This window comes from Dipteris shenzhenensis, chromosome 4, assembly GCF_047967505.1.
Source record: "Dipteris shenzhenensis isolate YYH24624 ecotype China chromosome 4, Dip_SZ_1.0, whole genome shotgun sequence".
Taxonomy (NCBI): domain Eukaryota; kingdom Viridiplantae; phylum Streptophyta; class Polypodiopsida; order Gleicheniales; family Dipteridaceae; genus Dipteris; species Dipteris shenzhenensis.
Window position 1 is genome coordinate 13,314,833 of NC_141599.1, and position 288,358 is coordinate 13,603,190.

At 42.2% G+C, this 288,358-nt stretch overlaps 4 protein-coding genes across 9 annotated transcripts; 2 read left to right on the top strand and 2 right to left on the bottom strand.

Annotated features, from left to right (window-relative positions):
- Positions 1-11,945: 11,945 nt before the first annotated feature.
- Positions 11,946-92,988, bottom strand: LOC147902482 (alpha/beta hydrolase domain-containing protein VTE7-like). 5 transcript variants are annotated; one of them, XM_087373520.1, is made up of 10 exons: positions 92,429-92,988; positions 63,830-63,927; positions 63,657-63,751; positions 63,354-63,403; positions 63,151-63,186; positions 62,913-63,002; positions 62,590-62,682; positions 26,982-27,077; positions 12,812-12,877; positions 11,946-12,635 (listed from the first exon to the last, which is right to left on the bottom strand). In XM_087373520.1, the coding sequence occupies exons 1-10, from the start codon at positions 92,879-92,881 to the stop codon at positions 12,516-12,518; spliced, it is 1,197 nt and encodes a 398-aa protein (XP_087229646.1). In that variant the 5' UTR covers positions 92,882-92,988; the 3' UTR covers positions 11,946-12,515. The 5 variants fall into 5 exon arrangements, with proteins under 5 accessions (XP_087229646.1, XP_087229645.1, XP_087229642.1 ...); XM_087373519.1 differs by having other exon boundaries at positions 63,354-63,406; XM_087373516.1 differs by having other exon boundaries at positions 63,091-63,186; positions 63,354-63,406.
- Positions 92,989-112,852: 19,864 nt separating this feature from the next.
- Positions 112,853-139,603, top strand: LOC147902483 (4-hydroxy-tetrahydrodipicolinate synthase, chloroplastic-like). Of its 2 annotated transcripts, none has more exons than XM_087373246.1 (4): positions 112,853-113,024; positions 120,398-120,475; positions 120,622-120,717; positions 138,382-139,602. In XM_087373246.1, exons 2-4 carry the CDS (start codon positions 120,414-120,416, stop codon positions 139,307-139,309), a joined length of 1,086 nt encoding a protein of 361 aa, XP_087229372.1. In that variant the 5' UTR covers positions 112,853-113,024; positions 120,398-120,413; the 3' UTR covers positions 139,310-139,602. The 2 variants fall into 2 exon arrangements, with proteins under 2 accessions (XP_087229372.1, XP_087229373.1); XM_087373247.1 differs by lacking the exon at positions 112,853-113,024 and adding an exon at positions 113,058-113,196 and having other exon boundaries at positions 138,382-139,603.
- Positions 139,604-161,437: 21,834 nt separating this feature from the next.
- LOC147902484 (glucan endo-1,3-alpha-glucosidase agn1-like) lies at positions 161,438-161,935 on the bottom strand. The gene has a single exon (XM_087373245.1). The coding sequence runs from the start codon at positions 161,933-161,935 to the stop codon at positions 161,438-161,440; it is 498 nt and encodes a 165-aa protein (XP_087229371.1).
- Positions 161,936-234,963: 73,028 nt separating this feature from the next.
- LOC147902485 (glucan endo-1,3-alpha-glucosidase agn1-like) lies at positions 234,964-236,370 on the top strand. The gene has a single exon (XM_087374033.1). It carries the CDS (start codon positions 234,996-234,998, stop codon positions 236,322-236,324), a length of 1,329 nt encoding a protein of 442 aa, XP_087230159.1. The 5' UTR covers positions 234,964-234,995; the 3' UTR covers positions 236,325-236,370.
- The last annotated feature ends 51,988 nt before the right edge of the window (positions 236,371-288,358 follow it).

The following is a 288,358-nucleotide window of genomic DNA, read 5'->3' on the forward strand; positions in this document are numbered from 1 at the left end:
GTAATGAAGGGGAAAAAGAGGCCAAGTTAGAGGCCCTTTAGGTGGAAAATGTGGAGGGACTATGTAAGTCTCCATCCACCCCCTACTATGTACCTTTTGATGTGACATCTAATCCTATCTACTCTCCCTCCTCCTTCCTGCTACCTGCAGTCTCGTAGCCTCTGCCACAAACAAATATAAAAAGAGGGGCAAGAGGGACACATGGACAATACTTGGTCATTTCAAAGACATTTGTCAATAGGTGGCTCATCATGATAATGCCACATTTCATTGATGTGGAGGATGTCTATTTCAGATGATAGAAGTTAACACATTGCTTGACATTGAGCTCCATGGTTGAATTTAATATGTTAAATGCAATACTCTAAATGTTAAAACTCTCATTGAAATTATTCTTTACAATTGAATAGCAATGTTAAACGAGAATGCAAGCCATTGGCTATTGATTGTAGCAATCAATACATTGCTTATAGTTATCCTTGACAATTGTATGGCAATTCTAAATGCAAACTATGTTTCAAATTTCTTCTAATGATTGAAAATGGCTTTACATTTAAAGACTGCGTAAGGATTTCCAACCTCACAAGCCCCTTATTAAAAAACAGAGGCGACACCTATGTCAGACCATGCATAGGTAGCTTCTAGATTCAATATGAGAAGAATTATTGCAAGACAAGATGTGCTAGGTCCTGTATACAAATTGTATTGGCTTCATCTCTTAATTGAGCCTCCTCAACAACTCATGGGGTGCAGTTTCTTAGTATTCTTTGATCCTCTTCTTCAAGCTAATTATTGGAATCTAAATCAAAATGTGCTTGTACCATGTCATGCGTTACATCATCCTGCTCATGAGTTCTCTCGTCTTGTGTAGGTACATATTCCCATCCTTGGGCTTCCCTCATGGTCATTCTCCTCTTAAGGCACATACTACTTCAATAGTTTTGATTTATGTAACTAAGGTAGCCTACAGCCTGCTAGCTTAGGTCTAATTCACAGCCTAATGGTGTAGAAATACCAGCAAATGAATGCAAAGGTAAAGTACTGCATGTAAGTTGCAGAAATTCAAGAGCTGAACCATCAAAGTACTTGGCATGTGTGTAGATCCATAGCTAGTAAGGGCTGCACCAGCAACAGGGCTAGGAGAGGATTCCTAGGCTAGGAGAAGACATCCTAGTTCAGCTTAGAGGTATTCAAGCTTCAGCTGTAATGAGTGAACACAAGTTTGCATTAAGAATACATCGTACAGCAGAGCCTCCTTTTATAGGTGTGGGCCTGGCATCAATTTACAAGTCTACTTAGGGGATGGCAGGCCAGATCTGGAGCTCCCCAGCCCTATAAATAGGCCCCCATTGGGAGGGGGTTAAGGATGGACTATGCTCCTGTAAGGATTATTTTTGAGCGGTGGTAAGGTGTTTGTGAAACCATCTGTCAAATGTGTGGGATTTCTGAGTCGCACTGCCTTGTGAATGAATGCGCACAGGTTGCTGTTACACAGTTAAAATGCTACTTTTATTGCTGAAGTAGTGCTCGTAGCCTCTGCCACAAACAAATATAAAAAGAGGTGCAAGAGGGCACATGGACAATACTTGGTCATTTAGGTGGCTCATCCACATTCATTGATGTGGATGATGTCCATTTCGGATGATAGTAGTTAACACATCGCTTGACATTGAGCTCCCCAGTCGAATGGAATATGTTGAATGCAATACTCTAAATAACTAGCAATGATCAAATCTGGTCCTAAATATCATCTGAGCAAGTAGGGATACTGATCTACTATGGAAGAGGGCTGCCATGAAGACTCACCATCTGGACCCTGGTAATCCCCTCCATTTGAAGTACTGCTCAATGTAGGATTTGTTTCTGAGGATGAAGTCTCTAACTAAATCCAAGGATCTACTCATAACCTGATCTGTGGAAACCAGTGATGCACCCTTTGGAGTACCCAATTTCTTTGGATCTGTAATTGCTGCTGGCTTATTATGAATACCAGATGGTTGATTTCCTCTCATGCCCTTCAGTATTCGAGTGCTAAGCTTTCAGAATTGACTCACAAGGTGAGACGCATCGGTACTACCCATGCAACTTTTTATGTGCCTGTCCAGATTTGTACTCATTGCATTTGCTGATACAAAAACAACAATGGAGGCAAGTGAATGTGAGACATTATCTCAAGGTGCCTTGACATAACTAAAAACACTATTGCAAAGTGTCACTATGAGATAAAAAGCATGCAAAAAGAGGCCTAAATTTAAGGGTATTTTTCATAGCAATTTTGAAAGTTTCCAACATTTACGTAATTCTAAAAAATGTAATACATAATTAAAAACACTATTTGCATAGTATCTCTATGGGAGCAAAATCATGCAAAAAAGAGGTCTAAATTAATAGTATTTTTCATAGCAATTTAAATTTTTTTGACATTTGATGTAACCATCCATAAATGAATACGTTTCATGTCTTGCAACATAATTTAAGATCCCATCTGTAAATGGTATTAAAAATGGCTAAATAGTTTGAGCATTCAATTTTTGATAATCCACATACAAGTTCACCATTCTTGTTTGGTACTATCATAATGGGAATAGCATAAATAAATCCTGCTTCACATAATCTGGATTCATTCAGTATCTTTATTGCCAAATGGGCTTGGCATTTTCGGATGTAAGGAATTGCTACTTTTGACTTTATCCCTATCATCAATGCAAGGGCTTGGGCATCTTTGTCCTTTCCCGCTTAGAAGATCTACAACAAAAGATAACCTTACCCAACACATCCTTGACTTTCGCAGCCATTGGATTCACTCGTCATGATCTTCCATAGTTTCTTGGCCACCAGATGGCTCGAGATCTTTACCTTCTAGATGCGATAATTTGTCCCGTCCAGCTTTTCCGTCTCTCCAAAATTTGGAATTGGCTGTTGTATTGACAGCAAGGACTGTGGTCCCACGGCTCCCATTCAGATTCTTTGAAACACCGACCTCAAAACCTCCACCACCAGAACCTTTCTTTGCCGACATAGCTTCTGAAAATCACTTGAGCAAACAAGAAGAATTTTTTGTAGCAACCAAATAGACTCTATGCCCACTTGCTTGAACCTGAGTCACCCTCCTCGCAAGGGCACAATCCTCCATACGTCAAAGACGATTCCCTAGAGCCTTGAATCAAGGCAATCCTTTAGCAAGGTCCTTGCCTTCAACCTCCACCACTTGTGAGTCTCCTTCCGGGGTCCGATATGTATTACTCAGATTTTCGTCTTTCCTTTGACTCCCACTCTCATAGTTACTATTAAAAAGGGTTGAAACACATGCGCAACTTGGCACCACATACACGATTTGCTAGCAGCATTGATATTGACATCATTGGAAAGGTACTACTAGAGTCAAGGTAGCATGTTGATAAGATAACTTTGAGCTTCTCTTACGGTGGGGCACTACCTTGCAAACCAAGTGTTGACTCTTCATGGACACTTAAAGTATGAGAACTTCTGTTAGAGCCTCAATTTGAGAGTCAATAATGCTTTCTCTTACAATGAGGAGAAAAGAATTCTGTTTTTTGAGTTTCTGTGAGTGCGTTTAAGAAAGTGTCAGTGTTCTTAAGTAAGAAAGAGAATGAAAAGACTTCATTGAAGCTTCTACCTCTTTTTGAGGTTCCTACAAGAATTCTATATGATACAATGCAAGTTTCAGAGCCATGTACAAGTTATCTCGTGTTTTGTACTATTATGGCATCTATTGCTCTTTCATAATTCATTTTTCAACTTGGGAACATCTATTTGGAAAAACAAATGCGTATGTGACAAGATTTTGCCTCATACAACATTCCACTTTTGTTTTGGAGCATCAAAGTAACAATAAACCAGACAACACAAAATTTGAAGCTTGACATTAGATATTTTCAAAGAGAAAGAATAGCGAATAAGTGGTCTCATTGACGTGCATGTTTTTTCATCTAACAGTGAAATAAATTGTTTTAAAGGCAGGCAGCATAGTGGGACAAAGTGAAAAGCTGCACTTTTGTTGTTAGGCTCGGCTCTCCTTCAACCACGTGTCATGCTCTTTTTATAAATCATTTATTCAACTTATTGTATGGTCATATTTATTTTTCATCACCCATGAAATCAAATAAACATATCCATTCTTTTTATTCACCTTATTATATGGCCAGTTGTAGGATATCCAAAGCGATCTTCTATCCCCGAAAACAAAATAGGAAGAGTCAACATTCATTTCAAGTTTTTTGGTCATTCAATCGATTGATAAAAATTAAGATTTCAATAATTTCTTTTGATGCTACGTAGAAATTCAAACCACGCCTTGCGCCATACTAGTTTCCACACGTAAACTATGTGTAGCTGCATCAAGGCACAACATCTATGGAATTCGAAATCATCCATGGATGCCATTCCCATTCCTTGGACAATTTCCTCGAGGTTGTATCACATTTACTATCCCTCACATTTTCTTATGCTCATCCGTTGTGCGTGAAACGATTAACCGCCTCAGGCACCCTTACTGCTTACATTCATTGCATATTTGATTGAGCAATCGTCTATTTTTTTCATATGCAGCTGTTGCTTTCTTGAGCTACGTGTTCATGGTTTCCATTTATTTCCATACATAATCTAGTGACCGATTGGATGTTGAAAGTTTGGGCGGTGGTCGTTTTTGGCTTGCAATTGCCATCTTGGAGATTTTCTCACTCCAACACTCGCTTAATTTCTCTCTTATATAGACTATAGGTTTCGCAGATTGCCTGTGCTCACCTTCAGCTTCAAATGTTGTCTCGAAGAGGTGGTTGACATAATTATTAAGGTTTTTATATTAGTAGTGAGTTGATGCTCATTGAGATTATCTTTGATCAATATTGCTCCTTTATGGTGTTGCAATTTTTTGGTCCTCCACCTTCACGAGCATTTTGTGGGGATATTCCTACGTAGAACTACTAATTTTGACCTACTAACTTACTTATTAGATATGTTTCATTTTCAAAAATCTTAGATTTAATGCAGCATTCATTTGCTTGGGAGTGAAATTGGATGCTATAATTTTAGATTTTAGTTTAATTAATATAGCCAAGGCAAATTCTTAAACACAATGAGTCCTAGTTGCATTTTGTATTGAAGTGATTGCTAGACCTCCTCATCTTTATAGAATTGTCTCGGCCTAGTCTATTGGACTTTTTCATAACAAAGACAGCTTGGTACAAAGGTTTCGTTAGCGCTCCGAGAGGAAAAAAGTGTCTTGTATTAAAGTGTATTGAATTTTTATTATAGCATGGAGAGGTTCTCTTTGCTTTACTAATCCATGCTTTTGATTACTATTGGATGCTTATCTTTTGAATCCTAGTAAATGTCTTATCATGCTCTAATTTGGACTTGCTAGCTAACTATAGTCCCTTTGACAAAAGCCAAGTGCGCAAATACTACCAAGACAACTCCACCTCCTTGCAGTGGTTCCCTCTTGTTTAAGATGCATTATCATACGAAAGTAATTCATTGAGTTCAATAGAGTTAGTGACTTTGTGATAGGAGAAAGTAGGCAAGAAGATGGTCCTACCAAGTTCAAGGTTTACTCTAGCAAAAGTAGAGTAAGATCATATCACAAAAGGATCTAAGAGAAGTTGGTTGAGAGAGACAACACGAGTTCAATTTTTAAGGTTTCATTTGTGTTTTTCATTCTTTGACTTTGCATTAATAAGGACTTCTCATCTCTTTATTGGTATTGGTGTGGATTTGGTCCCCAAGATAAGAGCCATGTTCCTCGACAAGTGCTAGACATGGTGAACCACCTTCAAACTTATAAGGGTAGTCAACCCAAGGCTGGTAAAAATTTACTGGGATGCAGGTGCCATTTTTTGATACATAGATTTTGTCACTTTCCAAATGTTGCATCGATTAAGTACTATATTGAAATGCAACATGTTGATAAGAACAACAAAATTGCACATGGTGTGCAATACAAGGGGTCCAATACAAAGGCAAATCTTGACTAAGCACCATGAATTTCTCGACAAATAAAAGAAGTCTGGGTGTTCCATGAATTATCTAGGGGATTTACCCCTAAATAGGTTTGGGACCAACACATCCAGTTCTTGCAAACATGAGACACATCCAATAATTTTCATAAGAATGCTTGGAAGATAGACAAAGATGAGGTGAAGAAAACCCCCAACAAAAAAAAAAAGAAAAGAAAAAGCTACGACCAAGTGAGCTTCATCCATTTTTATAGCAAAAATGAGCTTACCATTTGACTCTGTACAATGAATGAGAAAAATAGTTAGGATATCAAAAAATGTAGTTAGGATATAGAAAATGAAACTAAATAAATTGCAATGCAAAGATGAAGTTCCTCTTACCATCGTCTCTCATTCCATAGAATTTCAACATCCAAGTAAACATTGTTGAAAGCATTCATGTCAAATGATTACACACCATATTTATTTTAACTCTTGCTAGTCATAAGGTCCCACTTACACAATGGTATCCACCAAGCATTTCTCTAGCACATCTGTTTGTTTCTTGCCATGCAAGCTTTGCAAATCAAGGTGTGGGTAGTGGCATTATAGACTTCTTATACTTTCCCACAAGAGCAGACTTGAAAATTTAACATAGATGCGTAAGATTCTCGACTTACTAGCAGCAACATCACAAGATCCAAATATGTCCTTTGAATACACAATGCCCTTCAAGTCCTTCATCGCCTCTCTAGCAGCTTGCACATGCAAGCATTTGTGTCTTGGGTCATTCAACATCTCAATCACAAATGGCTAGAGGGCATGAATAGTTAATATCATCCATATCCATTCTTCTCATCACAATCTCCATGAAGCTCCTAAAGAAAGCACACGTGAATCTTAGCAGAAACGATGCAACACCATAGTAAGAAGTTTCATTGAAACATTGGGGAACCAATCTTGTAGCCCAGATTCAACTCCTTTGAGCACCACTAGTAGGTGCCAATGCATTCCATAGATCGTCATTGTTTTTTCTTATCCTTTAATCCTTTTGGGTGTTTCCTTGATCTTTTATACTCATTCTAATATCTTCTCCCATTCTTTCTCTATGGCTAATTGAACTTGGAAGCATAGATCTTTCCAAATATTGTTTTGTTGTAGCTAGTTTGTATTTCTTGCAATTCCTATTGCTCCAAGTCCAATGCATGTCACTCCATGGCCAATTCATTAGCTTTGTTATAAGATCTTTGTTCTATCTTTAACGATTCTTTATAGATCTACGCATTACGACAATGATATTATTTCCCAAATGTGCTAAGTGTTCTTCTTGGGATCTATGCACCTTGCTTGCTTACATAGACATTTCCTGAGCATGGTCTAATCGATTGTAAAGCAATCAAACATGTCCATTGCCAACAAACCAAACAAGATAAAAAAGAGGGTTCTTTTGGGTGGCAAGGTCCATAGGTTACAAGGTTCTTTACACCCAAAGGTAAAGATGATTCTTTTCTTGCAAATAAAGACTATGGAGCACGATTTTAGTTCTCCTTAATCCCAAAATGTGTGTGCTTGCATATTGAGCCTTCAGCTGTAAAGTTCACATGGTACTTTTTGAGATGTCATCAAATGGTGCCATGAGTAGGAGTATAGTGTATGGAGAGCTTGGGAGTAAGACAAGAATGAAGAAGAGCATGTAGGCATGGAGCACTAGGCATAGAGGAGAAACAACTTGCAGGCATGGAGAAGGAACAGGCATAGAAGAGCAGCATGTAGACGTAGAGGAGGAGGAGGCAGATGGCGGGAGGATGAGGACCTAAGAATTCAATTTTGATTTGAAATTTTGAATTAGGAAGAGGTGGCCTCATCCATCAATGATTTGTAAAGGTGTAGCATTAGAGCCATATGATTATGGCACTTGCGATGGCTCGTGGTGGCTTATTGCAATGATGCCTCAAGAGTGGCATGGGGTGGCAACATCATGCTCTCAGAACTCTCATGATCTTGCTTTATCTCATGCATGCAAACCATGTCTCTCCCACTAGGTGCCATTGGGTATGTGTGCGCTTCCAAAGAAAGACACTCCCATTAAGAAAAACATGGGGAAACACCTTGAAAAGATAGGGAAAGGACTAAGTATTCTTTGACTTTTCTTTTCATATTATGAATAAAATAGGATAGATGTAAGAGTGAAAGAGAGGAGAGAAAAAGTAGGATAAGGAAGAGAAAGAAAAGGAGGAAAGGGGAGAGAAAGAGAGAGAAATAGGTCAGGGGGAGAGAAGGAGAAGAAAAGGAAAAAAAGCAAAGCAGAGAGAAAAAGAGAAGGAAAAAAACACGTTGAAAATGAAGAGGAAAGGAAAAAGGAGGAGAAAAAAAGCAAAAAGAAATAGGAGAAAGGAAAGGAAAAAGAACGAAGAGAAAGCACAAATGGAAAGACAAGGGGAGAAACAAAGAGGAAAATGAGGGGGGAGAGAAGGATAAAAAATTTCAACCAAAACAAGAGAAAAAAAAAGAGGAACTAGAAAAGAGAGAGCAAGAGAGAAAGAAGAAATGGAAGAGAAGGAAAGGAAAAAAAGAAGAGGGGGGAAAGGAAAAATGAAAAAAAAAGGGGAGAGACAAACATGAAAAGGAGAGAGGAGAAAAGGAAGGAAGGAAAAAAACCTTCATCTCAAAATAATAAAACATAAAATGGATAAGTACTTACCTTTTGTCTTTGGAGTGGAGTTGAACAAGCTAGAGTGGAGGAGTTCATGCGCAAGCAGAGAAGTCCAAGCCCAAGCTTTTGCATGGCCACCTTTTGTCTTCAAAGTGGAAAGAAGGGCGAGAGGCTATTGGAGAGGGGATGTGGGATTGATGGAGGGTAAAGGGTAGGTTAGAATGTGAGCTTGTACCAAAGAAGGAAGATGATTAATAATTGTGTGGCCTCACAAAGGGTATGATCCCTAATTCAGAATAAACATGTTGGCAAAATCATCAAAATATGTATAAAAATGATAAAACCATCGAATTATCTTAACTAAGCCTTCTTAAGCAGTCCTAAGGACTTACCCTATACAATTATTTTCTCTTAATGTATAATATCAATTGGCTAAATGAATTTCAATAGTAGAGGGGCATTGCACATAACAATATTTGCATCTCATTTGCATGTAGCATTTATTCATACCAAAAGGTGTCCCATTTGGAACTTCTTAGACCATTCTATATGCTTACTCTATGAGAACCTTGCTGGTTTAAAGTGATAAATGTTACATGGAACCATAAGATGATAATTTGTAAGGTTGTAAATAGTCTTGGATAATAATGGGTCCTTGCATATATTTTGATTCTAGGACTAACAAAGATTAGGATTGCCATGGCCCAATTCAATTGTTAGCCACTTTATATGCATAATTTACAACGAAAATATAGGTTCTTCGGGTGCAAAAATCATATCCAATAACACATAGTAGTGACAATAAATGATTAAAAAAGGGTGAATTGATTATAAAGGACCATTTTACAAATCACATGCATTTATAAAGTCGCATGCCCTACTATGGTCTCACACAAAAATTAGTAGCCACATCAATTTCGAGGACCCTTGGAAAGGTTCATCGATATAGCTATTACACTTCTATATTTATCGAGCTTATTCAATGGTTAGGGTTTCTTGTTTGAAGCTATTTGGATAACTACTATACTTTCTATAGTACTTGTTTATTATGTGCGTAATTATCTTTAAGGGGGGGAAATTTTATAATTTGTAGATGTCACCAAGCACCCAAGATGTGACAAAATCATTTTGACGTCTACATGAGAAGATATTTTGTAAATGTGCGCAACATGAGGATGCCATAAGTGGAGAACACATAGCTAGTAAGCATATTTGAGACTAGGAGTTACTTGAGCCATGTGCAAAATGATGAGGAGGTATGAGCATCAGGGTTCGTACTTGTAAAGATCACCGACCATGTGTGAGCAACATTCTGTGAGATTCAAAATTTATTTTAATATGTGGATATTATATTTTATGGTGATGAAGGGGAACTAGATGAAAGGTGACATGTACATTGCATTATCACCCTCATGAATCACAACTAAATTGTAACAAAGTGTAAATTTAAACTCAAGAAAATTATTTCCCCGTTCAACTAAATTGTAACAAAGTGTAAATTTAAACTCAAGAAATTTATTTTCCCATTCTCAAAACACCCAAAAGAAAATGTTATGCTTCAAATTCTCAAAACAAATCAAGGCCAAAAAGCAAAGATTAGCATTTTGCAATTCTCCACTGTAAAAGAAAAAGAAACATCCCGGAGTGAGATTGAGGCCTGGTGTGTGGGGGAGCTATGGCGTCTGATGAGGAGTACGTGGGGTTCCTTAATTATACCTTAAAAAGATTAGACAAGCCTTCACTTTAAACAAAGAGACGGTGAGAGAGATCCCAAAACTTATCAACAAAGAATGACGACATATTTTAAAGCAAAGCACTGTTTGTTTCTTGGAGCGGGGTAGAAGGCATGCCGACGTGTTAAGTGTTGGCATTGTGGGTGTAGTAGGAGTAGCGCTATACATATTGTCCACTGATGTGACCTTGTCAAGGAGGTGCTCCGGGCAGTCGAAGAGGAGGGCAATGTAACACCGTCAAGGAAGTAATGAAGTACTACTTAGGGTTGGCAGTGCGGTCACTTGAGTCTTTTTTTTTGGGGTGTCTCTAATCTAATTCATAAGATGTAGTACTTGGACTCACCTTTTTGAGTTTTTGTATAACCTTTTTTCTTCCCCTTTGATATCGTGCTAAACGTCTTCACAAAAAGGTAGTTTCAGTTGTTTGTCTAGTGTGATTTTGTGTTTATTTATGTAGTTTTGATGGATTAATGGTAGTTTCAAATTTACATTTGGTTTAAGAATTTAAGAGCAACTTCTTGTGTTGTAGATGAAATGGCATGAATAAGAATTGTTGATGTGAAATTCTTGTTTTATTTACCCTAGTTTGCATATTTATTTCATTAAAATGGCTTCACATTTAGATTACTCTAGTTTGTGCATGATTATAGTGCTTGATAACGTCTTAAAGCTGTGTCGCATTAGGGCATTTGGCACACTCTCTTTTTCACTGCAAAGAGGTGATCCGAAACTCCCAGACCCACGTGGGAACTATTTTCATGTCATGCTTGAAAACATGCGAGATTATCAAGTGCGTTGTGCAGAAGTGTTCTGAATGTTTGTACATAAATGTGTGCAAAGAGAATACAAGGAACGCCTGATATCTTCAATGCAGTGTACACATGCACATTTATGATTTACAAATGATGGCAAAAATGCTTAAATGATTGAGAAAAACATCCATGCTGAAACTGATGTGACTTCAAGATGAAGATGCAATGCTTCCACTGCTGCAGGAGAATATTGTGTATCCTTCCTAAAGTTCAAGGAGGGAAAACATCTGCCTCTCAAGTTTCAATGCGATGCAATGTCTAGCAATCTTTGGTTACTTTTCAAATATGTTCCCTATTAAGAGAAATTGGACAGCATCCACTACATGTTTACATCAATTTTTGCCTAAAGATGTCCCCCTCCTCAATTCCTTCATTGCTTTCCTTTGCGATGCTTCCACTGCTGCAGGAGAATATTGTGTATCCTTCCTAAAGTCCAAGGAGGGAAAACATCTGCCTCTCAAGTTTCAATGCGATGCAATGTCTAGCAATCTTGTGGTTATTTTTCAAATATGTTCCCTATTAAGAGAAATTGGACAGCATCCACTACATGTTTACATCAATTTTTGCATAAAGATGTCCCCCTCCTCAATTCCTTCATTGCTTTCCTTTGTCTTTATTCCTCATCAAGTAAGACCTTTACTTTTTGAAGAGGAATTTATATTTGTACATGGATTCTGGATGGCTTTAATAGCAAACAGAACTTTATTCACCAAAGAAAAATTAATCAGTAGGCATATGTGTTCATGACTCGAAGTTCTCAACAAATCATTTTTTCAACCCAAAAAATGTTTACAGTAGAAACAAGAATCCGATTGCATGGTGCCAGTGGAGTACATGCTAGTCACCAAAATTGATGAGCTGGACTGATCTAATGGTGGGAACTATCTAGCCAAGTCACATTGCAGCATTACTGATCATTCCACTTGATTATCAGGAATGTCATTTGAAAGACATTTTTCTGTAAAATGGAACCCGTATAACTACCTTTCAAGAACACAGGAAATGTTCAGCTGTCATAGCTGTGTGTGTTCTTTACACTAGAGGTCAAATTTGCATTTGAACAGCGTACACCTTTGATTCCTGGGGAACTCAAGGATTGAACCATGCAATGGGACTAAATATTGAAATCTATATCAAGCACACATATCTTGTAAAGTATTATCCTTTTCCCTTTGGCTTGACGTCATGTAGATCTTCTTAAATTATTATTATATAAAAACTACAAAAGGATGAGAAGTAATTTGTTCAAATTGCCTTGCACGAATGTCACACCCACATTTTTTAACAAGCTATTGCTTCAGCGCTGCAAAATTTCATACTGCATCATATCTACATTCTAAGAACTAAAACTTTTCACTGAGCCTTAACTTCTGCAAAAATCAGCTATCAATGCTGTGACAGCCTCTGGCTTTTCTACATGAGGAAGATGGCCACAGTCACTAATGTTCACTAATTGAGCATTTTGTAAGTCATCCTTGAACCTCTGCCATATCAACAAAGTCACCCACATGAGAAATGACCGTACAGAAACATACCAACCCAACCCCGCCCCCCCTCTGCCCCCTTTTTCTTCCCCCTACTTCCGCTTTAAACAATCTAAAACAAAACAAAACAAAACACAGGGAAAACCCCTTCAAAAAAATATCAAGACGGAAAAACCTGTGGAAAGTCTTTGCTTAATATTTTGTCATTCTCTCCCCATATAACTAGTGTCTCCTTCTGAACCTGAAAACCGATGAAAAATAAACAACATTTGGCAAGGTGACATATCAGACCTGTTTCATAAATATGGATGATCCAAAAGCTGCAAAACCACCTGAAACCCGAAGGTCGAAATAAGTCTTCAATTAACAAACAATGGCAGCCACATATGCTCGGAAATCCATAAAGTTATGTGCATAGATATAATCCAAAAAACCATTGGACTCCTCTAGACATACAAACAGATCGAATGTAGCCATTTTTCCACGACCAAATCATGAGGATCAATTATTCTTTCTCAGGAGCAATATTCTCGACTTCACTTACATAATAGAGGAAAGAGAATGATCTCAATTACAGTTTGAAGTACAGTTCTCAGGAAGATATTTATTGCTTATAATCTTACATTAAATAGTTACAAGAGAGAACACAGACTGGTAGAGTCTAGTCTGAAGTACACATCTTACCACTATATAAAAGACAAACGCACTCCTGCTGGTGCCTGATTACCGGAAAATAAAAGTTGTTATGGCTGCTCTATGCTGGATTTTTCACAACGAGTCCATAGAACTACTCACATGCCCTCAAGAATCTTTCCAAAACACCGGATCATTCATTTAGGTGAGATTGTATACCAATCCAACTTCCTGGGCAGATATAGAAATAGATTTCTAGACAGAAAACATGGAAGTTCATACTGTGTACCGTTTATCCATGTAGCTCAGCAGTACTCTCACGAAGTTCATTTTATCTAGTCATCTACTATATACCACTGCACTTCCCTCCACAGATTTATACTCGAAAATTTCTGTATATGCACACATCCGTGCACAGAGGCAGGAGAATATCTTGTTTGAAAGAACATTATTTGTACAACTTAAAGCTTTAGCGTCTGTTTTTCTAGAAAAACATCCTCCTCTTAAGTTTAAAAACACAGTCAAGACTTGCATAGATCTAGAAAAAAGAATTTTCCTATGAATTTTCAATGACTCACCAAATCAAATTATATGAGGGGGCTCAAACTATTGCTACTGGATTATTGGTTGCTCTTGTATTTCTTCCTGGATGGATACCCTCCGTAACTGTTCATCTCCCCAACTTACAAATTCAATTTTTTATGAATGTGAATGAAAAAGAGCAGCCTTAAAATTGACCAGAATTACCATCCTTGGCAGCGCCAAGAGATAATCTTACTTTCTTGTATTTTGATAATAGGACTAAACTCTGTGTTCAATTGCTTCATGTAAAGAATCCTCTTTTGAAGAAAACACAAATGAGAAGCCTTCTGCAGACTAATCAAACTAAACCAATAGTAAATTGATCAAACTGCCTACGAATGCAGGATTGGTTGTCGTAAGTTGTGACATCCATCCTCAGCCAAAGAGAGGACCATCAGGTGTCGGAAGGTATATGTGACTATGAAAAATGTCAGGGCAATCGACCAGCACACGAACCCTGGTGGGCGCACAGCATCTCCCTCAAGGGAGACCATAGCTGCCATCAAAGGGGCCATTGGGACCTCAAGGATCTCCAACAACTGTCCAAAGGCTTTCCTCATAGTGTCAAGGTGCCTGATGAAGGCTCTAGTAGGCCTGGCAAACATGAGGTAAGGATTGAATTGTCATTCCAACACTGAGGCGAAATGTAGTAAGGATTCAAAAAAGCCTTCCTATAGCCATCCATCAAAGGAGTAGGCATTAAGGGTAATGACTAAAGCGGTGGCCTCAAGGGTGTCAAGATCCAAGATAGTACTGTCTGGGTATGCATCACAGATCTATTTCGCACTGTTACAGTCATGCTGCAACCTTTCTAGGTTGTCCCCCATCTGTTTACTATACTTCTGTTGTTAGATTGAAAATTTCTTCGGATTCTCCGGGCTGTCCTTCCTTTTCATTTGCTCATCTCTCTGCTCAGAAAGCTTATCAACTCTTGCTTACTCTTCTTGAAGAATGCTCTTTGTAATATAATAGCAAATGGATTACACCACAAAAAAAGTGGTGTGTGTGTGTGTGTGTGTGTGAGAGAGAGAGAGAGAGAAAGAGAGTGAGATGATATGATATGATTGTATTAAAGTCCTCTTCAGACCCTTCACGATGATCACTATCAACAGATAATGATCTTTTACATCCGTTCAAAGAAAAATACCCTATAGACTTGCTATGTAATTAGCGACAGCTGTGTGTTAGTCCAAGTACCTTGGCGGTGTTCGTAAACTTCTTTTAGACAACTTTCTAGCTTTGTAGGTGGCTGCTCTAATAGATTTTTCAGGTTGCCCCTGTTGTCATTGTATCTTTCTTTGATGCATGCTGCTCATTTTCCACCTCCCCTGCGGGGCAGATTTTGCATATTCTTTCTTCTCTTGGAACCTGGGTCTTGCCCACCTTCCCTTCTCCATCTCTAGATCATGTGAGCTGGTTCTCATTTTGCATATTAGATGCCTTTTACACATTGATAGGTCTTCCCCAAGGTATTTTACATCCCATAGTTGTCCATTGGATTATTTTCCTGTTTGTAGAACTGCATTTTTGCCCCTGGTCTTGCCATAACTTTGGCAGCTTCTTCTATATCACTAACTCATTTATCTCACATGCATCCTCTAATATATCAGCAACTGTTATACCCCTTAATTCCATCCATTTCATCCCATCTCGGTGCCATCCAGTGGTTTGTGGAGCTTGCAATGCAATATGCGGTTTCCTAGCTAGAATCTCTCTTTTTAAAATCTTCTCAACTTTGTTGAGGTAAGCCATGAATTGGCATAAATGCCTCCCCTTTGAGAGATATCATACCCATCTCAGCCAGTAGGATGGGGTAGGGTGTTTGAGCCTTATCCCCCAATTCACTTATGAGAAATCTCTTATATAAAATTTCTATTCTTTTCCAATAGGACCTAGAGAGCCCGAGAGCCCATGCTGGACACCCAAAAAGGACCATTGTTTGTAAAAGCATAGTCTAAAGAAACTTTCTCATTTCCCAATCCACAGCTGTGCCTTCCTGCAATTATTTTGGAAGCTGTACAAGCTTTTGAACCCCCTGGATTCTTCTTTCTACATGTGTTTCACTTGTAGTTATCGGCGAATTCCAGCCCTAGATATTTATATGAATTGACTATTTCCAAAGGCTCCCCTTCCAAAGTGACATCAATATGTTTATTGCGAGTCCTGATCACCATGGCTTTTGTCTTGGCTATGTTGACTTGCATTCCTGAGTGTCTAGAGAAGTCCCCAGTGAATTTAAATGTGCTTGTATTCTCTGCTTGCTCTTTACAAAGAAGACTACACCATTTGTGTAAATAAGCAGTAGTAGAGCATACCCTGCAATTTGGGCACCTTCTATGCTGTGCATTCTCGAATCTCATCCAATCTTCCATATCATCAATAAGAGAAAAAAAGATTTGGCGAGAGGGAACAGCCTTGCTACACCCCAATGTCATGTTTATGACAGTTTTCCCTTTGGAGCATGGTCCATCCACAAGTGGTTGTGCTAGCTCAGCTAATACTTTCTCATATAGATGGTATGTAGCCTCTCTAAGTTCACGAGGGACCCGGTATTTCTGTCTCTTGCGTGGAACCATGTCAAAGACTTTCTTGAAATCTGCAAGGCGACAAAATACATTCTCTTTTTTAGGCTTGGATACTTCTGATGCAGCCCTTATGGCCACCAAATGGTGTACTGTCAAGTGTTTGGGGCAGAGCCTTGCCTTGGATGGTGCCTTGACCCCCGATGTTTCCGCCCGTTTGCTGATTCTTTCTCAAGGATAGTGCCATACAGCTTGGCCATTAGGCTGCTCACCATGATTGTGCAGCATTTTTTTGCCATCTTGATGTCTCCTCCCTTGTGGATTGATACAATTCTGCAGAGTTAGCGGAGATGCTTACATGGAGAGAGAGAGAGAGAAAGAGGACAATGAAAATGCTCACGAGGCTTATGAATATGGCCCTAGAGAAATGGTTTCTGCTAGCTTTTTCAGCCTGTTCCATACCTTTGCTTCTGTTATGATGTTGTTGGCTACTTTGATGGAAAATTCATGATTTACTCTCTTCCCCTCCCTTTCGTAGAGGTCTTTGACGAACTGTATCACATCTTCCCATGTTGCTTTCCTCTCCTAAGGTTTTGTGCCATGTAATTGCTGAAAAAACTTCCTGAGGTTTTGTTTTAGCTCCTCGAAACTTTCAAGCTGCTTGATTTTAAGAAATAATCTCTTTTTGTGTCTCGTCAGCCATTTATACACTCGAGCTTTGCCCTTTTTCTTGGCTGTCTCTGCTGTTTTCCAAGCCATTGCATTGTAATATTCCTGGTCATATTAGTGCTTGCATGACATCCAATGCTCCTTCCCTTGCTTTTATCGAAGCATTTTGTGCTGTTATCTGCAAGAAATATGTTATGAATTTGTTCATTTCATGGCAAGTAGATGGTATTTGACCTTGTGCTAGTGCTATCTCTATTTCCGTCTGATACATATGAGCCTTTCTGAAATCAATCCTCAGCCTCGATGGCACAGTAATTCTCTGTATTTTTACAGCATTATTTGTTCCTATGATGCCTAGAGCCTTTGTCTAGGGTCAGACTTGAGAGTCTTCCCTTTGATCTTGAGGTACTTGAGTATGTGCCTTTGCATGCAGGCCCACGATTACATAGTCAATTACACTTGATCTTTGAGGGGTTTTGTATATTTGTCCTTCTGTTTCTTTGAAATATGAAGTGCCACTACAAATTTGCAATTCAAAGCATCCACATAGGGTGAGGAGGTGCCTCCCTATTTGGGTGCTTTCCCCAGCATCCCTTGATGTTCTTTTCCAGCCCTTTCTTCCTCCATCATCCTCTTCTATTTCTTCCTCCATATTATAATAATGCCTTGCTGTGAGCACAACCAAGATAATTGCATGCATGGCTATGTCCTCCCCCAAATGCATAAAAGCGTGTTCTCAAGATAGATGACTATTGTGTATGTAGATTGGTGATTGCGTGGGTGCAAAGTAGCATGCTGCCAGCACGACATTCCCTCCTTTGCTTCTATTTCCAACCACATATACCTTTGTAAGACTAGAATAAGTCCAATCATACAAATTTAGAATTTTTTGTTGTTCTAAAGATCAAAAATCTACAAAGAAAATAAAAGAGAAAATGAAAGAGAAGAAAAAAGCGGTAAACAAAAACTTTTATGAAAAGCAAAAGGAAGACATACTTAGCAAGCAAAGCAACACTTATGTCGTCATCAGTGCCCAAGCATAAGCAGCTATACTGGGTTTCTAAAGACCCGCGGAGTCTCTTGGGCAAACCCAGTGCTTGCTAAAATACGTCAAATAAACAAAAGAGAATGAAAACAAGAAATAAAGAAGAAACGAAGCAGGTGACTTAAGCAAAAATAAACAAGCAAGTCAAGAAACAAAAACTCTCTCTCTCTCTTATTTAAAACATATATTGCTTATGTGGGTCTTCTTTTATGACCTTGGCTATTGTGTGTGTGTGTGTGTGTGTGTGTGTGTGTGTGTGTGTGCGCGCGCGTCTGGCCTAGGAACTCTTAGAAAGCTTGAGAATGCTCAGCAATGGGAAAGCCCAAGTTGGGATGAGCTCCTTAAAAATTCCATGCTAAGATTTGGGACCTAGTGGGGAACAATATGCAATCGCCTCCTCCTATCCTTCTTTATATGCCCACCCTTGTTCTCTCACCCTGCTCGCACATGCTTCTACTCCCTCGCAAGCCACATACACACATACACGTCTAATTTTTACAAATCACAGACGTGTGCAGGCACACAGTCGCTCACAACACCTGAGTGTAATCATCTTTTTTTTTTTCCAAAAAAACAGTGCTAATTATATTACTTCGAGAACAAGATACAAGAGGTCAGCTTATAGCTGACGGGCTGCGTTCACAAACCGGACGCAGCCCTAAAAGGTAGCATAATAAATCATACTCTCACGGAGGGATATGATGAGTGTGAATGAACAGCCATCGGGGTGGTGAGTAGTGCCACCGAAGGCCCTGCGTAGTCTGCTCGAAGAAGAGGCCCTGTGTGTCCCAAGCCCGGAGGAAGCGTCTCCACTTCTCCTGACCGGCCCGGGAGTCTCCCTGAATCTGGTCCCACTGGCCTCTGAGGGTATGAATAATCTCACTCCAAATCTCCGCCATGATCTGGGCAGTCGATAAGGAGGTGCCACCGAGGATCTGCGCGCAGCGCGAGGTCCAGATGTGCCACCCTGTAATGCTGCTGATAATCTCCCAGACTGGCTGCCTCTCCCGGACTCCTGTATCAGCCTCTGCTAGGTGCTGTGGGATACCCTCGAGCGGCCCCCACGTCCCCTGTGTGATAAGGAAAGTGGGGTCCTGCTGGCATGCCTCGAATAAGTGATGAAGACCAGGTGCGGTGCTGCACCAACAGAACGCGCCCCAAGTGATCAATCCTAGCTCTGGTGCTGCGCGAGTAAGAAGCCCGAAAGTCCACCTCCACACTTCTTGGGCGCGAGTGCAGCTCCACATGGCAAATCTGACAGCATCCGTCCTGGCCTATCTGCCTCAACCAGCTCCCCACTGGAAGACCTTAGTGGGCAAGAAGCCACAGGAAGTATGAGATCTTCCGCGGCCGCCAGCTCTCCCACAAGGCCTTCCAGAATGCCTGCAAAAAGAACCTGGAAATACCCTGTGCGTACCAGCTGGGTCGCTGGGTGGGGGGGCGGCTCTGCATCCTCCCGAGAACTCGCCTGCCCAGAGTCGTGCTGTAGGCGAAGAAGGAAGTCAGCCCCTGTCCTGTCACAATCTCTGGCCACCACCACTCTCCTGGGTCCCAATCAAGCTCTGACAAGGCCCGCCCCTCCCAGAGCCAAAGACGCCAAAGCTGCAACTGGTCCTGCTCGATGCTAGGGTCGGTACGCCAGACCTTCCCCAAAAGGCCTACGACCCTAACCCTCTGCCACGGGAGTAGGGGTCGATGAGCGCCTCCTCTCTCATGAGTCGTCCATCCCCTGAAACCGCGAAGAAGAAGATAGAGGAGTCATCCATACGTCCTGCGACCACCAGTGGGATGCCACGGGGGGTGAACTGTCCCAGCCAGCGGGTGTCACCAGGCATGAGGACCTGAGGCTCAGGTGGAACCAACCAAGCAGCTGGGATCGCACTGTCGATCTCCGTGCGTCTCGCCTGGACTCCACGTGCACCTCCAGCTGCGTCTGCAAGATCAGCCATCTCCAGATGTCTGTACGTATCCCTCCAAACTCGAAGGGACCGGGCTGGCCCCCTCATCCAGCCGTCCCACCTGATATGTGATCTCTCCCCCAACTGAAGGCCCTCGGCATCTCTGACCTGACCGTTCCAGATAAGCGGCTGGCGATCGATCTCCTCCTGACAGCTAAGAGGGGACTGAATGAGACTGAGACGGAGCCGCCTCCAAACCATGAGGAGGCTACGAACGAGTGGGGAACGGGGCTGAGTGAGCGGGGCGGAAGTAAAGATCCACCTGAGGGACGGTAGCCACTCTCCACCTCGGCGCGGGACACAAGAGCCGACTCCCTGCTGAAGTAACATCTTCCACGTCTGCCCCCCCGGGGTCAAACCGCGGATGACAAGCTTGCCTAACAAGGCCTGACTCTGAAGCTCTGGATCGATAACCCCCAGGCCACCCTCAGCCTGCGGAAGAATGACTGTCTGCCAAGCAACCCTGGCTCTGGTATCTCTAAGACCATCCTCCCCAGACCAAAGGAAGTTCCGAACCAACCTCCTGAGCTGTGCCACGCTGGATCTCGAGAAGCACCAGCAGAAAGCCACATACCAAGCCGTGGCTAGGAGGACCTGGTTAACTACCAGGGCACGACCTGCAAGAGACAGCTTAGCAGTGCTCCAGAAAGCCAGCTTCCGTCGGATGGAGTCTAGCACCGGGAGAAACTGCTGAGCTGGCGTGGTGTCTAGGCCAACCTGGAAGCCAAGGTATCTAGCTGTCTATCCCCGTGGAATCCATCTGAAACCCAGAAATCGCCCCCACTGAGAACACGCCCCAGGGTCTGTGAGAAAACCAACTGATTTGTTCCAGTTGATTTTCGCACCAGCGGCCGAGCAGAATACCTCCAGGGCCATCCGCACCCTCTCTAGCATTCTCTCATCGTCCTGGACATAAAGGGCTATATCATCTGCGTACTCCGAGTCCAAAAGCTCCGTGTCCTCCCGGAGTGGAAGGCGAACACCCCTGATCCCGGTAGACCTCGCCCGAAGGTAGTAAGTCATGGCCTCGGCGAAGAAAAGAAACAAGGAGCAAGGGGGCAGCCCTGACGCACTGATCTCTCCAAGCTAAAGCGCTCACCCGTCCTGCCTCCAATGATGACCCTGCTAGACGCTGTCCTGTACAAAGCTGAGATACCCTGAATCCAACCTATCGGGAAACCTAGCCGCTCCAGAGTCCCCTCCAAAAAGGACCAGTCCACGCGATCGTAGGCCTTCTCGAAGTCGAGAAGTAGAATGGCAAGGTGTGATCCGCTGTGCTGAGCCCACTCCGCCGCCTCTGAAAAGGTGAAGACATTATCCAGGATACTGCGATCCTGGACAAAGCCTGTCTGAGTGTCATGAATGAGGTCTGGAAGTAGAGGCCGAACTCTGGCACTGATCATCTTGGCGAGGATTTTGTAGGCAGTGGTAAGGAGAGTGATCGGACGCCACTGGCGGATCTCCTGTCTATCTCCTCCCTTCGGGATGAGGCAAATCAGTCCCGAAGAGAGGCTCTCTGGCATCTGACCGCTACTGAAAATCCCCTGCAGAGCTGCAAGGAGAGGCTGATGGATCTGGTCCCAGAAGGAGGTGAAGAATGCTCGGGGTAGCCCATCCTCTCCTGGGCATTTCTGTCCGTCGATAGCCATCAAGGCCTCCAGCATCTCATCCAAGGTGAACGGCGCCAACAACGTCGCCTGCATGCTAGGCTGGACCAGGGATGGAATGTGCCTCCACACCTCCTCACGGGCACGACAAGCACGAGGGGCAAGCGGCTCCTGCTGGAAGAGGGTCCTGTAGAAGTCAGTGGCCAACCCCAGGACCTCCCCCAGATCCGTAACGATGTGACCATCCGCTGTCCTGAGACTCCGAAGCTGATCACCTGCAGCTCTCTGGCCATGCGTCCTGAAGAACTCCCTGCACATCCGGTCACCCTTCCGGGCCCAGAAGGAGAGAGAGGCGTGATAGGAAAACTCTGAGCGGCGCTGGAGTGTCTCCTCCAGGAGGGCTCTGGCTCGAAGGGCTTGGATCCGAAGCTCCTCCGAGCCCGGGGAAGCCTGCTGGAGTCGCTGAATGGAGGCGAGGTCCCTCCGAAGAGCTCTCTCTCTACTCCACCATTCCTGTCGAACCTGTAGGGCTGCTAGCTGGCAGATCTGGCTGGACTCCTGCAGAGCCTGCGCAACTGAGTCCACCAGATCCACGCACTCCCCCCAGTCTTTGTCCCAAAGACTGCAAATACTGCTGCGCACGTCCTCCCTCGAGAAAATGGAGTCGGGAATCCTGCATGACCGGGGGGGAAGGGTCTGGGCTGCCGAATCTAATGAAAGGAGCACCGGCGCATGGTCGAAAAGTGTCGTCCCTGGAACTATACCCGCCTGACCGCCTCTACTGATGGCCCAATCACTGACATAAAACCTATCAAGCCTCTCCAGGAGTCTGCCTCCTTCCCTGCGGAAGCCCCAAGAGAAGTCCAGGCTCCCGTGCCAACGCCGGAAGGACGGGTCTCTCCAACTGTCCCTACCTCCTGTCGCGAAGATGAAAGAGTCCCAAGCTGACTGCTCTGCCTGAGCCATACCTGTGAACTCCGGACCTCTGCCCTGCTGGTCCTCCAAGGTCTCCAGATTGTTGAAGTCACCTCCAACAATCCAGGAATCCATGTCTGGAAGAATCCCTGTAAGTGTCCTCCAGAATGTGGCTCTGCATCGGGGAGGTCTGTAGGAGCATAAATGTTGAGGATTCCAATTTTGGATCCCTCCAAATCCAGGCCTACCCAAAGGGCTCGGCCTGGGATCAACGTGCCATGACCGAAAACTCCCTGGGCTAACTGCTCGCACACGGAGGTACAGACACCCCCACTCCTCCCCTGTGCGCCGATCGAGGGCTCCCAGTAAGTGTAGGAACGTCCAGGGAGAACCTTCCCGCAGCTACGGGAATGAGCCACAGAGAGCTTGTGCTCCTGGAGCAGAAGTACATCCAAACGCCCAATCACTGCAGGCTGAAGTTCCTGTCGCAAAATGAGCTTCCTGGGACCACGGGTGCCAGAAGAGTGAAACCCGTTCACATTCCAGGATACGAGGTGTAGGCTCATGGAGAGGGATGGGGGGCTGCGAACAACTGTCTGCTCGCGGTCGAAGTCGATGAAGAATCAGACATGTCGGAATGGAGGCGCTACCGCTTGTGAGAAGGTTTGGAGGGGGAGACGGGGTCGTCCTGCCCGTTCTTCAACACTTTCAGCAAAGGCGAGAGGCCTTTGGTGCCATGAACAAATGCTTTCTCGAGCCAGCTCGAGATCTCTGAGGTGGTCATCCCATAGAAGGTTCGGAGTTTTTGATGGGACCAAGCTCTGACATCCTGGGGGAGAGGCCATGACAAGGGAGGTCTGAGGATCACAATCAATCGGAAGCGTTTGGCGGCGCAACGCCACCGCAGGCGCACATCGCCCTCGGACCACTGAGTCTCGAGAAGCTGCCCACCGGGGACGGGCCTATCCAGGAGCAGACCTGGGCGTGTGTCTGCTCTCTGAGAGCCTCCCAAACCGAGTCGTCTGTCCAGGTCTCGGTGCCATCGCTGAGGAACGTGAAGGCGAAGCTAGGGCCATCCCTAGGGGCCAAGGCGACAATCTTCCCATCCGCCCCTTTGCGGAGCAGGAAGATACTGATGTCGAGATAAGCCGGGAAGGTCCCAAGGTCGGCCACATCCAAGTAGTCCCAGGGGCCAGATCTGTAAAAGTCTCGAGGAAGCTCTCTCTCCTGAAGCTGAGACCCCTCAGAGTCTGCCACTGAGGGGCTAGCGGCCAGGGAAGCCTGCTCCAGTGGTGGTGTAGACTCCGGGTGTCCTGCCAACGGGGGGGAGGGGGAGGAGGCTGAGGGGTAGGCGACTCTGACTCCACGGAGGCGACTGGCGGAGAAGGTGGAGGAGACGGAGCGGGGGCTGCCTTCGGCTGGGAAGCCGACGGTGCAGCTAACTCTGTAGGGGAGACGAGGGGAACGGAAGGAGGGGGGATAGGGGATGCATCTGGAGCTGAGGCTGAGAGGGAGGAGGAGGAGACTGAGGAAGAAGAGACGGGGGCTGAGGCTGCAGGTCGGGCGAAGGGAGGGGAAACTGGGGAAGGGGCTGGGACTGAGTGGAAAGGGGCGGGGGAGCGGGAGAGAGGGGGATCTGAGGCTGTGAAGGGCGGGCTGCCGTCGAAGAAGAAGCTCTCCCAGGTCCCTGGGGCGGCTGCCTGTCAGGTCTCTGGGGTGCTACTGCAGGAAGGGTAACCTCTGCCTTCTTGCCTTTATCCGAGATCTTCTTGTTCTTTCCTCTTTTCCTTCTAACCTCGGTCCAACCACCCACTAACTCTGGACCGGGCTCCGACTGCCTCGGCTCCTCCTGACGTGGCTGTCCGGGGGGGGGGGGGGGCGGAGGGGGCGGAGGCGGGGGGGGTCGAGATGAGCTGGCGAAGCGTGGACAAGCAGCCGCCAAGTGCCCAAAGCCATGGCACCTCAGGCACTGACCTGGCTGTCCGGTGACTATCATGCTCTGGGTGATGCTGCCGGCATCTGTCACAATCTCGATCACTGCAGGGAGAGTCGCAGGATCTGTCACAGCCACACGGACTCGGCGGGCTCCTGCCGTGGTCACCGCGTCGGCGAAAGTGTCGTGCATAACCCAGCCAAATTGGGAGCCCAAGTCCCTGACAATCGGCCGCAGCTCAGCAGCAAGACCTGGAAAAACTAGTGTCACTGGGTGGCGAGGTATACGGAACCGAACATCAAAATCTGCTGCGCTGAATCCACGGTACCACGGGACTATCATGATAATCTTTTCATCCACCGATGTGGGGGAACCGGCAATCAGGTTGCTCGCAGCTTTCTCATTGGAGAGTTTGAGCCAGAAGATGCCCCTTCCCATAAGGGCCACCTCCTCAATATGGCCATCCTCTAGCAGGAGAGTGGACTGGAGCCAATCCCTGATGGCTGATCTGGAAGGAGAGTGTCCAATGACTCTACCGTAAACAGAGGTACGGGCAAAGTCAATGGCAACCTCCTGAACACGAGATGATTGTTGCTCTGTCAGGATAACGCGGTAGGCATCTGGAGAGGGAGGGTCCGACTGGGCCTCCGGATCCGGGCAGGGGGCCGCCATACCGCCAAGACTAACTGCAAGCTTCCGATGAGGAACAGGCTGCCACCCAAAAAGGGGAGGCGAAGCGGGAGGGTGGCGCCTGGGTGTGGAGAGGACGGTTGCGGAGGCGGAGGGTGGAGGCGGGGTGGAGAAGTGGAGCGGAAGGGCGGGCGAGGCGAAGTGAGGGGGCGGGGGGGTCGGGACGGGGCGGGGTGAAGGGTGCGGGGAAGGCGGGGGGAGCGGAAGGGCGGGGGGGCCGGGGATGGTGTGGCGGGGGCAGAGGGGTGAAGCGGTGGGCGGGGGAGCGGAGTGGAGGCGGGGGGGGGGGCGGAATGGGCGGGTGGAGCGGAATGGAGGCGAGGGGGAGCGGGCGGGGGAGCGGAGTGGAGGCGGGGGGGGGGGCGGAATGGGGCGGGTGGAGCGGAATGGAGGCGGGGGGGAGCGGAATGGAGGCGGGGGGGGGCGGAATGGGGGCGGAAAGGGGCGGAATGGGGTCGGGCGGAGGCGCGGGGGGCGGGGGGAGCGGAATGGGAGGCGGGTGAGGCGAGGGGGTCGGGCGGGAGAGGCGGAGCGGCGAGAGGGGGGGGTGAGGTGAAGCGAGGGGGGGGTGGGGTGAAACGAGGGAAGGGGGGGGGGAGTGGAGGCGAGGGGGGTGGTGGCGATGGAGAGGCGGGCGAGATGGAGAGGCGAGGCGGCGAAGGAGAGGCGGCTGGTGAGGGGGAGGGCGGGCGGGGGGCGAGGGCGGAGAGGCAGGGGGCGGGGTGGTCGCGGCGAGGGGGGGGGCTAGGGAGAGGAGGTAGAGCTAGCGGTGGGGGGGGAGGGAAGCTCGCAGGAGACCAAACCCTTTCCTTTATGCCAGGCTTCTACAGCAGGTAAAAGATCCGGCAACTCTGAGTGTAATCATCTAAGCGCACACACACTTTCGCATCCTTTCACACACTCGCAAAGGAACACTTATTACCCACACAAAACTTTACACCTAGAGGCGGAGAGGGGCAGGTGGCAAGGCCCACTATCCCAAGAGATGCAAGAATCTGCCCCACAGGGGTGGTAGAAAATGAGCAGCACACACTCGTAAAACGTCAAGCTTATGCACAAATCAAAGAAAAATATAGGGACAGCAGGGACAATCTGAAAAATTTGTTGGAACAACTAGCCAAAAAGTTGGGAAGCTACCTAAATGAAGTCTTGAAGCACTGCAACAAACTCCTCGAGCTAGTGCACAAGTTAGCTAAGCAAGTACTAACATCACATCAATCTTTGTAAGAGTTTCTGTCACAGAATGTAAAAGACCAATGTTAGCTAATAGGGTTCACCAATCATAGATCCTTAAGGGGTCTTTAGAAGAATTTAATACGATCGTAGCATATCATCTCTCTCTCTCTCTCTCTCTCTCTCTCTCTCTCTCTCTCACACACACACAAGGTCTCTCCATCCAACTAACTCTTCTCCCAAGTACTAGTACTAAAGCAAGTAGGAGTACAAGCCTTTCACTAGACTTTGCTTGGAACACATAATACAATCAAAATGATTTGGAATCATAGCTTATTAACTTCCAAGAGAGCACAACCATTCAGAAATTGATATAGCAAACCTAGAAGAGTTGGGCCACCATTTTGGAATAGAGGATATGTTTAAGTTATGATCTCCTCCTAGCAGGAGCACTTCTTGTATACTACATACCTCAAGCGTATGAGAAGACATCATATGAAATCGCAAGCTATGACCATGATATATATAAAAAAGTCACGCAACAACTAGCACAAAAACAGCAAAGAAAAAAAAATAACAAATCTTGGCATAAGATTCTCAAATGTAGGATAAATGCACCTCGGCTACATGAGAAGCCAAATTGTAGCCACCACTAAGCATGAAATCAACTGATGCCTTGGCCCATCCAGGCATAAAGCAATGTAATCGTCCCACCTGCAAGAAGAGAGGCATCGGAAGAGTTAACAAAATGTGGAAAAGTTGCAAACTATATGGAAGACTTTTTGAAAAGTAACGAATTGTACATACAATAAATAGCCACTTCTACAACTACAAAATTTTCCAGCTTTCTATGTTTTTTCCGTGACAATAAAGTGCCCTCACACTTCTAAAAATTAGATCTTGTCCCTTGCTAAATGGCCTTTGAATGGTTTCCCAACCTCCATCTATTAGCTAGGTGCATTCTCTAGCATCTTTTAATGTGTGTTTCTCAAGCTGCCACTTTGTCTTTGACCATGTGTGTTTCAAAACATCCTCCGCTTTGTCCATGAGGTTTTTGTGGATAAGGAATGCTGTTATAATTTGCAGCTTGTTTTGATTGAATCTTGCCTTGTATTCTACACCCCAACCCAATTCTTAAATTGTGTAGGGTTGGTCTTGTCGGTCGGTGCCTTTCAAATTCACTCTGAATGCTTAATATTGATTTAACTTTCCAAATGCCTCGCCTAATGTAAAACCCTTCTTTCTATGGCTAGTTAGATTCCTATCTATAAATTTTTTCATAATAGTATGGCATTTTCATTCCATAAGTCTTGATCACACACCTATGGTTGTTTATCTAAATGGACATGAAAACAAGTTGTCCCTACTATTTATATTGGTCTTTAGGGGATGAAGGTTTGTGAGGTCAAATGGAGTGTGCATGTTCTTGCCAAGTTTGGAGAGAACGATAGGTCTTTCATTGTATATCTCATGTTGTCTCAATAGCTGAAATATTCAAGGCTTTTATAGTTTGGCTTTTAAGTTGCTTTTGTATGCTTACATGGACTGGTATTTATAGACTTTTAATGGTTTCAACTTGCTTTGTCAATGTACTATGTGTGCACACATGCACTGGTGCATGTGCGTGTAGCAATTGATGCATGTCCCCTATTCGGGTTCCACTTCTTGTAATATAAACATACATGGATTTCACAAAAGAAAAAAAAGCATGTAGCAATTGGTGTAAAAAAACTGTTGGCTAGGGAAGTTAACCAACCTTTCCCTACATCTATTTTTTGTCTGGGGGGGGTACAACCACCACAGAAAAGGACAAACAAAGAACAATAGAACCTCTTTTTCCATATTTAGTTAACCCACCAATTTTAGCCAATTGAGATTTTCTATAACTTTCATAGGTTCTCCATTTGTGAAAGTCCAACTGCTTGTTTGAGGAAAAAACAAAACAAATGAGGATAAAAGGGCTAATAACTGGGCTACCTTGAGGAAAGGTTGTGAAATTTAGGCATTCATTTTCAAATCAAGATCCATAGTGCTTCATGTTAGAATTATTTATAATTTAGCACTGACCAATGTAATGTAATAAGTAGGTTAGGGGCACTTTTCCCTCACTTAGAGGTTTTATTCCCACTCAAATCAAATATGGGACTTATAGAGGAGCATGATAATACATTGATACTTACTCTCCTAACACTAACACCACTAGGATCTTACATCAACCCCCTGTTGAGATATCGAGCTCCACTCATGATATGCCAGGGTGACCATTGTGCATTTATGTCACCGACTTGTTAGCTGCAGATGCGGTTTGTTACGCTCTAGCCGAGGTAGCATGACCTCGGAAGAATCAGTCGACATTTCCCTTATAGGATCTATCTTTGTAATATATGTGTTTGCGCTTTATGTAAATGATCGGGAGGGATTAATGTCAAGGTCCTAGGTGAGGGCTGATAGCACCAGACTAGATAGATCTGAGACCAAGGGCCTAGTGCAAAGATTGTGCCTAGGGGCAAGGAATTAAATGCATCCCAAGAGAGGGGTGAAATGTTGCATTAGGAAGGCCCTATATGGATGACATGTGGCATCTAGATCTATCTAGGGATTAGGGGTCTGCTAAGGCTAGTGAGAGAAGATAAGGATTGGGATTTTTACGTGATTTCGATATAGCTCTCTCTCTCTTGCTGAGAAGCCTTGGCAGAATTGGCTGGGAGGATAAATCAGGGTGCTACTCCCGTGATACGTAAGATAAGGCTAGAGAAGGTAGTTGACAGTTGGTATCAGAGCCTAGGTTAGAGGTTGGAGAGAAACGAATCAGAAGGCTGGCGGGTCGACGAACAGTAACGGGCTTACGGCGGAAGAGAGTCGTCGATCATACGTGATGCGTGAAAGTGATACGTCGACGGAGCGCAGGAACGTGGGGGCCTACGAATTGGCGAACGGAGGCTTTTGAATTGAGGCTTGAGCCTGGGGGTCCCGTAAGTTGGTGGCGGATAGCAGGTTGGTGGAACCGCTGGTAATTCGGCGACGCCCACGAACAGGGACTGTTGGAAAGCACGGCGCCGATCGATTAACTTGGAGATTGCGAGGGCTTTGGCCAGAACTGTCGATGCACAGTCACAAGGCCTTGCTGGGCCACGGGTGGTGTTTAAGGAGTTTTACGTAAGTCATTCGACGAGGAGCACAGACTGGTCGTGAACGAACCTGTGACGACAGAATATAGTTGACAGCACGTAGCCTTGGCCCTCCAAGCTCACGTGGACAGCTCGTAGTTGGGACTTCTTTGGCCACCAGTTCTGCTTATATGCTGTAGCTAGTTGATTGCAAATTGCTCGGGCTGCAAGCTGTGGGATTCGAAGTCCAGGGAGCACTCTATCTATTTTCCTTTTGGTTTTCGTTATTCCTGTTTTGTCGGAAGCAATTAGATTTTCTTGGTCATCAGAGGTCGCAGTTGATGATGCTATAGCAAGAACAAATTATGCTTGAACAGATTATGCCTGTGTGTTTCAGTCGGAGTCAGATTGCAGGAATTTCCCTAGTATAGGGAAAAGCGCCATCTGTGAGATATGCCTGTATTAAATGCTTGATCAGTGTGAATGTGGGATTGCAGGAATTCCCTAGTATAGGGAATTGTGTTCAGAGTGTCAGTACCCTGAATTGTGTCAGCTTGTGATTACAGTGTTCTAGGGGTGTTTTAAAAAATTTTTAAAAAAAAAAAAGCCCCAAAACAAAACACCTACTGAACTAAATGGAAGCAGAAGAAGGAGCTTCCAGGAGGGACCCTGGTGAATCAGGAGTCCGGCCGACCCAGCAGGGATCGCGCCCAGTAGCTCACACTTTATCTGGCAGGATTGCATTGCTGGAAGATGCCTTGCAACAGTTGTTAGCGCAGCAATTACAAGCCAATGCAGGGCAATCTGAACTTAGGAGAGTGCTACAGAGTATGTCTGCCAGACCTTCTCGAGAAGAGAAGGAAAAGGCTCCAATGGAACTGGAGAATGGAACTGGAGTCTAGTGTTCATACGGTCGAGCCTAGGAAGGCTAAAGTGCCAAATATTGCTAATTACAGACCAGAAAAGTATTCTGGTCAGATGAACGACCGTAGCTCCGATGTCATTGAGACCTGGTTACACAAATGGGACGAGGCGTTCGCCATTTGTGAGATCAGAAATGACATCAAAAGGATCCGCGAGGCCACCCATATGTTTAGTGAGGCGGCGGATCGGTGGTGGATTAAACAACAAAAAGATGGCATAGCATCCACTACCTGGGAGGGGTTTAAAAGAGAGTTCAGGAAACACTTCTTACCTCCTGACGAGGCATCCCGAGCTTGGGATCAATATAGGAACCTTCGTCAGAGAAATTTATCAGTGGCAGAATACACTGATAAGTTTCGAGAGAGTGTAATGAAGGTTGACGAACCCCTGCCTCAATCAATCCAAGTGAAAGATTTCATATTTGGATTGAATGATCGAATAAAAATGGAAGTTCGGGCTAAGTACGCGAACACGCTAGATGATGCAATAGCTATAGCCCTGAACTACGAGGATGCCAAGGGCAGCAAGCCAAGTGGGTTTGCACAGGTCGGAACCCAGTATGGGTATCCGAAGAAGTCTGGGTTTAAGAAGAAGTGGGCTAGTAGAGGGAGTGGTTCGCAGCCTAGTGGTCAAGCCAAGCAGGCGAGACCGGCTGAAACTCCTAAACCAAGTACCACCATTGGAGTGAAGAGAGGAAAGTAACTCCAATGGCAGCCCGGGCTTGGTCTAAGTCTCCCTTGAACCCAGAACAAAGGAAAAAAGCGAGGAGAGAAGGCTTATGCTTTGGTTGCCTTCAACCTCATCAGTGGAGAGATTGTCCACGTAATAAAGATCGTCGGATGGCTGAGATGGTGATCTCACAGTGCGACGTGGAGATGCACGGAAGTCCCAAAGCGGAAGAGATGCAGATTCAGCTAGCGGGATCTTCTCAGAGGTTAGTACCTTGTTTGTTCTGTGTGTCTGTTACTAAGTTAGTGACGAGTGCACCTAATAACATCCTATCTAAGCCCGCAGCAACGGGGTATACAGCCTTCAATGATACGGAGTTAATCAAAATGAAAGGGCAAGTGGCCAGTCATGATGTCATTGTGTTGTTTGACTCAGCGTCAACTCACAATGTGATTAACTCCAAGCTCGTGAAGAGGCTGAAATTAAAGACAAGTCCATCTGACTATGCGTATACAGTCAAGATGGCTGATGGAAGTTCAACTGAAGTATGGGACCAAAGGGTTACCCAGTTGGAGCTTCGGATTCAGGACTATGTTGAGAAGCTTGATTTTGAAATAACCAAGCTTGCTCATGCGGATATAGCCCTGGGAATGGCGTGGCATTCTAGGAAGAATCCAGCCATTGATTGGAAAAAGCATGTATATCAATTCAAGATGAATGATGTGCTTTATGTCTTGCGAGGTGAAAGAGATATACCTCAGGGACCGTTGGTTTCCGTGATGGAAATCAGAAAGGCTCAAGTAGAGTTTTTATACCTTTGCACAGCATCGGTAGAGTCGGTGGATGAGTCTTCGGCTAGCACTGATGTTACGCAAAGTGGTGAGATGGCCAAGCTGGCTAATCTTATAACAGAGGAGTTCTCTGAATGCTTCAGGGATGAACTACCTTATGGGTTACCTCCAGAGCGGAAAGTTCAGCATAAGATTGAACTGATCCCGGGGGCAGAACCTGTAAATAGACCTCCCTATAGAATGAGTTTTACTGAAGAAGCGGAGGTGCGTAGGCAACTGGAAGAATACCTCAAGTTGGGGCAGATTCAACCAAGTTTCTCACCTTTTGCTTCACCAGTGATATTAAAGAGGAAAAAGGATGATACGTTTCGCCTCTGTATAGATTACAGAGCATTAAATAATATCACTGTTAAGCACAGGTATCCGATGGCTCGGATTGATGATTTGCTAGATGCATTACATGGAGCCGTGATTTTCAGCAAGATAGATCTTAAGTGCGGCTATCATCAGATCCGGATTAGAGCCGAGGATGTGCATAAAACCGCTTTTAGAAGCAGGTTTGGTCATTATGAGTTTTTGGTAATGCCCTTCGGACTTACCAATGCTCCAGCGACCTTCGTCATGCTTATGAATGATTTACTACGTCCGTATATCGGAAAGTTCGTAGTACATTTTATTGACGATATCTTGATATTCAGTAAAAGTGTTACTGAGCATTGTGAACACTTAAGGATAGTGTTTAGTACTTTGAGGAAAGCCAGTCTTTACGTGAATAAAAAGAAAACTATACTGTGTATGGTTAGGCTTGAGTACTTAGGGTTCATAATTACTCCACAGGGGGTAGAAATGGATCCGAAGAAAGTGGCTGCGATACTAACTTGGCCAATCCCTCAGAGTCTGACCGCGTTGCGATCATTCTTGGGATTTGTCCAGTTTTATAGAAGGCATATCAAAGGATATTCCGAAATAGTATCGCCATTGACTAATCTGACCTCAGATAAAGTACCTTTTATTTGGGGACAGAATCAACAGGAAAGTTTTAACACCATAAAACAAGCTGTGGTCTCAGGACCGGTGTTAAAAATAGTTGATCCCCAAAAACCGTTGTTCCTAGAAACCGATGCAAGTGGCATTGCGGTAGGAGCAGTCCTCCTTCAAGAGGGAAGGCCAGTAGCCTTTGAAAGCAAGAAGCTTTCTCCCTCTCAAAGGAATTGGCCAACTCATGAATTAGAATTGTATGCTGTTATCCATGCTTTGAAAACATGGAGGCATTATCTGTATGGTTCAGAGTTTTATGTAGATGTGGATCATTGTCATCCTGCTTCAACATGTATCCACTTGCTTGGTACTATTTCTTTTTGTTTTTCAATAGTATGCTTATTAAGAAATGAAATGTTTTCCTTCTGTTCAGTTACGGACAATGGGGACTAGGTCTAGCATTTGAGGGTGGACCCCCTTGCTTGGGGTTATGGGCATTAGTGACCCACAAGAGTGATGGCCTCCTTTGAGAGGGACATCTAGAAACCACACCCCACCCGAGTACCCAAACATGGGACCAATCAAATGCACAGATTGCATACCGACCTAGGAACCATTCAAGAGAATGTTCCCTGAGCTTTGGGTGTGGGCCTGGCAGCATGCCAAGAGTAATGGAGATACAAGATAAGACGACAAACAAATGAGCTCAGTATGGCTCAGTTATGACCTTAGAGTACGTCAATAGATAGTCTAAGCTGTTAGGAACCCGTGGGTGCGATCAGAATTAAATTCTGACAACTTTGAAATTTTAGGGTTTTTGGGAGTGACGTGGCAGCTGACACGTGGCAGACTGCCACATGGAATCTGAGCTGGCAGGTCAGACCACCTGTCCCACACATGTGGCAGCATGCATGGCAAGTGGCAGGGCATGCAGGCCAAGTGTTTGGCCCCAAATCTGGTAGATTTAGGGCAAGTGGTGGGCTGTCCTCTTTGGGACTGCAGCCCACCAAAAATCTGGGACAAGTGTCCACCTTCCACTCTAGGTCTAAGGGGGGGCTGAGCCTATAAAAGAAGGCCTCTTTCCTTCATTCCACACATGAAAATTTCGTCACTTTTCTTCTCCCTCCTTTTAGATGATGCTACAGAACCTCTCCAGCTCCTTGGGTGCAGCCAGCTTCTCCCCAAGCCATTCTCTCACCTCAGCAGCAGTTTCTCTCTCTACAACAGCACATTCTCTCTCTACAGTTCCAGCGCCTTCTCTCCAGAAATCTGCCCCCTCTCAGCTCTTGTGAAACAGCAGCAGCATCCTCTCTCCTTCACCTAGCCTGGAGCAGTCACAGCCCCTTTCTCTCTCCTGCTGCAGTCTTTCTCTCTCTTCTGCAGAATTTCTCTCTCTACTGTTCCAGCCCATTTCCCTTGCAGAAATCTGCCTTTCTGTGCACCTCTGGAACAGCAGCAGCTCCTCTCTTACATCTCCTCCCTTGGGATCAGCATTGGCACTCTCTCTCTACAGCTATCACTCCATAAAAGCTTTCTCTCTCTAGCCTACAGGCTGTTTTTCTAAGCTGTTCCCATTCCAGCCCCATTTCCACACTCCCCTCACCCAAGGTAGCTTCAGAGGCATCAAGGACTTCATCTACAAAAGGGTCAAGTCACGAAGGGAGCCTGTATTGTCAAGTTTATCTCATTTACAGCACTATTTCATGTTGTTTCTACTATCTTTCTAGAAACTAGTGCTTGTCTCTAATGTTGGATGTAAGTGGTGATTGTTGCAGGCTTCTTCCTTGTGGATTGGGCAAGCCAAGAGCTGAAACCTGAGCTTGGAGTCCTCCTTTTTGTTGTCTACCTTGTACATATGCTCTTGAGTCTTGTATCTAGGTCCTAGGTTTTCACTGAGTTCATCAGTTTGGAAGGTGCATTGCACCTTGGTCTTGTATCTCCATTTTCAAGAATAAAGTGAGCCTGGATAAGGGGGGGGCCCCGTCTTGGCCCCTCAATCATATTGCATTTTCCAATGATGTCACTTTGTGTTTAAGCTGTATAAGTCTTAATTCCAGCTTAATTGCAAACTCTTAAGTTCAAGTATATGTGTTTGGCAACTCGCAATCATCTCATTCAAATGCCTCTGCAAAATCCGTTGTCTGAATTGATAGAAAGCACCGAGTAGTTTACATTGGTATCAGAGCTTAGGCAGTGGTCCTGTACTCTGTGCTTTCTCTTGTTGAGTCTCTCCTTCATTGAGTTATCTTGTCATCATGGCAGCCAATGGACCTGACCCTCCTCCTAACCTGCATGAGTTGAGTGCTCTCTTGGCAAACATTGCTCAACAGGTTCAAGTGCTGGAAAGCAGCCAAGCAGAAACTCATGGCATAGGGCCCCAATCCCAAGGAAGAGGCCGTGCGGACAACACCAACTCCAACAAGGAGGGAAGATCATCCTCTTCTTCCCCTCCTCGAGGTAGACGGCGTCATCGGAGTCCATCTCCTTCGAGACGTCCACGGAGACGAAGGTATGCAAAGCATAAGGTACCTCTTGGAGATAAGCTCTTCAAGTTTACCAAGTACAAGGGAGAGGACAAGCCCGAGGTCTTGCTGGCCTGGATCCGAGACCTCGAGTATTTCTTTGAGGGGGACGAGTACGAAGACAAGGCGAAGATCCGGTTTGCCGTCCTGCACATGCAAGACCGTGCTTCACTCTGGTGGGCAGCTATGGTCAACACTGGACAGCAAGCCCACACCTGGAAGCACTTCAAGAAGAACTTGATGAGGCACTTTCTGCCTAAGGAGTTTAAGAGAGATACAATGGTGCAGTGGGACATCCTCCGCCAACGCCAAGAAGAGAAAGTCAGTGAGTATGTTGATCGTTTTTGGGATACTTTGTTAAAAGTTCAAGCATTCAGTAGGAAGGATAAAAAAGAGCAGCAAAGGAAGTTCTTTGCTGGCTTACGGTATATCGTTCAGCATGAGGTGGACATTGCCACTCCTACTTCTCTCGAAGACACCATCAACATCGCCTTGAAGGTGGAGAAGAAACAATCTTTCTCCAACAAGCGGAATGGCAGCAACAACAAGCGGAAGTCCCAGGGAACCTCTTCCAAGGAACAAAAGCGTAAGGAGACAGCAAAGGACCCACCAAAAGAGCAAAAGTCAGCCAGCCAGCCTCCTTCGAAGAAAGCAGCCCGCACTTTCAGCTCATTGTCTCCACAACAGAAGCAAAAGTATTACTCCGAAGGGCGGTGTTTCAAGTGTGGCGATCGAGGCCACAACTTCTACGAATGCCCTCAAGCTGCCAAAAACAGCAGCAACAAAGAAGCAGCCCTCAAAAAGCCAGTTTTGGTAGTCAACAAGGTGGAAGCACCTCCAGAAAAGGGAGCTGTAAACGACACCCATAGTTTGTTGAAAACATGGGGTCAGGTAAAGGATCAATCCGCTTTGTTTTTGTTCGATAGTGGAGCTACTCACAACTTTATTTCTCATGAGATGGCACAGAACTTGGGGATAGCCCCAGAGGATAAAGGAGAAGCCTTGGAGGCAACTGCAGCCTTCAAGAACCAAGAAGAGAAGGTGTACCCCATCATCGGCAAGCTTCGGGTACACATCCAGGGGTACTTGGATCATCTACCCTTCATGGTGGCACCACTTCAAGGATCAGATGTAATTCTCGGCATGCCCTGGCATAAGCAAGTCAACCCCCGAATCGATTATGTGAAGAATATTCTAACCCTCCAACATAAGGGTAGAGATGTGAGCATTACAGCGGGAGTTTCAGGAAACACCATTCCTATGGTAAGTCATGCACGATCTCCCAATTTGCTTAAGAAAGGAGTATGTTCTTTTCTAGTGTTTGTACGCGATAAGCAACCAAGTGAAGAAAAGTCAAATCATCTCACAAAAGAAAGATTAGATTTCCTTCAGGAATTCTCTAGTTGCTTCTCTCAGGAACTTCCTAGTCACCTCCCTCCTGAGAGACCAGAGGATCACAAAATTGACTTAGTTCCAGGGTCTTCACCTCCAAATAGACCCCCATATAGAGTTAGTCAAACTCAACAAGATGAAATCTTCAAGCAAGTCCAAGAACTCTTGGACAAGGGATTGATCCAACCCAGTAGTTCTTCTTTTTGCTCTCCTGTCTTACTAGTCCAAAAGAAGGATAAAACCTTCAGGATGTGCATAGACTATAGAGCCTTAAACAAACAGACGGTTAAGAATCGTTTCCCAATTCCTCGTATAGACGATATCTTTGATCGTTTAGGAGGATTTGAAATTTTCAGCCGTATAGATCTTAAGAGTGGCTACCATCAGGTACGAGTTGTACCTGAGGACATTCATAAAACAGCCTTCCGAACCACATTTGGGCTGTATGAATATATGGTAATGCCATTTGGCCTTACTAATGCCCCAGCCACGTTCAATCGACTGATGGAACGGTTGTTCAGGAACTATAGACAGTTCACTGCCGTCTTCTTTGATGACATCCTCATTTTCAGCAAGAATGAGGAAGAGCATAAGGAACATCTAAAGATTGTATTTCAAATCTTAGCTGAAAATGCTCTTCACATCAATGAGAAGAAAAGTGAGTTCTTTCTTCCTGAGATTCACTATCTTGGTCACATTATCTCACGAGAAGGTGTCCGTATGGACCCAGCCAAGATACAGACAATTGTAGAGTGGCCTGACTTGAAGAATGCCCATGAGGTAAGGTCTTTTCTAGGCCTATGCTCATATTACCGAAGGTTTATTTGGCATTTTGCTGAACTTGCAGCCCCTCTACATGATCTCACTAAGAAAAATCTGAAGTTCAGATGGACCCAAAAAGAAAAGGACTCTTTTAATGCTCTAAAGCATGCCCTGACTACAGCTCCTGTACTTATCATTCCTGACTTAAGGAAACCATTCCTAGTAGCAGCTGATGCCAGTGGCGATTGCCTTGGGGCTTCTCTTACCCAGGATGGTCATGCTGTGGCCTTTGAAAGCCGCCGGCTAAGAGATGCTGAATTTCATTATGATATCTATGAAAAAGAACTCTTAGCTGTAATTCATGCTCTCAAACTTTGGAAACATTATCTTTTAGGGATAGATTTTCTTGTAAAAACTGATCATGAAAGTCTTAAATATTTTCAAACTCAACCTCTGATCAGAGAGAGACATATGAAATGGTCTACCTTTCTGCAATCATTTCATTTTCAGATACAATATACTCCTGGAAAAGAGAATGTAGTGGCTGATGCCCTTTCTCGTAGACCACGGCTTCACCATATTTCAGTTCCCTATCATGATGAGCTAACAGCCCTCAAAGAATTCTATGAGGGAGATGCTGATTTTGCTCAGCCATGGGCACATTTGAAAGATGGAGGCACCCATCATGCCTACCACATCAGGGATGGCTATTTATTCATGGAGAACAAACTATGTATCACAAAGCAGCTTAGATCTAAAGTGATGGAGGAAAGCCATAACCCACCCTATGCTGGTCATAGGGGTATTGTGGCCACTTTTTCAGCCATGGATAAATTTTTCTACTGGCCTAATATGAAAAAGGACACTGCTGCCTACATTTCAGCTTGTCTCGCATGTCAAAAAGCTAAGTATGAGAGAGGAAAACCCAAGGGTTTACTTCAGCCCCTACCCATTCCTGAGAGACCATGGGAACACATCACCATGGACTTCATTACAGGAATTCCCAGGACCAATCAAAATCATGACATGATTTGGGTGATAGTAGATCGATTCAGCAAGCAAGCCCACTTCATTCCTTGCAGAAAAAATCTCAAGGCACCTGAAGCTGCCCATTTATTTATTAGACACATCTTTAGACACCACGGCATGCCCAAGTCTATAGTATCAGATAGAGACTCAAAGTTCACTAGTAACTTCTGGCAGGCTTTGTTTGAGAACCTTGGAACTCTTCTAAGTTTCTCTTCAGCTTTTCATCCTCAAACGGATGGCCAAACTGAAGTTACGAATAGTACACTCTTGGATTTGCTGAAATTTTATGTGCATGACCAGCAAACCTTTTGGGAGAAATTCCTTCCTCTTGTGGAATTTGCTTATAACAACACAATTCATTCCTCCACTGGAAAAGCTCCTTTCGAAATTGTATATGGTAGATCTTTACCAACTCCACTCATGCAAACAAAAGAGAAAATCTTTGCCGCTGATCAATTCGTGGAGGATTATGACTCTGCTTATGCCACGGTTCGAGCAGCCATTCAAAAGGCACAGGAGAAACAAAGAGCAGCTGCAAATAAAAGACGGAGGGCGTTTGTAGTGAAAGAAGGCCAATGGGTCTTATTGAAATTTGAGAAAGCTCGGTTAAAAACCAAAGTGGGCAAAAAGCGCATCTACTTCAAGCTATCCTTCCGATATTATGGTCCTTTTCAGGTGTTGCAGGAAATAAATGATGTCTCAGTCCGATTGAGACTTCCAGAGCATTGGAAGATCCACAATGTCTTCCACGTAAGCTTGGTGAAACCCTTCATTGGGGAACCACCTCAAGAGCCCACACTGGACGATGCACCTGAAGTAGAGGACACTGAGATCTTGTTGATCCCAGAACAAATTATTTTGCATAACTTCACTACGGGACGTCGAGGCACGACTCGCAAAATGTACCTTTTGAAGTTCAGAGGGCTCCCATCCACCGATGCCCAATGGGTGGACAGAGCTACATTTCAGGAGTGTCCTGAAATCCTGGATGCTTATGAGGAAGCATTTCAGTTGCGGACAACCGAATGAAAGACGGAGGGAATGTCATCCTGCTTCAACATGTATCCACTTGCTTGGTACTATTTCTTTTTGTTTTTCAATAGTATGCTTATTAAGAAATGAAATGTTTTCCTTCTGTTCAGTTACGGACAATGGGGACTAGGTCTAGCATTTGAGGGTGGACCCCCTTGCTTGGGGTTATGGGCATTAGTGACCCACAAGAGTGATGGCCTCCTTTGAGAGGGACATCTAGAAACCACACCCCACCCGAGTACCCAAACATGGGACCAATCAAATGCACAGATTGCATACCGACCTAGGAACCATTCAAGAGAATGTTCCCTGAGCTTTGGGTGTGGGCCTGGCAGCATGCCAAGAGTAATGGAGATACAAGATAAGACGACAAACAAATGAGCTCAGTATGGCTCAGTTATGACCTTAGAGTACGTCAATAGATAGTCTAAGCTGTTAGGAACCCGTGGGTGCGATCAGAATTAAATTCTGACAACTTTGAAATTTTAGGGTTTTTGGGAGTGACGTGGCAGCTGACACGTGGCAGACTGCCACATGGAATCTGAGCTGGCAGGTCAGACCACCTGTCCCACACATGTGGCAGCATGCATGGCAAGTGGCAGGGCATGCAGGCCAAGTGTTTGGCCCCAAATCTGGTAGATTTAGGGCAAGTGGTGGGCTGTCCTCTTTGGGACTGCAGCCCACCAAAAATCTGGGACAAGTGTCCACCTTCCACTCTAGGTCTAAGGGGGGGCTGAGCCTATAAAAGAAGGCCTCTTTCCTTCATTCCACACATGAAAATTTCGTCACTTTTCTTCTCCCTCCTTTTAGATGATGCTACAGAACCTCTCCAGCTCCTTGGGTGCAGCCAGCTTCTCCCCAAGCCATTCTCTCACCTCAGCAGCAGTTTCTCTCTCTACAACAGCACATTCTCTCTCTACAGTTCCAGCGCCTTCTCTCCAGAAATCTGCCCCCTCTCAGCTCTTGTGAAACAGCAGCAGCATCCTCTCTCCTTCACCTAGCCTGGAGCAGTCACAGCCCCTTTCTCTCTCCTGCTGCAGTCTTTCTCTCTCTTCTGCAGAATTTCTCTCTCTACTGTTCCAGCCCATTTCCCTTGCAGAAATCTGCCTTTCTGTGCACCTCTGGAACAGCAGCAGCTCCTCTCTTACATCTCCTCCCTTGGGATCAGCATTGGCACTCTCTCTCTACAGCTATCACTCCATAAAAGCTTTCTCTCTCTAGCCTACAGGCTGTTTTTCTAAGCTGTTCCCATTCCAGCCCCATTTCCACACTCCCCTCACCCAAGGTAGCTTCAGAGGCATCAAGGACTTCATCTACAAAAGGGTCAAGTCACGAAGGGAGCCTGTATTGTCAAGTTTATCTCATTTACAGCACTATTTCATGTTGTTTCTACTATCTTTCTAGAAACTAGTGCTTGTCTCTAATGTTGGATGTAAGTGGTGATTGTTGCAGGCTTCTTCCTTGTGGATTGGGCAAGCCAAGAGCTGAAACCTGAGCTTGGAGTCCTCCTTTTTGTTGTCTACCTTGTACATATGCTCTTGAGTCTTGTATCTAGGTCCTAGGTTTTCACTGAGTTCATCAGTTTGGAAGGTGCATTGCACCTTGGTCTTGTATCTCCATTTTCAAGAATAAAGTGAGCCTGGATAAGGGGGGGGCCCCGTCTTGGCCCCTCAATCATATTGCATTTTCCAATGATGTCACTTTGTGTTTAAGCTGTATAAGTCTTAATTCCAGCTTAATTGCAAACTCTTAAGTTCAAGTATATGTGTTTGGCAACTCGCAATCATCTCATTCAAATGCCTCTGCAAAATCCGTTGTCTGAATTGATAGAAAGCACCGAGTAGTTTACAATCATGATACTCTGAAACATTTCTATAAACAGCCTGACTTGAGGGGCCGCCAAGCTAGGTGGGCAGAGCTCATGCAGGAGTTTAATTTAACGATTCGGTACCGAAGAGGAAAGGACAATAAGGTAGCTGATGCGTTGTCTCGCATTATGCACAACCTGAGTTTCACGGTATTAGAGAGTGCTCTAATGACCGAGATCAGAGAAACTCAAAAGGTGGACGAGTTTGTCCAGAACTTATGGCCTAAGGCTCATGTGTTAAAACCCGAGGAAAATAAAAAGGATGACCTGGCATCCAGAAAAGGCCAAACTTATGCAAGATATGCCATAAGGGATGGTATGCTAGTTAGGAATGGCAAGGTTGTAGTACCTGGTCAGAATGATCTCAGGCAGAGAGTCATTCGACAATGCCATGATAGCCCGTGTGCGGGACATCCAGGAGTCGAGAAGACATATGATCTCGTGAAGCGAGATTTCTTTTGGCCAAAGATGAAAAAGCATATTCATGAGTATGTGACATGGTGTTTCTCGTGTCAGGTAAGTAAGGCCGAGCGGGTGAAGCCACCCGGACTTTTACAGCCCTTGGAAATACCACTAAGTAAGTGGGAGAGCATTTCCATGGATTTTATTGTAGGGCTACCTGCAACACAAGGAGGGTATAATTCTATCCTTGTGGTGGTTGATCGTCTAACCAAGATGGCTCACTTCATTCCGACTAGAGAGTCTATTAGTGCCCCGCAAGTAGCGGATTTGTTTATTAGACATATATTTCGTCTGCATGGATTGCCTAGATCCATAGTGTCAGATAGAGATGTCAGGTTTACCGGTCACTTTTGGACAGCGGTATTTGAGACACTAAGGACTGAGTTGGGAATGAGTAGTGGGGATCATCCTGAGACGGATGGTCAGACGGAGAGAGTCAACCAGACTTTAGAGGATATGCTGAGAGCATATGTGTCATTGAGGCAACATACATGGGACAAGTGGTTGCCATTGTTGGAGTTTGCCTACAATGATAGGAAACATTCATCTACTAGGTTCAGTCCGTTTGAACTGAACTATGATTATAGACCAGCTAATCCAACTATAGTTGGAGTACCTCAGAAAGTGCCTAGTGCCGCGAACTTTGTAGTTCAGATGCGGGAGATGCTAGCACTTGCGAGAGCTAATATCCGTCAGGCTATGGATAGAGCCAAGGTGTATGCGGATGAAAATCGGTCTATAAGAGTATTTGAAGAAGGAGAAAAAGTTTTTCTCGGAATTCCTTCGCACTCGAAGTCGTTGACTTCAGGAGAGTGTGCTAAGTTATCACCTCGATACTGTGGGCCGTGGTTAATTCTAAAGAGAATAGGCAGTGTAGCCTATAAATTAGAATTGCCACAGGGGTGTAAGGTGCACCCGGTTTTTCATGTTTCACGTTTAAAGAAATTTTTACATACTGGTGACTCACTAATCGAAGGTGTGGTTTTGTTTCAGGAGATAGAGGATATTGCAAGGCGCAAACCAACAAGAATCCTGGACCGAGGAACAATGCAAATACGAAATCGGAAGATACCCACGGTGTTGGTTGCATGGCATGGTCAGCCTCTATCCGAAGCTACCTGGGAGTCCGTATATCAGTTGCGGAGAGTGTTCCCAGACTTTATCATCGACGACGCTGATGTCTGAAGAGGGAAGGAATGTTACGCTCTAGCCGAGGTAGCATGACCTCGGAAGAATCAGTCGACATTTCCCTTATAGGATCTATCTTTGTAATATATGTGTTTGCGCTTTATGTAAATGATCGGGAGGGATTAATGTCAAGGTCCTAGGTAAGGGCTGATAGCACCAGACTAGATAGATCTGAGACCAAGGGCCTAGTGCAAAGATTGTGCCTAGGGGCAAGGAATTAAATGCATCCCAAGAGAGGGGTGAAATGTTGCATTAGGAAGGCCCTATATGGATGACATGTGGCATCTAGATCTATCTAGGGATTGGGGGTCTGCTAAGGCTAGTGAGAGAAGATAAGGATTGGGATTTTTACGTGATTTCGATATAGCTCTCTCTCTCTTGCTGGGAAGCCTTGGCAGAATTGGCTGGGAGGATAAATCATGGTGCTACTCCCGTGATACGTAAGATAAGGCTAGAGAAGGTAGTTGACACGGTTACTACACCGCCCATGAATAATAGCTGGATGATAGCTATCCTTTTGTACTCTAGTTCGTGGCTTAGTTAGTATGCTAACTTAGTTAGCTGAGTTTGGTTTGAGACCCACATATAGGGTTCTTCTATTTCTTTGTACTAGAGTTCTTTTGGCTTTCACAACTAAGAAGAGGAAAACTGTTTTCAGCCTCCACCTTTGTGTGTATTCTGGGGCTTTTGCAATTACACTGCAATTTTGCAGTGAAATTGGGGCTTTTGCAGGCAGAGAGCAAGTTGTGCAACATTTGGGGCTTTTAGACCATTTGCCCCTTTCTGGTTGCAATTTCAAGCCACAAATTGGGGCTTTTGTGTTGGGAGAACAATTTTGCAGGTTGCAGTTCACACTTCCTTTCTGTGAGTGTTTTGAAGCACTTTTGGCAGGTTTTGGGAGAGATTGAATGCTCTCGCAGATTTCTGACAGAGACATTACAGAGATTTGAGTTGTATTTTTAGCCAATGTTTGGCTATGTTTTTTGGGATTTGTGCACTCCATTCCCAGCAAGGGAATTCAGATTTGCATTTGCTGTATTTTCTTTCTCAGACATGGCCCAGCAAAATCACAATGATTTCAGTTTCAGTGGTCTCTTACAAGAGGATAAGCTGGATGGTACCAACTACTCCCTCTAGAGTTTTATGGTACGCAATATTCTGATTTCTCTTAATTTGTGAGACTATGTAAATGGGGATGAGTTCCGGCCAACAAATGTGGCACCTAACACCCCTCCCCAACAAGGAGGAGGCAGAGGTCATGCACAGGGTACAGCTGCAGTGTACAAGTTATTGATGCAATTATACCTACCACTCCAGAGTAGAAGAAATGGGATTCACGTGATGCTTTAGCTTTGTCGTGTATTTCTCTTTCAGTGAAAAGATTCATCATTCCGCATATCCGGTCGTGTAAGACCTCAAAGGCAGCATGGGATATTTTGGAGAGCATGTATGCAGCTCGGAATGATGCCAGGGGAAAAGAGAATTGTCTCATACACATATGGAAGAGGGCGACTCCATGTCAGTGCACCTCACAAAGCTACAAGATTTACGAAAGCAGTTGCTGAATATTGATAAGATCATTCCTGATTCAGAGATGATTACCACTACTCTGAATTCTCTTCCTGAGTCTTATCTCAGCTTTCATACCTCGCTGAATTTGTTGTTAAGGGGGGGTGCAAATCATCTCAATTTTCACGAGTTGATAGGACTTCTGGTGCACGAAGAGGAGACCAGGAAAACGTGGCTTCACGAGCAGATGAACATGCCATGCTTTCAAAATTCAAGCCTAAAGTAAAGGTAAGCCCAAGAAGAAGGGAATATGTCATTACTGCAAAAAGCTAGGTCACTACATTGGAGAATGCAAGAAAAGGCTTGCAAAAGAAAAGAAAAACAGCTCCGGTATGGCTGTCTCAGATTCAGCTCCTCATGCATCTGACAATGAGCAAGCTACAGCCAACTTTGGAGAACGACTATGCCTTCTTGTCTTGCATTTCAGACTCTCAGTTGGCTGCTCGGGATAGTACAGCCACTTGTAATGATGACACTTATGCTTTTCTGACATGCAGTTATGATTCTTCCAAGGATGCATCAGCTTTCAGTGTCAATGAGACACAAAATACATGGTATTTTGACAGCCGTGCCTCAAAGCATATCACTTCTAGGAAGTGTCTCTTCACATCTCTGCATCCACCACCTCTTGGTAAAAAGGTCACATGTGCCAACAACTCCTATTCAGTCCGTGGTACAAGAGAAGTTGAACTTACAGCCATTGATGGCTCAACATTCAGAATTTCTGATGTCTTGTATGTGCCTGGTATCACAAAAAATCTACTTTCAGTGTCCACTCTTAACAGAGCTGGATTTGAGGTCATTTTTGAAGATGACAAGTGTGCAGTCCATAACACAGAGCATGACTATGCCTTGAGATTGTCTGGCACTTTGTTACGTGGTCTTTTTCAGCTTGACATGTATGAGAAAAGACCAGCACATGCTCTTGCAGTTTCCACTCCTACTGCTGCTATGCAGAATGCGGAGTTATGGCATGCCAGATATGGACACATGCATTATGGTAGCTTGATGACGCTTCAAAAACATGCCATGGTTGATGCATTGCCTCCTCTTGAAACACCTCCTCCACATGCCTGTGAAGAGTGCATTCTTGGTAAAATGCACAGATCTCCTTTTAAGCAGGATGGATCAGTAAAAGCTGTTCGAAAATTACAGCTTATCCATAGTGATGTCTGTGGTCATTGGGTGGTCATCTTTACTTTGTCACTTTTCTACACTTGGGTTTATGTCACTTTTATAGATGACTACACTTGGGTTTATGGACTAAAACGCAAATCAAAAGTGTTTATGGTTTTCAAACACTTTGCAGCCATGGTTGAGAATGAATCCGGACTCAAGATACAGACATTACGCACAGATAGAGGAGGGGAGTATTTGTCTGCAGATTTTGATGCTTTTTTGAAAGACAAGGGCATTGTGCATGAACTTACAGTGAGGCTAACTCCTCAGCAAAATGGCAAAGCTGAGAGGGAAAATCGTACTCTTATGGAGATGGATAGATGTATGCTAAAAAGCAAAAAATTGCCTCACAAATTTTGGCTTGAAGGTCTCATGTGTGCCAATTATGATTTGAATCGGGCACCCACAAAAGCTTTGAAGACCAAGACTCCCTATGAAGTTTGGCAAGGGAGAAAGCCTTCTGTGGATCATTTCCGTGTCTTTGGATGCCTTGCATATGCTCATGTGCCCGTTGAGTTTCGGCATAAGTTGTCTGATAAGGCAATCAAATGCATTTTTGTTGGGTACAGTGCAGAGAGCAAGGGCTACAATCCTGTCACATGCAAGATTATTGTCAGTAGAGATGTAATATTTTCAGAAAATTCAGCTCACACTCAAGCTGAATTTGATTTGCCTTCTTCTTCTGATGATGTCTTTGAGGGGTTACTACCCATTGCCTTGGGTTCCCCTGCTGATATATCTGATGCAAATCATAATTTTCAGATACCTCCACATGCTCCAATTCAGCCACAGGATGTCTTACCACCTCCACAAGCAGTGGAAGAGGTTGTTCAGCAAGAAATTGCAGATATACATGCAGCAAAAACAGTCCCAAATTGGCTGTTACAAACTCTCAGGGAGAGTAAAATTGATGCTCCATTACCTGGCAGAACTCGGAGTGCAGTAAGGCATGGGGGAGGTGCTCTTTCAGTTGAATCAGCTTATGCAGGTACTCTTCTTGATAAGGAGGAACCTGAGACATTTGAAGAGGCACAGGATAATGTGCATTGGATGAATGCCATGCACAATGAGTTGCAATCCATTTAGAAAAATCAGACATGGGAAGTTGTCGATTTGCCACCAAGTAAGCATGCCATAGGTACACCGTGGGTTTTCAAAGTTAAAAGAAAGCCAGATGGCACCATTGATCGGTACAAGGCAAGGCTGGTTGCAAAAGGATATACTCAGAAAAAGGGCATAGACTATGAGGAGACTTTTGCTCCTACATCCAGAATGACAACCATCCAGTCAGTTATAGCAATGGCTGCAAATTTTCAATGGAATGTTCATCAGCTGGACATAAAAACAGCCTTCCTTCATGGAGACTTGTTGGAAGAGATTTATGTCAAACAACCTCCAGGCTTTGAAATTTCAGGAAATGCACTTCAAGTATGCAAGCTGAATAAAGCTTTGTATGGGCTGAAACAGGCCCCACGTGCATGGTATGCAAAAATTCATGCCTTTCTGACCAACAAGGGGCTGCACAACAGTCCAACTGAAAGCACCCTCTACATCAAGAAGGATGGGGGGGATATTTTAGTCATCATTCTTTATGTAGATGACTTACTGCTCACAGGGTCAAATGAAGATAATATTGCAAATTTTAAAGCTGAATTGCAGACCACTTTTGACATGTCAGATTTAGGGCTGCTACACTTTTATTTGGGGATCCAGTTCACTCAAGAGAAAAGTCGCATCGGTATGTCTCAATCCAAGTATGTGCAAAAACTCTTGGACAGATTCAACATGCAGGATTGTAAGCCCATAGCTACTCCCATGGAGCCGGGGCTGAAGCTTACAATGCATGAAGCAGGTGAATCATTTGATGTCACACTCTACAATCATGCTGTTGGATGCCTCATTTATCTCTGCAATACACGACCTGATATTCAGTTTGCAGTTTCTCAGGTGAGCAGATATATGCACAGCCCAAAGACTATGCATTGGCAGGCTGTAAAACGCATCTTCCATTATTTGCAAGGTACCAAGTCTTTTGGCTTGATGTTTCCCAAGGGGGGTGACTTGCAGATGCATGCCTACAGTGACTCAGATTGGGCTGGAGACTATGACACTAGGCAGTCCACAAGTGGCAATTTTTTCTTTTTGTGCAAAGCTTATATTTCTTGGTTGAGCAAGAAACAATCTACACTGGCTATCTCTTCATGTGAAGCTGAGTACAGGGCAGCTTTCACAGCGACATTTGAATGTGTTTGGCTGCGTCGTTTATTTGCTGATCTTCATCTTTCATTGGAGGGTCCTTCTCCAATTCTCACTGATAGTCAGAGTGCTATTGCAATGGCAAAGAATCCTGTGTTTCATGCTTGCACAAAGCACATTAAGGTTCACTATCACTACGTCAGAGAGAAGTTGCATGCAGGAGAGATCAGTATGATCTATGTGTCAACACATGACAATGTTGCAGACATTTTCACCAAAGCACTTCCACGTGAAAAGTTTGAGGCATTTCGCAGTGCCCTGAACTTATCTCCTTTTGGTCATTGATCATTTCCTTGTACATGACATTGGCACTGCAAGGGGGTGTTAGAATTATTGTTATAATTCAGCAGTGACCAATGTAATGTAATAAGTAGGTTAGGGGCACTTTTCCCTCACTTAGAGGTTTTTCCCCCTAACCACAGTTAGTTCACTAACTACCGTTAGTGAAGGATAAGATTTTGTCACTTAGACAAAACCTATCACTCTATTCAGTTGTAACACACTCATCTAATTGCAACTATCGTTTTCAGCTCTCTCTCTCTCCTGCTCCTACTCTCACACTTTGCTCTCTCCCTATTCCCACACTTCAAACCTATCAATCCATAGACCACTTTGAAAAAGCCTTTGCTCTAAGTGTTGATTCCGGCTGCCTATCTAAAGATGTCTTTTCTTCTCTTTGAGGCTTTTAGACTTTGTGTCTCGGTCACTGGTCTTTTTAGTCGAAAGCATTTTACAAGGACTCCCAAAATCTTATTTCAATGAAACTTTAATCATTTGAAAGATAAAATGTTGAGCATATTAAATAAAGTTTAGTATTAAATTTATTTTTCTATTAATGAACGAATTGACAAATGAATTGTCATAAGGCAAGTTTAACTGAAAGGCTCAAAGCGTTCACTATGTAAAACCCCCATACTTCATGTGTGTTCAGCAAAAGGGCTTTTAAGTACCCCTTATGTATGTATATTTTCTATAACTCCACAAGAAAATAAAGCCCCTTCTATTGAACTCACATGCTATCTAAATATTGCTTAGTGAAGTCCCCAAGCTATATGAGAAGACCTTAGAAACTCCCCTATTCACATCCACAATAACGATCCGCAGTAATAAAAATAAAAGAGAGAAATAAGTTAGAAAAGTATTATACACTAGCCGCCTTGTCAAATGGCCCCTGGTCTCAATATGAAAGCCTACACGAAAGATACCACACCTATTAATCCTTCATAAGAATCCCTTCTTGTGATAAAGCTCAATCAAGTGTGAATAGATAGAGACACTCTCATTCTTGCTTGGTGACCATGCAAGTGTCACATCATGCCCATAGAACCCAAAAACTTGCACGCTTTAGACTTGGTTGTGGCTTATTCTGCCCTTGAAACATGGGGCAAGATTTCCCACCATTTTATTCTCATTAATCAAATTTCCACACTTGTGACCAAAACTTGAAAGCCATGCTTGGGAACGCACCTTGCTTTCTTGGTCCATACTACAAACAGACCAGAAAACATCATGAACTTCTTTTACTACACTTTCGACCTCATGGTCTTGTTGTGTTGTTTGAAAGTTGGAGGCCAATGGAGGCGCCATAGCACATACAACATGATTAAAGGGAAAACACCCTTGCACAAGTCCTCAAAGCCAATCTCCCTTGTCGTTAATTGCCATTTCTACATAGTATGGGACTTACCATAGCCATAGGCCTTTTTGGCTTCCATTCGAAACACCCCATGTGGGTGTAAAATTGGTCCGAGTGCAATGCTAGAAGCTAGGCTAGCAGTGAGTTTGGAGGTTGTGCATGGCATCTAAATACCCAAATGATCGAAATGCATTAGTATGTTTTGCACATATTATCAACAAAGACTTCATTATTCTTTGGGATGACGAGTTTTCTAACTGATAAGCTCCAACACTATGGGTGGGACCGTATGCACAAGGCAAATGGTGACCTCTACACTTACCTTTAGCCTTCTCAATGAAGTTAGATTCCCAACCCAATACATTTTATTCAAGGTAGAAACTATATAAATGAAAACAAGGAATCACCATAGTATGTTGATATCCTCCATTTCAACCTTGACACCTTAAAAGTCTCTTTACATATTGAGCCCCTACAAACAAGGGGCAATTGAATACCTACACCACACTAATAACGTTGACACTGAGAACACAAAGGAAAGAGGTCTAATACAACTAGGTGAAAGAAGGAACGAATAAGTTTATAAAGCTCTTTGAAAGACTAAAATAGTCAACAACAAATAAAGATATAGATGTGCCAAAGATGAGAGAGGCTAGGTAGGTATAAGCATAAAAAGGAAAAAATCAATTGGATAGTCAAGTAATCCAAGTCCAGGAAAATGACATGGAGACTCACAAATTGATGTACGAGCCTTCGTAATAGACCCATGAGTATTACATTTAGCCCTATGAGTACCCTCTTCTTTGCGCTTGGCCATCTTAGTAGACGAAGTATTCCACATGTGGTAGTGTCATCTTGAGATGGCAGTACTTGGCCTACTACATGGAGTCTATTCCTGTAGTGTCCTATGTATGTGTCCTATAGTATCCTACATCATTTGAGTCGTATCATCTAAGCCGGCTCCTATAGTGTCCTCAACATGATCCATTCTATGTGGCTCAAATCGAGCCCAAACCCCATCTTGCCTAGGCTGTCCAAGCTGAACTAAAAGGGGAATGACCTCCCAAATGAGAATCCAAGAAACTAAAGTCACACCTAGTCATACCAACATTAAAAGTTCCCTCCTACAAGCTAACATTGTATTGATTTCATCACATTATTAGATAGTTCTTTTCTCTTGAAAAGAAAAGAATTTCCTTCCTATAAAATGTCTCTCTAAACTCAAGTGCCAGCCAAGTAATTATGGATGTCCCCCCAATAGTATCTCTAGGTCGTACTTTAAGGTGACTATCTTTGAGGCACCCCTTGATGTTCCCCTATAGTTCCTCTTGAACATAAGAGTATGTACATTAAGCTGATTATCTTTGAGGCACCTCTAGTTAAAGTGGCATTGGCTCGATGCAGCCAATCACTCGAAGATCCTTCCATCCTTTGACTTTACTGTTAGCAATGCCATGAAATTTGATATTAGAGCCAAAGGATGGCGACTATCCGGTGCTCCTCACTAGGAGAGGTTTTAAATCATTCTTGACTTACAAAGATCACTATAAAGTATGAAATCCCTCGGGAACAAGAAAGTTACTCTTTTTCTTTTGGCTTCTCATTCATGGAGGAATTGCAGTACACCAATGGAGGAGCACTTTTGGACCCTTCTTGCCTTTGGTACTTCAAGATTGATGAGTCTATTCAGCATTGCCTCCAGGTCTACAAATAGGCTAGGATCTTTTTGGCTGGGATTTCAAGACTTATGGGCAGGTTTTGTTCCTCGGTACATTGAGATGAGAGATTGCACTTCGATTCACATGGATAAACAAAGGCACCACCATCAGGTGCTTGGAGGTAAGAGTGGACATGAACCCCACCCACGAATTTTCTTATATTATAGCGAACATCAACACAAAGTTACCATTTGGGACTTCCCTTTTTCCTCCAAATCCCTCGTGGTGAACTAGCAGTTGCATGTACATCACTTTTTTTTTGTGCTTCTCTCTCCCTTGCATTGATCAACCTCACGACATTGATCCTGAATTCTCTTTGGTTTGGATCTGCTGATAGCACAGTGAGCACCAGGGCCAAGGTGGCTTGGAGCACAATCATCTTACTTTGACTCAAGCATGGCCTCAATATTATCAATTCTAACATTTAGTGTGGAGCCGTGCTAGGCAAGTTGGAGATCATAGGACTCCTTGGCAACGAGCCTTGTAAGGATTTTTTAACTTACTAGATTCAAAATTGCACTCTAGAGGCTGTGATTTTTGGCTGCCAAGCATGAGATAGATTCTCACACATGCTCACACTGGCCTACCATCTTCACAGCTCTTGAAAGTGGTCAGAAGAGTCTATCACCAACTTAAGGGATCCCACAAGATGGTTCCCCCTTTAGAGAGATAGACAATCCATTATGTGGAACAGCTACTTTGTTGGTGATTTAGGATGTCCACTATGCTATATTTAAAATATATGCAAAGGTGTGGATGGGAGAGAGGACCGGCCTCAATGTGTGTGCCTAGAGAGTATTCACAAAGTTGACATTATTGAAGCATCACATCATCACCCAGAATCTATGGGACACATGCAGACGCACCCTAGATATTGACATAGCCATTGCACATTGAGACCTTTGGCATTTCACTTCCCATGCGAACCCACTTTTTGAGACAAATCTAGAGATTTTACCTTGAGAGACAAATTTCGGTGTTCTTAAAATGAATCTAGATTCCATGGCTGCTTTGTTGGACCTTCTCCTAAGGCAAAACTAGCTTGAGCTAATAGAGGATTAGGGCTTTGACACCAAATATTACGAATGGGTGTAAGAGGAGAAACAAAGAAAAGACCAAAATGAGGAATATATACTCTACAAAGGAAGCTAACCCTAAGACTAACCCTAGGGAGAAAAACGAGAGGAAAAGTGTCCCCGAGGGTTTCTTAATTGACCTCTCTCCTTGCAACTCCAACAATCATTCCTCACCCCTCCTTCGAAAAATAAGTAAATAAATGTAAAATAAAAATACTAATAGTCTCTCTCTCTCTCTCTCTCTCTCTCTCTCTCCATGAACTTTGAATGTGGAGGAGGCTGATCCATGCAATCATGTGATGATTGTATGTTACTAAAAATACATTGATGTAGATGGAAGGGACTCATGGTGAGGGCTTACTTGAAAATTTGCATGATCAAAAGTATACATGCAAGCACGTGATAAAATTTTTGTATTCAAACCATTTTCATCTCAAGTAGTACGAGTTGTTTTTTTTCTCAAGACCTATAAGCTCTAAATGAGAATGGCATTTTTTGTCACTGATTCTCCCAAGTGCAGGTTTAGAGGGTGTTGGTCACCTATAGTCGTGTCGTCGCTCATTGTAGCATTGGTGTTCACAAATGTAGCATAGGTCCGCGGGTCGTATTCCGGTGAGAGGTGTAGGCTAACGCGTGGAAATCAAATCTCATGCGCGCATGGGTGACAAAGAGGGCTTGATCATAACGATTGATGAAGGCTTTCACCTCCACTGGAGTTCAAGGGTTTAGAAGGGGATTTCAAGGTTCGATTGGTACGCAAGAAGAAGCTGGATTTCATTCGTCGGAACGAGGAGAAACTATTGAACATTCTGTTTAGTAACAACTCTAAGGACTTTTGGCAGAGATTTCTAGAGGGGCAGTCCCCCTCACCACTCATAGACAATCAGATCTGGTATAACTATGCACGCGCACTCTACAATATCCCAAATCAACCAATTTCTGACCTCTCACATATACCCCGCCCTACCTCCTGCACACTCTTCACTGAGGGGGGGGTGAAGGATGCCGTAATGAAACTTCATAATGATTGAGTGAAAGATCATGAGGGCCAATGCACTGAATTCATTGCATATGGGATTAATCTCCTAGCCGGATCTTTGCAAAGTTCTTGTTTGTTTGGGGCTTCCACACACCTGGACTGTTAACACTATCTCACCCATCCACAAGGCAGGGGATCCCATGAGCTTGGAGAGCTACAGGACCATTATGATCAGGCACGTCATGTCCAAGATTTATGCATCAGTGCTTAATTCTAAGGTCGGTCGATTCATAGAGTGCCAAGGACTTAGAGCAGCCGGACAGGCTATATTCCGAAGCGATCATGGAACCATGGATCACATTCTCACACTCAAGTGTGTTATCAAGAAGGCGAGGGCGCCAAAGCAAAGGGTATATTGTTGCTTTGTGGATTTTCGCAAAGCCTTTGATACGATTCCGAGAGTCCGCCTCCTTCGACGCCTACAGGATTTGGGGTATGACCATGAGATCATTTAGGCCATCATGGCACTTTACGAGAGAGTCGCAGACTCTGGGCAGGGTACTCTGGGCAGGGTCGAGGTGGACAAATGAGATTATGAGCACTATTGGGGTCAAACAAGGGTGTCCTTTATCACCCACCTTGTTTGGCCTCTATATTGACGAGCTTGAGACAATTATGTAGACACTCGGGGAGATGGATGCTCTCTAGCTGGCACGCTAATCCGGATATTGCTATATGCAGATGACGTGGCACTTTTGTCCTCATCAGCAGAGGGTCTCCAAAGACACCTTGATGCACTACAGTCCTTTTGTGAGTCCCATGATTTGAAGGTCAACCTTGGTAAAACCAACGTCATGATCTTCAATACATCTCGAGCCATTACACACTCCGAGCAGTTCACGTTTGACGGGTAGCCAGTTGAGATTGTTTCGTCATATACGTACCTTGGGGTTATCTTCTCTGGACCTATCTTCACTATGAGACCCGCGATGCAGGCCCGCCTGAGCAGGGGATACGCTTCATTGGCTAGATTAGAGAGGCAGTGCTTCTGCTCACACTTTCAGGATCCGCGGACCAAGGGATTGTTGTTTGACTCCTTGGTCCGTCCAGCGTCCGAATATTGCTATATGCAGATGATGTGGCGCTTTTATCCTCATCAGCAGAGGGCCTCCAGAGACACCTTGATGCACTACAGTCCTTTTGTGAGTCCCATGATTTGAAGGTCAACCTTGGTAAAACCAAGGTCATGATCTTCAATATATCTCGAGCCATTACACACTCGTAGCAGTTCACGTTTGACGGGTCGCCAGTTCAGATTGTTTCGTCATACACATACCTTGGGGTTATCTTCTCTGGACCTACCTTCACTATGAGACTCGCAATGCAGGCCCGCCTGAGCAGGGGATACGCTTCATTGGCCAGATTAGAGAGGCAGTGCTTCTGCTCACACTTTCAGGATCCGCGGACCAAGGGATTGTTGTTTGACTCCTTGGTCCGTCCACAGCGGGGATGTACGGCAGCCCTTGTTAGGGGCCAAACTTGTCAGATATAGAGTGGCTCGTGTGAAGCGGCTATAGTTCTCATGCTATCGCCGATCATCCGCGGTAAGCTGTCTGTCCCCCACCATATCATTCAGGCTGAGTTTGGGTCATCCCCACTACAGCTGGATGCAGTATTTCAGGTTATCACCTACCTATACCGGGTCAAGGGGTACGGGGATTACACTTCTGGGCGCAGCAGATTACCATGGCTAGCATTGTCCTCTTCTATGGCACTATCAACAACAGCAAGTGACCAGAGATGCTGGTATGCAAGCACAAAGAGATGGTTTGAGCGACTGGGACTTCACATGGATAGACTCCCTCCCTTCCAATATAGCTTTGATGCGCCGTTCTCTCCTCTCCTGTCACACGAGGTCAACCAGGTCATCTTCGAGGATCTTTTATAGCTACACACATTCCCGACTTGGTTGGGACCGAGCGAGCTTCTAATGAAGCTCAGCTTCTACAAGGATCATTGTTTACATATCACAGAGGAGGGTTTTATTGACCCACTAGGATATATGCATATCCAATTACCCCACTCACTGAGGATCTCTATTGGGCAGTTTCGGGTCTTCACATAGACTACGCATTCTCACAGTCTCATAGACCCATCGGTCTTTTGAAGACTTTAATAAACTCTCTCTCTCTCTCTCTCTCTCTCTCTCTCTCTCTCTCTCTCTCTCTCTCTCTCTCTCTTCGTACGAACCCTAGCCCACCGCCTTCGTCCAATAGTCCGGCTCTTCATCAACCAGTAAATCCAAGCCACCGCACAGAAACCCTGGCCACCACCTAGCTCCTAGGTTGAGTCACTCGCTAGCAGTGCCGGTAGCAGGGAATAGCACCTCAACTCGGTGTAGAGGTCGTCCAACCCAGTCCCAAGCTGAGCTGAGCCCCTGGCTCGGTCTAGGGTGTTAGCTTTAGCAAAGAGGCCTCTAACTCATGCACAGGCCGTCATGGAGTTCTCGAAGGAGTCCCAGAAGGTGAAGATCTTTGTCACAACCCCTATCAATAAACCCTCCTACTCTAATATTACAGCAACACCCAGTCCCTATACATTGCACTTCAGGCAAAGGATCGGCTCAGAGCCACAAGAACAGATATATTCATTACAGCAAGAAGTTAGAGAGCTCAGGCTCTAGCTTGCAGCCCTGGGCAGAAAGGTGTAAGACATGGAGAATAATGGTAAGAAGGAAATCATTGCAGAAGTATTACAAGTGTGTAGCACATCTCCACCAGCGCCAGCACTTGTTTCTACGGTCACAAAGATGATCTCCACCCAAGTCAGCTCAACCAAGAAGGAGATGGCCATCATGGCCAGCAACAAAATCAATAAAGTAGACCTTTACACAAAAGTCAAAGAGCAGGAAGCTGTTAGCAAGTAACAGGAAAATAATACATATTGGAGGGATATCAAAGGATTGCATTAGCTGCAGATGAAGAGGGGTACACACAAGTGGAAATTTTCGTATGTCTCAAGAAGGAAATACCACGAGTTGATTGGGATGAAAATGATATTAGATGTATCACTCAGATGCGTACACACGCACAAGTGTATTTCAAGAGGAGGGTAGGAAGAGTCAAGATTTTCTGACAAACAGGATAAGCTGAAGGATACAAGGGTATGGATATCTGAGGACCTAACTCCAACTCAGCTCAAACAAAGGAGTACCGAACTCACTAAAGTGAAGGATGCACGCAAAGCTGGAAAATGGGCAGTCTACCGGGATGGATTGGCATTAATTAGAGACTGCAAATCTAAACCCAAAGACCCTCGGTCTTGAACTGATGTAATGAAGGTCATTTTATGATATTGTGATAGAACCTGATTATAGATGTGTGCTTATAATAACCTCGAGATGAGATGCCATGTGCACTCCTCGACTCTTTGGTTTATCCAAACGTTGTAAGTCATTTTGACATTGCTTTTTGTCCCATAGGCCTGTGAGGCCTCCCACGGACTTAATATGGCTTTCTTGCTTTCTTTCTTTCTCTCTCTCTCTTTGCACACGCACGCACACACACACACACACACACACACATATATAGAGAGAGAGAGAGAGAATTTATTAAAAGTCTACGAAAGGCCGAAGGGACTATGAGACTGAAAGAAACCTGATACAATGAGCTGAAAGGGTGGAGCCTCTAATCGGGCATCATCACCCACAATGAATACAACATAATCGAATCGCATCACATCTAAACTATGTGATCATGCTCTGAGAGAGTCTAGCTATGTGACCTGATTCCATCTCTATATCTCGAGCAAGTGCTCCATGTGTCTGACGATTCATGAATGACCGTAGCGAGGCATCTCTGATCTAGGTAAGAGAGGAAGCTGGAGAGGGGCCCGAAGCCATCCCTAAATAGAAAATGATAACAACCTCAAATCTCATAGTACTTAAGGAGCCTGAAAGCGAAATGCTCCTCCGACTCAATCTCATGGCAATCACACATGGTACATATGCGGCTCTCCCAAGGTATGCCCTCAGCCCCGCCCACTCTCAAGATGCAGTCGATGCGATGAGACACAGAACTACCCGATCACTATCTTCAACGAATGTGGGAGGTGGATCCAAGTATATCATGGTGGATTAATGAAGCCCTGCTCTGAAATCTGTAAATATTGATCCCTGTAGAAGCGCAACTTCATTGGAAGCTTGTTGGGTGCCAATAGAACCTGAATGTGTGTAGCAGTAGGAGGTCCTCTCTAATGACATGGTGAGTGGGACTGAAGAAGCATCGATGCCATACTAGAAAGGCTGTAATCTATCTCTGTGTAGTCCCAAACTCTTAAACCACCTGCATGTGTGCGCACACCAACATCTCTGATCACCCTCAGCTGGTAAGGTCACTTAGAAGATAGGGGGAAGATATGGCCAGCCACGATAATCTACATTTTCCTAAGGTACAAGAGCCATACTCTCTAACTCAATAGAGGTATGTGATGACCTAAAAAGCTGCATCAAGCTGCAGTGAAGATGCCCCAAACTCAGCCAAAAACATCTGATGCATAACCAATGGCTTGTTGTGGATCATCCTTGACAGCAAGGGAACCTAGAGTTGCTCGACCCAAGCACAATAGGCCTCTGATAAATCAGGCCCCCAACAAGGGCTGCCATACAAACCTGCAGGGTGGACCAAGGAATAAAAAAGAAGGGACTTAGTTTGGGGATCCTAAAAGGGAGTGAAAGCACTGCCGCTCCAGTCGAGCAAGTGTGGCATATCCCTTGCTCATTAAATGGAGTTGGAAAAATAAAACTTTTTTATTCACTACATTGGTACAAGTTACGACCAGTTTTTCTCTATGGTTGCCAAGCATGGGGACCTAGCTTAGCAAAAGAAGCAGGGAAAAGTATTGAATTCATCCGAAAGAGGCTCATAGCTGAGGAATTAGGAGTCAAAGTACAAACTCCATACCCAATGTAGCTTGTGGAAGTAGGAATTCTTCGTCTACAAGGTAAAGAGTTTTGTGAAATTTTCCATTTGAGAATTGATACAAATTGACAAATAGGATGCCACAAAAGCCTCTAGAACCGACGAGGGGGAAAACTGGTTATCCAGTTCTTTGCCCTCTTCTAGGAAGAAAGGTCTGTTGCATTTAATTCAAAAGAAGCCTCTATGCCAGCATCTCTCTAACTGGAGGCCGACCACCTTGATGCCCGTGATTTACTGATCATTTCTAAAATGTTGGTGTTACGTATCTCGCAGATCATTTCTAAAATGTTGGCAGAGGTCATGCGGAGATTGGGTTTTGGATATAAGATGCAAAGGGTGGTTTATTGGCTTCATGATGGTGGCACAACGTCCTGCCTTTTGTCTAATGCTCTTTCCTCTTCATGGTCATTAGGACGATCTATTCGTCAAGGCTGTCCACTTAGTGCTCTGCTTTTTGCCATTGCTACACATCCACTTCTTATGCATATGGACGATTTAGTTTATCGCCACTCTTTGCATGGCATCAATATTCTTGAAGCTGCTCCTTTTGTCAATTAGGCCTTATGCCAATGATTCCTTCTTTTCTCTCCGAAACTCTGCCTCGGATGTTTGCCATATAATGCAAGCTCTTCACACATTTGGCCTTGCAGCTGGATTGAATGTGACCTTTGCTAAATCTAAACTTCTTCCTCTCAATGAAAGTGATTGGCACCACATTTTATGGCCTGGATTGATTTTGCCTCTGATCAGATTGTCTGTCATCTAAGCTATCCCATTGGTTCGCATATTTCCTTCCCACAAGAAAGACTATGGGTTTTGCAGAAGCTCTTTCATAAAATAGATTATTGGAAGCTCTCCATATGGTCACTGCATGTTCGCCTTCGAATAGTGCAATCTATTATAGTGGCCTATGCGCAATTTCACTTGCCTTTGATTCCTTGGCTTTCACAGACATTTGAAAATTCATATCCAAGGCAATGGAATGTTTTTGGCACACGAAAACGGATCGTAAGGTGGTTCGCCTAACTGAAGTACAACTGTGTCTATTTGCCCAAGATGCATGTGGGTTTAAATATTTTGAATATTCACATTCATGTGATAGCTCACAAAGCTACACTTTTGCTCTGAGAGAGGGCCAGTGCTTGTGGATGTGCCCACCCCCTGTGAGGTAGTCTAGTGTAGGGCTAATAGTAGGCTTGCACGGCCATCCTGGGCCCCCTTGCTGTGATTCAGGGTAGCCTATGAGGAGGCGCATCTTGCTGACTGTCTGGGGCGCCTGTGTAGCCACCCGTGTGTGTTGCAGCCCCACCTCCATGACCCTTGTGTGGGCAGAGGTGGTCCGACCTGCTAGTCAGCCACCAAGGTCTGCTTGGTCGGGTCCATGAGCAGGGGGGCAATTGACCGTCAATTGGATGGCCTCAATTACGGCGTTTGGTGGGTGATGATGGAGTCTGTGTTACAATTGTATGATTTAGCAGATTTCATATTGATAGGAGTTGCCAGACCAGATCCCCTAGGAGGCCGAGACCCTGTCTCAGCTCTGGGTCTGTGTCAATGCAAGGGTAAGGTCGTTTATTTTCATTAATTGTACTCCTCAGGTGATTAATCACATGAAGCACATGACGGTGGCCAATAGTATATGGGAGCACTTGGCATCCCTGCATAATCCTTGGAAGCCCACATGCAGTTGTTGGATCCCAAAAAGTCTTCATCGATGCGGGACCACATCAACAAGTTACAAGAACTTCGACAAGAGATCCTCTAGGCAGGGAAGCAAATATCGTCCGAGGACATGGCCATAACTCTACTCACCCAGTTATCCTTTCAGTATGGGGCCTTCTATTTGTCCTGGGCAGGATGAATGAGTTGACCTGGGGGGAATTGCTCCCTATGGTGCTCGACCAAGAGGAGCGATTTGTAGATTGTACCTTTGAAAGTCAACCTGAGGCTTTGGCAGCTTAGCAGAAAGGCAGAACGCAGTTGACGTCTGAGGAATGAGAAGCAGTCAAGGCGTCCCATGCATGTAACCGATGTGGCCAAAAAGGTCATTATTGGCGGCAGTGTCCCCAAAGGAATAGTGAGGGGACCAGTAACCAGGTAGCCAGTGTTACAGCCCCACGACAACATATACTCCAGCCTTCCAGTAGTACAAGGCAGGATGTACTGCTCGCAGGCTTTTCGGATCCAGATGGAGGATTGCTTGGCTGGGATTCTTTCACCAAGGCAAGCTTTCAAGCAAGACCTCCAGCCACGAGGTGTTGTTCCCGCCGACTCAGGTGGCAGTATGTTACCAGTATATATTCTGTTTGGACGTTATGACATGGCAGATCCAGAGGGGGTCTCCTAGGGTTTTGCTGCATCTATTGTATGATGAGCTGCTGGAGATCCGGATGGGTCAGCAAATTGCCCGTGCAGGAAGCCAGACACAATTGGCTGATCCTTGTAAGCTGTTATTTGCCCGTTGTCCTTGGAGCACTGAAGTCCATCAATTTGGCGATAGTATGACAGTTTGGACTTGAGAGGGGGCTTCAGAGGGGGCTATCTAGCTCTGAGATACAGATGTCCATCCAAGAAAGCAGACCTTGCATCAGTGGCAGTATGAGTTGGATTATTGTTCGAGTACCTTCTGTTGGTGTAATGTCCAAGTACCAACAATTGGATTGTTGTACCAGTACCAGACCCAGCTCCCTGGCGTCTGTGTTCCATCAAGGAGCTGAGAGGGAGTGTCGGAGGTCAACATCACCTGATGTCACCTTAGTGAGAGAGGGCCACTGCTTGTGGGTGTGCCCACCCCCATGAGGTTAGGCTACTCCAGAGAGAGGGCCTTGTTGTGGGTGTGCAGCCCCCCGTGAGGGTAGTCTTGGGTAGGGCTGATAGTAGACTTGCGTGGCCATCCTGGGCCCCCTTAGCCTATGAGGAGGCGCATGTGGCTGTCTAGGGGGCCTGCGTGGCCACCTGTGTGCACTGCAGCCCCACCTTCATGACCCTTGTGTGGGCAGAGGTGGTCTGACCTGCTGGTCGGCCACCTAGGTATGCTTGGTCGGGTCCATGAGCAGGGGGAGCAGCCCCTTTTATGGCTGGTTGCAGCCCCCTAGGAGGGCATGATCCAGTAGGCCTGGTAGGCCAGGTAGAGCGGCCCAATCGGGGCAGGAGGTCAGCCCAGTGTGAGGCGTGGAGCAGCCCTTATAGAGGGCAAAGGGGGATCAGCCCCTTAGCTGCTGAGTCGGCCCTAGAGAGGGTGGGTCGGCCCTCATATCAAGCTGGTCAGCCCCTATATGCAGACTGACTGGGGGGCAGGGGCTATATATAGCATAGTTACCAGGGAACGGCGTTCCGACATCCGGAACGTCTGGAATGCTGTTCCAGGAAGCAAGGCGGAACCGTAACGGCCCCGGAACATCCCAAAAATTAATATAGAACTCTTTTTTATTTTTGGCTCTTTGAAAGTTTCAAATGGTTATCTTACAGCTTAAAAAGAAATTTTAAAACTGTAAACTGTGAGTTTCTTTCATTTTCTAGAATAGCTTTATGTCATATGATGACATATCATGTATAATGTGACGTTGTGTCTATACTTGGACTATCTCCTCAGTATCCTTGTCTTACAATTCAGATCACTCCAATAATACCAAAGGCTAGCTCCTTGTTCCTAGAAAATCTTGAAGTCCCTGCTGATTATTCTAGCCCAATATCTATGATCCCAGTGACTCAACTGGGTTGCATTCTACATGCCCGACCTAGAAAGATGTGCTTTAGATTTCATTTCGGCATCACATATCGTATTCTACAGGAGCAAAGTGATTCCTAGAGGGCAGGACCTCTGGACTCAAACAACAAGGGAGAGGTATCACATTTTCAGGAGGCTCACATCATTGTGCTATCTACCTTGTTACTCCAGAGTTACACCTCTCAGTTGCCACTTTCTAATGGTATAATAAGAAAGAGGAGAATTGATTTCTCCCTGGTAATGCATGCCTTTTTTAGATTTGACTTTTTCTAGCTGTATAACTGAGTTTCACAGCTGTAACCAATTTGAGCATTTGCCTTGGACTTAAAAGGTAATAACATGTTTTTTGGAAAATTTTGAAGATAAGAATAGTAAGGAGCTCACATTCATCTGATCTATGATTGCACCCAATTCTATTTTCTGATAAATAAGGAGATTCGCATAGGTACGCAGAAGCACACTCTTCAGCACAGAAACCTGCAAGACATAAAGAGTGACGGGTTGGAACAGTTCTCTCTTTCTACATCATCCCACAATAACAGTAAAATTATGATCTAAATTAAATGCATAAGAACCCCAGGACCATTTGCTAGCATTTTAGGTTCAACCCCCCAACATATCATGATTCTTAGAAAAGGATAGATAGAGAATTTGGTTTCGTATAGGTCATGAAAATGGGTAGGGATGAGAACAGGAAATGTATTCACCCCAGCATAAGCAAGAATTTTAGGAAAAGAAGCCATCCTGCCAGTGCCCTCTGCATAGCCTTGTGCATTTATAAGGACTAATTTTGATACCTGAAAACCATACAGGAGCAATAGAAATCAAAACTCACTTTATGGGGAAAAAAACTCACAATTATGATCGCAAAGACTTTAAACTTACAGCTTCTGGGTGAGCAAGGCAAAAATCTATTGCCGTGGCACCACCAAGGCTAGCACCTACCAGAATCATGGGTTTTTTCAGGTATGCTCTCCAAAACTGTCATTAAACCAGGAGGATAAAAGGAAATGAGTTCGAATGTCTTCTTTCTTGACCTCCTAGTGTACAAGCTTGTTTTTCAGGAACAGAATTAAAACCGGAAATCAGCAGAATACGAGGCAAAGTTTTGCTTCAAAAGAGATATGTTTACAGAAAGTGAAATAAACCTCGTAAAGATGCTCTCTTTTTGCAGCCACCCCAACTGATGGCAGTTCTTCTGCTGCAACATGTTATTCATTACAACACCACACATGTCCCAAAAACAAAAGCATGCATTGGGGAAAAAAATCTTGCAAAACCAAATGTCATTGACCCACTTTCCTTTAAATACATGAAAAGCCAAAACTCAAAAATGTGTGGTTGCTCAAATATAAATAATATCAGTCTTTACAAAGCAGCATAACTAGACTTGACAAGCAGAATACCTATCTTAGAAACTGTACTTTGGGGTGACTAAAAAGAAAAGTTACCATAGTGAGAGAAACCCCAACCAAGAATATCAACAGCCCAACACTCGACCTTTGCCTCAAGTTTGGGGTAAGTGTATCTCCACTCTAAACAGGAGCTGCAGAGGAAACAATTACCCATGTCATGCCTGGAATTCAAAGGCCAACAAAGAGTTCCATATTGTCATCTTCATCACCTGTCGAATCCATGGAGCAGAAGCACAGGTGCTGAATCCTGGTAAACCTTAGCAGGCTTCACACAGCTAGTCATGATGGGCTTCTCTGTTAAGCTTGTCTGCAACAATAGCATAGTCGTGAGGTGATCATGTTAGTTCCCTTCAAAGTATCATCACTTGTCCTAACCCCAAGCTTGGCCACTACTTGCACAACCCATCGTTGAGCCTCTCTCTCTCTCTCTCTCTCTCTCCCCACCCCCCAATGCATCCATGAAATAGCATTGGTGACAAAACAATGGAATCTGACCACAACACATTATCTTTATCACAACAATGCAAATAACAAGAGAAGCAGCAATCTGAGAAAAAAAAATTCATACCCGGCTGAAGATGGAATACAGAAAATCTTAGACATGTAAGACTGAGCTAGAGAAAGCACTCAATCAACATAAAGGAAGCTGCATTCAAGTGAACACTATATTGACAGAGATACTGAAAACAGCTTACAAATGCTTTACGAAATGCCAAGGAAGAAGTCAAGGAACGCCGTGTTGGGACACTTTTTTCCTCCACTTAGTACTCCCCCCACCCCCCGATTAGTATTACAATAAAGTACCTATGTAGAGGATATACATCTCTCTCTCTCTCTCTCTCTCTCTCTCTCTCTCACACACACACACACACAGAGGATGGATGAGATTATCAGATCATTTTGAGGAGGATGGGGGCTTCTATTGGAAAGGAAGCCACCTATTCCCATCATTGATCCGGGTGTGTGGCATACATATGCATGCTCTCTCTTTGAGGCACCACCGGACGTGTCCTCTATGCCTAGGCCCACTACTTGTCACTTGTTCACTACATAAAATGTATGGGCTGCACTCCGACAACAGCAACACAACTGGAAAGAACAGGATCATGAGGGCCTACGGATTGAGCATTTTGCACATGGGCAACAGGTCTTAGCCCCGGTTCGCGCACACATGTACACTCCATTTAGTTGGTTGTTAGACTTTCTATGTGCTCTCCTTTGTCTATAAGAGTCCATTACAGGGAGAGTTCGTGCCCCAGGTGGTTTATCGGATTGGCAGGGCTGCCCCCACTCACCGACTCTTTTCGGACTCTACATTGATGAGATCACATCTTCATAGAAGACCACCTAGGGGCCAAGGGATCACTACTGGCCCACCTCATGATACAAATATTTCTATATGCCGATGACATAGTTCTCATATCGTCTTCAGTAGAGGGGCTGCATAGACATCTCGAGGCCCTAGAGGCGTTCTGCAGAGAGAGAGAACTGACAGTCAACCTTGGGAAGACCAAGGTTATGATCTTCAACACCTCACGCGTAGTACTTCACCGACATAGCTTCACTTATTCAGGTGAGCCAGTGGAGACAGTGCAAGCCTACACATACTTGGGAGCAATCTTCGCGGGACCTATATTCACAATGACTCAGGCAGCCAAGGCGCGGTTCACACGAGGGCAGAGTGCTTTGGCCCGACTAGAGAGAGAGTGCTTCTAGGCACATTTTCAAGATCCACCGACAAAGGGCTAGCTCTATGACACTCTAGTGCAACCGATTGCCATGTATACAGCACCCTTCTAGGGATGTGACCTCCCGATGATAGAGTGGAGGAGATTTGAGTAGCTACAGTGCCTATGGGATATAGGATGATTCGGAGTAAGCCCTCAATCCCACATGAGATAGTACAAGAAGAGTTCGCCATCACACCTGTCCAAGTTGATGCCATCTTTCAGACAGTGACATTCATCCACAAAGTTTGGGACTTATCTCACTAGAGACTACTGAGGCTAGCCCTAGAGTCATCTAGATGACTAGCAAAGAGCAGAGCAAACACATATGAACGTATATCCACATGGTTTGCCAGGCATGGTATCCACATGGACAGACTTCCCCCTTTTCAACACAACATGGACGCACCACGTGATGAGATCAACCGTATCATACAGGTAGATCTTCTCCAGCTCCATACATCTCGAACTTTGGGGAGGGACCAGGAGCTCCCCACCAAGACCCAGTTCTATCGCGACCACTTCTTGAGAGTATCGGAGGAGGGATTCATCATCAGACCCCAATATCAGAGGAGTCTCACATGCACTAAGGATCGCCATTGGACAGATGTGGGTTTTGTCCCATTAGCTGAGGATTGAGGCGGGGAGAGCAGCAGGTATACCCAAAGAGAGAGCAACGGATCTACATGTTATGCACATTGGGGGTGGTTGAGACAAAGGAGCATTTTCTATGTGTCTATCCAACCTACTATGAGATCCGGGGACGCTACCACTGTCTCTACTTGGAGGGGAGTGGCTTCGGTCCACTCTCACAACTGATCCACTTCCATAACCAAGTCTACATTGGGCTCTATCTGATGGAGATGCGCGGACACAAGGAGACGCTACTACTACAGATCAGAGAGCACAAGGAGGCAACTAGGCCACATGATACAAAGGCTAACCGAGCACAGCGACGCGTCACAAACTTCTATACATTTCAGGCAACCCCAGGACACAGCGGAGTAGAGGAGGAGGAGCTAACCGATATGAGGAAAGCCTAAATTAGCAGAGAGAGTCCACACGGTGCTGCCAAGAGAAAGAAATAGGGACCACGCACGAGACGAAGAGTGACCAGAGCACATTCTATTGAGGTCAGACCCATCACAACCTTCCTTAGGGGGGCCGATAGAGGTGAGGGTTCACTCTGGACATAGCTCGGTGGGTTCAAAGATCAAGGAGACCGCGCCCCCCGCCACAACGTGAGATAGCTCAACAAACACAGATCCGAGATATCTTCACAGCTCACCAGAGAGCCGCCACATTGTCGGGATTCGGCTTCAGAGTCCCAGATCTCATATTGTTTATGTTTCTATTTCTATTTGTATCAGACTTTGGTTTCGCTTGAGCTCTTGAACTCAATAGATAAGCATATATTAGACCAAGAGACGTGCCAGGACCGCACCTCTGAGTGACCGACAGCACTCTATTGCCGACTTCATGCCTCCACTGCCTGATCCATCCTTATATCTTGCTGTTGCTGGGGATGATGATGATATTGATGATGATGCTGAGATTGATATATAGTCGACCATCGACATGACTATGTCATGTACTTAGGACTTAGTACTGCCATTTTGCATTTTTGTGTTTTTTGCATTTTGCATTTTGCATTGGTATGGATGCTTGTTTAGTAGCTCCACTACCACAGCTCGTTGTATCAGGATTTTCACAGTCTCATAAACCCATCGGTCTTCTGAAGACTTTAATAAACTTTCTTTCTTTCTTTCTTTCTAGCCCTTTGAGGCTTGTATGAGTTTTCCTTTGGTGCACTTTGTCCCAGAGGCCCGCGAGGCCTCCCGCAGACATTAATACATCTTTCTTTTCTATCTTTACAAGTCCTCTCTATTGGGGGCCATCTCAGTAGAGAAGAGAGACACATACTCCAGATTTCTCTGGATTCGGATCCAACGCACGGACAGCCAGGATGTGTATGTTGCAGTATGCTACTTCCCCCACAAGACCTCCCACTGTGCTCAAGATATCCGAGAGGAGACTGAGACGTCATCATATGCAGCTCTCTATTAGGACATCGTTGATTTCTCGAGCCGCGGGGAAGTCCTCCTTGTTGGGGACTTCAATGCGAGGACACGAGCACGTCAGGCACCACTCCTCGACTTCAGAGATGACTCTATTATGCTACCATACCTTGATCTGGAGGACACAAGTATGCTGCGAGTCTCAGCTGATAGGCGGGGCCCGGTCACAACTTATGGGTAGTCACTATTAGATCTAGGCAGGATGCATGATTTCATTATTTATAACGGTCTTGACGGATGGCCTTCGTCAAGTTGCTGTACTTGTTTCCCACATGGAGGCAGCTCCAACGTCGATAACAGCATGGGATCCCCTACCTTTGCCTCTTGTATCACTGACTTTGTTGTCGCACCACCTCCCACTAGGGCCAACCACACATACCTCTTCTTCCGTATATCCACACCCTGCCTCGCAGTATCTTTCACTCCACCGATCACTCACAACACTTATCATGATATACATTTCGAACTTAGTCTATCGCCTAGGTACTCAGCATGCCTTTATACACTTTCACATATATTGATTTCATACTCTTACTCGAGGGTCATGCTGCTCTGATCACCCGCTCAATTCACAAGGCTGCCCTATGCGCCTTCCCTCACACTACTCGCCCACCACCACTTGGGACCGTAACAACAGTTGGTAACGCGTGGCTATACAGAACTGGTTGTTAGAAATTCACTGTGCCCACCTGTGAGCCCCCGATTTGAGGGGACGAGGGGTAGTGAGAGGTAGGAGGGCTGGGAAAGAGAGAGACCCAGGCTGACATCATAGGCAACCAGCACACGGGCTGGTTGCTGCCTGCAACAGAGAAATAGGGGGCCTTGTGCCTCCCTTGGAGGCACCTATAGCTGCATGGACTGGCTGCACAGGGCACCCTTTTATAGGGGCCTGTGGCAGGCCCAGTCGGCCCAACCAGGGCCACCGACCAGGGTCAACCCTGGTCGGATTTCCAGGGCCATCTGGTCGGCCACCAAACAGGGTACCGACCCTACTGGTCGGTCAACCCAAAGGGCTTGGGCAGTGCCTATAAAAGGCCCACTCCTTCAGTCATTCCAGCATCCAGTGCAGGACAGAAAGCCTCCTTCCTAGGCTGTGCTGTGCACTCAGAGCTGGTTCAGTTTGTGAGAGAGAGTTCCATCAGTTTTCCTCAGCACTTCACTGAGTTTTGTATTGCTCCCTTGGAGCCAGTTTCTGCCCACCATCCGGTGGATGAATATACTCTTTCTCTCTCTCTGTTTAAGTTATCTCTGAGTGAGTGTTTATTGCATCTATGATCATCTATCTGAGTTGAGTGTGTGGAAGAGTGGGAGAGATCTTGGGTGGAGGTTTGAGTGATTCATTCCCTCCTATTCTCCAACATGGTATCAGAGCCATAGGCTCTCAACTCTTCTTCATCAAAGCACTCTCTGAAGGAAGAAGTCCCTTGGAAGTAAGGCGATTCTGTTTCTGTTTTCAGCTCAGGCTAGCACGGGAGGTCAGTACATATTTTTTGCTTCACTTTTTTTTTTCAGTTTGCTATTCACCGAGATGGATCAGCGTTCAGAAGCCTCTACGCCCATTGCTCGCCCTTCCTCCTTCTCCAGTCATCTTCCTTCTTCATTTATTCCCAATTTTGGTGAAGCTGGAAAGCTTAATGGCACGAACTATCCAATTTGGTAAGTCAAGATCCGAAGCCATCTGTTGGCATGGAAGCTGTGGAAGATAGTGATTGGGACCGAGGAGAAGCCAGAGGACATTGTGGACAAAAGAGGTGAAGTTCTAGTTGAAGCAGATGCGGATGAACTCTGTGCATGGGAGGAGAGGGATGCTCAAGCCTTAACAATGCTTATTGGCACGACAGCAAATGCTGTGATTCCTCATATCCAGTTGGCAGAGACGTCTTCAGAGGCGTGGGCCATACTGAAGGAGCTGTATGAAACCGCTAATACAGCCCGTATCATTACTCTTCAGCATCAGCTTTATAATCTTGATATGAATGAGGGTGGTAGTGTGCATGATCATCTGACAAAGGTGAAAGTCGTGCGGGACCAGCTTGCAGCGGTTGGTCAGAAGGTAGACACGAGTCAATTGGTGTTACTCACACTCCACAAGTTGCCACAGAGTTTCAAAAGTTTTGTGACTACGGTCACTGCGAGTCAACGGACTAAGCCAATCACCTTTGAGGAGCTTGGCCCACTCCTTCAGGAGAAGGCTCCTTCAGGAGGAGGCTCGAGAGAAACTCTTTACGCAAACCAACAAGAAGGCATTAGTGGCCAAAGACAAGCCTGGAAAAGGCAAGCCAAAGGATTTCAAGAAGTCAAAGGACGCTGACCGCAAGAAGAAAATGAAGTGCTATTACTGTGAAAAGCTTGGCCACTCCGCCAAAAAATGCCGAAAGAAGAAAGCAGATCAGAAGCGGAAGAGAGAAGCTAAGAACAAAGAAGAGCCTAAGAATGATTCTGCCAATGTGACGACTGGACAGTTGTTTTTAATCAGTGAACATTGTTCAGCATATGCAGTCACTGAAGGTAAAGAGGGTTGGTATGTTGACAGCAGTGCTTCCAAGCACATGTCCAACAGAAGGACTTGGTTCAAAGCGACAACTCACCACAGCACATACTTCTCAGCAAAACGGGGTAGCCAAGAGGAAGCATAGAACCACCACAGAGACAGGGCTTGCTATGCTCCGAGGGAGGAATCTTTCTAAAGCCTATTGAAGTGAAGCTATCAATACAGCCGTACATATTCTCAACCGAACAAAGACGAAGGCCGTCAAGGACAAGACTCCATATGAGGCATTTTATGGTAAGAAGCCCTCTATCACTCATCTTCGCATTTTTAGTTCTAACGCATGGGTGCATGTGTACAAGGAAGACAGGACCAAGCTTGATTCCCAGAGCAGAAAATGTATCTTTGTTGGGTATAGCGAAGAATCCAAGGCCTATCACCTCTTCGACCCAGTAAAGAAGCAGATCCTTATCAGTCGGGATGTTGTCTTCGAGGAAAAGGAACCTGAACCCCAGGAGGAGCCTCAGATTGAGGAGGAGGAGATTGTTCAACCCCCGATCCCACCCCGCCCCAGGTTGACCATCCTAGAGGTGGCAAAATCAAAAGCTGATGTTCCACAAGATACTCAGGAAGAGCAAGATGTTCCAGAAGAAGTTCCAGTTCCTCCTCCCACAGAGAAGCAAAAAAGGTTGCTCCAATGGTACCTACGGACATTGAAAGAGTCTCGGGTCACCGAATTACCTGAGAGTAGCAGTTTCGGATTGCGTCGGTCCCAACGTCTTCAAAACGCCCCATCCGTGAATTTTGCGTTGGTGGCTCAGCTTGATGAGCCAAGGACCTTCAAGAAGGCGAAGGACAATCCAGAATGGCAGGCTGCCATGAAGGCAGAGATGGATGCTATCCTGAAGAACAATACCTGGGACTTAGTGGCCAAGCCCCCGCGACGGAAAGTCATCGGCACTAAGTGGGTATACAAACTTAAATACAAATCAGACATCAGCTTGGATAAGTATAAAGCAAGGTTAGTGGTCAAAGGTTTTGCTCAAACTGAAGGCATGGATTTTGATGAAACTTTTGCTCCCACAGCCCGCATGGTTACTATCCGGACAGTGATTGCCCTTGCTGCCCAATTCCAGTGGCCTATTTTTCAAAAGGATGTGAAATCCGCATTCCTTAATGGAACCCTGGAGGAGGAGGTATACATGGAGCAACCACCGGGCTTTCAAGATCCAGGGTCCCCATTAAAGGTCTGCACGTTAAAGAAGGCATTATACGGGCTGAAACAGGCCCCCAGAGTTTGGTACCAAAGGATTGATGTATTCTTTCAGAAGATAGGGCTAAGTCGGAGTCCTTCTGAGGCAAACCTTTACTTGTTCATTGAGAAGGGATTGCGACTGGTACTCATCCTCTATGTTGATGATCTTATCTTGACAGGTGATCATGTCAAGAAGATTTCACAGGTCAAGGAGTTACTCATTTCTGAGTTTGAGATGACTGACCTTGGGTTATTACATTACTTCCTTGGGATTGAAGTAAAGCAGGCCAAAGACAGGATCTTCATTTCACAGGAGAAATATTGCAGAGAACTTATGAAGAGATTTCAAATGGAGGATTGCAGGACAGCATTAACTCCCATGGAGGTCGGGCTCAAGCTAAGTGTTCATGACACATCTCAACCGGTCGATACTCCCTTGTACCAATGATTGGTAGAAAGTTTGCTTTACCTTACCAATACTCGACCTGATATTTGTTATGCAATTGGGCTATTATGCCAGTTCTCTGCTTCTCCCAGGAAGGGTCATTGGGATGCAGGTTTACGGGTGCTGAGGTATCTAAAGGGTACTTGCACCTATGCGATCACCTACACCAAAAGGCATCGAACTAGGCGGGTTCTGTGACAGTGATTGGGCGGGTGATGCTGACACCAGAAGATTGACAATAGGGTATTGTTTCTTACTTGCATCTGGTGCCATCTCTTGGCTGAGTAAGAAGCAACCCACAGTAGCCCTTTCATCTACAGAGGCAAAGTACAGAGCCACGTGTACAACAGCTTGTGAGACACTTGGTTGAGGTGGATTCTGGAAGACATGGACGTGTGTCGGGAGGATGCAACAGTGCTGATGTGCGACAATTAGAGTTGCATAGCCATTGCCAAGAATCCAGTGTACCATGCGCGGACCAAGCACATCGAAGTTCATTACCACTTTGTTCGAGAGCTCATCATCGACGACGTGATCGAGCTTATCTACTGCCCGACCTCCGACAACTTGTCCGACCTCTTCACGAAGGCACTCCCTTGAGAACAGATGGAGCACCTCATCAAACGCATGGGGATTGGCCCACAGTTGTGACATTGAGGGGGGGTGTTAGAAATTCACTGTGCCCACCTGTGAGCCCCTGATTTGAGGGTACAAGGGGCAGTGAGAGGTAGGAGGGCTGGGAAAGAGAGAGACCCAGGCTGACATCATAGGCAACCAGCACACGGGCTGGTTGCTGCCTGCAACAGAGAAATAGGGGGCCTTGTGCCTCCCTTGGAGGCGCCTACAGCTGCATGGACTGGCTGCACAGGGCACCCTTTTATAGGGGCTGTGGCAGGCCCAGTCGGCCCAACCAGGGCCACCGACCAGGGTCAACCCTGGTCAGATTTTGACCCTGGTCGGATTTCCAGGGCCATCTGGTCGGCCACCAGACAAGGTACCGACCCTGCTGGTCGGTCAACCCAAAGGGCCTGGGCAGTGCCTATAAAAGGCCCACTCCTTCAGTCATTCCAGCATCCAGTGCAGGACAAAAAGCCTCCTTCCTAGGCTGTGTTGTGCACTCAGAGCTGGTTCAGTTTGTGAGAGAAAGTTCCATCAGTTTTCCTCAGCACTTCGCTGAGTTTTGTATTACTCCCTTGGAGCTGCCCACCATCCGGTGGATGAATATACTCTTTCTCTCTCTCCGTTTAAGATATCTCTGAGTGAGTGTTTATTGCATCTGTGATCATCTATCTGAGTTGAGTGTGTGGAAGAGGGATGCGTCAATTTTACGAGCAAAAACCTATGAGCAGGTTTATCCGAGCGTGTTTTTCAAGAGATTTTTAAAAATGTTTTTCTTTAGGAAACATGGTTTTTACACTTTTATTTTCACTAGAACTAGATCTCTTTATCATAAAAATATACAGACTAGTCACTCATTCATTTTTACACAACATAATTTTCTTATTTAGAGACATCCCTTTGTACCCCTGTTATTACCTTAAAAAAGTGTTGATTCCTTAAAGAAACATTCCTCATAATCACTCTCAATGTAATAATACTATGCATATATAATTACTTATTAACACATTTATATCATATGGCAATATCTTTTTAGTGTTTTTATAGCATATTTATGGACATGTTTCTAAAGAAGTTTAAATTACTATAAATAAGTATTAACTTGGGCTTATATATCACTCTCATAAAATACATGTAATATTTAATACTATATATGAAAGATTTTCCAAAATATAACTCCATAGATGTGCTCAAATGGGGTGTTCCGATCAATTTGAGTGGTTGAATGACTATATTTAGACATTGGATATGAAAGTTATGTCACTTTTAAAAGTGCTGTCCAGCGAAACTACCTTGGGAGACTTGCTTCAAAGGGGTTTCGCTGGCGAAACTACCTGGATGGCTTGCTTCAATGAGTTTTCTTTGAAGAAACTCTTTCATGAAGATAGGTTGAGAGAGGGTTTTCAATGTCACCCCCTATTAAGTAAAAGTTGTAAGAAGGATCATAAGGGAATTTTCATAGAGAAGTCTACTCTACATGTGGGTTTCTTCAAAATCCATCCCATTATGCTCTCACCATTCCTAGAGATTCACCTAAAGATTTTTGTATAAAATAGGCATTGCTATAATACTTTGCATATTTCTAAGTGAAACTATGTTTTCTTCTGATCGATTTTTGCCATATTTATGCATAGTTGGAAGCTTTTTTTTTCCTTCGCTCGGACGCTCGGAAGATTTCGCTCAGAAAATGCTCGTCCCCGTGGAAGAGTGGGAGAGATCTTGGGTGGAGGTTTGAGTTATTCATTCCCTCCTATTCTCCAACACTGGTTGGGCCCGGAACATGAGGCAGAATCAGCAAGAAGGAAAGGCGCAGCAGTTTGTGGAGTTTGTGGGTCCTTATGGGCTGGTTTGGGGACAGGAAACAACGCTGGAACAGCCTGGGCCAGTGGCTGGAAGCCACGTGGCCAGGCAGGCCAGTAAAGGTTCCCAACTGAGGCCCAGGACGGCATTTATAGAGAGCCCCTTCCAGTCAGCTGGTAGGGGGAATCCAGTTGGCCATTATGGGCCGGGCTGATCGGTTTTATTGAAGCTATAAAAGGGGCCATTTGGGCCCCTTCTTGGCATCACTTGGAGCAGCAATCCACACGGCAGAAAGGGCAGCAGCAGAGGGAACCCCTTGGGCCTACATCCAGGAGATGAAGGAGACATCCAGAGGCTGCAGACTTAGCTCAAGGTAAGCTGCCCACCTAGGCTAACTACCCAGGCAGCAAGGTGGAAGGGGTCACTGGAAAGAGAGTCTACATAAGCTTAAAGGAGCACAGGCAAATAGTAGGAGGACTTTTGGTAAGGTCGGAGGACCACGGTTTGGTGGGACTCCACCTTTCTTTTGGATTGTGTCCACTTTGAGGACAGACAGAAATATATCATTGTTTCTTCTATGTTTGTCTTGGATGCACTGTCTATTTATTGGCATCTATGATTTTGAAGTACACACATGTTAAGAAGTTTGATTCCGTAGTGAAACACTTGCGTGTGTAATTACTGGGCTCATCTATCAGTCTTCCGCTGTGGGATACCCTGAGGTTGGGATTTTTATTTCTAACGTAAACCTCCACAAAAGACTGTGAACCAGCAATTAGCCTCACAGACGGCAGCAAATCAGTAGGAAATTGCATCAAACTTTGCAGCAGAGCTTCTTGCACCTGTTAAGGTAGTGAATTACATCTGCAGATCCTCTCTCTTTCTGACCTCACTGTTTCTGCGCCGATTCGAGCCTAATCTCTCCTTACTATCGCCTTTCTACCCGCAGTTCTCTTCCCTTGCTTTCCACCTTCACATTCCGCTTCTATTCTCCTACCCATGGCTGAAAGGAGCCACATGCACAAGGAAGCTACAGGCCAGCATGCCTCCACTTGAAGAGTCTCACGGAGAAGAGGATGACAACATTGAAGATAACCTCATGACGAAGGAGCAACACATGGAACTGAAGGCATTTTTTGAAACGAGTGAAGGAATTGAAGAACTGTTCACAGCCCAAGAAGCGTGCCTCTAGACCCAAACTCAAACGATTATGGTCTTTGCAGTAGGAGCCGGGGGAAGTGTGTATCTTTGGCACCATCCTTTACACTTGATACCTTCGCACGTGAGAAGGAGCGTACTCTTGAGTGCACTAATGCATGGCCGAACCAATGGCAGGTACACTTCTCCTTCCATCTCTTTTTCGACCGCACTTAAAATTAGTGAATTATTTATAAAGGTTTAGCAAAAGAGCTTAAGCTACACATGAAGAACAATCCTAGTAAAAACCTCGAGGATGCTATTACATATGCAAGGATTTATGATGAACCATGGCCACAAGAAATCATACGTTCTAAGCAAAAGAACTCTAGGCGAAAGAGGTGATTCCCTCCTACAAGGGCTACGCAGAGTCAAGTCCCGAGCCCTTCACAGACGGAGAAAACCCTACAGTATGTGAAGGAGGTCATCACTTCCTTTGCAAACAAAAGGGCAAATGCAAATGCAATGTCGAAGTTGACGACCAAGTCAAAGATGCCACTTCGACTGAGGGCAATGGCAACACTATCTCTACAATGCTGAACATAGTCTTAGATCAAAGTCTTTGCGAGCAAGATTGTCACTTTAATATCAAAGTATCAAACCCAATGACCTTATTGAAAAGAAGTTTAGGCAGAAGAGCCGATTCCATCCTACAAGAGCTACACAAATTCAAGACCTGAGACCTTCACAGACTCCCGCTCAGGGGACTGCAAAGCGACTTAAGAAAACGGAGCAAAGCCTTCAGTATGTGAAGGAGGTTCATGGCTCCTTTGTGGACAAAAGGGGCATATGAAGATGCAATGTCTTAAGTTGAAGGCCAAGTCAAAGAATGCCACTTTGACTAAGGTCAAAGGTAACAGTATCTCTTCGGTGCATACCATAGTCTTAGATCAAAGTTCTTGCAAGAAAGATTGTAACTTTAACATGAAAATGTTCAAACCCAATGACCTTATTCGCATTCATGGGTCGGTCATTGGTACAACCATTCTCACCAAGGTCATGATCTTCAATACATCTCGAGCCATCATGCGTTAGGAGCAGTTCACATTTGAGGGGTCACCTATTGAGATAGTTTCATCATACACTTATCTTGGGGTTATCTTTTTTGGACCCAACTTCACTATGAGACCCGCGATGCAGGCACGCTTGAGCAGAGGGTATGCTTCATTGGCCAGACTAGAGAGGCAGTGCTTCCGCTCGCACTTTCAGGATCCACGCACCAAGGGGTTGCTTTTTGACTCCTTGGTTCGCCCAGCAGGGATGTACGGAAGCCCTTGTTGGGAGCCAGACTTGTCGGATACAGAGTGGGCCCATGTGGAGCGGCTACAGGTTCTCATGTTATCACGGATGATTCGTGGTAAGCCATCCGTTCCTCACTAGATCATTCAAGCTGAGTTTGGGTCACCCTCTTTACAACTAGATGCTACATTTCAGGTCATCACGTATCTGTACCGAGTTAGGGAATATGGGAATTACGCCTCGGGCGTAGCAGGCTACCATGGATAGCTCTATCCTCTTCTATGGCACTTGCAACAGGAGGAGACCAGAGGTGCTGGTATGCACATACAGAGAGATGGTTTGAGCGACTGGGGCTCCACATGGATAGACTACCTCCCTTCCAGTATAGCATGGATGCTCTGTTTTCTCCCCTCCTATCACACTAGGTCAACCAGGTTATCCGTGAGGATCTACTACAGCTACACACATTTCGGACCTGGTTGGGACTGAGTGAACTCCCAATGAAGCTTAGCTTCTACAAAGATCACTTCTTACATATCACAACAGAGGGTTTCATTGACCCACCAGGATACACACAAATTCACCTACCCCACTCGCTAGGATCTCTCTTGGGCAGTTCCAGGTCTCTTCACACAGACTTCGCATCAAGAGCGGCAAAGCAGAGCGACTACTCAGGGAGAGGCGCATATGCACACTGTGTGACATGCAGGAGGTTGAGACAGAGGAGCATTTCATCTTCAGGTGTCCTGTTTACTATGAGATCCAAGGGCATTTCCACTGTCTCTTTAGGGACAGCTATGGGATTTTGGCCCGTTTCCTCTCCTACCCAGACCAGCGGTGTTTGGCAGGTTTCATTCATGAGGCACTTAGACACCACGAGAGGATACTCCGAGCACGGAGACAGTAGCAGACTTCTTCCTCAGTTGATCCCTCTCAGAGCTCTATCACGGAGTTCTTTTAGCTAGATCACATGGACCCCCACGAGACGAGGCCTGGACATGACCGTGACCCAGAGCCTGTGACCCAACAACTCAGACAGAGGGTCAACACACAAATCACACTTGGGGACATCCCCTCCTTGTTTAGAGTCGGAGCCCAACCGACGAGGGTCATAGTAGCCCTAGTCAAATGCAGAGCTACGACCAGGAGACGTGCCATGACCGCACCTCTGAGTGGTCAACAGCACTCTATTAACGACTTCATGCCTCCACTGCCTCATCCATCCTGATATCTTGCTGCTGCTACTAATGATGATGATGATGATGTTGATGATGATGCTGAGATTGATATATAGTCGACCATCGACATGACTATGTTGTACTTAGGACTTAGTACTACCATTCTGCATTTTTGCATTTTGCGTTGGTATGGATGCTCGTTCAGTAGCTCCACAACCACAGCTTCTTGTATCACGATTTTCACAGTCTCATAGATCCATCCGTCTTCCGAAGACTTTAATAAACTTTCTTTCTTTCTTTCTTTCTTTTGGAAACAAGTCAAAGAATGCCACTTTGACTCAGGTCAAAGGTAACACTACCTCTTCCATGCATACCATAGTCTTTGATCAAATTTTTTGCAAGAAAGATTGTAACTTTGACATGAAAGAGTTCAAACCCAATGACCTTATTTGCATATATGGGTCGGTCATGGGTAGAACCATTCACACCTCGATTGACTCTAGAAGTTCTAAAAATTCATGAACCTAAACTTGTGTGAATGTTGACGCACGAGCGTGACCATGTCTACAAGGTGGATGTGGTAGTGGGGAAGTAGATTTGGGATAGATGTATGCCCATCACCATACAAAATCACTCAAAGATTTAGATTTCATGTCAACGAATCTAGATAGAGTGGATATAATTTTGGCGAAGAATGGATGCATAAGTTGAATGTTCAAATGGATTGGCCGAGCCATAAGTTTTTGTCAAACGGGGTGTACCCTTAGAATTATAGGGTGATTTTACTATCCCAACCTGCACCCTTGTAAACTCATTAGAAGTTGTCAGTGTGTAGTGTATCAATGAGTATTGTGTGAATCTTCTAAGTTAGATGCATGGGAAACATGAGCACTTACAGAAATGAATTTGCTGATATATTTCCATTTGAGTTGCCACATGCTTTACCCCTGTTACGTTGTATCCTACAGGACCACATAACTAAGAAGCCTCCAATTTGAGTCTATGTTGAAAAATAGAGATTCCTTGTTCTCCCTCACACCAAAGACCACGATTGGAAATATGGAACACTTGGATATCCAAGGGGTAGACCCTAACACCACCAAATTAAACACTAGAGACTTGGGTGTGAAAAAATGTATCCTATCAAGTTGCCTTACATATTACCCAGTCATCATTGCAGTATACATTAGATAGAGTTAGTTTTAGGAGCTTAGCCTGTAAGCATTGCGCCTTACAGGACGAGTCAATCGGAATTACCGACGCATGGGACAGATTAGGAAAAGGAAACCTCCTTAGGGTGTGCCAACGCTATTAAAGCACAAGAAGAACATAAGTCGAATGATGTGTGTGAATTATAAAAAGTGGAACAAGGTTACAATCAAGAACCGATACCCCCTTCCTAGAGCGGATAACTTTATTGCTGCAAGCAGCTGCCTATTTTACAAAGATTGATCTTCGTACAAGTTATCACCACATACGCATAGGTAAAGAAGACGTCTAATAGATGGGATCCCATTATGAGTTCTCATATTCTCTTTAGGACTCACGATTGCTCCTACGACTTTCTAGTAGATGATGCATGATATCTTTTGTGAATATCTAGATTAATTTGTCTTGGGAAATATCATGGTATATAGCCATTCTCTCGACGAGCATGTTTAGCATCTCTGCATTGTGTGCGCGAAAAGTTGTATGCAATGTTAGAATTATAGAAATAATTCAGTAGTGACCAATGTAATTTAATAAGCTAGTTAGGGGCACTTTTCCCTCTTTAAGAGGTTTTTCCCCCCTAACCGCAGTTAGTTCACTAACTATGGTTAGTGACTACTAAGGTTTTGTCACTAGGACAAAACCTTATCTCTCTCTCTTTCAGTTGTACTCTCACACTCTTCTATTGCAACTAAGCTTTCAAGCTTTCAGCTCTCAGCTCACTCTCTTACTCACACCAGCTGCAAATAGAAACAAGGGGATGGAAAAAGATGCCAAGGGGATCAAGGTATGGTTGAAACAGAAGAACACATGGTAATGATATGCCCTCACTATGCACACATTAGGGAAGAGTTCAATCACCTCCTTGAGGGACATAACAAACTGGCTGATTTGCTGCATAAAGGGTCACCTTCAGCTTTAGGAACATTTGTGTATAAGCTCTTCAAGCATAGGAATCCACCTGAATCCTAGAAGGTGGTTTCTCTTTCCACCCTCCCATCTTCGGGAGGAGCTTTCATGTACTTGTGATATTGTATTGCCCAGGTCCCATAGGCCGGTTTTGGTCTTCAGAGGACGATAATATATTCTTCTTCTTCTTCTTCTTCTCTCCCCCAAATCTCACATTTGGTATCAGAGCAAGTTCAAGAGCTCCGTGCTCCTTGCTCCCTTCACCTTCTGCTGCATATTCGCCTCCATCACCAGCCCACAAGCTTTTGCTTCATCTCCATCGTCGTTCCGTACAGATCGTCCGTACAATTTGTACGGACTGTTTACGTACAGTCTCGTACTGCACTTGCGCCACTCGTCCGTACCTGCTCGTACTCTGTCGTGACTCGTACCTACCGTACCTGCACATTCCGTACAGCACGACTGCAGCATCGTCGTCCGTATGTTCGCCGTACCTTTTGTGTCAACGCCGTACAGCTCGTACCTGCAATCGTACCGTACGCACCTGCGCATACCATACAGCAAGACCGGTGCCGTACAGCTCCTACCTACAATCTCGTCCTTGTACCTGCTTCCGTACAGGACATTCGGTACAACTGGTCCATACATCGTTGAGCGTCCGTACACCATCGATCGTATAGTTGTACGGTTCTTACTCCAAGTGTGTACCTAGCCGTACAGGTTGTACCTGCGCACAAGCTCTTCCTTGTAGGTGATCTTTGGCAGGCACATTTTGCAAACAGCCATTGTTTGGCTTAGTTTTTGGGAGTACATTTGGGGCATCTTGTTTGTTGCAGACATTGCAATCAAGTTGCAGAATCTGCTTCAGAAATTTGGGCCTTTTTTTGTTATGCTTGCATGCAAACAAATTTGGGACTTGGCAGATAATTTCAAGCTTGAAATTTGGGGCTTTCAATTTTGTAGTACAATTTCTTGAAGAAATTTGGGGATTTTGTGATTACACTGCAATTTCGCAACTGCAATTTCGCAGTGAAATTTGGGGCTTTTGCAGACAGAGCGCGATTCTTGCAACATTTGGGGCTTTTGATCAATTTGCCCCTTTCTGGTTGCAATTTTGGGCCTATTTTGGGGCTTTTGTGTTGGGAGAGCAATTTTGGATATTTCAGTTCATACTGCCTTTCTTGAAGTGTTTTGCAACACTTTTGGCAGATTCTAGAGAGTTTTTTGATGCTTGGATAGATTTCTGACAGTGCAAGTGCAGAAATCTGAGTTGCATTTACAGCTAGTGCTTGGCTGTGTTTTTTGGGAGTTGTGCATTTCATTCCCAGTAAGGGAATTCAGTCTTGTATCTGCTAAAATCTCTTTCTCAGATATGGCCCAGCAAAATCAGAATGATTTTCAGTTCGGTGGTCTTTCACAACTACTCCCTCTGAAGTTTTATGGTACGCAATATTCTGATTTCTCGCAATTTATGTGATTATGTGAATGGGGGTGAGATCAGACCAGCAGGTATGGCACCTAATACCCCTCCTCAGCAAGGAGGTGAAAGAGGTCGTGCATAGGGTGCAGCTGCAAAACAAGTTGGTGGTGCAGCTATAGCCACTACTCAAGAGCAGAAGAGATGGGATTCACGGGATGCCTTAGCTTTGTCATGCATCTCTCTTTCAGTGAAAAGATTTATCATTCCGCATATCCGGTCGTGTAAGACCTCAAAGGCAGCGTGGGATATCTTAGAAAGCATGTATGCAGCCCGGAATGATGCAAGGGTATCTTTCTTGAAAAGAGAGTTAAGTAATACACATATGGAAGAGGGTGACTCCATGTCAATCCACCTCACAAAGCTACAAGATCTCAGAGAGCAATTATTGAACATAGATGAGATTATTCCTGATTTAGAGATGATTACCACCACTCTGAATTCTCTTCCTGAGTCTTATCTCAGCTTTCATACCTCGCTGAACTTATCATGGAAGGGGTGCAAATCCTCTCACTTTTCATGAGTTGATAGGACTTCTGCTTTAGGAAGAACAGACCAGGAAAAACTTGGCTTCACGTGTAGGTGAACAAGCTATGCTCTCAAAGTTCAAGTCAAAAACAAAGGGACAGGCAAAGACATCAATAAATCAGCCTTCCAGTGGGTCAGGACAGCCTTCACAAAAGGCTAAAAATGATGCAAGTAAGCCTAAGAAGAAGGGTTTTTGTCATTACTGCAAAAAGCCAGGTCATCACATTGCAGAATGCAGGAAAAGGCTTGCAAAAGAGAAGAAAAACAGCTCCAGTATGGCTGTTTCAGATTCAGCTCCTCATGCATCTGACAGTGGGGATGCTGCAGCCAACTTTGTTGGACAGGATTATGCCTTTTTATCTTGCATTTCAGATTCTAGGCTGGCTGCTCCAGATGCTCGCGATAGTACAGCCACTTGTAATGATGATGCATATGCCTTTTTGACTTGCAGTTATGACTCTTCTACGGATGCATCTGCTTTCAGTGTCAATGAAACACTGAATACTTGGTATTTTGACAGCGGTGCATCCAAGCATATCACTTCTAGGAAGTATCTCTTTACTTCCTTGCATCCACCTCCCATTGGTAAGAAAGTCACTTGTGCCAATAACTCGTCATATTCAGTACGTGGCACAAGAGAAGTTGAGCTTACTACCATTGATGGCTCAATTTTCAGACTTTCAGATGTCTTATATGTGCCTGGTATCACCAAGAATCTTCTTTCAGTGTCCACTCTTAACAGGGCTGGATTTCAGGTCATCTTTCACGATGACAAATGTGCTGTCCGAGATAGGGAAAATGATTATGCCTTGAGATTATCTGGTACTCTGCTGCATGGGCTTTTTCATATTGATCTTTTTGAGAAAAGAGCAGCCCATGCTCTTGCAGTTTCTACTCCTACTGCTGCCATGCAGAATGCAGAATTATGGCATGCCCGATATGGCCACATGCATTACAACAGCTTGATGACGCTTCAGAAGCACTCTATGGTTGATGCATTGCCACCTCTTGAGATACCTCCTCCACATGCCTGTGAAGGGTGCATTTTAGGCAAGATGCATAGATTCCCCTTCAAAAAGGATGGTTCAGTTAAAGTTGTCCGAAAATTACAGCTTATACACAGTGATGTCTGTGGTCCCATGAGGATTCCATCATTGGGTGGTCATCTCTACTTTGTTACTTTTATTGATGATTACTCCAATTTCACTTGGGTCTTTGGGCTGAAGCGCAAATCAGAAGTATTCATGGTGTTTAAACACTTTTCAGCCATGGTTGAAAATGAAACTGGACTCAAGATACAGACATTGTGCACAGATAGAGGTGGGGAATACTTGTCTGCAAATTTTGATGCTTTTCTGAAAGGCAAGGGTATTGTGCATCCGCTCACAGTGAGGCTGACCCCTCAGCAAAATGGCAAAGCTAAGAGGAAAAATAGAACTCTTATGGAGATGGACAGATGTATGCTGAAAAGCAAACACATGTCTCACAAATTCTGGCTTGAAGGTCTGATGTGCGCCAACTACATCTTAAATCGGGCTCCCACTAAGGCTTTGAAAACAAAAACTCCCTATGAGGTCTGGAATGGGAGAAAGCCTTCAGTGGATCGTTTCCGAGTCTTTGGATGCCTTGCATATGCTCATGTGCCACTTGAATTTCGGCATAAGTTGTCAGATAAGGCAATTAAGTGCATATTTGTTGGGTAAAGTGCAGAAAGCAAGGGGTACCGTCTCTACAATCCTGCTACACGCAAGATCATTGTCAGTAGAGATGTGATATTTGCAGAAAATTCAGCTCACACTCGGGCTGAATTTCATATGCCTTCTTCTTCAGAGGATGTTTTTGAGGGGTTACTACCCATTGCTTTGGGTTCCCCTGCTGATATTTCTGATACAAATCAGAATTTACAGCCACCTCCCGATGCTCCAGTTCAGCCACAAGATGTCTTGCCACCTCCATAGGCAGTGGAACAGGTGGTTCAGCAAGAAATTGCAAACATACATGCAGCAAAAACAGTCCCAAACTGGCTGTTACAGAGTCTTAGGGAGAGTAAGATCGATGCTCCATTACCTGGCAGGACTCGCAGTGCAGCAAGGCACATGGAAGGTGCTAATTCAGTGGAATCAGCATATGCAGGTACTCTTCTCGATGAGGAGGAGCCTGCAACATTCGAAGAAGCGAAGGACAATGTGCATTGGATGAATGCCATGCACGATGAGTTGTAGTCCATTAAGAAAAATCAGACTTGGGATGTTGTAGACTTGCCACCAGGTAAACATGCCATTGGCACACGATGGGTTTTCAAGGTGAAACGGAAGCCAGATGGCTCCATTGACAGATACAAGGCAAGGCTGGTTGCTAAAGGCTATGCTCAGAAAAAGGGCATAGATTATGAGGAGACTTTTGCTCCTACATCCCGGATGACCACCATCCAATCTGTTATTGCAATGGCTGCACATTTTGAGTGGAATGTTCATCAGTTGGACATAAAAACAGCCTTCTTAAATGGAGACTTGCTGGAAGAGGTTTATGTCAAACAACCTCCAGGCTTTGAAATTACAGCAAATGCACTTCAGGTATGCAAGCTAAACAAAGCTTTGTATGGGCTGAAACAAGCCCCTCGTGCATGGTATGCCAAGATTCATGCCTTTTTGACCAGCAAGGGGCTGCACAATAGTCCTACTGAGAGCACCCTCTATATCAATGGATGGGGGGGAAATTTTAGTCATCCTTCTTTATGTCGATGACTTACTGCTCACAGGGTCCAATGAAGATAATACTACAGATTTCAAAGCTGATTTGCAGACCAACTTTGACATGTCAGATTTGGGGCTGCTTCACTTTTATTTGGGGATCCAGTTCTCTCAAGAGAGACGTGGCACTGTTATGTCTCAGTCCAAGTATGTGCAGAAACTCTTGGACAGATTTAACATGCATGATTGTAAGCCCATAGCCACTCCCATGGAGCCCGAGCTGAAACTCACAATGCATGATGTAGGAGAATTAGTTGATGCCACACTTTACAGTCAGGCTGTTGGATGCCTCATATACCTCTGCAACACTAGACCTGATATTCAGTTTGCAGTATCTCAAGTGAGCATGTATATGCACAGCCCAAAAACTATGCATTGGCAGGCAATTAAGCGCATCTTCCGTTATTTGTAGGGCACAAAGTCTTTTGGCTTGTTATTTCCCAGGGGGGGTGACTTGCAGATGCATGCCTACAGTGATTCAGATTGGGCTGGTGATTATGACACTAGGCAGTCCACTAGTGGCAATTGTTTCTTTTTGGGTAAATCTTGCATTTCCTGGCTAAGCAAGAAACAATTCTATAGTGGCTACCTCATCATGTGAGCTGAGTACAGGGCAGCTTTCACAGCAACAGTTGAATGTGTCTGGCTGCGACGTCTATTTGCTGATCTTCATCTGTCATTGGAGGGTCCTTCTCCAATTCTCACTGATAGTCAGAGTGCCATTGCAGTGGCAAAGAATCCAATGTTTCATGCTCGCACGAAGCACATTGAGGTTTACTATCACTACGTCAGAGAGAAGTTGCATGCAGGAGAGATCAGTATGATCTTTGTGTCCACACATGACAACGTTGCATATATTTTCACCAAAGCACTACCACGTGAAAAGTTTGAGGCATTTCGCAGTGCCCTGAACTTATATCCGTTTGGTGATTGATCAGCCTTGTACATGACATTGGCACTGCAGGGGGGTGTTAGAATTATAGATATAATTCAGCAGTGACCAATGTAATTTAATAAGCTAGTTAGGGGCACTTTTCCCTCTTTAAGAGGTTTTTTCCCCTAACCGCAGTTAGTTCACTAACTATGGTTAGTGACTACTAAGGTTTTGTCACTAAGACAAAACCTTATCTCTCTCTCTTTCAGTTGTACTCTCACACTCTTCTATTGCAACTAAGCTTTCAAGCTTTCAGCTCTCAGCTCACTCTCTTGCTCTCTCTCTCCCCCAAATCTCACATGCAAAGGAGCCTAAGAGTGAGTTCTTTCGTAAAGAACTCTTGTATCTTAGACATAAGATTTCATGAGAGAGCATGAGCATTGATCATAAGGTTTAAGATTGGCTTGTTAGACAGTATGGCAACTTGGAGTGTTCCTAGGATTCACTATCTTCCTTAAGAAGTTAGTGAGGGATCATTCGAAGCAAACCCTTCTTTTGACAAACCTCCTTATAAGGATGTGAACTTGGATCCAACAGCCCTATCTCTTGAAATTATAAGCTTGATGACTTCCCAGACTCTCAAGTCTAAGGTGAAAGAAGCACTTGTATTGGCTTTACCGGATCCTAGCCGACCACTTGTGGTCAAGGATGATGCTAGTGATTTCAAGATAGGCGCAGCCTTATTCTAGGAGGACCACCTATAGCTTTTGTGGGTAAACAGATCGACCATATTCAAGTTGAGTGGCGAACTTGGGAAGCGGAATTATATGTGGTTACCCACACATTGAAAACTTGGAGACATTATCTTTATGGATCTAAGTTTCTTATTTAGACGGACCACAGGTCTATCAAACACGTATGTGATAGACCTGAGTTAAAGGGAAACCTGTGCATCTTCCCAAGTATGCACCCTTCACGGGCATGAGAGGGAGGTGACTCCAAAGGAGGCAAAGCATCAACCATAGAATGTTTTTGAAGTGTCATCAAGCTGCCATAACTCCGCATTCGGCATAGTAGCAATGGGAGTAGAAACTGCAAGTGCATCATCTGGTCTTTTCTCAAGAACATCAAGCTGAAAAAGACCACAAAACAGCGTGCCAGATAGTCTCAAGGCATTATCATCTTCACTATCTCGAACTGCACACTTGTCATCTTCAAAGAGAACCTGAAATTATTGAGAAAGGACACTGAAAGCAAATTCTTCTTGATTCCAAGTAATAAAGCACATCATGAATTCTGAAATTTATGCCATCTGTAGCTGTAAGTACAATCTCACCAATTCTACGAACTGAATAAGAAGAATCATTTGCACAAGACACCCTTTTTCCAGCCGGTGATGGATGCAGAGAATCAAACAAACACTTCCCGGGAGTGATATGTTTGGTGGCACAACTATCAAAGTACCAATTATTCAATGTCTCATTGACACTAAAAGCGCATGAATCCTTAGAAGGATCATAACTGCAAGTCAGAAAAGCATAAGAGTCATCCTCAAATGTGGCTGTAATATCTGAAGCAGCCACATAAAATCAAGAATGCAAGTCAAAAAGGCATAGTCTTCTTCCACTAAGTTGGTTGAAGCATCACCATCATGTGCATGAGGAGCTAAATCTATGATAGCCATACTTGAATCCTTTTTCTTTTCCTTGGCAATTCTTTTCTTGCATTCTCCTATGTAGTGACCCGGCTTCTTGCAATAATGACAAACACCCTTTCTCTTGGGCTCCTCTGCTTGCATCATTCTTAGCCTTGTGAGAAGGCTGTCCAGAATCAGCTTTATGTTGATGTGTAGGCTGATTTGCATGCCGCTTATGCTGCCCCTTCCCTTTGGGCATGAATTTTGAGAGCATGGCATGCTCACTAGCCCGTGAAGCCATGTTCTTCCTGGTTTGTTCTTCCTACAACAAAAGCCCTATCAGCTCATGAAAGGTGAGAAGGTTGCCAACCCCCCTCAAAGACAAGTTCAATGAGGTGTGAAAACCAAGATAAGACTCAGGAAGAGAATTCAAAGTGGTAGAGACCATCTCTAAATCTGGAATGATCTCATCAATATTCAACAATTGCTCTCACAAATCCTAAAGTTTAGTGAGGTGCTCAAACATAGAGTCACCTTCATCCATATGAGTATGAGTCAACTCTCTCCTCAGGAAAGAGAACCTAACATCATTGCGGGCTGAAAACATACTCTCCATTGACATAATCCCATAAATGTTTGCCAACTAAAATAGTGTACCATAAAACTCCATAAGGAGTAGTTGGTACCATCCAACTTATCCTCCTGTGTGAGGACGCCAAACACTTCATTGGGATTGTTCTGGGCCATAGCTGCCAAAGAAAACAAAATGCAGCAAATGTGACAAGAATATCCCTTCCTGGGATTTCAGATGCACAACCCAAAACTGCCATAAAATCTGTCAAAGCCAATCAAAGGCTCAAAATGCACCCAAAATGTCCTGCAAATGCCCAAAAGCTGCCAAAATAACACTACAAAAAAAGGCAAATGTCTGCAATGTCACTCAAACTGAGTCCAAAACTGCCTGCAAAGATGCCAAACAGCTTGTACACTGTCAAATTGCAGCCAAATGCCAAAGGACCCAAATTCTTGCGGGAAATTGCAACCGAAAGAGAGCAAATTTGCTGAAATCCCCAAATTTGCAATTTGCCTACAAAAGCCCCAAATTTGCAGATAAATCTACAAAGCCTGCAAAGCAAGTAAAAGAAAATCTGCCCCCAAAAATTGCTTAAAGCTCAGCTAGACATTGGCTCACAAAACTATAGCAATGTCTTGCTAAAATGGCATCCTATACCACATTGTTCCTGCTGCAAGTTGCACACAGCCAAAATAAGCAGCAAGTACGGGCGCTGTACAGTGTGCGGACGCTATACGGTGAACTATACGATGGCAACAACAGGAGCAGTACGAAATTGATGCGGGTTGATGTGGGTACGTTGTACGATGCAGTATGGAAATAGCCATATGGGGTTGTATGGCACAGCTGGCGACTCTTGTACGAAGCAGTCCATATGGAGTGTACGGGATGCGCAAAGTTTTTTGTACGGCACACCCGGATGGCACCTGTACAGACAACGATTTTGTACGGACGAGTGCACAAACTTGTACGGCTGATTGCAAGTGGCGAGTGTACGGACAGCTTGTGCTACTGCTGTACAACAAGGTGCGGATGCAATTGTACGGAATGGCGGGCTGGCTGAGGGAAGAGAAGCAGGCTGTACGTTGGGCTGGCTTGTAGGAAAGCACACGGACTTTGATACCAAATGAAGGAAAAAGAGAGATGGAGAGCATGCCACACAAAAACGTCTGAATAGAAAAGATAGAAGAAACATACAAAGGAGAAGGATTTGTGTAAGTGGCAAAACCTTATCCTATCCACTAACCGTAGTTAGGGCTCCTAACTGTGGTTAGGAGGAAAACCTCTAATGAGGGAAAAGTGCCCCTAACTCACTTATTAACCATACATTGGTCACTGCCATGAATTATGGTCATAATTCCAACAGTCAACTCTACGTTCCGAATGGTTTGTTGTTCCAAAATGGAAAGGTTTGTGTTCCTAACGACGTAGAGTTTGGGAGGAAGATCTTATATGATAGTCATGATGCTCCAACCGAAGGTCATCCATAATTTCAGCGAACATGGGACTTAGTAAAACAAACACTTTATTCGCCTAAGATGAAGGCCGAGATTACTGACTATGTGGTAAAATGCCAGTTGTGTCAAACAACTAACGTAGAATGCATTAACGCTGGAGGGTTGTTACATTCTCTAGACATCCTTGGAAGTAAATGGTAGAGTATATTCATGGGCATCATTTCTAGGATTACCATGAACCCAATAAGGGTGTGTTGCTATCTGGGTAGTGGTGGATTTATTGATGTAGATGGCAAGATTTTTTCCTTCAAAGAATACCGTGAAGGCTACTAAGCTGCTCATCAATTTGTTGAGCAGTTATTTAGGTAATATGGGTTCCCTTGTGCATAGTTAGTGATAGAGATCTGACGTTCTCTACGCACTTCTAGTAGGAAGTGTTTTGGGAACCACCTTGAGCATGAGTTCAATTGATCATCTTGAGACTAATGGGCAAACAAAAAGAATGAATCAAGTCTTGGAACATAGGCTTCAGGCATACGCCTCCAAGAGGCCACCTGATTGGGAGAAGCATATCCCAACGTGGAATTTGTCTATAGTACTGCTAAGCGTATGGTTGTTGGCTACATTCAATTCATGCTTATGAATGGAGATCAACCCAAATCTCCTATGATCTTTGGATTGAAGGATATTCAGCTAGATACAGCTAAAGATTTATTGCTGGTATGCAAGAGACTTTAGTGATTGCATGAGAATCTATCAGAAGTGCTCAAGATAGGGCAAGATTTTATGCTTATAGACGGTGATCAACCAAAGAGCTTTTCGAGGGAATGTGCAAATATTTGTGAATACCAAAGGGTTCAAGATTTTACAAACGGGGTTTATCTCCTAGGTGTTGTGGACCCTCCTTAATCTTGAAAAAGATTAATGAGGTTGTATATAAACTAGAATTACCTCCACATGTAAAATTTCGCCTGATGTTTCATGTCAGTAGACTAAAAGAGGGAGATAGTCTCGTTTCGCCCCAAGAACTTGTGGAAGTTGAGCACTTGACTTGTATCCCACATGAACCTAAAAGAGTCAATTTCAGAGAAAGTAAAATTAGGAATAAATAAATTCTGAAGTTTAAAGTTAGGTGTAAGGATTGGTCTGAGGAAGACTCAACTTGGGAGTCAATTGCTAGTTTGCATAATAACCCTTCCAATTTTTCTTAAGAGTAATGCTTAAAGGGGGGAAGAATGTTATGTACCTAGATGCTAATCCTCGGATTTGTGAACTTAATCCAGGAGGATTAGGGGACCCTAGGATTAAGAAAGCAAGCTAATGTGGGGCTAGAGTAGTTTTGGCAAAGAACCAGTTGGCTAATTTTAGCAAGGACGCTTTCCATATGAGCCCCTTGCTATTTATCTTTTTGTTTTGCTGATTGCTATTTGGATTGTGTTTAGGGTTAGATCCTAGAGGGGATTCTATACCTAGTCATGTCTAAAGTAGGCCTAAAGCCTGCCTATAAAAGCTAGTAATAGCCTGGGCATTGTAGCCGATGAGAGCTGAAAACGAACCCCTCAAAGGGCTCCAAAATTGCAGTCCCAGATGAAATGGTCAGTCCCAAATGTGGACTTCATAATTCAGATGCAATGTGCATATCCAACCAAATCAGCTGCCTTAACCCTCTTGTTTCATCTTCATTCATGTCATCTTAAGTCAAGAGATCTTCTCACAATGAATTGCTCTCCTATTCAGTACTCAAAGGTTGGGTGAAACCCTCGCATCTGCCCATTTTGGAGTACAATGTTGCTTGGGATGAGAGCATATTCATCTTGATGTGAGAGGCGAGGAAATACACGATGTGTCATTGCACATCTGCACAAGACCTTAGGGCTATGCAACTTTAGGGATCCATATCAGCCTTATGGGACCTTACCGATGCTTATGTGGGGATCTTACAGATCCATTATGGAACCTTGTGTGACCTCAAGCCAGAGACTTCAATCCTCCCATTGTCTAGAAAATAACTAAGGGAGGGCCAAGAATTGGAGTACAAATTCTAATAGCCAAGTCTCCCGATGGGACTTGGCTTTTAAAAAGCACCTATTAGACACCACCGAAAAGTATGGGAGAGTATCTTTCAACTCGAAAATGCACTCTTAGATGTCTCTAGCATGCTTCTTAGACATTACCCAGCAAGGAAGTGAGAAAAGTCTAACTAGATTTTGCAACAAAGGTTAAAAACCTGAAAGACGACTGGTTTACCCACCTTTGAGTATTTATTTCTTTTATATATCTATCTACACACACATACATACAACAAGAAATGCAGGCATTTAAAGGTTGGCATGAGAGAGCCAGAAAAGTTATGTACTGGTTGTCTATCAGTATTTCAGATTCTATGATTGTGCATATTCAGGATGCAAGCACGCCAAAGGAGGCATGGGATACTTTGGCAAAAATGTATAGCACAAATACGCAAGCCAGGAAAATGCAGCTAAAGCAGGAGTTGCATAATGTGCAGAGAGAAAATATGAGCATCAATGACTACCACATGAAGGTGAAGAAGATTGCAGATGCACTTGCTTCCATTGGGTCGCTAGTGGAAGATGATGATTTAATTTCTATTACCTTGAATGGTCTAGGGAAAGATTATGCACAGTTCCGGACATCCATTGAGCTTCGTGAGAATTTTTCGAATTTTGAGGAGTTGATTGCTCTTTTAATTTCTGAACAGCAAAGAAATGGTAGTGCATAAACACTCTCATGCATAGTGGAAACTACGTATCAAATCAGCCCAATCAACGCCCAACAATGTGTATAGACCATAGTATTTTATTTCTTTGTGAGATATATGCTCAACCACTTCATGCAGCTTCTTTATTTCTCCAACGAGACCCTTCGAGATCAAGAGGCTTACCAAATTGGGTATTGGAATTACTTATTTTTCCAGAAGCTTGAGACCTTTTCACTATGGCAAGTGCTGGTTCAAGCGGCCTTTGTAAAGAGGAGGCGTGTACCCAATTAATGGAATGGCCTTCTCAAGGAACGCAATCTCTCGCTGGTCCCATTCGATGCCCCTCTCCGCTCATCACTAACATATAATGGTCAGTGCTTCCTGTGGCTCAGTGTAAAGGAATTAGTTCTATGGGAAGGCCGAGGTCCACGGGAGTGTTAGCCTCGGGTACTATAACTTTGGCATGGCTAACTCCCTTTTCGTCTCTAATGTTTTCACCTCCACCCTCTTGGGCTGTATTGCATTCTGCATTTTTCTATGCACATAACTATAGTCCAAAGTATTCATTCAAGTGAACCTGGACATTCAGCTACAAACTCGGCAAACGTGTCATTGAAAGCAAAAAATCACGTATGTTGCTATACCAATACCTGAACTGGAAGCCTCCGAATTCTGGAGGCCATGGCACGAGCCGCGGGATCTCGCAGCTGTTGAACTTCAGCCGGCAAGAATGAAGGAAATGCTGTAGCATCCAAGTCAACCGCAGTGGTCGCTCTGATGGTAGACTTGCTGAAGCGAGGACTCTGCTGGGATACCGTCACAGAGCACCCTCTTGTGAATTCGCGAGAGGTAGTTCTCGCAAAATGTGAGGACCCGAAAGGCAGACCAACTACGGGGGGACAATCTACGGCCAGTCCCGGAATCATTGTAGATAACGGCCTGCTTAAACATTTAATTTCCCAATGAGAGATTCGATGGAAATCAATCTCTCGCTCGCTCGCTCGCTGGCTGCCTGTGTGTGAGTGTGGAAGGCTGGTGGCGCACAGTTCTCGCGAGGAATGTGCCTTCGATGATGCATGGTTGCACAGCGAGAAAGTATTCATGTGGAGAGCTCGATAGGAATGGAATGCATTCAATTATTTCTCAAGCTCTTGACAATGGCACCAATGTACCTGTCAGCAATGTGAGGCTAGTTGGTTTTGTGACTTCTCATGAAGCCACTTGGCATTTTATCTCATGAGTTTTGTTTTTTTCCCTTTGGCTTGCACCCTATCTTGATTTTGGGTCAAAGTTTTTGGCCTGCCCCATGGGAAGGCCTTAGTGAAGATGTCTAAAAAGAAAGGAAAAATAGGAAGTTTTTTAGACATTTCTATCTATTTTAAGGTGCATGGTTTACGTATGCTCCATTGAATTGTTTATAGGTTGTTGTAAGGGGCTTTCAATGCATGCATTCAGTCACTCCATCTTCTCTGTCTTGCCACCCCTTCTCTCTCTCTCTCTCTCTCTCTCTCTCTCTCTCTCTCTCTCTCTCTCTCTCTCTTCTTCTTCTTCTTCTTCTTCTTCTTCTTCTTATTCTTCTCTCTAGACAAGCCACATGAATGAAAATCATCTTGTAGTCCTTCTGAGATGTTATCACATGTATGACAAGCACTTAATGTATGACAAAGAGGAGCAGCAAAGCACCTCATAGGATAACTTGAGTGACTGCCCTCGTTCAACTCTTGACGGATGACTCCTTGCTACTTGGCAGTGTAGGTCTCGAGCAGGTGTGCCCCTCGTAGTAGACCATGGGTGTGTATGTGGGTGGGTGAGTGCAAAAAAACAAATTAAATTGCATCGCTCTCCTCCCTAAAGGAGATTAGAGTGGGATTGCTAGCTTGCTTTTAAAAAGTTTTAGTTTTTTGGCTTTCTTTCTTGATGTGGTTGAGTGTGTCTTTTTTTGGGCGTGAAAAGAAATCTTACTAAGGAATAGAGCTGAACATTGCATAGTGCTTTACATGCCGCTGCAATCTCATTGAACTTCATACTGTAGTAATGTAGAACCTCTAAAATATCTTACTGAACTTCTAAGAAAAGATCATGCCTCAAACCCATTCTATGAAAGACCAAACCATTGCGAAAGGACCAAATCCATTCGCCCAAACTAGGCTCCAAACACGTACTTAAACATCATTGAGGCTGCCACGATCACCAAAGAGTGACATCTTCCAATTCAAGGGGAAACCCTTTCTTGCTTCCACATCCTTCTTGCTCTAGCTTTGGGTCTCAAGTGTTGAGCCGCCTTTCATTCTCTCTTCCTCTTATTCTCTTATTCTATATTATTTTGCTATTTCTTTAATCTGCATGTTGGTTTTCTCAATATAGCTAGAGTCGACATTTTTCATTTGCTAGTATCTCTTAGTGTTGCACCTTGCCTTTCTATGTTATTTTTTGGATTGGGCAGCTTTCTTATTTCTTAGAAAGGTGGGAAGAAAGATAAATTTCATTATAAGAAAAGTTTGTGCATGTCCCTACGAACACTCAGCTAGCCAAATTTATAATTATGCCATATTTGAAACGAAATCAAAAAGGGAACTAGTGGCATTTTTGAACCAAAATTATAGTTATGCCATATTTTGAAATAAAATCAAGTAGGAAACTAGTGGCAACCTCTCCAAGTTTTCTACTAATTGATTTAGGCCTATCCCTCGTGCTATGCAAGAACTAAGCTATGATGGTCTCACCGTCCTCTAATTCACATGGCTTCAACTTCCAACCTCTTTCGAACTAGCCAAATAGCAACTAAAGTTGGGCCCTTCTTCTCCAAAACCTTGAATAACTAGAAGTCAATGGCTTGGCAACCTTGGCTAAACTGCAACCAAAGTGATCTGCATAAGGTATGTCCCAAAAATCACAACTCCATGACAATGACCTCTACTAAAAATAGAACTTGAGATGTATTAAAACAAGGGTGTCATTGCATAATCAGACTCAACAAGACCATTTGCAAATATCTCTCTTCTATTGGAATTCCAAAATCCCAACCAATGAATGGGAAATCGGGAGTCAACCCTTGCAATTGACCTGTAATCAAAAAATCAAAGGTTTGAACCTTTGAGTGGATCCGCCTCCACCTGAAGATGAGTTGAGCATCCCAGAGTGCAAGCGTACACAATATTCAAAGTATGATTGGTTGAACATAACACTTGTGCCCATCTTGGAAAGATGTGGCTAGCTTATATCATGCTATGATCATCGACCTATGTACAAAGCTTGTACATATGCATCACCATGGAAACATGGACTTTTGGCCTTGATTGACATCTATCGATGCAACAAGTACAAGATTAGGGCTTGATATTGAAGTCACATCTCATGTGTCCTAATTACGGAGGTATTCTTGCATTGGGCAGCATTCTAGCTCGATATCTACATATGGAGTTCACAGTACATCCACAACCTAAGACAACAGTCCAAAGTGTGTTCTCCTAACTTGGAACATGGAACTCGCAAGACAAGTACCATGATCAGGCTCATTTTAGACTTCATGGCAGAAACCCAGTACTCTTTAAACATCTATATATACCCTTGGTATGATGAGGAGACACAGTACTATTCAATGATAGGTTATACAACTATGTTGGGAACATACACTGTACTCCCCAAGGTTGCATCCTAGAGCAACAGCAACATAAATTTATCACTAGGCAAGTTGCAGCATGTATATGGCAATAATCACAAGATCCACTGCAACTTATGTCTAGAGATAGTTTGGTACTTGGGAAGACTAAAGGAGACCATGGAAGTTCCAAGGAAGTTTGTTGAAAGTCTAGGATGGGGGATAGCATTAGTGTTGCATGATGGTGCACCACATGTACCACTATTGGAAACCATTGGAAATAGGAAATAGTGGCCAACTAGACACTTAAACCACTAGCAATGGAAGAGAGCTAAATAGCAAAGGAAGTAGCTCTCAAGTAGGGGAGTTTGATTCTGCATTTGAAGATATTCTTTGTACTTGGGGAGATTTAAAGACCATGGAAGTTGCAAGGAAGTTTGCACAAATCTAGGATGGGATAGCATAAGTGTTGGATGATGGTCTGCCATTTGTGCAGCCAATGGAAGTAGGCAATAATGGCCAACAAGACACTTTTGGTAGCCACAAATAGTAGAAGAGTCTTGAACAATACGTGGGAGTTAAAGGCCACTGTACCTTAACCTCGGTTATGTACAATACTCAAACACATATATATATGGATGACATAGAAGATTAGGGTGTTCTACACCCACCAAAACATTGTGTGGCTCTCTCTCTCTCTCTCACCTTCTTCCATTCCAGTTCCATTGTTGAGATCTCTCAACTAGTATCAGAGTGCAGGTGTTGTATCTGAGCCCGAGTGTGAGCGTGGAGCTCGAAGTCTGTTATTGCAGCTCTGTGGGAGAAAGGAGAAGCTCCATTGGGTGACTTTACCTACATCTTGGTGTGCAAAAACCTTTGAAAAGTTCTCTGAGTGGTTTTTGCAAGCCTACAAGTGGTTTTGGAGCAAAAAAGACGTTTTTTAATGATTTCCACGTTCCTTTCGATAATAGAGAGTCCAGAATGACCCGTAGAGGCAACCATTGCCTACTTTTGGTGTCCATTGCACTTCGGGAGTTCGACAACACCTTCATTCTTAAATTTGGCATCATTTTGTTGGATTTATGACTCACTGTCTCTGCTTCAATGTTTTTCTGCCAATGTGTTGAACTCGAGTTTGAAGCAACCATTCACAGATCTGTCAGTTTTAGTGGACTCAAGAGGTCCTAAAACTTTTGTGTTGCTTATCATTCGCACTCTAGTGGTGTTTACAAACAGGTCTATTTGTAAAAACTTTTTTTGGTTCGTGTGTTGGACCTGGGGATTGGGACCACCGTTTCCAAAACCGTCTGTTCCATTGGGTTCTAGAGGCCCAAATACCCCTACCTGTTAGCTCTTACGCAATTCCATGGAGATTTGGTGAAGTTCCGTCTCTCTGAGATGCCAAATCATCTACTTCTCTGTCGAAAATCCATTCAAAGGTTCAAACCTTTGATTTCTTGATTATGGGACAATTGCAAGGGTTGAGTCCCTGTTTTCCATTCATCGGTTGGGATTTTGGAGTTCTAGTAGAAGAGAGATATTTGCAGATTGTCTTGCTAAGTCTAAATATGCAGTGATGCCCATGTTTTGAGGCATCTCAAGTTCTATTTTCACTAGCAATCATTACTGTGGGCCGTGATTTATACCTTATGGAGATCACTTTGGTTGTAGTTTGAGCCTTGTGCGCTTATTCGTGGTTTCCATTGGGTTATAGTGGATGCTTTATAGGCCATTTGAATGCATTGTGATCCTTGTTGGATGCGCTAATAGGTGCAAATTGCCTTGTGGGATGGACGGTTAGCACACAAATGCTATTTTATGCTGAGGGACAACTTTGACATATTGCAGTGGATGCACAGGTTATGCTATGATCTCTTGGATGAGATTTTGTTGATGCATATGCTCATGGACAACATTTATGCTTGAGGCATTTTGGCCCTTATTGGCATTGGGTTTGCCATTGTTTTGCCATTGCAGTTGGCATTTTCTTTTGGGCAAGATTTACTCATATGGATACATAGTATATGCACATGAGTCAGATGCATTTTGATGCTTTGAGCCTTGAGTTTTGGTGACACTATCCTTCATTAAAGAAGACATATTTGGGTGCACTTGGTATTTGGTGTGATTTCTCTCTTGCAGGTACTTGCATTTGGGATTTTGTTTCTTTTGCATCATGGCATCCTCTTCCATGTCTAAAAAGGAGTTTTCTAGCATTAAAAAGTTTGATGGGACAAACTTTTCTTTGTGAAAAGAGCAGATAAGGATGTGCTTATTCAAAAGAAGCAGATTAAACCCTTGGCATGGATTGGAGCTTAGCCTGCAGATATGTATGAGGATGATTGAAATGAGTTGGATGCATTAGCAAAGTCTATTGTTAGACTTCATCTTGCAGAGTCAGTCTATTTCATAGTAGTAAATGAGCAGACTATGGAAGATTTGTGGAATAAATTATGTGCCACTTATGAGAAGGAAAATAAAGTTTACCTCATGAAGAGGTTGTTTGAGTGAAGGAAGGGGTCTCCATTGCTTCTCACTTTAATGAATTTAATATCATTTTCAGCCAGCTTCAAGCCCCCTTCAAGCTCATAAGATGAATTTTGATGCAAAGACTAAGGCAATATTCCTCTTATGTTCATTGCCATCCTCATAGGATACCTTCCGTACAGTTGTCATCAGTAACTCTGCAGTAACTCTGCACTTGGTGGAGTGCTGAAGTTTGATGATGTTGTGGGTAGCTTGTTGGCCGAGGAGATTAGACAGAAGTCTATGGATGGCAACAAGCAGGATGCAACCTTAAATGTGCAAAGGGGTAAATCACTGTTCAGGGGGAAGTCCCAAGAAAGAGGGATGTGTCATAGCAAATCCAGGGCACGAAACATTAAGTGTTACCACCGTGGCAAGAAGGGCCACATGAAAAAGGATTGCTACAAGCTGAAAAGAGAGCAAAAAGATAAGAAAAAGAATGCAAATTGGGGTGCAAATATGAAGGAAGAGAGTCCAAGGGAGGACAGAGGAAAAATGAAGATCGAGGAGATCAATGCAGTCACTGATGATAGTGACATTCTCTTCATGTCTAGTCTACTTGAAGGCTTGCTTACCACTTCAAATGATGCATATTCCCAGGATTGGATTTTGGATTCTAGTGCTTCATTCCATGTTACTCCCCATAGGGAATGGTTCTCAACTTATGACAGTGGAAACACAGGTTGTGTGCATCTCGGAAATAACTATGCATGTGACATAGTGGGAGCAGGTAACATAAAGTTTTCTTTTGCAAATGTGTCTGCATTTGTTTTGAAAAATATGAGACAATCAAGTATCAAGCCTACAAACTCTTTGGTCTACATTGGGAGCATTTGTGCTTGTTAAGGTGAAAGAAAATCTTGGTGGTGACCCTTGGTTTGGCCAAAGGGGATCTATGGCAGCACCCTCAAATCCCATAGCTGTTAAGGTTCTTCTTTCCCCAGCTATCAAGCAACAGGTGTAGCAGGCAGTTCAGGTCCTCCAAGACAAGGCGCTCATGGAAAAATTGTGGGCCTCACGCCTACACGAAGACATGTGCGAGAGTGGATCCACATGAGCGACCACATCTAGGATGGAAGAGGCGTATTCCTCATCTAGCTGAGCTCCCTCGACACTCGTGGAGCACAGCCCCATTGTCCTTGGCCCGCATCTAGTGTACCTCTTTTTGTGGTACCATAGCTTTATAGTGGAGGACCCCATGTTCCCCATTTTTCAGTTACACTCCGCTTCCTAGGGCTCCCAAAGGAGTATCGAGCCATCCTCCCCTCCATTGGTTGGGCATTTGGCACCGTGCTCGAGTCTCTGCTAGAGTCGACCGCCTCAATTATAGTAGATGACAGGGTCCCAAGGATCGGATTGGTGGTTGAGAGCCCAGAGTCCCTCCCAGAGTTGATCCTCCTAGAGACCCTAGAAGGGGGAACACTTCGCCAGCGAGTGGAGATTTCTAAGTTACTAGGCCAGTCTCTTCGATGCAGGCAGATGGGTCACCTAGCCAGAGATTGCCCCAGTGGCCACGACCGAGTGCCTCCCCCCCACCCCCACAAAGCAGACAGAGTCAGCATACCAGAGTCCAGCACCCCCTCAGACAGGAGCGGAGGAGTCTCAGATCCCCTGGGTGACCCCCTCAGAAGGGGACTGTTGGGACCCAGGTTAAAAAGAGAAAGAAACCAAGCAAACAAGCTCGCAAGCGCCGCAGGCAGAGATCCAGATGCAGAGATAGACACAGGGTTGTCCGTGAGGCACTTGAGGAGGAGCAGCAATAGCAGGAGCCCCCCCTTGGGTTCCCCCTGCCCCCTCCTCCTCCCTGCGCCCCTCTTGCTATGATCACTTTCACCACCTGCCCCCTCCCCTTTGCCCCCCACGTCCTCCCTCCCTTGCCTCCCCACCTCTGTAGCAGTTTCCTCTACCTCCCTCCCCTCCCTTGTTTCGACACCCCTGCGAGCAGGCAAGAGTAAGATGACATCCCCTTCTGCTCCCTCATCACAGCATCAAGCCCATTTGAGGAGGGAGCTAGAGGGACAGGGCTCGTCCTCCTAGTCAGCAGCTCCCAACCAATAACCTAGGCGTCCGTTAGCACGGGACTTCTGGAGGTTGGTACCTTGGAATTATTTGGAGATCTCAGATTCTTATCCTTGACCGCTAGAGGTAATGCTTATGGTCCTGCAGCCACAAAAGGGGAGTTTGATCAGTGTAGTGGGCTCTCAGACACACCCCATTTGGAGTTTCCAGTTTGCCTCCACAGGGGTGGAGAAGTGGACCCCAGAGGTGTTTGATGCTATTATGGGAGATCAGATTTCATGCATGATGGATGAGTGGATGGGAGCATGTGGACTGGCCCTTTGGTACGCCCATGGTGCAGATGTGAATTTTTAGTTGAGCTTCACGCGAGAGGAGCCGAAGTGTGGTTTGGCGGTAGGAGTTATTAGATTGTCACTTCTTTTAGCCTTTTCCCAAATTTTCCATACTCAGCCCTTCGGGGTTGCTGTTTTGTATGAAGTCTTTCAAGCATTAATAGAAGTTTCCTTTCTTTGAAAAAAAAAAAGAAAAAGAAAAAGAAAAAGAAAAATGTAAGACATGTACCTAAGCTGACCAAGAGTCTTATTTCAGCGAGTTAATTAGATGATGCTGGTTTTCAGACCACCTTTGGTTTTTAGAGTTGGAAAATTCAGAAGGGCTCTATGGTTTTGGCAAGAGGTGCCAAGTGTGGGACATTGTATCCCTTACATGTATCAGGGATGTCTCATCATGTTGTTGCAATAACCGAGCAACCGATTTTGTGAGCATTCTCTCTATGGGAAGTAGACTAAATCAGCCCATAAAACAAAGGAAAAGAAAGAACTTGAAAGGCTTGATTTGGTGCATTCAGATGTATGTGGTCCCATCCCTACACAGTCATTAGGCAAGGCTGAATACTATGTGACATTCATTGATGATGCAACTAGGAAAGTATGGGCTTATGTTATAGCTCAGAAGAGCGATGTGTTCCACGTATTTTTGAAATGGCTGGCTTTGGCTGAAAATCAGTCAAGTAGCCTAGGGCGCCAACTTGGTATGTAGTATGTTACTACCCTCGTCCAAAATCCAAGGTATGGAGGGACAAGGTCCATATATAATATGCACGGATTTCCTTACAAATTTTCAAATTTGCAAGGGGAAAATATGAAAATTTAATGTCCCCCCTACCACAAAAATATTCAAGATTTTAAGATTTGTACATATTTTTCATAATATGTAAGGCCCAAGGATGAGGGGGGGTAAAACAAAAAATACACTAAAATATAAAAACCAATGTAACTTTTTCATGTGTTACCCAAATTTCAAGGTGTAAATACATATTTGAAGCTCTTTTAGGTAGAACACAACCATGTTAATTTGAATAATTTCTACTCATGGCATATTATTAAATCCATCTCATACTCAAGACTTTGATAGGTTTTCTTATTAAAAGGAGTTGGCGCCCCAGGTCAGGTAGAATGCTTAAATGCCTACAGACTGATAATGGTGGAGAGTATATCTCTCATGACTTTTAGCATTAATGTGCTACACATGGGATAAAGAGGTAGCTCACGTCCCCTCATACTCCAGAACAAAATCCAGTTTTGCAGAACCTCTGAATCGCACCATTCAGGAAAGGTTGCAATGTATGCTTTCCAATGCAAGTCTTTCTAGTGTTTTTTGGGTTGAGGCAATGAAGACTACAGTTCATGTCATCAATAGAGCACCTAGTAAGAGTTTGGATGGTGGTATTCCTGAAGAGGCATGGACTGGCAAGAAGCCCTCTTACTCTCATTTGCGTATATTTGGGTGTGAGGCATATGCACATGTGTCAAAAGAGCTTCAAAAGAAGCTAGATCCTAAGTCTAGGAAATGCATCTTTTTGGGTTATTGTTAAAGCAAAGAGATGGGCTATTGTCTCTAGGATCTAGAAGCAAAGAAAATCATATGAAGCTATGATGTGGTCTTCAATGAGAATAAGATGCATAAGACACCCATGAGGGATGTGGAAATGAGGAGAATCACTTTCCAAGATGTGAATCCACTCGCATATGTTGATAGATAGCTAGCTGTCCATCCATCGAAATGGTGCCACCAAGTACTCCCACAGGTACACATCAAGGGCAGATGATGGATCATCTATTGGTGGCAATGATGAGACAAATTTGGCTGATATGCAGGAGGGACAACAAGTTGAAATGTGCTTGAGAAGAACATCTAGAGTGTCTAGACCGCCTGAGAGATTTGTTCCAAGGGCAGACTATGTGATGCTTACTAATTGCGGGGAGCCTTCTTGCTATAGAGAGGCTATGATGTATGAGCATAAGTGCAAGTGGGAGTATGCTATGCAATCATAGATGAGACTTGGGACTTGGTTTCTTTGCCACATGGAAAGAAAGCATTGCCATGTAAATGGGTCTAAAAGATGGTCACAAGTGATGATGTGCCTAAGTACAAGGCCCATTTGGTTGCTAAAGGGTTGAAGTAAGAGAAGGGCGTGGACATTGATGAGAACTTCTCTTTGGTTGTGAAGATGACCACACTTAGATGCCTACTTGGACTTGTGGCAGCAAAGGATATGGAGCTTATGCATATGGATGTCAAGATAACTTTCTTGCATGGGGATCTACATGAGAAAATTTACATGGTACAGCAAGAAGGTTTTGAAGAAAAGGGCAAAGAGCATTTGGTTTACAAGCTGAAAAAGAGTCTCTATGGCCTTAAGCAAGCGCCTAGAGAATGGTATCAAAATTTTGATGGTTTCATTCGGTCCCAATTTCAAAAGAAGTAAGATTGATCACTATCTCTACACTAAAAGGGCTCAGGATAATAGCTTGATACTCCTAGCACTTTATGTGATGATATATTATTGGCTAGCAAGAACACTTATGAGCTAAATGCATTGAAGGGAAAGTTGCATGAGGCCTTTGACATGAAGGATTTGGGACTTGGAGGTCATATTCTTGGTATGTGCATCATGTGTGACCGGAGTAGGAAACTCCTTTGGCTTTCACAAATGGAGTATGTTACAAAAGTGTTGCATCATTTCAAGGTAATAAGTACTCCATTGCATCGATATGTGAAACTGAGTCAGGCAGATAGTCCCAAATCAGATGAGGAGAGGGCCATGATGGCCAAGGTTCCTTATGCATCAGCTATTGGGAGTCTTATGTATGCTATGGTAGATACTAGACCGAACATTACATTTACAGTGGAAGTTGTTAGCCGGTATATGGCTGATCCAAGAAAGAGGCATTGGGAGGCAGTTAAGTGCATCATGAGATACATGAAGGGTACCAAGGAGATGTGCATCTACTTTGTCAGAGGAGAGATGCGTGTACTTGGGTACATAGAATCAGATTATGCAGGGCATGTGGATAGCAGAAGATCCACTTCTAGTTATGTGTTCACCTTTGCAAGTGGTGCAGTGTCATGGATGTCTTGCACACAAAAGTGTGTTGCTTTGTCTACCATAGAGGCCGAGTATGTTGCATACACAAGGTTGGAAGGAGGCCATATGGCTTGATCAGCTAGTGAGAGATTTGGGGATTCATACAAGCGTACTGACATTGCATAGTGATTCCATGAGTGCTATTCAACTAGCATGGAATCTAGTCTTTCATGCAAAGACCAAACACATTGAGTTCAGGTATTAGGGAGGTACTTGAGGACAAGCACATAGAGCTTGTCAAGGTTCATACAGATGATAACCCTATAGATATGCTGACGAAGAGCCTACCTAGTCAGTGGTTTGAGTATTGTCATGTATTGATGGGCATTGGATAGTATGCTCAGTGGCTATTCTCCCTTAAATGCACATTGGCCTTTAAGTGGGAGGTTGTGGGGGTTAAAGGACACTGTACCTTAACCCCAATTATGTACAATACTCAAACACATATATATATATGGATGACATAGAAGATTAGGGTGTTCTGCACCCAGCAAAACATTGTGTGGCTCTCTCTTCTGACTCTCTCTCTCTCACACCTTCTTCCATTCCGCTTCCATTATTGAGATCTCTCACAATAGAGAGAGTAGCTTTTAAGGAGAGAAGTCTAATTTTCCCAAAAGGCTTCCTATTGTTTTGTAGCAATGTTCAACACTATGAGCATGTCAGCTATGTAATTATTCAATCATTGGATCCAAATTTTGTAGATACGTGAATAGATTTATAGTAACCTTCCCAGTTTTACTTGTAAAACTTTCAAAGGTTAATGAATATAATTATGGTTTTTGTGTTTTCCATTGCTATACCATTTTTACAACTTTATCGTTTGTACTTTTGATTGCTTTGTGAATAGAAGTTAATAATTTATACTTGTGCTTTGTGACTACTTTGTAAGTGCTCACCCTCTTATTTGCCTTGGTTGCTACAAAGAGTGGATGGTAGTAAAAAGCAGTGCTCTCATTGCAAGGCAAACAAAGAATCAAAATCAAAGCTATGTTTGCTACAAAATAGTCAATAGTTGTCCTATGATGCTATGAAACATTAAATACAAGGTACCGTGGTTGCATCTTCAATGCACAAGACCATTCTATTACAAATCCAAAAGTATTATATATGTTTGCACAAATTCTCCTATGCAAAACCACTATGGCACATAGATCAGCTAATATCCTATGCATTGTTACTCCTAATCATATATTTCTAATATTTAGCCTATATTCATTTGAACATGAGTTCAACGTGTCAGTGTTGTGTGATTGTGGAAGGAAGATTCCTATTTCTAAGAAAACGTGTGTTTAGTGAAAGATGGACTCTACATGCTCACAATTCCTCATGCAGTGTGCTCATTCATAGGAAAAAGAGGGCAATGGATTAATTTTTGTTGAAATGATAGTAGACAATGCATTAATTGCTCAAATATCATAGTCTTTAGAGAAAGACATGTTCCATTCATCATATCAACTATGCAATCACAAATTTCATAGGTAGGACTCTACAAACCCATCCCCTTTATAGACACCCAACTCATCATCTATTGAATGCCTATCCTTTACCATTTGTGGCAATGCCGCAACTGACACAACTCTAAATGGCAATGATACTATCAATGACTCAACACGTAACAAGTGGGATGACTCAAATTGTTGGAAATCATGGAATCAAGACCCATCCACACTGGACTCCTCCTCCTTATATACTCTTTGCTTGGCATGCAACACATGTTGAATATCTCACATTTATTGTTGCACTTCCACTACTGTGGAGATTCTTCAAGACTTGGTCTAGACTTCCATTGAAATGTGTGGCAACACGCTTTTAGGTATCTTCTATTTGGTGCAATGCCTTCTTTGTGATTTGTCTCCTCACTGTGGATTGAGCTAGGAAATTCATACATTGATCAATGGATCGCCTTGTTTGCCAAAGCGGAGGAGCTACTAGAGCTTTTGGCAAACCTTTTATGCCCTCTCAAATGATTGTCCAATGGAAGGGTGATCAAGATCTAGATTGAACAATCAAAGGGGCGACAATGGCAATTGCAACACCACATACATCTAATGAAAGACACCCATATCATATAGAGGGGTGAAAGCTAAAAAATGCTCCCATCATGCAAATGAACCATTGATTAATATCCTATCATCACTAAGATATAGGCATAATTTACCAATTAGGTGATTGGTCGCATCAAAGACAAGCCTAAGATAAAACTTGAGGATGATATGAAGCCAAGCCAAACATTCAGCTCGTTGTGCCTCGCACAAGATAGAAGTAATTAAGGCATTCAAAGGTATAAATGTGGGAGTTAGAGTCTCCAATCAAGCTCAGATTTCCTCGAAGAACAAAAGATCATTGTGCAAGGCCATCAAGGTCCAAATTGCAAAGGCGAGAGTTAAGAGACATGGCAACCAACCACAAAAAAACTATTTTAGATACAATTGCAAACATGTTGAACCCAAATTGACAGAGAGTGGATTAAGATGGCCAAGGATCATATTACAACATGTAATGCAAACCAGAAGTCCAAGCCACATAGATTTGCTATCTACTAATGGAATGCATCGAACTACCAATTCTAAGGTGGAATGAGAATACACGGCACCATCGAGTGACGAGACATTAAAGTTGTGAGGACATGACTAGATAGTGATGAGGGGGAAATGTTGAACCCATAAATATAAGGGTCCAAGGAAGTTGCACAACCCATCCCTTTGCTACCCAATGTTTTTAGAGATGGTGGTGGATGCCTCATCATCAAACTTTGTTTGCACTTCTTTTAGCTTGGTCTACGAATTTGAATAATATATAGAAGTGCTTCATGGATATTATTATATAGGGCGATTATTCCTAGAGAGAGATAGCATTGGCTATTATCTATAGTAAGTCGCTAAAAAATGTACTCAACGTCATTAGGCCATACGATTGCACCTAGTTAGGCTTGTGGCCAAGGTTTGTGGGTTGCAAGGCATGTCACACAATTCATAGGGTTTTAGAAGTTCAAGAATAGGGGTTTCGTTAGAGAAGATGGAAGAATCTTGGATAACTCGAATCCACGCCATAAAGGGCGTGGATACAATGGGGTGGTATTTGAGGGTCAAAATATTAGCATCATTTTGGAGGATGATGTCCTTATGAAAATAGGGCATGACAATAATAGGATAGGCTTGCATGCTATTATGGTAGACGAGTATGTTGAAGGAAGCAGAGGAGAGCGAATATGCAAAGTCGAGGTTGTGCTGTTTGACGGCAGTGGAATGGTGTGAAGATAATAGTTAAAGGTGTCTTCAACTATACGAATGGAGAAGAAGAGTGGCAACATGTGTGGATGCATACAACAATCTCTGTTGGAGCTTATCGGGGTCCTGTTGAGGAGGGGAAGTCAATTGCTCTACCTACAACTACTCTTGGAGCTGTATATTCTATCATTGGCACTGGCGGAGGAGGGCATGTAGCTGTTCTATTTTGAGTGGCTTGTTGAGCCAATTGAGCCTCTTGATTTAGGTTGCAAGCTCATACTAGCTCATGCTATTTTTGATCAATTGTGGCTTGGCGTTGGAGTGCATCATAATTGGCTTGTACTACTTCTACTCGGGATTGAGAGCTTCTTCTATTTCTTAAAGTTTGACAAGGAACTCCTAGGCTATCTCCATAGCCTTCAGGCCACTGGCTTTGATGACCAGCCACCGATTAGCCATCTCTTTCTCTAAAACAGTCACCATTCTTTCAAGCTACTATTCAAAGTAATCGCTTTGTCATCGGGCGTTGTTTGTAGCAAAGGCTTAGTCAATGGCATATTCCTACTTTTGTGCCAGGATGTTTTGAGCAGTGTGTGACATTGCTGCTAAGGCCTCCATAAAAAATTGCTCTTTCTGCGGGGCACACCTGTCCTCCATCATTAGTTGAGCATACTATTGTGGAGAGTTATAGGAAGTAGAGGTGCAATGGTCGAGCAACTTGATTCTCATTGGGCAATGAGGTGGCTGCTACTAGGCATGACTTTGTTCTTATGCTCATAGCTTTGTTGTTGCTTCTCATACGTGTTCCATCATAAGATTCTTTGCTTTGCCGCCCATAGGACTCGCTGGTGAGCAAGGTTAGTGCTATGCACATATGATCATGTGATGGTGCTATGCACACATGATCACATGATGTTGAGCGTGAACTCTCAACACCTTCCCTCAAGGTCAACATCATGAAGTAGGCCTTCCCTCAAGATGATGATTCTGGGGAATCAAAGAAGGATTGAGCATTACATTCCATCACACCACAAGTCTCCTTAAGGGTCAAGTTGTGATTCCACATTTTAGAAAAGGTGCGCTGAAGGTATTTGAGGGAGTTAGACATAAGTGAAGATGAAGGTGGAGCTCAATAGGTAGGGAGGAAGAGGTACAAAGGTCCACTTGATATTAACATAATGTAGGAAATTGGAATAGAATAGAAGAAGGGTATGAGAAGAGGAAGTCAGCGGGATCTTATAGTCAAGGTAGGAGATGCAAACACCAATTACCACTCAATTCACACATTAGGGAAGATTGGTAACAGCCCTGCCTTACAATCTTGCCAATGTTAGAATACCAAAAGTTTGCTATAATGACTTGATCGAGTGTTGTATCTAATACAATCGGTGTCATTGGATCAAAGAGTAACACAGAAGAGAATAGACCTCTATATTACACATTTGGATGGAGATGCCTGCCACGGACTACACTTTGACCTCTTTTGGGAATCTCTTTAATATCCCCACCAGCTTAACCTTAAAACTCTTCCTACAGAGTAGGATGAGCTTCAGGAACCACTCAACCAACTTCCGCACAAGGGGCGTTAGGGGACATATCAAGATACAACTCAGGAACAACCAAGCAAGGAATTTGTGCTGTAGTACACCGATCTGCCAAGGAGAAGATAGAAGAAGCGATACTCAAAACCTGCCTGCAATGACCATTGTAGTCCACAATTGCATGATTTTTAGGCAATGACACTGTGTTGCAGGAAATGAAACAAATCTTTGAACCTTCCAATACTCAAAAGACTTGCAAAGCAACACAGAGTTTTGTCACACCTGCGAGGTAACTACTTCCTACTTTGGGTGCAAGCGGCCTCCACAAACTATTGTAGGTCCAATGAATGAAGGTGCGAATAAAAGGGGCAATTCTTGTGGAATGTGTGGACAAAGGGGCCCTCGGAAGACTCTGAGGTGAATAGAGCAATACTAACAACTTTGAAATGATGATAGGGAAGGGAATTGCATACAACAAAGCCACTTTGGAGGATCCAAACAAACCAGTTGAGTCTGAATTTGTATCACAACTTTTGTCCTCTACATGTTTATCGAACTTCCTCTCCATATCTGCCAAAAGTAAACCATAAGCACACAAATAAGGAAGGGAAAATCGATCGGCAGTGAAGGAAGCGAAGGGAAATGAATGTGAAGGAAGCAAAGGAAAATGAATCACAAGTTAAAGACCTCTCTCAAAGGTGGTGATTTCCACATCCATGAGCTATACAGAGGGATCAACTTTCTTGCTGCCTTCCATACTCGATAGAAAAGATGAAGCAAAATAGAGAACATGTGCACTATCAATGAAGCAAGTGGCTATAAAATAGAACGCCATCGCAGTGGAGGAGTAGGATCATTTATATAGAAGGTGCATCATTCCTTCAAGGTAGTGAAAATGCCAGAGATCCATGAACACCCATAGAGGTTGCTAAACCTTGAACCCACTATGCTTCAGACACCGCTAAAGAGGCACATCCCTCCAAAGCGTACCTGCACATCAAAGCTCGATGACAAGCCCAAGACCCCACGCTTCATTGGACACTAGAGTGAGATCATGCATGAGCAAATCGAAGATGCCCCCTCGCCACACATCGCTCCATGGAAGAGATACAAAGATCACCATGCATATGCGATCACCTTGATGTTGCACCATGATGGTACAGATACCATGACAAACCTTGAGAGCATATATCTGCCATAGAACACCATGCATGTATTGCACTTAGAAGCCATGCCCGCCATAGACCACCATGCATCTACTATTGCATTGCCATCATAGTAGCCAATTGCAAAATTATGATTAAAGAAAACCAAAGACATCGTGCATTTTTCTCACTCACAACGAAACGTCTACTAAGGCCTACCCATTACATTGATTGCACAAACTAAGATATGCCTACTATGATTAAAGAAAACCAAAGACATTGTGCATTTTTCTCATTCACAATGAAACGTCTACTAAGGCCTACCCATTACATTGAAGATATGCCTATGTGGCTTAGTGTGGGAGCTTTCAATTAGCTAGCACAGCTCTATTGCTAGCATTTTCTTTGACATGGGCAAGGGAAGGTGGTTGACCATCCCATGGGTGCTCTTTTTTTGGCAGAACTTATCATTATTTGACATGTGGTAGGGTTCCCCTATCTGCCCATACTTGGGCAGTTAGGTTGGGCTCACACCACCTACCAGCCATCCTCCAAAAGGTGGTGTGAAGGGCTATTGTCCTAGTTAGCCCCATAGGAGGGATAGGGCTAGACGGTGACACAAAAGATTTGTGTCCGACCTAGCAAGGCCGCCCACTCCATGTCCAACTCCTCCAACTGGTACATTCCATCTCCTTCAATCACTACACCAATCACAAGTTGGTGACATAAATTAGCAACCTGATGGCTGATGTGAAGCACCACACGTGACAACCATCCTCAAATTCTATTTCCTCCTCCATGGGTGAACGGGTGGTTTGAATGCACCGCGAGTGTTTATTAACAACTCTAAAAATCCGAGGTAGACTCAAGAACACTGCACTCGGATCCATTATAAACTTATACAAAAGTTAGACCAAAGTAGCCTATCAGTTTCACATTCTTCTGAATGTGGCATTTTATGAGTAAAATCATATGCTACATTCTGGTCCATGGGTAAGATGTGGGCAAAATAGTTAGTATCAGAGCTGTACTTTGGATTTCAAGGTGAAGTAACCACCTATTTCAACTGTTCCTTGTCAGATGTACATAGTATATATGACAAAATGCATGTTCGTGATGAGGTGACCCTTATCAGCATTCTTTCTATATGTGCCACCTCTGTTGCCCTCATGGAAGGAAAGTGCATACATGGTGGCATTGTGAGTAGTGGATTTGATACTTTGATGTTATTGTAGGACCGCCCTCATAAACATGTGAGGCAAGTGTAGTAGCCGGACCGATGCTAAGAGGGTGTTTGAGAAGATGCCCAAGCGGAATGTCATCTCATGGAATGCAATGATCACAGCATACACTTAGAATGGGAAGGGTGAAGAATCGCTCTTGCTTTTTGACCAAATAAAGTGTCATGGTGTGAAGCTTGATATTGCACCTTTGTTAACGTGATTTTAGCATGTAGCAATGCTGGTGTGTTGGATGAAGGTTGCCGGTGTTTTGGCACCATGAAACATGATCATGGAATCACACCTAACATACATCATTATAATTGCATGGTGAGTGCATGGTAGACTTATTTGGAAGGATGGGCATGTTGGCTAAGATAGAAGAATTGCTCATAAATATGCCATTTGAGCCAATAATTGTTTCATGCACCACCTTGCTTAGTGCATGCAGAGAACATGTTGATGTGGAGAGAGGAGAGTGTGTTGCATGCGGTCTTTGAACTGAATCTTGAGGACATTTTACCTTACATTTGTTGGCAAACACCTATGCTGTAGCTAGTAGGAAGGATTTTGCAGTAAAGATCATGAATAAGATGAGGGACAATGGGTTGAAGAGGCAGTCAAGTGGCATCTCAATTGAGGTCAATGGTAGCATAAATGAGTTTGTTGAAGATGACCATAGCAGACATGCTAAATTGTTGAGGTTGACTAAATCTATTGAGGGAGGATGTACTCTTGACACCTACATAATGTTTCAAAGTCTCAAGGATAAGAAAGATGGACATTGCAGTCCTAATGCCATTCCACCGTTAAATCAACCTTCTAGATTGGTGATGGCACAACAGTAATCAAAGTTTTGAATAGAATCTTGCATATACAACATGTGGAGTTTGCTCATGAGCGGATTATTGGTAACATTAACCATGAAAGTTACCATTTCCATGTCATTCTCTGGTAAGTGTTCCATGTAATGTTCTTTTGACTACTGGGTGCCTTCCATAAAGAATGAAATCTACAAGAGCGTTTTTTCACACAATAAAAACTATAAAACATGCCATGCTACCCAAAACTATATAACGTTTTTGAATACTTTTTAGGTAGCACTAACTGCCTTGAGTAGAGTGGCCATTTTCAACTTAACGAAGATTATGCCACCACAAACTATGATAAAGTCGGTGTAGAGCTCGATGTCTACTGGGGGGATCATGACCATGTCAAACTCAGTCAAGCAGAGGGTATAAATATTTTTGAATACTTTATAGGTAACACTGAGTACCTTGAATAGAGTAACAAGATTATAGGTGGCCATTTCAGCTTGTTGAAGAATAACTTTAGATATCCCTTACAAACTTCTATGCTATGACACCCAATAGAGTGGGGCCTATGGGCCTCCTTTAACCCGAGACTATGGGTGACCTAGAGGTAGTCAAGCCACTGGACTTGCTTGAGTGGCAAAGGATTAGGGTAGTGGGTTGTTCTTGAGGTCAATGGTTTTGTGAGAAAAAAGACTTTGTCAATAATTTGAGGGTGATATTAATCATGGGGAAATTAAAATTTTCCATAAAAAGGGGCGGGTTCACACAATCTGCCTAGACACCCTACAAAAATAGAGATGAGGATTGTCATCCTACATGGCTTGTCGGGCTCGGGCGTCTCATAGGGAAAAAAGTGTCCACCAATTGAAGGTTGCCCACTCTATGGGTGGCTATCAAAAATTTGGTGTGAGACGCGTTGACTGGGCAAGGTCCTCCATCGACTAGACCAATCATAACTTGTTGTACTTCAATGGCAACATGTTTTATAAAAATCGCTCACACTCCCTCATCTATTAATTGATTCGCTCACGCACCCCCCTCCCCCCCTTCTGTCTCAATTAACTATCTCACTCTCCCATTAATTAATCACGCCACGTCGCTCAATCCTCCCCCCCGACTTAGCTCGGCTCTCCCTCTCCCCCACCCGCTCGTCTCACCCCCTCTCTCCTCGAGTCTCCCCCTCTCTACCTTCCGCCTCCCCCTTCCCTCACCCCACAACCCTGCCTGCTCTCCCCATCTCTAGTCCTTTATACTTTGCGTGAGGCAGTGGAAGCAGCAATCTGGAAGGCGATGGAAAATTTTGAGACACGTGATGGAGCCCCCTCGCCCCCCAACACAAACTAATGAATTAATACGCAACGTCATATATTAAGTTTAGTGTTTTCATTAACACCCCCCTCCCCGGCTAGTTAATTAACAGGTGCAAAACAACGACCGGGGGCGCTATTGAGGGGCCAACTGTGTATTTCGTGTAGTCGTCCACGGCCGGGCGGGTGGTGTGAACCTTCTTTAAGCTTAAGGACTGTTTTTCAAATTTCAAAGTGTGTGTTATGGTGGCATATTCCACTACCACATTCACAACCCTAAACACACTCCCTTTTTGAGCCTTGCTCCAAGCTTCTCTCCCATTTTGGGTTGATCTATCTGTCCCTTGGAAATTTATCTACTGCATTCTCCACTACACTGAAGAGGAGGATCGCCAACATCACCAGCAGGCAACAAACAGTATGTTTTCAAGCTCTCATTTTAAAGCAAAATGCAAGGTCACTATACTAACAAGCAAGCTCAGACACAAGTAGCAGATTTTCTGTCTTCAATCTCTGAGAAATTTCGATTTTGGGGAGCCCCCTGGCGGATTTGTTTGAGCGATTGAAAGGGAGGTCTTTGCCATCCTCAGGTGAGCCGTTATCATGATGGTCTGAAGTTTTTGCAGAGAAGAGAGCATCACCATTATGCACGCAATTATCACAATCGCATGGTTAATTACTTCCTGGAGATGCAGAGGCATCCTGCAGCTAACATGGAGGAAAGATTAGAGATGTGAAAGTCTTGGAAATCTAAGAAGCTGACGCCCCTTGTGACAGGTCCTTCGGAAAGAAAGCTCGGTCCTTTTAGAAGTCATCTTGTCCAAGAACTTTTAAACAGGAAGGCGAAGTCTTTCAAGTCCAAAGAAAATCTGAAAGCTTCCCACTGTTTTCCAAATGAAGCTACAGTACCGACAAATGCCTCATACAGACCTTGAAGGAGCTGCAAGGGTCAGGAAGTTCAAAAGGGAAGTTGACTTCAGCCTAAAAGGTCTTCGGAAGAACGTACCTGAGAAGTTGAAGAAACTAGGCCGCAAAGGGGTCGTGAAAATGGTTTTGAAAAGTGGTCCTAGGAAGCATGCCAAGCTTCAGACAGTCACGTCACGCGTCCTTCCTTCTTTGGATGAGAAGGAGACGGTTACGTATCCTCTCGTTGCAGCATCCGTGGAAGATGATAGCCCTACGGTCAGTAAGTCGATCTCTTTTCCACCTGCGTTGTCTCCCCATTTCGAGAAGTCTGCTCCGGCCCTGTCATAGAGCAACCTGTTCCAAAAAAAGGAAAGAAAAGAAGACAAAAGGAGCAGGAGAAACGAAGGAGAAAGCTCCAAGAGCAGGCAGGAAGCGCATGACAGTCAAGGAGGCTCATGAAAATGATTCCATGATGGTAAAAGAAGAATTAGAACTGGGTGGAGAGATCCGCTCAGGTGAAGCTATGGATAAAGATCCCCTCAAAGTGGAACAGATGCAAAATGAGTTAAACTACTTGGATAATACTAAAAGTGACGAATCAAAAAGAAATATGGGATAAGAACTAAACCAAAACAGAAAGGTCTGGCAGAAGGAGGTGGAAAAGATTCAATTGTTAAATCGGAGTACAGTGGGGATGCAGAGAGACAAATGCAAGAAACTGCAATGGACATTACAGAGGACCTTGCTGCAGACGTGATGAATATGAAGCCAGCCAAGACGAGGAAAAGAGGCTGAATTCAGAGGAAAACGCATATTGCCTCAATCTGACAGTCCTGATGTCAAGGCTGTTCTTGAAAAGCTCCCTCTTTTGAAAGTCACAAGAAAACCTCCCCCTCCCACTATTCCTCCTGTGGTGTTGGGTTTCCCTTTTTCGGTTATCCACCTTCTATCAGTAGTCCGGGAAGCCTTAATAGCCTTTTCTTTTGACCAGAATTTCGATACAGAACCTCCGGATGGGGAGAGAGCATTTGCAGAAAGTTCAGACAATGATGGGACTTTCTTGGTGTGTCCTGAGGCAAATTATTTCCAGTCAAATGGGCAGTTCTTGAACTGTGATGATGGCCTGGGTGTCATAAAAGAGCAGGAGGAGAAGCACTCTGGATTGCCTGCTACTCCAATTCTGAAAATTGTCAAGAGGGTTCAAGCCAAGCCTGGGGACACAGGAGCCTTTGCAAGGGCTTGTCCATAGTGTACTAAAGGTCTTATCATCAAGACAACAAAGCCTGGAATTAAGGATTAGAAGCCTCTTGTAGGATACGACAAGGAAGCTAGGGGTTGGTCATGGATTGGGCCTTTGCAATCTCCCACAGTTGAGCCTTTGCAAGAGCTTGTTCATGGTGTACTAAAGGTCTTATCATCCAAGACAACAAAGCCTGGAATTAAGGGTTAGAAGCCTCTTGTAGCATATGACAAGGAAGCTAGGGGTTGGTCATGGATTGGGCCTTTGCAATCTCCAACAGTTGACCATGATAGCAATGTGGTGCAGATTGCAGTGGAAGCATGGGTAGTTTCTCAGAAAATTTCTATAAGATTCAAGAGCTGTTTGGTAATTGGTTAAAGCATGAGCAAGAGACTCTGCAACAACTTCAAGTACCCACCTCTTTCGAGGTATTATCACAGACTTCTTCTTCATAAGAGAGAAATTGGTTGGGAGCTGTTGAGATTGAGACCGTGATGTTCAAGCACGTCTAGATTGGACATAGGCTTGGCAAGTGCTAAGCACTACCTCATTCGAGCTACCATGAGTGTAGCATCCCGACATCATGTTGCCCATGAGTACATCCTGCAGAGAGAAGGTTGGGCACGTCGGCAGTAGATCTTATACATCTTCTAGAGACATCATGATCGTCGATGGAATCTTAGTCGGGCCCACATGAACTCAGGGTGTGCATGACTGACACATGACAGGCCATGGCATGAACTACTACTGACACATGAATGTAGGTTTATGAGTAGTCTCTTGTAGGTGGGATTGATGCTGCTAATTAATCAAGTAGACACCTAGGTAATAAATCAATCTCTCTCTCTCTCTCTCTCTCTCTCTCTCTCTCTCTCTACACACACACACACACACACACGCACGGGCATCCACAGCTTGTGGCCATATTGGACTGCCACGCAGGCCAGCTCAGCAGCAGCCCGTGCAGCAACAGTTGCAGCAAAGGTGCCACATCAGCAGTGCCACGTCAGCAGCTAGTTGGCTGCCACGTGGACTGGTCAGTGCCATGTAGCAGCCAATCATCCACGACAGCCCAGTCGGTGGGCAGCAGCAAGGTCGGCCATGCTGGTCGGTCAGTTTTGAGGCCAAGAGGGCCTATAAAAGGCAGCCCCTTGGCCTTCATTTCGCATCCCACCTCAGGCCTTCGTGAGGGGAAAGTCAGGAGGTTCAGGTCAGTCAGGGACAGCCCCATCGTTTATGGTGGAGACAAGATCCGGTAAGGACACTGTGAGCACCAGTGAGCACTCCAACAACACTATTGGGAGGGTTCAGTGCCTCCACCACCACCCCCACCACAGAATCCTGCAGACACTGCCATGACAGCCATGACAGCCATGTTGCAGGCTATGATGCAGATGCAGCAACAACAGTCCGAGGCTCTCTTCACCCGCATGACCCAGCTTCAGGAGATGCGGGAAGATCGTGAGCAGGCCGCCACAGAGCATGAAAGGCTAGCTCGGGAAGCAAAAGAAGAACATGATTGGGAAGCTTGAGAAAGCCGAAAGGGCAGCTCGAGAAGCAAAAGAAGAACGCGATTGGGAAGCTCGAGAAGCCAAAAGGGCAGCTCGGGAAGCAAAAGAAGAACACGATCGGGAAGCTTGAGAAGCCGAGAGGGCAGCTCGGGAAGCAAAAGGCGAACGCGATCGAGAGGCTCGGGAAGCCAAGGAACTTCGGGACCGTGAGGAGGCCAAGGAGCTCCAAGAACGTACTGCTCGAGAAGAGAAGGAAGAACGGGATTGGTAGCTTCTCATTTCTCTACTCCGACCAGTGGGGGGAGAAAAGGAGAGACTTCCACCTCCAGTCAAGCCTTCCTTTTCGGGGAAGCTTAACTTCACCCGGTATGATGGTAAACAGGAACCCTTGGTGTTGACTTCATGGCTCAATTAGTTCGAAAGTTATGTTTCAGTGATGCCTACGAAGGACAATGAGCGGTGCATCCTAGCATCCATGCACCTCTAAGTCGAGGCGGTCACCTAGTGGCCCAAGTGGCAGAAGGACCACTATGATGTAGACGAGGAGACACCTTTCTATAGCTGGACGAAATTCGTGAAAGATCTTCACTCATGGTTCCTGCCACCGCAGTACTTGGACAGGCTCCAGAGTCAATTCTACGAGCTACGCCAAGGGGACACCGAGTCAATGAATCACTATGCCAATAAATTCATGCAGGTGTACGTATAGTTGCAGTTAGAGGAGAACCGAAAGCTAATCAAATTCCTTCATGGGCTACATCTAGTGGTACGTCCGTAGTTTTCGACCACGGGACTATGAGTGTGCATAGGAGCTCGCTCAGAACTTCGAGCTCATGCACAAGGGTCAAGGACCCAAGTCGTTCAACAGTAAGAAGCCCCCGGAGTCCTCTGCCATAGATGGAGGAAAGAAGGCCAGCATGGGGCAACAGAAGAAGAACTGGCCAGCAAAAGACAGCAATGGCTATGGAGGGTACTTGGACGCAGCCACCCGAACAACCTATGCTAAAGAGAACCACTGCTTCTTTCACCATGAGCAGGGGCACAAAAGCAGGATTGCCCGCATTTCAAAAAGCAGCAAGCCAATGGATCCACGTCCTGTGCTTCTTCTACAGCTTTGACTCCGGCCAAGACAACCTCAGTGGTTATAGAGGAGATTGAAGAAGATCAGCAGAAGGGGGACTCTCACTAGTTTTCCACCATGTTCCAGTTCTACGGATAGATTGGCGGCTAGAAAGTTCTCATCCTCGCAGATTCAGGGAGCTCGGAGGACATCATTTCTACCAAAGTTGCTCAACGAGCCAGGTTGACTCTCATCTCGTCTGATACCATCGCCTTGAACGGGGCATTCATAGGTCAACAGGCGGAGAGCAACAAGCTGGCCTCAGGGGCCACTCTAAAGATAGGAGGATGGGCAAACACCCGTACTTTCAGGGTCACACCAACTCAAGCAGCATACATCATCTTGGGAGCCCAATGGTGGCACCAGTTCGAAGTTCGCCTAGACTATCAAAACCAGGGTTTGGACCTCAAAATTCCAGAGCACGGGGGTAAGTTCATCGCTTGGCTTAAAGACACGTGAGATTCGCAAGGGAGGAGAAGCATACTTTGTCTATGTCAACGTGACCGATACAGAGGTTTCAGTCAGGACCCCCGAGCAAGAAGCTTTGCTTCAGTAGTATTAGGACATTTTCCTCACATCGAGCTTGCCTCCAGCCTTACCACCCAGACGGCCAGAGGATTATCGTATTGAGCTTTTGCCTGGATCATCACCTCTCCCAGCAAGCATCTTTACCGTCTCAGCAAGACGATGGAGAAGCTTGAGCAGCAATTAGAGGAGTTGTTACACAGTGGCTTCATCTGTCCTAGTAACTCATCGTATGCAAATTTGATCCTCTTCGTCAAGAAGGACAATTCAGCTCGGATGTGTGGATTACCGTGCACTGAACAAGTTGACCATCAAGAGCAGATTTCCCATGCCAAGGATTGACTACATCTTGGAGCGCCTTAACGGAGCCAAGATGCTCTCAAAAATTGATATGAAGAGTGGATACCATCAGATCTGGATGCATGAGGCAGATATTTAGAAGACGGCATTCCGCACAGAGAAAGTCTTCAAACCATTGATCGGGAAGAGTGTCTTTGTGTTTCTCAATGACATTCTGATTTTCTCGAAGGATCTAGCACAGCATGTGAAGCACGTTTAGCAGGTTTTTCAACTTCTGAAGGACAACCAGTTCTACATCAATGCCAAGAAAATCAGTTTTTTCTTGGAGGAGGTACATTACTTGGGCTACATCATCACTCCGACAGGTGTTCACCTGGATCCAGCCAAGGTGAATGATATTGTGGAGTGGGAGGTGCCTACCACAACATAGGAGATTTGGCAAAAATTGCAGTTCTCATCACCGATCTTTTATAGGGAGTAAAAGCTAGGAAACAGCCTATCACCTTTACTCTAGCAGCTCTTGCGGCATTCGCCCAGTTGAATGAGTCAGTTACTACAGCACCGCGCCTAGCATTGGTAGAATGGGAGCACCTTTGACATGGACCATGCACCCAGTATTTCATGTGTCTTGTCTCAAATGATATGTGGGTCCGGCACTAACCATAGTACCAGATGTGGAGCAGCCTGAAGTCGTCGATGAGCCTGAGATCGTGGAACCAGAGCAGATTTAACTTAATCGCTTCAAAATAGGAACAAGCAATCAGCAATGTTGGTACACCATCAAATTCAAGCACAGGGGCTCCCACGAAGCACCATGGGTGGAGGAATATTTCCCGCAGGCTATCCAAACCTCCTTGCAGACTACAAGGCAGCTTTCTCTCTATCCCAGTTTCAACAGAAGGGGATGCCAAGGGCGTCCACAGCCCGAGTCCATATTGGACTGCCAAACAGGCAGCCAGCCTAGCAGCAGCCCGCGCAGCAACAATCGCAGCATAGACGCCATGTCAGCAGTGGCACGTCAGTAGCCAGTCGGCTGCCACATGGACTGGTCGGTGCCACATTAGCAGCCAGTCATCCACGACAGCCCAGTTGGGGCAGCAGCAGGGTCGGCCATGCTGGTCGGTCAGTTTTGAGGCCCAAGGGGGCCTATAAAAGGCAGCCCCTTGGCCTTCATTTCGCATCCCACCTCAGGCCTTCCAGCCTTCAGTGAAGCAACACCTAGGTCTCCTGCAGCAAACCAGTAGGGTAGCCTCAGCCTGTTCAGGGATCTAGTGAGAATTCACCTCCTCTAGGTAGTTTTGCAGTGAGGGTTTCAGCCCTTCATACAGTTGTATTCAGCCCTTTGGGCATTCATTACTCAGTTGTATCTATTTCCTCTTCGGAGGTCCACTACATTCTCTCCCTTTGATTCTCTCACTCACATCCATAGCATCACTTTGTGTATTGAGTGCATCATCTTGCAGTTACAGATAGTATAGAGCAGGAGAGAGAGTGAGGATAGTCTATCTCCTGCTACACACACACACGCACGCACGCACGCACACATTTATTTTCCCTTTTTGTAAAAAATTGACCTTGTGGTTGGTTTGAATTTGAGCTAGGAATAACAAACTTCTACATGCTCATGCTAGTGTTTGCACATATCATTCCTTGATGTGAATCTTCCATTGGGCATTGATGGAATAAATTGGGGGTCAAGGTGTTCTTATTACGCATTGTATGATTGGTGGTGACAACCATAAAGCTTCTTTCTATATTCATTTGCATTGTATGATTGGTGGTGACAACCATGAAGCTTCTTTCTATATTAATTTGCATGCAAGTTTGGCCATGTAAGCTCTATTTGGTGTCATGGTGGCTAATGAGTACCTTGCATTATAGTGGCTCTGAATTGAGGTCTACTAGGTTGGTAGGTCTACCCTTGTTATTGTTGGGTGGTGGGTGTACTTATTATTCATGAACTTTGACTTTGTCTTCTACCATTTATCAAAGGACCTTCTTTGTCTTCCACCATTTGCTCAGAATATACTTATTGACTTCAATGGAAGGCTGTACACGTGCTTACTTTCTTTTTTTCAAGGGGAGGGGTACTTGATTTGTCCTCTACAATGTATTTAGAGGATTTACTATAGAATAGACTATTGACTTCAATGGAAGGCTTACGGGTCGGCTACTTGTGCATCCAATAGGTTCTTCACGTGAGACATGTTGGCAAGTGCTTGGGGTTTGGGTCATGTGACTCATGCAGGCTGCTACATTGATAGTTTGTGAGTCTTTTCTTCTAATTCCTTGCAAGATTTGATCCAAAATTGTTTTTAAAAGTACTTTGAGGTTTGAGGAGTATTTTGATATCACATAAGAGTGGCATCATCTTTATAATTCACAATTATAATCTTACCTTAGGAGATTGCAGGAATGCTTGCAGGGCAAAAAAAGGATGGATCCCTCCGAGGGTTGCGATGTTGCAAGCTGCTCCTCTTCCTATGAAAAGTCAAGAATTGAAGAACAGGTCTCCCGTATATCTTTATCAATCTTTTCGCACTTAAATTTCCATGATAAAAAGGAAGAAAGAAAGACGAAGATTGGAAGTATTTCTAGGACAATGAAAAGTAACTCCATGAAAAATCAAAGAAAGTGCCAAGGCATTTCCACTTTACGAGAACATAATGTGAGAAAAAGAAAGAAAGAAAGAAAGAAAGAAAGAAAGAAATATTACCGTCTCCCAAAGGCCTGAGGGGCCTATGATCCAAACACAAGCCCATAATGTGTGTGCGTGTGTGCGTGTGTGTGTGTGTATGAGAGAGAGAGAGAGAGAGAGAGAGAGAGAGAGAGAGAGAAGAAGAAGAAGAAGAAGAAGAAGAAGAATGTATTATCGTCCTCCGAGGGCCGGAAACCGACCCATGGGACCCATAAGCACATCAATACAAGTGTCTCCTTCCTTTTGTGGAAGGGAATAAGAGAGCAACTATTCTGAGACAGATTGTGTGATACAATATTCACAATATTTGAGAGTCTTGGCAATAAAATTACCCAGAGTGGCTAGATGGGTATGTGAAAGCAAGCTTGAGAGAGAGAGAGAAGAAGAAGAAGAAGAAGAAGAATATATTATCGTCCTCTGAAGACCAAAACCGGCCTATGGGACCTGAGCAATACAATATCACAAGTACATGAAAGCTCCTCCCGAAGATGGGAGGGTGGAAAGAGAAACCACCTTCTAGGATTCAGGTGGATTCCTATGCTTGAAGAGCTTATACACAAATGTTCCTAAAGCTGAAGGTGACCCTTTATGCAGCAAATCAGCCAGTTTGTTATGTCCCTCAAGGAGGTGATTGAACTCTTCCCTAATGTGTGCATAGTGAGGGCATATCATTACCATGTGTTCTTCTGTTTCAACCATACCTTGATCACATAGTTGGCATATTCTACTCTCCCTTGGCATCTTTTTCCATCCCCCTGTTTCTATTTGCAGCTGGTGTGATCGGGTGCGAAGTGAGGCTAAAGCCCTCCGTTTATGCACTGCTATAGGTGTACATATGTACTTCTGCGTTGTTGTCTCCCTTCCTGTATAAATTGACCAATATTCGGGGTTGATATATGTGCGATAGTACTCAAATTTATCTTTGTTTTCTGCTGTTTGCCATTTCCTGTGTAGTGTATTCAGCAGGTCATAATGAAAAGCCTCTTCATCAATCTCCTCTGAAGAGTAGTTTAAATACTCTTCTACTTCCCACTTCTTGAACCATTTTTTTAGGTCCTGTGCCCATCCGGATGTCAAAATCTTGCCCTTGTTTGTCTTTTGAAGCTTCTGACTTTCATTCCATGCTCTCTTTGGTAGCCTTTCATTATCCATGCACTTGACCTTTGTGATGTATCTGAGTACTCTCTTCAGAGCATGTAGCTCTATGGGTATACATCCTGTCTCTAGGAGTAACAAAGAGTATGGTGTAGTAGCCTTGATGCCCAGGTGCCTCCTAATGAAAGACTTCTGCATTTTCTCTATCTCATTCCACGTTGATGGAGATATACTCCCACCCCATACCTCTACTCCGTAGAGTACTGTCTGTATCACATATGCCCCAAAGATCATATTTCGTACTTGCCACCTTCTCGTATTGCTATTGTTGCACTCATTTTCAAATTGGAAGTATTTTGCCCATCCTGCATCAAGTCTCCGTTGCACACAGCTGTCCCATCTATTATTGGCGGGGATTTCAATACCCAAGTATTTGAATGAGTGCACTGTCTCAATGGGTTGTCCTTTATATAAGATTTGGAGGGGGCTGCTTGGCTGTATAGTCTTGACTATCATGAGTTTAGTTTTGTTGACATTAATAGCCATCCCACTCTCTGCACAAAATATGCTGAAGATATCCATCATTTTTTGCATCTTACTTTCACTATCAGTGAAAACAACCACATCATCTGCGTAAAGAAGCAACCAAATCACGAGACCTGCTAGATGAGGGCTGTATAACTCATCTTTACATGCTTCTTCATTCACCAACTCCTCAAGTCTATCAATGCATAGGCCGAACAAAGTGGGTGAGAGCGGACATCCTTGTTTTACCCCCATATTACTATAGAACTCTTGTGACATCCCATCCTTACATTTTAGTTGACATTTTACTTTCTCATAAAGTCTAAAGACAGCAAACCTTATTTCCTCGGGCACCCCTATGCATTCCATTCTCTCCCATAGCACATCCCTAGGCACTGTATCAAATGCCTTCTTAAAGTCAATGAAACAACAGAAGAGTGGCTTCCCCTTGAGGCGGCTTTCCTCCATCAAAACTCGAAGAGTGACTAGGTGATCCACTGTACAGTGTTTTGGTCTGAAACCAGCTTGTCCCATTGCTCTTTTATTTTCTTTCTCTGCCCAGGCACTCAATTTTGCCTCTACTATTGTGCTATATAGTTTGGCTAGAGTGGAACATACCATAATTGTTCTGTAATTTGTTAATTGATTGCGGTCACCCCCTTTGTAGATTGGTTTGATCCAATTCTCTTGCCATTCTGTTGGGAAACCATGCATCAAAGCCTGATTTAGTGCCATTGCTATGTGCCTTTGCGTGTGCTTATTGGTCCACTTAATGAGTTCAGCCACTAGGTGTAGAGTGTCTGCTGCCTTTCCATTTACCATTTTCTTGAGGCCATCTTGTACATCTTTCAATGAGAAAAGACCCTGAGTATTACTGCTGAGAGGTATGCTCACCATGGGCCGAGCCTTGGGATGTGTGTAGAGAGAGAGAGAGAGAGAGAGAGTTTATTATTGTCTACAAAAGACCGATGGGTCTATGAGACTAGTAGAAACCCTGATACAACAAGCAGAAAGGGTGGAGCTACCAAACGAGCATCATCACCCATGCTGAATGCTAAGTCCTAAGTAGTACATAGTCATATCATGAGTAAAAATGACATTATTATCTTCATCATCACCACCACAATCCTCATCATCATGTTGATCAATCCACATCACCTGACCATGCCAGCTCTGGCCAGTACAATGCGACCTCACAGGGTGTAAATGTCAAGAGGTGGTGGGGTCTTGCTGATGCATAGCCAGTGATGGAGCATTGTCGACTGACTGTGGGCGCTGTCCGTCTCGGTCTCCTGGCAGTGGCTCTGCTCCTAACCAAGGCTACTATAACACCTATGGGTTGTGTCCCAGGTTTGAAGTTCACATTTGACAGATCCTCGATTGAGATCGTCTCCTCATATACTTGGGTGTTGTCTTCTCTGGCCCCACTTAGACCATGAGACCAATGATGCAGACTCGGCTGAGCATGGGATATGCCTCGAGAGATAGTGCTTCCACTCACACTTCTAGGACCCTCGGACCAAGGCTCTTCTCTTTGACTCCTTGGTTCGATCAGCCTGCATGTATGGTAGCCCTTGTTGGGGACCCGACCTCTCAGACACAAATTGGGCTCGAGTAGAGCGACTACAGATTCTCTTGCTCTCACGGATGATTCGGGGGAAACCATCGGTGCCACATCATATGCGCATTGAGGAGACGTAGGGTGCCATGGTCGGCTTTGGCTTCGTCCATGAGTCTTGCAGATGGAGGGGATTGGAGAGTCTGGTATGCACAGACACGTAGGTGGTTCGAGAGATTGGGGCTCCACATGGATAGATTACCTCCCTTCTAGTACAACTTAGACGGCCCATCTATCCCACTTGGGTACCACGAGAACCAGGTCATCTGAGAGGATCTCTTATAGCTACACACATTCAGGAACTGGTTAGAGCCGAGAGAGCTTTTAGTGAAGCTCAGCTTCTATAGAGATCACTGCCTTCACATCTTTGAGGAGGGCTTCATTGTCCCGCCATAGTACACTTGGATTCACTTACCGCCATTGAGGATCTCCATCGGGCAATTTTGAGTATCATCGCACCGACCCTGTATCAAGAGCGGAGGATCTGAGAGGGTACCCAAGAAGTACCGCCTATGTACGCTATGCGATTGGCAAGAGGTTGAGTTAGAGGAGCACTTCACGCTTTGATGCCCTGTGTACTACTAGATCCGTGATCACTATCATTGTCTCTTTAGAGATGGCTTTGGGTCCCTCTCTAGACTCCTGTCGTATCTAGAACAAGGGTGCCTCGCTACTTTCATTCATGAGGTGGTTCGAGATAGAGAGCACTTTCCCTAGTAGACTGTCTGAGCTGCTGTGGCTCTGCTTGGGGTGATGCTGACAATTCTTGCTCTTCTTCAACAACCTATTCTGTAGATGACTATGAAGTCGATGCTTTTATCTCCTGTGTATTTGAGGTTTTCCATTTTGATTCCTCATCAAAGATTACATCTCTAGAGATAATGACCTTGCGGTTGATGGAATCATACGACTTGTATGCTTTGCTTTCTTCACTGTAACCAATCATGATGCATTTGCGTGACTTTGCATCCAATTTCCTGCGATGATCATCATGTATGCGGGCATATGCTATGCAACCAAATATGCCGAGATGCCCAATGTGTGGCTTGTGTCCAGTGAATGCTTCATAAGGAGTCATACCCTGTATTGGTTCGGTAGGAAGCCGATTAAGCAAATAGTTTGCATTGGCTATTGCTTCTGCCCAATATCGATTTGGAAGATGCTTTTCACTAAGCATTGCTCTAGCACTGTTTGCTAAAGTTTCATTCTTCCTTTCAACTCTTGCATTTTGCTGAGGAGTATATGTACAAGTGAATTGTCTTCGTATGCCGTGAATTCTGCAAAAGTTCATGAATGCTGAAGACATGTATTCACCTGATCTCATGACTTTGATCTTTCTGCCTATCTGGTTTTCTACCATGTCTTTTATCTTGAAATCTGGAAAAGACTTCAGATTTGTCTTTTAGAAAGTAGACCCAACAATATCTGCTGTAGTCGTCGATGAAAGTCAAGTAGTAAAGTGAACCATTGATGCTACGGGTCTGGGCATAACCCCATACATCTGTATGAATCAAATCAAGAATACCTCATGCACTTATCAGGATACGGAGGCAAGCCTCAGAACCACTGCTTGACTCTTCTCAGAGCAGGATCATAGACTTCTTCTAGTCGGATCGTACAGACCTCACAGCCACCGACTACAGAAGCACTAGGGACCCGGAGCTCGAGGCACGCCATACTCGATAGCGGATGGACACGCAGATCACATTGGGTGACTAGACCTCCTTCCAGGCTACAAGGCGGCTTTCTCTCTACCCTAGTTCGAGTTTTAGCAGTAGGAGATGTCACGGGCATCCACAGCCTGTGGCCATATTGGACTGCCATGCAGGCAGCCAGCTCAGCAGCAGCCCGCACAACAAGTCGCAGCAAAGGCGCCATGTCAGCAGCTAGTAGGCTGCCACGCGGACTAGTCGGTGCCACGTCAACAGCCAATCATCCACGACAGCCTAGTCGGTGGGCAGCAGCAAGGTCGGCCATGCTGGTCGGTCAGTTTTGAGGCCCAAGGGGGCCTATAAAAGGCAGCCCCTTGGCCTTCATTTCTCATCCCACCTCAGGCCTTCCGGCCTTTAGTGAAGCGGCACCCAGGCCTCTTTGGGCCTCTTCAGAGACGAGCAGGGGAGCCTCAGCCTCTTCAGGGATCTAGTGAGGATTCACCTCCTCTAGATAGTCTAGTCTTCCAGTTTTGCAGTGAGGGTTTCAGCCCCTTCATACAGTTGTATTCAGCCCTTTGGGCATTCATTATTCAGTTGCATCTATTTCCTCTTCTGAGGTCCACTACATTCTCTCCCTTTGATTCTCTCACATCCACAGCATCACTTTGTGTATTGAGTGCATCATCTTGCAGTTGCAGTTAGTATTGAGCAAGAGAGAGAGTGAGGATAGTCTATCTCTTGCTACATATGAGGCCCAAATGGCCTCCTTTTATAGGGCTCAAGGCCCAGCCAAATTGGCCGACTTTTGTCTGCCCTAAAACCAAGGTCCGAACCGACTCAGCCCTTGCAGCCTTTAACTACCCCTCTGGGGGCTCATTTCCACGGCTTTATCATGCGAAATTGAAGCAATTCGTGGCTGGCCACAATGATGCTCGTACTACAGGCGTTTTATACACCATTTTGCTGAAATTGCTATGCTATGCAGAAGAAGGGAGCGTCCTTCGTGTGGGGTGAAAAACAAATTGCAGCATTTGAGATGCTAAAAGAAAAGCTTACCTTAAGCTGATGCATGTGGAAAGAATGGCCTTGGAGTGGTCATTATGCAGGAAGGACGGGTAGTGGCCTACGAGAGTAGAATTTTGCAGGATGTGGAAAGACATATGGGCATTTATGAGAAGGAATTGCTGGTTGTAATTCATGCCCTCGCTACGTGGAAGAACTATTTGCTTGGGGCTTATTTCACAGTGCAGACAAATCATCAGTCTTTGAGATATTTCCTCACTCAGATGAAGTTATCTGAGAAGCATATGCGATGGGCCAATTTCTTATTAATATTTCACTTCCAGATAGTGCATGTGGAAGGTAAAAAGAATGTAGTGGCCAATGCATTGTCAAGGAAGCCTCAGGTTTCCGTAGTAACCATTGCTTACCACAGTGAGTTGCAATGAAGGACCAGTATGCTCAAGATGAGGATTTCTTAAGGATTTATGACCAGCTGTCTAATAATCAGCGGCATGACCATTATACTCTCAGAGATGGCTTCATAAGTAGCTAAGGTGAAAGGTTATGATAGAAAGTCATGCTCCACCATATGCAGGACATAGAGGCATTGATGCTATGGTTAAAGCATTGGAACACTTTTTCTATTGGCTAGCTTTGAGACGGGATGTGGATGCCTTTGTCAGAACATGCATCATCTGGCAGAAGGTCAAGTTTGACAGGCAGAAGACACTTGGATTGTTGCAGCCATTGCCAATCCCAGATAGACCGTGGGAGAGCATTGCCATGGATTTTATATTTGATCTTCCTAGGACGCCTACGGGGGATGATGGTCTCTGGACTATTATATGCCGGTTCAATAAGCAGGCACACTTCATTCCAGTAAGGAAGAAAATTACAGCGGATCATATGGCAAAGTTGTTCATGCAGAACATTTTCAAATATCATGGGATGCTTCAGTCTATCGTAAGTGACAGAGATTTGCGCATGACGAGTCTCTTTTGAAGAGGGCTCTCTGAAAATATGGGCACTACTCTGAGATTTTCATCTTCTTTTTCATCCTTAGTCAGATGGGCAGTCTGAAGAAGCTAATTTGACTGCTCTTGATTTGCTGAAATGTTATGTGTTTGAGCATAAGACACAATGGGAACAGTTTCTGCCCTTAGTAGAATTTGCTTACAACAATACTGTGCATACTTCCACTGGGAAAGTTCCTTTTGAAATAGTGGAAGGAGGCAGGAAAGTTCCATGTATCTTGCATACAAAGGATAAGATTTTTGAAGCTGATAAGTATGTTGAAAGCATGGATGTGGCATATAAGAAGGTGAAGCAGGCTCTCCAGAAGACTCAGGCAAAGCAAAAGAAGGCAGTTAATCGTCACTGTCGTGAATTGATATTTAATGAAGGTGATTGGGTTCTTTTGCGCTTTGAAAAGGCAAGGCTGAAAAAGAAAAGGGGCAAAGACTGGTTGTTCCCCAAACTCAGCATGAGATATTATGGGCCTTTTTAGGTTTCAGAGAAGTTAAGTGATGTAGCTTACAGGTTGAAGCTACCGGATCACTAGAGGATTCACAATGCTTTCCATGTGAGTCTCTTTAAGCCTTTCAAGGGTGATGTGCTAGAGGATATTCCTGATGAGATGCAACCAGAGGTTGAGGAACCAGATGAGATCCTAGTTCCAGAGCAGATTTTGGCACATAAGGAAAGGAAGATCAGACGTAGAGTTTCCCGCCGCTACTTGGTAAAATTCAGAAATTATTCTCCATTACATACAAAGCAGTTGGGAGAGGGTGATCTGGCAGATACACCTCAGTTATTACAGCTCTATCTAGATGCTTTTCATCTTGCGCCGACTTTGGTTGTGGCTCCTTCAGGCTCAGCAGAGCATCAGTCTGGAGCATTGCCTGATGCTCAAGAGAGGGGTAGTACCTCTTGATGCTCAAGACAGGGTCAGATATCTATTGCAGTTTATATGGATTGCTATCCTAGGTTATGAACAATCATATATTCTGTCTTCAATGGTAATATATGTTTCATGATGGTATATTCACATGTATTTCAGTTACTGCATACCCTTCTACCATCCAGATGCAATCGGGGTCGCTTGCCATGTTTCAAGAGAGGGGTGTCACCAAGATGTAAATACTCCAAAGAAAAAGATTTAAAGGACCAATTATTTGATCATGATTAAATGTTCTCAATATATTTAATTGTGTTCAAAGATAAATATTTATTGGTCAAAGAATTGACTTCAGTCAAAGAACCTAACTTCAGCCAGAAAGACTTGGTTTAATTAACCAAGATGTGCCAACTTTGGTTGGAGAGACTTGGCATTAATTACAAGCCTTTAATTATTTATTGAAAGGGGTTAATCTCGGTTAACCCAAGAGTATGTTTATATATATTTGTTATGTGCGCACATGTGTTCAGTGGGGACGCCCACAGTGACTAGAATTAGTCTAGAGATTATTTGCATGCAAAAGCGCTAACCATTAATAGATACCATGGTTGTGCGCTTTAGTTATTTATTGCAGGTATCAAGTGGGGTTGAAGGCCCAAGCACTATGAAGCTTGACAAGCATCTAGGAGGACGTTCGAGTGACCAGGTGCTTCGAGGACTCCCAAAGTTGCCCTTTAGTGGCATGTAACTAGTTTCTAGTTAGGAAAGTTGACAAGTGGCATGTTGCCAAGAAAGAGAGCCTGAGTGTAAAACAATTCATGTTTTGAATTTCAGTAACACAGCTCTACGCTGAACTTTGTACTCAGATTCTCTTTCATGAATAAAGACCTTGGGGGGGGTACAGCCCGACATGTTGTCCTGGGCCCTAATGTTTTGCAGAGAGAGAGAGAGAGAGAGCTGTTTGAAAATGGTTTCAATTGGTATCAGAGCCTAGGCTAATAGCCTTTCAAGGCTGTGACGATCCTAGCGCGGAAGCAAGACGTCGAACGGTGGGAATATGTATTGGTATCAAGGTTGTAAGAACCCGCACGTCGGAAAAACTAAGGCCTGAATTACAAGAGTGGGTGTGAGCATAGCGTGTAATACAGGCGGTACTTCTCCTTCCTGGACGATTCGCTTGCTTGCAGACCTTGCACCAAGTGGTCACGAAGATTGAAGGCATCAACGCTTTTGTTCGTGGGCTGAATGTATTTCGATGAGCATTCATCTGATAGTCCCTGCTAGAGGAGTCACATTGAGTCCCTGCTAGAGGAGTCACATTGAACAAGGAGTCTCCACTGGTGTTTGTACGGTGAAATCTTCACGCTTGTAGTCCGTGAGGTGACGCACCCGTTCTCAGACGAATTGCGTATGCTTGGCGCCATCGTGGAAATTGCCTTTGGAAGTCTCTCGTGAAACAGCGCACGTCTGACGGAAGCATCATGAGGACATGTGCCGGGCATTTAGATATCATGTTGAAATATGTCGGTGTGCAGGCAATGGGGGGATGGATTAGGCAAGTGAACGACGCTGTCTGAGTTTTTCACTGATGTGACAAAGGGCTGACACATGGCACGCTGATGTGGCAGATGATCAGTAGGCACTTGACGTGGCAGTACACGTGTGAGATCTGATGTGGTGCACTGACACGTGGCAGACAGGGGCAACCAGCTGACATGGCAGACACGTGGCTGATAGCTGACATGGCAGCCAGCTGGACTGCTGAGATGGCATACCAGTGGTTAGACTAACCCTGGTTAGCTGGACTCTGGTTAGAGGTCCAGTTAGTTAGACCCAACCAGGCCAGCCTGATCACTGTAACCAGACTGTGCCCAGTTTAGCTACCTTGGTCAGTGGTTCAGTCAGTGGTCTTGTTACCGACCAAGTAGTCTGTCAATCTAACCAAACCAGAACTAGTTGTGTGGTTTGGTCAATCTAACCAAACCAGAACTAGGTATGTTGATACAAAAGATGTCATAACTTACAAACTATAACTCACATTGATGAGCTGTAAAAGGGAAAAAATGCTCAATGGATGAATTAGCCGGTTACTCATCTCTAGGCGTCATCACCGGTTGAGAGCTTGGGCTGGCTGTTTGCATAGTGCTTTGTCAGTTGGTTGTGAGCTGTCCAGGAGGGGCTGGCTGGTCACATAGAGCATGCTCTCTTTGCAGTCTGTTTTTGGAAGACCTATGTCGTGTAGGGGGATCCCACAGAGGATAGTTCAATGCTTTGTTCAGGCTCACTAATGCTGGCTGTAGCCCTGCTAATAGCTATTGTGGACTGTGTGGTCTGGTAAGGCTACTAGAAACAGTCTTGGGCCGAGTGCCTTTTGTTGGATCAGCATTGAATGCTTACTGTGAAGCTTGGTGAGAGCAATGCATAACAAGGTGTAAGCCTGGGGCATTGATGCCCAGAGGGATGGTACTTGTATGACTGCCATATTGTTTGCTATGTTGTGATGTAAGTTCTCCTATGGGAATAGTATCAGGATGTATGCTGCCCCATAGGGTGAGAGACTATAGGTAGTGGTTCAGTGGAGAAAGATCTTGCATGCTTTCATTTTTTTGCTTTGAGTAGATAGGTGGCTAATTGGGCACTAGTGACAGCTATTGGGAACTGTGTTGGCAAGGGTGGTTACTAGTAACAGTTTCTGTAAACTGTTCTGTGCTTTTATCACTTTAGACAATGGAGTCTCACAGCTTTATTTTATAGAAAGTGTTGCTATAATTTAGAGACTGCAGAGGTGGCTGAATTCGGATAGACACAGCTTGACAATTGTTGCTGACAACAAAAAGAGATTGTAATATGGTTGAGGGGCCAAGACGGGGTCCCCCCCTTATCCATGCTCACTTTATTTCTTGAAATGGGAGATACAAGACCAAGGTGCAAGCACCTTCCAAACTGAGAACTCAGTTATTGACTAGGGCTCAGACAGATGCTTTGAGGACAATTGTAGAGAGATATAGACAATAGAGAGAGACAGACTCCAAGGCTGGGGCTGATAGAAAAATCAGCTTCTGGCCATCCCAATCCACAAGGAGGAAGCTTGCAACAATCACCACTTCCATCCAACAATAGTTGCAAGCACTAGTTATCTAGAAAGAGAGCAATATCAACATGAAAATGTGTTGCAAATGAGACAAACTTGAAATTATAGACTCCCCTCATGACTTGACTTTGGAGATGGACTCCTTGATGCATCTTCAGCCCTCTTGGGTGGGAAGAGTGAGATCATGGGGCTGAGAGTAAGAAAAACTCAGAAAAATGCCGTGTAGGCTAGAGAGAGAAAGCTTGAAAGAGGTTATACTTTTAGAGAGAGAGAGAGAGTGTTATGGTTGCCCCCAAGCTGAGAGATGAAAAGGGGATGCTCCTTGTGGATTGGGAAACCATAATACACACTCTCTCTAAAAGTATAACCCCTTTTAGGCATTCTCTCTCTAGCCTACAGGGCATTTTTCTGAGTTTTTCTTAGTCTCAGCCCCATGATCTCACTCTTCCCACCCAATGGGGTTGCAGATGCATCAAGGAGTCCATCTCCAAAGGAGTCAAGTCATGAGGGGAGTCTATAATTTCAAGTTTGTCTCATTTGCAGCACATTTTCCCTCTTTCCAGCTTGCAACTAATGTTGGATGGAAGTGGTGATTGTTGCAAGCTTCCTCCTTGTGGATTGGGATGGCCAGAAGCTGATTTTTCTATCAGCCCCGGCCCCTAGCCTTGGAGTCTGTCTCTCTCTATTGTCTATATCTCTCTACAATTGTCTTCAAACCATCTGTCTGAGTCCTAGTCAATAACTGAGTTCTCAGTTCGGAAGGTGCTTGCACCTTGGTCTTGTATCTCCTATTTCAAGAAAGAAAGTGATCCTAGATAAGGGGGGCTCGTCTTGGCCCCCTCAACCATATTGCAATCTCTTTTTGTTGTCAACAACAATTGTTAAGCTGTGTAAATCTGAATTCAGTCACCTCTGTAGTCTCTAAATTACATCATTTATGTGTGTGAGCAATTTAAAAAAGTTTCTATAAATTGAAGCTGTGAGACTCCATTGTCTAAAGTGATAAAAGCATAGAGTAGTTTACAGGAATGGAGGCCTATTACTTGGTTTGGTGAGAGTAGTGAACAATAGAAGCAGGGTATGTAGAAGCCTAATGCGATGTGGAATGCCCTTGATGCAAGAAAGATTGTATCCTTTATAAATTATGTAGCGTGGAATTCCACTTACTTAAAGAAATACCGAAAGGGACGCCAAGGTTTGGGGCCAATCTGTGTCTTTATCTTGGTGTAGGGGCACTCTAGCTCCCAATCTGCTAGTTGTATATTTGCTGAATTGTTGATGTAACAGTGTTGGCTAGTTATTTGTTAGTTTTACTGAGGGCTCCTATCCTAGGCTGGACCTAAACCTATCCCTAAACCTAATACGGAAACACTACCCTACGGTTCTCGAGTGTTCTCGAGTGGGTACTAGTGAACAAGGACTGATCTTCTAACTTGACCTAAGGCTGAGAGACTGACTTACGTAGCTTGTGCCTGATTGTCCCTAGACAAGGGCTCACAAAGGGGTCATAGCACACGACAAAATCTCCTTTTAGGGAACTATTACGCACTTGTCAATGTAGCCAGTGTGTCACTTTGCACCAAGTGTAGGGGTGCATGTGACACCTACACTTTCAAGATCTTGACATTTGAGTCTACTGTCCTCAAGCGAATCCACACCACACGTCCTCCAATTAGCTCTCCTTGATCAAACACGTATGGGGCTAGAGTTTGGGCTACTGAAATACAAACACCCCTGCTCTTGGCCACTGTTGGAGACAAAATTTCCAAGCCTCTCCTTGGGACAAGACGATGTCGTCATCTTGTTTGCATGTGCTACCTTCAGCCACCTCTGTGTTTCTTGACCTACGTGGAATCTCTCTTGAGCTCTCCAAGGTCCAAGGCCTTTGAGCCTTCCTCTTTCCTCTCGTTGTATGCTTGCCTCCTCATGCTCAAGCCACTAGAGAGCAAGATTGATCTTTGATACCATGTAGAAAACTGGGGGAGAGAGTAGGCGCACACCAGTTTAGCCTGCAAATGTACATCTATTAAGAAATAGGAAAGTATTTATACAACTTCGATAGGGTTCATTTGTCAGAAATCTCATGGACCCACCTGTGAGCCCCCATATGAGTAGAACAAGGGTTAGCATTACTTGGAGCAGGCAATTGTGCAACTGGCTGGACGTGATTGGAGGACTGTTTTCATTAGAAAGTGGAGCACCAAGGCAGTGATTAAGTTTGTGTGGCAGTAAGGCTGCAGAACAACAGATATACTGCACTGCCAGTTAGCACATGCAATGCTTGTAATTGCAGGTGCTTGTTAGCACATGCAAACATGCAATAACATGCATGTGCTCACAAGAATTGCATGTCCTTGTTAGCATATTCTGGCAAGAAATGTTTGTGCATGTTCGCACATGCCATTATTGTCAGCGCCTGCACTGCTTGCTAGCACCATGCTTGTTAGCACCTCCAGTCCTTGTTAGTAGTTGCAATGCTTATTAGTAGTCTCATCTACCACTGCCATAAGCTAGTTAGCACCTATAATTCTTGCCAGCACCACTTCTGGTTGCTAGCACCTGCAATGCTTGCAGGCTGTAGAACAACAGATATACTGCACCGCCAGGGCCTATTTATAGGCTTGGCATTAGGCAACTATAGCAGCAGCAGGTCAGAGTCTGAACAGGAACGGTTGAGGCTGATTTCCAGTCGGTCGTTTTGAGACAGGCCTGGTCTGTGTCTGCAAACAGAGTCGGGTGTTTTGCAGAGTGGGTTGGCCATTTCCTTGCAGGGTTCCAACCCTTCTCTATGCCTATAAATAGGTGCCTATTCCAGTACACTAAGGTCCTGCAGACTCTGAAACCGGCCTTCAGTTTCCTAAAGGGGAGTAAACCATAACTAACTTGCATACATTTCAATTAGTCATCAACTACACCCACTTCAATACTTATTACAACCACTTAGAAATAGATCCAGCAAAGCCAAGCACATACTGAAACAATATTCTGGAGCTAGATCTTGAGTGCAACACCAGATTGGCCCAAAAATCGTTGGCACCCCTTTCGGTATTTCTTTAATTTATTCAAAAGGCAAACAATAGTGACCTTGCACTTATCCAGAACCAGCCAACCGAATCTTATCCTGGCAGGCATTCAACAAGCTACAATACAAGCCAATCCTTGGCTTACAAAGGCATCCAAGCTCAATGCATAATTCTATAGCACAAGGCATCCAAAATCCAGCACATATCCAAGTGCATAATCCATGGCCAAACTGGCAACCATAAGCAAAACCAATTCTCTGTCATTATGACATCCAAATCAGCAAATATTCTTTGACAAGCGGCTCTATGAATCCACATAAACAAACTAGGCACTGTCCAGCAATCCTTCTGGTATAGAAAGTTTGCACACAACCCGGAGCTGTTTCCAACAGCTAGTCTCGGCCACACAGCTCTACATTGACTGTGCCAACTAAGTGTGACAAGGCATCAATGCAAGTCCCCAAAAGTGCTCAAATAGCATCAAGGCATAAGAATTGCAATACATTGTCCCTCTAGCATCTTTCCGGGTCTCTGTTTACAACCTGTATGGCCTAGAGAGAGCCTTGAAGAAAAATAGAAGCAATAACAACTTCAAAAATGACAAATGCAATCTAAAAGGAAGTCGGAATATCCATACCCGCTGTCCATGGAAGAGTGGCAAGCTCTTTCCTGCTCCTATCCTCTGTCCAGGCCCCCAGGGGTGTAGAAATCACTCCCAGCCAAGGGAAAAGAGAGAGAAGAGAGATACAGATTCCGCGAGCTGAGAACAGAAAGAAGAGCAAGGCTCACGGCTACAAAGGCCAGAAACATGAGAAAAAGGCTAGAACATCAGCAACAGGGCCTCGGGAGGTGCACCAACAGCCCACACTACTTCTAGAACAACCTCGGGGGAACGCAAGAATCACGGCACAGCAGCAAAAACGCAAAAATCACCGCACATAATAAAGTGCCAGGAGTTCTGGAGCAAAGGAGCCTTGGGATGCATGCCAGCAGTAAAAATCAGCTCCGTACAGCAGCCTACACAGTCCGTACAGCAGTAAAAACATCCGTACAGCCAGCCAATGAAGCCCATACCATCATTAAATGCATCCGTACAATCTGCACAGCTTTAAATGAAACACATAGGGAAGCGTGCCATATCTATCTATCTCTTAAATAAATAAATAAATAAATAAATATATAGAGAGAGAGAGAGATAGATAGATAGATAGATAGATAGAGAGAGAGAGAGAGAGAGAGAGAGAGAGAGAGAGAGAGAGAGAGAGAGGGTAGCGAGGGAAATCCCGTACAAAATGAAGGATAGGAGTCAAACATTGGATGTAGGGCCTATAGAGAGAAAGGTGCATGGCAAATTGCCACGTGGCTCATTAAAGCCCCTAACCCTCCTTACCAATGACACTATTGGTTTAGCCCCACATTAAAGCTCTAACCCTCTTCTACCACTGAAGCATTGGTTTTCCTTGGGGCCAACATTTAGACCCCCCTTAGCCTTGCCTTGACCTAGCATTTGGGCCTAGTGGGTTTAGTCGAACTAGACTAGGGACTTCTAGGAAGTTGGCGCTTCCTATAGGCTAGTCCATTGCGGCCAAAATGTCCACGGGTTTAGTTGTACATTGAAATTCACGTCCCCATGATAGACTGAAGGAGTGTGTGCCAGCTTTCTCTTCTGCAGTGCTCAGTAGGGAGCAATCATCTTTATTGCTATTTTTCCCAGCATCTTTTGGCTGGATGTGTTCATATCACTCTTGAGCAGTTTCCCACGCTTGTGGATGAATGTACTCTGAGTTCTTCTTCTTCTTTGTATGCTGTACTTTCTGTGTGGAATTTGAGTGAATACGTGCTACTATCTTGAGAGAGATCAGGGTTTAGGCATAGTGAGACTAGCATAGTGTTTCTTCACCTCTGTCTTAGGAGTTGTGCAAGGAAGGCTTCTAGCATTAGAAGAGGAGAGTGTTTTCGAGAAGTAGTTTTCCTGGTGGAGGTTCAGTTTTCAGCCTGATTGGGCTGTGTTTATACAGATCTATATTGTCTCTTCTATCGCTTTCAAATGTGAACTGTAATTGGGGAAATATTGCTTTTGTCGTCGGGCATTACATGCATGACGAATTCTCTCACATTTAAGAGACTGGTTACAGTGTCTGAGAAGAGAGCTTTGAAACCATTGTAAGAACCTTGGACCATCTTCTTGAGTCACTCACTGTGATGGTCCGATCTTTCCAATTTACTACCGCATTGCGATATGCGAGTCACTGGGTGCATAGGCACTAAATGGCGTTTGTTGGTCCAAGGTGGCAATGTTGAATGTCCGCTTCTCACCACTCTATTAACATGGATCTTGATATTCAAGACTGACAAAGGGGTGCTAATTGGTGTGTAGGCATGACCAAACATCCTGTGCAGCCTGAATACTTGTTCTAATGTTCGGGGCACTCAATATATTGGATTGTATGAGTAGAGCCTCCATGTGTGAAGCTGGCCCTCCGGAAGTCTATGCCGGCATTTTGTCCTCTTGCTAGATATGGTCCCTTTTTTAAAAGATCTTTGATTGAGTTAAAAGGAGGGTGGTAGAAGATACGTGGGGTGTTGTGTTTCTCCAAACCCTGTTGCTCCTGTAAAAGTAGAAGAATTTAGAACTCTGATACCATTGTCACGGGCATGAGAACCAGGTCTTTCTCTCACAAGACTATCTTCTGGAATAAGAGTGATAAACTCCATGTGTATGCATAAGGTCCACTCTGTTGATCACATGCATGTAGACTATGCTCACTATAGAAGACTTGAGTTATGCTAATGTACTTTTTTACTTGTGGCATTGGCAATATCCAAGCGCTCAAAGATTACAAATCAACTTTACTGAAGGTACTGCATACAGTGTTGCCAATAGATGCCCACGAGCCTGTAGATAGATGCCCGCGACAGCTGCTATTCTCCTTTCAGAGCATTTTGTCCCCTCTTGAGGGAGAGGAGTGCAGCCTGCATCTTGCATGGAGTGGCAATTCAAAGGAGAAGGTGAGAAGGGCTGGCGGTACTGGACTGGATGATTTTAATAGAACTGATCCTGGGGAAGCATTCATATGGGGGCAAGTTGGGAGTGTGCAGTGCAAGTAGTGTAGTTAATGTAGAGGTAATACAAACAATGGGAAGGGGGGCGTTGACGTGGGTGGTTGCAACTGGAGCAAGGTTGAGAGACCTCTAGATGCCAAATATCGCACAATTTTGCTCATTGATAGTTCTGTTTTTAAAAGACTTCCACATTTGACAGTTTGGAACTAACTGTTTGGCTTTAGATACTCACCGACTTTAATGTGCAGCAATTTGTATTGCCATAAAGTCCGTAAGATGTATTAAACAATAGGCAAATTGGATGCGCCATGCACACCTTTTGTTTGCTTCGCCCCTTTGTGGTCTTTTGCATGTACTTTGCCACTTTTGCATGTACTGTTGGCAATACATACGATACATGCATCATCATTATATTCTTGTTACTCAGTAAAGATTGATTCTGCTTTGATAGAAACAGAAGATTACATGTGTCTTACTGTTTTTAAAAAAAACTTTCCTTTGCTTTGCAGCACACCTGTCGAGGACATTAGGAAACTGAAATTGATCACTGCAATTAAGACACCCTACTTACCAGATGGTCGATTTGATCTAGAGGCCTATGACAGGCTGGTACACTTCCAGATAGAGAGTGGTGTTGAAGGTGTGATAGTTGGGGGCACAACAGGGGAGGGTCAACTTATGAGCTGGGACGAACATATCATGCTTATTGGCCACACTGTCAATTGTTTTGGGGGACAAATAAAAGTCATAGGCAATACTGGAAGCAATTCAACAAGGGAAGCAATCCATGCCACAGAGCAAGGGTTTGCTGTGGGGATGCATGGAGCCCTTCATATAAATCCTTACTATGGAAAAACTTCTCATGAAGGTCTGGTTCTACACTTCCAAAGTGTCCTATCTATGGGTCCTACTGTCATCTATAATGCTCCTTCAAGAACTGGCCAAGATATACCTCCCAGTGTAATTGGGAAGATAATGGATAGTGCAAACTTTGCAGGCATTAAGGAATGTGTTGGTAATGATCGTGTTAAGACTTACAGCCAGCAGGGTATTGTTGTTTGGAGTGGAAATGATGACGAGTGCCATGATGCGAAGTGGGACTTTGGGGCCAGAGGAGTCATGTCAGTTGCTAGCAACCTGGTTCCAGGGTTGATGTATGATCTTCTCGTCAAAGGAAGAAATTCAGGATTGAATGAGAAGCTTTTACCTCTTATAAATTGGCTGTTCATGGAACCCAATCCAATTGGTCTTAATACTGCTCTTGCACAACTGGGTGTGATTAGGCCTATTTTCCGTCTGCCATATGTTCCATTGGATATTGAAAAAAGGCAACAGTTTGCACACATAGTTGCAGACATAGGTAGACAGCACTTCATTGGTGATAAAGACGTGCAAGTCTTGGAAGATAACGATTTTGTTGCTGTCGGGCGGTACTGAGTGTAAGGGACATTATTCTATTAAAATGCAGTGATATTTTGGAGATTGTCCTCAAACTTCATCTGTCAGCTTACAAACTTGCCTAGTTTTGCTTGAACATTTTAAATTGTTGACCTCTTCTGTAATATTTACATCATTTCTCCCCATTTCCTCTACAGTTCTGTTTTGAGATCTTTTTTTGGGAAGGGAGGATCCTTGGAAGAGTTACATTTCTTTAAAGGGAATGCTATAATCTATTGTGATTCAAGTCACATTTTCAATGGAAAACTTAAATCTGTGTACATCTTCAAAATGTGCTGGTTCTTTTGTTTGCATGATGTTTTTATTGAGGAAAAAAAGAGTTCATTTGAATCAACTTACCCTTCGACACATGTGCCAATCCCTACAAATGTTTTTTCTCTTTTGTTGATCTTGGTTCTTATCCTTTTGCAGGTTCTTGCTCTTCTTGTGTTGTATATTGGTCTGATTATGTGTCTTCTGGGTTTCGAAACTATACCATCTTGTATTGCTTTGTTTTTCATCTCCATCAAATATATATTTCTTGAAATGATGAATTTCCAATTAAATGGACCATATGACTTTTAAGCTTGACATTGCTCACTTTAACCTACCATCATATCTAGCTTTCTCGTTTGGCCATGCTGCATATGGTTTAATACCATGAATTAATAAGGTCATAGCGTGTAATCTTCATGGATTTTGCTCAATATTGTCATTATATTCTTCTTTGACCATGTTGCATGAATCGATTCTGTTGGTAATACGCTCTACATTGTAGTCTTAATGAATTTTGCTTAATATTGTCATTAGATGCTTCTCATTAAGTGTTTCTCTAGCACTTTATGTGAGTCTAATATTATATTTACCCAATATTGTGTATGCACATGTGAACATTCTCTTGCAGAAGTTTGAAATCAAATGTATTTAGCACCTCTGTTTGATCTTGGCATGCTGATTCTTAGTTTTCCACCATGGATTTGATTTCTTAAGATTTCTAAAATATTTTTGGCTTTTCTTTATTTTATATTATTTATTGTAATCATCAATGGATGTGATATGATGTAATGATCCATTCATGCTTCTTGTTTGAGCATATTCCATGCATATGAATGTATCTAGTCTAGAATTCCTCTTGATCTAGTCTTATTGTTGTCAAATTCGTATTTTTCTCAATTTTTAGAATCACATGCTTTACATAATTTGCTTGGAAATATTTGTCTAGGTAAGCCAATGATCTTATTATGATTTTGGAGATGAGATTTTGAAGTTCACACTACCATGTCTTTTATCCCGTAACTTTGAAGATGGCACTCGTTGCTTACTTAAGTTAGAATTTAATTAGGTTTGCATTTGGGGAGACTTGGAAGGAGCCCATGGTTAATTTAAAAGGCTGTGACCTACACGAGTGACCTACACAATTGGCATAAAGGGTGAACGGAGATATACAAAGTCCCTAGTCATTGTAAAATATGTAGTGTTGTGAATTGTCAATTTTGAGGGAGGACTATAGCAATGTTTGTCTTAATAATGCATCGGGTTGTCTTAAAATGCTAAAAATTATGAGTTGAGTACATTATTGTTGTGTGATGGAATGTTTCCTTTTGGGGAAGGTTTGATTAGTGAGAGAGGCAATGAAAATGCATGTGGAAGAGCCTATACTGATTAGTTCTTTTGTAAGAGAAGAGATGTAACCAATGCTATCGAGAGTTCTTGCTCTTGTGTATAGATCTCTATTGTTGTTGTAGTAGTATCTTTTTTTTGAGAGCTCTTTGCTCTGATTAATAGATTTGGATTTCATGGAATAATTTGTCTTATTAGTGCCTTATCTCTAGTTCTATAACCTTTTAAAACAAATTTATCGTTGTTCTACTTCATTTCACTAATTTACTATGTTTTTGCAATTGTTCTTCCATGTTGGGACTAGAGTTTGCAGTGGTGTTTTATATTGTGTTTTATGCCTAACACTTGGTGAAGCTTTCTAGGGAAGAGTTTTCGTGTAGACAACAAAGGGGTCATGTGTACACAAGGGGTACGTTTGTTGCTCCTTTGACTTTGATGAAGAGCGTAAAGAATACAAAGAGTTGCTTGAATGAGATCAACGAGTGGCACAACAAGAATGTATTTGGGAATCTAATCTGAAGTATTATGACACACAAGATTTTGAAGTAGACATTAAATTATCAAGATAGTTAATTACTCTCCACATTGCAAGGTGCTCTTGCCTGTTTAAGGGTAATGAACATGAAGATTTGAATACTCATATCATGGATTATGGATTCGAATCCCTAGGCACCATGCTGTCTATTTTCATGTAGTCTAATAGAGATGGACATGAGTTGGTACGTGTAGTATGGTAACATCCATTTTGTGAAATGCGACTATCTATGATTTGCTCAAACTAGATGGATTACATTGATAGACTCCAGGCTCTCTCAAACTAGATTGACAAAGATGCGTAAACCAATAATCCCTTAATGGGAGACTAATTTGTGCTTGGGTTGAGGAAAGGCTTCAAAGGTATCTTGGCTACAATAGATACTAAAAAATTTGATGGAAGTTGTGGCTTGGATGGAACGGATCATGGCACAAAAGAGTGATCATAAACCATGGCACGAAAGAAGGAACGAATAATGGCATGAAAGAGTGATCATAAACCAAATCATCTCATAAATATATTTCTTCGATTGGGAAAAAGTCATGGTTTTGCAATAATTTCATAAGCCATTGAGAGACTCTTGTATGGGAATTCATTTGAATTTTTGGGTTACCCTATCAAGCGAATTAGAAGGCACTAGGGATCGAGAGTGGAGGTAGTCATTGAAGCCCTAACTGACAAGAGGCAGATCTTAAAGACTTGTTGATATAATGTTATGCCAAAAACAGAAGGTGATGTAGAAGCGTGTTTGGCCAAGCTACACAATCGATGCATGACTAGATAAACTTGGTTGACTATGGCACTACAACTATTGTGGCATCCCATTGTTGAATAGACCACTACTACAATTAGTGAATGCAACATGGTGTCCTGATCACATGCATATGTCGCACACACGATTCAAACAACAAACCTTAGAAAAGTCTTTCAAATGAGATGTGCTGTGAAAGTAGCTATATCATGTTGGAGTGCGTGCAAAAAATGCAACTAGTTGTCACTAAGACATGACAATGTAGTAGACTAGAGTAGTACCCTTTTGCCTTTTGACATGAATTTAATGACTTGAAGAATCTTGCACCAATGCTAGCTTTTAGAAGAGAATAAGCAAAGCATTGGAGAAAATGAAACCCATTTTGTTGAGCATCCATAAAGCTAATATAAAAGGGCCAACAATAGCAGCATGTACTTGGCTTGGTGGATAGAAGAACCAAATGTTTCGAAGGAATGTTGTTGAGGAGATGGGATCTACATCTTGCACAGTTGTGCACTGTTAAGAAAATTTGTACAAAGATGATGGTGCCAAAAACACGATGCAAGCTACTACATTGGCCACTCGTTAAACTACCAATTCATCAAAAGCTTGCCTTTATCTCTTGGATAGGTTGTCTAAGCAAGGAAACACACAACCAACCACTACAATGTGAATATAAAAGACACAAGTCATTGAATACTAATAAGAAGAACACATATATAATACGCATGCAATAAATTGACTAAGATAGTATAGATTATAGGACACAAAAGTACAACTATGAGATATTGAATTAATATAAAGAAGGGTTTAGAATTTCAAAAATTGTCAATATAAAACAATATCTATTGGGTTCACAAAAGTACAAGGTATTGGATATTGAATTATCAAAAGGGATTAATTTAAGAAAACTTGTAAGCATAAAACAACAATAGAAGACCAAGATGATCTAGACCCAATCAAACATGTAGGGGGGAATACGCTACCATAACAATACATTTCTAGTTTGAGTCAAAGTGGATACAACAACATGTGTGCGATCCTAGACACGTTTTGGTTTATCAATATGTGTATGAAAATGGAAAGGGAAATAAGTGACAGGAAGCTAGATAGTTAGGTGGCTTATGTACCGACTTTGCCTTATATATATGGATGTACTCCATATCTTGGACATCATATTGGAAAGAGGTGGAATTCACAAGCACATTGTGCATGGGTTTGAGCAACTTCTAGTTGAGATCTTCATACTCGGAAGGTAGCGAAATCGATTGTGTCTTAATGGGACAAATCACTAAGAAGTCATACCCTTTGCATGCATTACATTGTGGATGTTCCTAAGAGAGTGAAATAAACGTAAGTAATGAAGAGTGATTTATGAGGCTTACATTACCATGGGAGGAGAACATCTATAGTTGGTTATCCATTTTGCATACTTGGAGTTGGATGGTCGGTGGACTCAAGGAGGAGAATAGACTCTATGATGGTTGGTTGGGGAGATGAAGTGGCTAGGTGAGGCTATAAAGCCCATATATTGACGATGATGATCATAAAATTGGCCGTTCGGAAATCTCAAATCGGAGGACTAATAGAAAACTAAGAGTGTTTACACACCATCCTGCGTATGGGCATGCCCACGACTCATGGACTCACAAGATTTCCTGTCCACACCCCACCCACAATTGGGATACGTTTAATGCGGGTTGGGCGTCCATAGTGTGTAAACACCTAAAGACAATCTAACTACGAGAGAGAATTATTTTCCTATGCAATCTATCTATGTACTTATTATCTACGATACCGCTACTTGGGATCATGCTTACGTGAGGCAATGTGACTTGCTCAACCAAATCATACTTGCTCATGGGCGCAAGCTTGTTTAAGCTAGATGAGGTACTACTTTGGTGATTGTTTTAGTTGTGATCAATAAAGTGATACTTTGGATTGACTACCTCAACTTATGGTTGCACATTGTTTCTTTTCACTTTCTACAATATGCGTATCCTTCCTTGTTTGAATCATACATTAAAATCTCTTTAGCTAGACAATACGCATACAATGCGTGGGCAGCTTCACTTTGGAAGGGTTGCAAAAAATTAAAACGTTCTTGGATCTTTTTCAATCATGCACATGGGGGCCAATGTAAATCACTTGATCTTCTTGAAGTGACATGATGAGATGAACAAGGCAACAATACAAGTGCAAAAGAATTTCATGCTTATGATCTTACTTAATAGAGTTGAATACAACATACGGTTTAACTTTATCCTGCCGACTACTACTAGCTAAAGCGTGCTTGCTTGACCTTGCCATCTTGGTTCCATGGTCTTATAGACAAAGGATGATTGTAGTGTTGATAACAATTTGGAGATCGTATGGGGTTTTTAATTTTGGCAGCAACTATGGTAGAGATACGTATGTGAATTGTACTTTCCTATGCATGGAAGAAGATACAACTTGCATTGAATGCTACAACTAAGTAGTCTAAGTGGTTTCTTTAATTAGAGTTGAAGGTAATCGAGATATGAATTTTCATGGACTTGTAAACAAAGTAAACCAATTGCTATGAGTGCATGAATGCCACAAGCTAAGGTATTATATGCATGAAAAGAAAGGGATATATGCATTTTGTTGTGACTATCATTTTTTCTCTAGAGGTACATATCTCCTAAGAACTATGCTATGGATAGCATTTAATAGTTTGCCCAAAGCAACAACAAAGACTTGCAATGGTTGCAACTATGATTGAAAAAGCAAACAAGGGCTTGATCTTGCATGCACCACCATTTTTAAAAATCTCACATATGCTAGGTTTCTTAAAATCTCAGATATGTGGCTTAATAAAGCCGCTATGAAGTGCACAATGTCATATTTCAAATTGCTATCATTTTTTCCACATAGAATGGTTATGGCCTACTGAGAGAGTCTTGTAGGAATGATGTGTTCACAAATACATGTGGGATAGATCGTTCTAATCTATTGGATTATAGCTTCCATACCAATTCTTGGAAGTCTTGATCCATGGGCAACGAGATCCTTGGATAAAACGTTGTTGGGTACCACGATTGCCTTGGTTATAAAAAGGCACATATCTCTATTACCCTCAAGGGGTGATGTCATATCGATCATATATATTTCTTTTATAGGATCATTCGTAATTGAAGTTTAGCTCATGCTATTTCCCTTGTGGTGAGACTACCACATACATATTGGTGCTCTTAAATAATTTATGAGGTATATGAATGACTTCAAGTTGTGCGAGCTCCTTATGGAACATTTGGAAATTGGTGGTTCAAACATGGAGTTACCCTATAGAGTATCTCTTAATATGATATAGATTTGATTTGATTTGTCATTGCATTCGGTATTGTGACGTTGATAACAAGTAGAGCTCTATACTGAAGCTTGTAGTCCCAAAATAAAAGGTTCTTGTTCTTACATACCATTTTGTGGGTGTATGTAGGTGAGGGGAGCTCCTTAAATGTCATGCACGTTTTTACCATTCTTATCAAATATCATATTCCTTAGCTATGTGAAATTGTACCATCAGACTGTATCTAAACCATAGCTTGTCTTGTATATTACGTGATTCATCGGAGTGTTTATCTGTTTTTTGTGGAAGTTAAAGGTGGGTATGTCAATAGTCTTGTAGAATGCACACATATGGTGGGATGGAAAAGAGAGATGGCTTTTATTTCACCTATTCCCATCCATGCATTACCATACTTTTTAATTCATTTGTCCACTACAATAACTACATATGGTATGGTGACCTATTAAGGATATTGAAAATGATAATCCTCCACAAGCACCTTTAATTGGTGTTTGAGGCTATGTGTTGTATGGTGACCTAGTAAGAGTGAAAATGATAAATCTGCCAGCACCATCCATGGGCAATCATTACTAATATGGATATACATACATTCACTTAGACTTGCTATGGTCACCTATGTACCATTTGAATGCAATTGCTGAATATTTCTCTGATGGCCACATATAGGATTTATCACCCTAGGTATCAAACATTACACTGGCCACTTGAGAGTTATATATGTAACTCATGACAAAGCAATTTTACTTGCTAATGGAAATGAAAAGATATATGTATAATTGATGATATGAATGTAACAAAATTTTAACATTTGGTGAACACCATGGTCCCTCCCCCACATGGGTCCTGGTGATCCTCACGGGGTGTGGACCATGTTTGTGTAGGTGGATGATTTGAACATGTGCACACATGTGCGCGCGCACGTGCACACACACACACACACACACACACAACTAAATGGCAACCACATACTAGGACTCCACACACACACACTTGCTTTACACGGGTTTGACACGTGTACTTATGTACTTGGGATGGTAGGATATTATGGTTACTACAAATAACCACGGAAGAGTTGAAGACCCTTACCTTGAGGTTACGTGTATGGAGAAATATGGAAGAAATTGAGAAACACTTTTGTAAACTGGGTAATAAGTTGCAGAATACGTTAATGTAGCCCCTGATGGTAACCCCATAAGGAATCAGGGAGGAGCGAAAGGAGTGAGGACTCCAACAAGCCCCTTATAAGTGCAAGGGTACATGTATACACTGTACCTACGGACTAGAGCCAAGAAAGGTCCATTAAATTAACTTTAATTAGATACATAAATATAGTAATGGATTTAGGAGGGATATGGACGTGAACCCATATAGGGACTATGGAATTGGAAGAAGGGAAGCCGTAATTGGAGGAAGGGAAGCTGCGCATATATATGTATTACGGACATTTAAATTCCTTGTGGAATGCAACATCACGGCCAATAAACGGGTCCATAATATCAAGGAAGAATACATAATGAATAGGGGAGGACCCTTTGTAGAGAAATCCGTTGGTAAAGGACCTATGGGAGGGGCAATAGTATTGTATGTGTAGGATGTTATACGCAGTAAGGGATATGGATATGTTAGGGGGTTTTTCATATCGATATCTCCCCGACCCTTGGGTAATCAAGTCCCTTACTACTCGTAGCCCACCGCTAGGCCGAATTATATATTAACGTCCATTATACATTGAGGGAGCCTGACACGAGGAGCCGTCTGCAAGGCTGTAAGTGCTCACAGTAGGCGCAAGGATGGTGGGAGGTCGAGACCTGAGCAGCCCGGAGCTGTTGGCTCGATGGGTTGCTGGATTCCGTCGTAATGGAGGACCGAGGTGCTGAGGGATCTACACTGGCTGTCCTTAGACTATCCACCCCATGCATACTCGTCCCGTAAGCTACTCGGCAGTATGCCAAAACTAAGTTTGCATGGCATTAGTGTTCGCTTGCAGAACGTGTCGTTTTTGAGAGGTCGAGACTCGAGAGGCGTGCTGAGTGCACGCATAGCGGCCCTGCTGAACGACCCCCTTCTCCCACTCGTTGCATATCTGTAGGTGACGATCTAACCGACGCTCGTTGCATATATGTAAGTGACGATCCGCTAGCTACTCGAGTAGTAAGGTCCCCGCATAGAAGCATCCGTCTGGTTGCTCTATGCTCTACGTAGTGCCCATGCCGAGGTTGCATGGTCTTTCCATTGAATAGCTTTTCTTTTCCCCTGAAGGCCACCGGTCTGCATATCCCTTACCTTCATCCTCGTTTCTTTGCCTTTGACGTATTACCTTCATGACGGACTGCTCATGTGAGCGCAAGGAGAGCTGGAGGAGCACGCAAAACTGTTGTCATGGCTTCCCGTCATGTCTAGAAGCAGTGAGTCTGCGCAGACAATGCCTTCACCATTTCACCATCTTAACGACAATCTAGAGTGTTGGAAAAAGGTCGGGGACATAGGGGGACACTAGGTGAAGTGCACTTGTTTTATTACCCGTATCGGTTACGCCGCCTTTCACTACCTGAGCACAAGACATAACCTCACACTCTGCCATGCAGAGGTAATTCAGTATATCCATGGGCTGAGTGCTAAACAAAGCACGGCGAAGCTCGGAAGGAATGGCACGTTGCCTCTGCATTTTCGGCCCCTGTTAGTTGGATTTTTTTGTCGTTTCTTGCAAGGAACAACCGCTGTGTTTGATACAACTACTTACTTCGACTCGTTGGTATGCTATGATCTCGATGAAGGGATAGGTCACCTTGATCATGGACGTCAAGTAGAGACATAATGAACCTGCAATGGCGAGATGCTGAACGCTCATATGAGCACCATGAGGCATATAGCCCAGTTGTTCTGTCCCTACATTGGGTCTCACAGGGGATGCTATTTTGATTGGGACACACTGGCTCGACCTGCCTCTGCCTCTACACACCACTGTCAGTAACCACATAGGTGCATTTCTTTTCTAGGACCGAATGTCATGAAGGTGGGTACTGCGGATAAGGGAACAGACCTTGAGGAGCTCTACGATGTATGGTCACTCTTAGAGCCTTTTCTAAAACCCTTACTGAATTTAGGGGTCTTAATGTGATAGATCCTTCCCGACAAATTTTAAAATAGACCAGGAAATACTACAGTTTAAAATACGTGCATGGAGACCATTTAGAACTGTAAGTTTTTAGCTGCTCGATTGATTGCTGACCCCTGAAATCCTATTCGGGAAAAATTCGACGGCAGCATACAGAGTTCAATAATGTAGCTATTATAAAGCTGTTTGCTACAAAAACCAGAACTTTCTGTATCTGGAGTTTCATTTCAACGGATGTTGTGGATTGTACTGGTTCTTTCTATTACAAATTATCTGTTTAAGAGAGCTGGACAGCTTATTGACCCGCATAGAATCACTTGAAATACATACGTGCTGATCGACCCCTTTGAAATCACGTGGGATACACATGGGCAGTATCCATTATAGCAATATTTCCTTAGAGAATATGAAGTGTCTGAATGGTACTAATCATTCTTTATGGGAACATATTTTATATAAGAGACATTCTGACATGTGACTTGGGGAGAACAAGACAAGTAGAGACTCCTCTAAAGTATTATTTTTGAGAGGACCCGTTGGACGGGACCAGGACAACCATGCTGAGTCTAGGGACCTCTTTTAGATGCATTTTTGGACCTATTGGCTTAAAATAGCAACCTTGGCTAGAGCCTACATAACAATGCTAATATTATTTCAGTAATGCAGTAAATAGACATGGGATACTTAAATAGTATTTTGAATTTATAGTTGCATAATATAAAACTAAATGGAAGGAAATGAAAAAAGGAGATGTTACATTGCAGAAATCTGTATTTGGAATGCTTCATATGGAAGTAGATATTTGGGAAAAATTACTGGACCTGAAGACAGATATCTTGGGGATGGATGGATGGAAAAACTCTCATTTATAAGTTATGCCACATATGAAGCTCTGAATATTGCATTATTGATATGGCAGAAACTGATAAAATTATGGGGATACCTTTATGGAGAAAAAAAACATGAGGATACAAATTATTATACCTTGAGGTTGATCATAGACCATGACGACTACCAGACCCTTTCAGGCAACACGCACGAAGTGGATAGGCTATAATAAATGGAAAGAAAAGTAAAAGAAAAGAAAAGAATAAGGGGATGTAGCTAGATTCAGATAAGAGTCATAGAGATAAGTAACAACCACCCTTGCAAATTCGGCTTGGATTACATGCAGCCTAACTTGTCGCATTTGCTTGTATCCCCTGCCATGCCACGTCTTAGTACAAGGACCTCACCAAACTCTGATATGAGGATCAGTTCACTGGCATGCCAAGCCATTTGTACTATGTTCAACGTGAAGATCCACGAAGCAATCATTGGGATGGACCAAAAGGAATTCAATGATCACCCTGACTCTGGCAGACTTCTGACTATGCAACTGTCTTCTAAAGACTAGTGCAAAGTGCTGGTAATTGGAAAAAAGGAAAGACAAAAGATTGCTGACCATTGCTTTGATCAGCCAGCAACCAACTCTTTCTTCAAAATATCCCTCAACCACTACAATTCAAATACCAACACTAGATATGCTATTGTTGCAGCCAGGACACCCTCTCCATATGCGTACACATACCTATGAGGAGGGTATTTCCATGACTTTTATGAATCACATTGTCTTTTACCTCTACCCAGATGGTCCAATATGTACCATGTGATAGTCTAGTTAACCATTGATCTCCTTGATTACATATGGATGTCCCATTAGCCACTGGGTGTCAATTTGGGTTTGTAGTGTCTTGTCCTTGAGTCCCTATCACCTTGTTGAAGAAAACAAGAAAAATCTTGAAGAAGATAGTTATATCTATTAGACTCTGTATTACTCCAAATGCTGATGTGCATGGCTTCACAATCATGTTTTGCAACTTTTCTTATGCAAAGTTCCCTGAAACAAAGGCATGTAAGAGTCCTTCCTATATTCTCCTCGGATATACTTTCTTTTTGTGAATAGTGTCTTGCATTTCTGGTCCATTATTTGGCATTGAATTTATTTCTCTTAAATCTTCATCTCTAAAATCAAATGCAAATTGGCCTTGGGAATTATTTGATGTCACTTTATAATATCTTGGAGTTGGCAATCTAGTAGACAACTTGTTCATTAAACTCTTGTCAATGCCTCTTGAATTTTATGGTTGAACTATTTCTCCTTCACAGTTAGTTTTTTTGCCATCTATATGCTCCACGTTAGTAAGTACATTAGCACCATCACAAGTCTTAGATGTTCTGCCATCTCTACCCTCTATTCCAACATCATGACCATGATCATTAATATCAACAATTCTAGTGAGCATGTTTGAGTTGCTTGCAATACAAGACAAGTCTTCTATACCGGTGAGCATCTTTGAGTCGCTTGCAATACAAGACAAGTCTTCTATACCAGTGAGCATAATTGGATCACTTGAAACACCAGACAAGTCTATACCAGTGAGCATGTTCGAGTCACTTGCAACACAAGACAAGTATTCTATACCAATGAGCATGTTTGAGCCACTTCCCACACAAGAAACATCTTCTATAGCAGTGAGCATGTTCGAGTCACTTGCAAGAAAAGCAATCTCTTCTCTATCAACATCACTTATGATGATGTCCTTAATACCTGTGAGTATCCCATTATGGTAGACTTTAAAGCTACTACTATTTCTTGATTTGGAGCCCATTTGTGTAGTTTTTTTCTTCTGATAATACTTTCCTGTGTCTTCCTTCACATTGAAGGAAAATGTCTTAGGAAAACTTGATTTCAAGAAAGGTAACCACCATTTGATAGTATAATGAATCTATATATGTGATGTAATATCCATTGCATTTTGAATGATGCCTTCACTAGTAAGCATAAGTACCTCCACCATGCGGAGAAAATTTTGAGAATAGCCCTTGAATCTGCCAACCACTAATACTTCTCTAGACAAGGACACCATATCAACTTTTTTCCCCAGGAAATAAGTTTTCTTGATATCTTGAAAGTATGTCTTTGGCAAAATTTCATCTCGATTTCAAAGAGTTGTTTGCACTTGCGTATCAAAAATGTCACATTGTAAGATATCACCCAATGTTTCAAAGTCTTGATGTAGATATTTTAACTATACTTCAGGATTGATCACACGTTGAAATTAACGTCATTATGCATAAAGTTTTATGCCACTCACGGGCATACATGTGGTGTTATGCGAGATTACATGATGCATAATGCATAATACTACATGTGAAGTCAAGGAGTAAAGCTTGTCCTTTGTAATAACAACCATGCCTTTTGCGTCCCAATTGTAATTGAATAGAACTTGGAAAAATCCATCACCATTGGCTGGATTTGCTATGGCTAGATACTTGTAAGCTCATTCTTTGAAAAGATGCTCCACACTTTTGAAACATTGGACATGCTTTTTCGATCTTTCATCTGCCTCATCTAAGTCTTTTGAAAGGTCTCCCATACGTTTTTCTCACAGCTACAGTAAACTCATCCTATGACGAGAAAACAAAGACACATTAGAGAGCGATGAACCATGAGACTTAAAATATTGAAGAAGATTTTAAGATAGTCGACTACCTTCCAAACAAGCTGGGCAAGCACTGTTGCTAGAGCAATATACCAAGGATGGTGGTGCTAGTCCTTCACCTTGAGAGCCATCTCTATCTCAACCCACCGCCTATCCTCAGGGGTTAAGAGTTCCAACAAGGAGGCCTTGCTGGCCATACCAAACTTTTGGAATAAAAAAATCTCGTGGCTAAAGGAAGGGGCCACATGAGTCCTTGTGAGGCTTCATGCAACAACAAAAGCAAGATATCACCACATAAAGAAAGCTGGAATTATGTGTCCATAGCAAAGAAAATATTTAATGCTACATTTACCAATTGGTTGCATTCAATGCAAGAAGAAGTTCTCCTTATTTATGCCTATCAACCTCCAAGAATTGACACTTGACCCACACATGGCGAGATAAACAATGGGAATAGGTTGAATGCACATACAAAAGAATCACTTCATCCCAATTTTGTTTCTTGAATATAGGAAATACATTAGAAAACACAATTTGAAAATAAAGCACCTTACCCTCATGTATTCTTGCAAGCCAAGCTTTTAGGTGGTGGTTGGCATCCCACACCGAAAAAAAATTCCCTTTCAAATCTGCCCACTCATCATTAAGCTCTCTTTCAAACTCTTCATTCACATGCCTCCACATGGGACCCCACTCTTGCAGTGTGACTGCAAGAGATCCTCCCAGGTCTGCTAGTGGAAATAAGAAAAGGAGCACTTGTTCTCACATACCCATTCGAGTCAAAAGAAGATACCAAAGATTTCACCTCATGTGTTGCTGTCTTGTTCGACTCATTCGGTACTAAACGGCATAGAGGAATCCACTTAGCATAAAATCTGTCAAGCACATCCTATAGGAGACCCAATGGAATTTCTTTTTTGAAGACCCACGCATGACTCTTGTCATCTTTATCTTTCTTCCCTGACTCTGTAACTTCTCCTTCATGCTCATTGTCTCCTCCACCCTCATGTTCATTGTCTCCTCCACCCTCATGTTCACTATTATCATTCACGTGCATTTCTTGCACCCTACCATCTTCATGTAAAGATGTCTGTGGTTGCAAAGAAGTGATACTGGCATCATCCTCCATGGTGCAACCTCAATGATTCCTACTTTACTTTTTATTTTCTATGGTGTACGTTGGATATTCGTGGAGCTGGGCTCTCGATCTCTCCATTTTCTTCCACTCACAGTCCCAAACCTCAATTTAGAAGTAGATTGCATTGCAATTTCCAAACAAGATGCATGCTGAATTCACTTAAGATGCAAGCAAATTCTTTGAGCAATGAGAGAAAGCATGGTGAGGCTAGTTATTTTACCTTGACTTGGCCCCCTTTTCGGCTCCATCCCAAGCTATAGATAAAGGGTATTGCAATGCCCAACAAAATGACTGGAAAAACATTAATGAGTTGAACATCAAGAGTTTACAGGCTTACGAGGATTGCATGATCAAAATTTGGCAAAAAAGAGTTACAAAGAGTTTACAAATATGGTTCTTAAACACAAAGATTTTATAGTTTTCATAGGTGGATCCAATATGTACATACGAGGACTGCATGATCAAAATATGGCAAAAAAAGGGAGGTCTTGAGGCTCGGCTAAGACCTATGCTGGCGCAGTTGGCGAGCTCGAGGGCCTCCATATTTTTGAAAGAAATCCCAAGTTCAAATCTTTGGTTAGAAGGTTTTAAATCTGTATATATTGAAATTCAAATGGACAATTGAAGCTTAGCCAGGATCGCATGATCAAAATATGGCAAAAAAAAGGTGGTCTCGAGGCTTGGCCAAGACCTGCTGTGCTGGTGCAGCACCTTGGCGAGGTTGAGGGAGTCCATATATTTGAAAGAAGTTCAAGGATTTGGTTGGGAGGCCCTAAATTTTATATATTGAAATTTAAATAGACACTTGAAGGTTAGCAAGAGATTGCCATATTGAAGCTCCGATCCATCAAGGAAAGGATATGAGGACAAAGTGGAAGGGAAATGGTTCTCTAAAAATGGGAGGCCTCCAAGCTTGATGAGGGCCCACAGTGGTGCAGGTCCTCCACAAGCTTGGGGCATTGCTATTTTGGAAGCAATAGCGTAAAGGTGCAGGTAGTTCATGTTGGATGGCAAACTGCAATGTGGGTATTCCTAAGAGTGCAGTGAGGTATATCGCAAAGCAAAATGTTTAGGAGCAAATGGAAGCCTATGGAGAGATGAAGAGTACCCAAGAACCCACAAGTACTTGAAACTGCCGGAACCCACAAACAATCAGATGCTATTCCAAGGAAGCCAGATGCGAATATGCCATTGCAAAAGAAGGCAACGCCAGGAGTTCACGATCCTTGCAAAGTTAGCTGGTTGTGGTTTGACTAGAGATTGCAATGGGAATGATGTTGGGAGCCCAAAAGTGTGGCTTTGGAGGGGAAAATCAGAGGGGCTTGGATGAAGCTGAAGCTTTGGCTGTGCAGGGACGACTCTATAGCCCTGCATTGCTCTCCTCCTTCCAGCTCATATCAAACCCTGTGCTTTCTCACATAAGCCCTACAGTCATCAAACTTTCTCACAAGTTGATACGGGCTTCAGCAGTGGAGGGTAGAAGGCTGTGGCGACCGGAAGAAAACTTTGGTGGGAAGAGACTTGATTGCCTGACATTAGCAGCCATGACATGAGTTGGGTCTACCAAGTGAAGCGTTTGTCTTTTGATTCGCTTACTACTAATTCGGAGGATTATGATCATTATACTAGATATCCTAGCCATTTGGCAAATTTTCTCTCTTCTCGGGTGATTTTGCCAGCGAGTTTTATCCAAGTGATTCTGCTAGTCTGCCAACAAAGACTTCTATGCTAGTAGAGATTGATAGTGTGCCCCAGAGCTCGAGAAAAGTCTGCACTACATCTGAAAGCTTGAGGAAATGAACTAGGTAGGCAGCCGACTGATGGGTGAGGCTAAATGGAGATCACCCAAGCTTGTCGTTTGTGACCAGTGGTGGGGTCTAAAAGGTCTCAGAAAAATCAGGATCGAGTGAGGGAGTGTACACCACATCGCCATGTCACTCCCCTATGACAAAATGTCTTTATATACCTATAAAAATGGATCCTTTCAACAACAACAGAGATTAGGGTGGTGAGGTCTACATTCTACGGGCATGGAGGTCTTGGGTTTAAAACCTGGCTCTCGCTCTAGCACAAGGAGACATCCTAGTACATGGAGACATTTTTGGATGATGACATATGAGGACAGCCTTGGTACTTAGTCTTTTTAAAGGGATGATAGCCCCGTGAAGTGTAGTTCATCTAGTTCCGGCCGAGAAAATGGGATCCATCGGGACAAGGTCATATAGGACAAGCTTGGGTGATCTATACTTATCCTCGCCCCCGACCAATAATCTCTCCAACAGAGATGCTCTTAGCAGTGAGCCGGTCAGGAGTGCATTTTTGACTCAAGAAATTCTGGGTCTCTCCAAAGGCCAATTTGTTTTTCTCTAGAGATGAGAAATCTGAAACGAATGTTTTCCAAGAGAGACGAGAAATCTAAAACATATGTATTGGACCGTGGAACAAAATTGATTGATGCAATTGCTTCAAAAAGTCGAGACGCCCCTGGAACAAAATGAGAAATGTAAAAGTTGAGATGCCCTGTAATCGCTTCTAAGGATAACGAGGCTCATGGAAATCTAGTGTTTCTCATGTCTATGACCACCATCCCTAGCCCAATGGAGCTCTGCTGCTTTGAAGAACATTTAACACCAGCTTTGGCTTTGTGATCAAGGTCTTCCTAGTGCAATTGTAAATCACACATTCGCAATGCTCCAGGAACATCCACACAGCAAGTCGCACGGTCCTCTCTCTCTCTCTCTGATCACAAGTTTTGGCGCTATGATGGCAATTCGCCTTCTAGCTTTAGTGAGCAGGGCTTACTGAAGTGGCTCGTGAAAACACGTATCGAGCTTGGCTCGAAGAAGCATTGCATCCCTCAGATTCTCAAGGGAATGGACTGGCATAGCGTTTAGCATCAACGTAAATAGCATTGGCATCGCCTTCTTGTCTAGAAAAGCCTTAGCTTGTAATATTAGCTTTAAAAGCCTTCCATCTTTCTATCTTGCAAGTTGGTCAATAACAGGACACCGAACTTTTTGGATATTGAGATAGAAAAATTTGGCCATTATTTTTTGAAGACTGTCATTGGAACGGTACCCGAACATCTCTACTCATCAAGCAGTTCTAGCAGTTCTTCAACATCATTGTTGTCTGCGTCCGACTAGTCATTCTGGAGCACCAATGGGACTTGTAGCTTCATACATTCCATGCTTATGGCTGCCTTAAATTGTTGATTTCTGGTGTGAGAAGACGTGTGGTATCTAATCCTTTGATTTTGTTAATTCTTTGAAACATTTCATGCATCTTTATGTAGGATAGAACATTTATAACAAGAGAAAGAGAAAATGTATCATCTCTGTGCTCAAGGTTCTTTTTCATTACTCTCAGATTTGTGAGTTATGAAGCATGGACAATTGCTTAAAAGAGGTTTTATGTTCAGGTGGTAGTTGCCTACCTTCCCACTGCATTGACTGGTGAGATCTTCTAAGTTTTTCCTACATCACATGATATCGTGGTAGCTCTGAAGCTTTGAGAGTGCAGAATCTTTCTCTCTACTTTGGCAATTGATTTGGAAGTTGTGATTGATTGGGTTCTTGACACCTCAGCCATCCACTCCAGCAAGTCACTAAAGTTGATTGAGGGAAGGGTGTTAAGTCACCAATATCTTGAGAAGTTTCGAACCCCTACGTATGATTTCATTAGCTTCAATGCTATTATTTCTATTGAGAATGATGGTGGAATCTCTTCCATTCTAATAAAAGCTCCAAGTCAACTAGATGTGGAAGATGATGAGGATTACTTGATTGACTCAGCATTGTCCACCAAGTATGTAGTTGTCCTTGTAAGGGGTACAAGTAAGATAATTGACTTAGAGAGTGTGGAAGCGCCATCTTCTTCTGCCATTCCCAGATAGTTTGGGGCCTCCATTTCCAATATAGTGATGATGTCCCTAGAGTCTCTCAGAGCATAATTCCTTCGATAATGGAAAGCTTGAAGAATAATGTTATTCAGACTCACATTGCAAGGATAAGCCGAAGTATTTGTGTGAATGAGATTCCAAGGCACTAGAATGGGAGTCTTATCATGGATTTTCCATCAACCTTTGGCAAACTAAAGGCCACACATGGCATGGAGCAAAAATATGATGGACATTTGTGGACTATACCTACAACGACAAACATGTCTATCAATGCTAGAGTGAGTGAGCTCTTGTGTTGGCTTCATTGAGTGCTTGTCCATATTATGATAATAATAAGAGGTATAACACAACTTGGAGATGAAGCACAAGCAAATTGGAGAGCCATGAAAACTATTTACAATGGGGGGGGCGAGAATAGAATGGTTGGTTGAGAAATGTCATGTATATTTCATTGGGCTCAAAGCTTGCAACAGCACACTAGGAAAATCATAAGATAAGGAATTGGTGGCGAGCAAGTCATGTAGCCAAAGAAGAAAAGGATATTATAGCCTTGGATAGTTGGTTTTGTTGGTGGGAGGTTCGAATAGCACATTGGGGAAATCTAATAGCCTAGGTAAGTATTAGACATGGTTAACATGAATAAATAACAATTGGACTTGGGTAAGAACCAATCTCTTTCCTCTGCCTACAGGTACAAAAAAGTCCAGCTGAGGAGGCTTACACTCCAAGAACAAATTTGGTTTCCCAAAAAAAAATTTTGTTCCCGTCTTTTCCACCCACCAAAGAAATGATGCCTTTCTTGCTTGATTTTTTTAAATCCTAGTGACCTCAAGCAATTCTTTCTACAACAAAATGCTCTACTTGCGTCACGTATGGAAATTCTTGAAAGCATCCTTTCCTTCCTTGCACCTCTTGAAGTTCTTTGCTTAGCATTGCTGGTGTCTATGCTCAATGTGCATGCTGATTGCCGAAATGGAAGCCTCTTTGAGGAGGGGTGTGGTTGATTTCTTCAATATCCTTGCTAAAAGTGGAAGTTTGTGAAGGAGATGGACAAAAGGGGAGGACTTGCTAGGACTACTCATGAGCTCCATGTTAACCAAAGACAAATGAAATATTGCACCTTGTAAATGAGACTTTAGAGACACGGAAGAGTTTGTGTAACCTTTGTTTATGGAATTTAATTACTTAAGTTAAAATAATATCCAAACTTTCTAAAAATAGAGAAAGAGTACTTTAAAAGGAGGTGGAGGCCTCGTTTCTCAATTGCAAGAATTGGAATTGGAGCTCGAGAGCCCTATAGAGGCTTGCACACATTTTTGTACAAATTTTGAGCAAAGGTCGGTCTTTTACTTGTCTTGTTTAGATTACATTCTAAAAATATAGTTTTTTAGAGAACATTACGTAATTTGTGAAAGTGAGGAAAGACAGTAGCGGTTTCTTTGCAATAAACTCCACCAAACTTTGGACCGATGAAAGTGATACTTTTGTTCTTCTCGAGCATTGTGAGCAAGTGCATACTAATAATTTAATTAATTGAAGATTTTGTTTCTAAAGATCCATTGATACACGTACTTAAGCATAATTTCATATATATAATTGATGGCATTTGGCACCCATCTTTAGTATAGGTGGTTTTTCATTCAGATCATTTTGATCCAAGATGGTGGTATGTGATCCAAGTTGCCCCATGAAGTAAGTAAATTTTTGGAGATAGAGATGTGGATATGGAGATGCCACTACCAATGCCGGATCCAATTGATCCAGATGGATCTTTCGATAACACAGAATGTAGCCATTACCAAATCCCCATGGACAAGCAAAAATATAACTATTATGTGAAAAATCCCGAGAATCACCCAAGTATTTCCAAAAAGATAAGCAAAAAGATAACTATTATGTGAAAAATCCCAAGAATCACCCAAGTAATCCTTTTTTTAAAAGCACAACCTCCTTAGCATAATTCAGCAGTACCAATTTTGTCAATCGTTCAAGTTTAGTTCTAAGTTCCTTATAATAGTTGAGGGAAGGCTTTTCTGCTTAGCATCAAAAGGTGAAGATGTTTTCTTTTGTGCTTAACATGAGAAAGTTGATGTGGCACTCTTGATTTCTCTACTTATTGATGCTGATTTTTGGAAAGTACTCTAAAGAACTGATTACAATTGCTAAAGTTCACTAAAGAGGAGTTCTTGACAAGATGAGAAGCTCGCAAACTGTGATGTGTTATTAAGCTAAAAACCATGATTGTACTGCATTTATTGTACGTGTGCTAAAGCAATGATTAAGAATTTAGCTATTTGGCAACTTACTTTATGCTAAAAGTAGTGGAAGCAGATGTTGAAGAAAGATGCTAATATATTGTAAGGAGGGAAAAGGTGATGAGTAAGGGTCAAGTGAGTAGCGATGTCTAGATCGATAAGATAGAGACATATAACATGAATGTCAATTCAAGCAATGAATATCTTGCACGCACTATTCATCTTACTTTTTGCAAACATGAAAAAATACATTCAAAAGAGAAGGATATTAAAATAGCCTATTCAAAACATTTTCTTCTAAGGATTATTTTTAAAGCTAGGTCGCTCAAGATTTAGGAAGGTGAGAAAAACAAACCACATTATTACACCTCTATCGAGCCCTCTACAGAAACCTTTGCTATATGTCTTGCCTGCAATACTAAAGTTTGTGCATGCATCCTTTCTGTCTTCAATATCCTTGCCCTCTTCTTATAGAGAGCAATTCTTTGACATATCACGAGAGGCTCAACCTGCTCATTATCCTTGCGATCTCATGTCATCTGCCTACCATGGATTTTACCACCCTTTCTTGCACCACTCCCTCCATTGTTTTTTTGCTTCCCACAAAATCTATTTGTTTTCACTTGTTGCACGCAAGGCCCGACCTTTGATTCTAACACTTCATGTTCCCCTTCTATGCAAATATGCACCTCAGTTCTCGTAACTTCCCTTAACTCATGTGATCTTGCGAGATGTATTTGCTCAAATCCTCTTGCTCAAATCGCTCCCATTACCCCTCTTGCAAAAGAGCTCTTTCTCATCAACTATGTGCTTTACTCACCTCTTGACTTTTTTGCGAACTCTAATATACATGGCATTCTCAATCATGGAGCCCAAGAAAGGGCTCATTTCCTCAAATTATAACTCTTTGGTGAAGGAATCTTCTACCTTCCTGCCCACAGTATATGTGGTTATTATAAGGGTCTTAGCATGGGAAGGTGACACAAAAAGCACTGTCCGGGACATTTACTACTTTTAGTGGTATAGGACACCTATTTCAACCCTTAAAAAATTATTGCAATGATAAAATGTGCTTTTTGACTCTTACAATATTGTAAGTTCATTAAAGAACATTGATATTAAAAAGAATTCATATATTAAGGTACATAATTTGTGCTATAAGAAATGTGCTATGTGCTTTCATAAAGCACAAAAAGCATGTCACCTAACCATGCTTAGGCCCATAATCATATTAGATAATATTATAAAAATATTTTTATCTACTTATTCATCTTTCCTTGTCCTTATATATTTATTTCAATCCAAATTCCTAACAACATTCCTCTCTTTTGCTTGACACCGGAGAACATTCGGAATCATTAGAGATAACCAAGTGGAAAATCAAAGGATGGAAATAGCTTTGTTCATCGCTTCATTCATGTATTTGTCGGGCTTCATTTCCTAAAAGGCATAAATCTTTTGACATCACCAAGTTAGTAATAAAACACCATCCTTGACATTTGTAGGGAGGATTTGGTTCTAATGGACCTTGTGTTATCTCTCATGTGCATTCTTTTTCGTTTTAAAAATTTGATAAAGTGGTAGTTTTTACATGCTCCATGACAAAAATTGGGGCTCTAAAGTATAGGAAGTGATCAATGAATGAATACAAAGGACTATAAACCAATGACGAACTAGAAAGCGGTTTTAATTGTGATAGTTTCTCAAGGCTTTGTGTTACTCAAAAAACCATGTGAAAAGAGGCATAATGTGGTGACAACAATATCGTTTGTTGTGATTATGTTATTGCTTTCTCATGTAGTAGTCTTCATATATGTAGAGCAAGTGCTAGCACTATGACACAAGAATACATATGTTTGCAGAGGGAATACGTATTCTCTCTCAACTTGTGAGTGGTGTAGACGTTGAAGTCACGATTAGCGCTAGGGCTGGAGATGGACACAGCACTCCCTTGCGACTTATGGTAGCGCTTTGTTTCCCCATGCTAAAGGGCATGCTTAGCTCTCTATCCCTATTTGCAAATTCTTAAACACCATGCTTTGCGACCCCGACTTCAAAGTCATGACTGCTGGATGCAGCAGCAGTACCATTGCGTACAACCTATCTTGCAGTGTGCCGGAATTTGTCATAGTTGAATTGTTCTTGCTTTGGGTATAGTAGTAGACATACACCGCTTCCTGGCCTATGCTTGGCTTTTGCCTAGTCTTGAACCAAGGGATGTAATAGCTGCTTGCCAGGTCCAGAAATGGTAGATGCGGGAAGCCTAGATCATTTTTTTCCAAGGCACCGTATGGAATGTTTCCTGAGGACACAGACACCATGTATGTTTGCTCCGCCCAATCGTTCCAAGTTAAGATCTCCACAAATAGAGGTCGTAGCGCAGTCAGCTGCTCCCATCGTGTCCTCCATAGCCCATCTTCGGCATAATTTCCCTTCACCTTGAGGTCTAGCCTGTAGAACCAAGGGCTTACACTTGCCATGTATACCTTACCCATAGCTTTATAGGTAGCCAAATATGCCCTGTCGGCTGCATCTGAAGGCTTACTATAGTCCCCATTCAGGTAAGGCCATGCAGATGTGTCCCATGCGAACAAGCCATCGAGAATCAGATTGAAGTGGTTTGAGCCACTAACTAGAGTACATAAAGATAGCTCTCATCTAGCTATTATTAATGGGCGGTGTACCAACTGCATCTGCAGCTAACAAGTCGGTGACATAAATGCACAATGGTCACCTTGGCATATCACAAGTGGAGCTCGATATCTCAACACTCCCCCTCGAGCTCAATCCCAATTTCTGCACACCAAGCAGGTCTCTGAACTTGCGTAGCTTCTCTGCACCCAATGCCTTTGTGAATATGTCAGCTACTTGATCCTCTATGCTAACATAAACTAGATCAATAAAACCTACTAGAACCTTCTCCCGCACGTAGTGATAATGCACCTCAATGTGCTTTGTTCTAGCATGATAGAATGGGTTATTTGTAATTCAATTAGTTTCATCCTTCGGTACAATGTGGGAGACAACTTTAATAACAACTGTGCTTGGGATATGCAGGTAAGGGCAGGGCGCTTGCGCTTTTGAGCTTCCTTGGAGATTCTCTAGCTGGTCATTGAAGGGACTGAATGAATTGTTCCCTTGACATGTTTTCTTTGTGTACTTTAGCGGATGCACTCTCTGGTCACTGCATTCTTGGTTGCATACATACATTTAGAAAGAAATTTGTAGCATCAATAACATTTTCGTTAAATACTTTTGCACATTGAGAAAACCAAATTGTCCAGTGTTGGAGGTGCAAATCTCTCATGGACAAAGGGGATAAGAAGAAGGAGAAAGGGTTGAATTATCCCACATACAAAGGTGTGTGGAAGATGAAGGGACATAAATAGTCCAAGTTACCCCTCCTATCTTCAATTCCCCCAAGCTTGCCTTTTGTGGAGGTTGGAGGGCTGGCTAGGCAAGGGTGCCTTATGGCAAGGGTGGGGACCTGCCATACACACATGCCAGAGCCTCCGTAGTGGCCATGAAGGTTGTGCACTTCCGTGAGGTGCTAGCGGTCTTGGCGGGGGGCACGCTAGGCACATGCTCTTGGATTCTAACATGGTATCAGAGCCCGGGTCTGATCCCCGGCCACCTCTCTCCATGATCGATTGGAGGGGGGTGTTGGAGGTGCAAATCTCTCATGGACCAATGGGATAAGAAGAAGGAGAAAGGGTTGAATTATCCCACATACAAAGGTGTGTGGAAGATGAAGGGACATAAATAGTCCAAGTTACCCCTCCTATCTTCAATTCCACCAAGCTTGCCTTTTGTGGAGGTTGGAGGGCTGGCTAGGCAAGGGTGGGGACCTACCATACACACATGCCAGAGCCTCCGTAGTGGCCATGAAGGTTGTGCACTTTCGTGAGGTGCTAGCGGTCTTGGCGGGGGGCACGCTAGGCACATGCTCTTGGATTCTAACATCCAGAGTGTAGACACTTGGATGGAATTCCAATTGGGGGGTGCTCTACTAGGCATGTCTCGCAGTAGAAGATAAGCATAATTGAGTGGAAGTCTAGCGTGTCAGATCTATGCTTAGGACCACAAGGTTCTCGAGAGTCTACAGTTGAGAAATAGGTGCGGCATATCGTCCTGAGTACATCTAGATCTCTTGCAAATCCCGTCCCCATGATCGACCCTTCGTGCTTTTGTAGCTGTCCAAACTCCTTTGTGCATGATTAGCTAGAGATGGCATAATTTCTTCTAAGAAATATTCTTGTCCCACACCTTTTCGAATCTGTTCCTCCAGGTTCCACTTGAGTCTTTCATGTGCCATTTTAGGTTGAGTGTCCTTATTATCTCTACTTGTCCTTCCACCTAGATTGTGATAGGAGTCATTTATTTTTGCCCTGCCCATCTAAATTCCCGCATAGATGATCTGAGGTGGTCTCCCATCCATGGTAGGCTTTCTCTTGACTAATTTCTCTTGACCAAAGTAGCTGTCTCTCATGTATCAGTTTGCGAATCTATTGAGTCGATACTTGGCTATCAAGCTTCCATCTTCCATCTAGGTACCCTGCTCTTGGTTCCATAGGTCCCCCCAGATTCGTATCCCCTTCTTATTGAGTTTGGGAGCTCCTTTCAAGTCCTCATTGCTTACCTGTGCGTTTGGCCATATTATAGGGAACCATACTGAGTCTTGACTATAGAAGATACCCCTCTTTCTTGAAAAGCCCTTCCACTTGATATACAGTCAAGTTGACTCCCAAAGTTCCCACATTCCCTTCCATAGTTATGACCCTTTGTCTATACATGTTTCATTACCTAGCAGTGCCACCTCAAAGGGAATCTGTTTCCAGTCTCTGCATCTCTTGAGTCTAACTTTTAAAAGATTGTGTATAATTAATGTTGCCCAGATTGGGTTAGGGTCTAGAAATGCCTTAGTTAACCACCACTGGTTCATGAACCTTGCCATTGATCTCTCAATGTTCACTATCCCCAACCCTCTTGCATCTTTGGGAATTGTGCATACTTGCCATTTAACCTTGGACATCTTATGGTAGTAAGCATCCCCTCCCCATAGCACGAAACAAAAAAGACCATTGATTTTTCCCAAACTCTTCTTAGTTTGGTTCTAGCAGGAGATAAAGGAAAGGATGGAGGGATAGATGTAATGGTTAAGAACAAACTTCCTTCTTGCTAGAGTTGGCTGTAGGCCTTGCAACTTGTTGAGTTTATCCTTTACTTTATTTGTTACCCAGTACCACCCATCATTTAGCGAGCATCTAAAGCCCATCAAGATTCTAAGAAGTCTGAAAATTTCTCTTTTCCTTATAACTTTGCATCCTTTTTCTAGTACCCAGTCCCACCCATCATTTAGTGAGCATTTGAAGCTGATCAGTATTCTAAGAAGTCTGAAAATTTCTCTTTCCCTTATAACTTTGCATCCTTTTTCTAAGAGGAGTTGGGGAGGAGGGTTCTTGGTAACGTTTATGCCTACTTTTTCATGGTTAATTCTCGAACCTGAGGCTAGACAATCTACCCTCCATGGTGGACTCCACTGCTAGGTACTTCCTCATGTTGTTTGCTGCCCATAATACAACCCATGTGCTACCCATGTGGTAGCCCCTTGATCCATCCTATCATTCTATCGTCCCCCCCCCCCCATTTGGGGGATCACAAGTGGGGAGGTGAACAACCCTAATCCAACACCACCTCTCATTGACCCACATTGGCCCGATCCTAGTCCATCGATGAAGATGCTCTAATAGCTCCTGTCTCATAGTCCTCTAGAAAAATTTGGTGTTGTCATAGTGTTTTAGCTTTTCATCCAATGGCTCCTACTGTACCAGGTCTAGTTCTACATTAGCATACCAGTCTGGTACACAAGTCCATCAAAGGTAGCACCTGATGGCACCATTATCTTTACTCACAAACCAGACTTCAAATGCGAGCACTCCAGGTACCAACGTCTGAGAGTGCTCTCAACATAATTGGAGCAAAAGAGGGTGAGAGAGAGGGAGAGCTAGAAGATAGCCACTCAAGTTTTGGTAGCTGCGGAACACCCTAATCTTCTATCTCATCCATATATATATGTGTTTGAGTATTGTAGTTAAGGCATAGTGGCCTTTAACCTCCACAAGCTCCCACTTAAAGTACAATGTTACTTTAAGGGAGAGCAGCCAGTGAGCATCATCAATACACGACAATACTCAAACCACTGACTAGGTAGACTCTTCGTCAGCATTTCTGCAATGTTATCATCTATATGAACCTTGACAAGATCTATGCCCTTGCCCTCAAGTAGCTCCCTAATAATGGTACTTGACCTCAATGTGTTTGGTCTTTGCATGAAAGACCGGATTCCATGCTACTTGAATAGCGCTCATGGAATCACTATGCAATGTTAATACATCTGTATGAATCCCCTAATCTCCCACTAGTCAATCAAGCCATATAGCCTCCTTGAAACCCTCTATGCTGACATCATAATAATCCTTTGTGGTAGACAAAGCAACACAAAGAACCCTCTGATTGGACACTGCAAATGCAATGTCCGATCTAGTGTTATCATAGCATACATAAGATTCCCAACCATTGATGCATAAGGAACCTTGGCCATCGTGGCCCTCTCCTCATCTATTTGGGACTATCTTCCTAGCTCTGTTTCACATATGGAGGAAATGGAGAACTTTATGCCTTCCCCCCCTCCATATTGAAACGCTGCAACACTTTTCTAACATACTCCTTCTATGAAAGCCAAAGGAGTTTCCTAATTCACTCACGCATGATGTGCATACCAAGAATATAGCTTGTAGGTCTCAAGTCCTTCATGTCAAATAATATGTGCATACCAAGAATATGACATGTAGGTCCCAAGTCCTTCATGTCCAAGGCCTCATGCAACTTGGCCTTTAATGCATCCAGCTCATAAGTGTTTTTGCTAGCTAATATCATATCATCCACATAAAGTGCCAAGAGTATCAAGCTATTATCCTTATCTCTTTTAGTGTAGAGGAATTGATCAATCTCACTCCTTTTGAAACCATGGGACTAAATGAAAGCATCAAACTTTTGATACCATCTTCTAAGCACTTGCTTAACACTAGTAGTTTGGTAGCATAATAGGACATAAAAGTATCCTTTTGATGTTTTGGCAAAAAAAACACAACTTGTTGTAGATGTGTTTTTTGGTGATTTCCTCTCTTGAGCTTAAGGTAGCCTCATAGGAATATTATTTACAAATATAAGAAGCAAAAAAAACTATCACATGTGATTACAAAATGCTCACATATGTATGGTAACATGGTCGTTCATCCAAATAATACTTAGATTTGAAACTTTATCTAGTATGCCTAAAAATAAAATTGATTTCAAGGAGCAGTATATCAAACACCTAAGAGTGACAAAACTTTGTTTAAAAATCATTTCGGCAAGATTAATTTATCAATTAACAAGAGTGGTCAGCCTAGCAAGTTGCATTATAAGTCGCATTTCATAAATAAACATCTTTTATACTACACATAATAGACACAAAGCATCATATATTAACTATAACAATATTATATCATAAGGCAAAGTTACCCCATCACAATCAAGGCTAAAACTAAAAGAGATTAAGTGCTCCTACTATCACCTACCAAAACAGGTTTTGCATTAAATCTCACTTTTATAATTTTGAATTATCATGTATATAAGTGTTTTGCATATGACTTTTTTAAATTGGTATCACTCATTCATGATTAGAGGCACTCTATAAGTATAATTTTAAGCGTATTAAGGTTCTTATAATATCCTTTAACCCTTCTATTTTGAATTTAGCATGAATTATAGCAAAGGAACAATCAATATATGATTTGAATTTTGTGTTCTACCTGACATTAGGTCCCCTTAAAACTCACGCTACTCCATAATATCCTATTGAAGACATGTGTTGACTTTTCTAGGTAAGAAAGTGCTTCCTCTTTTTTCCTTTTGTTATTTTTGTTATTTGCATTGGCCTGCAGCTAGCGCCTTAAGTGCTAGTTGGAGTGATGGGCGTAGGAACCCTCTTTTCCCCTCTCTTCTCTTATTCCCTCTTCTTCCCCTCTTTTCCTCTTTTCCTCTCTCTTTCCCCCCCCTCTTTCCCTCATATGCTCATGCATAAGCATAAGCATAATCTTTCTCTCTTTTTCTCTTATGCATATGTTTTTCCTTCTCTTATGCTTATGCTCATATGCTCATGCATAAGCACAAGCTTATGCTTTCTCTCTTTTTCTCTTATGCTCATATGCTCATGCATAAGCATGAGCATATGCTTTCTTTCTTTTTCTCTTATGCTTATGCTCTTTTTCCCTCTTCCTTCTCTTATGCTTATGCTCTTTTCCCCTCTTCTTTTCCCCCTCTTTTTTTCTCTTATCCTTATGCTTATGCATGTGCATATGCTCATATGCTTCTTTCTCTTATGCATATGCTTTCTCTCTTTTTTTCTCTTATGCATGAGCATATGTCTCCTTCTCCTTTCCTTCTCTTCTTTTTCCCTCTCTTTTTCTCTTCTTTTGATAAGCATATGCCTATGCCTATACTTATGCTTATGCTTATGCTTATGCATGAGCATATGCTCATATGCTTATGCATAAGCATAAACATATGCTTTCTCTCTTTTTCTCTTATGCATATGCTTTCTCTCTTTTTTCTCTTATGCATATTTGGTTCTTTTCCCCTCTTCTTTCTCTTCTTTTCCCCTCTCCTTCTCTTATGCCTCTGCTTCTCTTATGCTTCTCCTTCTTCTTTCCTTCTCTTCTTTTTTTCTCTCTTTTTCTCTTCTTTTCATAAGCATATGCCTATGCCTATGCTTATGCTTATGCTTATGCTTATGCATGAGCATATGCTCATATGCTTATGCATAAGCATAATCATATGCTTTCTCTCTTTTTCTATTATGCATATGCTTTCTCTCTTTTTTCTCTTATGCATATTTGGTTCTTTTCCCCTCTTTCAATCTCTTTTCCCCTCTTTCAATCTCTTTTCCCCTCTCCTTATCTTATGCCTCTCCTTATCTTATGCACATGATTTTCGTCTTATGCATATGCTTATTTCCTTCTCCTTAGTCGTATTCGGTTCTTTTTTCACATGCTCCTTAGCCGTATTTGGTTCTTTTTTTTTTCAAACAAATTCTAAATGGAACAACCACGCCCTCACCCACGGGTGTCCTCCTTAAACCCCAACCCGGTTCCCCACGTCGTGAGGATTATAGATATAGCTTCTCTACTAGCTCATGTAAAAGAGAAGATTGTGCAAGAGAGTGACTGGGTGAAGTACAACATGGGGGTGCATGCTTCTGGGTGGGGTCCAAGCTGAAGGATAGTGGAGCAAGGGCGACTAAGGAATGCGCGACACAACCTAGGGATCTCTGTAGGTTGTGGAGATATCGCCACAAGCGGTGGAGCGTCAAATATGATTGTGTAAAGGACATAATGGATTGTGTGGAGGCATTTGTGGATTGCGAGTACATAATCGCTAAAGAGCATGACCGCATATTAGAAGAGGTGGAGGATGAGATCTCCAGCGACCCACCTAGCGGCGGTGTAGAGGAGGAAAGTACCTCACATTGTAACATAGAGCAGTAGACCTCCTCCACCATTTTGGCATTTTTGGAGAATGTCTCTTTTGGAGACAAATTTTGCTTAAGCATACTTTCGGAGACATGTTTTTTATATACATAATTTTGGAGACATTTTTTTGGTCTCTATTTTATATATATATATGAAAATGTTATTGGATTCCACTTGTCTTTTTCATAAATATTTATCTTTTCAAAACTGTCCTTTCATATTTATCCTTTATGTGTTGATGTCATTTCATAATTTTCATAAGTGATTAATTGCTTGCTCGTAATTTCTTGAGTTTGAATTTCATAATTGTCTCAAGTAATTAATTGTCTTTTTGCTTCTTACCCGCTCTTGTTTTTTTCTTTTTGTTTTCCTGTTTGTGTCTACGTTTGTCCAATCCCCCCAAATTAGACATGGGATCATGTCACACATCCGACAAGTACGAAAACCCTTGTAGGAGGAGACATCATGATCTCTACTCTCGAGAGAACTTTGATTCCCCTCCTACACTGACGGCTGGACCTACTATCTAGGCATCTCCTCTAGCCCCTTCGACAAAGGGGTCATCACCTAGGTGTGCCCATCATAAGGGAAGGAAGAGTAGAAGGGGTCGCTTATGTTGTGCTGACTTGGGAGATGTAGATGAGTTAGCAAACTCACATCCCTACAGGTCTCCACTTGGTCCTGAGACCTAGTACCAGTCAGGTCCCTTGCCCTCTCCTACTCCCACTGCTACTTGGTGCTCTGGAAGTGCTCGTAGTAACACCACTCGGTTTCACTCTACCACTACCATGAGTCCTCCTTACGTGATCGAGGAACTATCCTATCAAGTCACGGTTGCTGGAGAAATACTAGAAGATAAAAAGGGCAAAACAGTGATGGCTACCATGAGGTGGTTGATGAGCCACCACTTCAGGAATGGCATAGCTACTGACTGGCGGTACCAAGATGACCAAAAGAAGGAGGTAGTCATTGATGAATTGAAAAGACAATATCCTAACCCTCCACGATGGGAGTTCAATGAGAATTACATATGCGAGAGCGCATAAGTTTGGTCTTGAAGCATCATAGGTCAACCTTGCATACTTCGATCACAAAGGGGAAGGCTAAACCCAGTTGGATAGACAAAGCTGATTGGAAGTTTTTCAAGAAGCAATACAAGGACCATCCCCAAATGTTCGAGGGTCAGAGGAGGGCTGCGACAAGATGGTTGGACTCAGTAGGTACTTGGCACTTTGGTGCAGGCAGATGGTTGGTGTTCGAGGCAACCATGGTAAGTCTACTTCTTCTCATTTAATGTATTTTTCTATTTGTTTTACTACATATTGCATGCACTTTATCTAACTCTCGTAAATTGGACCCACAGTAAGCTGCGATGGGTCACCTTCCTATAGACATAGAGATGAGACACACATTTTGCATAGGAACAAAGCTGTGGTTTATTGAGCAGGAGGCACTGGGAGCGACGGTCGATTGGGTTGAGGTGGCTGCTCACATGGTATAAGTCTACTCCTACTTGTAATCTCACTTTTTAAACTGATTTATTCTTTAAGTTCCAATCTAATTTCAATTAATATGGTTTCACTCTTAGAATCAAAGCTTGAATGTCCCATTAGTGGAGGTGAGCGATGATGATGTGGGATTAGGCTTACACGGCTTCGACGAGGATAAGGGATCATGCACAGCTCATGAAGGCCATGGATCAGGTGCAGCTCACGAGGGACAAGGATCAAGCTAGCAAGATGAGGAAGAGGGGGAGGACGACAATTCGGATGAGCAGTAGCAGCAGTAGTAGTAGTAGTATTAGTAATAGTTTGCATATACTTCACCATGTATATGCTTTTGTATATCGGATCATTTGAGCAATTTTGTATCACCCTTTTTGAAAGGGTAATATTGTAACAAACAATGTTGTATATCTTCAACATGTATATGATTCTGTCGCTCGGTTCATTTGAATGATTTTGTATCACCCTTTCCACAAGGAAAATTTTGTAATAAAAAACAGTCTTTTGTAATTACTAAATAAAAAACATTAGTGGGGCAAAATAGGGCTTGCTATGGCCCTGTTTAGTCCCACTAATGTTTTTTTAAAGCTTCTATTAATCGTCGCTATATAGCGACATTTACCAGTGTTGCTATATAGGGACGTTTACTAGTGTTGTTATATAGCGACATTTATTAGTGTCACTATAGAGTGACGCTTATATAGTGATCGTTCTTTTTCGATGCTTATCACAACGTAAATAATGACCTTTGTGCCCATCAAAAAAAAACTTTTTAGTGTACAAAAGGTTGGCATTTTCTTCGGAGAAGGACCTATGCCTTGTAGTGTGATCTGTTATTGCAACAACATGATCAGACACCCCTGGTACATGTAATGGATACAATGTCCCATACTTGGAACCCCCTGCCAAAACCTTAGAGCCCTTCTAAATAAATCAACTTTGAAAGAGAAAGGTGGTATAAAGCCTAGCATCATCTAGCTGACCCATTGAAATGAGATACATTATCGGTACACTAATTCTACTTAGAATACTTGTAAGACCTTGTGCCAATCATCGGACTTGAGCCCACTAAGCTTATTGTTCTTTGAAAATGCTCCTTTCAAGCAACGCATGTACCTTGTCAGTGTTTGAAAAGAGGCAATGTCTGCCTTGACCACTTCCTCCTCCCTTGTAAAGAGGATCCACGTTGCTTTCGAGAGGACAACTTTTCTTGAAGCATGCACTTGGGGCCACGAACGAGACATCCTATTCATAGCATGCAAGTTTTCTCGCACTCCTCTCGAGTCTTTGGAACCAACCAAGTGTGCCCAAATAGTAGCCCCCACATTCTTGAAGATATGCATGGGATCCAAGAGATGATTGATTTGTAACTGACCCCAATAAGGAAGCTCGTGAAAGATCGATAGCCTCTTCATACCAGGAGGAGGTTCCTCTCCATTCACCCTCCAAGCTTGAATCCAGTCACTTGCCTTCAAATATGATGGTGGTGGATCAAGCTGACCTCCACGTGTGAGATGGTCGAGCAGAAGGTATCAAGCATGACCTTCATAAACATTTTTCCTCATATGTTTGGAGTAGCGTGCAAGAGATTTCAGAGCCGGTCCATAGGACAAGCATGGTACCTACTTGTAACAAGTCCTGCATGCGTGCATGAATGTGTTAGTATAAGACATGCATGCGAAGGAGAGTCATAAAAGCATAATCCCTCATTATACATGTAAAGACACAATCACGTACCTGTGCACTCCATATCGTGGGTAGTCATGCATGGTCCACATCAAGATACCCCTCACCAAAATATCATTGGTATGTCCAAGAGCTTTGGAAATATCAAAGACTTGCACTCCTCTCCATAATATCTGTAACTCCTCTATCAAAGGTGCCATGTACACGTCCATATTTTTTGCCTTGTACTTTCCTGGCACAAGTAGTGCAAGCATGAGGTGTCCCTTTTTTATTGTTAGCCATGGTGGGATATTGTAATTCACCACGACTATGGGCCATGTCGACCAAGATGTTGAGTGTAACTCGAAAGGATTCACGCCGTCCATGGCGAGCCCAAGATGTAAGGTGGGTGGACCGATGAGATGCATGCCATGTCATAAACTCTGCTATGGATTTGCATATCGGAACATGTGTTGTATTCTTGCAATGATGGGAAAGTGTCTCAAGACCTTTACCGGTATCTGCTCACCTTGCAAGTCATCTCTATATCGTTGTTCCCCACACTTTGGACAACTAGCCAAATCTCCATGCTCACGACGAAAGAGAATACAATCATTACGGAAAGCATGGATGGTATCATAATCCATACCTACCATTGTTAGCATCTTTTTTGCTTCATCTCTTGATGCGGGCATGGTATTTGTGTGGGCAACATCTTCTGGAGCAACCTATGACAATTCAAACATACATAGGCTTCGAACAATGATGATTCGGTATACACTATCCAAATGATGATTCTCAAAACAAAAAATATCCAAATAATGAGTCAAATTAATGCAAGAGCTAACCTCATTAAGGCCGAGACACTTGTATCTGACCACCCATACTTTACTTACAGATTCAAGATTGAGAGACAAGCGCGTAGTTTAGACATCCTAGCACCCTCGTACAATTGTGTTGATTGCAACTCTCGCATTTTGACCTCAGACTCTGACATCACGTGTACATGGGATGTAGTGCCCCTAAAAATAGAATCCATCATGTCGACCATACCCTCGTCATCATCCGGGAGACTATAGTCCTGCTCAAAGTGTTAAGGTATATGCGTACCCTTGTCACCCTCCTCATCCTATTTTAAGATTTCGTGTAAATATAAGATCTTGTATTTCCTAGTATCCAATAAGACTACAAACTTAAATAGCTTTGACTTACCGATGGTCCATCAACACATGCAACACCAATGGTGGGTACTGGTTCGGGCTCCTCCCCATACATCCACAAGTGGTGCATGATAATATGATGTTGATGTCGTACTTCTCGCTCGCAATGAGTGCAATGACAATATAACCTCTCCGTAAGCCACTTTGTGCTCCCGGGCGTTGGCGCATCTGTTGAGATATCAAGCTCTACCCCCGATATATCTCCTGGATGACTATCATTTATGTCACCGCCTATGTTAGTTGTACTCGTGGTGTAGTTAGACTACCACGTATGTTTTTGGTTTGGGTTCACATATGAACCACGTATTCTAGGATTTGACATATAGGGTATTTCCCTCTTCTATTGTATTATTGTTGTCGTGTGCAAAAGTGAAGAAAGGCTTCACCCTCCAACCTTGTGTCCTCTTTCTTTTGTGTGTTGTGAAGAAAGCTGAACTTGAGTCTCCTATCTCTCTCCCTTATTCTTTACATGGTATCAGAGCCTTGTTCGTGGTAAGGAGCTCAAGAAAGCAAGCCAAGTTTGTGGTGTCCTGGTAAGAGGACCAGTGTTGCTTTCCTATTTCGAGTTTGGGAGCAAATCTCTGCAGGTAGCACAGCCAGAAGTGCAGGAGTGCACTGTTTCAGATTGAGAGGCCCTTTGCGGTGTGGCGAGAGTGCAGTATATGCAGCGGCCGAGGGCGAAGTCCTGGATGACTTTATTTTTTTGATTTGATGCCGTTTCGGGGCGCGTTCGGGGCGCGTTTTGAAGGCGCAAGCTCTTCGTAGGCACTCAGAAAAAGGCCCTGTTTTTTGCTGTGCGACCACTACGCGGCTAGTCGGTGGAAAGGTGCCACAGAAATTGCATCATATGCCTGTGTGCAGAGATATTGGGAGTTGCAGATTCATGCCTGTTGCCTGTTGATGCAAAATCATCACTAGGAAGTGACTGTGTGGTGAAATACCACTTTCGTCAGTGTTGCAGATCTGCCCCTGTGAGGCTTTTTGCAGAAGTTTTGCTATTTGCCCTTGTGAGGCATTTGCTGTGTTTACAGGTTGTTGTTGCAATTCGTGATTTGTAAAATGTCTAAGAATCTGTCTACCATTGTCAGTGAGAAGCTTGACAAGAACAACTTCCAAGCATGGAAGTTCAGGATGACAAACTTCCTTATGGGAAAGGGAGTTTGGGAGTACATCAGTGGTGAAACTGCAGAACCAGTTTTGGGTACTGCTCCCACTCCTGCTGAATTGAAGGCCTTTAAAGAATGGCATGAAAAAGCCAGAAAATGCCTGTATTGACTGTCTGTTAGCATTTCAGATTCTATGATTGTGCATATACAGGATGTAGAGACGCCTAAGGAGGCATGGGATACATTGGTGAAGCTGTATAGCACAAATACCAAAGCACGAAAGATGCAGCTAAAGCAGGAGTTGCACAATGTGCAAAGGAAAAATCTGAATATAAATGAGTATTCCTTGAAGGTGAAAGGCCTTGCAGATTCTCTTGCCTCCATTGGAGCACCTGTTGATGATGAGGACTTAGTGTCTGTGACCTTGAATGGTCTTGGGAAAGATTATGCACCGTTTCGGACATCCATTGGAGTTCGTGAAACATTTCCTGATTTTCAGGAACTTATTGCTCTCTTGCTGAGTGAAGAGCAAAGGAATGGTGGTTCAGCCACCTCAACTTCTCAAGAGACTGCTTTCTACTCGAATACAGGTAGAGGCAAGGGTAGAGGAAGAGGCCGTTTTGGTGGCCGTGCAGGAAATCAGAACCAACAGCAACAACAGGAAAACCAGTCCTATGGAGGAGGACGTGGTAGTTCTAGAGGCAGGGGGAGCCAAAGAGGCCGTGGTTCATGGCAAAGGAACCAGCAAGTAAATAGCAGCACAGAATGCTATTATTGTGGAAAGCTTGGACACAAGGAGAATACATGCTATAAAAAGCAGAATGACATCAAAAGTGGGAAGTTGCAGCAAAGCAACTATGCATCATCAAGTGGGCATGGTGACGACAGAAATGAGCACCTTTTTGTGATGCAACATATGGTTAACTCCATGTCAGGAGATGATGCAGCTTGCAATGATGTTTGGTATGTTGATTCAGGTGCCTCTAACCACATGACTAGTCATGGTGAGTGGTTTCATGATGTTAGAAATTTGGATAAGCCAGGTTATGTTGAAACAGGTGATGATACTGCGCACCCAATTACGCAGGTTGGTAAAGTGCCATTGGCTATGCAGGATGGCAAAACGAAGTACTTGGTAGATGTACTTCATGTTCCAAAAATCACTAAGAACCTGGTTTCAGTTGGCTAGATGGTTGAGCAAGGTCTGCAAGTTAGATTTAATCCTGATGGATGCTTTGTTGAGGACTTGAAAAATAAGTGCCGCTTGGTTGCGAAAGGCAACAAAAATGGCAGAATGTTCACCTTGGATGTTGATATGCCTGAGGTGAAAGCTGCTATGTTTGCGCATGGGAGAGGTGTCATTGCAGATATTGAGATATGGCACAAGCGCATTGGGCACGTGAATATACAAAGGCTGAAATCTATGCAAACGAAAAACATTGTTGCAGGTTTGCCTAAATTCAGAGTTGAGGGAATGCAAAAGGTATGTGAAGCATGCCAAATGGGTAAGCATGCCAGACATGCATTTCCCAAAAATGCTAAGGTGAGCAGAAGACCTTTGGAAGTGATCCATTCAGATGTTTGGACAACCAAAGCTGCTTCTATTGGTGGATGCCATTATTATGTGACGTTTATTGATGACTACACTAGGAAGGTGTGGATTTATTTTATGAAGCACAAAAGTGAAGTGTTCAGCCATTTCAAGGCTTTTAAGGCCATGGTTGAAAAAGAGAAAGGTGTGCATATTAAAGTGCTAAGATCTGATGGAGGGGGAGAGTACTTTTCAGAAGAATTTTGTGAATATCTGAAAGAACAGGGAATTCAAAGGAAGTACTCATGCAGGTCTACCCCTCAGCAGAATGGGGTTGCAGAAAGGAAGAACAGGCATATTGTAGAAGTAGGACGGGCGATCCTAAATGAGAAAAACATGCCTGATTATTTTTGGGCTGAAGCAGTAGCAGCTGCTGTTTATATTATGAACAGAACCCCCACTGCAGCTGTCCATGGCATGATGCCTGAAGAAATGTATACAGGCCAAAAACCAGATATTTCTCACTTGAAGGTATTTGGTTGCATAGCTTATGTTCATGTTCCTGATGAGAAGAGAACAAAGCTAGATCCAAAGGCAGAAAAATGCATCTTTATTGGATATGCTCTGCACCAGAAAGGGTATCGCTGTTATAACCCTTCCACCCGCAAAATGCAAGTGAGCAGAGATGTTGTTTTTGATGAAATGAGCAGCTGGTATGCACCAACTGTTATGGTAGGAGATGCAGATGCAGGAAATGGGAATGCTGCAATAAATGCAGAGCAGCAATCTCAAGCCTTAAGTGGACCCAGAGAGTCCTCTACTAGTGGATCTAATGCATGGACAGGGAGATTGAGATCTAGTGAATCGTCACATGGCAGCCCTGATAGTGTTGTGTAGGTATCACATAAGGGAAAAGAAAAAGTAGACCATGCTCCAGTGTTTGATGTGTCTGCTGGTAGCTCTCATGTTGATGGAGAGTCAAGTGGCTCTGAAATGAGCCTTGATGAGGAACTTGGGATTCCGTCTGTTGTTACACCTGGTGCAAGGAAAAGCAGGCATGATTTAAAGACTCCTGCAACTGATCCAGTTGTACGGAGGTCCACTCGTATTAAGTATCCAGTTGACAGCGATATGATGGGTATACAGCACATCACTATGCTTATATGGTCAAGGTTCTAGAGGAGCCAGAGCCCACATGTTTTGAGGATGCAGCAGGGCATAAAAATTGGGAAGCAGCTATGGATGAAGAGATGGTTGCCTTGGATGCAAACCACACTTGGGATTTGATGCCTTTGCCTCATGATAAGAAGGCTATTGGCTGCAAGTGGGTTTACAAAGTAAAACACAATGCTGATGGGTCTGTTAGCAGGTACAAGGCAAGATTGGTTGCCAAAGGTTTTGCGCAGACATATGGAATTGACTATGAGGAAACTTTCAGCCCAGTTGCAAGGATGGCAACCGTGAGAGCAGTAATTGCTATGGCTGCTGCAAAGGGATGGTCTTTGCATCAGATGGATGTGAAAAATGCCTTCTTGCATGGTGATTTGCAGGAAGAGGTTTATATGATGCAGCCAGAAGGTTATGAGGATAATTCACACCCCGATTTTGTATGCAGGTTGCGCAAAGCCTTGTATGGCTTAAAACAGGCGCCGAGGGCATGGTCAGACAAGATAGAGCAATATCTTGTCACTATTGGATTTCAGATTTCCAATTCAGATTTTTCACTTTATGTGAAAAGGACAAACAGAGGGATTGTGCTTATAGTCATCTATGTTGATGACTTGATTATTACAGGTGATAGTGATGCAGACATTAATGAAGTGAAGCTGCTGTTGTTGAAGCAGAAATTTGAGATGAAGGATTTGGGAGAGCTGCGTTACTTCTTGGGCATTGAGGTTATTAGATCCCCGAGTGGGATATGGCTGTTGCAAAGGCAATACGGTTTGGACATGCTGTCCAAATATGGGATGACAGGCTGTAAGCCTATCTCTATTCCATTGGAGCAGAATGTGAAGCTCAATGCAGAGACAGGTGAGCTTCTTGAAGATATTACTATGTACAGGCGCATAGTAGGTAGCTTGATTTACATGAGTATAACCAGACCAGATTTGAGCTATGCTGTGGGGCTGGTGAGTCAGTTTATGTAGGCACCGAGGAAGCCACATTTGGATGCGGCTAGGCGCATACTGTGGTATGTGAAGTCCACATTGCATTATGGACTGTTTTATGAAGCTGGGTGTGCATTACAGGTACATGGATACACAGATGCTGACTGGGCTGGTAGTGTCTCAGACAGGAGATCTACTAGTGGTTTTATGTTTTCCCTTGGGAGTGGTGCCATCATTGGAGCAGCAAGAAGCAGCCAACAGTTGCCTTGTCGAGCACAGAGGCTGAGTACAGGGGTGCAGCAATGGCTGCATGTGAGGTAGCTTGGTTACGGAAGCTACTTGCAGATATGGGACAGACAATTCATGCAGCAGTTGTCATTCATTGTGACAACATTAGCAGCATCATGCTTGCTAATAACCCAGTTTATCATGCTAGAACGAAGCACATTGAGGTGCATTATCACTTTGTGAGAGAGAAGGTTCTAGCTGGTGAGATTGATCTTGTCTATGTCAGCACTGAGGAGCAGGTGGCTGATATTTTTACGAAGGCATTGGGTACCGAGAAGCTTCGCAGATTTAGGAGCTTGCTTGGTGTACGTGAGATGGATTTGAGCTTGAGGGGGAGTGTTGAGATATCAAGCTCTACCCCCGATATATCTCCTGGATGACTATCATTTATGTCACCGCCTATGTTAGTTGTACTCGTGGTGTAGTTAGACTACCACGTATGTTTTTGGTTTGGGTTCACATATGAACCACATATTCTAGGATTTGACATATAGGGTATTTCCCTCTTCTATTGTACGTGTGCAAAAGTGAAGAAAGGCTTCACCCTCCAACCTTGTGTCCTCTTTCTTTTGTGTGTTGTGAAGAAAGCTGAACTTGAGTCTCCTATCTCTCTCCCTTATTCTTTACAGCATCATCAGACTATACTTATAAAATCACAACATAAGTTGCAAGAAAATATATTAGCAGTTATAAAATAGCATCTATGAGCTTCCCTTCGACTTAGAACAAAAAGTGACTTAAAGCGTCGCTATATAGCGACTTTTTGCTCTGTTCCATCGCTATACAATGATGCTTTTAATTAAAAATGTCACTATATAGCGATGAAAAAGCGTCGCTATATAGCGACGCTGTGGGTTAAAACCAAAACCCATCTCGACACACGGCGCTTTCTTTAGCACTCTCTAATGTCTCAAGTAAGCAAGGCAATCTCTCCTCCCATCTATTTCCAACGACCTCCCACCTATTTCTGACAACCTCCCACTCTATTCTCCACTCCTCACCCTTCTCCTAACTCTTGTGCTCCCTTTCTACCCTTTTCCCTCTTTGGTTTCTTGAAAGGAAGTTTTTCAAGAGGTGAGTTTGTTTCAACAATGTAGGTTGTTTGTTTGTTAGCTTTAGTTTTGTGAGTGCTTCTTCTTGTATTGCTAAACCTGTAAACTAGTTTTCATGCTTGTTTTCAAAGGATTGAAACAAAAAACGAGATTTTAAGAAAGAAAGAAGACTCACCTCTTCTAGTCTTTTTTGTATTTCTCTTCCTTCTCTTTCTCTTTGTCTCCTCAATCTCCTCCTTGCAAGAAGTTGCTTTTGTAATCTCCTCCTTCCTCTAACATCTTATTTGAAAAATGGCATGTTTCCTCTCTTTTGTAGGGCTAGTCCATAACACCGAGCAAGACATACTATCTCAGGTAAGTGCTTCCTCTTTTTTCCATTTATTATTTTTGTTATTTGCATTGGCCTACAGCTAGCGCCTTAAGTGCTAGTTGCAGTGATGGGCGTAGGAACCCTCTCTTCCCCTCTCTTTCCTCTTCTTTGCCTCTTCTCTCCTCTTCTTTCCCTCCTTTCCTTCTTCTCTCCTTCGATCTCTTTCCTCCTCTTTTTCCCTCTTTCCTTTCCCTCTTCTTCTCTCTTTCTTTCCCTCTTTTTCCCTCTTTCCTTGCCCTCTTTTTCTCTCTTTCCCCCTTCTTTTATGCTCATGCATAAAGCATAAGCATGAGCATATGTCCTCTTTCCTCTTTTCCAGTCTCTCCTTCTTTTCCCTCTTCTTCTCTCTTCTCCTCTTTTCCCCCTCTTTTTACTCTTTCATGCTCATGCTTATGCTTATGCATGAGCATAAGAGAAGTAGACATATGCTCATGCACAAGCATGAGCATATGTCTCTTTTTTCCTCTTTACTTTCCCTCTTCTTCTCTCTTTCTTTTCCTCTTTCCTCTTTTCCAATCTCTCTTTTCTTTCCCTCCTCTTCTTCCTCTTTTCCCTCCTCTTTTCCCTCTTCTTCCTCTTCTTTTCCCTCCTCTTCTCCTCTTTTTCCCTCCTCTTTTGCTTTTTTCCCTTTTTTTCCTCTTCTTCTCTCTTTTACCCTCTTTCTCCTTTCCCTCTTATGCTTATGCTTATGCATAAGACTCCTCTTATGCATAAGCATAAGCATGAGCATAAGAGAAGAAGACATATGCTCATGCATAAGCATGAGCATATGTCTCTTTTTTCCCTCTTCTTCTCTCTTTTTTCCCTCTTTCTCCTTTCCCTCTTCTTCTCTCTTCTCCTCTCTTCCCCTCTCTTTTCCCTCTTTCATGCTCATGTTCTTATGCTCATGCATAAGCATAAGCATGAGCATAAGATAAGAAGACATATGCTCATGCTTGTGCTTAAGCATGAGCATAAGAGAAGTAGACATATGCTCCTCTTTTCCCTCCTCTTCTCCTCTTTTCCCTCCTCTTTTTTCTCCTCTTTTTCCCTCTTCTTCTCTCTTTCTTTCCCTCTTTTTCCCTCTTTCCTTTCCCTCTTCTTCTCTCTTTCCCCCTTCTCTTTTTTCCTCTTTACTTTCCCTCTTCTTCTCTCTTTCTTTTCCTCTTTCCTCTTTTCCAATCTCTCTTTTCTTTCCCTCCTCTTTTCCTCTTTTCCCTTTTTTCCCTCTTCTTCTCTCTTCTTCCCTCTTTCTCCTTTCCCTCTTATGCTTATGCTTATGCATAAGACTCCTCTTATGCATAAGCATAAGCATGAGCATAAGAGAAGAAGACATATGCTCATGCATAAGCATGAGCAAATGTCTCTTTTTTCCCTCTTCTTCTCTCTTTTTCCCCTCTTTCTCCTTTCCCTCTTCTTCTCTCTTCTCCTCTCTTCCCCTCTCTTTTCCCTCTTTCATGCTCATGTTCTTATGCTTATGCATAAGCATAAGCATGAGCATAAGATAAGAAGACATATGCTCATGCTTATGCTTAAGCATGAGCATAAGAGAAGTAGACGTATGCTCCTCTTTTCCCTCCTCTTTTCCTCTTTCCCTCCTCTTTTCCCTCCTCTTTTTCCCTCTTCTTCTCTCTTTCTTTCCCTCTTTTTCCCTCTTTCCTTTCCCTCTTCTTCTCTCTTTCCCCCTTCTCTTATGCTCATGCATAAGCATAAGCGTGAGCATATGTCTCCTTCTCTTATGCTCATGCTTATGCTTATGCTTAAGCATAAGCATGAGCATAAGAGAAAGAGACATATGCTCACGCTTATGCGTATGCATGAGCATAAGATCATGCATAAGCATGAAATATGTCTCTTTTTTCCTCTTTTTACTTTCCCTCTTCTTCTCTCTTTCTCTCCCTCTTTCCTCTTTTCCAATCTCTCCTTCCTTTCCCTCTTCTTCTCTCTTCTCCTCTTCTTCCCCCTCTTTTCCCTCTTTCATGCTCATGTTCTTATGCTCATGCATAAGCATAAGCATGAGCATATGTCTCCTTCTCTTATGCTCATGCTTATGCTTATGCATAAGCATAAGCATGAGCATAAGAGAAGGAGACATATGCTCATGCTTATGCTTATGCATGAGCATAAGAGAAGTAGACATATGCATATGTCTCTTTTTTCCTCTTTTTTTTTTCCCTCTTCTTCTCTCTTTCTCTCCCTCTTTTCTCTTTTCCAATCTCTCCTTCCTTTCCCTCTTCTTCTCTCTTCTCCTCTTCTTCCCCCTCTTTTCCCTCTTTCATGCTCATGTTCTTATGCTCATGCATAAGCATAAGCATGAGCATATGTCTCCATCTCTTATGCTTATGCTTATGCTTATGCATAAGACTCCTCTTATGCATAAGCATAAGCATGAGCATAAGAGGAGACATATGCTCATGCTTATTCATAAGACTCTTCTTATGCATAAGCATAAGCATGAGCATAAGAGAAGGAGACATATGCTCATGCTTATGCTTATGCATGAGCATAAGAGAAGTAGAAATATGCTCATGAATAAGCATGAGCATATGTCTCTTTTTTCCTCTTCTCTCTTTCTTTCCCTCTTTCCTCTTGTCCAATCTCTCTTTTCTTTCCCTCCTCTTCTTCCTCTTTTCCCTCTTCTTCCTCATCTTTTCCCTCCTCTTCTTCCTCTTTTCCCTCCTCTTCTCCTCTTTTTCCTCTTTTCTTCTTCCTCTTCTTTCTCTCTTCTTCCTCTTCTCTCCCTCTTCTTCCTCTTCTTTCCCCCTTTCCTTTCCCTCTTCTTCCTCTTCTCGTCCACTTCCTCTTTTCCCTTTTCTTCCTCGTCTTTCCCTCTTTCCTTTCCCTCTTCTTCCTCTTCTCCTCCACTTTCTCTTTTCCCTCTTCTCTCCCTCTTCTTCCTCTTCCTCTTCCTCTTCTTCCTCTTTCTCTTCCTCTTCCTCTTCTTCCTCTTCCTCTTCCTCTTCTTCCTCTTCTCTCCCTCTTTGCCTATGCCGATGCCTATGCCTATGCTTATGTTTGTTTTTTTGTTTTTTGTTTTCGTGTTTGTGTCTATGTTAGACATTGGATCACGTTGCACATCCGACGAGTATGGATAGCCTCATAGGAGGAGAGCTCATGATCTATATGCTCCAGAGGACTTTGATTCCTCTCAAGCGACTACCCCGAGGACTCGACTCCTCTCGAACCTAGCACTACGACTACCCTTGGTCTGACTCCTCTTCCACGTAGTACTACGACTATCCCTCGGGAAACTCCTTTGCTAGCCACGCATGGATTTGTCGGGAGTCTCCACGAGTTTGTAGTGTAGATGAGCGATGAGGAGGCAGCGAGATTCTTCTCTCTGCTATCTCAGAGGACCTCAGTAATTCCCTCCCCTATACCGACAGCTGGACGTACTGCCCAGCCGTCTCCTTGTGCCCCTTTGACCGAGGGGTCATCACTTACGCGTGCCTCTCGTAAGGAGAGGAAGAGTAGGAAGGGTAGCCTATGTTGTGTTGACTCGAGAGATGTAGACGAGTCAGCACACTCACATTCCTACAGGTCTCCACTTGGTCCGAAGACACAATATCAGTCAGGTCCCTTGCCCTCTCGTAATCCCACTGCTACTCCTCACTCTAGAAGCACTCGCATAGCTTCCACTCCTTCTGATTCTGCTATCATTAGTCCTCCTTACTCATCAAGGGATCTCTCCTATCAAATCACAGCTGTCGGAGAGATAATAGAAGATAGAAAGGGCAAAGCAGTGATGGCCACCATGGGGCGGTTGATGAGCCATCACTTTAAGAGCGACATTGCTACCGATTGGCAGTATCAAGATGACCAAAAGAAGCAGGCGGTCATCAATGAATTAAAACAAAAATACCCTAACCCACCAAATTGGGAGTTTAATGAGGATTATATGCAAGAGCACATGGGTTTGGTCTTGAAGCATCGTAGATCAACCTTGTGTACTTCCATTACAAAGGGGTTGGCTAAACCGAGCTGGGCAGACAAAGCTGATTGGAAGTTCTTCAAGAAGCAGAATAGGGACAATCTCGAAATGTTCGAGGGTCAGAGGAGGGCTGCGAAGAGATGGCTGGACATCGTAGGTACTTCACACTTTGGTGCAGGCGGACGGTTGGTGTTCAAGGCAACCGTGGTAAGTCTACTTCTTCTCATTTAATGTATTGTTCTATTTATTTTACTACATATTACATGCACTTTAGCTAAAACTAACTCTCTAAATTGGATCCATAGCAAGCTATGATGGGTCGTCTTCCTACAGATGTAGAGACGCGACACACATTTTGCATAGGAACAAAGCCATGGTTTATTGAGCAAGAGGCAATGGGAGAAACGGTTGATTGGGTTGAGGTGGCTGCTTGCACGGTATAAGTCTACTCCTACTTGTAATCTCACTTTTTAAATTATTTTATTCTTTAAGTTCCAATCTAATTTTCAATTTATATGGTTCACTCTTAGGGTCAAAGCTCAAGCGTCCCATCACCGGAGGCGAGCGATCACCAAGGCCAGGGATCAGATGCACGTGACAAGGATCAGGGTGAAGGTGCAGCTCATGAGGACCAAGGAACAGGCCAACAAGATGAGGACAAGGATGATTTGGATGAGTAGTAGTAGTAGTAGTGGTAGTAGTAGTTTGCATTTTCTTTGCCTTGTATGTCATTTTGTATATCCACTCATTTGAGCAATTTTGTATCGCCCTTTCGAAAGGGTAATTTTGTAACAAACAATGTTGTATATGTTCGACATGTATATGCTTTTGTTGCTCGATCATTTCATTTGAGCGATTTTGTATCACCCTTTTTGCAAGGGAAATTTTGTTATAAAAAAACTTTGTTTTGTAATTACCCAAAAAAAAAAGGATTAGTGGGGCTAAATAGGGCCATAGCAAGCCCTGTTTAGCCCCACTAATCCTTTTTTTTTAGTTCTGTTAATCGTCGCTATATAGCGATGTTTACTAGTGTCACTATATAGCGACGATTAATAGTGTCGCTATATAGTGATGTTTATAATCGTTGCTATATAGCGACGGTTCTTTTTTGATGCTTTTAGCGACTTTAATAACGACGTTTGCGCCCCTGAAATTTTTTTTTAAAAATGTAAAAAGCGTCGGTATTTTCGTGAGAAAAGAGCCTATGCCTTGTAGTATACATTGGGCCACTTGCGTGACACTTGCGGATGACTCGTGCTATGCATTGCTCCCACAAGGAGTAGCTAGGAGTGGAGACTCAGTCAGCATATCTTCAACATCCCCATGACATGTGAGTCACTGCCAAGACCCACTACAGCCTTCATCGACACAACAGGTAGCAAGGCTTCACAAAAACTTCCTCTTTCAACACAAGCAGTTCATTGGAAGCAGTAGTGCCCAAACGTCCCAGCCATGTCTACTCACAAAATGGTTTTGGAACACAGGTCCCTATAGAGGTGGGAACGAGTTCCTTTGGCTCCTCATCCAGCAGCAACTCACGGAGTTGCTCATAAGGCCATACCAAACCCACGAGGTTCGATGATAGAATGCCAAAATCCCATGAGATTCCAATGGCATCTTGACGATTCTGGAGGTTCACCTTAGTGTTCACCACGCATGTGACATGTGGCCTTCACCCTATCCACTAGGGTTACCACACACAATTGTGGTAAAAGAGTTGACATGTGGACAACCTTATCTTGCCATGTGTCAACCCCTCAGCAATGCTATCTACCACATCATCTGCCACCATGGCATACCACATTACCATTGCTGACATCAATATTTGCCACATCATCACTGCTATGTGGCACTATCCCCTGCCAAGTACACTGACCGCTCTCACTGACCCTCTGCAAGCACATTGTGCACCCTGCATGTGCACTTGCCTGCCACATTAGCACCTTGCTCCATAGGCACAGTCCCTTCACAGGCACTGTTTTGGCATGTGAACCTTGATTGCCACATCATCATTGAGCACTTTGCACCCTTTTTTGCCCCTCCACCTAGATCAAGTCATATCTCTTGCTCCCAAAAGAATTTGAGGGCGCTCCAAAAGGAAAATTGCTTGATTTTTGTGCTCTGTATGCTCATCACATCACACACACATTTTGGTGCAAGTATCACTCACTTTTGGGCCTTGCTAATCCACTTCCTTCATGCACATCAGCCTCTACATCGATGCATCTGACCTAGCCCATAAACAGAACAAAAGAAAAAGAAATTATTTGTTGTTCTTTCATCAATTGATAGTTGATATAGATCTAGACAAAAGTAGACTAGATCGCCATAGAGGAGATGCTTTGAATTATTCCAAGATGCCAATCTAAGCCATGCCCCAAATACCCGACTAGTTCCTCCCTATGCTCACATACATTCACATCATTACATTATCTTAAACCTGTTGTTCATCAGTTCAGTGAGCATTCTTCAGTGGTATTGGCACATTGATCACTGGGCAGATAGCACATGATTTGATTTCACACACACATGCCATCATTGTAAAACCTATTTGGCTATTTTACGACATTGTGCACATCATTTCAAGCCTTGTAAAGCCCCTTGGCTATTCCCGACATCATTTGCAACAAGCCTTGTAATAGATTGGATTATATACTATAGTTCTACCTTCATCAACACTTCATATTTCACTTGCCATAGTCAGTATTTTTTAGTTGATTCAGATAGTGATTTTCATGACATTTTGAGTACATTTCTTGCACCATGTCTACGTCTAGCAACCTCAATCTGGAGGCATCTTCTAAGCTAGACAACTCTAATTATAGCACATGGAAATACTGAATCGAGACCATTCTTGTACTTCATGACAAATGGAAGCATGTTGATGGATCTACACCTAGACCATTGGATGATCCAGCCAGTAGTAGCTCTACTCCACCTGTTGTCACATCATCAGCAAGAGTGGGATCTCTAGCTGTAACAACAGTTTTTGCACCTATAGCAGATCCTTCCATGGCCCAAGCACAAGCAGAATGGGACAAGAAAGATAAGAATACATATCATTTGATCAAGAAGAATGTGCAAGATGTCATGCAGGGACAGCTCAACATTGTCAAGACATCAAAAGAAGCATGGGATATGTTCGCACCGAGTCTAAGAGAACTTCTAGGATTATCACATCGAGAAACCATAGCTACAGTACCAGATCTGCATGCCATGTAAGCTCAACTACAATAGATACCACTATCCACAAAATGGCACAAGAGATCTTGGGGGCTGCACTACTAAGAAATCCTAGGTATCACATGCATTCAAGGGGTATTTAAAAAACCCCTCCACTCATAAGTTTTTCCCAATAAAATTACCCCTCTTTACTTATGAAGAACTAACAAGTTTTTTTCTAAAGTTGAATTAAAAACCCCCTCTTGTTATTGTAATAATCCGATTAAATTTTTCCCAAATTGGGATTAAAATACCCCTCCTTTTGAATGCTCATGGTATGCTAAATTTTTTGGAGGTGAACACTCTAAGCAAGAGATATGGTCATGTCAATTTCAAGATCTTGATAGATCTCAGAAATCAGAATATGGCAATTGGGATTCCTAAGCTACAGCTTCTTGGAAAAGTTTGTGAAGCATGCTACTTTGGCAAACAAAAGTGAACCAACTTCAACAAAAGCACCCCTCGAGCAAGAGGTATTCTTGATTTGATACATACAAATGCATGGGGTTATACCCAGACCTGTAGCATCAATGGTTCACTTTACTACTTGACTTTCATCAATGACTACAATAGATATTTTTGGGTCTACTTTCTAAAAGAGAAATTTGAAGTGTTTTCCAGATTTCAATAATTCTTGATTTGATACATACAAATTCATGGGGTTATACCCAGACCCATAGCATCAATGGTTCAGTTTACTACTTGACTTTCATCGATGACGACAATAGATATTGTTGGGTCTACTTTCTGAAAGAGAAATTTGAAGTGTTTTTTTAAATTTAAATAATTCAAAGCCAACAACAATATATTGTGATAATCAATTGGCTCAAACATTGGCCAATAATCCAATCTATCACTCCACTAAAAAGCACCTTGATGTCGAGAGCGCTTCATTAGAGAAAGAGTGTTATTGGGTGACATCACACTATAGCATTGTGATAGGAAAGATAATGTTGCAGACATCTTCAACAAACCACTCGGTAAAGATCTTTTCGAGAAACACTGACAAGCTCTTGGTTTGATGCAGAGGAAGGATATTCCCATTAAAGGGGTGTGATGGAATGTAATGCTCAGTCCTTCTTTGATTCTCCAGAATCATCATCTTGAGGGAAGGCCTACTTCATGATGTTGATCTTGAGGGAAGGTGTTAAGAGACCATGCTCAACATCATGTGATTATATGTGAATAGCATTAACACATATAGAATGCTATAAAGGAAAGGCTTAGATTCCCTAAACCTAACCCTAAATGGCTTTATATATATTCTACATTTTCAACTAAATCTAGTGTACAGTTAGTCATTTGTGGTGTGCTCTCTAGCTGTGCCCTCTCTACTCATCTCCAGTCTTCTCCTTTCTCCTCTTCATATTTTGTCATACAAGCACTCCATCTATTGAAAGGTCTCAAATGGCATACTTTCTCCTCCTTCCAAGAACGATGAACTGCTATATCAATGCTATCAATTCAAGAAATGATGTGTTAAACTTGAATGAAATCGGGCCTCATTTAGTCTATGCCAACATTTGCAAGTCAAACTTCATAAACATTAGAAAGTGATAAGCAGAAACTGCTTCCATCAAGACTTTACCCTCTAGTTTAGGCGTGTTTGAGGTGCGAGCTACGGGGAAACTCAAGACTTTACCCTATGTTCAAGCGTGTTTTTGGGGAAACCAAAGTCATGAGCTAGACGATATTGCAATAGCACAGATGATGAATATGAAGTTTTTCAGCTTGTTGGAATGGTTGACAACACGATCAAGAGGGGGCAAAATTTGTTGTTGGAATCTTATAACTATCTGAAACATCTCATCAGTCTTTCAGTTACTTGGTAGTGGTGCACGTAATCATGCAACAAACTCTTTATATTTTATTGAAGGGGGTTGAGAGAGCAACCCATGAGGAGGTGATCGTGAGCATAGGTGTAGGGCTAAGGGAGTAGCTGCACCATAAGGAGAGAGAAACAAGAGGTGGATCAGGGACTAAGAGAGAAAATGCAAGGAGAGGGGAGAGGGACGTGGAGATGAGGTGAGGGGGGATGTCTCATAAGCACTACTACACATGGGTTTTATTCCAAAAGTTAAGCACTAATGTTTAGCACGCATGAGGCACTAATCATCGGTATGCAAAGCGGGTTTAAAAAGTGTTGCTATATAGTGACACTTGTTAGACTTATATAAGGTCATTATGTAGCAACATTTTACAGAGTATTTTTTCCCATATCAACCTTTAAAGATAGTTTTACCCAATGACAAAAAGAATTTCGTTTCATATATGTTTGATCCTTTGAAAGAATAAAGGTACAAGAGCATGTACATCAAGTTTGAAGCTCATATATTCATGTCCAAGTTTGCGATGAAAAAAATCAATGAAGACCATTTACATCAATGGCTTCATCTTGAGCCAAGTCTAGTGCACCAAATAAGTCTATCTCAAACTCTATACCGAGTTGATCTCCTATATCACCATCATACTGTGGCATCATACGTTCACCTAAGACTTGATCGCCTTCTTCAATAAAGGCAGGTTATTCTTGATGATCGCCATCTTCTTCCTCAATATCATGATCTCCATCTTCCTCCTGTACGATGTCATTATCCATGTCTTCCTCTTGGCTCATATTGTGATCTTCATCTTCTTTGCTAGATCCATCTAGATCAATCGGCATTGGTAGTGGCATCTCCATACCCACATCTCTATCTTCAAAAACTTGGATCATGTACCACCATTTTGGATTAGAATGATCCAAATGAAAAACCACCTATATTGAAGATGGGTGCCAAATGCCATCATTTATATGGAATTATGCTTAAGTACATGTACCAATTGATCTTCAAAAATGAAAGATTCAATTAATTAAATCATTAGTATGCACCTGCTCACAATGCTCGGGAAAAAGTATCACTTTCATCGGTCCAAAGTTTGGTGTAGTCTATTGCAAAGAAACCACTACTGTCTTTCCTCACTATCGCATGGGGACCATCGTAAATAGTTCTAAACCATTTTACATCAAGAATGAAAATACTAAATTGTCTGAAATCAATACATAGATTTTGCATATGGTTCTACAATAATCCAACTACTGCAAGGAGAGAAGATTGGTATCCAAAGCACTTGTTTGGCTATCTTGTGTGAAGTTAGCCATGACTCCACAAACATACGTGACTCTCTTTGAATCGATGTGTTCCATGCAAAAATGTCAGCTCTGGAAATATTAGAGACCTATATCCTCTTCATAAGATATGTAACTCTTCCATTAAAGGTGCCATGTACACGGCCTCAGACTCAAACATCACGTGTATATTGCCTCTGAAAATATAATCCATCATGTCCACCATACCCTCGTCATCATCTAGCACATCTAGGAGACTATACTCTTGAAAGTGTGAAGGTATATGCATACCCTCGCCACCCTCCTCATCCTGTCTCAAGATTTTGTGTAAATATAAGATCTTGTCTCAAGGTTTTGTGTCATGTACACATGCAATATTAATCATGAACTCAAATAGCATTGAATTTTTGATGATCCATCACCATGTGCACCACCAATGGTGGGTACTGGCTTGGGCTCCTTTTCATACATCCTCAAGTGGCACATGACAATACGGCGTTGATGTCGTACTTCTCGCTTGCAATGAGAGCAATAACAGTACAACCTCTCTGTAAGCCACTCTATGCTCTGGAGCATTGGTGCATCATCTGACAAGTTTCCTCTCGTCCCTTTCATGTGCACACCTCCAAAATCACAACACAAAATGCAAGGAAATCCATTAAGATCCAAAAAATAGCCACCCATGAGCTCCTTCCCTCTCTTCTTAGATCAAGTGCCCTAAACCGTCGCTATATAGCAACGCTTTGCCATGTTTCATCGCTATATAGTGATGCTTTTAGAGTATAATCATACAGTGATACTTTTAGGGTATAAGTGTCGCTTTATAGCGACACTTAGGATATAAGTGTCACTATCTAGCAACAATTAGGGTATAAGTGTCGCTATATAGTGACACTTTTAGGATATAAGTGTTGCTATATAGCGATTAACTAGTGTCACTATATAGCGACATTGGGGGATAAAACCTGAAATCCTACACGATGTTGTCTTTCACAACTCTATCTCGAGAAAAACAAAAATCTCTCCTCTGACCTTATATTCGGTGACCTCCCTTTCCTCGTCTATTCCCCATACTCCTCACCCCTACCAAGCCCCTCTCCCAACACTTATGCTCCCTCTCCACCCTTCTCCCTCTTTGCTTGTGTGAAAGGAAGTTTTTCAAGAAGGTGTCTCTCTTTAAGCAATGTAGATTCATTTTTTGTGAGATTTCGTTTTGTGAGTGTTGAAGCATGTTCCTCCTTGCATTGATAAGCCTATGTGCTAATTTTCATGCTTGATTTTTAGAGATTAAGGACAAAAAATGAGATTTGGTGAAAGAAATAAGACTCACCTCTTCTCTTTTTGGTATTTCTCTTCCTCGTCTTTCCCTTCCTTTCATGCTTTCTCCTTGTTTCTGGACTTATGCTTGTCCTCTCAATCCAATCCCTTTGGAAAGTTGCTTCTCTAAACTCCTCTTTCCTCTAAGCAGCTATATGAAAAATGGTATGTTTCCTCTCTTTTTTAGGGCCAGTCCATGAAACACCGAGCGGGACTTTTCTAGGCAAAAAAGTGCTTCCTCTTTTTTCCCTTTTTTATTTTCATTATTTGCATTGGCTTGTAGCTAGTGCTTTAAGCACTAGTAGCAGTGATGGGTGTAGGAACCCTTTCTTCCCCTCTGTTCTCTTATTCCCTCTTCTTTCCCTCTTTTCCTCTTTTCCTCCCTCTTTCCCCCCTCTTTCCCTCCCTCTCTTATTTCCTCTTCTTCCTCTCTTTTCTTCTTTTCCCCTCTCTTTTTTAATTCTCTTTTCCCCTCTTCCTTCTCTTCTTTTCCCTCTTTTATTTCCTTTCTCATGCTCCATAACTTTTTTTATTTGTTGAAAACCAAAACGGATTGAAAATTTGGAATCCAAACTAGTGGGACTGCCGCATTGTGGTCTTAAAACATTGATTACTGTTGAAATAGAATTTAAAAAAATTGATAGAATGGAAGAATTTAAAAATGTGCAATTTGTGCATGTGCAAAGATCTTTTAATAAATCCAACACTATTTATAATTTTGAATCGTCTCTTTTTCCATGCACTTGCTTTTTGCTAATATGGTCTCATAAGCATGCCAAAGGTCATTGAATTTCATAATACATAGCATCAAACTTGATAGAATTCCTTTGGCCTATTTATGTTTTGAAGATTTTAGGCCATGTTGCACTTGTTTTGGATATCCAATTCTATTGCCATAGATCACCAGAGGGGGGAAACCTGGCGACTAAAAAGTCTTTCTACTTTATGAATTTTCAGACCTCCCACTCATCAAATCTCAAAATATGAAGTATTTGCAACCTACCCCCATTCTACAACCCACACGCACCTCGACATGACCTTGCACAAAATTTAATTTGGCATTGTCATATTTTGGGTAAGTTGCCTTCTATTCTTTGGTCACCTCAAAAGCTAGCTTCTCTCTATCTTGTCTTGCAATTCACTGATCTTTGCCATGACATCAATGGCAACATGCAACTTGCCATGGCTTGCAAGAGAAGTAGATAGAGGCTGCGAGACAGGAAAGGTAAAAATCTTGCTCAAGGCACAAGGAACAGATTGCGGGTCAAGGAATGCAATGGCAAGGTAGACACTTTTGCAACATTTGCGAAGGGAGAAACAAAGAGAAGAAAGAAGACTCCTTGTAGAGTAGCAGTAGGAAGTAGTTGCAAATGCACACATTCGATCATTGCCATCAAAGTGAAGAACATGACCTGTGGTGTCATGATTGGTGGGAGTGTTCAAGGCAATAGCATCAGGCCATTCAGGTGAATACCAATCTGGAGTCTTCACAAGCTTCTGCATGCACTTTAAAGTTTGTAGAGTGAAAAGCCTACCAACACCTTGGGGGATGCATGCCCAAGAGGTGATGCTCTCTATCTTGAGAAATGACATGCAAAAAGTGAAAGGGCTGCACAGCTTAGATCAATGAGCTACAAAGAGGGTGACATTAACTATGTTCGTGTCCGCTAAAACAAAGGAGAAATGGCTTGGGTGCACAATGTTGAAGATATTGTCAATCAAAAGGACCAATGTGGCTTCAGCGGTTGAATGCAGAGTGGAAGCAATGCACGATCATCCCAATCTGAGAAGTCTGTGGGCTTTTAAAGATGTAAGAAAAGGAGAGATAGCCTAAGTGGGGAAGTCATTAGTAGAGTGACAATGTTTTAGCAGGAAAATACAAGAATTTCTCCAAATAATAAGAAAATCTGTAGAAAGAGTACATGACACAAGATGTTTGACAAGCACATCAGACACATGCTAGATACAACATAGGTAAATGGCTACCTAAACCAGCCCCGTGGTTGTTTGTGGTGATTGAGATTTGGGATAGTTTACTTGTTTCATTTCTAAAGTAGGCTAGCTTGGACTTAATATGATTGTCCTAAGTCAGCCCGGTGGTTGGAACATCATGAAACTATGGATGGTTTAGCTTAAACACCAGTTATGTGATTGTCTTAAGCCAGCATGGTTGAACAAACATTAACAGCAATATATTTTGCAACAACAGAACAGCAATATATTGTTATTATCCTAAACCAGCCCGATGGTTGGGACATCATGCAACAGTGGCTGGTTCAGCTTAAACACCAATTAGGTGATTGTCCTAAACCAGCGTGGTTGAATAGAAATTAGGAGCAATATATTTTGCAACACAACATCAGTATGAGAAGTAAATGCAAGAACGAACAACTGTATCCCCAAATAAAATGTAGCCTCTATTTATGTTGTTTTGAAAGACCTTGAGACTTCTCATCTTTAGGTAGAGAAAAGAATTTTTTGCTGTGCTTGAATAGAAACATCAAAGTGAGGGAACAACATCATGTGTAGAGAGCTCAACAAAGAAGCAAGGATGTCGAGATGATTCTATGGTCACATAAAGAAAGCCTCAAATACGATGACCATGCAATGTAAGCTTACAAGGAGGACATGTGGCTCAAGTTACCACATTTTCCTCCTTTTTTTCATGGTTAATAAGTAAAAATAGGTAACTCTATATCTCCAAGAACCAGCGCAATGGTTAATGAGTAAAAATAGGTAAGTCCATAACTCCAAGAACTAGCACGGTGCTTGCTCCAAGCCAATATTGAATTCTCATGAACTTTATCCACGTGCTACTCGATGACAAGTGGAAAAGCTATAGCAAAAGGTTGTGCGATGACACTGTGGTCAAGCTGTGCTGCATGAAGCAAGATAGAGTTGCATGATGTAGTCAGGCTAGAGACTACTATGCTGCATGAAGTAGGGCAAAGTTGTCATGTGTCAAGCTCTATGGTATTCAGAATGATAGATTGCCTCTCATTATTACATGCCAGTGCGGCATGATGACATCGAGAAAATTTTAGATGAGAGCATGGGTCCACTCCAAATTTAAAATCTCACCAAGGAACACGTCGCACCGCGGCTCCCAAATGGCCTCAAAAATAGTTTTGCGATTGGCTACATCCACTCATGCTTCGATCCATATTATCTAACATCGTGCACAATCATCCTCCATTATTTCTTTGGTTCCACACATGATGATTTTCACATACAGTGTACTTTTGCATCATTTTATTTTGTGCTGATAATTTATTTCATTCATTTCATTCATACACACTATCCCATTATATCAATCTTTGAATGTGCAAATAACCTATTCCTTTCACTTGGATTGTTGAGTCCCCTACAAAGTATCAATGTCTATAGAACTCAAATGTATCTATGTTTTCTTCCATAGGTTTCTCATTTTAGGTCATGTCAACTACAATTTCATAAGAAATGTAGTACTAATTCATCTAAGAAGAAAAATTAAAAGCACATCCCAAGTTTAGATCCTAAGGAATGAATTTCTACTTTAGGATTCCAAAATATTCATCGACTTTCTTTCCTAATCGAATAACTAATTTGATACATAGAGTATGAAACACATAGCCGTAGATTTATGACCTAATTTATATTGAGAATAGTAAATACATTCTTAGAGGGGACCTTTAATATGTTCATCCTTTCTAAGATACATATGTTTAGATTGAATGTACAACATTTAAGAGGAATCATTTTTCTCTCTATCACCCTTACAATGAAGCAAGATAGGCTTTTACGCTCTCTGCATCAGCAAGGATTCAAGATTGATTCTAACCAAGCTCCTCAGCTCTTAATATTCTCTCCAGTCAATTCATTGCCCCAATTTTTCATATATTTGTTTATTTTTTCACTTAGATATAATGGTGTTGTACTTATTTTCTTCATCTTTCTTGATGTATTTTTGCTTTAGAAGATTTATCTTCATTTTTACTTCCATGGAAGGGTAACTTGATTCCTAAAAATATTGTGATGATGCTTCAATACCATTAATTTTTTGAAATATGTTTATTACAATTAGCTATGTGTCATTTCTCACCAAACACTTGGTGGTCCTAGATTCATGCTAGAGTGGCTACATTATCAGACAAAGGCATCCAGTTCATGTGTAGGACAACAAGTGGAGTTTCTTAACTAGCATCAAGGTCATGTTTCAATATTGGATTCATCATTGGCATGAGTGATTGAGTCATCATCATCTTTGTGTGCCTTAGGCCAAACACATGCATGAGTCTCTCCTATGAAGGTTTGTACACCAAAAAGGATCTTTGGATGGTAATTAGTGGCAAGCAGGGAATGAACATTGGTGTAGAAGGTAGAAAGAGTAACTCACCAATTGCCACTTTGAATGGCAAGTTGCAAGCAAGGAACGAACCGTGGTATAGAAGGCAAGAAAGGAACAAACTTTGATGCAAAAGATAGAAATAGTAACTCACCAATTTTGATTTTATCTCTCCCCCCATGGGGGGTCAATGTTTTCTAAGGTATGCATCCAATTGAGAAAAAATCATCATTCCCTGGAATGTAAAGAGGAACTAATTGGTAATAAGAGTTTGAGGTTGTAGTCTATTTTGGACTAATTGACCAGCCATTTATTCTATTCTCAGAGTACTCTGGCATATGCATCATTTGGTCTTTGACAATTGCAAAATGGATTCAAGTTAGTGTGTGAAAATTGATTCAAGTCAACCCTTTTCAATCAAATTTAAACATCTATTGAATCATCTTTATATCTTTGAGCTAAACATTAGAGGAACCACACACACTACAAGGCATAGGCCCTTTTCCGATGAAAATACCGATGCTTTTTACATGAATTTTTTTTAAAACAGGTGCAAACATCGTTATTAAAGTCGTTAAAAGCATCAGAAAAGAACGGTCGCTAAAAACCGTCGCTATATAGTGACACTGTTAATCATTGCTATATAGCGACACTAATAATTGTCGCTATATGGTAAACGTCGCTATATAGTGATGATTAACATAACTTTAAAAAAAGCATTAGTGGGACTAAACAGGGCCATAGCAACCCCTGTTTTGCCCCACTAATGTTTTTTTTTTGTAATTACAAAAAAAAAATTTTTATTACAAAATTTCCCTTGCAAAAAGGGTGATACAAAATCGCTCAAATGAAATGATCGAGCAACAAAAGCATATATATGTCGAAAATATACAACATTGTTTGCTACAAAATTACCCTTTCTAAAAGGGTGATACAAAATTGCTCAAACGAGCGGATATACAAAATGACATACATGGTGAAGTATATGCAAAATGCTACTACTACTACTCATTCAAATAGTCCTCATCATCCTCATCCTCGTCCTCATTTTGTTGGCCTGATCCTTGGTCCTCGTGAGCTAGGCCTTCTCCCTGATCCTCATCACGTGCATCTGATCCTTGGCCCTAGTGATCGCTTGCCTCCGATGATGGGACTTTCGAGCTTTGACCTTAAGAGTGAATCATATAAATTGAAAATTAGATTGAAACTTAAAGAATAAAACAATTTAAAAAGTGAGATCACAAGTAGAAGTAGACTTATACCATGCAAGCAGCCACCTTAGCCCAATCAACCGTCGCTCCCATTGCCTCTTGCTCAATAAACCACGGCTTTGTTCCTATGCGAAATGCGCATCACATCTTTGCATCTGTAGGAAGATGACCCATTGCAGCTTGCCGTGGATCCAATTTACGAGAGTTAGAGTTAGATAAAGTGCATGCAATATGTAGTAAAACAAATAGAACAATATATTAAATGAGAAGAAGTAGACTTACCACAGTTGCCTCGAATGCCAACCATCCGCCTGCACCAAAGTGCAAAGTACCTATGGTGTCCAGCCATCTCGTCGCAGCCCTCCTCTGACCCTCGAACATTTCGGGATGGTCCCTATTCTGCTTCTTGAAGAACTTCCAATTAGCTTTGTCTACCCAAAGCCATCCCCTTTGCGATGGAAGTACGAAAGGTTGATCTATGATGCTTCAAGACCAAACCCATGTGCTCTCGCATATAATTCTCATTAAACTCCCAATTTGGCGGGTTAGGGTATTTTTGTTTTAATTCATCAATGACCGCCTGCTTCTTTTGGTCATCTTGATACTGCCAATCGGTAGCAATGCCGCTCGTGAAGTGATGGCTCATCAACCGCCTCATGGTGGCCATCACTGCTTTGCCCTTTCTATCTTCTATTATCTCTCTATAGCCGTAATTTGATAGGAGAGGTCCTCGACTGGGTAAGGAGGACTGATGGTAATGGTAGAGTCAGAGCAAGTGGAAGCTGTGCGAGTGCTTTCGGAGCGACGAGTAGCAGTGGGAGTAGGAGAGGGAAAGGGACCTGACTGATACTATGTCTGGGGACCAAGTGGAGACGTGTAGGGATGTGAGTATGCTAACTCATCTACATCTCCCGAGTCAGCACAACATAAGTGGCCCCTCCTACTCTTCCTTCCCTTACGATAGGCACACACAGGTGATGACCCCTCAGTCGAAGGGGCACGAGGGGACGGCTGGGCAGTAGGTCTAGCCATCAGTGTAGGAGAGGGAATGGCTGAGGTCCTCTGAGATAGCAAAGAGAAGAATCGCGCTGCCTCCTCATCGGTCATCTATGCTACAAACTCATAGAGACTCCCGAAAAAGCCATGTGTTGCTCGCAAAGGAGTTTCCCAAGGGGTAGTCACAGTGCTACGTCCGAGAGGATTCATACTAGGGGTAGTCGCAGTGCTAGGTCTGAGAGGAGTTGAACCAGGGGTAGTTGCAGTGCTACGTCTGAGAGGAGTCAGGTAGTCCCCTCAAGTGTCACCTGAGAGGAATCAAAGTCCTTTGGAGTGTAGAGATCGTGATGTCTCCTCCTGCAAGGCTGTCTGTACTTGTTGGATGTGGGACATGATCCCATGTCTAGCATAGACACAAACACAAAAACAAAAAACAAAAAACAAACATAAGCATAGGCAAATACATATGCAGATGATCAAAAGAGGAAAATGAGACATGCTCATGAGAGAAGGAAAAGAGGGAAAAGAGGGAGGGAAAGTGAAAAAGAGATTCAAAGAGGGAGACATATGCTCATGCTTATGCTTATGCATGAGCATAAGAGAAAGAGACATATGCTTATGCTTATGCATGAGCATAAGAGCATGAGCATGAACGAGGGGAAAGAGGGGGGAAAAGAGGGAGGAAAAGAGGAAGAAGAGGGAAAGGAAAAGAGATTGGAAGAGGGGAAAGAGGGGGGGAAAGAGAGAAGAAGAGGGAAGGGAAAGAGGGAAAAAGAGACATATGCTCATACATAAGCATAAGAGAAGGAGACATATGCTCATGCTTATGCTTATGCATGAGCATAAGAGGAGACATATGCTCATGCTTATGCATGAGCATATGTCTCCTCTTATGCTCATGCATAAGCATAAGCATGAGCATATGTCTCCTTCTCTTATGCTTATGCATAAGAGGAGACATATGCTCTTATGCATAAGCATAAGCATAAGCATAAGAGAAGGAGACATATGCTCATACTTATGCTTATGCTTATGCATGAGCATAAGACCATGAGCATGAAAGAGGGGAAAGAGGGGGGAAAAGAGGGAGGAAAAGAGGAAGAAGAGGGAAAGGAAGAGAGATTGGAAGAGGGGAAAGAGGGGGGAAAGAGAGAAGAAGAGGGAAAGGAAAGAGGGAAAAAGAGACATATGCTCATGCATAAGCATAAGAGAATGAGACATATGCTCATGCTTATGCTTATGCATGAGCATAAGAGAAGGAGACATATGCATAAGCATAAGCATGAGCATATGTCTCCTTCTCTTATGCTCATGCATAAGCATAAGCATGAGCATATGTCTCCTTCTCTTATGCTTATGCATAAGAGGAGACATATGCTCTTATGCATAAGCATAAGCATAAGCATAAGAGAAGGAGACATATGCTCATACTTATGCTTATGCTTATGCATGAGCATAAGACCATGAGCATGAAAGAGGGGAAAGAGGGGGGAAAAGAGGGAGGAAAAGAGGAAGAAGAGGGAAAGGAAGAGAGATTGGAAGAGGGGAAAGAGGGGGGAAAGAGAGAAGAAGAGGGAAAGGAAAGAGGGAAAAAGAGACATATGCTCATGCATAAGCATAAGAGAATGAGACATATGCTCATGCTTATGCTTATGCATGAGCATAAGAGAAGGAGACATATGCATAAGCATAAGCATGAGCATATGTCTCCTTCTCTTATGCTCATGCATAAGCATAAGCATGAGCATATGTCTCCTTCTCTTATGCTTATGCATAAGAGGAGACATATGCTCTTATGCATAAGCATAAGCATAAGCATAAGAGAAGGAGACATATGCTCATACTTATGCTTATGCTTATGCATGAGCATAAGACCATGAGCATGAAAGAGGGGAAAGAGGGGGGAAAAGAGGGAGAAAAAGAGGAAGAAGAGGGAAAGGAAGAGAGATTGGAAGAGGGGAAAGAGGGGGGAAAGAGAGAAGAAGAGGGAAAGGAAAGAGGGAAAAAGAGACATATGCTCATGCTTATGCATGAGCAAATGTCTCCTTCTCTTATGCTCATGCATAAGCATAAGCATGAGCATATGTCTCATTCTCTTATGCTTATGGTTATGCATGAGCATATGTCCCCTCTTATGCATAAGCATAAGCATAAGCATAAGAGAATGAGACATATGCTCATGCTTTATGCTTATGCATGAGCATAAGAGAAGGAGACATATGCTCATGCTCATGCTTATGCATGAGCATATGTCTCATTCTCTCATGCTTATGCTTATGCATGAGCATAAGAGAAGGAGACATATGCTCATGCTTATGCATGAGCATATGTCTCCTTCTCTTATGCTCATGCATAAGCATAAGCATGAGCATATGTCTCCTTCTCTTATGCTTATGCTTATGCATAAGGTTCGGGTTTTAACCCACAGCATCGCTATATAGCGATGCCGTTCAGTTGCTATATAGCGATGCTTTTATTTAAAAGCGTCGCTATATAGCGACAGAACAGAGCAAATCATCACTATATAGCGACATAACAGGTCAAAACGTCGCTATATAGCGATGCTTCAGGACACTTTATTTTTAAAGTTAAAAAAGAAGCTCATAGATGCTATTTTATAACTGTTAATATATTTCCTTGCAACTTATGTTGTGATTTTATAAGTGCAGATGGAAGGGATGAGTGGAAGCTCGTCCGATGATGTGCCAATGCCTGGGAGCACAAAGTGGCTTACGGAGAGGTTATATTGTCATTGCACTCATTGCAAGCGAGAAGTACAACATCAACGTCGTATTATCATGCACCACTTGCGGATGTATGGGGAGGAGCCTGAACCAGTACCCACCGTTGGTGTTGCATGTGTTGATGGATTATCAGTAAGTCAAAGCTATTTAAGTTCATGGTTAATATTGGATACCATTATGGTACGAAACCTTGAGACAAGATCTTATATCTACATGAAATATTAAAATAGGATGAGGAGGCTGACAAGGGTACGCATATACCTTCACACTTTGAGCAAGACTATAGTCTCCCGGATGATGACGAGGGTATGGTCAACATGATGGATTCTATTTTTAGGGGCACTACATTCCATGTACACGTGATGTGAGAGTCTGAGGTCAAAATGCGAGAGTTGCAATCAACAAAATTGTACAAGGGTGCTAGGATGTCTAAATTACTTGCTTGTCTCTCAATCTTGAATCTGGAAGTAAAGTATGGGTGGTCGGATACAAGTGTCTCGGCCTTCATCAGGTTAGCTCTTGCATTAATTTGACTCATTATTTGGATATTTTTTGTTTTGAGAATCCTCATGTATGGATTATTGTATCGAATCATTTGAAGCCTATGTATGTTTGAATTGTGATAGGTTGCTCCAGAAGATGTTGCTTGCACCAAATACCATGCCCGCATCAAGAGATGAAGCGAAAAAGATGCTAACAATGGTGGGTATGGATTATGATACCATCATGCTTGTTGTAATGATTGTATTCTCTTTCATTGTGAGCATGGAGATTTGGCTAGTTGTCCGAAGTGTGGGGAACAATGATATAGAGATGACTTGCAGGGTGAGCAAATACCGGTAAAGGTCTTGAGACACTTTCACATCATTGCAAGAATACATCACATGTTCCGATGCAAATCCATAGCAGAGATGATGACATGGCATGCATCTCATCGGCGGTCCACTGATGACACATTGAAATTTCCGTAGATTGTGTAGCTTGGAAGCACAAAGACAATCAGTGGCCGGACTTTGCAAGGGAGCCACACAATGTAGATCTTGGGCTTGCCATGGATGGCGTGAATCCTTTCGGATTATGCTCGACATCTTGATCGACATGGCCCATAGTCATGGTGAATTATGATATCCCACCATGGCTAACAATAAAAAAGGGACACCTCATGCTTGCACTACTTGTGCCAGGGAAGTACAAGACAAAAAATATGGACATGTACATGGCACCTTTGATAGAGGAGTTATAGATATTATGGAGAGGAGTGCGGGTCTTTGATATTTCCAGAGCTCCTAGACATACCAATGATATTTTGGTTAGGGGTATCTTGATGTGGACCATGCATGACTACCCAGGATATGGAGAGTGCGCACGTATGTGTTTGTGTCTCTACAAGTATAATATAGGATTATGCTTTATGGCTCTCTTTCGCACGCATATCTTATACTAACACACTCATGCACGCATGCAGGACTTGTTACAAGTGGGTACCATGCTTGTCCTGTTTGTGGACCGGGTTTGAAATCGCTTGCACGATACTCCAAACATATGAGGAAAAATGTTTATGAAGGTCATGCTCGATACCTTCTGCTGGACCATCTCGCACGTGGAGGTCAGCTTGATCCACCACCATCATATTTGAAGGCAAGTAACTGGATTTAATCTTGGAGGGCAAATGGAGAGGAACGTCCTCCGGGTATGAAGAGGCTACTGATCTTTCACGAGCTTCCTTATTGGGGTAAGTTACAAATCAATCATCTCTTAGATCCCATGCATATCTTCAAGAATGTGGAGGCTACTATTTGGACACACTTGGTTGGTTCCAAAGACTCGAGAGGAGTGTGAGAAGACTTGCGTGCTATGAATAGGATGTCTCGTTTGTGGCCCCAAGTGCATGCTTTGGGAAAAGTTGTCCTGCCAAAAGGAACGTGGATCCTCTCTACAAGGGAGGAGGAAGTGGTCAAGGCAGACATTGCCTCTTTTCAAACACTGACAGGGCACATGCGTTGCTTGAAAGGAGCATTTTCAAAGGACAATAACTTAGTGGGATCAAGTCCCATGATTGGCACAAGGTCTTACAGATATTCTAAGCTGTAGAATTGGTGTACTGATAATCATGATGCGTTAGCATAATTATGATTATGTTATATTGTTAGCAAAATCTATGAAGTTGATTTTAGATGATTTAGTATTTTCATTCTTGATGTAAAATGGTTTAGAACTATTTACAATGGTCCCCATGCGATAGTGAGAAAAGATAGTAGCGGTTTCTTTGCAATAGACTCCACCAAACATTGGACCGATGAAAGTGATACTTTTGTTCTTCCCGAGCACTGTGACAGGTGCATACTAATGATTTAATTAATCGAAGCTTTCATTTTTAAAGATCCATTGATACATGTACTTAAGCATAATTTCATATATATAATTGATGACATCTGGCACCCATCTTCAATATAGGTGGTTTTTCATCCGGATTATTCTGATCCAAGATGGTGGTATGTGATCCAAGTTGCACACGAAGTAAGCAAATTTTTGAAGATAGAGATGTGGATATGGAGATGCCACTACCAATGCCGGATCCAATTGATCCCGATGAATGTAGCGAAGAAGATGAAGATCACAATATGAGCCAAGAGGAAGATGCGCATAATGACATCACATGGGAGGAAGACGGAGATCATGATATTGAGGAAGAAGACAACGATCATCAAGAATCACCACACTTTATTGAAGAAGATGATCAAGCACTTTTAGGTGAACGTACAATGCTAGAGTACGATGATGATATAGGAGATCAACTCGGTATAGAGTTAGAGATTGACTTGTTTGGCACGTTAGCCTTGGCTCAAGATAAAACAATTGATGTAAATGCTCTTCATTGAATTTTTTTCATCTCAAACTTGGACATGAATATATGAGCTTCAAAGGCTTGATGTACATGCTCTCATACTTTTATTCTCTCAAAAGATCAAACATGTATGAAAATTTAAAAACATTTGTCATTGGAAAAAACTAACTTTTAAGGCCTATATGAGTAAAAAAGCTCTCTGGAAAACATCGCTATAAAATAGTATCTCAGTGTCGCTATATAGCGACACTTACATTTTTGATAAATGTCACTATATAGCGACTTTAGACATCGTCGCTATATAGCGACGCTTTACGGGATGCGCTTCCCATACCGATGATTAGCACCCTGCATGCGCTAAACATTGGTACTTAAACATTGCAATAGGATCCGTGTGTAGTAGTGACAATGTCATTAAGTCAATAGAAATAACCCTGGTAATTGATGACTGTCAAATCAAAATGACTATGGAATTATCTTTATATTTGAGCTAGACATTAGAGGAAAAACACATTAAGTCAATAGAAATAACTTTGCTAATTGATGTTCTTAGAGATGTTCCATGCCTTCCATGTAGTTACAAGCTGGTCACAATTATCAAGGGTATCTTATTTCTCACCCTCGGTGGTATGCAGGAGTAAGTGTATTATACACAAGGACTATATGCCAACATGTACCAATTAATTTTATTCTCATAGAATTTCATGATAAATGCATATGCACAACAAGGGCAGACCCAAATGACTTTGCATTCTCTTGGAAAATGTAGTTTGAAGGAGCCGCCCTGCTAGATAAGGCCACATTTGCCTACATTTTTTTTGCATGCAACTTGTAGGCTTTCCTAGTTGAAGGCAAACATGTTCATGCCTATCTTGTTGGAAATGGTTTGGCATTGAACCTTGGTGTGGCCAGTGTCCTCCTTAAAATTATGGCAAGTGTAGAAGCCTAAAATATTCATAGATGGGGTGACAATATGCAGAGCATAATGGAATTTCATAGACTTGTGTGATTGCTACATTTTCACAACATGGGCAGAGTGAGGATGCATTTCAATTATTTGAACAGGTGCAAGGGCATCTTGGAAAACCTAAATCATTTTTAACGAACTTGCCTATTCAAAACATTATTTCATGGAATGTCATGGGATATGGTGAGCATGGGAAGGGCAGGGTTGCCTTGCAACTTTTTGACTGCATGCATTAGGAGAATTCTTTCCCAAAAAAGTTACCTTTGTAACCATTCTTGATGTATGTTCCTATCAGGCACTGATAGATGATGAATATGTACAGATGCACATTCACATAATAGGCAAGTAGATAGTCTAAGGAATGCTCTAGTGAACATTAATGGAAAGGGTGGCATAATGGAGAATGGACTAAGGGTGTTTGAAACTGCCCAAGTGTGATGAGGATTCATGGAGAGCCATAATTTTGGCATATTTTCAATGTGGGAAAATCAAGGAAGCTTTCCAACTCTATGAGCAAATGCAGATGATTGGCTTCATGCCATTGAAGGGAAAATTTGTGAATCTTCTTGAAGCTGCTAATCACACGAAATTGCCTACATTGTGGAAAGGGGATTGGATATAGATATGGTGGTGGCAACTACTTTTGTAAACATACATGGGAACTGTGGTAGCTTGTAGGTTGCATGAAAGGGTTACAATGGGGTACCAAAGAAAGACATGTTATTGTGGATGGCAATAATCACTTTGCATGCCCAACATCAATGGGGCAAGGAAGTTGTATAGTTGTTTGTTCAAATGCAATCTAAAAGGGTTCTTCCAAACAAAGCAATATCTTTCACTATTCTTGCCAAATGTAGCCATGTAGGTTTGGTGGACGAAGATTGTTACTTTCATGCTTCCATGACAAAGGTTATGTTGTCTCTACTATTGTTGACCACTGTGATTGCATGATTTATCTCCTTGAAAGGGCAAGATTGTTGGATGAGGCATCACTCAACACTTGTAGATAGGAAGATGATGTGGAGCAAGGATGACATGTGCAAGAGCATGCAGTCCATTTGTATCTAGAAAATGATGCACCATATACTTCAAATGTCTATGTGGCAATGGGTCGAGGTGTTGATTCTGCAAACGTGATAAGGATAATGAAGGATGGGAACTTGATTTTGTTTAGGGATGTTGCCCAATTAATTCATGAGCGACATGTGGAATTCAAAAAGAAGTTGAGAACTTGTGACTGGTAGGTTTTGTGAGATGGAAGAAGGATGCTTTGATGGGAATTTCTAGTTACATACTTTGCAAATACCAATGTCATTCTAAAATCAAGGTACTTTATCTTGATTTGTAGTGTTTCATGAGTACAAGAAGGTGACAAGATATGCTTTCATTAAAAAAATTTGGCAAATGGTTTGTGTCTTGTGATAGAGGAAGGCACAAGATATGCTCTGATGGAAAGTTTTATCTAAATTCTATGAAAATAATTAGCTACATCTTGAAAATAAATTAATGCATGCCAAGTTTCCCAAAGTAAAAGAAAGAAATAAGTATGTTTTGAAAGTTGGATCGAAAACATGGTTAAAAGCCGAACACCAACATGGAACTAAGAAGTTCATCCCCTTGAGCACTTATTTCTACATGAAAAATTGTCTCCAAGATTATTCGATTATTGATTGCAAGCTTCACATCATGTGCAAAGGAGAATCCCTTGGAATCTACCACAACAATTGGTGGTCCATAGTATCTAGGAGTGCATGACTTTTCGCAATCTCAGGTGTTACCTTAATGTTGAATTTTAAGCATTCAGGTCAGTGCATGAGATGTTGGATATTTGTATCAAATATAGTTTTTATATTTTGGGAATAGAAGCAATGTGCAGACAAAAAGTTCCAGCCTCTACAAGAGATTCTCACAATGAGTGAGGTATTTGCTTCATTTTTATAGCATTTGATTTGTGGAAGTTGCATTTTGTCTTACTAAGGGGGTATTTCAATTTCATATTATGGGCATATTTGGAGTTGTTATTTTGTGAGAATACATTTTAAGAAGGGGGATTTGCTCAATGTGTGCTAGTTACCTATCAAGAGAGGAGCATGCAAAGTACTATGGTTGTAATTTTTTGATTCTATAGCCTTCTTCTTGTAGTTTGAAGCAATCTAGCATGTCTATTTTGTGAACATACCCTACTTGTAGCAAAGAGGGCATAGACTTGACCTCAACTCTCAGTGGATATTGGCCAATTAGCAAGGTGATCTCTAAATCTTGGTTTGAGACTTCATATCTTTGTGTTTTGTAGATATAACAAGTTGTAATACCCAATTGTGTTGTAGTGAGGAGAGTTGAGATGAAGTGTAGGGGGGAAGAGGGAGAGAGGAGAGATGAAAGTAGGGAGTCAAGTAAAGAGGAAGCAAAGGGGTGGAGCTCCACTTTGAAGGGAGAATCATAATCCATTCATGATTACTCTCTTGCCTAGCCATTGCTTATAGTATATCCTATATAAAATAGGGTTTCAATTAAATAACTTGGTCAACTAACCATGGTTAAGTCCTCTTACCCTCCCTCCCTCATATGCTTTCATTAAAGAGCATTTTGGGGTTTCAAGATCAAATAATTTATAACAAGGTTTACTTGGATTATCGGATCAAAACACGACATTCATACTTTTTGATTTTGTTTCTTGTTTTGGAAACTTTCCCAACTTGGTCACCTCACTCCATATTCACCTAGTACACATTAAAATTGGGTGAATTTGGAACGCTACATAGGTTGATACAAAATAAGATATGTGGTTGCAAAAGATATTGTTTGGTGGAAGAAAATATCTTTTTACCATACTATTTTGTATTTTTGACATTCAAAGTGAACTCATTAGCCCCTTTTTGATTCTTTTGACTACAAACATGAATATATCTAATATTCCTAGTGAAAGCTACGCTGAAAAAAAGGGAGAGGTACTCCCAACATTGAGCGTATGGTTGGAGAAGGGGGAGGTTGAGCGTGGGTTCAAGGTTCGAGAAGAGAGGAACGTGTAACATTTTGGGTGGTAAGCTTGGATTTGCCCCACTTTATTCCTTTCTTCCCTTCCATATTCTCTCCTCTCCTCTTTCTCCCTCTTTTCTCTCCTAAATTAATTAGTTATTTTATAAATTAAGTTTCTAACTAATTACTAATTACTAATTACTATCTTAATCAAGTACAAATTAATTAAAAAGTAAATTAGTGATTGAAGTAGAAATTGATTCGTAATCAAGTATTAATCAATCACTAAATGATTCATAAACATATTTAATCATAATTCAAGAATTGTTGATATCAACATAGAGGTGGTGTAAAGATACACTATTTGTTCAAAATGTTGCATATAATATTTTCTCTTATGCTTTTGAATCTCTTTTAGAGTTGTTAGACTCTGAAACTGCATTTTGACAAGGATAAAGTCTATTTAAATGGTGTTTAAGATATTATCACAGATTGTGATATATTTATCCACATCATATCCATGCTTCTTTTTAACTTCAAGTCTTTGACTTTCGAACAATGAATAATTCCAATTCAATCAAGTCTTCTTTGTTTGGAACCCATTCATGTTTCTTCTCCAAACAACCCTCATAAAGTTGTTTCAATGTTATTTATTTGGGTAGACTTTTCAAGGGTTTTGGTTCATATCATAAGGTTGTGAATGTGCTACGGGTTTGTGTTTCATCCCTTGATACCTTACCCACCCATATTGGCCCACTTTGGTCATCCAAGTTTGATTCTAAATCTAGTTCCAAAACCACAACAAAAAGATCCTCTTGGATTTAGTTAAATCATATATCGCACTTCCTACCACATAATTTACAAGGCAAAAGGCATTTCATAGCTTCTTCCATGTCTATAGTTACATTGTCTCTAATAAATTTAGACCCTCCTAACTCATCTTCTTGTGGACAAAAGAAGTCTGAGTATTTTATTCTTGGTAAATTTTCTTGACTTTTTTGATATTCAACAAGAGATTCACTTGACTTGATTATCTCCATATTTTGATCTGATTGCTCTTGGTGTTTTTGTTGAGAATTGTGGTGCCATGAGCACATGTAGAGCAAAGGTATGAGTAAAGGGAAAGCTATCACATGGCATGGAGGAGATATCCCACATGTGAGCAAGCAAATGGATGTAAGTACCCTCACCTATAAAAGGCAAGTTCATTTGAAGTAATATCAATCAAGCACTTTGCACTATCTCAAGATTCTCTTTATGATTCCAAGCTAATCTATCTTGGATCCTAATTGACTTGAGCTACATGTCATGAGCACTCTCTTCATCATGTCTCCACATAGGTTCCATACACCTTAGAGTGCTCCATAGATCCTGAGGCACACATGTTTTGTCATGGTATTAGAGCATAGGTCTAGTCTCCTAGATTAGTTGTAGGCATGTCTTAGGAGCTCATGTTTTTCTCCTAGGTTAGTTTTAGATTTTAGGTTGAGAGATTTCTGTCCATAGTTCTTTAGTTGAGTACTCACTGAGAGTTTGAGATTGCCACTTCTCTAAGGTTTTCCATCAATAGGAAGCAACTGTGTGAGAACTATGCTGTAGAGGTCGATGAGGGCTTGCTTGTGAGGCTTTGCTACATCCCATGCAACTCTATCTTACAATGAGCTACATAGAGACCTACAACGACTCTTGTCAGCTCTACAAGTGCTCTCTCTCTTAGATCCAAGCACGTGCAGTAGCCCTGAACCTTCAATAGCCTTCTATGACCCTCAAAGCAAGGCAGCCTCTACACAACAACCTTGGAGCTCCCCCGCCATCTGCTCCTATGATGACACGGGCCAGCCAACCGAGCTTCTATGCTTGTAGTGCCTCAAAGCCTTAGCCCAATGCTTCCTCGATGCTCTAGCAATGCTTCTGTGTATCCAAAAACCACCAGCATCCTCATCATCTAGCAGCTCCATAGAGCCATAGCTTTTGTGCTCCCTCGACACCTACGGCTAGCTATAGACCCAAAAGCTACGGACCTGAAAGATCCACAGAGCTCCAATATCTATAGCCAGCATCCCGTGATCAACGGCTCCTCCCCCTTAGCTACAAAGAGCTCTACCAGCAACACAATCTGGTAGTCCACGGGCTCGACATCCACACAGCAGGTTGAGACGAGCTGCAACTCCTCCACCCATCATCCTCGAGCCCTCTTTGTCGAAGCTGTCATCATCGTCGTGCCCTTCTTCCTTCTCCAAGGTCTCACCACAAAAGTGACACATGGCAGATAAGGCTTTAACTATGGTTAAGGTCAACCTTGGTTAAGTTTATGGTTAGGTTCAGTTACTTCGACCATGGTTAAGTTTTCTTAGACTTGGGTTAACTTAGTCTGATTAGAAGATTACCACATGGCATAGTGCCACCCAAGCACAGTCCCTTTGTAAGCACAGTTTGAATTCTGCATGTGAATCCCTGTGCCACATCATCAAGACCCCCTCTTCTTTATAGAATCATCGACAAGCCATAACTTCCAATCCATGAAGAATTTGCACACGCTCCAAAAAGGAAAAATAACCAATTTTTTGAGCTCTACGCGCCTGTCAACTCAGATTTTCTATATGCAACTAGACACTGCCAGATTTGAAAGTATCATCAACTAGTAAGACCTTTGTAATGGCAATCCATACCCCAACTGTTGACAAGTTCATCGGGGATGGATTTCACACATGGTCTACACAAATGAGATATCTCTTGATGCACCAAAAGCTTTGAAAGACTGTAAAAGAAGACATACCCACTGCACAAAATGATGCTTGGAAGGAAAAAGATGAAGCAACACTATCACTCATTGGATTGCACTTGGGTCCAAACATGATTCATCATATAGACTCTAAGGATCATGCCAAGGATGCATGGGATGAGTTGAACATAGTGTTTGGTGCAAAAGCCAAAAACCAAGAAATCCATCTTAAGATTGAATTCTATGGTATGCACATGGGCTTCAATGAATCCATGGCACAATTTGTCAACAAAATCAAAAGCATTATGACTCAATTAGAGGGCATAAATGCAAAAGTAGGAGAGAAAGATGCACTTGCAATTCTCCTTAAAAGCATGCATGCAGAGTATAACCACTTTGAAGAATTTGCCAGATCCAAAGTTTGAAGAATGTGTATCCTCTCTTCTCAAAAAAGAAAGAGAGTTGAAGGCATCGACATTGACATCGACATCGACATCGACATCAACACACAACAGCTATAATGAAGAACAAGCACTATTCAGTAAAACATCAACGAAGTGCTACCATTGCGGAAGGATGGGTCACTATCAAAGTGACTGCAGATTGAAGAACAAACCAAAGTGTCACCATTGCAAGAAGCTGGGACACAAGGAAGAAGATTGCAGATTGAAGAACTAGCAAGTCAACTACACAGCATCGTCATCAAGACATGAGCCAAAAGTTGACATCAATGGAATGTATTGAGAAACAAATACCTTGCCAACCTTGCCTATATTTTGTAAATCAAACCTGACCACCTAAGAGTAGCCATGTAGGCACCCAGGGGAGGATTTGATCTTGTAACTCACATCTGACCACCTTGTAGTAGCCAAAGGATCATGGCACCAAGGGGAGGTGTTGAGAGTTGTGGTGCCATGAGCACATGTAGAGAAAAGGTATGAGTAAAGGGAAAGCTAACACATGGCATGGAGGAGATATCCCACATGTGAGCGAGCAAATGGATGTAAGTACCCTCACCTATAAAAGGGAGGTTCATTTGAAGTAATATCAATCAAGCACTTTGCACTATCTCAAGATTCTCTTTATGAGTCCAAGCTAATCTATCTTGGAACCTAATTGACTTGAGCTACATGTCATGAGCACTTTCTTCATCATGTCTCCACATAGGTTCCATCAGACATAGAGTGCTCCATAGATCCTGAGGCACATATGTTTTGTCAGTTTTTGCATCATACTTTGTACATGAGAAATAAATGATTGCAAGCCCTTTATTTCAACTACATCAAGTGCTTTCTTTTTTGGAGGAATCAATTTACTTTCTTCCAAATGTTGTTATTTCTCTAATAAATCATATGATCTACTCCATGAATCATCTCCATCTACTAAGTAATACTTCCATTGCATCGTTAGAGTGTTGTCATGCATGATAAACTTGAAGTAGTGTGGGTTTGTGTGATCCACTAGTAAATCATCTCCTTTTTAGATGCGGCTCTATGAATCTCCTCCAGCCTACCATCCTCTCAAGGATGGCTACCTCTGATTATCCTTTTTGAGAGCCGCAAAATTCTTCCCTAGTTTGAGCTAACATATCCTCCATAGGCAAAGCAAATTCTCTAGATATAATTCTAAATATTTCATCTATCTTCATGTGTGTGGCCGACAATGTGGGGGTTAAAGGTTGCTGTGCCTTTACCCCGGTTATGTACAATACTCAAAATGCATATATAAATGAATGAAAAAGAAGATTAGGGTGTTCTGCACCCACCAAAACTTGTGTGGCTCTCTATTTCTCTCTCTCCCTCTTCTATTCTTGCTTCCGTTGAGAGCACTCTCAACTAGTATTAGAGCCCGAGTGATCTAGTTGAGCGTGCGTGAATGCTTGGAAGCTCAACAACTTTGTGGGAGGAAGGAGAAGCTCTGTGGGAAGCTTTGTGGGTGACTTTACTTGCATCCAAGTGTGCAGAGACCTTGGAGGAACCTTTGGAAAAGTCACTTTGGTTTTGCGAAGTGGTTTTGAGAGCATGGTAAGTGTTTTCAAAGAAAAAGTCGTTTTTTAAGCTTTTCCCTGTTCCGTTCGATGACAAAGACTGCGTATTGAGTTGTAGAGGCAACTATCACTTGCTTTTGGTGTCCACTTCACTTCAGGAGCTTGGAAACACCTTCATTCTTAAATCTGGGATCATTTCATTGGATTTCTGACTCACTGTGTCAGTTTTTGTGTTTTTCTGCCCGGGTGCTGGAACTCAAGTTTGGAGCAACCATTTGCAGATCTGTCAGTTCTGGTGGACTCAGGAGGTCCTAAAACTTCTATGTTGCTCATCATTTGCACTCCGTTGGAGTTTACAAATAGCTCTATTTCCAAAAACGTTTTTCAGTCCGTGTGTTGGACCCAGTGATTGAGACCACGGTTTCCAAAACCGTCTGTCCCATTGCATTCCGAACACCCAAAAACCCCTACCTATCAGTTCTTGTGTGATTCGGTGGAGTATTTTCATAGTTATAGATCTCTGTGTATTCGATTTCGTCTCTCTATTATGCATTTTTCATTCTAAGGTTTTGAAACCTTAGATTTATGCCACATGGCAGTGGATAAGTGTTGAGTCGAGGTTGAGTCCCATTTCTCACTCATCGGTTGGGATTTTGGAGTTTTGGCAAAAGAGAGATATTTGCAGATTTTCTTGCTGAGTCCGATTATGCAATGGCACCCATGTTTTGAGGCATCTCAGGTTCTATTTTCAGTAGCGGTCTTTTTTGTGGGACCATGATTTCTTGAGCATACCTTATGCAGATCACTCTGGTTACAGTTTGAGCCATGTGCGCTCATTCGTGGTGTGCATTGGGCTGCAGTGGATGATTTATAGGCCATTTGGATGCATTGCGATCCTCATTGGATGCACTGATAGGCCCATATTGCCTTATGGGATGCTATTTTATGGACGCTTTGCACATGGATGCTATATTATGCTAAGGGACAGCTTTGACACATTGCAGGTGATGCACTGATAGTGTTATGCTCTCTTGGATGAGATATTATTGATGCATATGCCCATGGATGACATTTATGCTTGAGCCATTTGGCACTTATTGGCATTTTGGATTGCCATTGTAGTTGGCATTTTCTTTTGGGCCAGATTTGCTCATATGGATGCATAGTACATGCACAGGAGTCAACCGCATCTTTTGATGCTTTGAGCTTTGAGTTTTGGTGATATTTCAGTCGATTGTGGCATACACATTTGGGTGCACCTGGTATTTTTAGTGTGATTCTCTCTTACAAGCACTAGCATTTGGGATTTCGCTTTATTTGCATCATGGCATCCTCTTCCATGTCTGAAAAAAGGTTTTTCAACATTAAAAAGTTTGATGGGACAAACTTTTCTTTGTGGAAAGAACAGATAAGGGATGTGCTTATTCAAAAGAAGTAGATTAAACCCTTGGCAGGGATTGAAGCTAAGCTTGCAAATATGTCTAAGGATGATTGGAATGAGTTGGATGCATTAGCAAAGTCTACTATTAGACTTCATCTTGCAGAGTCAGTTTATTTCACAGTAGTAAATGGGCAGACTACGGAAGATTTGTGGAAGAAACTGTGTGCCACTTGTGAGAAGGAAACTGCCTTTAATAAAGTTTACCTCATGAAGAGGTTGTTTGAGCTATAGATGAAGGAAGGGGTCTCCATTGCTTCTCACTTGAATGAATTCAATATTATTTTCAGCCAGCTTTAGGCTCAGAAGATGAAATTTGATGCGGAGACTAAGGCAATATTTCTCTTATGTTCCTTGCCATCCTCATGGGATACCTTCCGTACAACTGTCAGTAACTTTGCACCTGGTGGAGTACTGAAATTTGATGATGTTGTGGGTAGCTTGTTGGCCGAGGAGATTAGACAGTGTGTGAAGATTTTTGAAAATTCCAAACTCAATTGTACATGTGTACATGAGTGATGTTCCATATTGTGGTAAAGTCATGGGAGCACTCATTGACTCAGTGTGGGCATTATGAATGTGTGGTTATAAGTGGCAATCAAGCTTTAGGCTTTGATGGAAGTGTATGTGCAAGGGAAATGATGAGCCCAAGGTGTGGGAGCACCAGGCTAATCCAGAGCATGGTATCCAGAGTATGACAGTGTTTTGTTGAGGGATGACATGTACTCTTCATGGTTGTCCTATGCCATATGTGCATGAAAGCATGAGTTTTTTCCATTGAGAATGCCTTGTTTCCAGTGTGTCAAGATTGGATTCATCATGTGTGATAGTCTATGGGAAATCAAGCATCAAATGCTTGCTTGAAAGTTATGTGCATTGGTGGTGCCTAAGGTTGGAATATAGGCTCTAACAGCCATGGTATAAAGTTTGAAGGAGAGAGTGGGAGAGTGGTAAAAAAGCAAAGGTGACGTGCCTAAGAATTCCAGAAGAAGTTCGTGGGCATACAGGGGATCATCATGCCAATGAAGGAGGGAATGGGGGTCACCATCGGTAGGAGAAGTCACAAAGTGGTTCACAGGAGGAGGAGGCTACTGGTCAAAGGTACTATGGTAGGCTAGGAGGATCTGAGGTGCTGAGAGGCCATCGTAGTTAGAGCTGGACACCCATGCCTTCTATTGGTGCAAAGGTTATCGATGGAGCTGCTTGAAGAGCTGTGAAGCTGTGGATACAGAGGAGACTGCCTGGGATGCTTGTGGCAAAGCCTAGAGAGTAGATTTCGAGCAGAGGAAGCTAAAATTGCTGAGAGAAGGTTGAGGACAGCAAGAACAAAGCAGAGAGAGCATTTCCATTGTAGAGAACAGTTGTTTTTTGGAAGCTCCATGTTTAGGAAGGGAAGAGAAGTAGGGCGACTTCATGTGTGGCTGAATTCTATGTTAGAACAGGAGGAAAAAGGTAGGTGACCTGATTTTTGTGCAGTTTGTCATGCAGTTTGTCAGTAGGAAATGCCTGTATTCAGTGCCAAGAGTAGGGTACAGTGAAGGAGACAGTAGGAAATTGTCAAGAAATGTTGTAGGAAGAGAGGCAACTTTTTTTATGTGAATTTTGTCAGAAGAAAATGATGGTAGAGTGTGCCAGAAGTAGGGCAATTTCAGAAATGAAGATTTTTTGTGCCTGGGATTGATGTCTGAGGTAGGCGACTTCAAGAAGAGGCCACAGGTGCTGTTTTTTTCTTGATACTGAGTGCCATAAGCAAAAACGTTTTTGCCAAGAGGAGTTTTGTGATGTTTTTCATTGCCTGGGTGTAGGAAAATGCATGTAGAGTTGGTTTTTGACTGGATTTTGCTAGTAGGAGTGGTTCTGGTCAGGATGCTTGCTGGAAATCAAGAGATTCAGGACTGTTTTGATAGTTTGTGATTGCTACTGCCCTGGGGAAGTGATTTTGAGGTGAATTAGGTGTAGAACAGGAACAAAAAGTGTGTTTTTTGAGCTGATTAGGTGGTTGTAGCAAATCAGCTGCATTTCCCTTAGTCAGGAAGAGCTTCCATTGGAGAAGATAGGAGAAAAAGAGGGCGGCCTGTAGAAAAAGCTTGTAGGAGGCTGCTAAAATCTACCCTAACCAAAAACGAGCTGCTTCCAATTGTTTTTGGGGTGTGTTTTGCCAAATTCTTGAAGAATTTTCAGTTCAGATTTTGTGTGGGTCAGGGGAGAAGCCATAGGAGGAGATTTGGACAGGAAAGTTGCTGTTTTTTGTGATTTTGAGCTCTATTTTGATAAATACAGTTTGCTATAATTGTTTTGAGGTGTTCTCGAGGTGTTGTGGGCCAGGAGCTATAGAAAAAGAGGTGTTTTCTAAATTTCTAAGTTGGCTGCAGCAAAACAGCAGCAGAAGGGGTGAAATAGGAGGAGTTTTATGGAGTTTGGAGTCAAATATATGCAAGTTTTATGGACTGTTTTGAAGCAGAACTATGTGGCCTTGTTGTAACAGAGAATTTGTGATCTTTTGATGCCAGAGAGTGTATGAAATCAAACTGGGCTGATTTGTAAGTTGAATGTAGTCTCATGTGTGGGATCACTTTGGACGGGTTTTCCTGGATCACTTTGGACGAGTTTTCCTTTGGAGTTTTGTGTAAAGAGTCAAAGATGAAACTGAGTTTTTGTATACATGCTTGAAATAAAGTCTGTTGATATCTTTGGGTGTTTGGTTCTGGGTGATTTCGTTCTGTGTGTGAGAGTGTGACATGCTATAAAGGCACATATAGCTATACCGCTTCCGTGACATCACTTTTTGGTGCCTCCACGGAGGCGTGTGCACTTCAGTTTACAAGTGTGAAGCTGTGCAATCAGTTGTAGTGTTGAAGAGCTAAAAGAGATGGCACATGAGTTTCTAGAGTTCTGGGGGTTACCGCTTGAAAGTGTGTCTAAGTTTCTAAAAAAGATGGAGTTTACAGCCCTGATGAAGGATAGAGCAACTCCAGAGATCCTTTCTCAGATCTTGACCTTTTGTTTACAGGGTGATGCAAAAGCATGGTTATAGATGTTTGTGACCACCTTCAGAAATGCTCAACAGCATGACTCTGAGTATGGTGCGGTCAGAGCTACTTTCTTGGCACAGTTTATCCATGTAAGGAGTCCAAATGAAGTATGGAAGAGGTTGTGCAAAATTCAGCAAAAAGATAGTCAGGATGTGGATCAATATTTGATAGAGTTTGGTAGACTGTGGAGTCTATGGTGTGAGGCTTTGACTCCTGAAGTACCCCCACAGATGATAAAGAGAGACCGGTGGTCTGGAGCCTACCCTCCGTCTGAAGGTGGAGCTGAAGAATCAGGATAGCTTTGAGGAGGTTGTTAGAGTTGCTCGTGAGAAGGAGTGGAAGGTGAAGCATCTGAGGCAGTCGGGAATACAGGAAGAGCCGAAGAAGTATGTGAATGTTCCAGAGATGGTGAATGTACATCCCAAGAAAGAAGCTATAGCAATTCCTAAATAGGAGGATTCATTGAAGAAAGATATTCATGAAGCAGTGGAGCTCATGAAGTCTTTAAGCTTGAATTAGATAGAGTCTGCAGGACGAGGAAGAGGCAGAGGTGTTATGGGAAGGAAGACTGATGCATCATTTGGTTCTGAAGGGAATTCAACAGATATTGGAAGAGGGAGAGGGTATCCAAGTAATGTGCAATGCTAGAATTGTGGTGAGTGGGGTCATATCAGTCCACAATGTGAGAAACCAGCCAAAGTTAACGGTGGTATGTATCAGTTGTCTACAAGAATGAATGATAGGGTGATTGACCCTAGTGTGCAGATGAAGGATGCAATTCAGCCCAATGTTCATGAAGTCTATAAGGTCACATTTGCAGAGCAGGATATGGGTAGATTAACCTGTTGGAAATGGATAAGGGTAAGGTTTTTGGAATGATTAGGGAAGTGATGAAGACTCCAGTGTGCTATCAACCATGTGAACAGTTTACTAATTTTTCCTTGCATGTTATCAGGGATAAGAATAAGGGTTCCTGTATGTCTGTTTGTCATGATTTTAATGTGGAAGAGGCTGGTCATACTGTTAAACAGGCTGAATTATGAGCATATTGATTGTACTTCTGACTCTTGGCAGAGAAATCCAGATATGTTGTTTAAAAAGATTATTGACGATGCTGTAGATTGTGGAAGTGATATTAATGCTGAGGAACCTGATGTGTTTGAATATGGATATGACTTGGATGATCTCTTTGATTCAAAAATGAGTAATGACTTGCATGTGCCTGTACTTCAGCCAGTCAAGGTAGAATGTGATGATCAAAATGTTACTAATGAAGATACTATGGATGAAGTACATATTGATGATTCGGGTGATGAGTTGGATATTGTAGCTTGTGAGAATTTGGATGATGAGTTGAACTGTATTCTTGATAATGCATTGGATGATCTGTTGGAATTGGCTTCCTTGGAGAAGATAAAAAATACTTGCATACCAGTTGTGCAGGGAGTGATGGTGTGACTGATGATGAGTTAGATGCTATTTTGGATGATGACGTGATAGATTTTGCATGTGTGGTTGCTGATCATAAGGTGTTTGTTTCTTGTCATGCCCAAGAGAATGAGTCAGTTGTTAGTAGTGAGAATGCATGTGAGGTTATTGTTGTTGGTCAGGGGGACCAAGATGCTTTTCCTGGCAGTTTAGGAAGCTTAGACTTGGTAGATATGCCTTTGCAAGATGTGGAGAATCTTGAAGGATCACCAATGGTCTTGAAGTTGGAGAGACTACAGGGAAGTGGCAATGATGAGTCTACAGTGCATGAAGTTGCTGTGTTTGATGTTGATGGGCTAAAGGGAAATGAGTTTATGGTGGATACACCTCATGTTGATGCTCAACATATGGATGAGTCGTTTGGCTATAGTCTTAGTTTGGCAGTTTGTCCAGAGGAAGAGTTAGAAACCAATGATGTAGGTTGCGAATTGGATGACCATGAGATGGAAGTTGATGATCAGTTAATTCAATATATGATTATGAGTGGAATTCAAATGTGTCAAAGAAGAGTAGAGGTGAGGAATGGTTCTTTCCATCACAAGATTATGTGAGCTGGTATGGAGGAGGAAATACAATAGTATATATTGATGATGCCATATATAAAGAAACCAGGGGGTTGTTGAAAATGGAAGATCATGATAGGATGTATCAATGGTTATTTGACAGAGGAAAATTCTTGAAGAATTGGAAGGTGTATGCACCGAGATTTCTATTTGATCCAAGAGGATAAATAGTCTCTGTTTGTACAGCTGCTGGACATAAATGTCACAGCCGAAGAGTGGGGTTGCTAAAGGTGTGTGAAGATTTTTGAAAACTCCAAACTCAACTGTACATGTGTACATGAGTGATGTTCCGTATTGTGGTAAAGTCATGGGAGCACTCATTGACTTAGTGTGGGCGTTATGGATGTGTGGTTATATGTGGCAATCAAGCTTTAGGCTTTGATGGAATTGTATGTGCAAGGGAAATGATGAGCCCAAGGTGTGGGAGCATCAGGCTAATCTAGAGCATGGTATCCAGAGTATGACGGTGTTTTGTTGAGGGACGATATGTACTCTTCATGGTTGTCCTATGCCATATGTGCATGAAAGCATGAGTTTTTTTCGTTGAGAATGCCTTGTTTCCAGTGTGTCATGATTGGATTCATCATGTGTGATAGTCTATGGGAAATCAAGCATCAAATGCTTGCTTGAAGGTTATGTGCATTGGCGGTGCCTAAGGTTGGAATATAGGCACTAACAGCCATGGTATAAAGTTTGAAGGAGAGAGTGGGAGAGTGGTAAAAAAGCAAAGGTGATGTGGCTAATTTTAAGAAAAGCATGCATGTGCTATGTAGAGAAGAAAAGGCAAGTCAACGAGCTAGACGTAGATGAAGGTGACAACTTGCAGGAGAATTCTAGAAGAAGTTCATGGGCATACAGGGATCATCATGCCAACAGAGGGAATGGGGGTCGCCATCGGTAGGAGAAGTCGGGAAGTGGCTCACAGGAGGAGGAGGCTGCTGGTCAGAGGTACTACGGTAGGCTAGGAGGATCTTAGGCACTGAGAGGCCATCGTAGTTAGAGTTGGACACCCGTGCCTTCTATTGGTGCTAAGGCTATCGATGGAGCTGCTTGAAGAGCTATGAAGCTGTGGATGCAGAGAAGACTACCTGGGATGCTTGTGGGAGAGCTTGGAGAGTAGATTTCGAGCAGAGGAAGCTGAAATTGCTGAGAGAAGGTTGAGAACAGCAAGAACAAAGCAGAGAGAGCATTTCCATTGCAGAGAACAGTTGTTTTTTGGAAGCTCTAGTGTCAGGAAGTGAAGAGAAGTAGGGCGACTTCATGTGTGGCTGAATTCTATGTCAGAACAGGAGGAAAAAGGTAGGTGACCTGATTTTTGTGCAGTTTGTTAGTAGGAAATGCTTGTATTCAGTGCCAAGAGTAGGGTACAGTGAAGGAGACAGTAGGAAATTGTCAGGAAATGTTGTAGGAAGAGAGGCAACTTTTTTTATGTGAATTCTGTTAGAAGAAAATGATGGTAGAGTGTGCCAGAAGTAGGGCAATTTCAGAAATGAAGAACTTTTGTGCCTGGGATTGATGTCTGAGGTAGGCGACTTCAGGAAGAGGCTCTAGGTGCTGTTTTTTTGTTGATACTGAGTGCCATAAGCAAAAACGTTTTTTCCAGGAGGAGTTTTGTGATGTTTTTCATTGCCTGGGTGTAGGAAAATGCATGTACAGTTGGTTTTTGACTCGATTTTGCCAGTAGGAGTGGTTCTGGTTAGGATGCTTGCTGGAAATCAGGAAATTCAGGACTATTTTGATAGTTTGTGATTGCTACTGCCCTGGGGAAGTGATTTTGAGGTGAATTAGGTGTAGAATAGGAACAAAAAGTGTGTTTTTTGAGCTGATTAGGTGGTTGCAGCAAATCAGCTGCATTTCCCTTAGTCAGGAAGCGCTTCCATTGGAGAAGACAGGAGAAAAAGAGGGCGGCCTGTAGAAAAAGCTTGTAGGAGGCTGCTGAAATCTACCCTAACCAAAAACGAGCTGCTTCCAATTGTTTTTGGGCTGTGTTTTGCCAGGTTCTTGAAGAATTTTCAGTTCAGATTTTGTGTGGGTCAGGGGAGAAGCCACAGGAGGAGATTTGGACAGGAAAGTTGCTATTTTTTGTGATTTTGAGCTCTATTTTGATAAATACAGTTTGTTGTAATTGTTTTGAGGTGTTCTCTAGGTGTTGTGGGCCAGGAGCTATAGGAAAAGAGGTGTTTTCTGAATTTCTAAGTTGGCTGCAACAAAACAGCAGTAGAAGGGGTGAAATAGGAGGAGTTTTATGGAGTTTGGAGTCAAATATATGCAAGTTTTGTGGACTCTTTTGAAGTGGAACTATATGGCCTTGTTGTAGCAGAGAATTTGTGATCTTTTGATGCCAGACAGTGTATGAAATCAGACTAGAATTGAGCTGATTTGTAAGTTGAATATAGTCTCATGTGTGGGATCACTCTGGATGGGCTTTCCTGTGGAGTTTTGTGTAAAGAGTCAAAGCTGAAACTGAGTTTTTGTATACATGCTTGAAATAAAGTCTGTTGATATCTCTAGGTGTTTGGTTCTGGGTGAGTTTGTTCTGCGTGTGAGAGTGTGACATGCTATAAAGGTGCATAGAGCTATACCGCTTCCGTGTCATCAACGGAAGTCTATGGTCGGGGCAACAAGTAGTAGGATGCAGCCTTAAATGTGCAAAGGGGCAGATCATAGTTCAGGGGGAAGTCCCAAGAAAGAGGGAAGTCTTGTAGCAAATCCAGGGCATGGAACATTAAGTGTTATCACTGTGGCAAGAAGGGCCATATGAAAAAGGATTGCTACAAGCTGAAAAGAGAAGCTGAAAAGAGAGCAAAAGGATAAGAACAAGAATGCAAATTGGGGTGGAAATCAAAAGGAAGAGAGTCTAAGGGAGGACAAAGGAAAAGTGAAGATCGAGGAGATAAATGCAATCACACATGGTAGTGACAATGACGTTCTCTTCATCTCTAGTTTATCTGCAGAGTTGCTTACCACTTCAGATGATGCATATTCCCAAGATTGGATTTTGGATTCTGGTGCTTCATTCCATGTTACTCCCCATAGGGAATGGTTCTCCACTTATGACAGTGGAAAGACAGGTTGTGTGCATCTTGGAAATGACTATGCATGTGACATAGTGGGAGTAGGTGACATAAAGTTTTCTTTTGCAAATGGGTCTGCATTTATTTTGAAACATGTGAGACATGTGCCTAAGTTAACCAAGAGTCTTATTTCAGTGGGTCAGCTAGATGATGCTAGTTTTCACACCGCTTTTGGCTTTCAGAGTTAGAAAATTGAGAAGGGCTCTATGCTTTTGGCCAGGGGTGCCAAGTGTGGGACTTTGTATCCCTTACATGTATTACATGTATCAGGGGTATTTGATCATGTTGTTGCAATAACTGAGCAGCCAAGCACTTCTTTGTGGCATTGTAGGTTGGGGCACATGAGCCAGAATGGAATGAAACTCTTATGCCATTTGGGTTATGTACCGCATTTGAGTTTCTCTGATTTTGAATTTTGTGAGCACTGTCTCTATGGGAAGTAGACTAAATCAGCCCATAAAAGAAGGGGAAAGAAAGAGTTTGAAAAGCTTGATTTGGTGCATTCAGATGTATGTGGTCCCATGCCTACATAGTCATTAGACGGGGCTGAATACTATGTGACATTCGTTGATGATGCAACTAGGAAACTGTGGGCTTATGCTATAGATTGGAAGAGTGATGTGTTCCACGTATTTCAGAAATGGCTGGCCTTGGTTGAGAATCAGTCAGGTAGAACGCTTAAATGCCTATGGACTGACAATGGTGGAGAGTATCTCTCTCATAACTTTCAGCATTTTTGTGATACACATGGGATTAAGAGGGAGCTCACATCCCCTCGTACTCCAAAGCAAAATCCAGTTGCAGAAAAGATGAACCGTACCATTCAAGAAAGGTTGCAATGCATGCTTTCCAATGCAAGTCTTTTTTACGTTTTTTGGGCTGAGGAAATGAAGACTACAGTGCATGTGATTAATAGATCACCTAGTAAGAGTTTGGATGATGGTATTCCTGAAGAGGCATGGAGTGGCAAGAAGCCCTCTTACTCTCATTTGTGTATATTTGGCTGTGAGGCATGTGCACATGTGCCAAAAGAGCTTCGAAAGAAGCTAGATCCTAATTCTAGGAAATGCATCTTTCTGGGTTATGGTGAAAGTGGAGAGATGGGCTATCATCTCTGGGATCCAGAAGCAAAGAAGATCATACGCAGCCATGATGTAGTCTTCAATGGGAGGAAGATGCATAAGGCACCCATGAGGGATGTTGAAATGAGGAGAATCACTTTCCAGGATGTGAATCCACCTGCATATGTTGATAGACAGCAAGATGTCCATGCACCAAATGTGCAAGAAATTACCACCAAATACTCCCACAGGTATACAATCAAGGGTAGTGATGGATCATCTATTGGTGGAAATGATGAGCCAAATGTGGCTGATATGCAGGTGGGACAGCAAGCTGAAATGCCCTTGAGAAGATCATCTAGAGTGTCTAGACCGCCTGATAGGTTTGTTCCAGGGGTAGAATATGTGATGCTTACTGATTATGGGGAGCCTTCTTGCTACAGAGAGGCTATGATGTGCGAGGATTAATGCAAGAGGGAGTATGCTATGCAATTAGAGATGAGTTCACTTATGAAGAATAAGACTTGGGACTTGGTTTCTTTGCCACATGGAAAGAAAGCATTGCCATGTAAATGGGTCTACAAGATGGTCACAGGTGATGATGTGCCTAGGTACAAGGCCCGTTTGGTCGCTAATGGGTTCAAGCAAGAGAAGGGTGTGGACTTTGATGAGATATTCTCTCCAGTTGTGAAGATGACCACACTTAGATGCATGCTTGGACTAGTGGAATTAGAGGATATGGAGCTTATGCAGATGGATGTCAAGATAGCTTTCTTGCATGGGGATTTACATGAGGAAATTTACATGGTGCAGCTGGAAGGCTTTAAAGAAAAGGGCAAAGAACATTTAGTTTGCAAGCTGAAGAAGAGTCTCTATGGTATTAAGCAAGCGCCTAGAGAATGGTATCAAAAGTTTGATGCTTTCATTCGGTCCGAGGGTTTTAGAAGGAGTGAAATTGATCACTGCCTCTACAATAAAAGGGCTAAGGATAATAGCCTGATAATCCTGGCACTATATGTGGATGATATGCTATTGGCTAGCAAGAATACTTATGAGCTAGATGCATTAAAGGCCAAGTTACATGAGGCCTTTGATATGAAGGATTTGGGAAGTGACATATTCTTGGTATGCGCATCACGTGTGATCGGGGTAGGAAACTCCTTTGGCTTTCATAGAAGGAGTATGTTACAAAAGTATTGCAACATTTCAATATGGAGGGGGGGAAGGCAATGAGTACTCCATTGCCTCCATATGTGAAACTGAGTCATATAGATAGTCCCAAATCAGATGAGGAGAGAGCCATGATGGCCAAGGTTCCTTATGCATTAGCAGTTGGGAGTTTTATGTATGCTATGATAGCTACTAGACCAGACATTGCATTTGCAGTGGGAGTTGTTAGCCGATATATGGCTAATCCAGGAAAGAGGCATTGGGAGACAGTTAAGTGCATCATGAGGTACATGAAGGGTACCAAGGAGATGTGCATCTGCTTTGGTAAAGGAGACATGCGTGTACTTGGGTACACAGATTCAAACTATGCAGGGCATGTGGACAGTAGGAGATCCACTTCTGGTTATGTGTTTACCTTTGCAGGTAGTGCAGTGTTGTGGATGTCTCGTGCACAGAAGTGCATTGCTTTGTCTACCACAAAGGCTGAGTATGTTGTAGCCACAGAGGGTTGCAAGGAGGCTATATGGCTTGATCGGCTAGTGGGAGATTTGGGGATTCATACAAGTGTACCGACATTGCATAGTGATTCCATGAGTGCTATTCAGCTAGCACGGAATCCAGTCTTTCATGCAAAGACCAAACACATTGAGGTCAGGTACCATTTCATCAGGGAGGTACTTAAGGACAAGCGCATAGAGGTTCATACAGATGATAACCCTGCAGATATGCTGACGAAGAGTCTACCTAGTTAGCGGTTTGAGTATTGTCGTGTATTGATGGGCTATTGATGGGCACTGGATAGTATGCTCAATGGTTTTTCTCCCTTAAAGGCACATTGTCCTTTAAGTGGGAGGTTGTGGGGATTAAAGGTCACCGTGCCTTTACCCCGATTATGTACAATACTCAAATGCATATATAAATGAATGAAAAAGAAGATTAGGGTGTTCTGCACCTGCTAAAACTTGTGTGGCTCTCTGTTTCTCTCTCTCCCTCTTCTGTTCTTGCTTCCGTTGAGAGCACTCTCAAACAAGAAGAAAGTCCATTTCTAGTTCTTCAAGTATTTTCAAAGAAAGCAACATAGAGCACAAGCAATTATTAGCTTGTATTTGCAAGATGCGAGGTAAATATCCACAAACATCTTTGATGTTTCATATTGCCTTCATAATGGATGTTATCACCTAGTTACTATCATGTTTATGCAAACTATTGATTCATACACCACAAAAGAGTCAATATCAATGTACTAAAACTCCATACAAGTGCATTTTTAGTCCATTTTTACCATCCAATAGAGATTGGATGCATTTGTATCTTGGCAAGAATTGTTGTGTTTCAATCCTTTCCATCAATGATAATACACATGGCCTTTTCTGTATTTGATATAGCTTCTTTCCTCAAATAAGCATACAACTTTCTAGCATCATGCATGTGATGCAAATGGATTGTCTGCCATTTTATATACCTTCCTTGAAGTTCCTTGCATTTTCCATGTTCTCTAGCATGTTTTAATCCATTATAAACCTTGCATTTTAACATTCCTTGCTTTGATGGTATTTTCACATTGCTGAATTCTCCACACCAATTTTGTATAAAGTGGAACTTGAAATTGTTCTTTCTTCTCTATCTTGTAAAGTTTTTTTAATTCTCTAGCACAACCTTCTTTGTCATTCCTAGAGAAAGATGGTGTTGACACACTACACTTCCATCTAGCATTAGTTGTTGAAGATGAGGCTGTGGTAGTGCATTGTCTTCAAACATTCTTTTTAAAATTGTGGATACTTTTACGGTACTTCTTTGTCCTTTCAACTGACCTACATTTCCATGAACTTTATTTTATCACCTTTGCCCAAATGCACCAGTATGTTTCATGTGATAGCCTAGTTAACCATGGTGCATCTCTGTCCTTTCAACTGAGCTCATGAACTCTATAAACAGTTTTCTTTATCATCTTTGCCCAAATGCACCAATATGTTTCATGTGATAACCCAATTAACCACCATTAATATCCATGATTGCAAATGGATACCCCATTAACCATAGGTATCAATGAAAGTTTGCATAGCCTTATCTTTAAGTTTTCATGATATTGTTAAAGGAAGCAAGAAAACTCATGAAGAATATAATTATGTATATCTGGCCCTATCATACTCCAAATACCCATGCATATGGCCTCACAATCTTCTTTTGTAACTCTTCGAATACAAAGTTTCTTATAACAAACTTTCATGACAATTTCTTGTATATTCTCTCTGGATAGCATTACATGCCTCTTGGGTTCTAGAATTGGTGCCATGATTTGATGCCTCTTAACAATTACACACTTTCATTTTTAGCATATTACCTTTTGTTTTCGATTGGTTACACTATTGTCCATTGAATGCATTTCTCTTGCATCTTCATCTATGAAGTCAAAATTTGTTGCGTGGTCTTGAGAAAATTTTGATGCACTTTGTGATTCATGGTAGCCTTATACATGTAGTTTGAAGCAAGCCACCATGTCTATTTTTGCAAACACAAATTGCTTGTAGCAAAGAGGGAAAGAAACTTGACCTCAACACTTATTGCATATTGGCTAGCGAGCAAGGTAATGTCTAAATTTTGGTATGACTAGACTTCATATCTTGGTGCTTTGTAGATATGATAACGTGAAAGGCCCAATAATGTTGAAGTGAGGAGAGGGGAAGAGAGAGAGAGAGAGAGGGAGAGATGAAAGTAGAGAGTCAAGGTAGAAAGGAAGCAAAGGGGATGGAGCTCCAATTTCAAGGGAGAAGTGTAATCCATACATGACAACTCTCTTGCCCTCCCTTGCTCATTTGCTTTCATTAAAGGGCATTTTGGGATTTCAGGGTCACGTTATTTGTAACAAAGTTTATTTGGAATATTGAATCAAAACATGACATTCATAAAATTTGGATTTTTTTTCCTTATTTGGAATTTTTTTTGAACTTGGTCACCTCATTTCATATTCACCTAGTAGACACCAAAATTGGGAAAATTTGGAATACTACAAAGGTCAATTCAACACAATTTTGGACTACTGATGTCCAATCATGCCCATACTTTGATTTTTTAGTCTTTCCCTCAAAAGAATCATCATTGCCAGTAGGTTTTAAAGCCTCCCTGGAATACTGGGATACTGGAATAGGAGCCTCCATCTCATTTGAAGAGCGCTTACCTATATGACCTTTCACTCTTGATGGTGTCAACTGGCTTTGCTGTGGAAATTGTTTTGCTGCAAGAAGAGGCTTTTTTAAAGACACTCTCTCCTTTGTTGGCATGACCTCACTTTGATGTAGAGACTGTTCAAGTGCAAGAAGCTCTCTCCTTGATGAAGCATTTGGTGAGTTGGTCGATCTTGTCTCTGCAAATGCTGGACTCATGGGTGGCACTTGCAAACGAGAAGGAGTCAAGGAGCCTGAACACCCCAACCTTCCTCTTCCATCACCGCCCACCTCAGAAGGTGGGATACTTTTTAACGTTTTGGACTTTTTCTTGGAGTGGAGAAGCTAGGATTGTGATGCCATTGCCTGGAAAACAAATACTAAGATTAAGAATACTTAAATTATTGAAGGAAAGAGAAATTAGTAAAGAAGTGCTTGTAGAAAAGTCACATTAGCATGCCCCATCACGAAACACATTAGAAATTTGATTCTAGAATCTAAACTGCACAAAAGAAGTTTAAAGAAGAACTAGTGAAGTGGAAAGTAGCATGGAAGATAAAACCTAGAGTGTTGTAAAAGAACAGTGTGTTGCAAATGTAAGAGGTAGGATTCCAGAATCCTAGTTTGAAAGGTACAGAAATATGAAAGTGCAATATTTACCAAAAAACATCTATTGAAGAGAACATTGTGAAATCTCTCCAAATTCAAACAAAGAACTTTAGTGAAATTGGGAGATAATAACTGCAATATTATGACCAAAAGAGCACTTTTCTCATTTTAAACACATAGAAATTGTTGCTTCCACTTGTTAAAAAAAGCAAGAAAAACTTTAAATAAAGAACTTTTTAAAAGAAAAACCCAAGAAATTTTAACTTTTATAGAAATTGTAAACTAAACATGATTCTTGTTGGGAATTCTGACCTCTTTGTAAAGAGCATTGGTGGACAGAACTTGAGCACAAGGAAGTGCTAAAATTATGTTTGCTGAATGAGGTTTTTGTGTGTTGAATGTAGAGTCAGTGAATCCGAACTGAAGGATGGAATTTGATCCACTAAGACTCATGAATACATTGGAGAGGTGAAAGGAACAGAAGATCCATGATCATAACCACTTTTTTCTTTTTGATACAATTTGCAAGATTTCACAGAACCTGCTAGGTGTTTTCCCCTAGGTATAGATGAATCGGATTCTAGAATCTGATTTCATGAAAATAAAGTGGCATAGACGAGGGCAATAAACAATAGTTTAAATCTTTTGCATGATGTAAAAATTGTTTATGCTAATGTTAACGTAACCGTGCTAACTTTTGAGATTCCAGTATCCCAAGTGTAGAGAACTAGGATTCCAGAATCCCAAGTGTAGAGAACTGGGATTGTAGAAACCAACCTTCAAAGCAATACAATAGCCGCAGAGAAGGAAAGGTAGCTTCTATGGCACTTTTCAAACTTTTGCACTATATTCCAAATGATTATGTTCCTCCCCAATGCAACCATGTTGTCTTTTGAGATTCTGGTATCCCAAGTGTAGAGAATTTGGATTCTTGAATCCAACTTCAAAGCAAAACAACAGGCTAAAAGAAGGCGAATGCACTTTTATGACCCTTTTCGAGATTTTGCACTGTGTTCCAACTGATTGTGTTTCATTTTGGGATTCTAGTATCCCAAGTTTACAAAACATGGATTTTGGAATTTAAATTACTAAAAATACAAGAGGAAATCTCTAAGCAAAGGAGTGAAAATTCATAAACTAGTCATACCATCGCTGGGGATGTTGCTTGCAAACCCCCCAAGGGGCTGCCACCCCCGAACCGCCCCCCAAACTCCTGCTATCACGGGATACCACCCCCCAAACCCCCTGCTATCAAGGAAATTGCCACAAAACCCCCCTTGATGCTTGAAGTTAAAAAAACCTTCCACTACATGGCTTTTTGTTTTGGGATTCCAAAATCTTTCACATCTTATTTTGACTCTAGAAGTCCACTCTTCCCAAACTTTGAGATTCTAGAATCCCAATTAGGGCTATTTTGTTTCTTTACTACCAATATAAGCTTTAAGGTTAGGTTCCAAATCCCAATCTTCATATGAAGTGGATTTTGGAATCCTACTTTCCTTTTCACTAGTTCTAAAGAACCATTTCTTAAAAATAAAACTTCCACGGTTTGGATTCTGGAATCCTAACTTATTTACCTTTTGGAATGGAGGACTCATCTTGGGAAAAAAATTTCCTTCTTTTGGATGTTGTGTACTTTCATGTGTAATTGGGTTTCAATAATTATTAACAATCGGCCCAAAGTTTACAAACAAGAATACCTCCTCATAACTAACTCTATACCTCTGACTAGCAAAATTTGTTCCTTATCTTTTCCAAATCTACGCACTCTTGTGGAATCCGAAAACATTAATCACACAAATTACATAATGTTCTCTAAAAAACTATAGTTTTAGAATGTAAACTAAACAAGACAAGTAAGCCCTCCACCTCCTTTTAAAGCACTCTTTCTCTATTTTTGAAAAGTTTGGATATTATTTTAATTTAAGTAATTAAATTCCATAAACAGAGGTTACACAAACTCTTCCATGTTTCTAAAGCCTCATTTACAGGGTGCAATATTTCATTTGTCTTTGGTGATAGAGTGGTAACATGGAGCTCATGAGCAGTCCTAGCAAGTCCTCCCTTTTTTGTCCATCTCCTTCACAAACTTCCACTTTTAGCAAGGATATTGAAGAAATTGACCACACCCCCTCCTCAAAGAGGCTTCCATTTTGGCAATTAGCATGCACATTGAGAATCGACACCAATAATGCTAAGCAAAGAACCTCAAGAGGTGCAAGGAAGGAAAGGTTACTTTCAAGAATTTCCATACGTAATGCAAGTAGAGCATTTTGTTGTAGAAAGAATTGCTTGAGGTCACTAGGATTTTAAAAGATCAAGCAAGACAGGCATCATTTCTTTGGGTTGAAAAGACGAGAACAAAATTTCTTTCTAAGAATTTCAATGAGAGCCTCCTCCTCCTTGCCAACCAAGTACTTTATTAGTGATATGATGGTTTATAGAACAAGCTTCATGAAAGTGTTTTCCATTGGAAACTTAAGAATGGGGAAAATAATTTCAAGCCAAGGACTTGAGGAGTTTCATCCAACTAATTATGGCTCTCAAGAAACACCACAACTTGCATTGTTGAGACAATGGCTTAATGAAAGTTGATGGAAAATGCTTGTGCTAGTATTTGCAATAGAATTTGATGAAAGTATCTCCATCCACTACCCGAGGTGCATATGCTCAATTGCCTAGGCCTGAAAGGAATATAAGTGGAAGAAGGGAGATAGATCATTTGTCTACAATTTGCTGATGATACCAACCTGACCTTACACAATGATGAGAAATGAGTCATTGATTCCTTGGAATGTCTAAATGTTTTTTGTCTAGCCTTAGGTTCGAGAGTTAACCATGAAAGAATAGGCATAAACAGTACCAGGAACCCTCCTCCCCAACTCCTCTTAGAAAAAGGATGTAAAGTTATAAGGGAAAGAGAAATTTTGAGACTTCTTAGAATCCTGATGGGCTTTAGATGCTCGCGAAATGATGGGTGGGACTGGGTAACAGAAAAAGGATGCAAATTTATAAGGGAAAGAGAAAATTTTAGACTTAAAATCTTGATGGGCTTTAGATGCTCGCTAAATCATCGGTGGGACTGGGTAATAGATAAAGTAAAGGATAAACTCAACAAATGGCAAGGCCTATTGCCAACTCTAGCAAGAAGGAAGTTTGTTCTTAACCATTACATCTATCCCTTGATCCTTTACTTTATCTCCTGTTGGAACCAAACCAAGAAGAGTTTGGGAAAAGTCAACAGTCCACAAGATGTCTAAGGTTAAATGGCAAGTATGCATGATTCCCAAAGATGCAAGAGGGTTGAGGGTAGTGAACATTGAGAGATCAACAGTAAGGTTCATGAACCAATGCTGGTTTACTAAGGCATTTCTAGACCCTGACCCAATCTAGCCAACATTAATTATACACAATCTTAAAAAAGTCAAACTCAAGAGATGTAGACACTAGATACAGATTCCCTTTGAGGTGGCACTATTGGGTAATGAGACATGTATAGCCAAAGGGTCATAACTATGGAAGGGAGAGTGGCAAGCTTGGGAGTCAACTTGACCGTATATCAAGTGGAAGGGCTTTCAAGAAAGACGGGTACCTTCTGTAGTCAAGACTCAGTATGGTTCCCTATAATATGGCCAAACGCACAAGTAATCAATGAGGACTTGAAAGGAGCTCTCAGACTCAACAAGAAGGGGATACGAATCTGGGGGGACCTATGGAACCTACTAGTCTGCCTAGATCAGCTCGACCACTGTTGGATAGAAGTCTTAGATTTGAGTATGCTCTCCCCCCTATGTAGGGGTAGGAGCATTTTGATGTAAAAAATATTGTTTATCTTTTGGACTTTATAATATAGACCCGCATTTTACAAATTCTTCACAAAGTGTCCCATTTGGTGAAAATTGAAACAAGCATCTGGAAACAAACCAAAACGAGCTTGTTGAGTGAATACCATGCCACAAGGACCTCAATCTCCAAGATCCCACAATATCCACGTCTCCTTGAGACCAAAAGCCAACTACTAAATTTGGAAAATCCCCCCAAATAGGGTAGTTGTGATATGGGAATTCATCAATGCTAAAGGATGGACATCATGGCACCACCAGAACCTTAGCTCTAAAAATATTAAGGTTTTGCCAACCAATTCACCCCGTAAAGCTTTTGATACACATTTGATAAGGAACAAAAGTTTTCCCCAAAACCGAATCACAAACCCCATTGTGTCAGAATATCACACTCAAGATATAGGATTTCCTCCATCTCTAATAGAGAAGGCACACGGCTAGTAGAGAACAAATACACTACTCCTTTTGCCAATCACATGAGCTCTTGTATAACATCTTCCAATTCTAGTTGACAAGCCATCCTCAATGCTAATTTCACATGTATTTAAATTTTACTACGTAGACCCTCTAAATAATAAAACATTCTTTCAAAAGCTACACAAATTTTCAAAGGTTTAGTAGCAATACAATTTTACATGTATAATTTGCTATTCAAACCTTTGAAAATTTGCTTAATTTTTTAGAGATTTTTTTAATTATTTAGAGGGATCTAATGTTTATTAATTTGTATTCAATAGTAATTATGAAAATTGTTTTGGACTTCGCTTGTTTATTTTTCAAGGGCACACGAATCCAAATTTGATGAAATTCATGCTACATACAAGCAAACATAGTATGTGAACATCTCCAAGGAATTATGTGTAAGTAGACATTGAATACCTTTGAGATCTAGGTGTGTCTTATAAAGAGGAAAAGTCAAATATAAAATAGTCTTAATAGGGGCAAGGAAATTCATGCCCACCTTGGCTCAAGGGGTTCTACATGATAGTGCCTACCATGCACCACCGTCCATAGTAACTTTTTGGTGGATAGTTGTGCATACCAAATATATTGGCCTACCATTAGCTTCTTATCTCTTCATCATTAAAGTGTTAATTTTACACTTCATTATAGAAGATGAATAGGAGGCTGTAGTTTTAAAAGTGCATGATTTGAAAGATCTACAAGCGGTTCCAAGGGAAGAAAAGACATCACCAAGGAAAAAGAATCAACTACTTTGTCTCAAAATCAAAGTAGCATAACAACACTTTTTCAACTATTGCAACACAACATTACTTGGTTGAAATCCTAAGGAGTTCAATTGCACCTACTTGTTGGGAAGAAAAGATGTCACCAAGGCAAAAGAGTCAACTACTTTGTGTCAATATCAACGCTGCAGACAACACTTTTCTAACTATCTATTGCAATAAAAATTATATTAATGGGTTGATATAATGAGGAATTCAAATTGCATCTACTTGCTACTAAAAATGCTTAACTGTCAAGCTATTTATAAGACTATTTAGTGATCTTGGTAGTGATATGTATATGCTTTGAACTTGACTCTAGATATTTTTGAATAGGCATCCCTGATTTTTTCTATTCAACTTTGAATGGTACAATTAGGCATTGCTAAATGCAAGCCACATGCCTAATTGTGGTATGGCTATTAGAAGCAATGAGTCATGTAGAAATTGACATTTAATACTTTGAGAATTAGGTCTATTTTATAAGAGGCAAAGCTAAATATATGCATTTACTTTAAATTAATGATAAAGGAGCAATGGCATTCATACTCTCACTTTGGGGTCACTTTGACTACAATAATACCTACCATGCACCACCATCCACACTCACTTTCATGTCTTATGGAAAAAGTGGTTGATGGTGCCTAATAAGTGGCCTACCATTTATTTTTTTTGTGTCTTCCATTATTATTAGAGTGACAACAACTGGTGCTAGAAGAACGAACATCTGATAGTCTAAGCTAATTGATTGATTTGAACTTTGGTGCTCAGGGAGTTCACCTCAAAAAATTTACTATACCACTTGCATTCAAAAGGAGGGGTATTTTAATTCAACTTCCAAAAACATTAACAGAACTAAAATAACAAGAGGGGTTTTTTAATGCAGCTTTCAAAAAAATCCATTAGTTCATAATTAAGTAAAGAGGGGTGGTTTTATTAGGAGAAATATTTTAGTTAAGGGGTTTTTTAAATACCCCTTGAACACACGTGGTACATAGGTTTTCTTAGTAGTGCGCCCCTCGAGCTTTAGTGTCTCTTAAACATACACTAAGGTTGTCTCAAATTTTATCATTCGAGCAAAAGCCTTAGCAGTTAATCCTAAACCCCTCTTTAAGAAATTGTCTATATCATGTGCGTTCAAGAGGTATTTTAAAAACCTTGAACTAAAATTTTTCCATGAATAAAAACACCCCTTTTTACTTATGAACTAAGTGATTTTAAAAAAAATTTATGTTAAAAAACCCCTCCCGTTTTTGTAATCGTGTTAATTAAAAAAAAAAACGAAATTAAAATACCCCTCTTTTTGAATGCACGTGGTAGACTAAAAGTTATTGAGGTGAACTCCCCGAGGGTATTTAATGCATGACAAGAGGCTCCACTCTTCCTTGAAATAAATTCATGCCATTCTCTCTCTCAACTTCTCCCCTTTAATAAAATTTTAGGAAATTTTACTACACTCCCTTTTCATAAAAATTTAGGAAATGTATTAGGTGATCCTTTATTATGTTAATGAGGTGTTTAGAATTAACTGCTAATGCATTTATTAAATGTATGAGGGTACATTTGAGTGTATGACAAGGGGTATTTGAAAGAATGACAAGGGCTTTCACTTTCTCTCCCTACTTCCTCTCCCTACTTCATGGGTCATCCCCTTAACATTTATTGCCTCTTTCCTTGTCTCTAGTAAGTCCTTCCTTCTCATGAGTCTCTTGTGCCTCCACTTACGTTTACTAATTATTAATCGGATTGCCTTAATTGAAGGCTTAAAATTTTTGTTTTTTGAGCTATGTGAAGTGAGTGGCAAATTTCGGAAATTAAACTTCAAATTTGAAAATAGGTAGTTTTAAAACGGTAAATTTTAACGCATTTTAGTTGTATTTTTGCTTTAAACCTTCAAGATGAAGCTTTATTGTGGGAACTACTAATAGTGATGTTTTGAAAAATGAGAATGTCTATTAGAGTTTGACATTTGTGGTCTTCGATGACTTTTTTGAAGTCAAAGTCGGTGGTGGACACTAAAGTCGGTGGTCGACACTGGTGAACTCGAGGCTTTGCGTATATATGATACGTAGAAGCTCCTTGAGATCTTCAATCAGCCTTCTCCTTCTTGTTTTGCATTTTGCCTCTAGAGGCTTTTCACAGCTATGACCTTCGTATATCGTCGCTTGGGCCTCTGCGCACTTGGCCTCCTCCTCTCTTGTTTCGTCTCTGCCCGCCATGTTACTTGCCAAGGTGGTACCGCCAAGCCCCTTGTCTTTTGCCACTACATGCTCTACTCTTTCCTCTACAGTGACGATGTCGCTGGCCTTTCCCGAGAGATTCAGCTCGCCCAACAACATGGCATCGATGCTTTTGCCCTGAATACCGGGGTCTGGAATGACGTTTATCAAACGCGAGCTGACTACTTCTACACTGCTGCGGCAAACCTGAATTTCAAGCTGTTCTTCTCAGCAGACATGTCGGGCAGTCTCACACTAGACAATTTGAGGACTATGCTCACACGCTATGGGAATCACACGAGCCAGTTGCGATACAATGGCAAACAATTTTTCTCGACTTTCATTGGGCGCACGAAAACGCTTGCTCCATATTCCGACCCTCTCAGCACCTGGCGGGATGGGGTGTTTACGCCCGCTGGAGGCAAGGCCAACATTTTCTTTGTGCCATTTTTTGAAACCAGCGGCCAACAAGCTGACATAGCTAGTGTCATAAACCAATTCAATCCGATTCTCGATGGCTTGTTCGCATGGGACACGTCTGCGTGGCCTTACCTGAATGGGGACTACAGCAAGCCTTCAGATGCGGCCGACAGGGCGTATTTGGCTGCCTGCAAAGCTGCGGGTAAGGTATACATGGCAAGTGTGAGCCCCTGGTTCTACAGGCCGGACTTCGGGGTGAAGGGAAACTATGCCGGAGATGGGCTATGGAGGACGCGATGGGAGCAGCTGACTGCGCTACGACCTCCATTTGTGGAGATCTTAACTTGGAACGATTGGGCGGAGCGAACATACGTGGTGTCTGTGTCCTCAGGAAACATTCCATACGGTGCCTCGGAAAACAACGATCTGGGCTTCCCGCATCTGCCGTTTCTGGACCTGGCAAGCAGCTATTACATCCCCTGGTTCAAGACCGGGCAAAAACCGAGCATAGGCAACGAAGCGGTGTACGTCTATTACTACACCCAAAGCAAGAACGGCTCAACTGTGACGAATTCCGGCACACTGCAAGATAGGTTGTACGCAACGGTGCTGCTGCTGCATCCAGCAGACGTGACTCTGAAGTCGGGGTCGCAGAGCATGGTGTTTACGAATTTGCAAGCAGGGATAGAGAGCGTAAGCATGCCCTTCAGCGTGGGGAAACAAAGCGCTACCGTAAGTCGCAAGGGAGTGCAACTGCTTGCGGTAACAGGTGCTGCGTCCATCTCCAGCCCCGGCGCTAATCGTGACTTCAACGTCTACACCACTCACAGTTGAGAGAGAATACGTATTCCCTCTGCAAACATATGTATTCTTGTGTCGTAGTGCTAGCACTTGCTCTATGGAAAAAGGATATATGAAGAGTACTACATGAGAAGGCAATAACATAATCACAACAAACGATATTGTTGTCACCACATTATGGCTTTTTTCAAATGGTTTTTGGAGTAACACAATGCCTTGAGAAACTATCACAATTAAGTCCGCTTTCTAGTTCATCATTGGTTTATATTCGTTCATTGATCACTTCCTATACTTTAGAGCCCCAATTTTTGTCATGGAGCATGTAAAAACTACCATTTTATCAAATTTTTAAAAGGAAAAAGAATGCACATGAGAGATAACACAAGGTTCATTAGAACAAAATCCTCCCTACAAATGTCAAGGATGGTGTTTTATTAGTGACTTGGTGATGTCAAAAGATTTATGCCTTTTAGGAAATGAAGCCCAACAAATACATGAATGAAGCGATTAACAAAGCTATTTCCATCCTTTGATTTTCCATCCAACTTGGTTATCTCTATTGATTTTGAATGTTCTCCGGTGTCAAGCAAAAGAGAGGAATGTTGTAAGGAATTTAGATTGAAATAAATATTTAAGGACAAGGAAAGATGAACAAGTAGATAGAATTATGTTTATAATATTATCTAATATGATTATGGGTCTAAGCATGGTTAGGTGACATGCTTTTTGTGCTTTATAAAAGCACATAGCACATTACTTATAGCACAAATTGTTTAATATAAATGTTCTTTAATGAATTTACAATATTATAAGAGTCAAAAAGCACATTTTATCATTGCAATAAATTTTTAGGGTTGTAATAGGTGTCCTATACCACTAAAAGTAGTAAATGTCCCAGACAGTGCTTTTTGTGTCACCTTCCCATGCTAAGACCCTTATATTTGCTTACTTCGTGGTGCAACTTGGATCACGTACCACCATCTTGGATCAGAATGACCCAGATGAAAAACTACCTATATTGAAGATGGGTGCCAAATGCCATCAATTATATATATGAAATTATGCTTAAGTACATGTATCAATGGATCTTTAAAAACTAAAGCTTCGATTAATTAAATCATTAGTATGCACCTGCTCACAATGCTCGGGAAGAACAAAAGTATCACTTTCATTGGTCTAAAGTTTGGTGGAGTCTATTGCAAAGAAACTGCTACTGTCTTTCCTCACTGTCACATGGGGACTATTGTAAATAGTTCTAAACCATTTTATATCAAGAATGAAAATACTAAATCATCTGAAATCAATTTCATAGATTTCGTGTATGGTCCCACAATAATCCAATTGTGAGGAGAGAAGATTGGTATCCGAAGCACTTGCTCGGCCATATTGTGTGAAGTTAGCCATGACTCCATAATCATACATGACTCTCTTTGAATTGATGCATTCCATGTGAAAATGTCATCCATATGACCATAATGCACTATACTTTTTTTACTACAAAAGAGCATCATTAAAACAATGAGGATGCATCTATTTTATAGCGTATATTGCCACAAATAATTACTTAATTACGTTAAGAGGTAAGAAACTTACATGCATCATACATCCAAATGATAACTCTCGCTCGCGCTCATTTATTGTCTCTACATCACGTTCGGCTTTATGTAGAGCCAGTTGTAGCCAATCAAGTGACATGTGAGTGGGAGAAGTGTGAGATCTCGTGGATATGGTTGCGATTGCCTGTAAATTACTCTGAATCTCTTCCTTGCAACTATTGTTTCTGCTTTGGCTGCTTCCACTTCTGCATCTCCTTGCTATTGAGGATATAAAACTTATTGAATTTCTCCATTTGCTCTTTGCTCATCTTTCTTTCAATCCCTTTTTCTTGGGGAACCTCTCCAACGATGCGATCATCATCCTTGTTATGCTAAGCCTGCGACATATCGTGATCCATGGATGTAAGAAACTCCGTGATATATACTAATGACTCTTGCACAAGCCATCCCTCTGCCATGCTTGCTTTTGGTCTTGCTCTTTGCCTTACAAATCCCTTCAAATTTTTCATAAATCGCTCGAGAAAAAACATCCACCGACTATGAACGGTACTTGCAATGGCCACCTCATCAACTATGTGCATAAGCAAGTGCACCTGATTTGCCATAATGCTCAAGGCAAAGTGCTTCTCAAGCAAGCAAATGGTTTTGATGGAGTCCTCCCTAGCCTTCTCGATGCTCGATATGGAGATCTCTTTTTGAGATATCCACCTATTTCACATGCCCATGTAAGATATATTCATAATCAATCTACAGATTATTTGGCTTAAATTGAAGAAAATGCCATCAATGTGATTTGATAGTAAGCATACCTCACAATACCACTGATCTTGAATATAGCATTCCTAACATCTTCTTGTAAGCACCCTTTCACTGTAATTGGGAGGATGAACTATCAAAGCAACAAAGAAATCATGTCAATAATATAACATAATCATAATTACACTAACGCATTATGATTATTGGTACACTAATCCTACACCTTAGAATACTTGTAAGACCTTGTGCCAATCATGGGACTTGAGCCCACTAAGCTTATTGTCCTTTGAAAATGCACCTTTCAAGCCATGCATGTACCCTATGGGTGTTCGAAAAGAGGCAATGTCCGCCTTGACTGCTGCCTCCTCTCTCTTGGAGAGGATCCATGTTGCATTCGGGAGGACAACCTTTTCCGAAGCATGCACTTGGGGCCACCAGCGAGACATCCTATTGATAGCATGCATGGGATCCAAGAGATGATTGATTTGCAACTGACCCCAATAAGGAAGCTCATGAAAGATGGATAGCCTCTTCATACCATGAGGAGGTTCCTCTCCATTCACCCTCCAAGCCTGAATCCAGTCACTTGCCTTCAAATATGGTGGTGGTGGATCAAGCTGACCTGCATGCATGAGATGGTGCAGTGGAAGGTATTGACCATGACCTTCATAAAAATTTTTCCTCATATGTTTGGAGTATTGTGCAAGAGGTTTTAAACCCGGTCCACAAACAGGACAAGCATGGTACCCACTTGTAACAAGTCCTACATGCATGCATGAATGTGTTAGTATAAGATATGAGCGTGAAAGAGAGTCATAAAAGAATAATCCTATATTATACATGTAAAGACACAACCACATACCTGCACACTCTCACAACAAGGCAAAGCACCCACAGATGTGCACATAGATGCATTTTCGTAACTAAAAAAAAGACTTACAGGCATGTCTATTGGCCCATCTATAGACCCACATCTATAGGCACATCTATATAACATATAGATGTGCCTATAGACACACTTTTAGATGCTCTAGTAGAAATTTAAAAAAATAGAAAGATGCGTACATAGACGCACTTATAAACACTCTACAGAATCTTTTTTTTTAATAAAAGCAAAATTTTATGTGGTTGAACATAATATTGCATATGTTGTGTATGCTATGTAGTTACAAGAATCTGATTTCCTGCTAAGTCTTGTGTACCCCAACACACGTCAGATACCAATTTGTGCACATGAGAATACATCTAGGGCTTGGGGGGGGCGAGGAGTTGTGCAATTCAATTCTTACAGCCAATTGCATTTTAATTAGAATAATTGCAAGCACGTCTATAGCCGATGATTACAATTTCGAATAAACATTACAACTCCAAAATGTTTAGCTCAAAAGGCATTTATTGATAGAAAATTGCCTAAGGAAATTGAAAGCCAAAAAAATAAAAGGAGTGTATATCAATTCATAGCTCAAAAAGTGCTTGGATGTACATATAGCATGAAGCCAAGCCACATCCTTTGGCTTCAAGTACTAAAATAAGAGGAGTGTATATACAAGAGAGGCACGAAGCCAAGCCAGTGGCTTCAAGTAAAAGAAAGACTAGCTAGCACTACTTCTACAACTAATCTAAGTTCTCCATGTCCTCGCTCCCTTCTTCGATCCCTTCTTCCTCATCTTCTTCCTCCTGATCAGCGGTAGGGCCCTGCAAACAAAGGACAACATGTATCAATGTATGAAAAATCAAATCTTTATTTACAATATTGACATTATTTGATTACTTTTAAATACTTGGGGGGCGCTCCAGTAGCCCAAATATACTGCTCCTCAGTAATCAACCCATCATCATAGCAGTGCCTCCATGCATCTCCTCTGCGATGGTGGCGGTGGTAGGCTATCACGACAAGAGAAGCGTACCTGCCCATGATATCAAGCTGCAAGATAACACAATTTGCAGAGGGGACAGTACAAAGAAACAACCTCCTAATAATCCAGGTAAATAATATAATTTGAGATCGATACTTACAAATTGGGCCTCCCATGATTCAACACCCCTTGCTCCAAAATGCACGTTTCCATATTGCTCCATTTGGATCCTTCGTGCCTCCATGTGCTGCAGATTGGGGTCTACCTTCATTGTCTTCATTGCTTTCTTCCACTCACACTTGTGAGCGGTGTGGGGCTGGCCCCTTGGTAGTTGACCTCCCTCTCTCTTGGCAATCTCGGCTAGTGCTTTCCTCTTAAGCGAAGATCTTTTATTGCCAAGTATCCTAACAATCTTTGACTTGGCCCATTTATCTATGAACTGAACATTGGGGGGATTGGCATACTTGGAGCGAACAGCAGCAAGGGTCTCATCAACCAACTTTTTTGGATGGTCTTTGTGAATAAAGCAATCTATGTAGTTGTTAGCAATTACAAAGCGCATGAAGGCCATGATGTCCTTCCCCTATGCATCCATCAAGATGCCTCCTATCTGAGTGATGTCATAGAAGATCGTACCATTACCCTCTCGCATGTCTGCATCATCTGAATCATCCCTGCCCCCACCATTACCCCCCCAAAGCACTGTGCCATGCATCCCCCACCGCTCTTGCTGCTACTATGCCTATTGCCCTATGGTGTCGAGCTAGTATGTTGGCCACTCGTAGCTGGAGAAGCGAATCTTGATTGTATGATGAGAGTACGTTGGCCACTCGTAGTTAGAGAAGTGCATCTCAACAAGGTGAGAGTATGTCGGCGGCTCTATGAGGCAAAAAGACCTCCTGACCACAGGAGGAGAAGGGGCTCAGCTTTGTAGCTAGCTAGGCTATCTCGACTCCATTGGGGTAATCTCCAGCTGGTGTGGGATTGGGTTGGTTTGGAGTCTGTATTGCTCACTCCTGGGGGGTGTTTGTAGTACGCATCATGTACGTGTATAACTTCTTAGGAGTGGGAGGGTGTCCGAAAATGTTATATATAACTCTCAAAAGATGGCATCCCGAAGATCAAGTGAGGCTGAAGAGCTTACTGGCCACATGATGAACTGAAGAAAAGAAAGAAGAAGATTACCATCGAGCATGCCCTCGTTACGAGAGATGCAAAAGAAAAAATAGAGTGACAGCCTGACATTGAGCAAGCATATACAGACTCCTACATTCTTTGAATTAGAGTGACAGATCTGCTTGCTCAATGTCAGGCTATTGAAGTTTCACATGGGGAAAAAGAGAGAAGGAAAGAGATGAAAAGAGAGGAAAAGAGAGGAGAAAAAAGAAACGAGATAAGAGAGAAAAAGAGAGGAGAAAAGACAAGGAAAGAGAGGAGAAAGGAGAGAAAAAGAGAGGGGAAAAAGAGAGAAAAAGAAAGGAGATAAGAGAGAAAAATAGAGAAAGTGAAAAGAGAAAAAGGGGGGATAAAAGAGAGAAAAAGAGAGAACAAAAGAGAGGAGAAAAGAGAGGAAAAAAGAGGAGAAAAGAGAGAAAAAGAGAGGAGATAAGAGAGAAAAAGAGAGATGAAAAGAGACGAAAAGAGATAATAAAAGAGAGAAGGAAAAAGAGAGAAAAGGTGAGGATAAAAGAGAGAAAAAGAGAGAAGGCAAGAGAGGAGAAAAGAGAGGAGAAAAATAGAGAAAAAGAGAGAAGGAAAGAGATGAGAAAAGAGACGAAAAGAAAGGAGATAAGAGAGAAAAAGAGAGGAGAAAAGAGAAGGAAAGAGAGGCCCGAAAGGAGAGGAAAAGAGAGAGAAAAAGAGAGGAGAAAAAGGAGAAAATAGAGGAGAAAAAATAGAGAAAAAGAGAGGGGATAAGAGAGAAAATGAAAAGAGAAAAAGTGGGGATAAAAGAGAGAAGGAAAGAGAGGAGAAAAGAGAGGAGATAAGAGAGAAAAAGAGAGATGAAAAGAGACGAAAACGGAGGATAAAAGAGAGAAGGAAAAAGAGAAAAGGTGAGGATAAAAGAGAGAAAAAGAGAGAAGGAAAGAGAGGAGAAAAGAGCTCAGGAGAAAAAGAGAGAAGGAAAGAGATGAGAAAAGAGACGAAAAGAGAGGAAAAGAAAGGAGATAGAGAGAAAAAGAGAGGAGAAAAGAGAAGGAAAGAGAGGAGAAAGGAGAGGAAAAGAGTAGAAAAAGAAAGAAAAAGAGAGGAGAAAAAGAAGAAAAGAGAGGAGAAAAAATAGAGAAAAAGAGGAGATAAGAGAAAAAAACAGAGGAGATATAAGAGAAACAGAGAGAAAGTGAAAAGAGAAAAAGTGGGGATACAAGAGAGGAAAAGAGAGAAGGAAAGAGAGGAGAAAAGAGAGGAGAAAAAGAGAGAAAAAGAGAGAAGGAAAGAGATGAGAAAAAGAGAGGAGAAAAAAGAAAGGAGATAAGAAAGGAAAAGAGAGGAAAAAAAAGAAAGGAGATAAGAGAGAAAAAGAGAGGAGAACAAAGAAGGAAAGAGAGGAGAAAGGAGAGGAAAAGAGAGGAGAAAAAGAAAGAAAAAGAGAGGAGAAAAAGGAGAAAAGAGAGGAGAAAAAATAGAGAAAAAGGGAGAAGATAAGAGAGAAAACGAGAAGAGATAAGAGAGAAAAAGAGAGAAAGTGAAAAGAGAAAAAGTGGGGATAAAAGAGAGAAAAAGAGAGAAGGAAAGAGAGGAGAAAAGAGAGGAGAAAAAGAGAGAAAAAGAGAAAAGGAAAGAGATGAGAAAAGAGACTAAAAGGGAGAAGAAAAAAGAAAGGAGATAAGAGAGAAAAAGAGAGGAGAAAAGAGAAAGAAAGAGAGGAGAAAGGAGAGAAAAAGAGAATGCAATCCTTTATTTCCTCATGAATGAAATCCCTTTCTTCATTCATGCAATCCCTTTTTATCATTCATTCAATCCCTTTCTTCATTCATGCAATCCCTTTCCATTATTCATGCAATCCCTTTCTTAGAAGGGGAAGGGGAAGGGGAAGGAAAAGAGAAGGAAAAGGAAGGGGAAGGGGAAAAGAAAGAGCACATAAGAAAGACTGCCGTAGCACATCTATAGGTGCGTCTACTAGTGCGTTTATAGGTGTGGTTGTCTATTTTTTTAAAAGTCAGATGCGTTGTTAGGCGCGCTATTAGACATGTCTATAGATGCGCTCCGACAGATGCCTTTTTCAAAGAAATTGAAAAGGACATGCGCCCGATCCCAAAAAGAACAACACTAATATCAAAAACGTTCCTTCCCTACATACGACATAGGACAAATCTAGAGAGAGCAAATTTCAAAAAAGATCAACCGCTAAGAGACTTACCTTGGATAGAGTTATGGAAGCTTCTTGTCCTTCTTCAAAGCTGCTTCTCTTCCTTGTTTACCCTCTTCTCTTGTGTGCTTGGGGATGATTGTGTAAGCTTGGAGATGAGTGTGGGTGCTTGGAGATAAGTGTGGATACTCAGAGCTATGTCTATTAATAAGAAAGCAAGCCGCGCAACACTAAAAGTATGTGAATGAAAGCAAGCGTGCTAAAAGAAGGTTTGAAAATCAGCTCGTAGTCTGTGTGTCTAAAAGCACATCTATCAGTGTGTCTAGCAGCACGTCTAAAATCATGTCTAAATGCGCATCTATCAGTGCATCTACACTACATTTTAGATGCACCTATAGATGCATTCCACAGTATAGACACGGTGTTAGATGCACTTGTAGACACTCCACAAAGTTTTGACATTTACAACTCATGCAAGAACACATTTTTTGGGTTGTTTATCTGTAGGATGTCTTCATCTTCAGCAAGTAGCTCTAGTGAGGATGAATCCCTCTATATCCACCATTGCAAAATGTGGTTGCAGCAAAAAATCAAATGTATGTGTGATCGATGTCGAGAAAACATGTATCATGCATGCAGAATTACACTCAATCACGTCTCGAAGTATGGAGAATGGGATGCGATCGTAAACATGGTAAGTGCTAAAGAGTTAATGTGTTCATGTGATACCTATGGGTGTTCATGTGTTTGAGTTATGATCCCATTTTAATTTGACACAGGATGCAGTGCCACACCCGCATATGTTGCCCTACGCTCATCATGAGGAGGCCAAGCATTGGCGATATGAGGTGGGATCTTCAGGAGGGACCATTATGGATGCATGGATTATTGTGGAACCATATGCGAAATCTATGAAATTGATTAGTGGATTGAGAGAGATGAAGCAGTGAAAGTAGAAAGAATAAATGCAAGGCTGAGATTCAAAGTAATGTACAAGCGATCGCAACCATATCCATGGGATCTCACCCTTCTCCCCACTCACATGTCATTTGATTGGCTACAACTGGCTCTACGTAAAGCCCAACGTGATGGAGAGACAATGAACGAGTGCGACTGAGAGTTATCATCTGGATGTATAATGCATGTACGTATCTTACCTCTTGACATAATTAAGTGATCATTTTTGGCAATATACACTATAAAATAGATGCATCTTCATTGTTTTAATGATGTTCTTTTGCAGTACAAAAAGTACAGTGCATTATGGTCATATGGACGACATTTTTGCGTGGAACACACCGATTCAAAGAGAGTCACGTATGATTGTGGAGTCATGGCTAACTTCACACAAGATAGCTGAGCAAGTGCTTCAGATACCAATCTTCTCTCCTCACAGTTGGATTATTGTAAAACCATACGCGAAATCTATGAAATTGATTTCAGACGATTTAGTATTTTCATTCTTGATGTGAAATGGTTTAGAACTATTTACGCATTGATCGCCTCAATCTTCACTTTTCTTTTTTCCTCCCTGAGAATCTCTTCCGTCTTGCTTGCATCCCAATTTTCATTCTTTTTGGGAAGTAGCAAGCTAAGGGTGTCCACTTTTTGTTCACTCCCCAATCCTTAGGAGGTGGAAAAACAAGCTTTTTAGCAAACAAAAATGCAAATCTCACCTACTTCCATATGGATCTACTCTTTGAAGTCTTCAGACACAACATCACACATTCTATTGTGCACACAATGGTGTAGTCTGGTTAAAAATTCGATGCACACACAAAAAATTTCTTTGTGTCACACGGCATGGTTCTAGGGTGGTCACACCTTTGTCACGAACAGAGAGTGTCATATTAAATTCTAAATTTCTCACTCATTTTAGATTAAATGTTATTGAAACTTTGTAGGTGGTCTCTTTACATTATGTAGAGCTGAACTTGATTTATTGGTAATTATTTGAATGATTTATCTAATTATAAATAATTATTTATAATAAATAAAGTCATAAAATACATGCATTTTAGTAGCACACCACATTTTTTTAGAATTTTGAATAATTAAGCAAATCCAATTCGGTAGAAGGTTAGTAGGCACATAAGGGTGTGTGGTTCAATCATCAAATCCCAAATCCAACGGTTAGATTTAGGAAGATTGAAGTTTAATTTTTACTTTTACTCCTTAGAGGATCAACAAAGAATATTAAAAATAAATCTGGTAATTCTCAAACATGACCAAACATTTCAAAAATGTCAATATTTTTATTCCTCTGCATGATGAATAATAGGAAAAAATTTTGGTTAAATTTGAGTAAGGAAAACGTACAATATGGCCTCCAAGATTGAAATCTCCCTTTTGTGGGGGAAAAAGGGCCACCCAAGCCTAATACCAAGACAAGATAGGCTTGGTATTAGGCTTGGTGAGGTAGGATAGGAGCATCATCGACCCTAGTGGCAAGCCTTTGGAGTGTGCATCCTGCCCATGTGGAAGGCTGAGTCATCTATTTTTGCCTTGCAACCATGCCACGTTGTTAGACCGCATGGTGCCATGTCATCAAGGAGATGTTACATCACTCCTTGCCATGTCACCTTAGATTGCCACACGTGCTGCCACATCAGCCACATGTGCCACCTCATCATTCCACATCATAGGAACTCTTGGAGCCATGTCATCACACCTTGCCACCTTGGCATACCTCTTCAACATTGCCATGTCACCAATCCCTCCACCTCAATTTTCCATGTCAATCTACCACCTCATGAATGCCAACTCATCATGGCACATCACATTTCCAAGTCATGGAAGAGACTCATATATTCCACACCATATTGCCACATCATCACCATGCATGGTGCCACATCAGCCGCATATATACACATCATGATGATGGCGAGCCACATCATCAACATGCATGGTAAGTTATACAATGCATAGAATACCACGATCGAGGTTTATGACCACGATGTGCATGAGGCATAGAATATCATGATTGAGGTTGATGATCGAGGCATAGAATACCTCGATCGAGGTTTAGGCGGCGATGTGCATGACACATAGAATACCTCGATAGAGGTTAATGACCACGGTGTGTGTGAGGCATAGAATACCTTGATCGAGGTTTCTAACCACGATCGAGGTATTTGGAAATGGGAAAATAATCAAATGACAAATCAAATTGTCATGGTTTATGACCACGATCGAGGTATTTGGAGTAGACCACAAAAATTAGTTTCAAAACAAAATCCAACATAATTTTAGTAGCTAATTATTTTCAATCTTAGCACCTTCTCCACCAATAATAATCAAGAGCAATCTAGTGGATGAGTAAGAGCAATCTAGTGGATGAGTTGAGGCTCTCTATAAGACACCACGTTTTGGTTCATTTCACCCATTCTTAGCCATTCTTGCCTCCCCATCACTTTGTCACACCTTCCATCCTACTTTCATTGAGAATGGGTTCTTAAAGCCATAGAGCTAGTAGACGTGAAAGATGTAGGAACCCCCCACCAGATCTCATTGAGGTCTGCCTCTTGCTCAATACGACGTGCCTCCTCTACTCGTGCCTCATCACTTGGCATGAAATCACCATATGAGAAGCGTCGTGGGACACGTTGCAACCACTGAAGTATCAGCACCCTCTTGCTGCAGCAACGCTCTCTGTGCCTCCTCCTTATAGTGCTCTGTCAAGACCACATGGGCAAATGGATCAATGGCCTGACGATGACCAGTATACAGATCATCCATGCCTAGTCCTCTGTATGTGGCCACATCAATGTCAACAAAGCATACATGGCACATTGATCGTGCCATCATGTGGCGGGTCATGCAATGGAGACATGCGATGTGGCCGCATCCTAGTCCAAACCACCCTACGGTGTCAAAATCCTTGTGGCAAAGGATGCAAGTGGTGGTAGGAAGCCTGACTTGTGCATCTATGGGTGTCCTAATCGGCACATCTATAGGAGGAGCAGGGTACAGGGCCACACTGGGGTCGATCCTATGGCGAGATGGATCACAACTAATATGTCTCAACTGCAAAATATAGTGCTTTGCTTGATGGTAGGCTATATGTGTTCGAATCCTCTGCTCCTTCAAATCTACCTCCAACTGTCATACACGAGACTCCATATACTATCACAATAGATGTGCCTACCAAGCAGACATGTCGCGTACATGGTGAGAATGAACCAAAAAACTTTAGTTCAAAACGTGCAACAAAAAAATAAACTAAAATAATCAAAATAACTAACCTCCACCCTAGACTCAGCCAACAATGCCTCCAACTTTGCAATCCATGCGTCTCGAGTCTCCAACTTATGCTGAGGCGGTGTAGATGTGGGAGGTGTGTAGATGTGGGAGGCTCCATAGATGTGGGAGGTGGAGGAGGTAGAATCGAAAGTGATCTCGATAGGGCAGAGACCATGTCATGCAAGGATGAGGCCACTGAATGAACATCCCCCCAATCCATCCTCCAACAGCTCATAATGCCAGTGTAGGGATAGTGTGCAGCTCTGGTGCCTCGCATTGATGCCAAACACCTGCAGTCTGATGCTCTTGACACCCCATCCTACCATGTGGACGGGTACTAAGGTAGTCTACCCAATGACCAAGCACAAACTCGACGTAAAGCTACATGGCAAATGACCTGGCTATCTAACGGTTGTGAGGCAATCGACCACCATTCGCAGCGAGATATCTCATATAAATGTGTGCTGCTATGACAGGGTGCCTACAACATAAAATATAAAAGGGCTTCCCTGATCGTGGTTGCATTGCCTCAGTGTGACCATCCCAAAACATATCCTCTAAGGCCTGCCTGTGAGGTGACTCACACTCCAACTCTCGAATGGCTCTCCAATCCAAGCCATGACCACCGATCTCTGCCTCAGCCTATCCAAAACATCCTCAACTGTGTCTAATCAACCTAGAGCATCAATGACTAAATCTAGACTTGCAACTAAGTGAGGGGGTGCCCTAGCATCCTGCAGTGCCCTCATCTCAGCTCTCAAAATTGCTATTTGCATATGAACACTGGTGCAAGAACCTGCACGTTGGCTGGCGCATGCACAAAAAAACACATGGAAATTAATATTCTATTTGGGTAATGAAAATTAATATTCTATTCAATGGGACTTAATAATCTATTTGCGTAATGAAAACTTTTAGCTAGCCAATTTTGATTGAATTTTTGCAAAAGCTCATGACAAGGTTTCATGGAATCACATAAGTCTTTGTATTCGTCTATGTAACTATATCCATACATAGATCTACAACCTTCCCTAGTTCCCTATTTCTATAGTTTCAGGTGCCACCTAAAGGGATTGCTAGCCACATGATCTACCCTCTCCTTGCATCAACCTCTCGCACCATATGATTTGAAAATGATGTGTAGGCGAATGTGTTGTTCAAATCATCCTATTTGTTTGATTGATTACACTTAGTCACATACTCCTTGATGAGGTAGGATGTCGTTGGGATTTAGATGTTATTGAAAAAGGAATTTAGATGTACATCCTTGGTCTTATTTCATTTTCAAAGAAATTTCAAACTTAGTGTTGAAGATGCTGCACTTCCCTAATCTAAAAAATAAAATAAAAAGTACTTTAATCTCTTTTTTAAAATAACCGAAATAGATGATTGTAAAAAACAAAATAAATATGTTTTCACATTTAAAAAAAAACTTCACTAACTTGAAAATTAATATAAAAGCTACTTTAAACTCTTATTTTCTTTTTTTTAATAGATGATTTCTAAAAACAAAATTTAAATGTTTTTATATTTAATTCAAAACTTCTCTAATTTAAAAGCTAACATAAAAACTACTTTAATCTCTTTTTTTTTTAATAGATGATTTTAAAAACAAAATATATATGTTTTTAAAGAGTTCACTAACTTAAATAATATAAAAGCTAACTTAAACTCTTTTTTTCTTTTTTTCTTAAAGATGATTTTTAAAAATAAAATTTAAACATTTTTTTATTTAAATAAAAAAGCACTAATTTGAGAAATAACATAAAAACTACTTTAATCTCTTTTTTTTTAATAGATGATTTTAAAAAACAAAATATATACATTTTTTACATTTAAATAAAAACTTCACTAACTTAAATAATATAAAAGCTACCTTAAACTCTTATTTTCTTTTTGTCTTAAAGATGATTTTTAAAAATAAAATTTAAAGATTTTTTATTTAAACAAAATAAGCTAACATAAAGACTACTTTAATCTCTTTTTTTTTAAATAGATGATTTAAAAAAACAAAATATATACATTTTTTATATTTAAATTAAAACTTCACTAAATTAAATAATATAAAAGCTACCTTGAAGTTTTATTTTCTTTTCTTCTTAAAGAAGATTTTTAAAAATAAAATTTAAACATTTTTTTATTTAAATAAAAAAAGGTAACATAAAAACTACTTTAATCTCTTTTTTTTTAAAAGATGATTTTAAAAAATAAAATATATACGTTTTTTACATTTAAATAAAAACTTCACTAACTTAAATAATATAAAAGCTACCTTAAACTCTTATTTTCTTTTTTACTTAAAGATGATTTTTAAAAATAAAATTTAAACGTTTTTTTATTTAAATAAAAAAAGCTAACATAAAAACTACTTTAATCTCTTTTTTTTTAATAGATGATTTTCAAAACAAAATATATACGTTTTTTACATCTATATAAAAACTTCACTAACTTAAACAATATAAAAGCTACCTTAAACTCTTATTTTCTTTTTTTCTTTAAGATGATTTTTAAAGATAAAATTTAAACGTTTTTTTATTTAAATAAAAAAAGCTAACATAAAAACTACTTTAATCTCTTTTTTTAAAAATAGATGATTTAAAAAAAACAAAATATATACGTTTTTTACATTTAAATAAAAACTTCACTTACTTAAATAATATAAAAGCTACCTTAAACTCTTTTTTTCTTTTTTTCTTTAAGATGATTTTTAAAAATAAAATTTCAACGTTTTTTTATTTAAATAAGAAAAGCTAACAATTAGTAGCTAATAAAATATTTTAGAACCACATCTTATATGTTCCTTCCATATACAAAAGCATAGTGTCTGGCATGCACCACCCTACTAAGAATATGCTTGATTCTATTGGCCAAATCCTTAACCATAACTTTGCACACACATGGATGCTAACTTTGCACCCTGATCTTAGTCGAAGAAGAGCCTTTGCAATAGCAGAGCATGATGAGTCCACCACCTATCATGCAAATTGCTTGGGAATGCATCCAGCTTTACCTTGTAATTTGTGCTTTCAATTGGCCTAGTACCCGCAATGCTAGATAAATGCTACATGACAATCTCAACTATTTTTGACTCCTCATACACTGGATTGCCCTCAACATACTTTTCTCTCTAGCCACTCTAAAGAAGGACTAGTGCTTTCCTAAAAGACTATAGGTAAGGAGCGCTTTGCACGACCACAAACTGAAAGAGTGGGCCACAAGGAAAGAAAATTAAAGGGATGGCTCTCAATGGTGGAGATAAAAGGAGCCAATCAATGGCCAAGGTTTTGCATGGAAAAGGAAGAACATGGGTTAATGGAACTACTGGTTGGATTTCTATAAGGAGGGTGGACGGCAGATCTATCTTCTTGCTTGAAGAGGGTAGCTGATCAAAGATTTCATACGCTTGTGTGGCATCACTAAGTATATTCAAGAGGGACGCCCACTTACAAAATTGGGCTATTTTTTGGAAAGTCCTTTGCCTTGAAGAACTGCAAGTCAGCACAAAGAGCTGAGGACATGCAGCCTTTCACCATTACATGGGCTCCATTTGCGGAGAGTTCAATGGAACATGCTGAGGTCCGAGGGCATCTAGGTGCAAAGCACAAGAGGTGGGGAGAGAATATGAGATCTTTACATGGTGTGTTCCCTTCACCCAATGTAAATCCTATTGTTTCCACAACACCATTGAAAAACTTATTTTTATGAGCCAAGAATTCCCAAAAAAAAGGAAGATGGAATTGTTGGAATGACAAGTGCAATTGAGATTAGGTTGGGACGTATGAAGTCGGCGCTTGATGAGGAATGCCAGGTTCTTGAGGTCGCTAGCTAGGACTTGTACAGAGCAGAAGGCAAGTGCACGGAGATGAACGAGATGGAAGCTGAGTTGTCCAGGCTTGGAGAGGATGTTGATCGAGAACGGTTGTTACAAATGTTTCGAAGATTGCATACCAAAGATGATGACATACAGGAACTATAGAAAAGGGTTAATGATGCCAAGGTGAGTCTCCCAAATGATTTTATTTTATTTTCAATTTGTGCTATACCATAAATCCAATCAGTATATCAACATTTTTGTGAGATAAAATGGATCCTACTGATTGTCCTCAGGAACAAAACTCTCATGAAAAATTCATACATCAGGGTCATTTAGGATGGACTTGTACCGCATGTCATCAATAAGCAATGTGTTGTCAGGGTTGAATTGAATATAGAACCTCCAAATGTATTCAAGATTCTTGAAGAAAATGGGTTTTTTCCAGTAACTTGTAGGTACCCCAGGAACATGTGACATCCCCAAACTAAAATGGTTCCTCTGTGCATTCATCTTAACCCAGCTCTGCCAACCAAAAATTCATTCTCCTGCACAGGTTAGGAAACGCCTACGCATTGTATTATCCATATTGCGGTAGGTGCAACTACTCCAAAGAATTAAGTTAAACATATTTGAACATGCGTTAAGGGAGCATTCAGCATCATTTCACACCATGACAACCTCATTTGGCTTATCCCATAACAATTTGAAATTACGATGATGCTCAATATTGGGGTAGCTTGTCCCCCTATAAATCTTGTATCTTTTTAGCAATACTCCATTCATGTCCAAAACCAATGGTTTTGGCTTTATACCCTTAGGGACATGTATTGTTTGTGGCATAACCTTGTTGGTTCTCCATGGTGGAGTACATGCCATTCAGGACTCCACAGTAACAACCTATTATGCCTTGCCCTGCCCTATGCGTCATGTTCATTCTCAACATTAGTCGTTGAATCATTCTATACATCAGTAGGGTCTGCTTCTATATCAGCCTATGCATCTTTCTCAATATGAGCCAGTGGATCCTTTTGTTCATCAGTAGGATATCCTTTTGCATCAGCTTATACATCTTTCTCAACTTCAGCTTTATGTGCCTCTACATCAGCTTGCGCATCCTTCTAAACATTAGCATTGGATGCTTCTGTGTCAACATGCGCATCCTTTTAAACATCATCCTTATCTTTTGCATCAGCCTCTCAACATGAGCATTGTGTGGCAATGCATCAGCCTATGCATCCATATCAACAATGGAATTCTATGCTTTTGCATCAGCCTATGCATCCTTCTGAACATCAACAGTGAATGCTTTTATATCTCATAATGCCTTTGCTAATGCATCCAAATCTACACCAAGCACTGAGTCTACCTTCTCATCTTGTGTTTCTTCAACCTCATTAACCTGCCCTAAAGTTTCCATATAATCAGCAGATCCTTCTTATGCTTTATCAACCTGGAAGGACCTTTTCTCATCAGAATAACCTTCATCATTGTTTGTGTCCCCATCCTGTTTAATAGTATGCTTCCTTCCTTGCTTTTCTCTTTCTGCCACATGATCTTTTCCTACATGTGAATCATCATTCAAATCACTTGCATTGTGCACAATAATTGCATGCACATTGCATTTTTGGGCAACACATAACTTGCCTTAAATATTATTGAAGCACGTCAAACAAGACAAACATGGAGAGGATGGAACACATGGTGGATCATGATTCACCAAGCATTTCACATCTTTATTATATTGTAAAAAACTCTTACAAGCTACATTGTTGGGATGCTCATCTAACTAACTTGCAAATACTACTCTCATACAATGTATTCAATGTCATGGAAGTTCATTACACTTCAATGACATACCATTTACCTGAGCTCTATGTTTCAAGAGTCTTTTTTATGTGAAGTGAGATAATGTAATGTCATTATCAGCAGTGACATCCAATGGTCCAATGGGAGCCTCCTCAAGCTCCTCAACATCCCGTGCCTGCCCTCTTGAGCTTGCCAACTCCTCATCACCTCTATCCTCTTGTAACAATTCCTTCTCCTTCATTATTCTAGTCATTACCCTTCCAGCCTCCCCTCCGACTTTAGGGTATTGCAATGCTTGCTTTCTTGTTTTTGATTTTTCCAAGCCTACAAGTCAGGATCAAGTTGGCTATCTACACATGAACATAATAAAACTTTAATAATTTAACAACCAACTTGCTACGATGAAAAAACCACATATAATTTAAATCATACCAGATCTATAGGAAGTTGGAATGCCAAGAATTCACTTGGAACTCTCAGAAATGGGCTCCCTACATGCACCATGTACACACGTACCAATATATGTTGCTACATGAGCAAAGCATATAAAGTGGTACATGTGAATTCATTGTAATACAAACACCTCGAATGACTGAGTACCAAAAGGGAAGCCACAGGCTGACCAGTGGCTATAGTCATCATCCTTCATCATCCACACAGTTGTGGCAATAAGCAATATGAACAAGGATTGTACACTGATCTGAATGCCAATGCATGGATAGAATTTCGTTTTGGACTTTGAACGAGTAATTCTCTTCAAAATCTATAACAGATACAATGACATCTAAAGGGAAACTCTTCAAACACTCCCTAAACTGGTCTGCCTGCCATTTGTATATGAAGTTGTGTCTGATGAAAGTGGTTCTGTGTTTCTTTAACACCGAGAACATGACATTGATAGGCATCTCCTGGACCAATAAAACTTTGCACTTTTTCTCCCCCCTTTCTTGTTGACGTCCTCAAACACCTAAACCATCATGTTTTTTCACTCATGTGCTACTTCATTTGGGAAAATTGCAAGTTTTTGTACACCACACCTTTCAAATTCTCCCATGAGGCACTTATAATCATGGAATGTTGAGTCTTTGCCTTAAGCACAAACACAAGATTCCCACAATTGTGTAACCCCACTAAAGGCATGCTCCTTTGCACAACATTTGCCTACTGCTGCTGAATGAAAGGCATACACTAAAGGCATACACTACAAAGACAAGAACATGACAATTCATGTAAACCAAATGCAGTCGTGCAAACATGGTTAAGAGATTCCTTCAAGTATATCATTTGAATGTGATATACACAGCTACATGTGTTTCTATCCTTAAGCTTGCATGTACAAAGTAAGATTTTAGATTCTCAAAGGACCTCAGCCCTATACAAATACTTGGATATGCAACTTTGAATGCCCTGAAGAAGTCTATCTCCATGGACAAGAAAAGAGAAAACTGTGTATGTTATGTGATACACTATAGCAACATAGCAGACAATTTCATACACAAAGATGGGCACAACATGTATACACTATACAACATTATTTGTGCAAGTCTCTAGCATCATACTTTAGGTCCTAACTAGCATTAAGTAGGATATGACAGTCCACATATTCAACACATGAAAAGAAACCCACTATATAGCCTTCCATGAAATTATAGATTATTATCTCCCATACACTTAGGAGATAGTAATATTCTTTGTAATCCTCTCTTCCTCTTCATCTTGTTCCACTAGTTACTGAAGTATACTTGGAAAGATCTATAATTTCATCAAATGCTAGTACACAACACAGGCTTCCATGAAATTATAGATCTCCTATACACTTAGGAGATAGTAATATTCTTTGTAATCCTCTCTCCCTCTTGATCTTGTTCCACTTGCTGCCAAAGTGTACTTGGAAAGATTTATAATTTCATAAAAGGCTAGCACATAACACAAGCTTCCATGAAATTATAGATCTCCCATAGACTTAGGAGATAGTAATATTCTTTGTAATCCTCTCTTCCTCTTAAACTTGTTCTAGTGGCTACCAAAGTGTACTTGGAAATATTTATAATTTTATAAAAGGCTAGCACATAACACAATATTCCATGAAATTATAGATCTCCCATACACTTAGGAGATAGTAATATTCTTTATAATCCTCTCTTCCCCATGATCTTGTTCTAGTAGCTACCGAAATGTACTTGGAAAGATCTAAATTTCATAAAATGCTAGCACACAACACAAGCAATGTGCCATTATGCCTAGATTGGGGGTTTCTTTTCATGTGCCATGAGGATTGGGACTATAGACAATAGGGCCAATTAGGAGACAAAGATGAAGATGCCCAACATAGTGAAGAGGATACAAAGACTTCAAGATAGTGGGTAATGAAATATGGTATGTAGCACACACACAAAAATGTGGAACTATGAAGGTTATGGATCTCATTGTTTGTGCTCATGACATGTACCTAAAGTCAATTAGGTTCCAATATAAATTAGCTTGGACTCATAAACATAATGTTGAATGAGTGTGCATTTCTCTATACTCAACAATACATGGTAGGCCCCTTATATAGAGAGTTCCCTTTGAATAGTCAACATCGGTGGGATCCTCTAATCCACATCTCTCCTTGTGGATATCCTTGATCCACATCTCCACATCATGTAGTCCACATCCTAGGGTGGCTACTTTAATTCTTTCCTATATCATACCTTAGCCTTTAATCTATGTGCTCATGGCACCATATCTCAACACCTCTCCTTGGTGCCATGATCCATTGGCTACTGCAAGGTGGTTTGATGTGAGTTTACATTCCATCACCTCCCCTTAATGCATGGATTACTACTTAAGGTGGTCAAGTGTGGTTTTTATATGTCAATACCTCCCCTCGGTGATTTCATAGCTACTCTCAGGTGGTTAGGTTTGATTTACAAATGTGTGGGCTTAAGGTGGCAAGGTTGTTGCTTCTCATTACATGTTGTTGATGTCATTGTCTTCTTTGCTTGACGTAGCTTGATGCATGATGCTTTGTTCTACCATGTGCCTTGATGCATTGTGTGTGGATGCCATGTTTTGGGATATGGTCATCTCATACACTTGTGCTTTTGGCATGCTCTTTGCATTCATGTGTCACTTTTCCATTTGTTGCAAAGGTTTTACCATGAGCTTTGTTTTGCTTCAATGGTAGTGCCTAATTGCTAATAATGATTTTGATTTGACAGGCACGTAGATCTTGAAACAGCGATCACTGTTCCTTCTTGAAGCATGTGCAAATTCCTCTTGGATTGCAAGTTATGCCTTGTTGAAATTTTTGTGAAGAAGAGGGGGCCTTGATGATGTGGTAGAGGCTATTCATATTCTGCTTGCAGGACTGTGTTTGGAAAGGGGTTACTATGATGAGGTGGCACTATGCCATGTGACAGTCTATTAACCCAACCAAGACAACAAACTCAATCATGATAACCCTTACTCTAACCATAGTCCTAACTTAAGGTCATAGTCTAAGTGTGGATTAACTTTGCAAAGTACATACTTCAGCATGGCCAAGTTTGCCACATGTCAAACATTTAGAACCTTAGAAGAGGAGAAAGATAAGGTCATCTTTTCTAATGGAGTAGTGACAATGGTGTGTCAGCATTACTCACGGTCTAGGGGAATTCAAAGCCACTGTGTACCTTGGAGCCTTTCTACTTTCACGTCTAGTGTAGCGTCCTCCATAGGTGTTTGCACCGTGTCCCTATGGTGACTGGTTTGGCATTATAGTTTGCAGCAGGAGACCTTTTTCCAAATGTTCACCTGTGGAGCGTCTATAGGGAAGAGTCACTGGAGCAAGGATGGTGGCTAGAGTAGCAAGTCACATGAGTCGCTGGAGTTGAGATAAACTTGAATGCTAGAGATGTCACCTTTGGAGCCCATCATGGGTGTTTGTTTGGCTGTAGGGGCACCGTTGAAGGGGCGCAATCCATTGGAGTAGTCTAGTTGAAGCCCTAGGAGTTGCCTCATCGGTCTATGGAGTAGTGACTATGTGACGATCGGGAAGTATGCCAAGTGTGGGGGTTAAAGGTCACTGTGCCTTTACGCCGGTTATGTACAATACTCAAATGCATATATAAATGAATGAAAAAGAAGATTAGGGTGTTATGCACCCACTAAAACTTGTGTGGCTCTCTGTTTCTCTCTCTCCCTCTTCTGTTCTTGCTTCCGTTGAGAGCACTCTCAACTGGCATCAAAGCTCGGGTGATCTAGCTGAGTGTGCATGAATGCTTAGAAGCTCAACAACTCTATGGGAGGAAGCAGAAGCTCTGTGCAAAGCTTTGTGGGTGACTTTACCTGCATCTGAGTGTGTAGAGACCTTGGAGGAACCTTTGGAAAAGTCACTTTGGCTTTGCGAAGTGGTTTTGAGAGCCTGTTAAGTGTTTTTAAAGAAAAAGTCATTTTTTGAGCTTTTCCCTGTTCCATTCGATGACAGAGACTCTGTATTGACTTATAGAGGCAACTATTGCTTGCTTTTGGTGTCCACTTCACTTCAGAGCTTGGAAACACCTTCATTCTTGAATCTCGGATCATTTCACTGGATTTCTGACTCACTGAGTCAGTTTCTGCATTTTTCTGCCCGAGTGTTAGAACTCAAGTTTGGAGAAACCATTTGCAGATCTGTCAGTTCCGGTGGACTCAGGAGGTCCTAAAACTTCTAAGTTGCTCATCATTCGCACTCTGGTGGAGTTTACAAACAGTTATGTTTCTAGAAGCATTTTTCAGTCCATGTGTTGGACCTAGTGATTGAGACCACAGTTTCTAAAACCGTCTATCCCATTGCGTTTCGGATGCCCAAAAACCCCTATGTGTCAGTTCTTGCATGATTCAATGGAGTATTTTCAGAGTTATAGATCTCTGTGTATTTGATTTCATATCTCTTTTATGCATTTTTCATTCTAAGGTTTTGAAACCTTAGATTTATGCCACATGGCAGTGGATAAGTATTGACTCCCATTTCTCACTCATCGGTTGGGATTTTGGAGTTCTGGAAGAAGAGAGATATTTGCAAATTTTCTTGTTGAGTCCGATTATGCAATGGCACCCATGTTTTGAGGCATATCAAGTTCTATTTTCAGTAGTGGTCTTTTTCATAGGACCATGATTTCTTGAGCATACCTTATGCAGATCACTCTGGTTGTAGTTTGTGCCATGTGCACTCATTCGTGGTGTGCATTGGCTTGTAGTGGATGATTTATAGGCCATTTTGATGCATTACGATCTTCTTGGATGCACTGATAGGCCCAGATTGCCTTGTGGGATGCTATTTTTATGGACGCTTTGCACATGGATGCTATTTTATGCTGAGGGACAACTTTGACACATTGTAGGTGATGCACTGATAGTGTTATGCTCTCTTGGATGAGATATTATTGATGCATATGCCCATTGACGGTGTTTATGCTTGAGCCATTTGGCACCTATTGGCATTTTGGATTGCCATTGCAGTTGGCATTTTCTTTTGGGCCAAATTTTCTTATGGATGCATAGTACATGCACATGAGTCAGCTGCATCTTTTGATGCTTTGAACTTTGAGTTTTGGTGATATTTCAGTCTATTGTGGCATACACATTTAGGTGCACTTGGTATTTGGTGTGATTCTCTCTTATAGTCACTAGCATTTGGGATTTTGCTTTATTTGCATCATGGCATCCTCTTCCATGTCTGAAAAGGAGTTTTTCAATATTGAAAAGTTTGATGGGACAAACTTTTCTTTGTGGAAAGGATAGATAAGGGATGTGCTTATTCCAAAGAAGCAGATTAAACCCTTGGTAGGTATTGAAGCTAAGCCTGCAAATATGTCTAAGGATGATTGGAATGAGTTGGATGCATTAGCAAAGTCTACTATTAGACTTCATCTTGTAGAGTCAGTTTATTTCATAGTAGTAAATGAGTAGACTACAGAAGATTTGTGGAAGAAACTGTGTGACACTTATGAGAAGGAAACTTCCTCTAATAAAGTTTACCTCATGAAGAGGTTGTTTGAGCTACAGATGAAGGAAGGGGTTTCCATTGCTTCTCACTTGAATGAATTCAATATTATTGTCAGCCAACTTCAGGCTCAGAAGATGAATTTTGATGCGGAGGCTCAACCAATATTTCTCTTATGGTCATTGCCATCCTCATGGGATACCTTCCATACAGCTGTCAGTAACTCTGCACCTAGTGGAGTACTGAAATTTGATAATGTTGTGGGTAGCTTGTTGGCCGAGGAGATTAGACAGAAGTATATGGATGGCAACAAGCAAGATGCAGCCTTAAATGTGCAAAGGAGCAGATCACAGTTCAGGGGGAAGTCCCAAGAAAGAGGGAAGTCTCGTAGCAAATCCAAGGCATGGAACATTGAGTGTTACCACTGTGGCAAGAAGGGCCATATGAAAAAGGACTACTACAAGCTGAAAAGAGAGCAAAAGGATAAGAAAAAGAATGCAAATTGAGGTGCAAATCAAAAGGAAGAAATTCCAAGGGAGGAAAAAGGAAAAGTGAAGATCGAGGAGATCAATGCAATCACACATGATAGTGACAATGATGTTCTCTTCATGTCTAGTTTATCTATAGAGTTGCTTACCACTTCAGATGATGCATATTCCCAGGATTGGATTTTGGATTTTGGTGCTTCATTCCATGTTACTCCCCATAGGGAATGGTTCTCCACTTATGACAGTGGAAAGATAGGTTGTGTGCATCTTGGAAATGACTATGCATGTGACATAGTGGGAGTAGGTGACATAAAGTTTTCTTTTTCAAATGGGTCTGCATTTGTTTTGAAACATGTGAGACATGTGCCTAAGTTGACCAAGAGTCTTATTTCAGTGGGTTAGCTAGATGATGCTGGTTTTCACACCACTTTTGGCTTTTAGAGTCGGAAAATTTAGAAGGGCTCTATGCTTTTGGCCAGGGGTGCCAAGTGTGGGACTTTGTATCCCTTACATGTATCAGGGGTATTTGATCATGTTCTTGCAATAACCAAGCAGCCAAGCACTTCTTTGTGGCATTGCAGGTTGGGGCACATGGGCCAGAATGGAATGAAACTCTTATGCCGTTTGGGTTATGTACCGCATTTGAGTTTCTCTGATTTTGAATTTTGTGAGCATTGTCTCTATGGGAAGCATACTAAATCAGCCCATAAAATAAGGGGAAAGAAAGAGCTTGAAAAGCTTGATTTGGTGCATTCAGGCGTATGTGGTCCCATGCCTACGCAGTCATTAGGCAGGGCTGAATACTATGTGACATTCATTGATGATGCAACTAGGAAAGTGTGGGCTTATGCTATAGCTCGGAAGAGTGATGTGTTCTAGGTATTTCAAAAATGGCTGGCCTTGGTTGAGAATTAGTCAGGTAGAAAAGTGGAAAGATGGGATATCGTCCCTGGGATCCAGAAGCAAAGAAGATCATACCTAGCCATGATGTAGTCTTCAATGAGAAGAAGATGCATAAGGCACACATGAATGTGGAAATGAGGAGAATCACTTTCCAGGATGTGAATCCACCTGCATATGTTGATAGACGGCAAGCTGTCCATGCACCAAATGTGCAAGAAATGGTACCACCAAATACTCCCACAAATATACAATCAAGGGTAGATGATGGATCATCTATTGGTGCAAATGATGAGCCAAATGTGGCTGATATGTAGGTGGGACAGCAAGCTGAAATGCCCTTGAGAAGATCATCTAGAGTATCTAGACCACCTGATAGGTTTGTTCCAGGGGTAGACTATGTGATGCTTACTGATTGTGGGGAGCCTTCTTGCTACAGAGAGGCTATGATGAACGAGGATCAATGCAAGTGGGACTATGCTATGCAATCAAAGATGAGTTCACTTATGAAGAATAAGACTTGGGATACACTTTCAGAGGTCCCTCCACTTTGTGTAGAGACCCAAAAGATCCCCCCACTTTGTGTGGAGACCCATAAGGTCCCCCCCAAAAGTGGAGAGACCAACATGTATAAATATCTCTCAATGGAATGAAGCTCCCACTCTTTGGGATTCAGTGTTCAAGCTCACTAATGCATTCATGCGATTGATTTCCATTGCATCCATGCTCTCTTACACTATCGTGTTCTAGCATGCCCTTACCCTTGCACTCTCTACCCTTGAACTCCCTCCTCCTCCTTCCTCCCTCTTCCTCCCTCCTTCTCATCCTCCTCCCTCATCCTCCTCCTCCCTTCTCCTTAGAGCCAGACAAAGAGCCTTTACCGATAAAGGCTGCTCTTCCAAATAATTTTTCAAAAGCTTGCATCAGAGGAGATTAAAAACAGAAATTTGCAGGGTGCTTATGCCTGATGGATCATGGACCACCTCACGGTCATAGCTTGCTTCTATTTGTGTGCATCATTTCTCACATCAATTTGGTTCTGCAGTTCCTCCCTCATAGCAAGCTTTGGTTGCAGGAATGAGAGGTACTCTCCCCCTCCATCTGACCTTAGGCATTTTAATTTTATTTGTAGGCCTATTTCTTTCTCAACCATAGCTTTAAAAGCTTTGAAATGGCCAAACACTTCACTTTTCTTTTTCATAAAATACACCCAAACTTTTCTACTGTAGTCATCAATAAAAGTGCCAAAATAATGATGGCCTCCAATAGATGTAGCTTTAGTAGTCCACACATCAGAGTGGATTAATTACAATGGCCTCTTATTCTCTTGAACATGTCTAGGAAATGGTTTCCTTGCTTGTTTTCCAAATTGACAGGCTTCACATACCTTATGCATTTCTGCAACCTTGAACTTATGCAATCCTGCAACAATATTTTGGGCCTGCATTAATTTAAGTCGCTGTACATTAACATGACCAATGCATGCAATTACACCAGTCTCATGTGCAAACATTGTTGCACTCAATTCAAGCATGTCTGCATCCAACGTAAACATCCTGCCCTTCTTCTTCCCTTTTGCTATCAAGCGACCTTTATTTTTCATATCCTCAACAAAGCATCCATGATGATTAAATCTGACCTGCAAGCCCTGCTCAACCATTTGACCAATAGAAACCAGGTTCTTGGTGATATTCGAGACATGAAATACATCAGATAGGTATTTCTTTTTCCCATCCTGCATAGACAAAGGAATTTTACCAATCTGCACAATAGGATGTGCAATATCATCACCAATCTCCACAAATCCTGGTCTTTCCATTTTCCTTGCATCTTGCATCCATTCTGCATGACCTATCATGTGGTTTGATGCACCTGAGTCAACATACCACACATCATTGCTTTCTTCTGCACTTGTCACAGAATTGGTCATGTGCTACACCATAAAAAAATGCTCATTTCTGTCATCACCCTATCTACTAGAGGATGCATAATTGCCTTGCTACAATTTTCCAGTCATGGTGTATTCTACTTTTTATAGCAATCTTTAACCATATGACCCATTTTACCATAGTAATAGCAAGCAACATTGCTATTTGCATTTTGGCCTCTCTGTCATCGACCACAACCTCTTTGGCTTCCTCTGCCTCTAAAGTTACCACGTCCTCCTCCATAGGACTGGTTTTCTTGAATTTACTACATATTCTGATTTCTGCCATGGCCTCTAGATCAGCCTGCTCTACCTCTGCCTCTACCTCTTCCAGCATTTGAGTAGAAGACAATTTTTTTTGAAGTTCCTCTTGAAGAAGATGCACCACCATTTCTCTACTCTTTAGAAATTAGAAGAGCAATCAACTCCTCAAAATCAAGAAAATTCTCATGAACGGCAATGGATGTACCGAATTGTGCATAATCCTTTCCTAGACCATTCAAGGTCACGGAAACTAAATCATCATCTTCCATTGGTGACCCAATAGAAGCAAGTGCATCTGCAATCTTCTTCACCTTCATGTGGTAGTCATTGATGCTCATATTTTCTCTGTGCAGATTATGCAACTCCTAGTTGAGCTGCATTTTCCTAGCTTGCGTATTTGTGCTATACATTTTTATCAAAGTATCCCATGCCTCCTTCGGCATACTTGCATCCTGAATATGCGCAATCATAGAATTTGAAATACTGATAGATAGTTAGTACATAAACTTTTTGGCTCTCTCATGCTAGCCTTTAAATGCGTGCAACTCCTGTTGATTGGGAACATTAGGAATAACTAGTTCTTGTTCAGCTCTAGTAATGAACTCCCAATAGTCTTTTCCCTTAAGGAAATTCGTCATTCTAAACTTCCATGCTTGGAACTTGTTCTTGTCAAGCTTTTCAGTGACTATCTGTGAAAGAGCATCAGATGCCATTACAGAACACTGCAAAAATATTATGTCATTGCAAAAAACACAACTTCTACCTCACAAGGGCAAATCTACAAAACTGACGAAAGTGGTATTTGACCACAAGTCACTTCCTAGTGATGAGTTTTCATCAACAGGCAATAAGAATGATTCTGTCACTCCCAATCTCTCTGCACACAGGCATACGATGCAATTTCTACGGCAACTTTTCACCGACCTGTGGAATAGTGGTTGCACAAAAAAAATAGGGCTTTTTTGAGTGCCTATGGAAAACTTCCGCCACCAAAACGGGTGCCAAAATGGCCTCGAATCAAAAAAATAATGTCACCAAAGGCATACATTTCCCTCTTGCCACACCATGAAGGGAGTCCCAATCTGAGACAGTGCTCTCTTGCACTTTTTGGCTATGCTACCTGCAGAGATTTGCTCCCAAACTCGAAAAATGAAAGCAACATTAATCCTCTTACCAAGACACCGTGAACTTGGTTTGCTTTCTTGAGCTCCTAAATGAACCGAGCTCTGATACCATGTGAAGAGAGTGGGAGAGAAGTAAGGAGTATCACTTGTAGCTTTCTCACATACACAATGGGGGAATACACACAAAGGTGGAGGCTGAAAACAATTTTCCTCTTCTTAGTTGTGAAGGCCAAAAGAACTCTCTCTAAGTACAAAAGGAATAGGTGAATCCTATATGTGGGTCTCAAACCAAACTTAGCTAACCTAGGTGGCATACTAGCTGAGCCACTAACTAGAGTATGTAAAGATAGCTGTCATCCAGCTATTATTCATGGGTAGTGTACCAACCGCATCTGCAGCTAACAAGTCAGTGACATAAATGCACAATGGTCACCCTGGCATATCACGAGTGGAGCTCGATATCTCAACAGTCCCCTTATTTCTTTCCCCACCCTTTTACTAGCCACTTCCTTCTCCAAATTCTGTTAAGCTGCCATAATTTCCATCTTTCTCTATTTTCTGTCCACCACCACCACCACCACTTTTTCCGTCAGTCCTCACTCCACCACCACTTTTTCCATCACCCCCCCCTTTCCATCTCCATCTTCACCTCCCATCATCTTTCTCTCCACCACCTCCACTTTTTTCATCCATCCCCCATCTCCCCCACTCAAGGTAACCATCCTTTTTCCCTCCACTGTCTCTCTACCTCTCTCTACACCCCATCTCCCCTTTTTTCCCTCCCCCTCCATCTCCCACCTCCTCCACCCCCCCACCAGTCTCCACCATCTCTCTACCTCTCTCTACACCCCATCTCCCCTTTTTCCCCTCCCCCTCCATCTCCCATCTCCTCCACCACCCCCCAATCTCCACCATCTCTCTACCTCTCTCTACACCCCATCTCCCCTTTCTTCCCTCCTCCTCCATCTCCCATCTCCTCCACCACCCCCCAATCTCCACCATCTCTCTACCTCTCTCTATCCCCTTCTACCTCCACCCCCACCTCCTTCCCCCCTTTTTCCCTCTTTCCCCCCATCTCCACCTCCACCTCCACCCCCCATCCCCTTTCCCCCCATCTCCACCTCCACCCCCCATTCCCTTCCCCCCCACCTCCACCACCCATTTCCCCCCCTTTTTTTCCCTCTTTCCCCCCATCTCCACCTCCACCCCCCATTCCCTTCCCCCCCACCTCCACCACCCATTTCCCCCCCTTTTTCCCTCTTTCCCCCCCATCTCCACCTCCACCCCCCATTCCCTTTCCCTCCATTTCCACCTCCACCCCCCCTCCTTCCCCCTTTCCCTCCATTTCCACCTCTAGCCCCCATCTCCACCTCCACTCCCCCCCCCTTCCCTCTTTCCCCCCCATTTCTACCTCCATCCCCCATTCCCTCTTTCCCCCCCATCACCACCTCCACCCCCCCTCTTTTTTCTCTTCCCCCCCATCTCCACCTCCACCCCTCATTCCCTTTCCATCCATTTCCACCCCCCCTCCCCCCTTTTCCCTCTTTCCCCCCCATTTCCACCTCCACCCCCCCTTCCCTCTTTCCCCCCCATCTCCATCTCCACCTCCACCCCCCCTTTCCCTCTTTCACCCCCATTTCCACCACACCCCCTTCCCTCTTTCCCCCCCAATCTCCATCTCCACCTCTACTCCCCCCTTCTCTCTCTCTCTCTCTCTCTCCCCCCCCCCCCCCCCTCTCTCTCTCTCTCTCTCTCTCTCTCTCTCTCTCTCTCTCTCTCTCTCTCTCTCTCTCTTTTTCCTCCCCCCCTCGCTAGCCCTTCCCCCTCTCCCACTATCTCTAAACCCCAAGGCCATGGAAGGCCTTGGGCCATGATTGCCCCTCTAGCCAGGGTGGCGCCCATGCAAAGGCACTACCCGCCAGCAGCGGCGACAGCACCCACGTAGAGATAGCGGAGCCCCGCTGACCCCCTCAAAAAAAAAGAAAAAAAAAAGAGGGTTAAACTAGCCCTAAACAAACTAACTGTAGTTAGGTTAGTTTACATTAGGTTAGGTTAGTTGACCTTTGGTTAGGTTAGTTGATCAGAGGGTTAGATTAACTTAATTGTGGATCAATTCGAAATTAACTTTAGTTAGTTGGACTAACTACAGTCAGACTAACTGTTATAGTTACATAAACTACGTTAGGCTAAGGACCAGTTATAGTAACCGAATCCAAACTAACTAGCAGTTAGTGCACAACCCTATTTAGGTCAAAGGTCTAGGACCATTCACACTTGGCCCTAAAGACAAAAGGGTCCCTAAAATCCCCTAACTTTGAAGGTCCATATCTTGCTCGTTTGGGACCCAAATTGAACCACAACTTCACACACAAAACCATAGAGCTATGGGAAATTTTTCCAGCCAATCCCACACCATTTAGTCATCCATAAAACACGTTAATTTGCACCCCTGTTTGGATGACTTTTTGGCACTAACTTTGCCAAGACCATCGATTGGCAATCCGTCTCCACCGGCACATTTTTCCACTCATGTGGAACAATCCTAGGCACGTTTTTAACATGACAGTCCCTACAACACTAACGCATCTCTAACCCCCTAACAATTTTGACTCGTTTTTTGGGAACCCGTATCATGGCCGTTTAAAGAACAAATTGCTCCCGGATTGAACCCATATTTCATGCATGTAAAGATCTACTATGAATGAAGTGTTTCAATGTGTTTAACTATCAATTTTGGGCTCCAATAGTCTCCTCACATAGGCATTGGTTTTGACCCGTCGCTTACTTATTTTTGACCATTTTCAGGTCCACGAAGGTGAAATCATAATCGGACTTCACACTCATATGCACCCACTTGAAAATCACAAATAGGACTTGTTTATGCACCTAAGATCAGGAAAAAGACTAGAACCTACCTACTCCTGAGAGCTTACTTTAACCCTCACCGCTCTTCAAGAATTCAACCTCTCACCATCGACAAGTAGGATGGAGAAAATTACAATTGAAGAAGCAATAAGTAGCGAACGATCAAAGTCCTTCAGAACACCTTAAAGAATGACACAACTGCAACAACAACAATGCAGATGACGATTTGGTAAATTGGAAATGCCAAAGTACAATGGACGAGGGGACCCCACTAGGTTCCTTCAACTCTTCGATGCAGCATGTTGTGCTGGTGGTGACCAGTCAAATGAAACCAAAGCCGCTTGGTTCCCAATGGCCCTAACGGATGAGGCTTTAGAATGGTACCTCGACCTTCTCGTAGAGGAGAGAGCCACATGGGCACTACTATCTGACCAGTTCAAAAGAAGATTCCAAACAAAAAGTCTGCAAGATTACCCCACATTACATCTCGGCAATATAGATATGTGCAAGAAAGAAAAGATTAGAAAATACTTGGGAAGAATGAAAAGATTAATAGAAAAATGTGATGCCCATCCGGACGACAAGTACCTCATAGCATGGCTCATCTATGGCCTGAAAAAATCCATTCGCAAGGATATGAAAAAAGTTAGCAACTATGCACATTTCAGTGACGCTCATGAAGCTACAATTAACATTGAGGATGGCATGACCGATTTTGACAACGACAATGATGGCTATGAATCAAGTTATCACGACAAGAAATCTTCAAAGAAGGGAAGAACTTCCCAAAGTGTAAAAGAAGAAATTATGCAGGAAATCGACCAAAATTTTCATGTCTCTTAGCCACCATAGTACCCCCGAAGAGAAAATATTTGGTGCCCATATTGTATGGCCAACCATACAACCAATGAAAACCGGATCTTGAGGAACAGACTCAACCCACTAGAAGTGGCTCAGCCCCCATGCTTATGGTGCCCCATTTGCAATGCTGCAGGGCATGGTGTAAATACTTGCTTCTAAAATATGAGGGTAGCACAACCCCGGCCAACAATACCAACAGTCGCCGCAAATCCTAGTGTACAGACAACCAACACTGGAACCTAATGCACAAGTGCCATGTCTTAACCCACTCTCAATGAGAATGCAAGTGCCTCAACTAATGAGGAATCCCAATCCTATGCAATACCCTGGGCTCCCAATCTTGCTCCAGTAGTTCTAGTGCAACAACTCCAAAATAAAGAGCGAGAACCTCACTATGAGTATGAAATAGAATACCCTATGTACTACATGGATGGTGCTGAAGGACTCATCCTGGAATATGCAAATCAAGTAAGACCCACCACATATCGAACACCCGTCAAGTGTTTTGGTTGTGGAGAAAACCACTGCATAGTAGAATGCCCACACAAGGGTAACCCCACTTCATTCCAACTTGTGTGCAGGGAATGCGGAGTTGGGCATGCTTGCATAGATTGCCCACTAAGAACAAAGCCTCAGCCACAACCACGGAAGTAAAACCTAAAGTACCCCTGGGGATGATAATTGTGGAAAATCACAGTGTGGCAACACAAAATGTGGCATCACAACCAGTCTTGATCATAACAAGACAATAGAAAGAAGCGGCATGGCAAAAACTCCTTTGTGCTCAAAAAGTAGAGTCCTCTAGCAAAACGAGCCATGCCAATCCCACAACATAGTGAGACCATGCCTAGCACATCCACGGAAAGTGCCTTCCAAGGAGTCAAGGAAGCATACCCCAATGCTGAAACTAAAAAGACGCGCTACCAAGCCTTGAAGCAATGGGTTCAACAAGAACAAGAAAAATTTGAGGTAACAAGATGGCAGTAGCAGAGGTGAGAGCACCATTAGCACCTATCATTGACACAGTGATTGATCCCAACAACTTCCAAGAGTTAATAGAGCAACATACAAAACATCCCCAATTGGATTGCACTACACTAGCAAGCTTGATAAGCTGCCCAGTCGTGATACAAATTGGGACCTTACTAAGAAATTGCCCTACAATTTAGGAAATTTTCAAGGGATGGATCGAATCTTCACAATACTTCCCCCCACCTAAAGCCCCCACCTAAAGAAGAGGAAAAGACAATTTCGGTAAAATTTGGTGCTCGAGATGACATAAAAAATGTAACCATCCCACTGGAGCATAAAGCCTTTGGTCAATACCCGGCAATAGTGGACGACAGAGCCAGAGTAAACATTTTGGCAAGAGAGCTATATGAAGAATGGGGTCTACCTCCAATGTAGAAGGCGACATTTAACATCTACCTAGCTGACCACACGAAAATGAAGCCATTAGGTATCGTTGACAATGTGTCAACAAAAATTGCTGGAGTAAGATTCAGACTCCAGTTTACTATCTTGGATCTTCCCAAGGGTGCCACAGCATACCAGATATTGTTGGTAAGACCATGGCTTTGAGAAGCATCGGTACTCCATGATTGGGGCACCAATAGGATCACTATCCAAAATAGAGAAACCGCTGTAAAGATAAATCTAGGAACAGGGGAAATCAAACCCACTATTCCTAGAAATGTTGAAGACACTTCTTCCACTACAGCCACTAGTCATGCATCCCCTGAACCTACCAATACACAAAAGCCCATAGAAAGGGATACACAAAGTGACATTAACAATTGGATACAGACATTGACTACAATAGATAATTGTAAAACAACACATCTAATGTTGGCAAATGTGGATGCCCAAATGATACAACTAGAAGCACCAATTTGGGACAATAAATCGAAAGTAGTGGAAATGCTAGTTTTCATGATAGGCATCAAATGGGACAGTGATGCTGAAGAGTCCATAATAGAAGGCTATGGTGTCGACATAGAGTAGGATCTAGAAACAGAAGTTGATAATGCATCCTTGGAAGGCCAAGTATTTAACAATGACTTGGCAATCCTACAGGCACTCATGGCCATTGAATTTCCCAAGATCGACCCTCCATCACAATCCAAAAGCAACCGGTCTAGGAAAAAGAATGAGGGTGTACAGCACCACAAGGCCAAGATAGAGCATTTCAATGAATTTGAAAGAATGCAGACAAGAGTAGTAGAATTTTACTTGACTAAGTCCACAAAAGCACCTGAGTCCCCAAATTTTAAATGGGATCTTGAAGGGCTTGAAGGTCTTTGTATGGCCAAAGAACCACTCCTTGGGAGTGCAACTCCTATTGAAAATCCATCACTGGTCTCACTAAGCAAAAATCTTAGAAATTTCAAACCCAATGTGAGAATGAAGAGTGAAAAGGTCAATAGTAACAAAAAAGAAGAACAAGGGAACAAAGGTGAATTGGACCAAACATATTCCAATGGAGCTAGCAGCCAAGCAAGCACCTCAAAGTGCCATGAAGGCCTAAGGGAAGTTACCGATTACTTCAAAAACTACACTACAGGAGAAGCAACAATAGCAATGCCTAGGCCAATCAGGGAATTAGAGCTCAAAGAAACAGAGAATATTGAGGATACCCCAGTTTATGAAGGACCAGCCAAGACAAGGAAACTGAATCTTGCCTTGGATGGTGAAGAAGAAAAGCCTATGTACATCAGTGAACAGCTCACACTAAAAGAAGAAAATGAATTGAAAGCATTGCTAATGGAATATAGAGATTGCATGGCTTGGTCCTACAAAGAAATGAAAGGGACTTCCCCAGAAGTTGCAGTACATACCATACCAATAAGGGAAGAATCCAAAGCAAAGGTATGTGGACCATATAGGACCAATCCCAAGTATGGCACCCATGTCTATGAAGAACTAGAAAAACTACTAGAGGCTGGTTTCATTTATGAGATTAAGCATACCGATTGGGTGCACCAATTGTGATTGTTCCTAAGAAAAACAAGAAGCTCAGAATATGTGTGAATCTCAAGAACATCAATACAGCAACAATCAGAGATCATTATCCCCTACCATTAACTGAAACAGTTTTAGAAAGTGTAGCAAGATTTGAAGTGTATAGCTTCTTGGATGGGTTCAACGGGTACAACCAAGTATAAATTTCACCTCAAGATTAGGAAAAGATAGCATTTGCCACAAAATGGGGTATTTTTGCATACAGAGTCATGCCATTTGGCTTATGCAATGCCCCATCTACTTTTCAAAGGGTAATGTACACTGCCTTCAAGGAATTTCTCAACAAGTTCCTACAAGTCTTCCTCGACTACTTGTGCATGCACTCAGGAAAAAAGGATCACTTGAAATGCCTTGAAGAAGTTCTTAAAAAATGCATGGAGTATGGAATATCTTTGAATCCTCTAAAATGCCAATTCTTGGTCACACATGGAGTAGTCTTGGGACACATAGTCTCTCGACATGGGATTGCAACTGACATGGACAAAATAAAGATCATCATGGAACTCCCCCCCCCCGCTAAATGCCAAGGGAATTCATCTTCATGGGACATGTCGAATACTATTAAAGACTCATACTAAGGTATGCCATGATTACAAGGCACCTATACAAGCTCCTAGTCAAATTCATTTGGACATATGAATGCAAACAAGCATTCGAAACCCTTAAGTGGAGATTGATCACAACCCTTGTTCTAATGGCACCAAATTGGGACATAGACTTTCATTTCCATACTTATGGTTCCAATTATGCAGTAGAGAGTGTGTTATGTCGACCTAGTAAACACAACAAAGACTACCCAATATACTTTGCACGCAGACAGCTAAATGATATGGAGGTGAATTACACCACAATAGAAAGAGAAGCCTTGGCAATGATCCATAGCGTGAAGAAATTTCGACACTATCTATTGGCTATTGACTTTATCTTCTACACAGATCATCAAGCCTTATTATATCTTGTGAATCGGCCACGTACCATAGGCCGGATCACTGGATAGCTTCTACTATTACAAGAACTCAATTTCAAAATCATAGTGAGAAAAGGAGCTCAACATTTCATTACTGATCACATGTCATGATTGAGGATAGGACAAGAGCCGGAAGGAATAGAAGATGACCTACCAGATGCCACATTATTTCAAATAGACGCTGTGCCTAATTGGTGTGTGCAGACATCATTGGGTATTTAATGGCAGGAAGACCACCTCCTGACATTAAAAGAAGTGGATGCTAGGAAACTAATTCTAAAAGTTGCACCCTATCAACTCATTGCAGGACAATTATACAAGATGGGCTAGGACCAGGTTTTAAGGAGATGTGTGATGCCACATGAGATCATGCCAATCCTCAGTGAAGCACATGAAGGCATTGTAAGTGAACATTTCCAAGGGGAAGCAACAGCCAAGAAAAGTCCTTCTTGTAGGATACTAGTGGCCAACACTTTGGTTAGATGTCTATAAATATGTCAAAAGTTGTGATGTATGCCAATGAACTTCTGAACAACAACACAAAGACCTCAATCCTTTAACAATAGTCATTGCACAAAAACCCTTTGATAAATGGGGGATTGATTTTGTGGGTCCAATCCATCTAGCAGCAAAAGGAACACAGCACGCTACATCATTTTGGCCACATATTACTTTGCTAAGTGGGTTGAAGCTAAAGAAGTTAGAAAGGTAGATGCCAAAAGCACAGCAAGGTTCTTGTACGAGAATGTGATCACCCAATTTGGATGTCCCATTGAAATTGTGTCGGATAGAGGCACACATTTTGTCAATGAGGTCATCCAAGAACTCTTGTTTGTATTTATGGTGATCCATATAAAGAGCACACCTTACTACCCCCAAGGGAATGGACAAGCCAAATCCACCAACAAAATTCTATGTATTGTCCACCAAGGTTACTAGAACCAAAGCATTCTAATTGGGCAGAGAAACTAAATGTAGCTTTATGGGCATATAGAACCACACTCAAGGTCAGTATAGGAAATACACCTTTTCAATTGGTGTATGTCCTTGAAGCTATGGTCCCACTGGAATTTGTAATACCTTGTCTATGCATAGCAGTACAAGAATGCATGGGAGATCATGAATCGTTGAAAGAAAGACTCTAGAAGGCGGCCGAGGTATTAGAGGCAGCATTGGAAGATGCTACTCATCTGTTGGAGGTTACCTTTGTAGGGTTGTTGAGCATGCAAGAGTCTCTGAAAGAATTGTGGGTTCGTTGATGAGGTCGTCATGACATTCAGTCCTATTGAGTCTTTTGCCAGTCTCTTGGCTATTGTAGAATAGCCGGTGCTATGTCAGGAGCCTTAGTCAGTGTAGCCCTATAGAGTTGTTGCACATAGACTTGAGAGACCTCATTGCATAGGCTATTGTTTTATCGTCTTTATATATAGAATTGTATTTTCTATATATCTATCTAGGAAATGTCAGTCCTTATATAGAGAATGAAGCCAATTTTTCCTTTCTTATATAGGGAGTTTGATAACCTACATAATCCTGTCTAGGAAATCTGAGTTCCAATATGGAGAATGAAGTGGATTTGCTCTATAGGGAATTGTATTTCCTATACAGCCCATGTATATTGCTATCTAGGAAATGTGAGTTCCTAAATGGAGAATGAAGGATTTCAAGTTTGTTTTGTGGGAAATTGCAGTTCCTATATAGCCCATGTATATTGGTATCTATGAAATGGGAGTTCCTATATGGAGAAGGAAGTAGGGCAAATTAGCAACAATTTATATTTTCCTATATATTATCTACATATCTGAATGAGCTATTTATCTAAAAAATAAGAAAGAATATTGTATTATGCATGTAAGAAAATGTTTAAATTTTTTAATAAAAAATGAGCAATATGTTTAGCATCTATATATTCTTAAAATAAAAGGTTCCACATGGAGAGCAATGGATAGACTTCTCCTTACACTCTCAGCCCCTCCCTCCCACATGGCATGCAAATTTTCATCATCCACTAAGCCTTTTATGTACTGTGCATCCAAACTATCATCATAAACCCACTCTATTGCTGAGAAACAAGGGAACATTGTCCTAGGTTCTTAGAGTGAAGATTCTTTGTGTTTCTTGGCATAAAAAATTATAGGTGCTTGAGCTCCTGACAAATGGATTCACCTAGACTCTCCCCGACTTAGATCCTTCGACTTCCACTCATCTCCCTTTTCACATTTCTTGCTATTGGTCATTGGCGCATTTCCTAAATGTACTAAAGGCTAGAATGCATATTCATGATAAACATTGAAGATGCAAGAATCCTATTTAGAGTATGTAGAAGCTAAAGTGCAAGGGAGTGTACATTGTCACTGATCTATGCACCTTGTCTTGTCAATTGATGAGGGGTTCATAAAGTCTTGAATGCCAAGGTCCCCTGAGAGACCAAGTAGTCTATCACTACCCTTACCTGGGATAGGATATTGGTAGTGAGGAGAAGTGTGCAAACATGTTAGTGTTCATATCCAAACCAAGGGATACTTGGCATTATCAATAAAGCATAAAACATTATCTAGGTTATTAATTTTGTTGCGATCTCCATTTTGGATCTCATTGGCTTTGGAAGGCCCCCCGATCATAGCTTTGAATGCCATATGAAAAAAGAGAAAGGTACCATGAGCTCATTTGGAGGTTTATTATTATTTAATCAAATGTTATCATCGATATCCTCGGTGTCTACTTTTACCTCCACTACCAATTTTCCTTCATATACAATAGCTCGTGGAGGTGGTGTTGTATTGAAATCTGCAAGATACTTTGAAGGATCTCGAATTGTAGCGGTGCTGTTTTATGCTTGCAAGGTACTTCTAGATTTTTAAATTAGAAGAGACGTGCAAAATGTATTTGTGGATTCCCAGAGAAAATTAGGTGTTGTACTCAAATCTGCAAGGTACTTTGAAGGATCTTCAATTGTAGCAATGTTGTTTTAAAGCTTGCAAGGTACTTCCATATTTCTTGCATTAGAAGAGATGTGAACAACGTATTTGTGGCTTCTAGGAGAGAGTTAAGAAGCATAGTAGAAGCTCTAGTATCGCCAACATGCCCTCTCCATTTTCCTTCACTATGCTTGCTGCCTTCATTTCCTCTACAGCATCCTCTGCCTCCTCCCTTGATCTCCATTGCCTCAAGTGTAGCCTTAAAGAAAATGCCATTTCTTTCAACTTGACTCAGGTCCTTTGCATTGTTTCTCATTCCCCCAATCCCCTTCTCTTAACCAATAGTAATCTCTAAGTGCTAGTGCCAAAGAGATCCAAGCTATATGTGGCCGATTATATGAATTTTGACCTTGGTAGATTCATGGTAGATCTAGATTCCATCTTGGAATTAGACTCACTAGTACAGACAAAAATAACCATAAGGGTTGACTCACAAGAACACACAAAAACGATGGAAAAGGATAGGAACATCCACAAGGAGCCCTAGGTATTATGGTCCTAAAGGAATTCTAAACAGATGAGCAATCCACTATGTCAAGGAGAGAAGCATGCCATAGCAAAGAAGATCAATTTTGTAGGGAAAAATCTCTTATGAAAAAAAAGTGAAGAAAGTAGCTAAAAGCTCAAAGTGAGAAAAAGCATTAAATCATCTTCATAATAACATTCCTTGCTACAACATAGAAAGTGTGTTAACATGAACCATCCCCTCACTATTGTGAGTTGCAACCATTACTAGCAATGCTTGATCTTTTTTTGCTAACTCTGATTTACATATGATCCCAAGGTTAAGGAAGATGCCGCCCATGTAATGGATGCTATCAAAGTGGGGAATTGACTACAAAATTTCTAAATAGCATGTTTGGGCTACTAATGACAAGTATTTGGAGAGTGTCACAAATATTTCACTAGGAATTTGTGAGGAGGTTGGTTCAATTCAATCTATGAGCCATGGTTGTAAAGGCTAGAGAGAGAAAAGCCACGGATGTAGTGACAAGATTCTAGAGAGAAGAGTGGGGACAAAAAGAGTGATGACATTGTCTAAAAATAGTGACCATATTCAAGATTTAAATGTGAATCTAGTGCCCTTGAAGGATTTTGTGCAGAGGCATTGTAGAGATTGTTGGATTCTATTGTTTATCAATTCATGTACAATTTATGTGATTGATCACAATAGGTGTCTCTCATGCAACAAGTTTATAGAAGTAAGACAAGAGGATACCTTGTAACTGGGGTATTCATCATTATAGTAATAGAATCTCAAGGTACTCACAATAATACAAAATCACTCATTACTTGATGAGATCCAAGAGGGGAGGGTGGGGAAGGGTGACACTATCAACATCAATGCTGGACAAAACACTCAATACAATACCTTTTCCTCTCTCCAACCAAAACTTGTCTTGATGTCTTGAGGTTTAAATTTCCATTTTTGGATCAAAGGATATGTTTTTGGATGAGGGTTCTATGTTGGTTGAGGGACTTCTATTGAATGAAAAATCATTGGGACTACTGGAGTAGCTAAAAGGATTCCATTGCTTTCCTCTCTTCATTTTCCTTATCAAGTGGCCCAACACATCCAGCATTAGAAAAGGAAGTTTAACACATGCGTTTGGGAATCTCCTTTGAAAATGCTTATGTAGCCCTTTTCATAGGTTTGGACAAGCCCTCCTATGAAATTTGTGGATTTTTAAAAATGGCTTCTTGTGAATATAATTTCTCTTTACTAACCTTTAAAAAAACTATTATGTAGCTTGTACATACTTCAAAGTAATGAAGGAAAATTAATAGCATCCAATGATAACTCAATTGATCTAACATTAAAAACAAAAGCTAACCATGATGAATACCCAACCCCTTCTACTCTAAAGACCAAAAAGAGCAACATTGCCATACCATCTCTGGCACATTATTAATATACTTACTCACCCCATCTAAGGACTAGGTAGAGTAACAACATCAAAATGGAATATCCTTGGAATACTTTGATTGTAATTAATCAACCCACTGAGGGAAGAAAAAAAACAAGAGATTAGCATCCAAGCCCCACTTTGAAACCAAAAAGAGCAGCATTACCATAGCAGCTTCATCATAATTCCATTCTTACTCAACTAAATGTCAGAATTGAATGGAGTAACTACATTGCATTGTAAACCTTAGACCTAGGGCTGCCTCTTCCTCCTTATGGAATGAAAAATAATATATGCATTGAATTATATACCCCTTTTTCTTCAAAGATTAGAAAGAGCACAAGGGGCACAAGCAGAATAACCTATCTAGCATGGTCCTTTTTCTATTCCAACCCATCTGAGGATCAATTAGAGGAATGTGCACATGTATGTATTTGTGTGAAATCAATATTAGTTTGGGTATTTTTAATTAGGTTTAGATTTTGCTATTACTAGTACAACTCTATGATATTACAAGTAGAAATAAAGAAAGTAAGGCAACAAACATGTGAATACACATGAGAATCAATTTGCCAAATTCTTTTTAATATCTAAATAGAAATTGGACTACAAATATTTTAGACATCTTGGACAAACATCACTAGGTAACTTCCTTTTCTCTTTATTTTAAAAAATGTACATGATGTGGTTTACAATGTTAAGATGTACACAACATGAGAGGTTTATTAAAACTTCCATAGGTCTCACACTTGTTTCTCCACATTCCTCATTTAGCTTATTGATCTTAAGCTTGGTATTTACAGAACGTACCTTTAGAATGAAGGCCTCCATATGCTCCATTAGAATCTCTAGTTGCACTAGACTTGGAGAGGTTCTTACTTACTCCATGAACATTAACCTATGTGTTTGCAAAGTCTACCATTAGAGTGAATATCTCCACATGCAATGAATAAAATATAAAGCCTACCATTAGAGTGTAGACCTCCATATGCATGATAGGTTGTGTAGTCCCCCTTTTGGCACCAGTATTACTATTAGAACTTTCCAAAAATCTAGGATCTATAGTTATGCATGTGACATCGATATATGGTAGATAGATGATGATTGTTGTTGTTAGATATCAATGCTCCGCTCTCGTGTAACTATGTGGGAACCAGCTAACTCTACTTGTAAGCCCCCCATATGAGGAGAAGGCATTTGAGTAGCTCGGTTATCCTGTAGGTCCTGGTTTGGAAACCAAATGGGGGCCATGTGTGGCCTGATGGCTAGACAACTTCAGATAGAGTTGGCACACCACCAACTAGGCTACATGCAAGTGCAGGAAGGCATCCCTTGATTGATTGCATTGAGGGTAGACGGAGCATTTCCCAAGGCAGCCCACTCTCGGGTTGTGGGGCCCGTTTGGAGCCTCAGATGATCCCGGATGGCTGTGGGTCGAACGGAGACCATAGGTTAGTTGCTCTGTTTTGCGCACCAGTTCTATCGTCAGTGGCTGACCCCCAGTCGACCGTTTTTGGCAGACTGGGTCGGCCACCCAATTGAGCCTAACCGACTATGACTGGTGGCTATATAAGAGCAAGCCCGTGAAGCCCATTTCATCACTGGCTATAGCAACCCTTATTTCACAGGAGTGCACGGCTGGGAGGCAGCACCATCTATTGTATTAGTTCTATAATAATAAAAATTTTGACTCTCCATACTATCTTGTTTTCTCTCTTGCATACGAGTCTTGGTATCTGTTGAGCACAGATGTTGTATTATTTTCTTACATGGTATCAGAGCTTCGACTCTAGCAAGAAGATTTGGTAGTGTGTTTCTGTTTGCAAGCAGATTGTGAGAGATGGCCCAGCCTGCAAGAGTGCGAATCCCACCATTCGGCAAAAGCAAAAAGTTGGATGGCTCTAACTATCCTCTCTGGAAGTTCAAGATGAAGACCATCCTAAGTGCATATGAGCTTTTGGACACTGCTACTGGGGTGGACGTGAGGCTAGTTCCAAGATCGCCAGCCAATGCAGGACAACAGATAGTACCAACTACGAATGAGATTCTCGCATGGACAAGAAGAAATGTAGATGTGCTGTGTTCTATTGTCTGCAGTGTTAGTGATTCTGTCATGGCATTAATTCAACATGTCACCACAGCGGAGGAGGCATGGACGGTCTTGAAAAATCAGTACGAGGCCACGAATCAGACGTGGATTCAGAATGTGGATTCAGAATCTGGAGACTCAACTCGCAAATGAGAAGTTGTCTGAGTCTGAAGCGGCAGAGTTCAGCACCAGGGTGAAGAATCTACATGATCAGATGACTGCGATTGGCATCACCATCACCAGTGAGAATCTAGCATGAAGGTGCATATGGATTCTCCCACCAAAGTACGATGGTCTTGTTATTGCGCTGAACACGTAGAACAAAAATCTGCCCCTCAACTTTGAGGATTTCAGCGCGATGCTTCTGGAGGAGGAGATGCATCAAAAGACAAGGATTGGAAAAGATTCGGCTTTCTGGACCGGATCAAAGAAAGGTAAGGGTAAGGACACTAGTAACCCATCTTCTTCTGATGATAAAAAGAGAAAGAAGAAGATCAAGTGCTTCTATTGCAACAAGGTAGGGCACAAGCAGAATGAGTGCCGCAAGAAGATTGCAGATGAGAAGAACGGAGTGAAGAAAGAGTCCAGCAACAGCGTGCAGGCAGCACCAATAGAGCTGTTCGTAGCAATCGAGGAGATTTGCACAGAGGCAGTTCATGTACCTGCGGATGAACCTTGGATCATTGACAGTGGTGCATTGCACCACGTGACCAGTCAGAAGGATTGGTATACCTCTCTGTAGCCGGTAGGGAATGTCATCATGGTAGCAGTCGGTAATGATGCAAAATGTCTAGCAAAAGGAAAAGGTACGATTGCTCTCAAGTCAGATGGAGTTGTAAATAGTTGTCCGATGTTCTTTATGTGCCAGATATCAAGAGGAACTTGTTGTCCATTTTTATGATCACCGATTGGGACCTCAAAGTTCAATTCGATAAGAATGGTGCACAGTTCCTGGATCTTCAAGGAAAGTCGTTGGTAAAGGTACGTGGCACAACAACATTTACGAACTCTCAGCTTTTAGTGCTCGAGCAGATGGCTCGAGCAGATGTGAAGATCACTAAGCTATGGCATGAGAGGTTTGGTCATCTAAACCTTAGTTCTTTAAAGGAGATCATAAATGTGGAACAACCACCAAGTTTTGAGATCCCCAGTTCAGAAGATAAAGTCTGCAAACTGAAGAAGGCACTTTACACGCTGAAACAGGCCCCACGAGCATGGTACCAATGAATTGATGCCTACTTTCTACAAAATGGGTTCAGGAGGAGCCCATCTGATGCAAATTTGTATATCTTTAGAGAAGGAGGCAAGTGTATGATCGTGGTCCTTTATGTGGATGACCTTGTCATAACAGGGAACCATGAAGAGAAGATCTCACAAACAAAGCATTTGCTAGGGACAGAGTTTGAAATGACAGAAGCATTTCTATTTGGGGATTGAAGTTTGGCAGGAGCTGAAACTCAGATCTTCATTTCACAGCTGAAGTATGCTTGAGAGACACTGAAGGCATTTGGCATGGTTGAGTGTAAGACAGTTGGTACCCCTATGGAGGTTGACGTGAAGCTCTCAAGCGAGGATTCATCAAGACTGGTGGACGAAGCGCAATACAGAAGACTTGTGGGTAGCTTGATTTACCTGTGCAACACATGGCCGGACATCATCTTTGTGACTAGTGTACTTAGCAGGTTTTCCAATAAGCCCTAGGAGAACCATTGGAGGGCAGGGATGTAGGTGCTGAAATACATCAAAGGCACACTTGATTATGGCATCACCTATACCAAGGGCAACATCTTGACTGGATTCTGTGACTCAGATTGGGTAGGAGATGTGGACAATAGGAGATCAGTGGCAGGGTACTGTTTCTCACTTGGATCTAGAGTTGTGTCATGGGTCAGCAAGAAGCAACCCATAGTTGCTCTTTCTTCTACCGAGGCTGAGTACAAATCTACATGCTTTGCTTCTTGCGAGGCAGTGTGGTTGAGGAGGATTTTGGGGGACATGGGTGCAGTGCAGAACAAGCCTATGCAATTATCATGTGACAATCAAAGTTGCATGGCGATTGCAAAGAACCCAGTGTTCCACGCTCGCACAAAACACATTGAGATTCAATATCACTTTGTATGTGAGCTCATCATGGATGAAGAGGTCGACTTGGTGTACTGTCCGACTACAGAGAACGATGCAGACATCTTCATGAAGGCTCTTGGAAGAGACTTGCTAGAGAGGCATCTTCATCGACTTGGCATTTGGGCCGAAAAAGTAAGTTCACTTGCGGGTGGACATTGAGGGGGGGTGTTAGATATCAATGCTCCACTCTCATGTAACTACCCAGGAACCAGCTAACTCTACTTGTAAGCCCCCCATATGAGGAGAAGGAATTTGGGTAGCTCAGTTATCCAGTAGGTCCTGGTTTGGACACCAGATGGGGGCCATGTGTGGCTTGATGGCTGGACGGCTTTAGATAGAGTTGGCACACCGCCAACTAGGCTACATGCAAGTGCGAGAAGGCATCCCTTGACTGACTGCACTGAGAGTAGATGGAGCATTTCTTGGGGTAGCCCACTCTTGAGTTGCGGGGCCCGTTTGGAGCCTCAGATGATCCCAGATGGCTGTGGGCCGAACGGAGACCATAGGTTAGTTGCTCTGTTTTGCACACCGGTTCTATTGTATGGTCGGTGGCCTATTTCGGGACCCCCAATCGACCATTTTTGGTGGACTGGGTCAGCCACCCAATTGAGCCTAACCGACTATGACTGGTGGCTATATAAGAGCAAGCCCGTGAAGCCCATTTCATCACTGGCTACAGCAACCCTTATTCCTTAGCATTCAACCTCTGTCTTCTACTGTTTCTAGCATGCCATCGAAGCTTCTTTCATAGGAGCGCACGGCTGGGAGGCAGTGCCATCTATTGTATCAGTTCTATAGTAATAAAATTTGTGATTCTCCACACTATCTTGTTTTCTCTCTTGCATATGAGATCCTGTTATCTGTTGAGCATAGACGTTGTATTATTTTCTTACAGTTGTATCATCTCTATGCAGAGTCCATTTTTATTTTCCCCTCACCTCCATCACCTTCTTGATATCATCCTTCCATTGCATAATTTGTTACATGTGAGGTCTTCATTGATGCTTTTGTCTTCCTTAAGCATGCTTGAATTTGATGATCAATGGCATCTCCCTTGAGTAATCCTTGCACACAAGCCACTAACATGAACTTATCAAATGAATCCCACCCTTTGCATTGCACACAATGAACACACATGAAATCATTAGATGATATATGTCTTTGGTTTGCACACACTCCACTAACATGAAATTATCAAATGATCCCACCCTTTGGATTGCACATAAATCATTAACATGAATCCATCAAATGATCTGACTCTTTGGTTTGCACACAAACCACTATAATGAACTTATCAAATGATCTTGTCTTTTGCATTGCACACAGACCACTAACATGATCTCATCAAATGATCTGACTCTTTGGTTTGCACACAAACCACTAACATGAACTCATAAAATGATCCGAATCTTGGGTTTGCACACAAGCCACTAACATGAACTTATCAAATGATCCCACCCTTTGCATTGCACACAAGTCACACACACAAACTCATAAAATGATCTGCTCTTTGGTTTGCATAGATGCCACTAACATGAGCTTATCAAATGATCTTGCCCTTTGCATTGCACACAAGCCACTATCATGAACTTATTAAATGATCCTACCCTTTGAATTAAACACAAACAACTAACATGAACTCATCAACAAGCTTTGCAATAGCATGGCCCCATGAAAGATGATTTTGACCTATCTTTCACTTCACTTTCGGTCAAATTGTCATAAATTTTATCAAATACATCCTTGGCCATGGATGAATTTTAGAAGGAGAAGCATATTGGGATAGATTATTGGTGATGACTTGCCTAGAGGCCTTGGTAGTATTTCGCAAATGGTTGTGTATTCCAATGTCTTGGGCACAAGGTGGCATCTCTACTATACTTAACATGGTGATGCCGAGTTATTGTAGATGTGGAGGAGATGTGGGAACATGTCAAAGCTTTGAGGCATTCCCCATCATGTGTAGTAAATCAATGATCAATCTCAACTTTAATCCACTCATTCTTCCTTAAAGTTTTCATATTCAATTGTGAACCCTTGGCGTGCGATGCACAACATTGTTTTATGTTTTGCACTCTATAAGAAATATGACAAAGATGTATGCTAGTTTAGAGTTTCTATGTTTATGTATGCCTATGTGAATGCCTATGTATGCATGTGTGAATGTGTATCTCTATGATTAAATGTTTATATATGATATATGCTTTATGCTTTATGTGCATGCTAGTATATTCTTTATGCTTCCATGCTTGCCAATGTTTATGCTAGTGTAAGAATTATGCTACCTCTTTGCCCATCCTATGTATGCCTATGTGAATGCCTATGCTTATGCATGTCTATGTGAATGCCTATGTCTATGCTTATATGTTTCTATATGTTTTATGCTTGTATGCTTGTATGCTTTCCTATATTTATGCTAATGTAAGAATTATGGCATCTCTTTGTTAATCCATTTGGGTTTCTATTGATTGTGATTGCATATAATAGGAGCAACACAAGAGGGGGAGACCAAGAGGGAGCAAGAAAAAGCATGGGCATTCCATATGCTTGTGTTTTCTTTCCCTCTCTAGGACAACACTTGTCATACTTCTAATATGAGTAAATGCTTTATGCTAGTTTAGGGTTTCTATGTTTATGTATGCCTAGCTGAATGCCTATGTTTATTTATGATTTATGCTTTATGCTTTATGTTTTATGTTAATGCTAGTATATTCTTTATTCTTTATGCTTTATGCAAATGAAACCATGTTTACTTTATCATGGCATTGATGAATGGATCCCAAATGCACATGTTTCTATGCTTCTATATATCTATATGCTTTATGCTTCTATATTCCCATATGCTTTATGCTTCTATATCATATGTTTATATATTTCTATATTTCTATGTGCTTCTATAAGTTTATGCCTATGTTTATGGTTCTATGCCATTGTGCTCCTACATTTCTAAATCTCTATGCCTGTGTTTCTATATGCTTCTATATCTTAATGCCTATGTTTTATGCTTCTATATATGCTTATATAAGTTAATGCCTATGTTTATGCTTCTATGCCATTATGCCACTATATTTCTACATCTCTATGCCTATGTTTCTATATGCTTCTATATTTATATATTTCAATATGCTTCTATACATTTATGCCTATGTTTATGCTCTCTCTCTCTGTCTCTTTCTATGTTTATGATTCAAGTATTAAATTATAAGGTACTGTGATTCAAAATTGTGATGTGATAGCTTAAGGACTTAGTGTTATTTTAAAGACTTAGTGTTATTTGTTAATTGAGATGCTACGATACACGTTTTTCCGAGTTCAGGTAGCACGAAATTTCAATCTCTCTCTCTCTCTCTCTCTCTCTCTCTCTCTCTCTCTCTCTCTTTCTACACACACATATATATATACATATGTTTATGATTCTAAGTATTATACGATAAGGCACGTGATTCAAAATTGTGATGTGATAAGATACATTTTCTTTCAAATGTATGTAGCATGAATTTCAAAGTTGTGGACTCTCTCTCTCTCTCTCTCTCTCTCTCTCTCTTCAAGCAAACTTAACATACACCAAATCCTTTTCAATGAACCAATGGTACATATAATGAAGTCATAGAATGCATAGTCTCTGGCAAGCAATCTAGCATCAAGAGCACTCTGGTTTCTTGGCATGGTCTACAATTCCCCTAGCAAAATGTGTATGAGAATTAGTCATACAATGCATAGTCTCCAAACAGCCTAGCCTCGAGAGCACTCCGTCATTTTGGCAGGGGTTAGTCATATATCTATAGTCTTCAAGAAATCTAGCCTGAGGAGCACTCTGGCATCTTGGCACATCTTGGCATGGTCTACAATTCCCATGGCAGCATGTGTATGAGAGTTAGTCATACAATGCATAGTCTCCAAGTAGTCTATCCTCTAGCCTTAGGAGCACTCCGGCATCTTGGCACGGTCTGCAATTCCCCTAGTAGAATGTGTATGAGAGTTATTCATAGAATGCATGCTCACCAAGAAGTCTAGCCTCAGGAAATCCACCATCTTGGCACGGTCTACAATTCCCCTAGTAGAATGTGCATGAGAGTTAGTCATATAATGCATAGTCTCCAAGTAGTCTAGCCTCAAGAGCACTCCCACATCTTGGCATGGTCTACAATTGCCCTGGCAAAATGTGTGCGAGAGTTAATCATATAATGTATAGTCTTCAAGAAATCTAGCCTGAGGAGCACTCCGACATCTTAGCATGGTCTGCAATTTCCATGGCAGAACGTGTTTTAGAGTTAGTCATACAATGCATAGTCTCCAAGTAGTTTAGCCTCAGGAGAACTCTGGCATCTTAGCATGGTTTGCAAATCCCCTAGTAGAATGTGTACCAGAGTTAGTCATAGAATGCATGGTATCCAAGAAGTCTAGCCAAAGGAGCACTTCCGCATCTTGGCATGGTCTGCAATTCCCCTAGTAGAATGTGTAGGAGAGTTAGTCATACAATGCAGAGTCTCCAAGTAGTCACCCTCGAGAGTGGTCTGCAATTCCCCTGGAAGAATGTGCAAAAGAGTTAGTCACATAATGTATAGTCTCCAAGCAATCTAGCCTTAGGAGCACTCCGGCATCTTAGGACGGTCTACAATTCCCATGGCAGAAGGTGTACAAGAGCTAGACACAATGCATAGTCTCTAAGCAGTCACCCTCGGGAGCACTCCAGCATCTTGGCATGGTCTGCAATTCCCCTGGCAGAATGTGTACGAGAGTTAGCCATTGTATAGTCTCCAAGAAATCTATCCTCAGGAGCACTCTAGCATCTTAGCATGGTTTGCAATTCCCATGGTAGAATGTGTAAGAGAGTTAGTCATACAATGCATACTCTCCAAGCAATCTAGCATTAGGAGCACTCCGGCATCTTGGCATGGTCTACAATTCCCCTGGAAGAATGTGTATAAGAATGTTGATGCCTATAAGATTCTCAAAGAAAACTTTAATACTTTGAGAAGAGATATAGGCAATAATGTTAGGAAAAATATGAAGTATTATTTGAAAATTATTAGAGAAGATCTAGTATCTTGGCTATTGGAGAAACAAAAAGTAGTTGCAAATAAGATTGGACAACAAGGATTGTCTCTTATTGACATTCATCTAGGAGTTGATAGCATTACTTTTTAAATTCTAGCTCACACACTCACATAAAATGATAGAGGAATAAGACGAGACTAAAAGCCAAGCATAACTCTATTATTGTGTGTAATTAGAAAGCTGTGAAACTACCATCGAGGATCATGCTCATCTCTATGGGGCTTGTTGGAGGATCTCACAAGCTACATCATCTAAAGGAAATCTTACAATGTAATTAGCAACAGTCAAAGAACCTTCTCTACTCCTTCCCTTAGTTATGAGCGGTGATATAAGCATGGTTTGTAGATGCAACTGAGAAAAATCAGCTCCATTGATTTTGGGTTTCCATAGTGACTCTAGACGAATTTAGAGGCAAGAATTTTGTAGAAGAGAGCTCCCTTTATCCATGAATAGTGCCACTTGTCAGCTACCTTATCTAACCATCTACTATTGCCCATACAAAGTTTTGCCTCCTTCCAACACCCCCCTCAAACCAAAATAGGGCAAAGGTATGATTGAGGACACAAAACAATTCTCAAAAAATTTTGAGAACACACAAACAAGAGTTCTCAATGCAATTGGAAAATCAACTCATGATTTTTCCTTCACAGAACAAGAGAAGAAAACTGCCATCAATTCACGACCAAAGATGAAAGAAATGCACATAGAGGAGATCCATGCTTTTGTTGTAAGAAGTTTATTTTTACTAAATATATCAGATATCTAAAAAGCCCACTCATCATCAAAGCTTGGTGTAGCCATGCAAAGTGTAGCATTATTGTTTATGACAATATGAGCTAATTCTTGACTCTTTTCGGCTTCCTTGCTCATTTTCTCAGTGTCCTCTCTTTTCTTGTAACAAAATGTTTCTCAATTTCCAAGCTTCCCACAATGTCTGCATGATAGATCCTTCTTTGTCACCTTCCCTTTATGAGGAGATACCTTTGACATATAGGCTCGATCCATTTCAATGATTGTTTTCCTCCCCATATAGTGAAATTTTCTCCATATAGCAACATTCTCTTAAGAAATCCCTATGTAGAGAAATTTTTTTCCTAGTATAGTAAAATATTCTCTAGGTAAGCTATATATAGGCACTCTCACTTTCTCTACTCTAGAATTTTACTAAATATGTGTATGCCTTTCTAGTAAATAATCTAGCAAATCTTTTTTTTGGCTAAAAAGAGATTGGTCAAAAGTTCCTTGTGTACAGTCCATAGAACTCTCACATTTGCTTGCCTTTGTGGTGGTCTTAGATGTGTAGGAGTCATTTTGTCAAACTCTCTATCTCTCTCTCTTAGGAAGAGAGAGCTCTCATTCTCTCAAACACTATCAGGCTCTCTTCTTGACAAAGAAACTCAAATGGAGCCATATTTTACCAAATGGAGCAGGTGGAGAAGGAGGAACCTTTCTCTCTCAGAAACTAAGAAACCTTTGGACAACACTTAAAAGTAACTTTAGAAAGAGTGAGAAATCTCTCAAAGTCTCTCTCGCTATTTCTTACACAAGAACAATCGAAATGAAGGAAAACATATGAATATAAATTTTCTCTCAACGGAAGAGAAGGAAATCTTTCATGAATAGAAAGATAGAACAATCACTCGCTCTCAATCACTCTCATGCTCTCAAGGACTACAATGCCTTAGCAGAAAGTAGGGATGTTGTGATACCATGAACAAATATGGAGAGAGGAGAGGAGAATGGTGGAGATGAGGAGAGAGGGCACAACTAAAGAGCATATGACAAATGACTAACTATACACTAGATTTAATTGAAAATGATGAATATATACAAACCCCTTTGGGATTAGGGTTAGGGTTAGGGTTTCTAACCCTTTCCTTTATAGAACCCAATTGGGTTAGTGCTATGCACAATATTGACATATGATGTTGAGATGGTTACTCAACACTTTGTGACTAGATAAGAATGTCATTTCTAGATTTTGCTAATCTAGTGATGCAGGGATTAGAGAACCGTGTAAGATTTAGCTTGCAACAAGTTTGTGAGCATGGGTTACTTTCATATGGGATCTAGAGGGTTTCATTTTATAATTAATGCCTTTACCTTAAGGTCCCAAGGAATTTTGGAATTTTCAATTGGGAATTTTTATAACATGCTAGAAACATTTCATGAGCTTGTTAGTAGTAGCTAACCTTTGATTACTTTTG

Excerpts from the sequence above, each read along its gene's own strand:
- LOC147902482 (XM_087373516.1), bottom strand. The coding sequence starts at position 92,881 with ATGAATACTTTCTCGCTGTGCAACCATGCATCATCGAAGGCACATTCC. Across the intron at positions 27,078-62,589 it reads CAATCATAGATCAGATGAAT|GTGGGACGATTACATTGCTT; the intron begins GTGAGCTCCTTA and ends CTCTTCTTGCAG. Across the intron at positions 12,878-26,981 it reads TGGCTTCTCATGTAGCCGAG|GTTCAGAAGGAGACACTAGT; the intron begins GTGCATTTATCC and ends ATCGGTTTTCAG.
- LOC147902483 (XM_087373246.1), top strand. The coding sequence starts at position 120,414 with ATGTTGGCAAGTGCTTGGGGTTTGGGTCATGTGACTCATGCAGGCTGC. Across the intron at positions 120,476-120,621 it reads GGCTGCTACATTGATAGTTT|GAATGCTTGCAGGGCAAAAA; the intron begins GTGAGTCTTTTC and ends AGGAGATTGCAG. Across the intron at positions 120,718-138,381 it reads AGTCAAGAATTGAAGAACAG|CACACCTGTCGAGGACATTA; the intron begins GTCTCCCGTATA and ends TTTGCTTTGCAG.
- LOC147902484 (XM_087373245.1), bottom strand. The coding sequence starts at position 161,935 with ATGGGTAAGGTATACATGGCAAGTGTAAGCCCTTGGTTCTACAGGCTA.
- LOC147902485 (XM_087374033.1), top strand. The coding sequence starts at position 234,996 with ATGACCTTCGTATATCGTCGCTTGGGCCTCTGCGCACTTGGCCTCCTC.